Source organism: Periophthalmus magnuspinnatus, chromosome 10, assembly GCF_009829125.3.
Source record: "Periophthalmus magnuspinnatus isolate fPerMag1 chromosome 10, fPerMag1.2.pri, whole genome shotgun sequence".
Lineage (NCBI taxonomy): Eukaryota > Metazoa > Chordata > Actinopteri > Gobiiformes > Gobiidae > Periophthalmus > Periophthalmus magnuspinnatus.
In genome coordinates this window covers 3,045,823-3,297,607 of record NC_047135.1, presented here as the reverse complement: position 1 = coordinate 3,297,607, position 251,785 = coordinate 3,045,823, and the positions used below count along the sequence as shown (strand labels likewise).

General features: G+C 42.3%; 2 protein-coding genes across 4 annotated transcripts; both read right to left on the bottom strand.

Annotated features, from left to right (window-relative positions):
* Positions 1–65,566: 65,566 nt before the first annotated feature.
* Positions 65,567–191,152, bottom strand: ebf1a (EBF transcription factor 1a). 3 transcript variants are annotated; one of them, XM_033974368.2, is made up of 17 exons: positions 190,415–191,152; positions 189,608–189,764; positions 188,459–188,522; positions 187,827–187,882; positions 186,832–186,905; positions 184,561–184,629; positions 126,430–126,511; positions 125,897–126,038; positions 120,035–120,165; positions 115,145–115,271; positions 90,183–90,271; positions 78,947–79,012; positions 76,424–76,583; positions 74,184–74,363; positions 72,413–72,610; positions 71,062–71,130; positions 65,567–67,453 (listed from the first exon to the last, which is right to left on the bottom strand). In XM_033974368.2, exons 1-16 carry the CDS (start codon positions 190,546–190,548, stop codon positions 71,063–71,065), a joined length of 1,797 nt encoding a protein of 598 aa, XP_033830259.1. In that variant the 5' UTR covers positions 190,549–191,152; the 3' UTR covers positions 65,567–67,453; position 71,062. The 3 variants fall into 3 exon arrangements, with proteins under 3 accessions (XP_033830259.1, XP_033830260.1, XP_055080622.1); XM_033974369.2 differs by lacking the exon at positions 71,062–71,130 and having other exon boundaries at positions 190,415–191,151; XM_055224647.1 differs by lacking the exons at positions 71,062–71,130; positions 72,413–72,610.
* Positions 191,153–200,930: 9,778 nt separating this feature from the next.
* il12ba (interleukin 12Ba) lies at positions 200,931–208,315 on the bottom strand (the record flags this gene model as incomplete). Its single annotated transcript, XM_055225039.1, has 6 exons — positions 200,931–201,017; positions 201,653–201,778; positions 202,973–203,142; positions 204,381–204,619; positions 207,419–207,521; positions 208,084–208,315. Coding segments are annotated over 6 exons (957 nt in total), but the record flags the coding sequence as incomplete, so codon positions are not given.
* Positions 208,316–251,785: the final 43,470 nt, after the last annotated feature.

The window sequence follows — 251,785 nt, the reverse complement described above, 5'->3', positions numbered from 1 at the left end:
TGTAAGTTATTATTGATCTCATTTCTTTCTCAGTTTGAGTTTAGAGGTGGATTAGCTTTAGATCGTAACAAACAAACCTGCATTTTACCTGTATGTTTTTCATTTTCACAATCAACTTTTTAACGCAAATTTAAATCGAGCCAGACTCTCTTGGACTTTTGTCTTGTGGCCTGTATAAAAAATACACCATAAAACCCTCCAAGTCCAGGCTTGTATAACTCGCAGTATTCCACACAGTATGGCATTAAAGTAGGTTAATGCCATACTGTGGAATATTCTAGACAAAGCAAAAATATTTCCTTGAAAAGAAGAAGAAGGTGGCAGAGCTTGTGCCAGTTTCTGTCTCCTAAAACCTACGACTGATTTGGTATTTGAAACAGTTCTAACTTTATTTTAAAGGTCTTATATTACACAAACTGGATTTTTGTGAGCGTTAAGTCGTGTTCTAATGTTGTTTCCTCCTCAAAAACAGACCTGGAGTTGTGTTTTGTTTCATTCACACATGTTTGAGTAATTCTGCATTATCAGTCTGTACATCTCCAAACCTCAAAACGCTCTGTTCCACTTTGTGATGTCATGAAGTGGTAGTTTTCAAGTTAACAGCTCCTTTTATTTACCTTTAGTTCAATAGAGATAAGTGGCAATTCCATGGTTAAAATCATCCAAATGTTTGTAGAAATGAAGGTGTGTGGAGTTTTAAAACACAGTGGAGCACTTCCTGTATCACCACATGATGACATCACAAGGTGGAACAGAGTGTTTTCAGTTTGAGAGAAGAACTCAGCCTAAATCTGCAGGTTTGTTTGTGTGTTAAACGTGTGTGAATGAAACAAAACACAACTCTAGGTATGTTTTTTGTTGTTTTGGGTTTTTTTTTGATGAGGAAACAACATTAAAACACAAATCAGAAAAAAACAAAATATCGTGTCCACATCAACTTTATTTTTTCCAGTTCTGTTTTAATCTCTCAACTTTGTGCTGCCGGCCCGTCCTGTCTGCGGCGGGTCAGTGTCCCCTGTGCTCTCAGCTCCTGCTCATCTGGCATTCAGGCATGGTACAATGACCCAGTGATCCTGTGTGACAGGCCAGGCTGGGCCCTGGCTGTTTGTGTCAATCCAGATCAATCTCTTCTGCTGCCGGACGCCGACGTCATCAACGCGTAGAAAGGTCGCGCGGTGTACTCAAGCCAGGCCTGATGGGGAGAGCGCCGAGGTCACGGTAACAAGTGCACACCCTTCACTGGCTGCTGGTGCTGTCTAACACGGGGACGCGCTGGGCTTTGCCTCTTCCAGGGAATCTATTGCGAGATCGAAAATAGACAAAGTTTATCTGCCCTCTTTTCCCCAACTCTCCTGTGACTTGGACTACACAAAAAGTATTAAGGCTCTTTGTCATATTGATTGATATTCCGGTGGGTAAATAAGTCCTCAGATGGGCCGCGTGTCTCTATTCTCTAATGATACGTGTAAATATGGCCCACTGCTTACACTTCTGTAGAGGAGCAGGGAGAAACAACACAATAGCCAAAATACAAGCCATTTGAGAAAAAAAACAACAAGAAAGAGCACTTAACCGCCCAGAATGCACTGCACCCGAGGGAGCAACCTCAATTACTGTTACACGTCTGAAGAGGAGAAGTCTAGGAGAAGTGATTGCTGGGATGGAAATGGGCGCATGTGTGTTTGTGCATGTGTGTGTGGATGGGGAAAAACAGGATGGAAAGGCACTCAGTAAAAAGATCTTTCAGAAACACTTTGCCTCAGTGACGTTGATGCTAGCTGTTGATTGACATGCTCTTCTCGACAGAAACCAGAGCTATCAACCTATCTGCCACGCATTAGGACTGGCACGGTCCTCGGGGAGGGGCCTAAGTGGTAAATGATGTTGCTCAAGACACTCTCTGTCAACAGTGTGTGTGTGTGTGTGTGTGTGTGAGCCACTGCTGGGGACGGCAGCGTCTTCAATCAAAGCTCTGATTGAAAATATCTGGTGTCCTTAAACTACACAATTCTTTACTGAAATGGACAATTTTTTGCATTTATACGTTTGGATGAGGACACTATTGACATGAAGGTGATGTTTCTGTGAGTGATTTGTGGCAGTGAAGGTGTCGTACCTGTGGTCCCTCTGTAAATATCTGTTTAGAGCATATTTAGTGTGCACATCTGGGAATAATAATGTGTTGTTTTTGAGTTGTATTCTTGTAATTTACTGTGTGGACATTTCATTTTGACTCTTACATTCAGACTGACTTTAAAGTTGTCTTATCATGATAAATACTGCTGCTCAGGTCCTGACTAGAACCAGGAAGTACTTCACACATGTGTCCTGTGCTCAGGTCTCTGGCTCCTGTGGCTCAGAGACTTTAAAGCAGCTCTGGACTAAACCAGGACTGAACCAGGACTAAACCAGGGACAAATTAGGACTAAACCAGGACTAAACCAGGGACAAATTAGGACTAAACCAGGACTAAACCAGGGACAAATTAGAACTAAACCAGGACTAAACCAGGACTAAACCAGGACTAAACCAGGTCTAAACCAGGAATAAATCAGGACTAAACCAGGGATAAACCAGGACTAAACCAGGACTAAACCAGGATTAAACCAGGACTAAACCAGGACTAAACCAGAACTAAACCAGGACTAAACCAGGACTAAACCAGGACTTAACCAGGACTAAACCAGGGATAAATGAGGACTAAACCAGGACTAAACCAGGGATAAATCAGGACTAAACCGGGACTGAACCGGGACTAAACCAGGACTAAACCAGGACTAAACCAAGACTAAACCAGGACTAAACCAGGACTAAACCAGGACTAAACCAGGACTAAACCAGAACTAAACCAAGACTAAACTGGGACTCAACTGGGACTAAACCAGGACTAAATCGGGACTAAACCAGGACTAAATCGGGACTAAACCAGGACAGGCCTCGACTTTGACCATGTTTAAATCCAGACTCAAACAGTTCTGTTTTTCTGCCTCTTCTCTTTTAATGTACATTTTATGATGATTATTTCTGTTTTGATTTGTTGAGTTGTGATTTCAGTCTCTTTCTTATTCTGTAAAACACTTTGAATGACTTTGTGTGCAGATTGTGTTGTACAAATAAACTTGTCTTACTATTGTTGTCAAATTCAGATTGTTGTTGTAATAAAACAAGGTCAGTTTACTTTTTAGATATTTCAACAGAAAGTACAATATAATCAATAGATAAAACTGTCTCTTCGTGAGTTTCATTTCATGACAGTTTCATTATAAAAGTGTGGAGATTTTTGTTCTTTTTAAAGTGTCATGTTCCTGCGGTGAAAGGGTCACACCTGTGGCTCTTTACACCTGTTTAAAACATATTTAACGTACACTTTTGTCAATAAATAATGAATTCTAACTGCTCCCATCAGACGGAGGTTAAAAGAGCCTCTGTGTAAAACCGAGCTCTACAGAATCACCTTTGTTCTGCCGCTGTAAGTGTCTGAACGAGGATGTTATTAAATTAATCTTATTTTCGCCCCTTTGCACTTATGCCCCATTTGTTCTCTTGTTTTTGATGTATTGTTTCTAATGGAGTTTTAGTTCTTTTAGCCTGTGCTCTGATGTGTCCAGTATATGTGAATGAACGAGCTCAATCACTGACAAACTACATTTACCTGTTGGTACAGATAAAGTAACCATGAACTTTGACCTTTGACCCTTGATCCTTGAATAAAAATATGTTGTATTTGAGTTGTTTTCTTGTAATTTAGTGAGTGGATTTGGCATTTTGCTTGTTTACATTCATACTGGCCTTAAAGTAAAGTAAATTAAAGTACTAAAGTAAAGTAGTGTATTTTTTTAAATTTAAATAAATACTTCACTAAACGCAGTACATCAGTGCAGCAGTGTATGATGCCACAAAAAATGAAAACTTACCACCGTGACAGGTCTATGTGTCGTCCATCCATCCACTTTCTTCCTCTTATCCGGGGCCGGGTCGTGGGGGTAGCACTCTAAGCGGGAACTCCCAGACTTCCCTCCCCCCAGACACTTCCTCCAGTTCCTCCGGTGGGACCCCAAGGCGTTCCCAGGCCAGATGAGAGACATAGTCCCTTCAGTGCGTCCTGGGTCTTCCCCGGGGCCTCCTCCCGGTGGGACATGTGATGTGTGCGTATAAATGTCACTAGTGCAGGATTATACGTCACAACATGAAGTATTGTCTTGAAATAGATAAATCTGTTTGAAAAAATAAATAAACCAGGGCTAAACCAGGATTAAACCAGGACTAAACCAGGGCTAAACCAGGACTATACTAGGACTAAACCTGGACTAAACCAGGACTAAATCAGGATTAAACCGGGACTAAACCAGGACTAAACCAGGACTAAACTAGGACTAAACCTGGACTAAACCAGAACTAAACCAGGACTAAACCAGGACTAAACCAGGACTAAACCAGAATTAAACCAGGACTAAACTAGGACTAAACCTGGACTAAACCAGAACTAAACCAGGACTAAACCAGGACTAAACCAGGACTAAACCAGAATTAAACCAGGACTAAACTAGGACTAAACCAGGACTAAACCAGGACTAAACCAGGACTAAACCAGAATTAAACCAGGACTAAACTAGGACTAAACCTGGACTAAACCAGGACTAAACCAGGATTAAACCAGGACTAAACCAGGACTAAACCAGGACTAAACCAGAATTAAACCAGGACTAAACTAGGACTAAACCTGGACTAAACCTGGACTAAACCAGGACTAAACCAGAACTAAACCAGGACTAAACCAGGACTAAACTAGGATTAAACCAAGGATAAACCAGGGCTAAACCAAGACTAAACCGGGACTAAACCAGGATTAAACCAGGACTAAACCAGGACTAAACCAGGATTAAACCAGGACTAAACCCGGACTAAACCAGGACTAACCCGGGACTAAACAAGGACTAAACAAGGACTAAACCAGGATTAAACTGGGACTAAACCAGGACTAAACCAGGACTAAACTAGGACTAAACCTGGACTAAACCTGGACTAAACCAGGACTAAACCAGAACTAAACCAGGACTAAACCAGGACTAAACTAGGATTAAACCAAGGATAAACCAGGGCTAAACCAAGACTAAACCGGGACTAAACCAGGATTAAACCAGGACTAAACCAGGACTAAACCAGGATTAAACCAGGACTAAACCCGGACTAAACCAGGACTAACCCGTGACTAACCAATAACTAAACCATTTTGTAATATTTGTGTTAACACATTAATAATCTAAACAATAATACAATGACAATAATTGTTGCTATTTTTGTCCTTTTTAATTATACTTACTATAATTATAAGTTTCATCTTTTTTTAAATTATTATTAAGAAAACCTCTGACAAATTAAAAAGTGTATTCTCCTAAAAGTGATGATCAGAATTATTCCCACAGATTCAGGTTTTTTCGGCTGAAGCTTCAAACATGTTTCCCACAGTTGAACATGTTTTACCTCAGACACCACATTCAACATTTGGAGTAATTCAGAATTTTTGTCAATGAACCGCACTTCATGTGTCACTGGTGTCAAATAACCAACAACTATTCAGGAAATGTCCCTCACAGTGAACGCCACAGACGGGACTGTACAGACACTGACTCAGTCCAGATGTGTTTCTTTCATATTAAAGAACAAAAAAACAAAAAGAATAAGACGAACTGTGGGAGACGAGGGCAGATAAAATGAAAATAAAGCAGGTCCTGGGTCTGGTCACTAATAGAAATAATCAGCTTTAACATGTGTGTGTTTAAAATATTGTTGACGTGCAGGTTTTTGTTTTTATTGTACAGGACAATCAGCAGAGACACAAGATCATTTCAACATGTTTCACATTTGTTTTTATTTGTGTCATTTTTGTGTTAATACATTAATAATCCAATAAAATGATAATAATTGTTGTTATTTTTGCCCTTTATAATTATACTTCCAGGAGACATTCAACCAGGACTAAAGCAGGACTAAACCAGGACTAAACCAGGACTAAACCAGGGCTAAACCAGGTCTAAACCAGGTCTAAACCAGGTCTAAACCAGGTCTAAACCAGGGCTAAACCAGGGCTAAACCAGGTCTAAACCAGGGCTAAACCAGGTCTAAACCAGGGCTAAACCAGGACTAAACCAGGACTAAACCAGGGCTAAACCAGGGCTAAACCAGGGCTGAACCAGGGCTAAACCAGGACTAAACCAGGACTAAACCAGGGCTAAACCAGGGCTAAACCAGGTCTAAACCAGGGCTAAACCAGGACTAAACCAGGACTAAACCAGGACTAAACCAGGGCTGAACCAGGGCTAAACCAGGACTAAACCAGGACTAAACCAGGGCTAAACCAGGGCTAAACCAGGTCTAAACCAGGGCTAAACCAGGACTAAACCAGGACTAAACCAGGGCTAAACCAGGACTAAACCAGGGCTGAACCAGGGCTAAACCAGGACTAAACCAGGACTAAACCAGGACTAAATCAGGGCTAAACCAGGGCTAAACCAGGGCTAAACCAGGACTAAACAAGGACTAAACCAGGACTAAAACATGGACTAAACCGGGACTCAACCGGGACTAAACCAGGACTAAACCAGGACTAAATCGGGACTAAATCAGGACTAAACATGGACTAAACATGAACTAAACATGGACTAAACCAGGACTAAACCAGAGCTGGCCCAAAAGTCACTTGTATTTTTTCAGAGTATTTAGAACGACTCTTCCCACATTAATCTGAGCAAATTCAGCACCGAGGAACGAACCCTCATTGTCCAGTGGGACTTTGAGTCACATGGGTCAAACTCGACATTTTAATCCCAGAGATGCCCCGAGCGTAAACGCCATTAAAGGAATAATAAGTGTTTTTCAAAGACAGGGGGCAGTATGTGATCTCCACAGACCTGACTAGTCCCGATTTCTTCCTGTGGGACGATCTTAAAGAAAAGGTGTTTGTGAATAAACCTCAGACGACTCAATAAACGACTTAAAACGTAATATCGAAGATCAAATAAGAGCCATAAGCCGGAAATGCTTCAAATGTGACGCAAAGTGTGTTGGGTCGGGCGATTCAGGGCGAAAACAAAAATGGTGGACACTTAAAAAACATTATTTTTACTTCCCCTAGTTTAAGTTGTGATAAGTTCAAGTGTAAGTGAACAATTATAACCGTATATACTGCCAAAAATCTCAGAAGGTTCAATTTATCTACTGCTAAAATTTGGTGAGTTTAATTTAAAAATTATAGGAGCTACTGAAGATTTAAAAGTGTCAGTGACTTCTGGGTAGTATAGTGGGATTTAGGATCCTCTCACAATAGAAATGATCAAATACAACAACATTTTGTCCAGTTAAAGTTTCATTTTTCCTTTTACTATGGATCAAACCTGGACGACTGAGAGATTACACAGACAAGACAAAGAGACAAAATAAATATAAATAAATATAGGTTGTACATTTAATTTGCAAAATACTTTTTAATATTGTGTTTATTATTATTATTATTATTATTATTATTATTATTATTATTATTATTATTATTATTATTATTATTATTATTATTATTATTATTATTATCATTTTTATTATTATTGTCATTATTATATTCATGTATTTTTTATTTTATTTATATTTTTGTACCCCATCTATATTCTCTATACCTTTCTTTCTCTACATTATTATTATTATTATTATTATTATTATCATCATCAATATTATTATCATTATTATTATTAATGTATTTTTTATTTATTTATATTTTTTGTATCCCATCTATATTCTCTATACCTTCTTTTCTCTATATTATTATTTATTTATTATTATTTTTATATTTGTATTTATTTATTTACTTTTTATTAATTTATTTATTTATTTTGCCATGTGCTTTTACAGACAGTGCTCCATAAGCTACAAATAAAGGAAGATTAATTTATTTAGACTGTTACAAAAAATAAAAAATAAAAAATCAAAAGTCAAATCCAAAGTCCATAGTGTTCACTAGGGGGCAGTGTGACTACAGAGGTCTGCAGCTCTGAGGCCAGTGGACATTTGACTGTTTGTGTCAGTCAGTGGGGGTTCAGGCCTGTGTGTTTACATGGCTGAAGTTCCCATGACAAATGCGGTCAAAATATCATCTCCACATGGAACCGGGTCCGGCTTCAGCGGAGCGACTTCCCTTTAAACTCTGCTGTTCTCCTTCTTTTTTTCTATTTTTTCCCTCTCTCTCACATGTGTTTCCAATCTGCACTTTGCGTTTTCAGATTGTCTCGTAGTTTTACAGCGTCTACGCCAAACAATGCGCTTTGTTTTGGACATTAGCTATGAACTAACAAAGCCACCTCTCTTTTTTTTTTTTTTTTTCTCATGCCTGGGTTTCAGAAACACACACAAATTGGACTGTTGCCATGGCGATTAACAACTTAAAGCTAATTCTTATTTATTTAATGTGGTAAAAACTCCTCTAAACGTAAAGACAAGTTTAAAAAAACCCATGAACTTTAAAATCTATTTCTTGAGTTTTAAAAGATATACTATTTTTGTTTTTAAATGTTAATCGCCACGGCAACGGTCCTAATACGTTTCCGGAGTGACTTTGAGGTCCCTTTGCTTTTCCTCGTGTCATTGCGAGGCCGTCGTTGCTGTTAAACTTCAGGCTGTTATTGTTGGCACTGGTCTAACCCCGGTGAGATCTTTACTCCTTTTCCCAAGCGATATAACCCTCGCACAAAACACAGTATCTGACCCCTGTCTCCCTGACACATGGCAGGTCCCAGAATGCATCTGTGTGTGTGAATGGAACAACTACAGAGTGTGTGTGTGTGTGTGTGTGAGTGTGTGTGCAACTTCCACCGCCGCCGCTGCTGACTTTAAAACTCATCTGGGGCTTAGTTCATCTGAGGCTGGTTTTACGTCCCAATTTGGCTGATGTTTGTTTATTTCAAATTAAAATAACAGATTTAGAGGGATAAATAAACACTTAAATTGTTTAGTTGTGTGTGATAAGTGCTGTTGTGGTTATTTGGGCCTAAATGTGGATGTGGTTTGGTTCTGTCCTAGTCCTGGTTGAAGCAAGACAAGTTTATTTGTGTCTGGTCCACAAAGTGATTCAAAGTGTTTTACAGAATAAGAAAGACGTTAAAATCACAATACAACAAGTTAAAATATAAATAATCATCATAAAATTAATATTTAAAGTGAAAAGTGCAGAAGAAAACTCTTTCAGTCACAAGCACAGATAAACAGAACCGAGTCTGGATTTAAACATTGTCAAAGTCGAGGCCTCAGTCACATCTTTAAGAAGACATGTGTAGTCCTGGTTTAGTCCTGGTTTAGTTCTGGTTTAGTCCTGGTTTAGTCCTGGTTTAGTCCTGGTTTAGTCCTGATTTAGTCCTGGTTTATTCCTGGTTTAGTCCTGGTTTAGTCCTGGTTTAGCCCCGGTTTAGTCCTGGTTTAGACCTGGTTAAGTCCTGGTTTAGTCCTAGTTTAGACCTGGTTTAGTTCTGGTTTAGTCCTAGTTCAATCCTGGTTCAGTCTTGATTTAGTCCTGATTTGGTCCTGGTTTAGTCCTGGTTTAGTCCTGGTTTAGTCCTGGTTAAGTCCTGGTTTAGTCCTAGTTTAGACCTGGTTTAGTTCTGGTTTAGTCCTGGTTCGATCCTGGTTTAGTCCTGGTTTAGTCCTAGTTCAATCCTGGTTCAGTCTTGATTTAGTCCTGATTTGGTCCTGGTTTAGTCCTGGTTTAGTTTTGGTTTAGTCCTGGTTTAGTCCTGATTTAATCCTGGTTTAGTCCTGATTTAGTCTTGATTGACTCAGGTTTATCTCGGGGTTTAAATCCTGGTCTAGTCCCAGTTTTGATGTGGTATAAAGTTTGAACAGACTCTTAGTTTTACAATAAGGACTAAAGACAATGACGAGTTTTACTCAATAATTAAACTATTTTTATAAATCCAAATATGAGACTCAGGTTTGTGGATCAATAGAGAAACACTACAGGTGGAAATCAGCTCTGGGCCTTGTCCCACAGACTCTGTGTGCTCTGGATGCTTTAGTTATGTCTTTGATTGCAATTTTATTCTTTTTCTGGTTGATCTCATGATTAAGTCTGTCACAATAACAGATTTAGAAGTTTAATATATCGCTAAAGTAAATATGAATGATAATATTGTAAGTAACGTTTACCAAGAGCAGATTTAAACCACAAAAACTATTCTAAATCTACAATATTGTTAAAAATCATGAGCTGAAATAAATACAGAAGCACGAAACACTTTAGTCCAGGAGTGTCCAAACCAAAAGGGCCAGATTTGGTGATGTGAAAAGCTGCGGGGGCCGAACATTCACCCTGATCTTTCTTTGAACCATTAATATTAAATGCACATGAGCTATTTAATTATTTTTTTTACTTTTACTTTTACTATTGCAACTGGCTTTCACCTTTTAAAAACAAAATTAATTATACACAGATTATAAATATGAAAAAGTGAACATTTAATCTGTGGTTTTGATCATCACAATAAAATTAATTCACTGAGATTTTCAAATTTATTCTCCAAACAAACTGAGACTGGACTGAAACTGAGATCTGGACTGTAGTAAATGGGCCTGGTCCGGCTCAAAGACGGTGGTTTGGACGCACAAAACGTCGCAGGTGAGTCAGTCTTGTCCTCGCTCGGTTCTTGTTAAAGTTCATAACCGAGAACTAAACAAACTCAGCATTTTCTTAGCAAATGTTCGAATTTCTTTAAACCTGTCTTTATCCGATTGCCGTTAAAAGTCAGCGAGAGCGCGACCTCGGAGCACGGCCCGGATCTGCTGCCATCCTCGGTGAAATATAATATCGCTTGTGAATGTGTATTTTACGTTGGTCAACAGTGCAACGGGCCACACATCATTATTTTTATTCCAGATGCTGCGGGCCAGTGGAAATTTGTACACGGGCCGCAATTTGCCCCCGGGCCGGACTTTGGGTATGCCTGCTTTAGTGTTAGTTTGCGTCTGTTATGAGTCAGTTGTTAATTGAATCCCTCTTTTACCACACCGCGTCCATACCGTTCCTGTACTGCACATACTTCTGCATAATTCTCAGTATGTTATTTTCAAATAAAACACAGAGGCGGCTTGTCGTTGGCTCCGAGCTGCAGAGACGTCCCGCTGTGATCTCAAACCGCACTCTCAGATGTTCCTAATGCCACTAAAGTAGCATTCGCATTCTTGTGGATAACCGCGCTGTTTATTTTTCTCTCTAAACCGGAGTCCAGCGCCACTTTCACTGGTGAGAAAAAAAGAAATGGATCTGAGGAAAAGGTTGGACAGATGAGGGGCTCGTACCACAGTTTGGTTTCTAAAGCTTCAAATCTCACTTGAGTCCTTTGCACAATTGCCCTCGTGTTTTGACGGTTTATTCGGTTCAGTATGGATATATTACGATCACTTGTTTATTCGTGCACATTTTGTTAGTTTAACTTTGGTTTGCAACTTTGCGTAGTTTACTGTGACAATGTTTGAAAAGCCTGGAGCCTGGTTATGTTTGAACAGAAGAAAAGCTTTCCAAAGATGCACTTTTTGAAGTTTTTATGTATTAACGAACGGTGACACTTTTACTTTTTGACAATTTACTTATGTTTTAAACCAGAAAGTACCAGTTTATTCTTGTGTCTTTGCGCTAAACTCTTGATCCTAAGGTATAGTCGTAGTAAAAGTATTTATTACTACATAATAGAGCTGCGCAATTAATCACACTCAAATCTAATCACTGCTTCAATTTGTCAATGATCTACTTTTTTAATCAGGTGCACGACCAAAGCTGCTGCAAAAATACACCTTTAAATCAGAGTTCAGGCTATGTTTTTGTAATAAATGACTTGTTTATGTTCCAAAATGATACTGATATGATTGTGTTTTGTTTTAATAAGTCGACTGAATACAAAAATGTGCTAATTTATATCAAATGGAAGGATAAATTGTGTACTTAATGTAACAAACAGTGCATTTCTTATCCAGTTAATAGCATTTTTCACTATATGCACTTTAAATTTGAACACTATTCGTTAAAAAAATTAGACAATTGCACACAAAGGATTTTAAAATGTTTATTTAACTTGTCTGCTTTGCTTTTACCCAGTTTTATTTTCAATCTGGAGGCACAGTGGTATTTTAATTGAAGCTGCGTGTCCTGGAGGAAAAAGACGACATATTTAAAGTTCACTGCTAATAATTAAACTGGATATGTGCGATATTAGTGTAATGCTTGTTTAGGAATGTTTTTTAAGTGTTTTTAGTGAATAGTTTTTTAAGAACGTTTAACTTTACTACTGTGTCCTTGTGTCCAGGTGTTAAAGACGTCCCCGGGGAAACGAGGTGCCTAAAAAAAGGTTCCGGGGCAGAACCAAATCAGGAAATGTGCGTTTTAAAGGGTTTATGGGTTTTAAGTGTCTTTAGTGTTTTTTTTTAAGGTTTATGTGTGTGTATATATGCATAAAGTTAATTTAATTTATGGGTTTATTTGGTTTTAATGGAGGTTTAAGAGTTTTAAAGAGCAAATGTTATTTTTAAACACCCCTTTTAAGTAACAATAGTTTTATCCAGTTAGTTCGATGGTATAAAAAGCGGCTGAAACGACGCACTGTAACATGTTTTGCTGCAGGACGAGACGTTTCTCTGCAAAACCTCCATTTGCACAACGCACTTTTCACTTTGGTAACTGGAAAAAAATAAATAAAATGGTAGAACACACCCGTTTCACTGTCTTCTGTCCCGCTGTAATGTCGCTCGTCCGTTACATGGGCCCACAGAAAAAAGGACAATGCACAAAGAAGTTTAAAATGTTTTATTGCATCAGCTAATTGATTATAATTGAATTGTTGCAAATTTCAACTTACCCATGTTGTCTGCCTTAGGTGTTGCGGCCTAAATGGGTCCCCGGGGAGCCAGAGCACCTTAAGAAGGTTCCGGGGCAGACAAATGTGTGTAAACAAGGAGGCGTGTCCAGATATTTTAGATTTTTGTGTATCTAATTGGTGTTTGCTGTTAAAACGGATAAATTAAATGTAGAGCTTTATTTTAACAACCAGTTTAATTGAATAAATGTGTACACTGTTTGGTTAGAGCTGACTTTTAGCAATATTATCGGATCATTTTTCTCGTTTTTTGTAAATATTTTTGGCGTTTGAATAAATGCGCTTGAGTCTGGATTGGACAAACTGTCTCAGCTCTGCCCCACACTGCCCCCTACACTTAAAAAAATACAAAACCAACAATAATATTAATAATAAGTCAGCTTAATAACCCCGTGAAAGCTGCAGCAGGATCGTTCTTTTAACTCTCATTCACAGGGACAACCAGAGCCACTTCCACACAAACCTTTAGACGTAGGAAGGAAACGGAGCGTCTGGAAACAACCCTACAATCCCATTACTGGAAAACCGCTGTGCTTTTAAAGGAAGTGAATCAGGTAACTCTCAAACGCTCACGATTACTCACCAATCAAGCCCCGGCACTGATTTAAAGTCCACAGTGACAGGGAGTATAATGAGAACTGATGCTAGTGTGCACTTTTCCTCACATTAAACCTAACTTTGAATTGTTCCCGTGCACTTGCAAATGGGCTTGTTGTAATTGCGCCGGTTTATGTTTACGAGGCAGGGTGTTCCTATAGTAAATCCTGTTGCTTTGAACATGCGAGATTTTAGCACGAGGGAGGAACCTAACCCAGGTATATATATATAAACTCAAGTCTCGGGAGCATCTGCGTCTTTACAACCAGATTGAATTAGCAATTACAGAGAGTAAAAAGCAGAACAAAACATCTGGAGCAGTAAGCAGCAGAGGTTATAAATCTGAGGGCTGGTGTTGGGAGGAGTGGGGGGGGGGGTTTATGAAAATGAGCCAAAGTGAGATTCTCAAGGACAGCGCCTCTGATTGGCCCATTAACATGCCAGGGGTGTCAGAAAGGACCCGAGGCAATGGGAGAAATGGGACAGAGCAGAGGGCTTTGGAGGGCATCGCGAACACTACAGTGAATATGAGCCAGAGCGAGGCGACTGCGGGCCAAAACGGAAGCTTTAGATGCACGCTAACGGTTAATAACATCGCCACGTTAAGTACTGTACATGCACGGACGTCAAAACATCCTCGCGTGAATGTCTGGAGTTTAACCCAAGTCAGAAATCTGTGGGAGAGTTAGCTTTTTATTAAGATCGCAGGATGATGATCACGTCCTGGTTTATGGTTTATGTATTTGTAATTACCTCCTGTGGTGAAGAAAGAGCTGAGTCTAAACGCAAAACTCTCGATTTACTGGTCAATATATGTTTCTACCAGGGGCGGCGCCAGATATTTTTAGTTGGGGGAGCTAATATGGCTCGTTTAACATGTTAATATAGAGACTTTTTAACAGTAGAGCCCCCACCACGTTTGAGTCGTTGTTTTTAACCAGTTTAAATGTGGTCAGCCCCTGTAGTGATTTATAAAAGCTAGAATTGAATTTAAAAACAAAAAAACAACAACAGTAGTCTCATTTTGAACAGGTAGTTACCATTTCAACATTTTTTTTAATCGATTTTTTGTTGTGCTATGAAAGTGGGGCAAAATGGGACATTTGAGGGGAAACTGGGGCCCCCTCAAGCCCCCCTCCTGGCGCCGCCCCTGGTTCCTACCCTCACCTACGGTCATAAGCGGAAAAAAAACTAAAAAACTCCTGGGAACGTGTTGGGGTCCCACTGGAGGAGCTGGAGAACATGTCTGGGGTGAGGGAAGTCTGGGAGTCACTGCGTAAACTGCTGCTCCCGTGACCTGGCCCCGGGTAAGTGGAAGAAAATGGATGGATGGAGTAATGGAGTAATGCGTTAAATTGTTTTTTCAGAATAAATTCAGAAAGTGGTGGAAAGTTGTTGTCAGCTGAAAAGACTTTAGGTCATAACATTAATATGACAAGTTTGTGGAGATAATCCCAAACACATAATGATAGGGTTTGGATAAGTTTGCACATTTAGCCCAAAAACAGCACATTTCCCATTGGGTTATACAGGCCTCTGCTCTACGTCTGGAATCAACACATCATAATAAGAACGTAAATGCAACATATAAAGACATTTGTGCTTGTAAAGGGCCCATATTACACTGATTTCTGATATAATGTTGTTTGCTCAGGTCTGTTTTTTGAGGAGGTAACAGCATCATAACGTGGCTTAAAGCTACAAGAGTCAATTTTACGTAATAGAGGACCTTTAGTTTGAAGACAGTCCAGTTTAACCCTGTGACAGTCCCAAACCAGGATAAATTGGCTGTAGCAAGAACAGATTATGAGCATGTCAACTCAAAAAGACAGACTACAACTACAACTGGCCTTCACCGAACACTTAATTCATTTTTTTAAATTATGATCATCTTTGTTGTTATTATTATTGTTATTATTATGATTATTATTGTTGTTATTATTAGTGTTATTAATTATATTATTATTGTCATTATTGGGTTTTTTTTTGGTTTTTTTACCACATCTATATTCTCTATACCTTCCTTTCTCTATATTATTATTATTTTATTATTATTATTATTATTATTATTATTATTATTATTATTATTATTATTTTACCCCATATATATTCTCTATACCTTCCTTTCTCTATATTATTATTATTTTTATTATTATTTTTTTTACCCCATGTATATTCTCTATACCTTCCTTTCTCTAGATTATTATTATTATTTTATTTTTTTACCCTATATACCTTTCTTTCTCTATATTATTTTATTTTTTTTTTTTTACCCCATATATATTCTCTATACCTTCCATTCTCTATATTATTATTATTATTGTTGTTATTATTATTGTTTATTTCCTTTTTTATTTTACTATTATTATTATTATTATTATTATTATTTTATTACTTTTTAAAATTATTATTATTATTTTATTTTTATTTTTTATTTATTTATTTACACACACACACACAACACATACTTGTCACATACAATTGTAAATTGCTTTTACGTCTATAAACCATGTTATGTCTTGTATGTTTTACCAGCACTTGTCACTATTATACATGTATGTCCACAAAATAAAAAAATAAAAAAGCCTACACTGACATTAAAAACAAGTTCTATTCGTCAGTTATGTTTATTATTGAACAACTGAAACCATATTTGTCATGTGGTCCACTTCCTGCTGCACGTTTGTGGGTCTGTCAGTCCCTGAATGTTAACAGACTTTATTTCTGTCTCCATGAGGCAGTGCGACGGTTGTGGTTCGGTCTTGGTCTTGCCCCTTGGTTTATTTATGGTTTAGTCTTTAAATCGCTCTATGATAAGCGACTAAACTAATGAACACTGACATATTTTGGTACTTGGTGTGAAACTACTGCGAAGGAACGCTTTAGTTTACAAAAATCATTTCCCATGTTAAAACTGTCCATGTTCTAAGCAGATGCCAAGATAACTGTTTACTAATTTGGCAGTGAATCACCAGTAAAACAGAAGTGTGGACACAAGCAATCAAGTACACGCAGTAGTGGTTTTTCACAATCTTATTTTAATGATCCCGTTTGGTTTAAGTCCATATAAAATGTAAGATTGGAGAGCCACAGCGCCATTACTGCATCTGTTTTTGCTGTTATTGGCACAATAAATTACGTAGGCAATTTGTTTGCGCTGTTGTTAGAGTAATAGAATCAAATTATCCCATGTTAGGGAAATGATTATGTACGTTGTGGAAGTCATCTGGGATTCACAAAGCAATCAGAGAAGGAAGACCAGAAAATATTGGAGCTCTGTATTCGGCTGCATCATCTGAGGAGAAAAAAAGTTGAAAAGTTGCTTATGAGAAGATGACAGTTTTACACAATTTTCTGGAGTTGTACAGCAATGTGAGTTATGAGTAAATAACATGGACTGTATATATAACTGGACATAGCTAAAGCGCTAGCCACGATGCGCCAAACAGGAAGTGAGGATGGGCGTGCACAGGGCCGGTCCCAGCTTTCAGGGGGCCCTAAGCTGAATTTGTCTCTGGGGCCCCCCGGCATTTGACACATTCTGACTCTGCTCTCATCACTTTGACCAGTTGTTTTTGTGTTTATCTGAACAACATCAGACTGAAAACATCCAGAATGTCACAACTACCACAGTCACAAGAACAGAACACAAACATATAAGGGGGCGTCAAGAGTTTTAATTAAATTCTAGACATTTTTCTTGATTTCTGGTGGATTTTAATGTGTTCCAGTTGCGACAGTGGGTTTAAATTTGCATTATGTCGGGTCCTTGCACCGGTGTAAACACAGAGCTGCCCTCACCTCTGCCCGACTCAAAAATAAATGTAGCAGCAGCAGCAGATATTTTTTCTACTATAGATATAAAACAAATGCAATTGTTTTAGAGGAATATTTAAGCTGCTGTAAACACACAAGCCCTGTGCCCAATAAAACTTGATATATTATGTTATTTTCAATGTAAATGTATGGACTCTTGGGGGCCCCCTGTTGGCCTCGGGGCCCAAAGCAGCTGCTTAGTCTGCGTATAAGCTGGACCGGCCCTGTGCGCGCTTTAGGTTCCATCGATTTGTCATTTTGGTCTTAAATGTTTGTATTAACCCGCTCTACATGATCCTGTGATTTAAGATATAAACATTAATAACAGACAAATCAGGTAATTTCTTTCTCCGAGGTTGCTCCCGCTAGCGTTAGCCACAGGTTTGATTGACAGTGTTGCTAAGGGGCCGCTCTCTATTAAACCAGTGGGGAATGAGCGTTACCTTCAACAGCCTCGCTCCTGATTGGCTGTTTGGTTGCTATGATACTCGCGCTCGGACTTCCAAATGCAGAACTCGGCTCCAAATTCGCCGCTATAACCGCTAGCCTCTGGAGCTAAACGCTGTGGGCGAAGTCACACTCACTCAGTCCACGTCTTCACACAGTCTGTGGTAAGTACGCGGTTGTTGTGTGGAAAACAGCGGAGATAGGAGGAGAGTTATAATTGAAAGAAAATGAGAAGTAGATTCATTACGAAGGACGATATCAAATGAGTCTTATCAATTAGAAGCCAGGGAACAGTGTTTACATCTGCACTCCCAAGGCCTGACACCGGGCGCGCGTTTCAAATAGGTCAAGGTTGAAGCGAAAACAAAAGTTAGCCGATTAGCAGTCGGCGTGCAACATTCCTAATTTGTATGCTAATCTGGCAGATCATCCTCCTCGCGCCTCGTGTGTAGGGCACTGCCTGCGATTCTACATCTGCACGCATTCATTTAATTATCCAAACACGCAATTCACAAAAGTCACTGGAAACAAACCAAACCAAAATAAAATAATTTGCATATATTTAAAAGAGCAGATAAAGTCCCCCGGGGTTGGTTAATATTTCACACGCATAATAATAATATGCTAAATCATTCACATTTCATCCCGCACCAAAACAAAGTGGCTTTGTCGATGTAATTAGGGTGTTTTAGAGTTGAATTGCCCTGGCAAATGACCATGTTTTTTCCTCACCGGGAGACCACGACGCCAGTGTATCCCCTCCGTATCCGCGCGCGTGTGTGTATGTTTGTACGTGTGCACGGCTGTTGTATTGTCACAGTTTCTCCGCTCTTAGAAAAGGATTGATTAAAGGGAGAGTGTCTGTCTCAGAGCAGTTAATGAGGTTTAGTCCCATGAGCGGCGAGGTGCGGGCGTGCATCGTCCCGGTTAGCGTCAGTGCGGGTTGGCGCGCACGCGGGGGCCCAGTGGAAGATGTTGTTAATTGGCTAAGACTTACTTCCAGCGCTGGGATAGTCAAGGGCGCCGTGCCTCCACATTTGCGTTGTAGTAGCGGCGTACGAGACGCTTGCAGAACACGGACGGATGCGACGTTTATCAGTTGGAGAGAGTGATGAGTCAGGAGCGGCGTGACAACATGAAAGATGGTTTTAATTAACGTGGTAATAGCATGTTTTCTGTCAATTTAAAATGCACACATCTGTATTTTACGGTATTTTCTACAACAAAATAACGACTTTTCTTTGGAGAAGTTGCGCGTCAGGTTTCTCGGCGGTATCTTTCCAACTTCTAGCCGCGCGTGGATAACTAGCAATGCTCCTTTTGTGTTGGCTCCGAGCAGAGATAAACGCAAAAGGACGGTCAGACGGGGCATCTGGGGGAAGAGGATGCACGAGTAACATGTGAATCGCTGCTAGCTGTAGCCTATAGGTTGATAACGCAGAGCTAACACCGAAGAAAAGAACCAAAATATACACTAGTCGACTTGTAACGCTGGGTGGACGTCCATTTTAAGGCTGTATTCTTAATCTACACTTTATTCACAATAATCTAATCTGAAACTAAATGCCAGGCGTCGTCTCATGGACTTTTTGGAGACTGGACGTTGATCAAAGCCAAACTCATCAAAGTGCACTAGTTTCCACTGATATCTTGTCTTTCTGGTGTGTATAATCACTTTTTGTACCAGGTGGGGGAGTTGTGAGCTACTTCACAGCGCGACAAACCATGAACAAGCCCTTTGTGCTCGTGAGCCATCAGATACTGAAAGAGCACAGATTGTTTCTTGTTTCTTTAATTCCCATTTAAAAGGTTCATATTACGCCGTTTCTGATCTGCGTTCTAATGTTTCCTCGTCACAAACAGACCCGGAGTTGCGTTTTTTTGCTTCATTCACACATGTTTAACACACAAACCTGCATATTTAGAGTTCTCGTAAACGGAAAACACTCTGTTCCACCTTGTGATGTCATCATGTGGTGATACAGGAAGTGCTCCGCACACCTTCATTTCTAGAATAATTTGGATGATTTCAGCCCTGGAATTGCCGTATCTGTACTGAATAAAAGGAAAAAAAATGAGCTGTTAACTTGAAAACTGCCACTTTATGACATCACAAGGTGGAACAGAGCATTTTGAGCTTCGGAGATGTAGATAACCATGTGTGTATGAAACAAAACACAACTCCGGGTTTGTTTTTGATGAGGAAACAGCATTATAACATGAATTAAAGCTCATTTTTGTGTAATATAGGACCTTTAAACGTGCTTTTAGTCACCTTGAAACTATTTACATTACATTTACATTTACATTTTCTGACTTAAAATAATATCTACAAGTGGAAACACACTTTGGAAATACTGGTGTAGTTCATAATGAGGCTTTTAGGCTTTGGAGCTCCCGTCGCTGACAGAAGAGGAAGCTCAAATGGATGAAGGAACAATGGGAAAATAAACAAATTAAGCCCTTTGGATATTTGAATGCTACGCTGATAGAGCCGTGTGTTCACTGTCAACACAGTTTGCAGAACGAGCCAGTGATGGTTCAAGGGCTTAAAAACTGCATAGGAGAAGACTGGAGTTTTACCTATGACACAACAATCCAGGTAAAATGAAAACTGAGCTTTTTTTGAGTGCGCAGGGTAGATTAATTTGGATTTATGGGTGTTAATAATACAGTAAAATGAGCGTGAATGAAGCAAAATACAACTCCAGGTCTGTTTTTGATGTAATATTTTGCTTTTAATGATATAATTTGGATTGTGTGAATGAATCCGACTTTAATCTCTTACCTGGATTTTGCTGTGTAACAGTGATTTAGTCTTTGGTTTAAATTGAATCAATTTCAGAACAACTTTGCAATTGTCTCAAGTAGAAAGACATAAGTCAAACGTTAAGATATGAGTGATTCAATTCAATTTAACTCAATTTAATTTATTTTTGTAACGCCCAATATCACAGCAGCAGCAGTCGCTTCTTTGGGCTGAACATGAGAATTTATTTAACCAACAGAAAGTTAGAAAATCAACAATGAAACAGAAACAGAGAAGCAAATGAATCGATAGAAAACAAGCAAATGGAGAAGTGTCCCAGAGCAGAGCGCCCCCTGTCCTTAGACCCTCCTCTTTCTCGGCAAGGAAAACTCAAAAAAACCCACTGGGAAAAAGGGAAACCTCCAGGAAAACCACAGCGAAGTAGAGATCCACTAAGTTTGTAGAGCCAGAGCCATAACACCACACTTCCAAAAATGTTAAGAACCCGATACAGTGGTCCCTCGTTTATCGCGGGGGTTACGTTCTAAAAATATCCCGCAATAGGCGAAATACGTGAAGTATCGGCTTTATTTTTTACATTATTCTCTATGTTTTTGTCTGTAAAACCCCTCACCACACACTTTATACACTTTTCTCACACAGGCGTTAACATTTTCTCACATTTCTCTCTCGTTTAAACTCTCTCAAAGTTCAAACCTTCGTAGGCGTCTTTGTCGGTGCAGAACGTTTCATCGACATTGTGGGTTTTGTCGGGGAGAAAACAAATTGCAAACGTACAGCACTTCAGAGTCACACTGAGATCCAACGTTTATGTAAATTTGTCTGAACACATTCTGTACTGGACAGGAGACACGGCACGGAGGAGACTGATGGACAATGGTCTACAGTCCAACAGCCAATCAGGACACACGACACAATGGTCTACAGTCCAACAGCCAATCAGGACGCACGACACAATGGTCTACAGTCCAACAGCCAATCAGGACGCACGACACAATGGTCTACAGTCCAACAGCCAATCAGGACGCACGACACAATGGTCTACAGTCCAACAGCCAATCAGGACGCACGACACAATGCACGTTCAGACGCTGTAAAAAAGCAGGGAAAATTGCCCGAAAAAAATCCGCGAAACAGCGAGGAACAACTGTACCACTTTTCACCCGCTCAACCAATGATATTTATGTGGAAAGCGGGATTCGAACCTCCAACCTTCGGATCAGTGGACACTTTACCAACTCTACCACCTGAGCCGCTGTCTGTACATCCACTTGGGACAATCATTATTTCAATCACATTACAATTTTCAGATATTTCTTACTCAGAGACACTCACAAACCTACTTATACATTATCGCCGTTCTCTTGGAAGCGTAAATTGTTTCAGAATAATAACAGTAATAACAAAACCTGCCTGTCTTACCTGAAAAGCGAAAAGCTACACTACGTTTCTTTCCCTTATTTTTACCGGAGGGCGTGAGGACATGAATGAGGCTGAATTTATCCTCTTGGGACATTGAGAAGTCAAAAATTGAGATGATAAGCAGACACACAAAATGCATAAATTGATTTAAAAAAAAACGTGAATGTCGTTAAAAAAAAAAGGCCTTTTCCTCCGTAAAGGCCACCGCCGATCGGATCTCACCTGCTCTGGTCTCCACGGTGACCTGTCCATTCGCATCTGTATACACCCCTGCGTGTTCTTTTGCAGCTCGCCTCCTCTCAAACAGCAGGAAGCACGAGCGCTTTCATGTGGAGTGCAGCCCAAAGTAGAGCACCGTCACAATGCACGCGCGTGGGCTTGTGTGCGCGTGTGTATATATGTGTCTATCCTTTGCCGTGCGTGTGCGAAAACCCAGGCTTTTCCCCCCATGGGACCAGCACGAACACGCTTCCCTTCTTTCCCTTTGAGTTTCACATTCAAAGGTTCCACTCGTTCAGCTGTCAATCACCCGCTCAGCCAATCAAGCGCCTTCATTGCCAGTCTGTTTATAGATCAAGGCTGGTTTAAGCGTATGGATGTGATGTGACTGGAATTTTTACCATGACTAATACTAATACTGTAAATATTCATATTTTTCTTACACCTCACGAGCCGTGTCAATCAAAATCAGCGACCATTGTGCCATACCGGGAGGACGGCGCGGATCTCTGGAACGATACGTACGTAATTGTAAGTCCTGGAAACAAGGAAGTGTACTAGAAGGAAGCATGAAAAACACCGCAGGTAAAATCAGCTCAAAACAATGAGTTTGTATATTCTCTTGTGTCAGAAGAATAAGAAATGCTTTCAAAAGTAGTATAAAAAAAAGGAAGTCGGAGTCGTGCAGTTGTGTGTGTGTAGTCACCGTGTTATCAAAGCGCCCCAGTGCAGTATGGGATAGTATTAAATATTGTGTTATAGGGCTATCGCAACCCAGATATGTCACGGTTAATTTAGTGGCTCTGAGAACGAGAGAAACGAGGGGAAAAGTACAAATTGCTGCGAAATAAAAAAGTATATTTCCAGCTACGTGACAAGAAACCGCGCCGGGTGGACGACGTAGACTGAGACGCAGTAACACAACAGTAATTTTATTTTGTTTTTGACTTGTTTGGGCGTTTATTCGCGATATCGTCTTATGGTGACACGCGGGACGATCGTTTTTGGGGGATTTTGCTTTGCGTTAATGAGGAAATGTGGTGATTTTTCGGTTCCGCCTTCAGATTTGAGCCGAAGACGGATGAATTCTGAATGTTTTTGACTCGTTATAGACACAAACGAACTTCCTTTGGTTTCAATATTATCGTTTATCGTCTGTATCGCACTTCAAAATGTGTTATCGTGACATTTTACGGCTTGCGCGTTCGAGACAGTGCCTTCGTGTAGGTCTGTCGAGTCCCGCAGCTGAAAGTTTGTCGTTACAGTTATGGTGGAAAAAACAGAATGACGATTGCCAGATATTGATCAAATATTGAAAATTTATCCCATATTTGGCACCGATTTTTTGCCAGTTTGTTGTCACAGCATCCAAGGTTTTTTTTTGTTTTTTTTTTGTTTTGTTTTTTACAGATTAAAAGAGTAAAAATTGAATTAATCTGGATAAAAATGCAACAAATTATTTTATATTTTTTGTGTATTTTTATAAAAGTGAAAAAGTTTGTACGTGAACTTTGCTGTAACTTAAATGTGCACGATGAAACGTTACAACGAAGGGTCCGTCATCTCTAGTTTGAAGTTTGATATATCCCTGAAAAAAAAAAAAAATCTACACGATAAACGAAAATACTGAAGCTCATTTATGCCACTGACACAAAAAAGAGCGGATTTAAACCACAAAAACTGTTCTAAATCTTGAATATTTGTTAAAAATTATGAGCTGCAATAAATAAAAAGCAAAATTAAACACTTTAGTTGTTAGTTTGCTTCTGTAATGAGCCATAAAAATGATTAATTATAACTTTTACGGGTTAAATCTTATTATAAAGCCAAAAACTAACCAAAAATTTCTAAATAGCACCAAGAAAAATATTTAAACCAAAAAAAAGTATTAAATTATAAGTCGATTTAGTGATTATTGATTATTGTGACAAGCCTAGATATCACTTTGACTCAAATGTCCCAAACTATGGCATTAATCTTGTCTACCTCCATGGAGAAAAGCATATGACACCCCCGGGCCAAGTGACAAGTCAGATCTGTGGAGAGACGACCCCTCGACAGTAAGAACGAATTTGATTTTGAGCTGTAGAAACGTGTAATGAAATAAATCAAAGCTACATCAGTTTAATGCCGTAGTGTGGAACATTCCAGGCAAAGCGATAACATTCCTGTGGAGGCAAGCTGGTGACTGACCCACACCGGAAAAGTTACACAGTGCATCTTTAACACCCAATAAAAGCGTAAGATATAGAGTGTGTGAACGAGTCGGCTCTTTTAAACGGCTCTTTGAAATGAACAGATCCAAAAGATTCAGATCCCATAAAAGAGCCGAAAGTCCAGTCACTACTGAGGAGACGGACACTCACCGGAAAAGTTACACAGTGCATCTTTAACTCTAAATAAAAACACACGATATAGAGCTCCGTCTGAACTAGTGATGTGCTGCATGTGAATGAATCGGCTCTTTTAAACAGCTCTTTCGAATCCCATAAAAGATCTGAAAGTCCCATCACTACTGTGGACTTTAAGCTTAACCGGAAAAGTTACATGGTGCATCTTTAACCCTAAATAAAATAAAGTTTATTTAGAAATCACTGATCAGAGCGTAAGTGAACGAGTCGTCTCTTTAAAACGAACAGATCCAAAAGCTTCGAATCCCATAAAAGAGCCGAAAGTCACATCACTGCTGTGGACTTTTGACTGAAGCGGAAAAGTTACACAGTGCATCTTTAACTCTAAATAAAAGCATAAGATATAGAGCTCCGTCTGAACTAGTGATGTGCTGCATGTGAATGAACTGGCTCTTTTAAACAGCTCTTTCGAATCCCATAAAAGAGCCGAAAGTCCCATCACTACTGTGGACTTTCGACTGAACTGGAAAAGTTACACAGTGCACCTTTAACCTTAAATAAAACGGAGCTTATTTAGAAGCCAGTGATCAGAGCGTGAGATTTAAAGCTCAGTCTGAGGCCGTACATCTCCAGCATATGGCCCAAGGAACGACCATTTATCAAAGTGAACAGGGCTGTTTTTTTTGGGAGGGGATGAGAAAAGTTACGCAGAGTTGTTGGACGTGGGAGACGCGACAGACGGTGCGTCAGGTGACAGCAGGTGCGCGCAGACCCTGCCGGTGATTGCCATCTATAACGGGTGAACAATGGTTTCCTGTGGGCCATGCTAACGACCTGTGTGTGGGAGCAGCAGGGGAAATAAACCCGGCCCACCACTTTGTCTGCGCGATGCCAGGAGAGAAATTGACAAAAGATGAGGGGCAGAGTGGGACGAGGAAGAATCACTCACACACCTGTTAGTGCAGTGATGGACAGCTGCCATATGTTAGAGAGGAACGAGCGCACGCAGACGCCAACAGAGGGCACCAGAGAGCTTCAGACGTGAGGCCTCTTCACTGACGGGACTCTCACACTGTCCAAGTCCTCAGATCTCCTTACTAATACTCACTTAACACATTTTATTTAATGAAAACACACCGCCTTCTCATATGGCTTCGCCCGTTACGTCTAACATCCTCATTTTTTTCCCACGTCGGAGTGTTGTTTCTGTCAACTTTTTCCTCAGATGGAGTCAGGTTGGAGAGGGGTCTGAACCGCGGGGCACCGGTAATGGCGGCGTGCGCGTCCTGCAGCACGTCTCGAGCGCGGTCCCCTCACGCTCCCCGAGAAGAGCCGTGGCCTCCAGGCTTCGGTTCCTGCTTCGGTAATGACTCGGCTCCCCTGTGGAATGTAGAGCGTCGTCTCTGCTCAAATGAGAACAGCAGACGAGCGCGCACAAGCTCTCCCCGGCACTCCAGTATGCATAATATACACACGGCCGTACAGTGAGAGCGCAGGGTAAACACTGACTCGTGAGCGCACACAAACACGCGCACATTGATTGTCCGTCCCTCTCAGGTTCGCCTGCCTCCTCCATGATCAATCAGAGAGTTTATAGAGCACAATGTGTGGCAGCTTGTATTGCTTTTCTTCCCCCTTCGTTACCGATCAGAGAAAATCCCACTCTAAGCAGGCGCAATGCACATTCATACAACTTTAATGACGCTTAAATTAACCATCATATTTTTTGCTCCACTCCTTCACCGTCTGCACCACTTAATATGCATCAACGCCGGCCACACTTGTGCGTTAGTCGTGACATTTTTATAATTCTTTTGCCTGGGCATTGTGTTTATTTATGAGCGTGGAGTAGGCTTTTTTAGCTGATAAATGGCACAATTAAACAGTGCTCAGACACTCAAGCAGGCGTTTCAGGGGCTGACAGATTTTTAGTGTCCTCTTCTCCGGCTAACGATGAAAGTAAATAATGTCTTAACGAGGTTGTGGAGCAGTTGTTTGAGTATTCGTTTTATATTTTACATGTTCTTTGAGCGGGCGTCACGCTACACTGCACAAAAGTCAGAGCAGCTGAGATTTAGACACTTTGAACATCATTTTGAGGCTTGTTAACGAATTTAGTTACGATTATAAGCGAGGTTAGGATACACATTTTAATAACGGAATAATTTGGGGTTATAAATAAGCGTTCTCGTTGGTTTATTCCCGCGTGTTTGTGCAGATTTATCTCCGTTAGACGTGTGCTCCCCATGATTCAGGGTCAAAGACTTATTAAGCTCCATTGTAAACTACCTTGAACCCCAGTCTTCTCACTTCCTGTATGTATTATTCAAGGCCCCCTATTGGCTGCCGTCGGTTTTGTGATGAAAGCAGCCTGACGCAATAGCGGGCAACTGTGTTTTACAGTATTGTTTTACAAACTATTGTAAGTCAGGGCTGGAACAAGAGGGAGTATTAGCCAGGCCAGGGGAGGAGGGCCGTTTATGAGCCCTCTGAGGCTGAGTCGGGAGTTGGGCTCCTGTGTAGTTAAGCGCAGGCTCCGGCACTACAAGCTGCCCCTACATTTACTGAATGCCCTTGGACTCAGGATGTGTGTGAGAGAGAGCAGGGGGCATGCATGCTCACGGCCTAATGAGTGCATGTGTTAATGCTGTGTGTTTGTGTGCACATTTCCAGTGTGCACGGGAGAGATGTTGTTGGGTTGAGTCAGTCTCCAGAGGAAAGGAGAAGGACAAATGCTCCTTAAAAATAGCCCCTGGGCAGCTGGTGTACACAGTCTATCAGCAGTCTGTCCCTGGGGCCAAGGAGGAGAGAGGGAGGGCGGAGGGAGAGACAGAGGATGGATGGAAGAGAGAGGAGTGAATGCACATAAATGTAGAGAATAATCCAGAGAATGAGTCCGATGGAAAAAGAGAGCGGGACTGGGATTTTGAGATACATATATGGATATAAGGACAGCAGGAACGCGGGAACAAACGCAGATGCAGAAGTTTGAGAGACGGATCGTGGTCAGGTCTCAGTTTTGAATGCTGTGGAGGTCACTTGGAGGGATAGGGTTTTAGCCAGAGCAGGCCTGTCCCCAGACGTCTTGAGTTACTAATACACCAGTGTGTGCCATGCTAAATCGCTCCCAGTCGACTAGGCCCGGGATCCTCAGACCCACTGAGACCCTTTATGGAAATAACTCCAGCCTATTTGCTTTCCCTGACTGGCTGTAATCATGTGCGTGTGCGTAGAGAGATGTGAACGATGCACGCTTACCGAGCATTTGCGAGTGTAGTTTTAATGGACACGCACATAATACAAAGACGTCTTTTTTACAATCTACTGGGAGCGAGAAAGTCATCAAGCGATTAGATATTTATGGCACTGGGAGGCTCTGATTTTTAAGGCTCCTTTGAGTGATTCCTGCAAAGTTGGTGTGATTCGGCGTCTACATACCAGGAAAAATTAGATTAAACTCCACCATGAGAGCGGGATTTCAAAAGGAATATCAGGTAGAATATATTTGAGAGTGTGCGACTCCGAGTGCTGTGGGTGTATTTCAACTTTAAATGAGAAATAAAGAGCTGGAAGACATTCGACGGTTGCCTGAAGGATCCCACACTCTCATAGTATCATCAACGCACCAATTAGCAGAGCAGACTGGGAGCGGATCAATGCGGCCGTGCGTGCGAGGGTGAGGGGGGGTGTGCGCGTGAGGGTATGTGTGTGTGTGTGAGGGGGAGGGCGGTGTGTGTGTGTGTATAGATGTATTTCGTTAGTTCCTGCGCGGAGCTAATTGAGCTGTTTTTCCTCAACAGTTGGGAGCTCTTAGGCTGTGGACAGATGCCCTTGGGCACAAGGTGTGGATGTCAGTTTGTGTGTACTTCACACAGCCCTACATCCCTTCAGAGGCCGGGCCGTGATACGCAAACAGTTCATTTAACATAAAAAATACTTCTTAGTGGTAAAAGCCGATGTAAATGAGTGAATGAAAAAGATATAAAACATAAAAACAGCGATATGTGATGCTTTAGAGTTTAGTTTTAGCTTTATTAATAATATGAGACGACTCGTGCGTTGACAAAGTGCAGACGTATAAAATGGATTGTCCAGCGAAATTGATTTTTTTTTTTTTTCTTTGACTCACATATGAGACTTGTCAAATACAAGATTAAACAGCTGTCCTCCTCCGCGCAACACTAGAACCTATAAACATTCACTTTAATTTGCCGCAGTGACCTCCGGTGATTTCTAAGTGTGTCGGCGTTATATAAAAACACAAAACATTCTGCGTTCCATTTGGATTTGGACGTATCGATACGGCAAATCTGCGATATTTTCTGACGCGGTGACACAAAAGACGATATAGATGTTTAGTTTTTCCGTGTAAAACAGCCCGTGTGTGTTCATGTGTGTGTGTGTGCTGCTGTTGGTGGCGTATTTAGTCGTCTCCAGGCGTCATTAAGGCCCCCCCCCCCCCTCCGTCACATCGTCCCGTCTTAGTCCCAGCTCTTTATAAAGCTTTTGTTTGGAATACTCCGGCCACATGTGCTCCGCTGCGACTGACGGGGGCTGAGCGGGTGCTGACTGAGCCCCTCCTCGTGCACGTCCCGGGGAGCAAGGTGGTGATGGAGCAGAGCCGTCCTGACAGAGATGTTACCCAGCCCTGCCCCACCCCCCTCGGCCCCTCTACATACACCCTATATACACACACACATACATCAGCGGCACCTACACCAAACAGGGAGCTCTCAATGTCACCCCCGTGCGCCGTGTTTAACTTGTGAGGTAAAGTTATTTTGTTCCCGGAAAAGGACAGTTGATCATTCCGAACATTCAGGAAGTGTATTAAAGACTATAGAACGACAAGGGAGTTACCACAGCCCCTCCCGACGCTTCAAACACGACGCTTTAGTTTCACTTTGCACCGAATACTTGTGGGCACTGACTCTTCTCCGGTGTCTAAACAGATAAATATCTCCCACTGTTTCTTTTTCTACCAGATGCCATTCCTGAAGCAGCTCTAAAGTCGTTTAAACTGGAGACTTATGACGTTTTTAATGTCTATTGACTTTGGGAAATCTTGTTGTGGTTGAACCGTAAAATTTGCAGCTACAGAATGTGGTGTAACGAGCCAGGATGGGTTTAGTTCAGGAGTGTCCAGTTTCCTTTTCTTTCTTTTTTTTTTATAACTTATTGACACCCAAAACAGTAGTAGTAGTTGTTGTAGTAGTAGCAGAAGTAGCCAGGACAGATTTAGTTAAATAGTGTCCATTTTCTTTCTTTTCTTTTCTTTTTTTTTATTATTTATTGACTTGGTAGATAGTAGTAGTAGTAGTAGTAGTAGTAGTAGTAGCAGTTGTTGTAGTAGTTGTAGTAGTTGTTGTAGTAGCAGAAGTAGCAAGGACAGATTTAGTTAAATAGTGTCAATTTTTTTCTTTTCTTTTTCTTTTTTATTATTTATTGACTCCCAGTTGCAGTAGTAGTAGTAGTAGTAGTAGTAGTTGCAGTAGTAATAGTAGTAGTAGTTGCAGTAGTAATAGTAGTAGTAGTAGCAGCAGTATCAGTAGTAGTCAGGCCAAAACAATAGTAGTAGTAATAGCAGTAGTAGCCAGGACAGATTTAGTTCAACTGTGTCCATTTTCTTCCTTTTCTTTTTTTCTTTTTTCTTTTTTTATTATTTATTGACTCAGTAGATAGTAGTAGTTGCAGTAGTAGTTGTTGTTGCAGTAGTAGTAGCAGTTGCAGTAGTAGTAGTAGTAGTAGTAGTAGTTGCAGTAGTAGTAGTTGCAGTAGTAGTTGTTGTTGTAGTTGTTGTAGTAGCAGCAGTAACAGCAGTAGCCAGGACAGGCTTAGTTCAGTAGTGTCCAGTTTCTTTCTGTTTATTTTTTTTTTTATAATTTATTGACACCCAAAACAGTAGCAGTAGTAGTAGTAGTAGTAATAGTAGTTGTTGTAGTAGTAGCAGCAGCAGTAGCAGTAGTAGCCAGGACAGATTTAGTCCAATAGTGTCCATTTTCTTTCTTTTCTTTTCTTTTTCTTTTTATTATTTATTGACTCACCCCAAACAGTAGATAGTAGTAGCAGAAGCAGTAGCGACAGCATCAATAGTAGTGGTAGTAGTAGTAAAATACCGCAACACAAGTACTTTCTGCCCCTTTTCAAAGTCTCTAACAAGTTCCAAACATATACAAGGTGTGTTTTAGCTTAATGAGAGAGAGATTCAGTCCAAAAACCTTCCAGTTACTGCACAAACCTCTTCAAAACCTCTTTTATTTCTCTTCACCAATAACAGAACACTTAAACCTAGTCCTTCTAAGATAAATAAAGTGGCTCTCCATCCACACAGCCTCTCTATGACCTTTTTATCGCAATCTTCAGCAGTTTAACATTTTTAGAACCTGCCGCCTGCTTCAAATCAGTCCACGAGTGTTCAAATCACTGCAGTTATTACACGGAGACAATACACTCGTTATTCCACACTAATGAAAACTATGTCTTTTACTTCATGCCGACTTTTGAGACTATGTACACTGAGAACGCCTTTGTGAGTAAGAAATGATTTGCATGTCTCCTACACCTCTGCACGGAGAATACAGAACGAGTCTGAAATTAAAACACCTGCAAAATATGACATTTCAGAGACGACGTGTGTTTGATGCAGACGACAAGAGAATCAACAAGTAGAGGAGCTGTTTTAAGTGAGGAGTTCTGTAGAGGAGCTGTTTTAAGTGAGGAGTTCTGTAGAGGAGCTGTTTTAAGTGAGGAGCTCTGTAGAGGAGCTGTTTTAAGTGAGGAGTTCTGTAGAGGAGCTGTTTTAAGTGAGGAGTTCTGTAGAGGAGCTGTTTTAAGTGAGGAGCTCTGTAGAGGAGCTGTTTTAAGTGAGGAGTTCTGTAGAGGAGCTGTTTTAAGGGAGGAGGTCTGTAGAGGAGCTGTATTGAGTGGGGAGCAGTTCTGAGCTGAGGAGGAGCTGTTCTTTGAGAGTGAGGAGCTGTTTTGAGCGAGGAGCTGTTCTGTAGAGGGGCGGTTTTAAACGAGGAGCTGTTTTGAACGAGGAGCTGTTCTGAGCAAGGAGCTGTTTTGCAGAGGAGCTGTTCTGTAGAGGAGCTGCTTTGAGCAAAGAGCTGTTCTGAGTGAGGAGCTGTTCTATAGAGGAAATATTTTGAGTGAGGAGCCGTTCTATAGAGGGGCTGTTTTGAGCGAGGAGCTGTTTTGAGCGAGGAGGGCCTGTTTTGAGAGCGAGGAGCTGTTTTGAATGAGGAGCTGTCCCCTAGAGGAGTTGTTTTGAGTGGGGAGCAGTCCTGTAGAGGGCCTGTTTTGAGAGCGAGGAGCTGTTTTGAGCAAGGAGCTGCCTGTAGAGGAGCTATTTTGAGCGACAAGTTCTGTAGAGGAGCTGTTTTGAGTAAAGAGCCAGGAGCCGTTCTGCATAGGAGCTGCTTTGAGCGAGGAGCCGTCCTGTGATGGCCTGTTTTGAGTGAGGAGCCGTTTTGAGTGAGGAGCCGTCCTGTAGAAGAGCTGTTTTGAGTGAGGAGCCGTCCTGTAGATGGCCTGTTTTGAGTGAGGAGCCGTTTGGAGCGAGGAGCCGTAGCCTGTCGCCCCTGGAGCTGCTGCTGTCTGTCTCTCTTCACTCCGACAGCTGCCTGTGATCGTTATCTCTCACTCATTTCCAAACACACTCTTTCAGATGCTCGGGCCCACTGTACATTTCCACAACACATTCCACGTTAGCGCACACTTCCGAGCTTCATGCTGTTTTTTTTTTTTCTTCTTCTTCTTCTTCTTCTTCTTTTCTCATTTGACAACACAACTTCGAGCTAAACTTCCAGCCGATACTCACAGTCCTGACGGCGTTACTTTGAGGTACGGGCGGAACAGTCGAACTTCTAGTACGAGACTAGTCATTGAGCGTCTCCCGCGGGACCCCTCGCTATATAACTTATACTCACTTTACAGGACTGCCATATCAGTCGAAGGCATCTTTCTGCGAGCGCTCTGAGGTACAAGCCGGGATGAAGCTATTTGATGTTTTGTCGAGAACGTATCCGAGGTAATGGATACTGTGCGAAAGGCTACGGCTGCTTGAGTGAAGTGACAAAGTTAGTTTGGGCCTTACAGATCTTTAAATCCCCCCGGATCCGTCAGAATGCCCCCTTCCACACTGGCCGCTTCACTGATTGTGCGCGTGTCAAACGATCGGTACCTGGGCTAACAGCCGCCAGTCCCTGAGGTCCCATGTGTGTAGGTTCTGGGGTCTGGTCAGTTAACCTCCATCTCTGTCTTTGATCGCTTAGCTCAGACGACCCTCGGGGAAAACACAACACACTCCAACCGGGTCTTTCATCGCACTCATCCGCAGTCTGCAAACACCGGGACACCTTTAGCTCACTATGCATAGAGCAGCTACTTTGCCGCGCGGCGTTGGACCGAAGGGTAATGCTATCCAGCCAGTGTCAGTGAGAGCGGGTACTTAAGGCGCTATTACAGGCCCATTACCTCTGCTCTCATGTGCAATCAGCGAGAGGTGATGGCCTGCGCTCTGGCAACACACTGCCGGCTTCCTCCTGACAGGCTCTGGGCAAAGTGAGAAGATTTAATCTGAAGGATGAGTGTCGGTAAGTATAGAGCCGGAATGCATTTGGAGCTAACATAAAGTGTACAAGGAAATAGAGGAAACTTTAGTTACAATCTCCATTTAATTCTGGGAACGCTTCCCATGTGGATTTTGGGCAGTTTTGAAATATAGCAACACCCGAACACAAGTGTCTTCAACTGACGGAGAAGGTTTCTCGTGTATAATAAAAGGGATTAGGGCTTTTTAATGAATTCATGAAGTAGACAAAGGACAGTGAATGATTGTCCACTGATACGAATAAACCAGGGGCATCAAACACATTTTCATCGAGGGCCACATCAGCAAAATGTCTGCTCTCAAAGGGCCAGATGTAAAATAAATCAAACATATTTTATAACTTCTAACTATTTCTGTATTTATGATTTATTCAAGTTACAAATATTGCATATGCATTTACCTAGATGTAAAAATATGGCTGTGTAACTGTGTATCTCCTGATAAATTGAGATTTTAAGACCATCATACCTTAATTTACCCTGTCGAGGGCCACATAAAATGATGTGGAGGGCCGCATTTGGCCCCCGGGCCTTGAGTTTGACACATGTGGACTAAACGGTCACATTTTTATACAGCGTTTTTCCACCTTCAAGACACTACGCAGACACTGGAGGCGAGGTGGATGAAGTGTCTTGCCCAAGGACACAACAACAGCTTTCATCTAAGGGAGCTGGACTTTTATTGATTTATTTATTTATCTTTATGTATACAGCGGGACCCAATGAGACACTTGGACTCTCTTTTTCATGGGTGTCCTGTTTAAAATACAATACAAACTGAAAAAACGATCAAAAACAAATAAGTCCATATAAAACAAAGTCCATATAAAACTTAAAAAAACAAGTGCCGGTGTGTGTATAAAAGTTTGTTATCAGATTATTAAATTGCGATCACCAACAGTGTCCAGTTTTGCTTTTCCTTGGAGCGTAAAAACCCTCTTTCCCGTCTCAGTTCTGGTGCGGCTCGTCCTTAGCCTCACGCAGTCATGTGATGTGGGATTAAATGTTCCGGTATCAATGATCAACAAGCAGGTGAGGTGTTCTGGCAGTTTTTGAAGTCGTCCCTTATAGATAAACTTTGTACAGTGCTGTTCTCTCGGTGATGGACAACTCACTTTTTCATAGAGAAACAGTGATGAGGTACAAATCCATCACCGGGAATCGCACCGCCAACCTGTGGGTCAGTGGATTGGACCGCGCAACCAATGATGTTTATGTCAAGAGCGGGATTCGAACCGCCAACGATCAGATCAGAGGATGAACCTACTCTACTCTAGACTCCTTATTTTTATATAGCGCTTTTCAAGACACTCAAAGACGCTTTACAATACATACAAGAGTAAAATATCACAAAATTTACAACATAAAATCAAACATTAACAGCAAAACAAGGAAACAGGTGAGTTTTGAGTTATTTTTTGAAGGTGGGGAGGTCAGAGGTCACGGAGGGGTTTAGGTAGTGAGTTCCAGAGGGTGGGGGCAGCGATGGAGAAGGCTCTGTCCCCCCAAGTTCGGAGCTTGGTCCTACAGGGCAGGGACAGGAGGTTTGGAGCTGGAGGAGCGGAGGAGGCGAGATGGAGTGTGGAGGTGGAGTGTGGTGGTGGAGCAGGTCTGTGAGGTAAGGAGGAGCCAGGTTGTGGAGAGATTTGAATGTGATTTTTTTTGGGTGAAATATTCCCAGTTTGGATGTGGTGGATGTGCAAATGTGAACGCAGCCCAAAGCAAAAACATGGCCAAAAAAAAGTCGAAGGTCCAAGCCTCCTGCAGTCGGTCCGGTCTAGGTTCAGCGTTCATGAGGTCAGCGTTCACCTGAATAGACTGAATGACCAGGTTATTCCATCAATGGATTTTTGGGCGTATTCCAAGACGACAATGCCAGGATTCATCGGGCTCAAATCGTGAAAGAGTTGGTTCAGGAGCATGAGACGTCATTTTCACACATGGATCGTCCACCACAGAGTCCAGACCTTAACCCCATTGAGAATCTTTGGGATGTTCTGGAGAAGCTTTGTCCAGCGTCAGACTCGACCATCATCAATGCAACATCTTGGTGAAAAATGAACGCAAATCTGGATGGAAATAAATCTCGTGACGTTGCAGAAGCGAAATCGAAACAACGCCACAACCAAATATTTGAGCAGGGGCGTCAAACTCATTTTCACTGAGGGCCACATCACCAAAATGGACGGCATCAAGGGCCAGATGTGACTGTGCGGCAGAGTAAATGTCACTAAACCGAATGTCATGTAAAATAAATGTAATTACTTTTTAACTTGTTAAATAACGGTTTCTGTGATAAACTGACATTTTTTAAAGTGTGTATCTGGTCAGAACCTTCAGCTCTGCTTCAAATTCGTCCTTTTACAGCCTTTTAATTATTGGACAATTTGTCGTTTTTCTCGCAGACTCACTTTTTCACACTTAGCTCCGTGTTTGGTGTCAAAATGTCGACGTAGATTGTACCGACCGCGCCTCATAACACAAAAAACATACATTTTTTTATCCTCAAAGTACAAACTTATATTCACCTTCACTTTTCTTCCTCCAAACTTCCTTCCACGCCAACAATTTTCCTCTTCATGAACATTTTGTGATGATCATTTGCAAATATTTCTCAGTTCCACTTGCTGGGAAAATCTCATTAGTTTATTGTCAGTGCAAACATTAAAGCAGCATAGACTTATTTTAAAATGACAGTCATGCCTTTTAATTTATCTTCTCGCGGGCCACATAAAATGACGTGGCGGGCCGCATTTGTCCACCGGGCCTTGAGTTTGACACGTGTATTAGAGTGTGTGACCTTTTTATTTTTTGGTGACTTTTTTTTTGTGGTCATTTTAAGGTGGACTTTGCTGCAGTCCAGAGACCAAAGAGCGTCCAAAGTTGCGCTGCTTCCTGGCGTTGCTTTCTTCCGCACCTCGGGGGACTGTTCAAACTGTTCCAAAGACCCTTATTGCAGATGATGATGATGATGGATATGCAGAGATTCAAGTTTACCAATGTGTTGTAATGAAACGTATGAACAGGAAACATCACCGCCACCTCCACCGCCAGCAGCAGCAGCACCAGCGGCACCCCTCACCCACTGTATTCACTGTGAACTCTCTCTTTTCCACTCTCTTGTTCCTCTCTTCCTCTCTCTCCCTCTCTGAGCTGGCCCCAGATAGTTGTGCTCTTCCCCCAGCTCCTTTGGGACCCCTTCTGTGTCGTTAATCAGAGCTCCTCAGCCTCTCCAGCTCTCTCCCTTTTTCTTTCTTCCCAACACACACAAACGGAGAGCTACGGTCCCTCCCTCTCCTCCCCCCCGTGCATCCCCAGCCCCATCCATCATAAAACGCCAGTTGGAAGGTGGGTTGGGTAAGTGTAAGTGTGCGAATGCAAGGTTCACATATGTGCGTACACCTCGCGGTTGCTCCTCAGCAGAAATGAATGGAGACTTTACAAGAAGGAAGCAATTAGGCCCGGGCTTTGGCCTATCACTCACTGGCTAATGTATCAGAGGCAGGATGAATATTAGTAAGGGACAGGGCTGTGCGCTGGTGTGGGTTTTACAGCCATGAGCTAGGACAAGAAAAGACTAATGACGATGATGAAGTAACCCCCAGCTGAAGGGTTTTAATCACTTGTAGCTCCGTGGCTTCACAGCTGACATTCTCTTTATGATAACGGTTTTGCTCGCAGCTCTCAGTCTCCAACGTCCAATGAACACTACAAGAGAGAATCAAAAGAGCCATTTGAGATCAGAACAACGCGACAGATCCAGGCGTTTGTCCCCAGCTCGTGTTTGTTTGAGGTGGAGTTATTGCAGAAGATAGAATCAATTACAAGTCACTCCTTTGATACTAATTCTGGAGACACTTCGAGGCTCATCAGACCTCCAGAGCTTTGGACGGAGCAGAGTCTACAAACGTGTAATGGAGCTTTTACGGCAAGGCTTATGTTACACTATTTCAGATCTTTGTTATAATGTTGTTTCCTCATCACAAAAAGCTCAAAATGCTCTGTTCCACCTTGTGAAGTTAACAGCTACCTTTTACTGTTAGTTCTGTAGAGATGGGAAATCCCCGGGGGTGAAAATATCCAAATAATTCTAGAAATGAAGGTGTATAGAGTTTAAAAACACAGCGGAGCACTTCCTGTATTAGCACATGTCCATTTGAGAGAAGAATTCAGCTTAAATATGAAGGATTTGTGTGTTAAACATGTGTGAATGAAGCAAAACACAACTCCAGGTCTGTTTCTTTGAGGAAATAAAAGCATTATAACATGGTTTGAAGCTCACAAGAGTCCATTTTGTGTAATATAGGACCTTTAAACAAGTAAAAGATCTACTTTTCTTTGGATAACCCCCATCTGTATTCAATATTATTGGCCTGTACAATGTAGATGTCATCTGAAACCCAACAGTGCCTTCAAATGGACTTAAGAAATTTGCATAAAACGTCCTCACTAACCCCTTTTTTTTATCCAGGAATGGTACAGACCGACGGGCCGCGGACTCAGGGTTATGTTTAGTAACTGCTTTCTCAGGGATAGATGTCTAGCATAAATCTGAACCGCTTTTATCCGCTGTCAATGAGCTGATCCAAGTTGGTTTCTCTTGACTCTCCGTTAAACTCAGTCCTGGGAAGTTTGACGAATATGACAAGATCCAAAAATGCAGAGAAAGAGAGGAAAGAGAGGAAAGAGAGGACACCGAGCCAGCTGTGGTGGAGCAGTGATGGACAGATGTGAGAAGGAGGAGCGTTGAGTCATTGAGGCGTAGGAGAAGGCCATTTGCACCTCTGTGACAAAGTGCTCTGGACTTGGTTGGATGCGTGATTGACATGGGGCGAGTGAAACTGGGTTCACGCACCGGATACAGCGACGGCGCTTTCCAACGAGCGTATTGGTTTAACATCTCCAGTGCAGGGGCTATGTACGCCAGCTTTTCAGGCTTTTTATTTGAAAATTACTTAGGTTGGCGTGAGGTTGAGGCTGAGAAGAAAAGAACAGAAAATACAGAAGTAGCGCTAAAACAAACGGTTATATTTTTATACCGCGCTTTTCCACCTTCAGGTCACGCAAAGCACTTTACATCAAGGAACCACTCACCCATCCACAGACACATTTATACACCAGAGGACACAGACACTTGGAGTGAAGTGGGTTAAGTGTCTTGCCCAAGGACACACTGACAGTATTCATCTGTGCGAGCTAGAATCGCACCGCCAACCATGATAACCGCCATGATGTTTATGTCGAGAGCGGGATTCGAACTGTTAATCTTCGGGGAGATTCGCCGGTGACCAGACTCACATTTTTGTAAAGTATTGAAGAAATATGTGTTAGTTTAAACAAAAAAAAGGCATTGTCGTACATTTTTATTAGTGTATTCCTAAATATTGTGCAGTTTAGACACGATTAGGCCCCGTTAATATTATGGTTGAGAGGTAAAAGTTATGAAATTACTTTTACGAACGTATAAAAAGTGGACTAAGTGAGTGTAACGTCACCTACAGTGTTCAGTTCCAGTCGAATAAAGCACATCGAGGCTGGAGCAGTTATAACGGTGAGCAGAGCCGTTCGTGACAAAGCGGGGGCCAACACGGGTCGCCCCTCTCCTATCTCACACCTCACGTTTGTGGAGACCCTGGTGCTAAATCACTCCCAGACGACCTGATTCTGACTACAAGTATCATAGCAACCAAAAAGCCAATCCGGAGTGAGGCTGTGTAAGGTAATGTAATCAAACCTGTTGCTAACGCTAATGGGAGCGACCTCGGGGAAAGACGTCGCCTGATTTGTCTGTTTTTAATGTTCATATCTTGATTTACAGACACAAGAAAGAAATAAAAACCCCAGGATCAGAAAGAGGAGACACAGTTTTTCAATAGAAAGTGAATTGGATGCAATAAGAGTCATTCTACTTAACTGGAAACAACAAACCTACTTTCTCTGGATGGATAAGAGATGTTATGTATTTTTTGAAATTGGAAAAAATTAGATAGACTTTATTTTATTTATTTTTAGGTTATTATTATTATTATTATTATTATTATTATTATTATTATTATTATTATTATTATTATTATTATTATTATTATGTATTTATTTATTTTTTTTAATTAATTTTGTATTAGTATTATTCCTGCTATTATTATTGTTTATTTAATTTATTTATGCATTTATTTTCAGTAGTGTATATTTCATCCTTGCTTTGTTTATTTGCCATACTTATTTCTATAAAACAATAATGATATGAATGTAAATCTGCTGTTAACTCCTAAAAATGATGTTGTATTGAAGGTATGACGTAAGGGTGTGTCTTGCAGGTCAGATGTACTTGAACATTGCACTGGAACATCATCAAACTTCATCAAAATGTAAAAAAACTGAAAAATAATAGGATTTAAAAATAATAAAAGCCTTATTTTTTTGGTGAAATGAGCAGTCTAACCTGTCACACACATTCACATCTCCAGTCCGGTCTTAAATATCACGTGTTTGATATCGTCAGCGCTCAGCTAATGCACATTTCCATCAAACAGGAACCTTCCTCTTTGTGATTTCAACTAACATTTTGCAGTCTCCAGTTTCATGTGTTGACATCACTCCAGTCCTAACAGCAAACGTGATACGATAACTCAATCAGGCAAGACGCTAAATATTGAGATAAGCCCGGAGTGACCCTGAAGCAGAATTATGAAGCCAATGCGTTCCAGGCCGCTTGTGTGTTACAGTCGCAATTACAGCCGATTACAGCCAAATCACTTCCACATGCTCTCAATGAAAACTTTACAATCTCTCCCACACTACGCCACGAGGTGACTCTCTTCGGCAAAAGGTGAAGAGAAGCACGTCTGGCTGAAGAGGGTTTTCGCGATCAAGTTTGAAGGATAGCTCGACCGCTAGCTCAAGAATTCATGTTTCAAAATCTGTCAAATTGGAAGCAAATGTTGCGGGTGAGAGCGAGCAGAGAATAAAAACATTCTTGTTGTTTCACAATCAACCATCAGAGAAAACACAAAACGCTGGCTCAGAGGAAGAGTCGAACAACAAGAGGACACTAATCTAAATCAGCTCCAGTATCAGTGAAATGGTGTTTTGAGAAGAATCCTCCTTTTATTATTTACTTACGGCTGATGTGGCGGAATTTCAATGAATTGCATATTTTGTTTTGCGTGGTGAGTTCGGAATGAAATCTCTGGATTTTTTTTTTTTTTTTACCCCATTTTGAACTCGGTGATGTTCATTCTGTCCTGTGTGTTTTCTTTTCCTTTCGTTTTGCCATTTTACAGCGGTCCCTCGTTTATCGTGGGGGTTACGTTCTAAAAATAACCCGCGATAAACGAAATCTGCGAAGTATCAGCTTTATTTTACAGTTATTCTCTCTGTTTTTGTCTGTAAAACCCCTCACCACACACTTTATACACTTTTCTCACACAGGCGTTAACATTTTCTCACATTTCTCTCTCGTTTAAACTCTCTCAAAGTTCAAACCTTCGTCGGCGTCTTTGTCGGTGCAGAACGTTTCATCGACATTGTGGGTTTTGTCGGGGAGAAAACAAATTGCAAACGTACAGCACTTCAGAGTCACACTGCGATCCAACGTTTATGTAAATTTGTCTGAACACATTCTGTACTGGACACGAGACACGGCACGGAGGAGACTGATGGACAATGGTCTACAGTCCAACAGCCAATCAGGACACAGAACACAATGGTCTACAGTCCAACAGCCAATCAGGACGCACAACACAATTGCGCTAAAAAAAATCTTCGAAACAGCGAGACCGCGAAAGGTGAACCGCGATATAGCGAGGGACAACTGTAAATGATTGTTGTGATGTGTGTTTTCTGGATCCCAGGTAACATGTTTTGCTTAATTTACAGAAAATACTGGATGCTTTCTATATATTAGTGACATCGCCCCAAACATGTGACCACAAACTCTGTAAAGACGTGGACCCACAGCGTTCAGCTCCAGTCAAATGAAGCTCATCGAGGCTAGAACAGTTATAGCGGCGAATTTGGAGCAGAGTTTCATATTTGGAATTCTGACCACGAGTATCATAGCAACCAAAGAGCCAATCCGGAGCGAGGATGTTGAAGGTAACGCTCCTTCCCATCTGCATTGCTGGTTTAGCAGCGAGCAGGCGCTTAGCAACGCTGTCAATCAAACCTGTTGCTAACGCTAGCGGGAGCAACCTCAGGGAAGGACGTCGCCTGATTTGTCTGTTATTAATGTTCATATCTTGATTTACAGACACAATAGTGAAATAAAAACCCCAGGATCATGTAGAGGGTTAATACGAACATTTAAGACCAAAATGACGAGTCTGACAGCAGCAGGTACAGAGAGAGGACACAGTGTTTCAAAAAGACAAAAACTAAACTTAAACCAACCAAAAAAAAAAAAAAAAAAAAAAAAAAAAAAAATCTAAATAAACTCAAAATAACAAAAAAAAAACTAAAACAAAAACCCCCTCAAAATAACAAAAAACAAACTTAAAATAACAGAAAAAATCTAAATAAACACAAAATAACTTAAAAAAAGTAAATAAAAAAAACAAAAAAAATTAAAATAACAAAATAATAATAATAATAATAATAATAATAATAATAATAATAATAATAATAATAATAATAATAATAAAATAAAATAAAAAAATAACTTAAAACAAAAGAAAAAAAAATAACCCCAGGATCATGTAGAGCGAGTTAATACGAACATTTAAGACCAAAGTGACGAGTCTGACAGCAACAGGTACAGAGAGAGGGGACACAGTTTTTCAATAGAAAGTGAATTGAGTCAATGAAGCCACTTCCTATTTGGAACGCGGCAGCTAGCAGGTTAGCAAAACAATCCACGCCTGTGACGCAGTGATTACCAAGTTTTAAGTCCGACGCTCTTCCCGTCACCATCATCCAACCTCCACTGAATTCAACAGTTTGGTGTCTTGCCCAAGGACACGACAAACTGCCATTGACCTCTTAGCGTGTGCACGTTTAACCCTGTTTTCCACAGCTACAGAAAAGTGTCAGAACGTATATGTGAAACGCAGTCGGATCCGGCGAGTGCGGTGTTCCCAGTCCAAACGTAATCGTAGCCGCACGTTGGCCGTTTGGCTCGTGTCAGGCTCCGGTCTGTGGAAGGATACGCTGTGATTGCTCATGTCGTTTGGAGTTTTCCCACTTTTCCTCCATAAACTGAACTTGTTGAAATATCCTCTTTGTGCACAGTGGTTGCTTGCTCAAACAATCTTGGGGTAAAGAAGTAGCCTGCGGTCGCTAGCCGGGCCTGGCATACTTGTATTTTGCTTTTATAGGTGGCAAAAGCTACTAATCCTTCAGTGCAGTGTTTACTTAGGCCAGGTTTTGCTTTCCTGGACTTCAGCTATGCATCTCGCTCCGTATATATTCTTGGCGCTTGATGTATTCCTGGCTGAAGAAACAAGTTTTAGTGCCTCGCGAGGGCTGAGTGAGAATTGACAGTGTGTGCCAAAGCGGGCAAAGAGTGTAGGGGGCCTGCTTCGTTTCCAGTGTGTTTGTAAGGTCACCCAGAGTACATCTGTATGGAGTGGGAACTCACTCGCTTTCACTGTCACAACCACTCACAACAGCCATCTGTAATGCTGTTATATGGAGCACTGTGTCCCTTTGTCCCTCACGCACACACACCCGCGCCCTCGCCAGTGTAACAGCGCACATACACAAACATACAACACGACACAAGCGCGCTCTCGACAACAAATGGACCGCAGCAAACACACATTAACATAATGCCGGGTTACTAATTGCTGCAGCATGTGTTTCTAATGAAAAAGTTGTTTTAGGGTTTTATTCCGCTCTCCTGTCAAACAATTCACCCATGTTTTGAAATATAATTGTGGGGGACCGAGCGAGTTTCGAAACCAAACCAAAACATTGCTACGATCCCTGGTTTATAATGTTTCTAATTTGTTAAAATATGCTGAGTGAATGACAAAAGTAGAAGTTTGACCTGCCAAGAAAAACATATCAGCGCGGTGGAAATACAACGTCTCATTTAGGAACAACCTTTGTAACAGGAAAGAGAGAGTGTAGGAAGGAGAGGAAGTGAGCGAGGAGACGACTTAAGGGTTCTACGTTACACAAAATGGACTCCTGTGAGCTTTAAAACACGTTATAACCGTCAAAAACAGACCTGGAGTTGTGTTTTGTTTCATTCACACGTGTTTGAGTAACTCTTTATTATTAGTCTGTAACGTCGCCAAACCTCAAAATGCTCCGTTCCACTTTGTGATGTCATCAAGTGGTAGTTTTCAAGTTGACAGCTCCAACTTTTACGTTTTGTTCAGTATAAATTGGCAATTCCAGGGCTGAAATGATCCAAATGATTCTAGAAATGAAGGTAAGTGGAGTTTAAAAACACTTCCTGTATTACCACACGATGACATCACAAGGTGGAACAGATCAGAGTAGTGCACGGGCGCTTTAAGGACAAAGGATCCGTGCTGGTGTTTACGCTGTTTTCACCTCATATTGATGTACATTGTTGTGGTGAATGGTATTTTATTTGCCGCAGCGTCGGGGATTTGTTAAACAGCCATTTTGAAAAACTGTCAAGGAGCGAACGAAAGGAGAAGAGTTTAATCATTTTCACATGTGGGAAGTATATCTTTCACAATTATGCTTTTTCTTCCAGGAGTGTGGGGAGAAAGAGGATGTGCCCCCCCCCCCTCTCCCCAGCTCCCCCTCTCCCTCTCTTTCCAATTCCCCTTCTCTCTTCTTTCCACCTCTCTCCCCTTCTCCCTCTTTCTCCACCCCCTTTCCCCTGTCTCCCCCTCCTTGCCTCTCTCTCTCCTCTTTCTCCTCCCTCTCCCCCACTTCTCTCCCTCTCTCTCTTCTTTCTCCTCCCTCTCCTCCTCTCTCCTCCCTCTTTCTTCTTTCTCCCCCTCTCTCCTTTCTCCTCCTCTTCCCTCTCTCCACTCCTCCTCTCTCCTCTTCTCCTCCTCCTCTCCTCCCCCTCTCCCCTCTTGTCCTCCCTCTCTCCCCTCCTCTCTCTACCCCCCTCCCCTCTTCTCATCTCCCTCTCTCTTCCTCCTCCACTTCTCTCTACCCCTCTCTCCTCCTTCTCTCTCCCTCTTTCTCCCTGTCTCTCCTCTCCTCTCTCTCCTCCCTCTCTCGCTTTCATTCTCCACCTCTCTCCCCTCCATCTCCATCTTTCTCCCCCTCTCCTCCCCCTCCTCTTTCTCCTCCCCCTCTCTCCTCTCCTCCCCCCTCCCTCTTTCCTCCTCTTTCTCCCACACAGTTTAAGTCCCTAAACCAACAGTGTGGTGGAAGTGTGCATCTGTCTCCCCCCTCTTTCTCCTCTTTCTCCTCCCTCTCTCCTCCTCCCACTCTCTCCCCTCTTTCTCCCCCTCTCTCCTCCCCCCTCCCTCTTTCCTCCTCTTTCTCCCACACAGTTTAAGTCCCTAAACCAACAGTGTGGTGGAAGTGTGCATCTGTCTCCCCCCTCTTTCTCCTCCCTCTCTCCTCCTCCCCCCCTCTCCCCTCTTTCTCCCCCTCTCTCCTCCCCCCTCCCTCTTTCCTCCTCTTTCTCCCACACAGTTTAAGTCCCTAAACCAACAGTGTTTTGGAAGTGTGCATCTGTCTCCCCCCTCTTTCTCCTCTTTCTCCTCCCTCTCTCCTCCTCCTCCTCCTCCCCCTCTCTCCCCTCTTTCTCCCCCTCTCTCCTCCCCCCTCCCTCTTTCTCCTCCTTCTCCCACACAGTTTAAGTCCCTAAACCAACAGTGTGGTGGAAGTGTGCATCTGTCTCCCTCCTCTTTCTCCTCTTTCTCCTCCCTCTCTCCTCCTCCTCCCCCTCTCTCCTCTCTTTCTCCCCCTCTCTCCTCCCCCCTCCCTCTTTCCTCCTCTTTCTCCCACACAGTTTAAGTCCCTAAACCAACAGTGTGGTGGAAGTGTGCATCTGTCTCCCTCCTCTTTCTCCTCTTTCTCCTCCCTCTCTCCTCCTCCTCCCCCTCTCTCCTCTCTTTCTCCCCCTCTCTCCTCCCCCCTCCCTCTTTCTCCTCCTTCTCCCACACAGTTTAAGTCCCTAAACCAACAGTGTGGTGGAAGTGTGCATCTGTCTCCCCCCTCTTTCTCCTCCCTCTCTCCTCCTCCCCCTCTCTCCCCTCTTTCTCCCCCTCTCTCCTCTCCCCTCCCTCTTTCCTCCTCTTTCTCCCACACAGTTTAAGTCTCTAAACCAACAGTGTGGTGGAAGTGTGCATCTGTCTCCCCTCCTTTCTCCTCTTTCTCCTCCCTCTCTCCTCCTCCTCCTCCCCCTCTCTCCTCTCTTTCTCCCCCTCTCTCCTCTCCCCTCCCTCTTTCCTCCTCTTTCTCCCACACAGTTTAAGTCCCTAAACCAACAGTGTGGTGGAAGTGTGCATCTGTCTCCCCTCCTCCACTCTCTCCCCCTCCTCCTCCCCCTCTCTCCCCCTCTCTCCTCCCCCCTCCCTCTTTCTCCTCTTTCTCCCACACAGTTTAAGTCCCTAAACCAACAGTGTGGTGGAAGTGTGCATCTGTCTCCCCCCGTGGTCGCGTCCATTTCCCCTGTATCTGTTTCTCCGTAGAATAACATACAAACGCTCTGTGAAAGGATTCATGGTTTATTAAACGTGAGGTCCTTTTCCTGTTTCAACACGAAGAAGAAAAAATAAACACAGCCGTTTGTTTTCTCTCTCGTTCTATCGTTCTCTCTATCTATTTCCCCTGCTATTACTTTTTATGTCTCCTCGGTTGTTTCTGTCAATCTTAAACGTTCCAGGAGACGTCAGAGTTTGAGAAACAGAAAGTACAAATATAATCTAAGTGTTAAATTGTACACGCTGTTTTTACTTTGAGTGGGGTCGGCGTAGTGGTCGTAGTACACGCTGAAAAGTAGTAGTATTTTCAATAGAGCAGTTGTGGATGAAGTACTAAATTTTATTTAAGTAAAAGTACAGATACAGAGGCAAAAAGTTACTTAGATAAAAGTAAAAGTATCGCATGAAAAATCTACTTAAGTAAAAGTATTGAAGTACTTGTTTAAAAATGTACTTTAAGAGTAAAAAGTAAAAGTATTTTTCAAGTGTTGTTAATTTGTTAAAGTGTAAATGTAGAGATATTGATTAAAATAAGACATTTTGGTCACTTTTCTTAATTTATTCATTTTTCTTTATTCATTTTATTTCTTAATTTATTCATTTTTCTTATGAATTTCGTGTATTTATTTTTGAAGCTTAAACTTGAAAACTTTAGTCAGGATGTTTCCACGAAAATTGTAAAAATAACCCCCCAAATCATACGAAAAGTACTTTTTACTTTTCATTCCTGTTAAAAAATGTAGTAGAGTAGAAAGTACAGATACTGCTCTCAAATGTACTCAAGTAAAAGTAAAAAGTATCCACTGTATAATGTACTTAAGTAAAGATACACTTACAGATACCTAAAAATGAGTACAGGACTTTACTACTTGTACGTCGTTACCTTCCACGGCTGCAGTAGAGCATATTGCAGTACATTTTGCTGGTTTCCTTGTTGGGTTTAGTCTGTAGTACTTGAAACAGTCGTCCAAACACGTCAGAATCAGGAAAATCTCAAAGTCAAAACCTGCAAATAAACCAGACTCACAGATTTCTATCAGATATTTGTTCCGTCTCAAACAAATCAAACACAGTGTAGTATTTAGGGTCAGCTTAACAAAGTCGAGACAAGTTTCTAATGCAAAAGAAACCTCATCTTCACTGGTGGAACATAACGAAGTAAAAGTAGTAAAGTACTGTATCTGGACATTACTTAAGTGCATTTTACAGTGGAAACTTTTACTTTTATTTCACTATATTTGACAGCAGTATCTGTACTTTTTACTCCACTACATTTTTTAACTGGACTGTGACAGTATTTTTATTGTTTGAGACCTACTGAATTTAATTTTATTTCTTTTTATTTTATTTTATTGAATTCATTTTTTTTAATTTATTCATTTATTATTTTTTAAGTTTATTTTTTTTACTTCATTTTTATCTTTTATTTTATTTTATTTATTTATTTATTTTACTTTTATTTTTATTTATTTATTTATTTATCAAGGTCATAGTTTGAACAAAAAAAAAAAAAAAAAACTAAAAAAAACTATCGATTGCACAAATCTTTTTAAAATCACCACATCTGAAGCTTTATAAGACTCAAAATATCCACAAAATACTTCTACTTTTTACTCTTTAAGTTCATTTTCAAACAGGTACTTTAACACTTTTAGTTAAGTAGATTTGTTCATGTGATACTTTTACTTTTACTTGTGTATTTTTTTGCTCCAGTATCTGTACTTTTACTTAAGTAACAAAACTGAGTACTTCTTCCATGTCTGTTTATCTTTCTGTCTTATACTGAGAGTTTTATTGGCAGAACTGGGCCATATGACAAAAATTATTTCCTGGACATAAACCGTATGGACTTGTGTTTTTTTGAGTACAGCACACACAGTTTATTCGTCCAGGTACAGGCAGTACTTTAGTCCACATGCTTTTACTAACACCCCAAACAGATCTGATCCGGGAATCGAACCGCAGACCTCCTAAGTAAAAGTACAGATACAGAGGTAAAAAGTGACTCAAGTCAAAGTATCAGATGAAAAAATCTACTCAAGTAAAAGTATTTAAGTCCCTGTTTAACAAATGAACAGCACTTGTGTGAAATACTTTTGCTTTTTACTCTTAAAGTACATTTTTAAAGTGTAAGTGTAGAGATAGTGATTAAAAATGACACATATTTTGTTCACAGTAATAATACCAATCAGTTTCTTTACTTTTCTTATAAATTTTGTTTTTTATTTTGCTCAAAGTCGAAGCTTGAACTCGAAAACTTTAGTCAGGATGTTTCCACGAACATGGTAAAAATACTCCCTCAAATCATATGAAAAGTACTTTTTACTTTTCAGTCCTGTTCAAAAATGTAGTGGAGTAGAAAGTACAGATACTACTCTCAAATGTAGTGAAGTAAAAGTAAAAAGTATCCACTGTAAAATGTACTTGTTTCCTTGTTGCATTTAGTCTGTAGGACTTGAAACAGTCGTCCAAACACGTCAGAATCAGGAAAATCTCAAAGTCAAAACCTGCAAATAAACGAGACTCACAGATTTCTATCAGATATTTGTTCCGTCTCAAACAAATCAAACACAGTGTAGTATTTAGGGTCAGTTTAACGAGCTTGAGGCAACTTTCTAATGCAAAAGAAACCTCATCTTCACCGGTGGAACATAACAAAGTAAAAGTAGTAAAGTACTGTATCCGGGCTTTACTTAAGTACATTTTACAGTGGATACTTTTACTTTTACTTCACTACATTTTTGAACAAGACTGTGACCTGCTGAAAAGGCTGATGGTTTATTTGTTTATTTTAATTTATTTATTTTGTATTATTTATTTATATATTGTTTTTAAATTTATTATTTTATTTTTATTTATTTATTTACTTTTTTATATATATTTCTTATTTATTTTTTATTATTTATTTATTTTTTATTATTTATTTATATATTTATTATTTTTTATCTTTTATTTTCTTATTTTTATTTTTGTATTTATTTATTTTTTTTTAAATGTATTTATTTGTCAAGGTCATGGTTTGAACAAACAAAAATACAAATCAAAAAAACTATCCACCTCAGAATCAGAAGAATCTCCACATCAAAACCTGAAAATGAGGTAAAAGTAAAAAGTCCTCACTGTAAAATGTACTTAAGTAAACTACAGACACCTAAAAAATCTACTTGTACTTGTACTTCGTTAGCTCATACGCCGCCACGTCGCCATTTCGCTCTTTTCCGTGTGCGTTTTGTCTCGGTCCATTTGGTTTTACACGCCTCAATCAGCCCCAGTGTCCACTCCAGGTCCAGGGTGTGACCGCTGACCGTGTCCTGCTCGTTTACACCCTGCGTCCGCGCGTGAGGCCGGGCCGGTCCGGGATAACTCAGGGTAATGTATCGCACTGGCCCCGCACCCTGACAGCTCCCCCTGGCTGTCCCGCTCGTTCATTACCGCTAATTTGACATGTTTACGGACCGCCCTCCTAACATTACATACTTAAGGCCATCGACTGACCTTAAATGGTAACACCTAAGTCGGAGCGTGGAGTCGATACGCGGCGATCGAGTGTGTGTGTGCGTGTGTGTGTGTGTGTGGGCATACCTGTGAAGCACCGCATCAATATAGCGTTAGCGCCTAATCGAGAGGAGCAGGTGAGTTATGTGGGCCGCGGCGCCTCCTACCATTATCTCCGTAAGTGTTGGTAATGCCGCTAAGAGACGAGCAGCAGACAAACAGAGGAGCGGCGGGAGAAGGGCACAAAAACATCGATTCAGGGAGAAAGTTTGAGCCGCCATCTTGAGTGCGCTCTGCCCCGACAGCTCCGGGATGTGTCAGCTTCACTTTATAACGAGTTCTGTTCTTGCACAATAACACGGGTTTTAGTTCAGCTGTTTTTTGCGTTTTCAAATTGTGATTATCATGGCCAAAATAATTGTGATTAACGATTATATCACGATAATCTTTTAAGCTGTTATGGATGTGGATAATTATAGCTTTAGAACGGAGAATATTATGTATTAGCAGGGCCGTCAACTGAAATTTGGAGGCCCGGGGGCAATAAGCCTCACATGGGCCCCCTGTAATACAATTTAACCTCCTGAGACCTGGTGTCCTCATCTGTGGACAACACATTTTGGGTTGTTTAGGCCACAGTGCAAGAAGAACAGCAACAAGAACATGTTCAATTTTGAATATTTCTAAGAGTTTAGAATATTTATTTATTTTTTATTTTTTATTTTTTTTTAATTATTTTTTTATTTATTTGTATTTGTTTTTTATGATTTATGATTTTTTATTGTTTTTTAATGCATTTATTTATTCATTTTATATTTTTTATTGTATTTTAATTAATTAATACATTTTATTTTATTTTTTTTTATTTAAAGGCATATGTCTTCCTGCACCTGTCAGCAGCACAAATGAGACACTGTTCCTAGAGGCAAAATTGTTTCTCATTTTGTTTTTTACACAAAATGTATGTGTTCAAGCTCTTAATAGTTTTTGCAAATAAAGTCCTGCAAGAGCTCGAGTCTCAGGAGGTTAATAGGAAGAGGGTCTAATTCGGGGCCTCCTAAGACCCTGGGGACCCGGACAACACACCCATTTGTCCCCCTCGTTGACTCTCCTGTGGATAAGTAATTTTTTCTGCACATTCTGGTGATATAACGGCGATTATCTTTGTTGGCGATTATCATGATAATATAAAATGTCTCACGAATGATTATTGTCGACCCTTTTTATCACGATAAACTATATTATTGTTTATCGTCTCATCCCTGCCACTTAAATGCTAATATTATGTTTTTTCCTCTTAAAATGAACAAGAAACAAAATGATTGAAAACATAAAATAACATAGAAAATAACAAAACCAAACAAAAAAAATTAAAAGTTCTAAAGCTAATCGGCTACGTGGTAACTAATGACGACAAGAGCTATACTTTTATTTAAAATCTGTTTCTGAAACCTTATAAACCCCTTATAATATTTGGCAGAATCTTGGGATTTAAACGGCCTTTTTGGACTTAAAATGGCCGTGTTGTGGATATTAATTAGCACATAGCTGGTTAGCATGTAGCTGGTTAGAACGTAGCTGGTTAGCACGTAGCTGGTTAGCATGTAGCTGGTTAGAACGTAGCTAGTTAGAACGTAGATGGTTAGCACATAGATGGTTAGCACATAGCTGGTTAGCATGTAGCTGGTTAGAACGTAGCAGGTTAGAACATGGCTGGTTAGCACGTAGCTGGTGAGAACGTAGATGGTTAGCATGTAGCTGGTTAGCATGTAGCTGGTTAGAACGTAGATGGTTAGCACGTAGCTGGTTAGCATGTAGCTGGTTAGAACGTAGCTAGTTAGAAAGTAGATGGTTAGCACATAGCTGGTTAGCACGTAGGTGGTTAGAACGTAGATGGTTAACACATAGCTTGTTAGCATGTAGCTGGTTAGAACGTAGCTAGTTAGAACGTAGATGGTTAGCACATAGCTGGTTAGCACGTAGGTGGTTAGAACGTAGATGGTTAACACGTAGCTTGTTAGCATGTAGCTGGTTAGAACGTAGCAGGTTAGAACATGGCTGGTTAACACGGAGCTGGTTAGAACATGGCTGATTAGAACGTAGCTAGTTAGCACGTAGCTGGTTAGCCTCCGTGATGCCTTTAAACTCTTAACATTAGAATTTTTCAAAAAGTCTGTCGGACAAATTAATAGAAAAATGTCCTTCCTGAACCAGGCAGACGTCACTGCTGAGCTCCACGAGGAAAGGACAGCAGAGAATAAAAAATATGCAATAAAAACATTTAAAACCATTCAAATATAATATCAGAATATAAGATGCAACAAGACATATAAATAATAAAATACAACACTGCGAGTAGCGTCAGATTACAAGGCGACAAAACAGCAATGTGTACTAGTTATGTGTGACTATTATGACGTAGCTAACCTGCTAGCCGCCGTGATTTTGGTCTTAAATGTTCGTATTAACCCTCTACATGATCCTGTTTTTTAATTTCACTTTTATGTCTGTAAATCAAGATATGAACATTAATAACAAACAAATTAAGCGCCTTCTTTCCACGAGGTCACTCCCGGTAGCGTTAGCAACAGGTTTGATTGACAGCGTTGCTAAGCTCCTGCTCCCTGCTAAACCTCACTCCTGATTGCCTCTTTGGTTGCTATGATACCTGTGGTCAGCTTTATACAGTCAACTTCCTTTAATAAAGTATTTTAAACTGGATAAAGACACATTTTGTTTTTCAAAATCTGAATATATCGTGTTTGTTTTGTACTGTTTTTTGTTTTGTTTTTTTGTTTTTTGCGGATGTGGATATTTATGTCAAACTGTATATTCATGAAAGATACACAAATTGTGTACACTCAGGTCCTTTTTATATATATATTACATAATGAATATGTATAATCCAATTTCTGCTGATGTCTTTTGATGGAGGAAATTTGCTGTTACTGTATGGAAAGAATTCGGGACGGGATTATTTTTATCTTTATTAATTAACTTTTTACTTTTACTACTATTATTATTATTATTACTACATTGTATTGTTTTTATATATTTATTTTGTATTTAATTTGTCACTATTATTACTATTACTATTAATTTTATGAACTAATTTATCTTGTTTTATTTATTTTATTTTATTTATTTATTTATTTTTTTTCTTCTATATGCCCATCGGGGTGGGAAGGCGGGAAAAAAGAAGGAGGAAAAAGCTAATCAGATTCTAACCTGTATATCTGCACCTGAGATACTTTAATAAAAACTCGATCACAAAAAAAAAGACACATTTTTAAACCAAACGTGACACAGGCTACGCTACAAAACATTTCTACAGCACCGCGCCGACGCTAAACGGCACGTGCACAGGTAGCGGGCGCGTATCTCTCGGCACCAGCCCCGATGCTCGTGCATTAGCGACAGACACGTGTACGTTTGTAGGAGGCAGATTAACCAAGTGCAAACATCTATTTGCTCAGAGCCGCCCTGTTTAATTCCCCCTCCTCTGTTTGCCTTTTCCCGTATTCAGCACTTAAATACAGCATTGTGCCATTAGACGTCCAATCTTGCGTTGGTCCCTTACTGATACACAACATTAATCACCAATTAGCTTGTCCTGCGACTGGCCACCTCTCTCATTAGAATATGATAGAATATAATGGCAGTTAATGACGCTTAGGAAATCTAATTAAATGAGTGAGCTGTAGAACATGTGGAGGCGCCGTGGTGCATCAATCAAAGGGGACGCTGTCAATCGGACGCTCGCGGACGGGACGGGCCCATGCGGTGTGTACGGATGTATGTGTGTGTACGTGTGTGTGTGTGTGTGTGTGTGTCCCGAAACCACTGGCCTCTATCCTGACCTCATTAGGGAGAAATGAAGGGTGGACGTGTCCCCATCACACGATACCACTGGTGCTTCAAAGTGTGAATGACATTAATATCTGACTGTTGGAACGTAGCTGCGTCTGTAGATGGAAAAAAAAAAAAAAAGGCTCTGGATCCAGCTCTAATTAGCACGTGAGTAAATGGAATAAATCTGTAATATTCATGATTTTGTCCTTATAATTAAAACGAGGGAGAGAAGAGGGTGACTCAGAGGTTTTGGACGTGTTTCAGTCGGATTTCGGTGTTTGTTTTCGCGTGTTTTCAAAGCGGGGACGGGGATCAGTGATGCGCGGCTCAACAAGTTTGCGAATTAAAATGACATGAGCGCTCTAAACGTTTGATCGGATCTATCTGTTTTTAACCGTTTTAACGTTTTGCAGCGGCACTGAGTTTTTTCGAGCATCCAGACTGGAGTTTCGTCGACACGGTGATGCTAACAGCAAGTAGGCTAACGGCTAACCAGTATAACTCATTACGCTATGCTAAAAACTGGATAAAACACTCCACCTCTGTCCCCGTTTCAAATCAACTAGTGGACGCTCCCAGTACTGCAGCTCCAATAAAGCGTAATGCATTTTTTACTAATTCAATCTACGTGTTCTGACAGGGCATCCGTTTTGCGCGCAGGTCGAGTTTTGTAAGATTCTTCTCTATTTTCACAGCATAAACATTTAAAAATATCTTCAAAGCGTCTAAGATTTAGCCTAGCCCCGCCGTGAACCCGCGCTAGCTCCGCTCTACCAGCCGTCGCTCTGATTCTGACGCAACATGGTGGGAGGAGCTAACCTGTATTGCGAAAGTGATACGGAAGAGAAGACGGGATTTGAGTTTTTCCCTGTGATTCTGCGCTGTCTCGTTCCTCCCGTTCGTGTCTGTGTTCGTACCTGGAGGTGGGCGGAGACTCAAGGCACCGCCCACTACACACCTGCCGCCAATCAGCAATCGAGCCTCCACCTCTGGCGTACAAAAGCACTGAGGATTTCCGCACGCGCCGCCAGATCGTCAGCGTTTCTCCGGTGTATCCCGTTTCTTGGACCCACCTTGCACCTCCGCCTCCGACCCAGCTCCTCCAAACTGCATTTTTTTTTAATTTATGTATTTATTTATTTATTTATTTGGTCATTACACTCAAATCAAACATTTACAAACTTTTACCAGGTTGTACATAACATTTTGATCATGACCGAAAGGCTGAAGTAAAAAAAATAAATAAATAAAATAAAGTAAAAAAAAAACTTCCTCTCGACTGTAATAAAGTGTCAAACCTTTACTCCGAGTCTGTAGCTTTGATCCCTCAGATGTTACGACATTTTTGGGTCCAAGCGCAAATGAGCAAACATGACGCCATCATGGGTTCACCTTCCGTGCTAACAGCTTCCATGCTAACAGCTTCCATGCTAACAGCTTCCATGCTAACTGGTTCGTTGCATAATTCCCGCAGACGACACACAGCGGTCTCATTTTGCGTTTGCGTTACATCTGTGCTGGTGCGGGACAAATTTGACGTTATTACATGAAATAAATTGGATCCAGTCCCTTTAACAGATGCGTCTACGTGTGAGTGGTTAGCGACGCCACGTGAATAAAGAGGTTGTGGGTCCAATCCCCCGGTGGAGTGGTTATCTTTGCATGTCCTTCCTGTGTTATTTGAAGGTTCTCTCGCTCCTTTCATTGATGACACTGTGGATCCTCAGGCGGTGTCCACCTTGGTCCTAATTGAATCAGAATTGAAGTAAAAGCTACAACTCTGCCCCTAGTGGTCACCTGTGTGAAGTAAACACTGTGATTTATATTCAGAGGTGGAGTAATGAAGTATTTTAGGTATCTGTACTTTACTTGTGTACATATATTTTTACTTTAACTTCACTACATTTGAGAGCAGTTTCTGTACTTTCTACTCCACTATATTTTTATACAAGACTGAAAAATAAAGTGTTTTTTTTTAAATTATTATTATTATTATTTGACCTGTTGAAAAGTCTGAGGGGTTTAGTTTGAGCAAACAAAAATAAACAAATAAAAAATGGGTACTTATGTAGATCTTTGATGCAAAACTTTTACTTGAGGGTTTTTTTTTTGTTGTTTTTTTGCTGCAGTATTTGTACTTTTACTTAAGTAACAACACTGAGTACTTCATCCACCACAGTCATTATTATCACATTCTCATGAGCAGAGTCAGATCTGTGTTTTTAGGCTAAAACTCTCCCCTCCAGAAGAGCAGACAAGTGTTGGACGTGGTTTACTCCTCCTCTCTCCTCTTCTCCTCCCCTGTCCACTCTCTCCTCTCCCCTCTCTTCCCTCTTTCTCCTCCCGTCTCTTCTCCTCTTCCCTCTGTCATCTCCTCTCTCCTCTCCCCTTTCCTCTCTCTCTCCCCTGTTGCCCTCTCTCTTTCCTCTCTCCCCTCTGCCCTCTCTTCTCTTTCCTCTCTCCACCCTCTCTCCTCTCTCGTCTCCTCTCCCCTTTTTCCTTGTCCCTCTTTTCATAATTTTCTCTCTCCCCTCCCCTCTTATCTCTCTTCTTCTCTCTCTCCTCTCTTTCCTTATCCCTCTTTTCTGTTTTCTTTCTCCTCTCCCCTCTCTTGTCTCCCCTCCGCTCTCATCTCACCTCTGCCCTCTCTTCTCTCCTTTCCTCTCTCCCGTTCCCTCTCTTCTCCTCTATCCCCTCTCTCTTTCCTCTCTCCTCCCCTCTCTCTTCACCTCTGCCCTCTCCCTCTTCCCCTTTTCTCTCTTCTTCCCTCTTCCGTCTCCCCTCTCCTCACCTCTGCCCTCTCTTCTCTCTTTTCTCCCCTCTCATCACCTTCCTCTTTTTCTCTTCTTCCCTCTCTGCTCTCTCCTCTCCCCTCTTTCCTTGTCCCTCTTTTCTCTATTTTCTCTCTTCCCTCTTCACCTCTGCCCTCTCTTCTCTCTCCTCTTCTCTCCTCCTCTCTTCTTTCTCCCCTCTTCTCTCCCCTCTACACTCTCCACCTCTCGTCTCCCCTCTCTCATCACTTCTCCCCTCACCTCTGTCCTCTCCCTCTCTTCTCTCTCCTCTCATCTCCTCTCCCCTCCCCTCTTTTCTCTTTCCTCTCCTGTCTTCTCTTTCTCGCTCCTCTCCCCTGTTTTCTCTCTTCTTCCCTCTCTCCTCTCCCCTCTCTTCACCTCTGCCCTCTCCCTCTCTTCTCTCCCCTCTCTCATCTCGTCTCCTCTCCCCTCTTTTCTCTCTCCTCTGCTCTCCCCTCTCTCTTCTTTTTCCTCCCCCCTTTTTTTTCCTCCTTCCCTCTCTCCTCTCTCGTCTCCTCTCCCCTCTTTTCTCTATTTTCCCTCCCCTCTCTTGTCTCTCCTCACCTCTGCCCTCTCCCTCTCTTCTCTCCCCTCGCTTCTCTCTCCTCTTCCCTCTTTACTTTCTCCTCTCCCCTCTTTTTTCTCTCCTTCCCTCTCTCCTCTCCCCTCTCTTGTCTCCTCACCTCTGCCCTCTCCCTGTCTTCTCTCTCCTCTCTTCTCTTCCCTCTTTCCTTTCTCCTCTCCCTCTCTTCTCTCGCGTCTCCTCTCCCCTCACCTCTGCCCTCTCCCTTTCTTCTCTCTCCTCTCCCCTCTCTTCTCTTCCCTCTTTCCTTTCTCCTCTCCCCTCTCTCGTCTCTCTTCCCCTCACCTCTGCCCTCTCTTCTCTCTCCTCTCACCTCTCTCGTCTCCTCTCCCGTCTTTTCTCTATTTTCTCTCCCCTCTCTCGTCTCTCCTCCCCTCACCTCTGCCCTCTCCCTCTTTCCTTTCTCCTGTCCCCTCTTCCCTCTCTCCCCTCTCTCTCCGTCTCTCATCCCTCCTCCGTGTCTCCGGCGGCTGTGCAGAAATCCATCTCTCTATCTCTGTATCTGTGTAACATCCATTAGGAGCCGCAGCCCCTCACCTCCCTCTCATTAGACCAACGCACAGTAAATTAGCAGCAGCAATTACCGTCTGTATAAAGCCCGGGCCGGTGTGACAGGTAGCACACAGATCACAGAGAGACAGCCGCAGTCTCGGGATAATTACTGTGGGAACGACCACACACACACTTCCAACACGCCTCCACCAGGGAGCAGCGCGGCCTGCTCTGTCTTTGTGACACAAACCTCCATGCAGATGTACGGAGTGCACCTGCAAACGCACACGAAGAAGAAGAAGAAGAGGAAGAAGAGGAGGAAGAAGGAGAGGACGAGGAGCTGGTGTTGTGCCCGTTTTACAGAGGGACCTCGTGGAAGATGTGAGGAGTCGACCTGGGACGATACTGAAACGTAGTGTTACGATTATCACGATTAAATCACGAGGATTATTAAAGTTGCTGACTGTTTAAAATGTTATGAATGTCAATAATTATCATTTTAATCTTACGAATAAGTTGTTGTAGTCCTGTACTTTGTCGTCAGTGAAAAAAAAACTAAGATCTAGAGGAGAAAATTCTGGATGAGCAGGGCCGTCAACTGGGATTTTGGGGGCCCAGGGCAAGAAGTGTCACGCGGGCCCCCGTCTAATACAAATTAATCGGAAGCGAGTCCAAATCTAGGCCCCTAAACCCCGGGACAACAGGACTCTTTATCCCCTCTGTCGACTCCCCGTTGTTTTTTCTGCACATTCCGGTGATATAACGGCGATTATCTTTGTTGCTGATTATCAAGATTAAATAAAATGTCCCACGAATGATTATTGTCGACCGTTTTTATCACGATAAACGATATTATTGTTTATTGTTGCATCCCCAGTGAGGAGCTAACTGTTGCTATTCTGTCAGGGTAATCGCTAACTCGGACTCTATTGATCTTATTTGGCCCCTCCCACTTTCTTTTGACTCTAAACACTTTAAACGGCGCCGTCTTTGAGGTCGCACTTCCTTAACGAGCGCTCAGACTGTTCATAATAAAGACATTTAAACAACTTTTTAAATAAAGCCAAACCAAAAGTGGAAAACTAAACATGGAATGGTTTAGTCGCACTTTTTTTCATAGTTTGTCCGGAGATGCGACTTATACTCAGATGCGATTTATATGTGAAATATGTTTTTTTCTTCAGTATTATGCATTTTTTAGCTCTTGCAACTTATATTATTGTCATGATCCTGGTCTGTCTGTCATATTTTGTGTATTTTTTTCCTGCTTGGTCACGTGTCTGGGCTCCTCCCGTGCACACTGGGGCTAATCTCTAATCAAACGCAGCTGAGGAGAATAAGAGGAGCCAGGACCTGACACTCAGCGCCAGATCGTCCGTGTTTTTTTAGCTCGTGGTATTCTCGTGTGGCTCAGTTCTGGTTTTTCCCGGTCTTGTTTCGGTCTTACTCACTGGATGTTCTACCCTCCACCAGATCCTGCTCCCTGGACCCGCTCTGCTCTCCTGCCCCGGACCCGGCTCTACTCCACCGGTACTGTCCGCCCTGTCCCGGATTCCGCTTCACACGCCCTGTTCCCGACTCACCATTTGATCATCGTTCACGTATTTTGCGCCTTTGTAAAGTAAACACTGTAAACTTTCCCCCGAGTCCTTTATCTTTGGTCCCCCCTTGTGCCGAGCGTTACAACAATTATGGTGCGACTTATACTCAGATGCGACTTGTATGTGAAATATATGTGTTTTTTTTCTTCATTATTTTGTATTTTTGGCTGTTGCGACTTACACTCCGGTACGACTTATACTCAGATGCAACTTACACGTGAAATATACTTTTTTTCTTCCTTATTATGCAGTTTTGGCTGTTGCGACTTATACTCAGATGCAACTTTTACGTGAAATATCCTTTTTTTTTTTTCATTATTTTGTATTTTTGGCTGTTGCGACTTATACTCCGGTGCGACTTATACTCAGATGCAACTTATACGTGAAATATCCTTTTTTTTTTTTCATTATTTTGTATTTTTGGCTGTTGCGACTTATACTCCGGTGCGACTTATACTCAGATGCAACTTATACGTGAAATATACTTTTTTTTCTTCCCTATTACGCAGTTTTTGGCTGTTGCGACTTATACTCTGGAAAACAAAACTATTAATCTTAAAATACTTGTATGGTCCTTGTCACGTCACTCCGCCGCTTTCTCATTGGTTAAGGCGGAATCCCACTCTTTTCAATTTCGAATTTAGGAAAAGTTTCACCTCAAATATCTGATATAAAATAGTGTTGATTTGTGTAAAATGTCCCATGTTTATGTGACCAATAAGTCAAACACCTCACGACTCTCTGGAGGCTTTAAAACGGCTCTGTGGTCCTGTAGAGCGTATTTACTGTCAGAATCACTAGCCACAAAATAATATCTCCCAAATGACGATGGCAGCGCACACGGCAACTTTGGGAAGAAGAGCTGGATTAATAATAAAAACTAATCAGAACGAGATCAACTAGTGGCCGCTCCAGGTACTGCAGCTCCCGGAAAAAAAATCCTCCCATTGAGCACAAAGCATTTTTTAAGGAATTCAAACTGTTAATTCCAGCTCTGAAATGATCCAAATGATTCTAGAAATGAAGGTGTGCGGAGTTTAAAAACACAGTGGAGCACTTCCTGTATCGCCACACGATGACATCACAAGGTGGAACGGAGTATTTTCCGAGAGAAGACCTCCTAAATCTGCAGAGTTTGTGCGTTAAACGTGCGTGAATGAAACAAAACACAACTCCAGGTCTGTTTGTGACGTGGAAACAACAGAGAATAGTGTCATTTGAGCGCTTTAAACATTTTTTTTACCATTAAATCATTTTGCGCGTATCATCTTGGCGATATTATCCTTCTGAGCATAAATGGGTTAATTGGGTTAAACTCCTGTCCCATATTCAACTCTCTGCCATTTTCATTCCACATTTCGACCTAAAAACACATTCTAACCCTTGTACTTTATGGAAATACTTTGTGAAAACCATTTTAAAAACACCACGAACTATACATAAACGCTAAAACCACACCGTAGCACTAAATGTAGGCCGCGGGCACATATTTGGAGTGGAGTCCTGCTGCGGCGCAACACGGAGAACGAAACCTACCTCCCCGTCTCCCTGCGTTTGTGTGTGATGTCCGACTAGTTTCTAATATAGCGTATTATTAATATTCAATCCACCTCTGCTTGTCTTGTGCTCACTGTCTAGCTCGGAGTACCCCCCTCTCTCCTCTCCTCTTCTCTCCTTCCCCTTTTTTTATGAGGCATCCCCAGGGGGACTCCTGTTTTTCTTTCAAATCCGCCTCTCGCTGGCTTCCTCTTCATGTGTCCGCGCTGAGGAGGAGGGAGGAGAGTGGGATAGCGCTGGAATATGTGCATTAATATGTTTCATTAGGAGACTAGTAGCAGCGGAGAGGCAGCAGAACAGCGCCCCACTTGATGTTTGTGAAGCCTCAGTTTCCGTTTGCGTTGCTCCCCGGAATAAACCTCACTTTTCCCCGGAGGCTGCGCTTGGCTCCGGGCTGCCCCATTGTCCTCCTCCTCCTCCTCCTCCTCCTCCTCCCGCAACTGACCAGTCTATCGTGGCTGAAAAGACGTTGGAAATAAAGAGCAAAATGGCTTCACCTTTTGTCTGCGCGTTTTTATGATTTATGTGCGCGTCCGAGCTACACGCCGCACCGTAGCCCCGCGCTCCACAAAGTGAGAAGTCCCAGGAGCCGCGCGAGGTGCCGCACAACACGGCCGCGGCGCTTGGCTCGCTAATCAAAAACATTAGCCTCTAGGACTCATTTTCCCGAGCAGCGAGTGTGTAACCTCCATCCTTCAATATCCCACCTCTTACCGCGAAATCGCCAGCGCCACGGCCCACTTTAGTCTCTGTCAGCAAACTATCAAGTCTCTTATTAGATCTACGGAGCCGAACACGCCGTTATGAACGTCGGGGCAATTAACGCTCCGGCCTCCCCCGCGCACGCACCGCTGTTTATTTCACTCGTACCTCCCGGTGGCGCTCGCTGGCCCCTCGCGGCGTTTTTTTTATTTATTTTTTTTTTTTTACGGATGCCTCCCGTTGCCGTGGAGACCCTGAACACTTTGAGGTCAGCAGAAACCCGGGATCTGCTGTTTTTTTTCCGTTACATAAGCTAATCCGATCGCGTGGCCCTTAAATTAGATATGCAAAAAATAAAAAAGAACTTAATTTTTTGCTGATGACCGGCTATGCAAATGATGACTCAATTATGGTGTGCTGGTGCGTCCGCAATTAATAACCTTGGAATCATCATTAACTAATATGTTTAGGAGGAACTTGTCAGGCTAACCATGTTCACCATCCCATCAGTAATGCATTAATGAATTAGATTCATTAGAGAGAAGGAGGCCTGTTTCTGACCTGCGCCATGTCTATTTTTTAGCTTCTCACTAATGACATTTACTATCAACAAAGACACACAGAACACGCTGGGACTCGCGGCTCTTTTACGGGATCCGAGTCTCCTGGAGTCTCCCGGTTCGTTTCAAAGAGCCGTTCAAAAACACCGGCTCTTTTAGTGTTTATTTATATGACAGAAAACAGTGTGAGAACTCATTTAACAACAGATTAATCACAGAGAACGAGGTTTAAATGTGTTTGAAACGGTTCAAACTGAGAGCGGGAGAGAGTTTACGCTTTGGAATGAGTCGAAATCTAAACAAAACGAACTTTATTATGATGTTTTATGTCATTTTTTATCTTTAAATCTTTACGTGTGTCGTTATGGATGTGTTTGACTTAACCTTCCTGATTAGAGCTGTGCAAAAATACTGAAATATCAACATATCGTATCGTTTAGTTTAATGATACAGTATCGATATCATGGGCTGCTGTGTCGATATCATCAAGAGTTTGTTTTTTTTTTACATATTTTACCAAATTATTCAGTCACAGCGCTACATTTGTGCGGCTCGTTTAGAGGAAAAAAACTGTTTTGTCGATTAAAAACGGTTCATTTCATATTAACTTTGATTTAACGAAGAGTTTAAGTATCGCAGTTGTGTTTTAGTCGATACGTTGCGATCGTTCAGAGTCGTTAAACTGTTAAATAAACTGTGGATGAGAAACACTGACACATGGAACAGTCTGATGTGTTTTTCTAGTTTGTAAAATGCACAAAACAAAATGCACTGTTATGTTAATTCATCTTCAAAAAACGGAAGATAAATAAATAAAAAAATAAATAAATGTGGTTGATCATTACGTGTCCCAAAAGCCTTTATTTTTCACTGAATCGTATTGTATCAAATTGACACTGTATCGAGATATATATCGTATCGTGGCTTATGTATCGCGGTTTGTGTCTCAATAGTATTTGTTATTACACACAGGTGAATCTCTCTCTTTTACTACTTTACTTTTACTAGACGCTTAGATTAGACGAGATCAGAGGCGTCAAACCACCGAGGGCCACGTCAGCAAAATGGCCGCCATCAAGGGCCAGATGTGACTGTGGCAGGATAAATGTCACTAAATGTAAACAAATGTCATGTAAAATAAATGTAACTACTTTTAAACTTGTTAAATAACTGTTTCTGTGTTTATTACTTATTCAAGTTGCAAATATTACGTGTCTGTGTAACTGTGTATTTCCTGATAAACTGACATTTTTAAAAGTGTGGATCTGGTCAGAACCTTCAGCTCTGATTCAAAAACAGACTTTTTTAGCCTTTTAATTATTGGACAATTTGTCGTTTTTCTCGCAGACTCACTTTTTCATACTTAGCTCCGTGTTTGGTGTCAAAATGTCGACGTAGATTGTACCGACCGCGCCTCATAACACAAAAAACATACAGATTTTCTCCTTAAAGCGCAAACTTGTATTCACCTTTAGCGTCTTTCTTGAAACTTCCTTCCACGCCCACAATTTTCCTCTTCCTGAATAATTTGGGATGATCAATATCAATATTTCTCAGTGTCACTTGTTGGAAAATCTCATTAGTTTATTGTCAATACACATATTAAAGCAGCACAGACTTATTTTAAAATAACAAGCCTTAATTTACCTTCTCACGGGCCACATAAAATGACGTGGCGGGCCGCATTTGGCCCCCGGGCCTTGAGTTTGACACATGTGATTTAGATGGAATAAATACACCGTTTTTATGTCCATTTGTAGCTAAGGGCGAGACGACACTATGAGGGACAACGGCTCTTTGATAATTGTCCACGATTGACTCAATAAATCTGACTTTTTAGTATTAGAAATTCCACAAAAGATGCCAAATATGTTTTTTTTTTATGCACAAATCTCTCTCTCGTTTTGATTCTTGCATCAGTTTTGTGTTTATCAGTGTAAAAACGCAGAGAAATTATAAATCTGTGTGATCCCTGCGTCGTCCAGAAATAATCCAGAGTAAAAGAAAAATTCCAAATCTGCGTCAACGGGACAAAACGTTAAATTTCACTCCTACAACTTTTCATCCCGTTGACAGATTGGAATTTTTCTTTTACTCGACAAATTAGAACGAAAAAACGATTCAGCGCTTCGATGAAAACGCGATTCGGGTAGATCGGAATCGTTGGAAAAGAGCCGAATCTTTCACTTCAGAGCCAAGACACAATGAGAGCCGAGAGCCGGGAGCCGTCACAGACAAGAGGTAACTTTAATTCAACATTGTGAGAGTCCAAAAGTATTTTACAGCTCAAATTTCATCAAAAACACTAACAATCTATACAGTGAATTTTTTCTTCCCTTATATCATCGAGCTGTTCAGTGTATTTGCAGTCAGAGACAAAACAGAGGAGAAAATAGACACCAGCTATTTGGTTTGCATCTTTTCTGCTTGTTACCTAAGTACAAAACGTCATCACCCGGTTCCTTCATAACCAGGACGGACCTTTAGCTCTTACAAAGACGCCATTGTACGACGAGGGACCTCTGCAGTTCATTTGAAACGGATACGACGCGGCCCCTCCCTCGCCCCCAGAAACACTCGTCTGTCAGCGGGACCCTCTATTCTGGCCACTTAACAAAACCAGGCTTCGGTAAAAGGAAACGCAAAGAGAAAAAAGCCCTATTCTGCGGATGGAAACAGACGCACAAAGAACTGTAGGGCTAACTTTCATGCCTACACGCTCGCGCACAAAGACCAGAATGAAACGGAGAGTGGCGTTGTTATGGTAAATAGCAGAAGTGAGTACGAGTTACGGGGAGAAAGAGACCTCCTGCTAAGTTTACACGGACAAACGATACTTTTTTATGTGTTTATTGTTACGAGTGAGTAGGTTCGCTCAGTTTTTATCCAGCGCTTTCCTCTTTTAAAGCTAATTCATGATGATTATTTATGTTTTGCTGCTATACAAATACACTTGCCACAAAGGTTTTCGCTTAAAAAATGTCAATCTTGTGCAAAAAAAGTCCAAATTTGGGGTAAAAATCAACAAGTAAATGCATATATTTACGATTTATGAGGAGAAACAGACCTCCTGCTAAGTTTACACGGCCAAACGATACTTTTTTATGTGTTTATTGTTACGAGTGAGTAGGTTCACTCAGTTTTTATCCAGCGCTTTCCTCTTTTAAAGCTAATTCATGATGATTTTAACGTCCATTTTATTCCGTAAAACACACTGAATTACTTTGCGGACCATTTGTGCAATATAAATACACTCGCCACAAAGGTTTTAGCTTAAAAAATGTCAATCTTGTGCAAAAAAGGTCACAATTTGGGGTAAAAATCAACAAGTAAATGTATATATTTAGGATTTACGAGGAGAAATAGGCCACCGGCTGAGTTTACATGGCCAAACTATACTTTTTTTTTTCTTTTACGTCTATTTGAGTCTTTATTGTTACGAGTCAGTAGGTTCGCTCAGTTTTTATCCTGCACGTTTCTCTTTCAAAGCTAATTCATGATGATCATTTATATTGTGATTTTAATGTCTTTTTTATTCTGTAAAACACTTTGAATTACTTTGTGGACCAATTCTGCTAAACAAATACACTTGTCACAAAGGTTTTAGCTTAAAAAAATGTAAATCTTGTGCAAAAAAAGTCAAAATTTCAGGTAAAAATAAACAAGTAAATTTACTGTATATCTGAAACTTGTAGGAATTCATATTTTTTTCTACTGAAGTAAAAATACTCACTTTGAAATACCCACTTCTGCTACGTAGGATTGGCGTGTTTGACGTTTTTGTGTTGCCTAAGTTAGACACAAAGGTTATAGCTTAAAAACGCAAATTATTATGCAAAAAAAGTCAAAATTTGGGGTAAAAATAAACCAGTAAATGCATATATTTACTCTGCAACATTGAAAAATTGTCTAATGTTTGCAAGAATTAACTTTGAAATACCCACTTCTGCTACGTAGGACTGGCGTGTTAAAATTTTACGCAAAAAAAGTCCAAATTCTGGGTAAAAACAAACAAATAAACACATATATTTTCTGTGCAACTCCCCAAAATGACCTAAAACTTGTAAGAATTCATATTTTTTATCCTAAAGTAAAAAATACTCACTTCTGCTATGTAGGATTAGCGTGTTTCGTGTTCGTTTAGCCTGAACCTCGCGTCTCTCTACGACACTATACTTTATATACGCTACTATGTTGACGGGGAAGAATATAACTTGAAAATAAAACTTTAAAAATGACATAATGGCTGCAAAACTGCGAGACACGGCGTAGACTCGTCCTCCGGAGCCATCGGCGCGTCTTTGTATTCTTGGTGTGGCTTTGCGAAAAACCACCAAACGGAGCGGAGAGTTGGCTTCTTTTTTTTTTGTGCTTGTCCCCCTCAAAGGTTCCCATGAATTCCTTTAGACAATTGTGGTGACGGGTAGAAAAAGCTGTACACATGATGAGTGAGTGAAAGAATGGGTTTTGCATTGTTAAGGCATCTAGACTGCTGGTACAGATTACAGTGACAGAAATGAAACAGAAATATATAGATACAGCATGTTAGCAGGCATAAATAACACGGAAAAGAAACAACGGGACAGATGGAAGCAACGGAAAAGGGAAAAAGTAACATTGCGTTTGCGTAAGTCTCTTGGTTTGCACACGAAAACAAAAAAAAGAAGAAGAAGAAGTCACTCAGGAGGAGAAGAACCCATGCATATTATCATCATCAAAGCCTCAAACCAAAAAGATATAACTTTACAATATATATTAATGTGTGTATATATTCATTAAAAAAACTACTTCAACCAAATACTCTGAGTAAGATGCTACTTTTTGCCATACGAGAAACATTTGGTAAAAGAACACAAAACCGAAAAAGGGTCTGTTAACTTACAAATCATACAAAAATAGACAAAAAAAATGGCTTTTTGAGTGGAACAAAATGGAAGCGTGGAACATATAAAATGGTAAAAAAAAAAAAAAAAAAGTCACATTTAAATAGACGGTGATGGAACGCAAAACACGACGACCTGTGTCCACTTCACACGACACAAAACGGGAGTGAGGGGCCATTTACAAATACAAGCATAAATACACTATTTATATCATATTGTACAGAAAAAACCCTTTGTATCCAAACGTTTCGCGGATATGAGATATGACAACACACAGTAAATCTACCGTCCGTACTGAGAAGCTGCCTTAAGACGTTTTACATTTCAAACTAGAGCTATTGCAAAAAAAGAAAGAAAACCCAAAAGATTTTTATGTACAAAAATATATCACATATATGACACTTTTATTCTAATTTGATATTTGCTAGACTGTTTTCACTACAGTGCTGGCTGGACGCACACATCCTCTGGGCTTTTTCAAGTCTTTTTTCTAAAATCTCTTAAAAACAAAACCAAAAAAACAAAAGATACATTTGGCTAATTTGAAATGACAAGCAGAAAAGCATATTGCAAACAGCTCAATCCTCACAGTTTTTTATTAAAAGTCAAAAAACGAACAAACAAAGCCAAAGCCAGAGCAGCCCTAACGACATAACAAAGGCCTGATGTTGAAATGGGGAGGGAATGGTGAGGGAGACTAGCAGCTTGGACTTGGACGTTTTGATTTGATCCTTTGTGTTTTTGTTGACCTCGATTCCACTCGGCCCCCGTGTTGTTCTGCGGTTTCGGCTCGGACTTGCGCTGTCAAACGTTACGTAAACTTCATTTTCAAACTCCTCCCGTTGTTTGTGTGAGCTCGGGATGGTGAGACGGTGCGGGGCCTCTGGTTAATCAAACCCAAAGCCGACATTTGAAACAATAACAGATAAATAAATGCTCTTTTCGATGAGGTCAGTGTCAGTCTCGGGTTCTCCGCGCCCCTTCGCACGGCGTCGGACAGCTACGCTAAATCAAAGTAAGACCGTTTTGTCCTGGAGAGACTTTCCCACTCCGTAAAATCCCAGAAATCCCAAATGCAAAAGCCTGAGTTTGAGTTTGTTGGACGCTTTCTCCGGGTGCGAACATTTGACTGGCCAGGCTCCGTCACCACGTCAGTTTTTCCTTTCAGCATTCCCAAATCCCGGATCTTCTACATGGGCGGGACGATCATCCCTGGAATCGCTGTTTGTGGGAAAAGAGGGGGAGGAGGAAGAGATTGGAAAAGGAGAGATGGAGAGAGAGGTCAGTCATGTGATTGCTGTGTTCTGTCTGTCATCACAACAGTCCAATAACAAATGTACCGGGGCATCTGCTTAACAAAGACGAAGCGCTCATTATGTCACGAGCGAAGGCCGAACGAATCAAAACAGTCCGGCATTTTTTTCGTTTTTTTTTTCCTCAGGCTTTCTCAATCGTTCCACGCGAGACCCGATGTTGTTAATTGTCAGGAATTACGCGGCGTGTTGAGCGAAAACCGTAGACTGTTTATATAAAGACATGGCTAACACGCTAGCCGCCGCGTTCCAGATAGAAAGCGAGGTCTGACTCTGGCTCCAATTCACTTTCTATTGAAAAACCGTGGCCCCTCGCTCAGTCAGACTCGTCCTTTTTTAGTCTTAAATGTTCGTATTAACCCTCTACATGATCCTGAGGTTTTTATTTCGCTTTTGTGTCTTTAAATCAAGATATGAACGTTAATAACAGACAAATCAGGCGCCTTCTTTCCCTGAGGTTGCTCCTGGGTAGCGTTAGCAACAGGTTTGATTGACAGCGTTGCTAAGCGCTAAACCAGAAGTCCAGATCGGCTCTTGGTTGCTATGATACTCGCGGTTGGAAGTCCAAATATGGAACTAGCTGCTGTACAGTTGTCCCTCGCTATATCGCGGTTCACCTTTCGTGGTCTCGCTGTTTTGCGGAATGTTTTTTTACAGCATATGAACGTGCGTTGTGTCGTGCGTCCTGATTGGCTGTTGGACTGTAGACCATTGTGTCGTGCGTCCTGATTGGCTGTTGGACTGTAGACCATTGTCCATCAGTCTCCTCCGTGCCGTGTCTCCTGTCCAGTACAGAATGTGTTCAGACAAATTTACATAAACGTTGGATCTCAGTGTGACTCTGAAGTGCTGTACGTTTGCGATTCGTTTTCTCCACCGACAAAACCCACAATGTCGATGAAACGTTCTGCACCGACAAAGACGCCTACGAAGGTTTGAACTTTGAGAGAGTTTAAACGAGAGAGAAATGTGAGAAAATGTTAACGCCTGTGTGAGAAATGACAGATGAAACTACAGACTCAAAACTTTACAAAACAGAAAAAAAAAAAAAGATGGACGATTTTTACCAGGCGCTACATTCCCGGGTTATTTTTTTTTCCAGTTTACTCCTTGATATCTGGCGTGCTCCATCTCCACCTCCACCACCTCCTCCACCTCCCACCTCTCTCTCACTTGAAGCATCACCACAAGGATTTTTTCATATAACTTATTGGCTGCCTATTGATCCCTCTCCCTCTTCAATCAACTAATTCCCTGGTTATTTCCTAAGTGTCTCCGGCTTGTTGGGATTAACCGAGCAGTGTGTGTGTGTGTGTGTGTGTGTGTGTGTGTGCGTGTGTGTGTGCAGATAGGAGACGTGCGCAGTGTCCAATGGCCCCCGGGTCGCGCTGGTCAGTGATCTTCAACGCCGACAGAGGAAGTGAGGAAGTGCTCAGCTTTTGGTCGTGATAAAGATTCCCATCCATCATCTTCCCTCCCCTCCGCCTCCCCCTCTTCCTATATTATCCCGTGCTCGAGAACAGACAGGAAGCAGGAAGTAAAAACAGGAAATAAGAGCCATGTGCTGTGGGGGGGGACGAGTCAGGAGGCGTTGTTTTGTTCGCGGTGAAGTTATGCTAGCGAGTCGTTAGCGTAACTGTGACCAAAATACCTTTTCCTAAAGCTTTTAAATCGTGTTCTAATGCTGTTACGTCCTCAAAAACAGACGTGGAGTTGTGTTTTTGTTTCATTCGCACACGTTTGTCTATTTTTCCAAAGCTCAAAATGCTCAGTTCCACCTTGTGATGTCATGAAGTGGTAGTTTTCCAAGTGAACAGCTGCGTTTTTTACCTTTATTTCCACAGAGATTCGCAATTCCAGCGCGGAAATGATCCAAATGATTCTAGAAATGAAGGTGTGTGGAGTTTAAAAACACAGCGGAGCACTTCCTGTATCACCACACGATGACATCACAAGGTGGAACAGAGCGTTTTCAGTTTGAGAGAAGAACTCAGACTAAATACGCAGGTTTGTTTGTGTGAATGAAACAAAAAAACACAACTCCAGGTCTGTTTGTGACGAGGAAACGACATTAGAACAGATCAGAAAACAGAGTGATACGTCCGCTTTAATAAAACGGCGCCGTGTGATGTTCAGTTCAAGTATTTGGCGACTTTTAAATTTGTTTTTCGAGACTGGACCCTGTCCCGACGCCACAGAACGAACCTGGAACGAGGCATTTTTCCTTCTTTGGTCTTGTAACTGTGGATCAAATCAAACCATGAACCGAATCCTGACCAGTGCAACGTAACAAAGTAAAAGTAAAAGTACTGTCCTTACATCTACTAGTATCTGCACTTTACTTAAGTACATTTACACTGGGTACTTTTTACTTTTACTTCACAACATTTGAGAGCAGTATCTGTACTTTCTACTCCACTACATGTTTGAACAGGACTGAAAAGTAAAAGTACTTTTTTTATGATTTGAAAGGTTATTTTTACCATGTTTGCAGTAACATCCTGACTAAAGTTTTTTGAAGTATTTTTTTATTATAGTTTGAAAAGTCTGCGGGTTTATTTTTAACACGTTCATAACTCAAATTCTTCATCAAAATCACCACATTTGAAGCTTTAAAAGACTCAAAATCTGCGTGAAATACTTAAACTTTTTACTCTTTTAGTACATTTTTAAACAGGTACTTCAATACTTTTACTTTTCTGCTTCGATATCTGTACTTTTACTTAAGTAACAGACAGAACAGAGTACTTCTTCCTCCACTGACCTAACCCCGACCTTAATCCGACAGTGAAGTATTTTATCGTTAAAACTAAACATAGAGGCTCGGGTGCAGCGTGGCATAACTGGAGCAGTCAGGAGGAGTGACAAATAAAAAGAGGAGAAGAAGAAGAAGAGGTGGAGGAGGATGGGTGGAGGAGGAGGAGGATGGGTGGAGTGCACTTTATAGAAGACATTTTATGCTTTTTCTGGTATTTAGTGATAAACTGTAACAGACATGGATCATTGTTTCATTTTGTTGATTGTAAACTGCAAAATATGTAAATATACTGTACTGTTCCTTTATATTTACTACTTTTTTCATTTTATATACATGCAGAAAACAACAAATATATGAAATAAGACGGAATCAAGCAGCAAATAAAAAAAACCCTCTATTTATTCTTTTTTTTAACATATTTTTAAATCAAATCCTTAAAGTTTCCACCCTTTGATTTGTCGAAAAACATTTAGTAGAATTATTTAACTATTTAACTACATAATTCCATATTTATTACTTCATATATTCTTGCTCTATTTGTAAATAAAATGTAGTAAAAATAAAATAAAAAAAATAAAAAAACTTTGATTGAGAAGGTGTGGCCTCAGGTCTTTATCTAAATGTTGGAAGTTGCAGACTTAGTTTCTGTTCACACGGTTAAAATGTTTATACGAGATGTTTTTGTTCATAATGTGTCTTCACTGAACAAACGTGATGGAGTGAACACAAATGAAAGAAAAAAAAAAGAGTAAACGTACTTCAGGAGAAGGCCAGGCCCTGCAGAGAGCTGGCTGAGGAGTACTTGCTAGAGTCCACAAAAGACTGATCTAAAGTGAGGAAGGAAAAGAAGAAGGGAGGAGGAAGGAGGGAGGGAAGGGGGAAGAGGAGAGAGGAGGAAGGAGGGAAGGAAGGAGAGAGGAGGAAGGAGGGAAGGAAGGAGAGAGGAGGAAGGAGGGAAGGAAGGAGAGAGGACAGAAGTGAGGAGGAAGGAGAGAGGGAAGGAGAGAGGGTGGAAGGGAGAAGGAAGGACGGAAGGAAGGAGGGTGGAAGGAAGGAGGGGAGGAGAGAGGAGGAAGGAGGGAAGGAAGGAGAGAGGACAGAAGTGAGGAGGAAGGAGAGAGGGAAGGAGAGAGGGTGGAAGGGAGAAGGAAGGACGGAAGGAAGGAGGGTGGAAGGAAGGAGGGGAGGAGAGAGGAGGAAGGAGGAAAGGAGAGAGGGTGGAAGGGAGGAGGAAGTAGAGGGTACAAGGGAGGAGGAAAGAGGGAAGGAGAGAGGGTACACGGGAAGGAGAGAGGGCAGAAGGGAGGAGGAAAGGAAGGAGGGTGGAAGGGAGGAGGAAGAAGGTGGAGGAAGGAGGGAAGGAGAGAGGGCAAAAGGGAGGAGGAAGGAGGGAAGGAGAGAAGGGAGGAGGAAGGAGGACAAAAGTGAAGAGGAAGGAGGGAAGCAGAGAGAGCAGAAGTGAGGAGGAAGGAGGGAAAGAAAGAGGGCAGAAGGGACAAGGAAGGAGAGGGCAAAAGTGAGGACAAAGCAGGGAAGGAAGGAGCAGAAGGGAGGAGGGAGAAGGGAAGAAAAGAGGGCAGAAGGGAGGAAAGGAACGGTGAGAGTTAATATTTAAAGAACAGGAAGCTTCATGCTCATAGAAGTTGTAAACAAACGAAACTGACGACCTAAAGGTCAAATGTCATTAAACTTTATAATACTTAGCCGTTAGCCATTTGAAACTATTTATTACAAACACGCTAAGCTAATTCTCACTGATTTTCTCTTCCTCTATTTACTTAAATAAACTCTGAAAAGCTCAACACAAACCCATATCGTAGTTTGACAATTCCACGTAAACAAACACAGACAGAATTAATATAAAAAGTGAATATTAATGTGTTTTGTTTGTGGTTTTTTTGCATCTGTTATGTGCTAATATGAGCTTGTCAATGTCTTGTAAATGATTTTAGTTTCAAGTCTGGAACAAAACGTGAATGGACTGTAAAAATAACTTACAAAAATCTACATTACACTAGATTCTATTCGGTTTTCCTCGTTTTAATTTCAGACACACTTTATATCCCTCCCAGCCCACCTCTCGCAGCTGGTGAGTGTTTTTCTTTATACCTTGCAGGCCGTTGCCGTTGGCGCTGGTGCACGTGGGCGGAGGGGAGTTTTGGGGTCGGACGACGGGGGCGAACGCGCTCTTCTGCTTGACCGCGGCGGACACCATGTTTGCCGGGGAGAAGGAGAAGATCCCGGAGGAGCTGCTGCAGTTTGAAGGCAGGCTGGTGGACGACGCCATGGTGGGGCTAGATGGGACAACTGAAGGGGCAAGGGGGCGGGGACAGGGGGGGTGAGAGGGGGGTGAGAGGCGGGGTTAGAGAGAGGGGCGAGGGCACAGGACAGGCAGACGGGACGAACAGAAAGGGACTGGTCAATGGACAATGGTAGGAGGGATAACATTTTGGACTGAAATCATCTGGCTCGTACTTTTTTTTTATGCAAACTTTTTCTTTTGTAAAAATCCCTTGGCTCAAAGATAAATCCAGATCAGAGATATGACTCCGGCTTAAACACAAAATATGTTTAGGAGCAGAAAACTCCAAAAAACAGCCCACAGCATTTTCTCCTGGGCCCGTCAGATGGGCCTGTTTCTCCCTAAAAGGCCCATCGCGTCGGACGGGTCTGATGAGTCATCTGAGCTTCAGGCTCTGCAGTCGCTTCACAAACACCTCACTATGAAACACTTGTTTTGTGGGAATTCTGCTAATGCAGCTTTAGTGGATCACAGCTGTATTCAAACATTATTGTATTATTATTGTAATAAATGAAACAGCCTGGAAACATCTGCTGCTGTGTTTACTTCTGTGTTCCAGGATTAAAGTTTTTGGTGGTTTATAAAAATCACAGAAAAATATTTTTGTTTTTTGTTCCTGTTGCAGATAATCCTCGTGTCTGAGATGGTCGTGTGACATCAGTTCCTGCCTGTTGCAGATAATCCTCGTGTCTGAAATGGTCCTCGTGTCTGAATCGGTCGTGTGACATCATCCTCGTCTGGTTTGTCTTTTGTCTGTAAAACTCTAAGAGCATTTTCTCCCTCAGTGATTTTACAATCAGCCGTGGTCGTATTTCACCTGCCCCTGATATCTGCTCTTGCCTTTATTGTTGTTATTATCCAACACTTAGCCTTTATGGCTCTTCCTGACAAATCCTCGCAATAAAGTCATAATCCATTTATGAAGGGGCCTAACTAATCAATTAATGAAAATTGGACCTACAAAGGCAGGCCGAGAGGCCATTGATTGAAAGTGTCGGTGTGGGGCCGATGAGCCTGTTAAAATACTTGTTAACACCCAGGAATCAAAGAGCTGAAATGGAATTGCTTCTCTAGCAATTAGTTTATTGATTTAATCAAGGGTCTTTAATGTAGAGGGTGAGTGTGTGGTGTGCGCGGGGGGGCGCTAGGTGATATGTTCCCTGGGCCAATAAAGTGGGATTTGTGTTTGACTGTTCTTAGAGAAACAGATGAGCCAGCTCAACTTTCCCTGATGCTTCACTTTCTCTTTAAATCGTGTTTACTGACAAAATCTTTATGTTCTCACAGACATTAACTCCTGTGTTTCAGAGAGTAGCTCCGGCGCACGGCGAAATGTGGCTTCTATAAAATTAGAGATACAGTCCATTCACTCTTGTATAAGTATGAAAATGCTCTGCACAAGCTGTAATGATCGGTGATCCTGTTTGTTATTGGGTATCTGACTGTACTACAGAACAATGAAACACTTCTAATGCTAAAACACAGACAGCTTTGAAAGTGCCGGCCCATAATGCACTGCAGGCTGTGCATTATAGGTGGTTGTTAGCCTAGCACTCGCGGCGTGTTGTGTTTACTCACTAGCATAGGGCGAGTTGCCTGCTGATCCATTGAGGAAGTTGGGCGAGGTGCCCAGTGTTGCCATGCCAGAGTTAGCGTAGCCATTCATGCTAGTGGAGACAGAGCTGTAGCTACTCTGCTGTGGAGTGGTGCTGGGGACATAACCGTGGGGGGACACACTGCTTGTACTCCTACTGAAACCTATGGAGCAGGAAGAGAAGAGAAAAGAAGAGAACGAGAGGTTAGAGGTGTAGCAGATGGTAGACAAAACAAACTCAGAAAGCTCCACATGCACTGTTGCCAATTACCCTTTTCCTTACACGGTTAATGGCTGCACCAGCGTAAGCCCAGAGTAAAAATCTTAAAGAACATATGGCGAGGGAGAGGGGGCAGAGCTTTGAACAGAGAAGAGGAGGAAGATATGAGGAGCAAGTGTGTAGTGCGATCCCTCTACTCAAACATGGAGCTGTTAACCTCGCTGGCTCGTCTTCAGGCCTGCGCCGACGAACTCTAATTTGTAAAGAACGAAGCGGCATTCCAGACAAACTCCGACATCCGAGGGTAAAGTTTGAATATTCGCTGACACTGGGATTTGGAAATCTAACAAAGGGCTACACCTGAGGACTCTGGGAGCGGTAAGGACCAGCCGAACAGCCGGTCTGACGTGCGTGCAGTATATGATCACTTGTGAAGATACATATTTCCGCGTGAAGTGTATTGGAAGTATTGAGACGCAGTTCCCCTGATAGGAGTGATGAACGAGCGCTGACTTCGCCCACATCCCTCTCTGTCAGGCGGGGGCCGACCTCAGTCTAATATACACACCCCTAGGACCCACTCATCCCACTCTGTATCCTCCACTCTCCTCTCCTCCATCAGTCACTCTCTCACCTCGCGCACGTTCCCAGTATTCCCCAATTCCTCCTCCCTTTTTTCTTCACAATTCAACTGTCCTCTTTCTCGTTCGTGTCTTTTGCCAAATTTGTCATATGAAAAGTACAGAGTATTCGATTCTTTCTTTTGTACTATTTATCTTCCCCTCACTCTGGAAATGTATGTCTGAATTTCACCAGATGCCCTTCCTCGCAACCCCGATCTGAGCCGTGAGTCTCTTTAGCTCGACTGTAATCCTACGTTTTTCCTTAGATTTAAATTGGTATTGTGCTTTATATTAATTTGTGAAGGCAAAAACGTTCAACTGTGAAAATATACAAATACTAAAATGTTTGATTAAGAGACTATTCCTAACCCCTAACCCCTGACCTTTAACCCTAACGCTAACCCTAACCCCAACTTTTTCATCCAAATAAAACATTTTAAGTTTTATTTCTATTACCCCAGGCCAAAGAGACATAACGATAATCATGAACTTTAGGGTTAGGGTAAGGGTGGGGTCAGGGTAGAGTCGGGTAGGGTTAGGGTCAGAGGCTTAGGGTAGGGTAAGGTTAGGGTTAGTGGGGTAAGGTTAGGGTTAGTGGGGTAAGGTTAGGGTAGGATAGTATAAGGTAAGAGGTAGGTTTGGGGTTAGGGTTAGTGGGATAGGGTTAGTTAGGTTAGGGTAAGGTAAGAGCTAGGGTAAGTTTGGGGTTAGGGTACGGTTATGGTAGGATTGGGGATAGGGTAGGGTTAGGGCTTGTGGATTAGGATTTGTGGGGTAGGGGTAGGGTAGGTTAGTGTAGTTAGTGTAGGGTTATGATAGGGTAGAGTTAGAGGTTAGGGTAGGGTTAGGGTTAGTGGGGTAAGGTTAGGGTAGGATAGGGTTAGGGTAGGTTCTGGTAAGGTAAGAGTTAAGGTTGGGGATAGGGTAAGGTAGGATTGGGGTTAGGGTTAGTGGGGTAAGGTTAGGGTAGGCTATAGTAAGGTAAGAGTTAGGGTAGGTTTGGGATTAGGGTCGCGTTATGGTAGGGTAGGATTGTGGTTAAAGTAGGATTAGGGGTAAGAGTAGGGTTAGGATTAATGGATTAGGGTTAGTGGAGTAGGGTTCGGGTTATGGTAGGGTAGTGTTATGCTAGGATTGGGGTTAGGGATAAGAGTAAAGTTAAGGTCAGTGGATTTAGGTTAGTGGGGTAGGGTGGGGGTTAGGGTAGGTTACGGTAAGGTAAGATTTAGGGTAGGTTTGGGGTTAGGAGTTATAGTAGAGTTAGGGTTAGTCGTGTAGGGTTATAGTTTATAGTAGGGTTAGGGGGTGGGGTTAGGTTACCATTTCCAGAATCCCACTAACATCCGCGCGCATGTTGTGACTTTAACTCCGCCCCTCTCACCTTGGTTGGCCGTCTGCGCCACTTCTGACCCGGTGAAGGAGTTGACCATCATGCCCGCGTGCACCGACCCGCTGCCCAGACCTGTGAGCTGGTTGTGCCCCCGCGGGACCGTCGTGTAGAGGGCCTCCGCGATGTCTGCTGCTCGTTTCAAAATCATCTCCTGACAATGGCAAAAGGAGGAAGAAAAAAACAGCTTTGGTCAGCACTGCGGGTAGAGACGAGCAGAGGACAGAGAAAATATGATGCAGCGCGCCGTTATGGCCTCACCAGTATGTAAGATGTCTACCAGTGATATTGTAAAGCTCGCAGCCTGAGTGGTTTTTATCAGTGGTCACTGGGAGAGCTGGGATTGCTTCCAGTAAATGGAGGCAGGGCTCATTAACAGCCTCATCAAATGTTTAGCCTGACGCTGCCTCTCCAGTTTCCATCCTGCCCGCTCACAAAACGGTTTTAATACAGCTTCTGCATCAGCGGAGGGAGGTGCTGCATTAAAGAAAGTTTGGACGACTTCATATATTTCGTAGTCGTTGTTTAGCGTCTCGTGAAACAAAGGCGGACACGTTAGTTTGTCAGTGCGTCAGTTTGTCTAATCGCTGAAGCTAAGCGCGTTTAGTACTTTGGATGTGCGCTGTTGTTGTGTCCTTAGGCAAGACACTTCGCCCACTTTAGCTACTCGGAATGGGAGGTACACGTGAGTTCTCTAGTAAGAAGTTGTAAAGACTAGAATAAGAACTTGGACGAGGACTGAAAGTGTTTTTGATCCTATAGCAAGCTGGTTGTGTCTCAAAGCTAATGCTAACTTTGATTAAAATCGTAAAACATAAACAAAACAAGCTCTTAAAATGGAAATGAATTAAAAGAAAGACGACAGGATAGTTTTAAAATGTAGAATACAGTTTGTGGCACTGTTTTAACATTTATTATACCTAAAACTTTGCATTAGCGTTAGCATTGAGACACAAACATGTCTCTTTCTAAACACAGAAGTGTCTCTAGTGAAGTATTTCTTTTATTTGTGTATTTTTTAACGTCCACCCGCAGCTCTCTGTCCATGCTCATCTTTAAATATTTATCCATTTTAGCGTAACTCTACAAAAACCTCATAGAGACAAAACTGGACAGGAAGTAGTGACGCTAACAGTGACGTTCCCAGGCTGTTCTTATTGCACACACAGTCGTCTATGATAGTATTTTAGCTTCTTTACTTATCTATAATGTTTTTAAATGCCAGGGACAGTATCAAAAACAGACGTACAAACATGGCGCTCAGGTCAAATGACATTTCGCCGACGCTACACTGATGGCCTCCAATGTAAAGGAGACTGGAAACCAAAACGCCTTTAAAGGGTCTAGATCAGTCTGTTACAAATTTGCTCCCAGGCCGCACAAAAACAGTAAACAATTTATCAGCAACCGCATCTTCTCCGACGTAACTTTCGCCCGTCCCTCCTGACACGCTAATAAGCTTGTCCGTAAATATATAACGAAAAAAGGAAGGACCCACGAACTGCACAACTAACTTCTGAGTAAACCGGGTGAATCGAGCAACAAGAGGATGAGCTGTTGGAGATTGCAACTTCTCGGCTGATGTTCTGGATAAAAATGAAGCCAGAATATCCTGAGTACTGAAAACCTTACTACCATTTCCAACATCCTGTCTGTGTGAAGAAGGCTTTTCTGCAGTGACGGCAACAAGACAAAATCACGGAACCTAGACCTGACCAACTGCAGAAGGCTCAGACCTATTTGCTTAGTTAAATCCAGGTGGCGACTTTAGTTTTTTTTTGACCAGGCAGCGTATTTTTGCCATATTAATCCGCCAGGCGTAGAAGTTCAGTCCGTGAAAATAAAACCTACATTATTCATTAACACTATTTTCTGACGTTATAATTTTGTTTCCTCATCACAAACTTACCTGGAGTTGCGTTTTATTTCATTCACGCATATTTAAGTAGCTTTAACTTGAAAACTACGAGTGAAAACAGATGATTTTGAGCTTTAGAGACGAAAAAAAGTTACTTAAACATGTGTGAATGAAGCAAAACACAACTCCGGGTCTGTTTTCGAGGAGCTAACAGCATTAGAACGTGACTTTACGCTCACTTTTGTGCAATATAAGACCTTTAATATGCATTTTATAATTCCTGATCTCACGTTGTTTTAATTATTAAGATTTCTGCGAGTCCAAAAACGTCCAAACTCCAGAACGGTCACTAAGGTTTAGCTGTACCCTCCTTAGAGAATCTATCAGCACAACGATCCCCCTCCTGTTCATTCCGTATTTATCACATCTCCTCCCATTGTACTTATTCAATAACAGGCTCTAACATGTTTGAGCTTGTTTCGTGGGCCCCGGTGTTGCATCTGCACAGCGGGGAAGCATCAGGACGGGTGGAGGCGCCGCCTTTGATGCCAGCCGCAGCGCAGTCCGAACAACAAACATATTTTTTACGCCGATATCGATGTTTCTGTCAACATTTACACACACGAGCGTCCCCGTTCGCCGTGTATGCGTGGGCTTACCTGGTTGTTGTGAGGCATTCCGTACAAGGCTTCTACGAGATCGGCCGCTCGCTTCAAAATCACCTCCTGGAATCAAACGCAAAAAAGAGAACGGGATTGATCAGGAAGGTGCCAGGGCAAAGAGTTCAGTCACTTTTATTACATTGCACTTGTGGCGTTGTGCTGTGAATGCAAAAGAGGAAGAGGTAGAAGAACGAGGAAGACTGAGGAAGAGGGATGGCGCCTGTCCCGGCTGTGTGTTAGCGGCGGGGGCAGTTCGAGGGGCGAGATAGTGTTATCAGTGAATAAAACATGAGACTATATCGCTCTATCAGTCAAGCAAGTTCTTACATCTTCTCCTCCCTCCACTGTCACGGCCTCATTGTGAATCTCCTCTCCGTGATCAGCCATCAATCTCATTTAACGCAAACACATCATCGCCTGCACAACTGCCCTCGTCAACTGGGATGTCTGCTCCTCGCGACGTAAGCCCCGAGGCTCGTTTGACAAAAATAGACTTATTTTTAGATCGCTCAAATGGTGCGGGCTTCAAGTACAGGAATTTTTTGCGAAGCTGTTTGGAGCCTGGATGTCACTCACTGTGGTCATTTACGGATGGAAATACAGATACAGTGATCAAATAATAAACAGACAAAGTGACGTGGGTGAGACGGGACAGAGAGAGTAAAGCCACGGGCTGAATGTGGACGACGCCGATACTGAAGCAAATCTGATTTCATGAGCTTTTTTTGGGGTTTGGTCCTAGTTTAATCCTGGTTTAGTCCTAGTTTAATCCTGGTTTAGTCCTCGTTTAGTCCTGGTTTAATCCTGGTTTAATCCTGGTTTAGTCCTGGTTTAATCCTGGTTTAGTCCTGGTTTAGTCCTGGTTCAGTCCTGGTTTAGTCCTGGTTTAGTCCTCGTTTAGTCCTGGTTTAATCCTTGTTTAGTCCTGATTTAATCCTGGTTTAGTCTGGTTTAGTCCTGGTTTAGTCCTGATTTAATCCTGGTTTAGTCCTGATTTAATCCTGGTTTAGTCCTGATTTAATCCTGGTTTAGTTCTGGTTGAATCCTGGTTTAGTCCTGGTTTAGTCTTGGTTTAGTTCTGGTTTAGTCCTGGCTTAGTCCCAGTTTTTGTGGTAAATGTGTAAAAGTTGTGTTTTGTTTCATTCACACATGTTTGAGTCACTTTATTATTAGTCTGTAACATCTCCAAAGCTCAAAACGCTCTGTTCCACCTTGTGATGTCATCATGTGGTAATACAGAAAGTGCTCCACTGTGTTTTTAAACTCCACACACCTTCATTTCTAGAATCATTTGGATGATTTCAGTCCTGGAATAACTGACAATCTTCTCCTGAACTAAAGATAAAAGGAGCTGTTAAATTGAAAACTACCACTTCATGACATCACAACAGAGCATTTTCAGTTTGAGAGACGAACTGGCTTTGTGTGTTAAACATGAGTGAATGAAACAAAACACATCTCTTCATCTGGGCCCTTTAAGGACAATGTAACATCCCCTATTTCCCATCACACACATCTCTCTGGATTTATGGAAGTCTGCCTTTTTACTCCAAACCTTGGGGGACCGAGCCTTCACTGCTGCCGCCCCCACCGCCCACCACCACCCCCACCACCCCCACCACCTCCACCCTCTAGAACACACTCCCACAATCCATCAGGGGCTCAGACTCACTGTAGCACTTCAAATTACTACTAAAAACTCACCTGTTCAGTCTGGCATTCACACCATGATTTTCATTTTCTACTATTTTTTTTAATTATTTGTAAAGTACCAAAAAAGCATTATTATTATTATTATTATTATTATTATTATTATTATTATCATTATTATTATTATTATTATTATTATTATTTTATTATTTTATTTTTTTTATTATTATTATTATTTTTTTGTATTTATTTTTTTTTTTTTTATTAGCACTTTGACAATGTTTAAATCCACGCTCAAAACAGTTCTTTTAGCCGTTCATGTGACTGAAAGGGTTTCATTTTGCACTTTTCTCCTTTAATGTTAATCTCATGATGATTATTTCTGATTATTTATGTTTTCAATTTGTTGTATTATGGTTTTAGTAGAAGTAGCAGTAATAGTTATTGTTTTTATAGACAGAAACCACCCTAAAACAAACCCAAACGACACTTCTTCTCCCTCCGTCCTCCTGACCCTAACCCACCCTCGAGATCACGGCCGACTGATCCCGACAGCTCTCTCCCGCAGTGTGTAATCTTCAATTTGCATTACAAATATTTACCGCGGCAAAAACCAAAATGAACACAACAGCCTGGCCCCGGAGCTGCTTTTGTGTTACGATCGCGCGCTAATGATCCGAGCGAAGTGCCTTGTATCTGCCTGGCGTTACAGATGTAGAACATAGTGCTGAGGTGAGCAGCTCAGAGCGGGGCTTCCCAGATCAAACATTTATCCGTTTGGTATCTCCGTTGTTCATTCTCTTCCTCCGCTCGCCTCTATTCTCCGTGACTGCGGGCGCACTTATATAGTCGTGATGATGTAGACACCTAGAGCCCCACCGAACCCTTTTTAAAACTTAATGTGCCGGGGCCAGGATATATGCTGGAGGCGCGACAACCAGAAAATTGCCGACCCCCCTTCTCTTCCTCCCTCTCCCCGTCCTCGCGCTGCTACACCCTCCCGTGTGTCTCCCTCGCTGTGAACAAGCCCCCGAGCATGTGTGCGCTCTGTTCTGTGACACGCTGCCTTTCAATCAGACCTCATACGGCACACGCACACGCACACACACCCCCACACACGCATACGTACACACACACGCTCAAAGATGGCCGACCGGGACATGACGAGAGGGTCAGCAAAGCAATAAAGATTGTAGAGCGCTGTCCAAGGTGCTAAATTCACTCAATAATGGGAGCGCTGCCTCTGTGTTAACCTCCCATTACCAGCGCTATCTGGCGGAGGGGGAGAAAGGATGAAGGGAAGGGGCAGGAGACGGAGAGGGAGAGAGAGAGAGAGTGAGCCCGGCCCGGGTGATTGAGAGACGTACAGGCCCTAGGATGGTAACTGCTTCTTTAGTATGTATGCGCAGCTCTTCCGTTTCCTCCCCTCACCGCTGTACCTTGACGCCCCATGCCTCCCAGGGATTGCTAGATAGATAGATAGATGGATAGATGGGTGGATGAGGGAGGGAAGGAGGGAGGGGTGAGTAGTTAGGGCCTAAACGGAGCCCAGCTGATACAGGACAGCACGTGTAACTCTCTCCGGTACAGTATGGATATATTTAAGGTGAAATTGAAAAACGGATTGTAAATGAATGGGTTTTTCGTTGGTTGTCGTCCTCGGTGGAGCACGTACGAGTTTGAATTTTGGTTCCACGTTTGCTCGATCGTGTCGTAAATGTATATTTTCTGCGGCGGGATTGAGGGTTCGTGCTAGAAACAGACGGATACATCAAGCCGATACTTCCACTTTTAAGCGTACAGACTATAGACCTTCGATCTCCGGCACTGACCGATATCTTTTTTTGACCAAACTACTGTCTAAAGAGCACAGATAAACATAAATATAAATCGTTGTAGGTTTATATGAGCTGAGTTGTGTTGAGTTGTCATGTGTTGGTCAGGTTGGACTTACGTAATCACGTTGCTTCAGCCCTAATAAGCAAAATAAACTCCATTCATTCATAAAACTGTATTTGAACACTTCAGTGCAAAGTGATAACTGCAGAAAAATGGGACTATGGTTGTTTCTCGCTATATCGTGGTTCATCTTTCGCGGTCTCGCTGTTTCGCAGACTTTTTTACATGCTTTTTGTTCCACTGTATGATCGTGTATTGTGTTCTGTGTCCTGATTGGCTGTTGGACTGTAGACCATTGTCCATCAGTCTCCTCCGTGCCGTGTCTCCTGTCCAGTACAGAATGTGTTCAGACAAATTTACATAAACGTTGGATCTCAGTGTGACTCTGAAGTGCTGTACGTTTGCGATTTGTTTTCTCCACCGACAAAACCCACGATGTCAATGAAACGTTCTGCACCGACAAAGACGCCTACGAAGGTTTGAACTTTGAGAGAGTTTAAACGAGAGAGAAATGTGAGAAAATGTTAACGCTTGTGTGAGAAAAGTGTATAAAGTGTGTGGTGAGGGGTTTTACAGACAAAAACATAGAGAATAATGTAAAAATAAAGCTGATACTTCACGGGTTATTTTTAGAACGTGACTCCTGCGATAAACGAGGGGCCAGTGTTCACAAAAAGTAGATTAAATCACATTAATTGGGGAATATAATCCAAATCTGACCCACATATTGGCCCAAAAATATCAGCAGAGCATATCGGCTATCGCTCTAGATGCTAAAATCAACATCGCCCGTGAAAAAAACGTGAAAAACCCCATCTGTGTCGCTCTTTAGTGCGTATCTGCTTGTCTCTTGTTTTGACTAAACATTTCCACACTATGGTATAAACTTCTGACTAATCTTCTGATAATCTGTACACAGTTTCTCAGTTTTATCGTTCAAAAATACCTGGCGTCGTGGAGTGATCCCCTCGTCTACATGGAGCATTCCTTAAAAACTTACAACATGCGCTTCTAAAACTGGAAGTACAACGAGGACATAAGAGTTTGTTCTTGTTCACACGAGGACGACACAACTCTTCATAAATCCAGACTTTCCAAACAATGTTTTTCAAAAGTATCACTTGTCGTAATCCCGCTGTGCCAGCTGTACACAAGTCTTATCTTATGCTGTTTGGTAATAAATGTGGATGTAATTCCCGATTTGGACGGATCTGAGGAGATTTGGTGTAGAGGAATGTTTGGAATGTTTGTTGTTGATCGTTGTTAATCAAATGAGATTAGCTAAAGACTCACCAACTTCTGCCTTGGCAACGAGACGCGATGCAAAATATTTACAACTTGGCAAACTCTGTCCCAGCACATGGGGTCCAATCATGTCTAAAAACCGACGAGCTGAAAGAGCGTAACGTTATGTAGGCACGGAAATACCGAACAGGGGGAACTTTTGGGATTTTTTTGTTTAATTTGGAAGATTATTTAATACACATGACAAAAAAAACGACGTATATTTTGTGATGATTTCGCCTAAAATGACATAAAAACTCACTTATAACTCTGTATGTTCAGTATTTCATTTGTTCAATTGTTCCACAACTTTTATGGCGGACCATCTGCCACCTACTTGTCTCCATGGAAATGTTATCGCTTTTCCAGTATGTTCCACAGTACGGCATTTAAAAGCATGCATCTCCTTGGCGACAGCTGCGGATGACGCCACTGGGTCAGCTCTGTGGAGTAATGACCATGCTCACCGGAAGAAAACATGTTTTTCCAAGTATTGTTCTCACATGAAATGAATGAGATAAATGAGTTTAATGCCATACTGTGGGACATTCCAGGCAACGCAATCTCCATGGAGACGAGCAAGAGCAAGACGAGGACCTGCGGAAGAATAATTAGGTCCACATTTAGCTCTGCGCAAGAGTTCATTTTGTGTAATATAAGACCTACTTGAAATAGAATGTTCCACAGTACGGCATTTAAACATATGCATCTCCTTGGTAACAGCTGCAGGTGACACCACCGGGTCAGATCTGTGGAGTAGTGAGTGCCTTTGCTCACCGGAAGAATACAGGTTTTTCCCAACATTGTTCTCATGCGAAATAAAAACATGAGATAAATTAGTTTAATGTCATACTGTGAAACATTCCAGGCAAAGCAATCTCCATGGAAACAAGCAAGCGGAAGACCCCGAGTTACAGGTGACACCACCAGGTCAGATCTGTGGAGTAGTGACCTTGCTCACCGGAAATATGCATGTTTTTCTAGTACTGTTCTCATGCGAAATGAAAACGTGTGAGATGAATCAGTTAAATGCCATACTGTGGAACATTCCAGGCAAAGCAATCTCCATGGAGACAAGCAAGAGCAAGCGGAGGAACCCCCAGTTGCAGGTGACGCCGCCAGGTCAGATCTGTGGACTAGTGAGTGACTTTGTTCACCAGAAGACTACATGTTTTCCACGTCTTGTTCTCACACTAAAACGTCTGTAATACATGTGAGATAAATCAGTTTAATGCCATAGTTTGGAACATTCCAGGCAAAACAATCTCCATGGAGACGAGCAAGAGCAAGCAAACCCCCCAGGAGAATAGCTAGGTCCACATTTAACTACACAAATGTACTTTTAGGAGAAATACAGCGTAAATGTTGGCCCTTCTCCCTCCGTTCACCTGTGACCACATCTCTTCTTCTTCTTCTTCTTCTTCTGTCGTTCATCTTTCTCATTTTCTGCATTAATCTCCTCTCGGGGTCCTGCGCTCTGTCTGTACCTATCAGTCTCTCGTTAGCCAAAGGATCTGTCCAGTGGCTAAACGCGATTATCCAGCGCTCCAGAGTCGTTCAGATAAACAGATAAATGCGGTTAGCGTCGTGCTGCCTGACTCGCGCTGCTGCTGTAAGAGGAGACCATTTCCTGGGCGAAGGGTCTCTTCCAGTAAAGTCAGCCCCGCGGAGACGTCAACAGGAAGAGGAACCTGATCCAGAGCACAGGCCTGGTCACTCATTAGCCGGACACAGACCCCGGTTACACCATAGCTTCACCTGAACGCTATAGGCGGTCCTCAAATGACGTGACAACTGGAAAGCTCAATGTTTACTGCTAATCACATTTTTGGACATTTTCCTCATCGAGAAGCACGATCTAAGGACGTTGGTCATCCACGTGCGTGTTGTGTCTCCTTTGTCTGTTTTTAATGTTCATATCTTGATTTACAGACTTAATAGTGAAAGAAAAACCCCAGGATCACGTAGAGAAAAAACAAAAAATAAACTCAAAATAACAAATAAATAGATCAAAATAAACTCAAAATAACTAAAAAAAATCAAAATGAAAAACATAACCAAAAAAACAAAAAACAAACTCAAAATAAATAAAAATAAATAAATAAATAAATAACCAAATTTAAAAAAATCTTAATAAACTCAAAATAACTTAAAAAATAAAATAAATCAAAATAAACTCAAAATAACTAAATAAAAAACAACAAAACACACACACACAAAAATTCAAAATAACAAAAAAAAAACTTAAAATAAAAATAAATAAATAAATAAAGAAAGAAAGAGTCAAAATAAAACTCAACATAAAAATAAATGAACCCCAGGATCATGTAGAGGGTTAATACGAACATTTAAGACCAAAATGATGAGTCTGAAGCAGCAGAGACAGAGAGAGGGGACACAGTTTTTCAATAGAAAGTGAATTGGAGCCGAGTTGATGGAGCAGGAAGTGCGTCATTACTCACTTCCTGTTTGGAACATGTCGGCTAGCAGGTTAGCTACGTCCATTTATTTACAGTCTATGGTAATTTTCTAACTGCAAGGCGACTGCTGTTGTGATTTTGAGATATACAAAAATAAATTGAAATTAAAATGTAGTTATAACCAGCAAAGTTGCTAATCTGCACCCTCATAAATAGGTGGGAGAAGTGCTTTGCTCAAAGATACAACTTTACTATACAATACTACTGCAAACACTTCCCAGGATTGCAGTGTTATCTGTCTAAAATCGTAAAAAAGTATTTAAACACTATTTACACTATTCTCTGTTTTTAATGTTGTTTCCTCATCACAAACAGACCTGGAGTTGTGTTTTGTTCCATTCACACATGTTTAACACACAAAAAACGCTGTGTTCCACCTTGTGATGTCATCATGTGGTAATACAGGAAGTGCTCCGCTGTGTTTTTAAACTCCACACGCCTTCATTTCTAGAATCATTTGGATCATTTCAGCGCTGGAATTGGCCATCTCTGCTGAACTAAAGGTAAAAGAAGCTCTTACGTTAACTTGAAAACTAACACTTTATGACATCACAAGGTGGAAACGGAGCATTTTGAGCTTTGGAGATGTGGACAACCATGTGCGAATGAAACAAAACACAACTCCAGGTCTGTTTTTGATGTGGAACCAGCATTATAACATGACTTAAACATCACAAGAGTCAGTTTTGTGCAATATAGAGCCTTTAAGTAAAAGACAAATTAAACAAATAATCATGTGACCTGTATTCTGCGCCCCCATTGGTCCAACTCGTTCTCAGCCGCTCTGGTTACCACCTGGACAGCGGATCGTTACGCATGTGTATAGCTTCATTAAGAAACCTCTTGTAAAAAAAAAAAAAAAGCCTCTGAGAAACTGGAATACATTAAACTCTGGATCAATTCAATCTGGAATAAAAACTGACTGGAGCGCTCCCAAACGAAACCCTGCCCGTAGGTAGCGGCGACTGGACTGGACATTTGTGTATATACCGCAAGAATTTGGAACGGCACTCCCCGACCCCTGGCACTGTCTAATGATTGAGGCCAAGCTTTGAAAGAAATGTGGTCAACAAACTGTTATTACCTCAATAAAGGCACAAATCAATAGCTCTGAAATGAACAACCGGGCCTGCCAGCTCGCAGCGTTCATTTAGAGCGGGGAGGAGACAGCGACTTGAGGAGAGATGGATGGATTCAGAGATGTTTAACAGAAACGGGGGGTTGATAGGCTAAAGACCAGAGCGCTCCGGGACACAGTCTTGTACCCGGGGCGGACATGACACCCGAAGAGGACAAGTCATTTCTTTATCTTCTCCTTGCATCTCTCTGGCCGCTCCATCTCTCCACGAACACTGGCGGTGACTTCCCCCCCCTAGCTGCCGTGGCGGTTGCGTGCGCGCGCGTGGGTGTGTATTCGCGGCTTGCGCACGTGTGTGTATGTGCGTACGTGCTGGAAGTAATAAAGTCCACCCGGGGTTGACTTCGATCCACTGACCCAGCAGGAGGTAAGACCGGACAGCTATGATGGATCACCTAACCTCCTTCTGCCTCTCCTCCAGCGCTCCCTCCTCTCCAACCTCCTTTCCCTCGCGCTCTTTGCCAGTCCAAATGTCCTCGCTCTCACTGCAAAGGATGAATAGTGCTGCTTGTGCCTTCCGCTGAGCAAATAAAGTGTTTGTTTGGGCAGAAAATGACCATGAACGTATGATAGAATGTTTCGCTGAACGACACACAGTTTTATTCTCAGACGGTTGGACAATCCCGTCTCTGTACGCGAGCTTATGTTGTCCTTGCGTCTCCGTATACGCCGCCCGGCCAGAAAAAAAGTCGCCACCTGGATTTAACTACGTGAATAGATACGGTATTGCTCCGGTTGGTCAAAGAATGAGGTCAGCGGACGCCTGAATATACTGAATGACCAGGTTATTCCATCAATGGATTTTTGGGCGTATTCCAAGACGACAATGCCAGGACTCATCGGGCTCAAATCGTGAAAGAGCGGTTCAGGGAGACATGGATTGTCCACCACAGAGTCCAGACCTTAACCCCATTGAGAATCTTTGGGATGAGCTGGAGAAGCTTTGTCCAGACTCCACCATCATTAATGCAACATCTTGGTGAGAAATTAACGCAACACTGGATGGAAATAAATCTTGTGACGTTGCAGAAGCGAAATTGAATTGAACAATTGTTACGACGCTTGGCCTCCAGCTCCTCCTTCAGTCGTGTATTTTATGTTGTCCCTGCTGTCGCTCTGTCCATATGCAAACCTCCAGGCCACGGACCTCTCCTGCCATTGGTGCGCTCCTCAAGCTGGCATGTTTTAGACTCCAGGGCCCTGCGTGTGATTGGAGTGACAATCCAAAGCCTGGCGTATCCCGGCTTTCCACCTGTGACAGCGCACCGTAAAAGGCCCCGCCCCCCTGCCGCTCCTCGCTCTTGTAACTTACAGAACTCTGAACTAATTTTGAGACAGAGTAGTTTTGATCTTTTTGCGTTTTATTGTCAAGATCCCAGTCTGCCTTGTGTTTTGTTCTGCAGCTGGGCGGAGACTCGAGCTCCGCCCACACACACCTGCAACTAACTGCCAATCAAGCTGCACCTGGGGAGGACAAAGCGAGCCAGGACCTGACACTCAGCGCCAGATCTCCCACGTATCCGCAGCGGTACGGTGTCTCATTTCATTTCTAAGTTGGATGTTTTTGCTCATCGTCAGATCCCAGCTCCTCTGTCTCCGACCCAGCTCTCCACGACCGGTACGAACCTCAAACCGTCCTCCCCAGCTCGCCTCTGCCGGTACTGCTCACCTCGTCCCTGACCCGGCTGCCCACGATCTACTCCTGGACTACAGCAAACAACCCCGCTCTCACCTATCGGATCAATCTACCGTCATTTGCGCGTTTAAAAACTGTAAAATGAACATTATTAAACTGTCAGTCATTACAACATTCACCGTTAACCAGTTTTAACCTCGCTGAGCCTTCTTTCGTTAATTTCTTGTTTGTTTTAAGTCCATGGTTATTGTGACATCCTGATTTACCTCGTTATTATTATTATTTACCTTTTTACATCCAGCTTCGTGCTACTTCCTTCTACCCTGCGAATGGTTTTGTAACATATTGGGGCTCGTCCGGGGTCTCTCTAACCCAGGGGCGTCAAACTCATTTTCACAAAGGGCCACATCAACAAAATGGCCGCTCTCAAAGGGCCAGATGTAACTAACTGTAAGATAAACGTCACTAAATGCGACCAAATTTAATGTCAAATAAATGCAGCTCCTTTTGAATCTTGTAAATTAACCGTTTTTATATTTATTACTTATTCAAGTTACAAATACTGCAGATGGATTTGCATAGATATGAAAAAATGGCTGTTTAACTGTGTATCTGATGATAAACTGACATATTAAAACAGTCATACCTTTTAATTTACTTTGTCGCAGGCCACATAAAATGACATGGCGGGCCGCATTTAGCCCACGGGCCTTGAGTTTGACATGTGCTCTAACCATTCCCGGCTTAGTAAGTTTCCAAATGAATTGTTAGGTAAGTTTGATTCTACTTGGATATGTCAAAAATGGCGGCATCATCATCGATTTGCAGGAATTTATGGATAAAATCTGTATCAACAAATGCAAAAACAAAGATTTAATTGCTATTGCTGAATATTTTGATGTTCACTATCCCAAAACCGTCAAAGAACACGCGCCGTAATCAAAGCTAAAGTCGGTCCAACGAAATATTACAGCGTGTGACCTTTTTTTGTGGTTGTCTGCGACTTTTTTTGGCGTCTAAACCGTTGAAACCTTAGACGTTGTCCATACATTCCAGCGTTTCCGTGATGTCCGAAGGCGTAATCGCTCGTGACAAACGGCGTGAGCTTGAACACATAAGAGCGGTTGTTGTAGATGTGCGAGGTACCTTGGGTAATCTCTCCTGGTCTCCCGGGTGTCTGGGGATGACCTTCTGTAACCTCTGGAAGCCGTAGTCTATGGTGGGCTCGTTCAGCGCTGCATACGAAAACAAGAGAGAGAGAGGAGAAGACATTCATTAGTGTTACTGCTCCGGCTTATCAGTATTCAGGGTCGCCAATTCGCGCTGATTTAGGACAGAAGGTACCGTTCACTCAAGACAATCACCTTTTAATAGCGGGAAAGACAAACAGCCGTTCATCTTTGCATTTACAAGGCCGTTTAGATGGACCAATTTAACTAGTAATGTATTGCTTTGGACTCCGTAGACTTAATATGAGAAGGGTAAAACTGGAGCCAATGAAAATTCGATGAGCTATCTGGAAAGCTGCTGACAAGGCCAACGGCCAAATCGGTTGGATATGGTTTTGTTTATGGTGAATTTTACGGCGAGGACGAGCGAGTAAAGCCAAAAAACCACCGAGCTGACGCAAAGGGACGAACATGAAAAGGGCCCGTGTTACACCGTTTTCCGATCTGAACATGTTTAACGCACGTGTTTCTTCTCTCTAACGGAAAACACTCTCCGTTCCACCTTGTGATGTCATCGTGTGGCGATACAGGAAGTGCTCCGCTGTGTTTTTAAACTCCACACGCCTTCATTTCTAGAATCATTTGGATCATTTCAGACCTAGAATTGCGAATTTCTGCGGAACTAAAGGTAAAAACGTAGCTGTTAATTTGAAAAAAACTTCCACTTTATGACGTCATAAGGTGGAACTGAGCGTTTTGAGCTTTGGAGATGTTACAGACTAATAATAAAGTGCGACTCAAACATGTGTGAATGAAACAAAACACAACTCCAGGTCTGTTTATGCGGAGGAAACAACATTAGAACACGACTTAAAGCTGCAAGAGTCATTTTTATGTAATATAGCACCTTTAAACAGGTTTTTATTCTGCACTTTTCTCCTTTAATGTTAATTTTATGATGATTATTTATGTTTTGATTCGTTGAAATGTGATTTGAACGTCTTTCTTATTCTGTAAAGCACTTTGAATTACCTTGTGGATGAATAAACTTGCCTTGTCTTGCTTTAAACGTGCATGAGAACTTTGGCTCTACATTTGACCCATCCTCCAATGCTACTACGGAACATTTCAGGACCTGTTAGCAACTACTATACTACAGTACTCTACTACTGTATATAGATCTGGAGTTAGGTTTCCTTATTGTGCAGTATATTGGGGGAAAAACAGTACTTGGATTGGATGAAACACCACGCAACTCCACCGACAAAGCCCCAATCAAGAATCAAACCTTAGCGTCTTGGCGTAACCAGAGCTAACAATTATTACCCCTTCCTTGCAGTTACTCACACACATATTAGACCAGATGCCCTTCCTCCTTATTTACATCGTCTATATCACAATTGGGCAAATGTTTAATGGAGTGACTTGTGATTTTTTTCAACTGAACGCTTAATATTACACTAATAAACATCACAGCTCATCGAGGCTAGCAGTTATAGCGGCGAATTTGGAGCTTCAAGGAATTCCGTGAGTATCATAGCAACCAAAGAGCCAATCCGGAGCGACGTTGTTGAAGGTAACGCCTCTTCCCGCCTGCACCGCTGGTTTAGCAGGGAGTCGGAGCTTAGCAACGCTGTCAATCAAACCTGTTGCTAACGCTAACAGGAGCGAACTCAGAGAAAGAAGCCGCCTGATTCGTCTGTTATTAACGTTCATATCTTGATTTACGGACGCGATAGCGAAATAAAAGCACCAGGATCACGTAGAGCGGGTTAATACGAACATTTAAGACACAAAATGATAAGTTTGACAGCAGTCGACGAAGCCGGAAACGCGTCCGTGAGCACTTCCTCTTTGGACGCTAGCTATGTCCATTTATATCTACAGTCTACGGAGATAAGAGCCGGACCGAACGCTTAAAACTGCACTAATAAACATCTGTCTATTAAAATAATTGGCTTGAATCTTTAAAAAGAACACAGCGCTTCATTCCGTGAGCGAATCAAAGTTGCGCGGAGCAGCTCTATAGTGGAAATGACCCGATTAAGCATCTTTCAAACTGATTATTCTGCATTAAGCTAAACATGTTGAAAATAGTGGGTGTCCTCTATTCTATTAAGTCTGCCGCGCCTTTGTTTGCCTGTGATGTAATGAATCTATCTCCGTCGCCTGCTTTGGCTCTTAATAAAAAGACTGTCAGGAATCAAGAGTTGCTTTCGTGTTTGTGTAACTCCATGTCTGCGTGTGTGTGTGTGTGTGTGTGTCCTGTGGTCTTGTGTTGATCAGCGTCTAATATAAGCAATTACAGAGCCTGGTTTCAATATAACAAAGGCTCAAACGCTCCGGGGAACAGGCTAAACACACAAGTACCGCACGCATACACCTACTCCATCTACTATAGACAGTCAGATCATGCAGCGGGGAGGAGGAGGAGGAGGAGGAGGAGGAGGAAAAAGGAGGAGGAGGAAGCACTCTCGGCATGCTGCGGTCTCGCTGTCGTAATTGAATATGAGGAGATTTTGCATGAATATTTAAACGTTAGAATAAATACAATGAAGATCTGAGGCTGGTCGTACAAACACTTGAGCGGAGGATCGTCGGATAAGTGCTCTCGATATAATTCATTCCTAATGCACTCCAAGCTGTACTTCCTCCCTCTTCCGAGTCTCCGTGTTACTTGGCTTAGGAGTTTCGGGCAGCGAATACGACGAGGTTTACACGGGAGGGGACTGACTCGCTTGGTCAAACTGGGCTTTTTAAACATTCGAGGAGGGTTAAACTGCAAACGCAACACGCCAAACGTCTGTTATACTTAGAGTTTATGTCCTAAATCTAATCCAAAAACAAACTTAGTACTTATAACGTTATCTGAGAGGTGGATTTGAACAGTTTTCCCAATGGACGAGTAACTGAATACATGGGAATACACGCAGTACAGTTACTTTTTCACGTGGTGGTACTGTATTCAGATTATAGTACAGTATTGCGGGGTTGCGTTCCAAAAATAACCCGCGATAAACGAAATCTGCGACGTAGAAACCTTTATTTTTTTGCAATTATTCTATGGAAAACCCCTCACCACACACTTTATACACTTTTCTCACACAGGCGTTAACGTTTTCTCACATTTCTCTCTCGTTTAAACTCTCTCAAAGTTCAAACATTCGTAGATTTTCAAATATAAGCGCAGTATTATAGAACGAAACCAAATACTAGACTGTACTGTAAACAAAAACGACTTCAGCTTTTAGAAATACTGTAACAAATTTAATTTTTATGATCAAATCTACAAGGCTGGACACATACGAAATGGTTAATAGTGACGTATCAGCGTCCTGGCGCCGCTGTAATGTCCCGTAATGTTCTTTTTCCTGCAGTAACCGATCGACAAAGCTAAAGCAGACTCCATCCTTACGTCTTGTTGCAGCTATAACCCTTTTTGCTACTTATTCAGACCTATTCCTGCTGTCGTCCTTGTGTTATTTTCCGAACCAAAGAGTCTTTTATTCCGTAATGGCGCCCCCTACAGCCACGTAACGTCTACCGTCCCTCAGCGTGTCCACGTCCTGCTTAAATAAACCAACACGACAGGACAGTTACAGCTCGTCTTTATTCGACAGCTTCACTCATCTCATCTTGTGTTACTTTTTTTATCGGTGCGCTCCTCAAATGTGCTGTAGTGAAACAATAAGTAGGAACCAATATTATTATGAACAAAGTAAATAATGTATCCAACTTACTATGATAAATAATATTCTTTGTTAATAAAATAAGTACGGAAAATGCTGCATGTCCCTTAGCCAATCAGGATGCAGAACATAATGCACGTTCATACATGAAAAAAAAACAAAAAACATGCAAAATTGTACTAAAAAAAATAAAATCCACTGTACTCTGATTGGTATTCAGTATTCTGTAACTAAATACATTTTTAAAGTATTCTTCCCATAACCGTGAACAGCTGTGGCCTGTGCTCAACGTCAAAGCAAACAAAGATGTGCTGTGACAAAATATTAAAGCGAAAGTGAAAGTGAAAGTAAAATTAAACAGGCTATAAGTAAAAAGTGAACCAACATAGAACCCGACTTCCTCAATTATAGCCGTAGCTGTTCATGTTGTCACTACTATTACTGTCATTAATAGTCACCATGGAGACCACAAGTTCGCGCCATCAGGCCAAGTTACAGGTCAGCTCTGTGGAGAGGCGACCCCACTCTGAACAAGAATGTGGGCGTTTTTGCGGCAATAAAACACCAATGGTTTACACACGGCTCCGGTCAAACGAAGCTCATCAACGCTAGCAGTTATATATCGGTGCTGAGTCCTTCTCTCAAACGTAAAACACTCTGTTCCACCTTGTGATGTCATTGCGTGGTGATACAGGAAGTGCTCCACAGTGTTTTTAAACTCCACACACCTTCATTTCTAGAATCATTTGGATCATTTCAGCTCTGGAATCAAACATTTCTACCGAACTAAAGGTAAAAAAGTAGATGTTAACTTGAAAACTAGCACTTCATGACATCACAAAGTGGAACGGAGCATTTCGACGGACTCGTGATAAAGGGTTACTCAAACACGCAGGTAGTAATGAGATTATAACACGGTTTACAGCTCACAAGAGTCAGTTTTGCGCAATACAGGACCTTTAAGAACCAACCGCACATTCAGAGTTGTGTATATTTAGCATGAGTGCAGTATTTTTGTACCACTTTACTAGCTGTATCTACTCTTGTCTGTTCTGTACTCTGATATGCAGTACAAGGTCAAGGTAAAAGTTTTCCACCTAAACTCAAAGCCCGTAAGTGAAACATAGCCTTAAGGTGTTGATAAATCTATTCCTGTGTGTACGCCCGGCGCCTGCTCTGCCTGGATAAATTACACAACCACGCTTAGACGACCTTTGACCTCCAACTGACACACACACACACACACACACAAAGACACTTCCAAGGCTTTTGACGACGCATTTGCAAAGTTTCGGGGTCTGGATACTTTGCTTGTACAACTCATCATTCATGTCTATTGTAATCATTTGGACAATCATTATGCGTCATGAGTGTTGTGCGTTTGTGCGTTTGTGTGTGTGTGTGTGTGTGTGCGTTGCCGTCTGCTCCCCCCGTGGGTCACAGCTTGGCCATGTCCCGAGGGTTGGTGCCCTGCTCCCCTCACATCTGAGCAGCCAGGCCCCAGAAAACAGGCCCCTAGAGGCTATGGGTACAAGCTGTCCTGCTGGACCTACACTGACTCCACGATGGCACCGCTCGGCTCAAACACAACAGATACACACACAACAGAAAAACACAACTAGGCCTGTCACGCATTTTGACGAACGATGTACCGCGGAAGAAAATATACATGATAAAACGATTATTTTGAAACAAATTTACGCCTTAAACCACAAAACTAAGAGTAAAAGCAAAATTTACAGTAAAAAAAACCTGAGTTGTGATCACAGACTGTTTATATAAATGGACAAACAGCAAATGATCATGGTTGTGCGTCCAGTTTCATCGACTCTGGCTCCAATTCACTTTCTATAGTAAAACTGTGTCCCCTCTCTCTGTCACTGCTGCTCAGACTCGTCATTTTGGTCTTAAATGTTTGTATTAATCCGCTCTACATGATCCTATTTTTATTTTTTTTTTAGTTATTTTGAGTTTATTTTTTAAGTTTGTTTTTTGTTTTGTTTTGTTTGTTTGTTTTTTGTTATTTTGAGTTTTTGTTAGTTGTTTTTATTTTATTTAGATTTTTTTTTGTCATTTTTATTATGATTTTTTTTTGTTATTTTGAGTTCTTTTTTGTTTTAGTTTATTTTCTTTCTTTTTTTTGGCTATTTTGAGTTTTTTGTTTGTTTTATTTATTTTTTATTCTGAGTTGTTTGTTTTTTTTGTTATTTTGAGTTAAATTGTTTTGTTTTTTTTAAGAAGCTGTCTCCTCTCTCTGTACCTGCTGCTGTCAAACTCGTCATTTTGGTCTTAAATGTTCGTATTAACCCTCTACATGATCCTGTTTTTTTCGTTTTTTTTCACTATTGTGTCTGAAACTCAACTTTTGAACATTAATAACAGACAAATCAAGCACCTTCTTTCCCTGAGGTCGCTCCTACTAGCGTTAGCAACACCGTACTAAACCAGCGGTGTGGTGCAAGAAGGGGGTGTTACCTTTAACACCCTCGCTCTGGATTGGCTCTTTGGTTGCTATGATACTCGTGGTCGTAATTCCAAACAAGGAACTATAAATGCTCTGGCCTCGATGAGTTTCATTTGACTGGAGCTGAACGCTGTGGGTGACGTCACACTCGCTTAGTCACTTGTTTAAAAAAAACATCAGAATGAAACACTTTGGTAGTGACTTTGCATCTGTAATGCATCATAGAAGTTATTCATTCAACCCTCGGTCGTAGAACAGGAAAACTAACACAAAGTTCCTGACTAATCCTAAGAAAATGCACAATGACGCTGTACAGACTGACCCTAAAAATGACTGTTCCATCTCACATATAATGAACAACAAGTCAATAAAGTGATTATAGTGACAGACCTAAACACAACAGACACAAAGAGAGAAAAAAGGCACATGATTTGTCTGTTATTAATGGTCAAAAGTTGAGTTTCGGACACAATAGTGAAAAAAAAAAAAAAAAAAACAGGATCATGTAGAGGGTTAATACGAACATTTAAGACCAAAATGAGTCTGACAGCAGCAGATACAGAGAGAGGGGGCAGTACTTCAAAAAAAACAAAAAATAAACTCAAAATAACAAAAAAGACAACTCAAAATAATTAAAAAACAAACAAAAAAATCTGAATAACTAAAAAATAAAGAAAATAAACAAAAAGAAAACCTCAAAACAGCAACAAAAATTATAATTAAAAAAAAAACTCAAAATAACAAAAAAAAAACAACTCAAAATAACAAAAAAAACCCACCTAAAATAAAGAAAATAAACTAAACTCAAAATAACTTAAAAAAATATATAATAAAAAATTACAAACAAAAACCCCTAAAATAAATAAATAAATAAATAAATTAATTAATTAATTAAATTTAAATTAAAAAAATAAACTCAAAATACCTCAAAAAAATGAACCCCAGGATCATGTAGAGCCAAAATGACAAGTCTGACAACAGCAGTTACAGAGAGAGGACACAGTTTTTCAATAGAAAGTGAATTGGAGCCAGAGTCGATGGAGCAGGAAGTGCGCACATGATCACTTCCTGTTTGGAACGTGGAAGCTGGCAGGTTAGCTAAGCTCATTTATATATACAGTCTATGATCTTGAAATCCTCAAAGTCTCCAGTCTGTGCTTTTGTCGAAAAATATTTAGTAAACATTTAACTTTTTTCTTTACTGCACAATTTCATACATCTTACTTCATATATTTGATGTCTTCCGTAATAAGTAAAATGTAGAAAGTAGTAAAAATAAAGAAAAAAACACAGAATGAGCGTGTGTGTCCAAACTGTCGACTCGTAGTTCTGGTACTTTTTGCCATTTTCAAGTAACCGATCATTTTGAGTTAAATTCCCAGCTCCTGTTCCAGAATTTTTCAATAGAAAGTGAATTGGAGCCAGAGTCGACGGAGCTAGAAGCGCGTTAGCTACGTCCGTTTTTATATACAGTCTATGGCACGTGTGTCAAACTCAAGGCCCGGGGGCCAAATGCGTCCCGCCAGGTCATGTTGAAGGTAAATGAAGGTAAATTAAAAGGTACGACTGTCTTAAAATATCAGTTTATAGTTTTTTGAGAGCGACCATTTTGATGAGTGAAAATGAGTTTGACGCCGCTGGTCTATCGCGATAAAAAGCGGACCGGAGGAAGCAGCTAGCGACTTTCGTTCTCCACATTACGCAGCAGCTGGTCGTCTGATAAAACACACCCAAACAATGCGGCGATCACATGCAACACAGACTCTGAATTATTTCTAAGGACAAATATTTGACTTTACTCCCCTCGTCTCTGATCTCACTAAAGCCTTAAGAAGGATTTTCCCTGGATTAGGCTCGCAGTTTGAGAAGGGATTCTGACAACATCCTTCTCCCGGGCTTTTGTTTTTTATGATGGATTTTTTTTTATCAGTTCTCGACAAATGAGCCTCATGTGAACAATAGCATCCAAACCCCAAGACGTGGCGGATACCCCTTGTAACAAATAAAGAGACAGTTTTGTTAATTGAAGGAGGAAGCGATCGCGTTTTCAAGGGCCATAAAGTTGAGGTGGAAGGATGTGGGGGGCAGTCTGCGGCGCTAACTACCTGGATGTGGCTCTTCGGGGATTAAATTTGTATGGTTTATATCTATGCTCATATGCCGCATCTCACGACAAGAATTATTGCGTAAAATCTGCCGCGAAAAAGGATGTAATGCCAATTAGAGCCGCGTAATGTTATAGACCGAGAGACGCCGTTTTCTGAAGACAATAATGGAGTTTGTAATGATGAGGAGAAGACGTATTTGTGCACGTTTAAGGGCACGTATAAACTGTCGAGTTCGGTGTCTTGTAATAAAATTATAATAAAAAAAGACGAGAATCAAAAACCAGAAGAAACGACAGATGCAAAATGGAGATTATGACGTTATAGAAGTTTAAGAAGCGGTGGAAGAAGTGCTCGATTGTGCACAGATGCCGGAGCAAAAAGTGAAAGTATCGCATGAAAAAATCAGCTGAAGTAAAATAATTAAAGTATGTGTTTAAAAATGTGCTTAAAGAGTAAAAAGTAAAAGTATTTCGTGCAGATTTTGAGTCTTATAAAGATTCAAATGTGGTGATTTTGATAAAGATTTGAGCTGAATTTTGTTCAACGGAAACAACGGAATCAATAGTTTTTTTTCTAATAAAATAAATTTCTCCCAAAAATGCGACTTATACATGTTTTTTCCTTCTTTTATGCGTTTTTTGGCTGGTGCGACTTATACTCCAGAGCGACGTATAGTCCGGAAGATATGGTGCTCACTTGCGTTACTGAAGTAAAAGTACAGATATTGGAGCAAAAACATACTCAAGTAAAAGTAAAAGTATCACATGCAAAGTAAAAGAATTAAAGTATCTGCTTAAAAATACACTTTAAGAGTAAAAAGTAAAAGTATTTCACACTTATTAAGCTTCAAATGTGGTGATTTTGATAAAGATTTAAGCAGATTTTTGTTCAACTGAAACAATGTAATCGGTTGTTTTATTCTATCTGTTTTTATTTGTATATTTTTGTTTTACGCAAATTATGAACGTGTTAAAAATAAACCCTGACACTTTTCAGCAGGTCTCAAACTAGAAAAAAAATACTTTTACTTTTCAGTCCTGTTCAAAAATGTAGTGGAGTAGAAAGTACAGATACTGCTCTCAAATGTAGTGAAGGAAAAGTAAAACGTATCCACTACAGAATGTACTGAAGTAAAGTACAGATACATATAGTTTATACTGTTTTTTCTGGAGTATAAGTCGCATCAGCCAAAAATACATAATAATGACGAAAAAAACATATATTTCACGTATAAATCACATCTGAGAATAAGTCACACCCCAGGCCAAAGTATGAAAAAAAAGTCCGACTTATACTCTGGAAAATATAGTACTTAAGAGCAGTACTTGACTACTTTTACTTTGACTGTAAGGAACACATTATAGTACTAGTAGTAGTATTAGTAGCTGTTGTAGTGGCGCTTTTACAGTATATAAGAACTACATAGTTATAAAGTACTTAAACTGTCACTTGATAAATAAAATCTCAAAGTACTTTTACATTTTTTTGCGTATCTCTGAAGTAAATACAGACGTAATCATATAGAAACTCATTTACGCCACCGACACAAACACCGAGCGCACGTTTAAACCGCAAAAACCATCCTAAACCTACAATATTCTTAAAAATCCTTTCGCTTCAGTCGCTCGTTTGCATCCGTAACGACCCGTTCGACCGATTACTCCGACAACTTTGCCCAAACGCCGCGCTCTCTACGGGAAGTACGGTCCACTCGGCGATGCAGAGCACACTCAGGTATATTTATACTCCTCGCTGTCCCTCTCCAGAAGAGCAAATCAAAGCCAGTAAAACATAACGCCCATAAATAAATGAATAGATGAGCAACAACCCTGTACTGAAGGGATTCACCCAGCAATCACCCGCATCAGATCAGATCAATGCTCATCGAATTTTCATGAAGCCCCTGAATCTACACCGCTTCATATTTCACTATAATAACCCACAGAGCCGCAGGGGGAGAGGGGCCGGAGAGGTGGGGGTGACGGAGGGGGACGGGCGGGGGTATTTGGGGGTGCTAAGAGCAGGAGACGGAGGGGTGGTGGAGGGGGATAATTGAGAGGTCAGAGCTCGCCGATGGTTACGGTGAAAGCAGAGATAGAGCAGAAGAAGAAGAGGAAGCGGCCAAAACGAGCGGATCCGTCATACGTTTGAAATAATTGTGAAACGGGTTGAGTGATACTTGACCCCGCTCCTGGTATTTGGAGATTTGGGATTTAGGGATTAAGTTTTATAAAAAATGTGTTTTCATATCGCGCCACTGATCCATGATTTGAGCTCGGGCGATGATGGAGATTTTTGAGGGAAAGCGACAAAAATTCACAAGTGATTTTGGGGTTTTTATCGAGAAGATCGGAGAGGACTAAACCCGGTTCGCACAGAATGTTTTGATTAATCTGCAAGAGAAAAGTGATCTGTGTAAACGTCACTTTTTATACGATTCATATGGCGAAAAAATGAAAACGTGCGGGATTCTCGGAGGGAAAGGGAAGCGGCCGAAACGTTCAAAACAACCAAACGAAAGAAGAGGTCACGCGGTCATGCAAAACAGTACAGTTGTCGCTCGCTTCGCTGTTTCGTCCTGATTGGCTAAGGGATATAAACGTTGGATCGCGGTGTGACTCTGAAGTGCTGTACGTTTGCAATTTGTTTTCTCCCCGACAAAACCCACAATGTCGATGAAACATTCTGCACCGACAAAGACGCCTACGAAGGTTTGAACTTTGAGAGAGTTTAAACGAGAGAGAAATGTGAGAAAATGTTAACGCCTGTGTGAGAAAAGTGTATAAAGTGTGTGGTGAGGGGTTTTACAGACAAAAACATATAGAATAATGTAAAAAATAAAGCTGATACTTCGCGGATTTCGTCTATCGCGGGTTATTTTTAGAACGTGACCAGACTTTTCAGAGCTTTTAACCATGTTCTAGTTGTTCTCATTCTTCTCAGTGATAGTTTTGAAGTTGTTTTTGGAGTGATTCGTGTTTGAACAATCTTTAATCGTGTAGTTTCAAGACGCCATTTTGCCTTCCTTCCTTCTTCCTTCTCCAGTTTTATTTTCATAATCCGTGATACTCGGATTTCGGCAGCGTCGAGTCGTCATTTTGGTACAAATTTGGTACAAAAAGTGACTCTTTTTTGTGATTAGATGTGTCTCGCTAACAGGTTTGGAAGTTCGATGTATCGCTGAATTACATATACACGAAAAACGATAATATTGAAACTAATTTAGGCCGCTGACACAAAACCCAAGAGCAGATTTAAACCACAAAAAACATTCTAAATCTATAATATTGTAAAAAAAAAATCATGTGCTGCAGTAAATAAACAGCAGAATGAAGCACTTTAGTCGTTAGTTTGCGTCTGTAACGAGTCAGACAAGTTATTTATTCAACGTTTTACGACTTAAATCTGATCGTACAGCCAAAAACTAACCAAAAACTTCCGCGTTGTGCCAAGAAAAAGTTTCAACGATAAATATTGACCACAAAAAAATGCTTACGGCGACGTCAGCTCCTATCGGGCACCGCAGTTTTCTACCACAGAACCCAGCGGACGTATTTGTTTTGTTGAGTCGTTTTAGATGAATATTGCGATTTAAAATGTGCAAATTACGACATAATCAGGCAACTATAGCGCAGACACGTGCACAAAACGTCTGCGTTAATCCGGACGTCAGCTTTATCGTTTATTTTCAGTGAAGAAACGCGAAAACGAGCTGTAAGACGCTGCATCTTGTCTTGTATAAAAGTAAACGGCGGCTAACGGTCCGATGGTCCTTTAAGACTCTGGAGAAAGCGGCTGTGTCGACGGCGGGGTTCGGTGCGCCTGATGCAGATCTACAGTGATGGGAAAGGTTAGCCAGTCCTGCAGTAGTGTGTACACGTGCGAAGTACTGCAGGTAGATGTTGTTGTAGTAGTTGCGGAGCTGCGGGTAATTGGCCGAGAGTCGTGATGTTAACAGCGTAACAGGCCTCAGACAGCGGCTAAAGACCTGATCATATCAACACCTTCTGTTTCCTTCTCGCTCTCTCCCCTCGTCTCCCCCTTTTACCCCCCCCCTCACCCCTCCCTCCTCCTCCTCCTCCACCTCCACCCTCCCTCCTCCTCCTCCTCTCCGCAGTCTCCAGTGCTCAGGTGTGATCTCATAAGCGCTGCTCGCCGATCGATGCCGCCAGTGGCAGGGGGTTCAATAGCCCTGAATTACGGCTTCATTTCTACCCCCCCCTCGCCCCTCCCTCTTCACACAGATGAGAGCTGCCCCCCCACCGCCATCACCGCACCACGCACACACATACAACACCCCCACCGTCTACTCACAATCCGGATCAATACCTTACAATCTAATTTTTATCCATTTTTCCATAAACCCCGAGATTGCGTTTATTTGCAGAATCCGACAGGCTAAATAAAGCATCGCTTGAACATGTCAGGGAGCCTAATGCATGGCTGGAAATTCATACACAGAAAACAGATGAGGGGAGCTTTTGGCTGCGAAGGGAAGGGGAATCTCGAGGCTGTGAAGAGCTCGCGGGAGAGAGGAGGGAGCTAAAAGATCTACAAATCAATGGAGGTGTGGACGCTAGTACCGCTAAGCTCTAATTATCTGTTGCAAAAAAAAAAAAGAAAAAAAAGTGGCTGTCAACAGTTAACAATACCTGACAGCGGCATTCACAGGGAGAATATGCAAATCCAGGGAAACGGGAATGAAAAACACACGCCGGAATTAAGACGTAAGAAAACATAAGAAATCATTCCCCATGTGAACGCTGCTCATTTCGGCAGGGTACGAAATAATCTGGGATCCACATTCATTTACATCATCATCATGGAGCAGATGCCGGCGTAATAAGAGCGGGAGCATGCTAAAGAGGCAAGACAAGCCACATGGTGCAGAAAATTAATCTCAATCTCAAATGGAGGTGTGAATTTCCTCCGTGTTGGGCCCTGTGCAGTAAATGTGTGGAGCTATCTGCGCTGGCCCGGTCTCCAGCTGGAGATCAGCCGTTTTAATCAACCGCAGGCCTCCACCCAGGCTCAATAAAAGACAGCATTCACAAATAGGAGCGAGAGTAGTAATTGACCGGCTCCTGTCGCACGGCTCTTTATTACCAAATGACTCCATGTGTGTCACTGGTCATGTGTTAAGTGTGCAGGCACCACACGATGTTGAGTGTACCCAATCTGTCTGCGGCTTTATCTGCCATCGCCTCCTTAAAATAATTAATTACATTTCAGGCGTTTAGCGGAGATTCTGCCTTTGTAATTAATAAAAAAAAAATTAAAAAAAAGGAATAATGGGACGTGCACCGGTGTTGGATTGGTGTTTGCAGTGGCATTAAATAGAAATAATGAAATGGTTATGGTCAATAGTGCGATGGCGAAATGTGTTTGGATTTAAAAGAAATGTCAAAGGAACTCGGTTGTCGTAAAGTAAAAGAGTTAAAGTCCACTGTGTGAATGACAACGCCGCTCGATTTGTAGGGAATAGTTCAGTCCGCGGTCTACACGGGCGAGGAGGAGCGAGGTGGAGGGAGGCGTGGCGAGGTGGAGGGAGGCGGGGAAAGGAGGAGCGAGGTGGAGGGAATTGGGGCTTGGTAAAGGGAGGTAGGGTGAGGAGAAAGGAGGAACAGTGAGGCAGATACGGGTAGAGGGAGGCGGGGCAAGGTTGAGGGAGGAGGAGCGAGGTGGAGGGAGAAGGGGTGAGACGGAGGGAGGCGGGGTGAGGCCATAGTCTGTGCGACGAAGAGGACTAAGGGAGTGCGACGTCGCCGACAGCGTTCGGCTCCAGTCAAATGAAGCTCACCGTGGCTAGAGCAGCTATAGCGGCGAATTTAGAGTCAAGTCCCAAATTTGGAACTCCGACCGCCAGTATCATAGCAACCAAAGAGCCAATCAGGAGTGAGGCTGTTAACGCTGCACCAATGGTTTAGCAGGGAGCGGGCACTTAGCAACGCTGTCAATCAAACCTGTTGCTAACGCTAACGGGAGCGACTTTGGGGAAAAAAGGCGCCTGATTTGTCTGTTATTAATGTTCATATCTTGATTTACAGACACAAAAGTGAAATAAAAACCCCAGGATCATGTAGAGGGTTAATACGAACATTTAAGACCAAAATGAGTCTGACAGCAGCAGAGACAGAGAGAGGACACAGTTTTATCAAAAATACAAAAAATTAACTCAAAATAACAAAAACTCTAAATAAAACAAAAAAAAAATCCTAAAAAAACAAACAAACCCAAAAAACAACTCAAAATAATTAAAAAACAAACCAAAAAACTCGTAATAAGTTAAAAAAAAAGAAAAGAAAATAAACCAAAAAATCAAAACAACAAAAAAAAATATTAACAAATAACAAAAAACGCTCAAAATAAAAAAAACTCAAAATAACTTGGAAAATAATATATAATAAAAATAACAAACAAAAACCCTTCAAAAAAAACAAAAAACTCAAAATAACTTAAAAAAAAGGTAAATAAAAAAATTAACTCAAAATACATAAATTAACCCCAGGATCATGTAGAGGGTTAATATGAACATTTAAGACCAAAATGACGAGTCTGACAGCAGCAGGTACAGAGAGAGGAGACTCGTTTTTTTCAATGAGTTGATGGAGGCGGAAACGCTCCCATGATCACTTCCTTTTGGGACGCGGCGGCTAGCAGGTTAGCTATGTCCATTTATATACAGTCTTTGAGCGAGGCAGAGCGGGACAGGGCGAGGCGGAGGTGTCAGGCGCCTCTCAGCTGGTTGAAATTCTGTTCCTGACTTTTGTCTTTCCTCTCGACGCTCTCGCTCCTCACCGCCTCTGACTGATGTTTCCTGCTCACCTAATCTGCACTCGGCGCTGAAAAACTCCTCGTAATGTTAGCGCGCGCGAGGGGGGGCCGCGCGTGGAGCCAGGGCCTTAATGTGAGCCAGCACAGCCTTTTAATATCAGCCCCGGCAGTAGAGGAAGCACTAAGCCGACACGCTGCATACTGAGGAGGGGGGATTGGCTTTTGAACGACACCGACGATTCATCAACTCCCCCCAATCTGCGGCCAGCGCCCCCGTGTCCCCGTCGCACGCTCAGACACGCACATGGGCCCCGGCGTCATCCCTCTGTAGCAAACAACGGGAACAAAAGGGAACGCTTCACGGAGGAACGCTCGATCTGTCACAATACTCACTATATCCACTTATCGTTCTAGTTATAAAACCTGGAACGATATATTTTGAGACTAATTTTTTATCATGTGTCCAGTTTCTTTCCAGAATTGGGGAGATTTGTGACGTAATTATCTTCTACGGCTAATTATGAGCTCATTCTGGTGTTTATTTGACTTTTTATCGATAAAGTGCATTTAAAAATCAGTTTTCTGGGGTTAGCTTGTTTGGTAAAGTGTGCGTTAACTGATCTAAAGTTCACGGTTTGAATCCCGCTTTAGAAAAAAACATCATCGGTCGAGCGTTGAGTCGTTGTGTCCCTGGGCAAGACACTTAACCCACCTCGTCCCAGTGTCTGTGTACACCGGTGTGTATAAATAAGAATATAAGTCGCGCTGGAGTATAAGTCGCACCAGCCAAAAAAATGCATAATACAGTGGTCCCTCGTTTATCGCGGGGTTTACGTTCTAAAAATAACCCGCAATAGACAAAATCCGCGAAGTATCAGCTTTATTTTTTATAATTATTCTTTATGTTTTTGTCTGTAAAACCCCTCACCACACACTTTATACACTTTTCTCACACAGTCGTTAACATTTTCTCACATTTCTCTCTCGTTTAAACTCTCTCAAAGTTCAAACCTTCGTAGGCGTCTTTGTCGGTGCAGAACGTTTCATCGACATTGTGGGTTTTGTCGGGGAGAAAACAAATCGCAAACGTACAGCACTTCAGAGTCACACTGAGATCCAACGTTTATGTAAATTTGTCTGAACACATTCTGTACTGGACAGGAGACACGGCACGGAGGAGACTGATGGACAATGGTCTACAGTCCAACAGCCAATCAGGACGCAGAACACAATGGTCTACAGTCCAACAGCCAATCAGGACGCACGACACAATGCACGATCAGACGATGGAAAAAAAAAACATACAAAATTAGACAAAAAGACCACGAAAGGTGAACCGCGATACAGCGAGGGACAACTGCAATGAAGAAAAAAACATATATTTCACATAAAAGTCGCATCTGAGTATAAGTCGCTACTTATAATCCGGAAAATGCGGCACTTTTGTCTTGCTTTATCGCGATATTTCTCTTCTCTGTAGCGTTAAAATGTGTTATCGTGACGGACCTGAGTGCAAGTGCTACACAAACATGAGCGCGCATTTGTAAAGGAGGAAGAGGAGGAGGAGGGAGGGAGGGAGGGAGGGAGGGCGTTAATGAGACAGAAGAGGTGCTTTAGGGGAGCAGAGAGCACTTTGCCCCAGCAGAGGGCACTGCACAGGACACAAGGGGATGTAAAGACGAAGAAGAAGAAGAAAAACACAGCCTTACTCTTATCTGCTGAGAGCTTAATTGCCTTTGATGAGACTAATTGAGGCTTTGTGAAGTCTAATGGTGAAGAAGTCCTCCGAGACAGCAGAGGGCATTACTCTAACAGCCCCTCCACCACCGGGCAAAGTCCCACTCGTCTCCTGTGTCCTGACGGATTCATACTCCGCACTCAGGAGCACATACACGTCGTATTAATAAAAGTATAACGCAGCTGCTTTTGACACGAGGAAGCGGCGTTTACGTTAAAAAATTTGGCGATAATATCATTTGGGGTGGACAGAAGGGGCCTGAATGACTCGTTTTTAAACTTATTATTCACATTTGTTGAAGCTTATCGTTATATTTGTTTCAGCTGCATGTTTGGGGTTGAATAATGGCACCACTTTCTGAAGATATTGTCAAAAATAAATAAAAAATTCCCAGAAATATTAAACATTAACCACGTCAATGAACCTGCAAACTCACAGTTATTACACAAAATTGACTCTTGTGAGGTTTGAGTCTTGTTATAATGTTGTTACGGCCGCAAAAACAGACCTGGAGTTGTGTTTTGTCTGTCTGTCTACATCTCCATCTCCTCAAAACGTTCTGTTCCACCTTGTGATGTCATGAAGTGGTAGTTTTAGTGGTAGTTAACAGCTCCTTTTACCTTTATTTCAGTACAGATTGGCAATTCCGGGGCTGAAATGATCCAAATGATTCTAGAAATGAAGATGTGTGGAGTTTAAAAACACACCGAAGCACTTCCTGTATCACCACATGATGACATCACAAGGTGGAATGGAGTGTTTTTGAAAGTGTTTGAGAGAAGAGCTGTGAAGAATTGTGTGTTAAACATGTATAAATGAAACAAAACACAACTCCAGGTCTGTTTGTGACGAGAAAACAAGATTAGAACACAGATCAGAGAATAGCGTAACTCAAAAACTACCACTTCATGACATCACAAGGTGGAACGGAGCATTTTGAGCTTTGGAGATGTAGAATGAATGAAACAAAACAGCATTAGAACACGACTTAAACCTCATGAAAGTCAATTTTGTGTAATATTGGACCTTTAAACTACTATTCTGCGTTACCACATGATGACATCACAAGGTGGAACAGAGTGTTTTCCGTTTGAGAGAAGAGCTCAGCGTAAATATACAGGGTTAAACATGTGAAAAAACACAACTCCGGGTCTGTTTGCGACGAGGAAACAACATTATAACATGATAAAACATCGTCATACGTTCACTTTAAACTGGAAATTCCGCCATAGAATCCTGACCTGTCTCCCGCTCGGATTAAGGAACGTTCTGGTGTCACAGTCTTGATTTATCCGTGCATGGGGATAGCACAAATTGGCAGCTAGATTTGCATTAAAGTATAAATGATTGTGAGCCGTAATGCACTTAAAGCTCTGGCTCGTGTCCAGCTCGTGGCTCGGTGCAGAGAGCTCTCAAAGCTCCGCCTAACAATAGAAACAGAACTAAGTGAAGCAGCAGGTACAGAGTGTGGGCCGTGACGATTCTGCCTCGTCCAAATGTAGGTTCACAGGAGAAAGTTTGCCCCGACAGCTCGTTGGGGAGCGTGGAGTCGTTTTCTGGGTAGGTGCTGTTTGCGGTGGAGCAGCGGTAGCAGCAGTGTTGGGTATGTGTTGACTTAATTAGGTCTGCTAGCTGCTCGCTTTCCTCTCCTCAGCAGAAGTTGATTAGCAATGCCAGCTGTCCCCAATGTAATTCAGTGTGTGCGTGTGTGTGTGTGTGTGTGTGTGCGTACTGTGTGTGTTTATACATGTGTGTCTGTGTGTGCTTTATACGAGTTTATGCAGGTTTGCCAGTGTGTGTGTGTGCCCGTGTGTGTGCCTGTGTGTGTGTGTGTGTGTGTGTCTGTGTGTGCCCTGTATATGAGTTTAAGCAGGATTGTGAGTGTTTGTGTTTGTATGTGTGTGTGTGCCCGCTGTGTATGAGTTTATGCACGTTTGCAAGTGTTTGTGAGCGTTTGTGTGTGTATTTGTGTGTGTTTGCATGTATTTGTGTGTGTGTGCATGTTGGGGTGTGTTTGTGTGTGTGTGTGCCCATGCTCGCTGTGTATACGTTTATGTAGGTTTGTGAGTGTTTGTGCATTTGTGTGTGTGTGTGTGCGTATGTGTGACCGGTGTATGAGTTTATGCATGTTTGTGTGTGTTTGTAAGTGTTTGTGTGTGTGTTTCTGAGTGTTTGTCTGTATGAGTGTGTTTGTATGTGTGTTTATGTGCTCGCTGTGTATGAGTTTATGCACGTTTGCGAGTGTTTGTGAGCATTTGTGTGTGTATTTGTGTGTGTCTGCATGTATTTGTATGTGTGTGTGTGTGAGTGTTTCTGTGTGTTTGTGTGTGTGTGCCCATGCTCGCTGTGTATACGTTTATGCATGTTCGTGAGTGTTTGTGAGCGTCTGTGTGTGTGTTTCTGCGAGTGTTTATATGTGTGTGTGTTTATGTGCTCGCTGTGTATGAGTTTATGCACGTTTGCGAGTGTTTGTTTGTGTTTGTGTGTGCGTTTGTGTGGGTCTGCAAGTGTTTGTATGTGTTTGTGTGTGCCCGTGCTCGCTGTGAATGAGTTTATGCATGTTTGTGTGTGTTTATGAACGTCTGAGTCTGTGTTTGCGAGTGTTTGTGTGCGTTTGCGTGTGTATCTGTGTGTATTTGTGCGTGTTTGTGTGTGTAGACGTCGTCGCTGCCAGCTGCCACACAGTGCTGCCAATCCTCCATGATTAGTACCCACTGGCAACTGGGCGCAAACTGGTGCCAAACAGACCCAGGAGGGCAACACAGCCCGTGGTAATCCGCCGCTCGCCTCTACCTTTTCAGATCTACATTTGAATCGCGTTCTTTCCGCTCACGAGGCTTTGTGCCGCGTCTACAGAGGTGGAAGTGAGCGAAACTAGTCTAGAGAAACAACCGAGCCAGATTGTTACTGGCTAAAAGAACAAAAATAAACTTTCTAACTAGAGTACTACAAGTATCGCTACAGCTACTTTTACAACCGCTTCCATCACCACGACTACTGCGGTACGAGCTAATTACTGCGTTACTACTGCATCTGCTGTTAATATTACTACAACAGTCAAGATGAGGCTAGACATTAAATGGTTTCTCATGTAGAGTGTAATTCTGTTAGAACGAATCCACCGAGAAAACACAAAAAAGTAGAAATAAACATGAGCTAATATAAAATACTGCAGTAACCAGTGCTAGCTTTAAAGTGAAACTAAAAACTAAAAGCGTACTGCAGCGGTCACGGTTCAAATTACTGCCAATTAACGCACGTTTAACGCACAAACCCTGCATATTTAAGCTGAGTTCTTCTCTCAAACTGAAAACACTCAGTTCCACCTCGTGATGTCATCGTGTGGTAATACAGGAAGTGGTGCTCCGCTGTGTTTTTAAACTGCACACGCCTTCACTTCATGGGAAATTTCAACCGTGGAATTGCCGATCTTTACGAAAACAAAAGGGAAAAAGGAGTTGTTGACTTGAAAACTACCACTTGGTGACATCACAAGGTGGAACGGAGCATTTTGAGCCCTAGACAGACGGACAAAACACAACTCCGGGTCTGTTTTTGACGAGGTAACGGCATTATAACATGGCTAAAACCTCCAAAGAGTTAGTTTTGTGTAATATAAGACGCTAATCTTCCGCTATCCGAAAGCTCCGATGAACAGAGGACGGAGGACAAACAGTGAGAGAGAACGGGCGCAGCGGCTGAAGCGAGCGGTGTGAAGTCAAAATGGGACTTGTGCCTGGACGCGGTTGACTGCGCCGCCGCGGAGGTGCCAGCGCTTGGCAACGGCGGCGCGTTCAGTGTCTCCCAACGGGTGACCCCTCTCCACCGCTCACCTGTTGAGATTCTCCGTCTTTCCTCTTCCGAAGCCAAAAGGCGGAGAGGAAAGAGGAATGAATTTACCGAAAGGAGCGAGTTTTGAATAAGTGAATGTGACAAGGTGAAGGAGAGAGAGGGGGGACGGGCGGAGACGGCGGCGGTTATGCATACGGCGGGCGCATTAGAAGGCCCCGCGCGCACGTTTACGAACACGGCGGTATGGGTTTGGCACGGCGCGGGACGTTGGGCAGCGTTGGCACGGCGACGGCAGCCTACCCATCTGCCCTCTGTCGTATAATGTCGTTACATGTGATGTGTATGCAGACGCCGTTCGTTTAAACTCGCCAATAGCGTCCGGCGTGCGGCTCAAATCACGCTAGTGTCTCTATAGTTCTCATCTACGACGCCCGTGGATCATTACGATATGATTTGCACGTTTTAAATCGCAATATTCATCTAAAACGACGTAATAAAAGAAGCAAATCCGCTGAGTTTCACGTTAGAAAACTGCGGTGTCCAATGGGAGCTGACGTCGCCGTGAACGTCATCACAACAAAGCGGCGTAAAGCTGTCGGCGCCCCCTATGGACAGCTGCACGTCGCACAAACGAGCAGCGGATTTTTTGTTAATTTGTGTCGTTTCCTCGTCACAAACAGAACTGGAGTTATGTTTTTTTTGTTTCATTCACACATGTTTAACACACAAACCCTGCAGATTTAGGCTGGGGTCTGGGTTCCAACGGAAAAAACACTCTGTTCCACCTTGTGATGTCATCATGTGGCGATACAGGAAGTGCTCCACTGTGTTTTTAAACTCCACACACCTTCATTTCTAGAATCATTTGGATCATTTCAACCCTGGAGTTGTCAATCTCCACTGAACTAAAGGTAAAAGGAGCTGTTAACTTGAAAAATACCACTTCATGACATCACAAGGTGGAACAGAGCAGGACTAAAACAGGACTAAACTAGGACTAAACCAGGACTAAACCAGGACTAAACCAAGACTAAAACAGGACTAAACTAGAACTAAAACAGGACTAAAACAGGACTAAAACAGGACTAAACTAGGACTAAACCAGGACTAAACCAGGACTAAACTAGGACTAAACCAGGACTAAACCAGGACTAAACCAGAACTGAACTAAGACTAAACCAGGACTAAACCAGGACTAAACCAGGACTTAACCAGGACTAAACCAGGACTAAACCAGGACTTAACCAGGACTAAACCAGGATTTAACCAGGACTAAACCAGGACTAGTGTAGTGCAGTAAAAGTAAATAGTATCCACTTTAAAATCTCCTTTAGTAAAGTCCAGATACTTTGACTTCATTATGTTTCACACTCTTGAAGTACTTGTCGTAGTTGTGTAGAGTAACACATTTACACCAGTGGCTCCATAAACAAAGGCTCCTGTAGCAGCCCATGTGCAGTTTCTGGCGTGTGCTGTGCGTTTTTCCTCGTCATATTCAAATAAACATATTGTGCCGGTTGCGTTTGACCCGCACGCCGCTCTAATGGTGATGCATGGACTCGGATTTGCACGGTGATTTGGACATACACTGAAGTATGACACACACTCACACACGCTCTCTCCATTGTGATTTTGTCAGATGTTGGCAATTGCGGGCGAGGCTTACGGCCCTAAGTCTATCAGCGGCTGAGATTACGGACAGATTTATCGTGATTGGCGTTCTCCCCCGGGACCCGTGGCCTTGCATTGGTTAATCACCGCTTCACATTCGCTCGCTCTGACGCTCTTTTCACTACCACACATAGACTCTAGGTATAAATGGACATAGCTAACCCGCTAGCCACCGCGTTTTGAATAGGAAGTGAGCACGTGTGCGCTTCTGGCTTCAATTCACTTTCTAATGAAAAACTCGCTCCTCTCTCTGTACCTGCTGCTGTCAGACTCGTCATTTTGGTCTGGTTGTTTGTTTGTTTATTTTTTTAATTATTATTATTATTGTTATTATTATTTTGAGTTATTTTTATTATGATTTTTTAAAATTCATTATATTATTATTATTATCATTATTATTTTGAGTTTTTTTTCTCTTATTTTGAGTTTTTTTTGTTATTTTCATTATAAATTTTTTTGTTATTTTGAGGGTTTTTTGTTTGTTTATTTATGTATTTATTTTTTACAATGAGTTTTTTTTTGTTATTTTGAGTTTGAGTATTATTATTATTATTATTTATTTTTTTTTAAACTGTGTCCTCTCTCTGTCTCTGCTGCTGTCAGACTCGTCCTTTTGGTCTTAAATGTTCGTATTAACCCTCTACATGATCCTGTTTTTGTTTTTTTTAGTTATTTTAAATTTATTTTTTAAGTTTTTGTTTTTTTTTATTATTTTGAGGTTTTTTTTCTCTCATTTTGAGGGTTTTTTAGGGGTTTTTTGGTCTTAAATATTCGTATTAACCCTCTACATGATTTTGCGTTTTTTATTTCTCTATTGTGTCCGTAACTCAACATATGAACATTAATAACAGACAAATCAGGCGTGTTTCTTTCCTTAGCGTTAGCAACAGGTTTGATTGACAGCGTTGCTAAGCAGGAAGGGGCGTTACCTTCAACAGCCTCGCTCCGGATTGGCTCTTTGGTTGCTATGATACTCCTAACATGCAACTGAGCTCTAAATTAGCCGCTATAACCGCTAGCCTCGATTAGCTTCATTTGACTGGACCCGAACGCCGCGGGTGACGTCGCACTCGCCGCTTCTTTCCACGGTCTCCGCTCCCTCGCCGCGTCTCCGAGCTCTGACCTAACGCTCCGCTATGCATGTTCTGCGTCGAGTTCTCCTCATTCTTAGTTCAAGACAAGGTTAAATCCCAATAATCTCGCTAATCAAAAGGTTAAACCTCCTCCGTGACCTTCGCCCGCTTCATAAAAAACGCCAAACGCCGCTCCGCCGATGATCTCTACACGCTTCTTCTTCTCTGAAAATATTGAGTTGCTATATTGGATTCAAAATTGTTTAGCATGCACATTTACCACGGAGCAACAGAGCGGGAATATGACAGGGAATGATGTGTTTTCCGAGATGTTTTTAGCAGATATTGCGAAGACTTAATAAAATAATGCAGGTCGTTTTATTGCATTGTTTAAATTATTCATTCGAACGCGGAAGATCCAAGGTGACAGACGCCTGTGACGGGGAACGCTGCCTCGAGCCGCACGCGCAGGATTCATTAATTTAAAGCCAAACATGTAGAATTTGGCAGTTAAAATGTTTTGAAATTGTTTTATTAGATTAACGGCGTTCAACGAGATCCGCAGAACTCGTCAGACCCTACAGCGCTGCGTGGATCTGGTCCGATATTATCATATAAAAGTCCAGACGGCGAAGATGAGGAGGCGGAATATGACTGTGACTTTAAATAGTGTTTTAAAGGAACTGTACCTGAGTTTTAACCAGGAGTTTTAGCCCCGCCCACTTTTCTGAGCTATGTTTTTTATGTCGTTTCCTCGTCACAAACAGACCTGGAGTTGTGTTTTGTTGTTTCGTTCACACATTTAACACACAAGCCCTGCTTATTTAGAGTTCTTGTAAACGGAAAACACCCTGTTCCACCTTGTGATGTCATCGTGTGGTGATACAGGAAGTGCTCCGCTGTGTTTTTAAACTCCACACACCTTCATTTCTAGAATCATTTGGCTCATTTCAGCTCTGGAATTGCCACTTATCTCGACTGAACTAAAGGTAAAAGGAACTGTTGGCTTGAAAACTACCACTTCATGACATCACAAGGTGGAACAGAGCGTTTTGAGGTTTGAGTAAGACACCGGAGTTACTCAAACATGTGTGAATGAAACAAAACACAACTCCAGGTCTGTTTTTGAGGAGGAAACAGGATCAGAACATGACTTAAAGCTACAAAAGTCAGTTTTATGTAAACAAGGACTAAACCAGAACTAAACCAGGATTAAATCAGGACTAAACCAGGACTAAACCAGGATTAAATCAGGACTTAACCAGGACTAAACTCCGGCTAAACCAGGACTAAACCAGGATTAAACCAAGACTAAAACAGGACTAAACCAGGATTAAACCAGGACTAAACCAGGGCAGCTGATTTCCCATGATTCTTTGCAACAATGAGCCTCAGGAGCTTCTGAGAATACACTCTGTAAAATTAATACTTTTATAATTTTAGTCTCTTTTTTTCTTCTTTACCAAACAAATCCTCGTGTAAAGAGCTTTTATCGGACAGAATACATTTATTTGCAAATTATGTTTCAGCTAAAGCTAAAATTTAACCATGAAGACTTTGTTAATATAAACTCCCACATAAAAGCCTCAGAGCAGACAGAGAGGTGCATTGTGGGAACATGAGTCATTACCTGTGTAGATGAAGCGTCCAGGTGTGCCTTTGCAGAACTGTTTGGATTTGTAGGACAGCGTGACCTCCACCACCCCCGGGATGTGACGGGGCGGAGTCTGCACACGGATGGCGTGAGGAGTGATCAACTACAGGAAGAAGAGACAAAGAGAGAGGGGGGGAGAAAGAGAAGAGCAGGGGAAGAGACAAAGAGAGAGGGAGAGAGAGGGGGAGAGAGAAGGAGGGAAGAGACAAAGAGAGGGAGAGAGAAGGAGGGAAGAGACAAAGAGAGAGGGAGGGAGAGGGAGACAGAGGGAAGAGACAAAGAGAGGGAGAGAGAAAGAGAAGAGCAGGGGAAGAGACAAAGAGAGGGAGACAGAGGGAACAGACAAAGAGAGGGAGAAAGAGAGGAGCAGGGGAAGAGACAAAGAGAGAGGGAGAGAGAGGGTGAGAGAGAAGGAGGGAAGAGACAAAGAGAGAGGGAGAGAGGGGGAGAGGGAAGAGACAAACAGAGAGGGAGAGAGAGGGAAGAGACAAAGAGAGAGGGAGAGAGAAGGAGACAGAGGGAAGAGACAAAGAGATAGGGAGAGAGAGGGGGGAGAGGGAAGAGACAAAGAGAGAGGGAGAGAGAGGGAAGAGACAAAGAGAGGGAGAGAGAAAGAGAAGAGCAGGGGAAGAGACAAAGAGAGAGGGGGGAGAGAAAGAGAGGGAGAGAGAAAGAGAAGAGCATGGGAAGAGACAAAGAGAGGGGGGAAGAGAGAGAGCGGGAGAGAGAAAAAGAAGAGCAGGGGAAGAGGCAAAGAGAGGGGGAGAGAGGGAGAAAAGAGTGAGAATGAGACAGAGAGAGACAGAGGGACAGAGAAAGACACAAAGAAGAAGCGAGAGACAAAGAGCGGGGGAAGAGACAGAGGGAGAAAGAGAGGGAGAAAGGAGGGAGAGAGACAGGTAGAAAGAAACAGAGGGAAAGACCAAGGGAGAAAGAAGGAGAGAGAGAAAAAGAGAGGGAGAAAGAGTGAGAGAGGGAGAAAGAGAAACAGAGGGAAAGACAAGAGCAGAGAGGGAGAGAGAGAAACAGAGGGAAAGAAAAGGAAAAGTGAGAGTGAGAATGAGAAAGAGGGAAAAGAGGAAGCGAGATGAAGAGAGGGATAGAAAAGGAGGGAGGGAGAGAAACAGGGAGAAAGGGAAAGTGTGAACGAGAGAGAGGGAAAAGAGGGAGAGAGAGAAAAAGAGGGAGAGCCACAGAGGGAAAGAGAGAGAAAATGTCAGAGGGAGGGAGACACAGAGAAAAAGAAGGAGGGAGAGACAGAAAAAGTGAGAGGGGAAGAGGGAGAAACAGAGGGAAAGAGGGAGAGATAGGGAGAGAATGAGAGAGAGGGACAAAAGGGAGAGAGGAAGAGAAAAAGAGGGAGGGAGAGAGAAAGTGAGCAAGGGAACGAGAGAGTTAGAAAGAGAGTAAAAGACAGAGAAATGAAGAGAGAGAACAAAGAGAGAGAGACAGAAAGAGAGAGGGAGAGAGAGGGAGGGCACAAAGATTAATGCAACGAAACAGCGGCGCTAAAACATGCACTCAGGGGGACGGTCCGGGCCTTTTGCAGCTTTTGACTCTTCTGTTTGTATAATCAGCCTGAAAATGATGCGTTAGCGCCACAGCCTCAGGTGCCTCGTGTGGCCCCAGGCAATGTCACCGGGAGGCCTCGGATGGTTATCAGGGCTGACACGGAGCCGCCGCCACAGCTTCACACGCAGTTTGGCGTTTATGAATAAAACACACACTTTTTCTGCATATTTACTATTACGCTGTGACACAATACATGTAAACTGTGTGCGTTTGGCCCCGTCTATGTGTCTCAACTAACATTAAAGCACCACTACGGAGTCTAGACAGCGCCGTTACCATGATCACAAGCAATACGGTCTTAATCCTGCTGTGGGAATTAAAGATACACAGTGTAACATTACTGGAAAATGGTCTGCCACCTTCTATTCGCCTCAAGATGTGACGTTTTACCTGAAATCTTTAACAGAATTAATCTGATTTGTGCAGGATTTATTTAGTTAAGGTGTTTTTACTGAGCAAAGTGGACTCGCCTCTCCACAGATCTAACCCGTAACTTGGCCTGCTGGTGTAAGTTTAATGCCATACTGTGGAATCTAAGTCCGAACACGCCAATATAAGACTTTTTGAAAGAGAATTTACCCCTGAACTTGATCACACTCGATCAGACACTGGGTTAAGTGTCTTGCCCGACGACACAACAACAGCACTCATCTGTAGCAGCTGGAATCGCACTGCCAACCTGTAGGTCACTGAATCCACCCGTTCAAACAATCACGTTTACGTCGAGAGCGGGATTCGAAACCGCCGACCTTCGGATCAGCGTCGCTACGGTTTGCGCTTTTTCGTTAGCGCACTTTTTGTGTATTTTCGCCTGCTTGTCTTAAAAATAAACGAATAAAAAAGCAAATAAAACAAAGTAGTGTCTCGTATTTTTGTTGTAGCTGTGTTGAAGGGTCTTTGAAGCTAACTATAACAGGACTAGCACGATAGCACTCAAAGCTAGCTGGTGCTCAAAAGCTATCAACACTGCTGGCTTGTGTACACTACGAGCTTGTGTGTGTGCGTGTGTGTGTGTGTGTGCGTTGTTGTAAATGTCCCTTTCATTGCTCACTTAGCCGGGCTTTCATTCTACCATCGTCTGCCCCGGCTCACCTCTCCGCGAGACAATATAGGAGCTTTTTATAGAATTATTCCTTTACTAAAGACAAAGCTGTTTAGCGCCGCCGCGAGCTGACCTTCAATTTCACACATACACGGAATTTACATTTTAGTCATGTGGCAGATGCTCCAGACGGGACTGGTACTGTACCGCGCACATTTCATTACCGACATAATAAAAGACAGGACGCTAGCGGGACGTAGTGAGGGAAATAAGAGCTGGCGTTAAGGATCCTGAGCATATGTTAACAAACCAGCAGTTCTGCGGTCTATGATTAGCATTTTGATATGGATTAATACACATAGACATAGAGTGTATGTGTAAATGGACATAGCTAACCTGCTAGCTACTGTGTTCCAAATAGAAATGAGAAAACTGTGGCCCGTTTCTCTGTCTCTGCTGCTGTCAGACTCGTCATTTTGGTCTTAAATGTTCGTATTAACCCTCTACATGATCCTGGGGTTTTTATTTCACTATTGTGTCTGTAAATCAAGATATGAACATTAATAACAGACAAATCAGGCGACGTCTTTCACTGAGGTTGTTCCTGCTAGCGTTAGCAACAGGTTTGATTGACAGCGTTGTTAAACCAGGACTAAACCAGGGCTAAACCAGGACTAAACCAGGGCTAAACCAGGACTAAACCAGGGCTAAACCAGGGCTAAACGAGAACTGAACCTTGGCTAAACCAGTGCTAAACCAGGACTAAACCAGGACTAAACCGGGGCTAAACCGGGACTAAACCAGGGAAAAACCAGGGCAACACCAGGGCTAAACCAGGACTAAACCTGGACTAAACCAGGGCTAAACCAGGACTAAACCAGGACTAAACCAGGACTGAACCAGGGCTAAACCAGCGCTAAACCAGGACTAAACCAGGACTAAACCGGGGCTAAACCGGGACTAAACCAGGGAAAAACCAGGGCAACACCAGGGCTAAACCAGGACTAAACCTGGACTAAACCAGGACTAAACCAGGGCTAAACCAGGACTAAACCAGGGCTAAACCAGGAGTAAACCAGGACTAAACCAGGACTAAACCAGGAGTAAACCAGGACTAAACCTGGACTAAACCAGGACTAAACCAGGGCTAAACCAGGACTAAACCAGGGCTAAACCAGGAGTAAACCAGGACTAAACCAGGACTAAACCAGGAGTAAACCAGGACTAAACCGGGGCTAAACCGGAACTAAACCAGGGCTAAACCGCAATTAAACCAGGGCTAAACTGGGACTAAACCAGGGCAAAACCAGGGCAACACCAGGGCTAAACTAGGACTAAACCAGGACTAAACCAGGACTAAACCGGGACAAACACCTATATAAAATGATTTGATGAAGATGAGGCTTTCATATTGTGTATTATTGATTAAGACCGCTAAATAATAATGCTACGCTAACTAACACGAGGTGACAGTAGCTCCGTTGGTCCACTGATCTGAAAGTTTGAGCAGTCCAATCCACTGACTCACAGGTTGGCGATACGATTCCAGCTCCCACAGATGAACACCGCCGTTATATCCTTGGGCAAGACACTTTAACCCACCTCGCCCCCTAGTGTCCGTATACACCGCTGTATAAATGTGTACGTTAATGCATGAGCGGTTCCTTGATGTAAAGTGCACTATATGAAAAATTTAAACCATTTAACGCATTAAAACATCCTTTTTACTGACCTTGTTTCAGGTTTGGAGGCTGCGGGCAAAATTTATAAACGCTTGCGCTCAAAGATAGATAGTTTTTAGAGCCGACACTATATAAGGACTACTAAAAGACAACTGCCTAAGAAGCCTTTAAGATAATCATCACTATAAAAATCATTAAAATATGTGCCCATTACCATCTCATATCACTACATATTTTAGTTAATAGTAGCTGCAGATATTAATTTAAGATATACTACAGTGAACGGAGCAGAGTTTGAGCGCCGCAGCGGGTGTAAATCCTTAAAAATTACCCATAGAAGCCACGGCCTATCTCTAAACATCTCCATAACTCACTTAATATTGTAACTTATCTCGCAGAAGCTGTCCTGCAAACACTCATTAGCAGAGGTCAATAGGTAACCATTGACCACCCATCGCCGTATCCCGCTTCAGGATGGGACGCGGCTCTATCTATAGTCCGTATATGGCCTGAAATTTATGTCCAACTGATCCATACAATCCTATTAAAAAGGCCATTAACGGGACCAACCTCACTCCAGACCAGCATGGTTCCGAAGATGACTTGAAGGCCGTCGAAGAAGTTGTCCCCGATGATGATGACCGTGGCGCCCCCGGTGGTCCAGCCTTCACTGGGGCTGATGGCTTTAATGCTGGGGGTTGCTGCGGAGATTCACAATAGATTAGACCCTTCGTATCCTTATGACAGCCCATAAAGGTTGGTAACACGGAGGTTTTCTGCCATCACTTTACGCACATACATTAGACACACATCACCTCTCCGCTCGGCTCCCAGGGGTCGGGGCCCGAGTCAGGAATACTAATCAGAGTGATTATACCGAAGCCGTTATTAAACATCACCCCTGCCCCGTGAGTGAGGGCAGTGCGGTGTGCTTGTTTTACGACACGTGGCGAGCAGTGCGGGCGTGTAAATGTCAGGTGTGCTGAGTGTCTGATCAAAGGCCATGTGACCGGGGAGCGCCGCGCTGCCAACTGTGGGTGTGCCCTCTGCATACGCGCACCTCATTACACGCTCGGGCACTCGGATCACGCTCAGCTGTGACTCGCGTCGATGGGATCTGGCCAGTCATGACCGCAAACGATGACCGACTTGGGTCTAAACGGTAGATTTAGAGCGATGAGATAGAACTTCAGGTACTTCAAGGAGGTTTCCAGAAGATAACTCCAGAAAACCTCGTTAATATGAAGTCGTTTTGAAGTGCACATGACAAATTAAGGTGATTTTTTTCCCGTCCAGTCATGACCACAAATGATGACTTGGGTTTAAACCGTAGATTTAACCCAATGAGATAGAACTTCAAGGAGGTTTCCAGAAGAAGCCACCGAAATACCATCTTAATATGAAGTCGTTTTGAAGTGTTTATGACAAATTAACGTGTTTTTTCTGTCCTCAGCTGTGCCTCACGTCTACGGAATCTGTCCAGTCATGACCGCAAACGATGACTGACTTGGGTCTAAACGGTAGATTTAGAGCGATGAGATAGAACTTCAGGTAATTCGAGGAGTTTTCCAGAAGATAACTCCAGAAAACCTCGTTAATATGAAGTCGTTTTAAAGTGCACATGACAAATTAAGGTGATTTTTTTCCCCGTCCAGTCATGACCACAAATGATGACTTGGGTTTAAACCGTAGACAAATGAAGCTCATCGAGGCTAGAGCAGGTACAGCGGCTAATTTGGAGCTGAGTTTCATATTCGGGATTCTGACAGTGAGTATCATAGTAACCAAAAAGCCAATCCAGAGTGAGACTGTTCAATGTAACGCTCCATTTCTGTCTGCACCAATGGTTTAGCAGGGAGTGGACGCTTAGCAACGCTGTCAATCAAACCTGTTGCTAACGCTAGCAGGAGCAACCTCAGGGAAAGACGTCGCCTGATTTGTCTGTTGTTAATGTTCATATCTTGATTTACAGACAAAATAGCGAAATAAAAACCCCAGGATCATGTAGAGGGTTAATACGAACATTTAAGACCAAACTGACGAGTCTGACAGCAGCAGAGACAGAGAGGATACAGTTTTTCAAAAAGACAAAAACTAAACTTAAACCAACCAAAATAATAATAATAATAATAAAAATAAACTCAAAATAAAAAAAAACCTAAAACTAAAAAAAACCTCAAAATAACAAAAAAAACTTTAAAATAACAGAAAAAAGATCAAAATAAACACAAAATAAATAAAGTAAATAAATAAGTAAATAAAAAGTAAATAAATAAAAAAATAAAAAAAACTTAAAATAACAAAATAATAATAATAATAATAATAATAATAATAATAATAATAATAATAATAATAATAATAATAATAATAATAATAACTTAAAACAAAAGAAAAAAAATAAACTCCAGGATCATGTAGAGGGTTAATACGAACATTTAAGACCAAAATGACGAGTCTGACAGCAGCAGATACAGAAAGAGGGGACACAGTTTCCGTCCATGCTCACTTCCTGTCCCACCCCAAGTCGATATGATAAGCTTTAACAATACAAGATAAAACTTCAGAAAAGCGTTGCTAGGAAACTTTTCCAAAATACTGTCTTAAACACGAGACAATGGTCATGATTAAGATTTTCTGCCTATTTCCCTCTTTTGTCATTTTTACGATTCTACTTCCTGGTTGGACCGGGGGAAGCAAACGTGACATACGCAGAGGTAATTACATAACTGTTACTATAGCAACCAAGCGGTAAACAATAATAAATACACACCTGAATGTAGAAATGACAGCAAACGTATGCAAATCCAGCTTGAAAATATCTAGACATTTAATAACCTGCATTTAAACTACTTATCTTTTCTGACTGTGTACTTACGGAATATTTGGAAGATCTCTGGAATTCCCTGATGATCACACGGAATAACTTTGGACAGATATATTTGTAATACATTTTCATATTTTCTTCCATAACATGCTCTTTACCTACACCAATTTTTCAATAACTGCGTACGGGATGTGATTTAGTCTTAATGAATTTTGACAGTTTTAATTGTGTAATGATGATTTGGAGAGGGATTATTTTAAGGAAATGAAATTGTTGTGATGGAATCTTGTTGTTAGAGGAGCTTTTATGTAAGTACGACTCTTTAATGTGTTCTGTACCTGAACAAGGACTGTACATGGAACACAGCCGGCAGCTAAATCTGGAGCAGAGCATCTCTTTTCTTTGAGATTAATGTTTTCTGTGCACTCTTTGTAAAAATAAATAAATAAATAAATAAAAATACAATAAAAATAAATAAATAAATAATACATGAAAATACAATAACATAAATAAAAAATAAAAAATAAATAATAATAATAATAATAATAATAATAATAATAATAATAATAATAATAATAATAATAATAATAATAAAATATATTAAAACAAATACAAAAATAAATAAAAAATAAAATAATGATAATAACAAATAATAAATAAAATAAAATAATGCAAAAATAATAATACAATAAAAAAATAAAATAAAAAAAAACAATTAAATAAAATATTCACTGCACTGGCTGACCTTATCCGTTGGCCTTATGAGCCCACAGATTAGCACATGTGATTGAAGAAAAGAGCAGCAGTGGGAAAATACATGTTTATACAGCCAAATCTCCTTTCCTTAACAGATACGCAGCTTGTCGGACATGCCGTAATTCACTAAAGCGATATAATCCACTTTAGCCTAGGCTGACTCTTTCCCCACTAGCTTCTGCCTTTTGCTCTACGCCTGAATCCCTGTTCTGTTGATCCTTCCCCAACAAGCTGGAGTGATATTTAGCCCGCGGAGATCAACGTTCACTGCGCGGCAATCTGTGGCCGTAATCATGGCCTAAGAAGCGTCCTTTTCACAGATCTAATGTGTGTGTGTGTGGCTGTGCGAGTGTGTGTGTGTGGATTAACCAGATGGTGGAACGTGAATGCATGTGATAGGATTATAGTTTGGGGTGTTCCTCGATGCCATCTGTTGGGCTGCGCGCGCTGCTCATCTATTAAAGGCATAATATGGGACCCCAAACTTGTGTATTCTGTGCACAAACTCATAAAGCGGCGAGTGGAGGTGGGATAAGACACAAGCACGGAGTTTTAAAGAGGCTATATTACACAAAATGGACTATTGTGAGCGTTAAGTCGTGTTATAATGCTGTACGTCATGAAAAACAGACCTGGAGTTGTGTTTTGTTTCATTCACACATGTTTGAGTAACTCTTTATTATTAATCTGTCTACATCTCCAAAGCTCAAAACGCTCTGTTCCACCTTGTGATGTCATGAAGTGGTAGTTTTCAAGTTAACACCTACTTTTTTTACCTTTAGTTCAGTCAATTCTAGGACTGAAATCATCATCGAAATGATTCTAGTGAAGGTGTATGGAGTTTAAAGACACAGAGGAGCACTTCCTGTATTACCACACGATGACATCACAAAGTGGAACAGAGCGTTTTCAGTTTGAGAGAAGAACTCAGCCTAAAAACACAACTCCAGGGCTGTTTGTGATGAGGAAACAACATTTGAACAGATTGGAAAATTGGGTTTAATTGTGTTTTTAATGTGGCTACACCTCTTCTCCGATTCACTGACTTAAAGTGCACTAGGTAACTTTTCTGTCAAAGGTTACGTCACCTGCTTGTTCAGCTGGAATGTTCCACAGTGTGCCATTAAACTGCGCTATCCCTTAATCAAATGACAGACGTTTTCATTCAAAAATACCTCGACAAACATGTTTTCTTACTGGGAGCCCTGTGGACGGGGTCTGACCTGTAACTTGTCTTGGCTTGTCTCCATGGAAATAGATAAGTTGAATATGACACTATGGAACATTCCCAGCAAAGCAATCACCACGGAGACCATCAGCTGAAAGAGCCTCCACCAGAAAAGTTACACATCTTTTTTTTAAACGTAAACTAGTGGGAAAAGAAAGTACCACAACTCAAAATCAATGTGTAATAGCACCAAAAATTAAAAACTGTTATAATACTAAAAACCTTCTAAGTTCTGTCCTCATTCAGGGTTAGCATACATTGCGTCGTGACCATAAACTGTATAAATAAATGGACATAGCTAACCTGCTAGCCTCCGCGCGCTTCTGGCTCCAATTCACTTTCTATTGAACTGCTGCTGTCAGACTCGTCATTTTAGTCTTAAATGTTCGTATTAACCCTCTACATGATCCTGGTGTTTTTATTTCACTATTGTGTCCGTAAATCAAGATATGAACATTAATAACAGACAAATCGGCGTCTTCTGTCCCCGAGGTCAACCCCTGCTCGCCTTAGCAACAGCTTTGATTGACAACTGACAGCGTTGCTAAGCGTCCGCTCCCTGCTAAACCAGCGATGCGGACGGAAAGGAACGTTACCGTCAACAGCCTCGCTCTGGACTTCTAGCCTCGACCGGAGCCTCTTCCTTCGTCCACGTCTTTTACACAGTGGTGACTTTTGACTACGACTTCACTTTACTTGAACCGAACTTTGATCAACTTGACAAACCCTAAAGGAATATGCATTAAAAACCTCGCCGTCTTCTGACCCTGGTGCCCTGGAGTGAATGACACACTTATGGCCGTTCTAATAATGCCTCCAATATGTCTTTGTGAACTCAATCTCTTGTGAGACCTTTGTGGGACAACTGGACCACTTTACCTCTGGAGAATAGCCATTAGAAAGACTTCACCATAACATTCAATCGTAATGCAATCTTGTACCGGCCATGTAAATCCCTGCTTAGTTTTTCTGTCATTATCATCCCCGAGGTCGACTCTCCTCATAGTAAAAAAATATGTTTCTCTTATTCAATGTCTGGGAAATCGAAATGAGAAAATAACTGGATTAGGGAGTTGGGAATCAGTGCGGGCTCCTAAATCATGTGCACATGTCATTATGAAGTATTAAGGGTTTGGTCTGAGTGAGCGTGCGGGGGTGTATCTCTGGTGGATGGGTGTGTTGGAGAACCGGAGGGATGGGGAGAGATGCGAGGCTGCGGGATAACAGCCCGTCTCTAAGGAAATAAAGCTAGTGTTAGCTTTAAGCAGAACAGACCTCATATGAGACACATCACGCTTATGCCAGCCAGAGCAGAGGCCTAGAGGCACAGACCTGAGGGGAGCAGGCCACCAGGGACGCGCAATGAGCTAGCGCACCACTACAGCATCTCTTAGCACAAGTTAGAAAGCCTACAAGAGAGGGAAGTGGGAATCCGAGAGGCAGCAGGAGGCAGATAAGGGAGCAAGAGGAGGTTTTAGCGGGATACTCAGGAGACAGGAGAGCCAGACATGGAGCAGGGAAGAAGGGGAGGGCATGGATGATCAGACAAAGAGGGCCTGGGGAGCGGGGAGAAGCTAGTGCGCGGGTTTTTTTTTTGTTCTTTTATTATGAGCCTTTTCCATACCGTGTTCGAGGTACGAGGGCGTGCCTTCGGAGGGGTCCAGTCTCCGAGCCCTGCGCCCGTGTTTGGAGTTGTTGTGCACGAACATGTTGTCGGACACGGCCAGGACGTGACCTTCCACGCTGACCGTAGTCGACACAACCACCTGAGATAAGAGGAAGAGGGGGTCGTTATAACCAGGAAGTGATTGAAATGTCGTGAAAAACATAAACCAAGCAGTATCAAGAAGCTTAGAATTTAACTCAACGAATGTAAGTTTGAAAAGTATGATTCTTTAGGGCAGTTTAGGGGGATTTTAATGGTCAAAGAAGTCCTAAAACCTCACTTTTCTCTATCCCTAGTTGAATTAATTTATGAGTTTGAGCAGATATGATACTTGGGAAGAGGTATAGTGAGTTTCATGGGGGTTATGAAACAGACTGAATGGTTGTCTCTTGAAAATACCAAGTTTCTTTCGTAGTTTTTCGCTGCAAACTTTACAAAGAGCATTCAAAAGTAGGGAGAGTGTAGAGGTAAGACTCGTGTTTCTGTTTTACCTGAAAACGCCTCATGTCTCGAGGGTTCCCTGCGTTCTTCAGGCAGTTCTGGTTACACTTGAGAAAGAACTTGAGGAAGAACCTGCAAGACACAAGAGAAAAACAGGAAGTTAGAAATGTGGAGAGTTGGTAAAAGGCGAGGTTGTTCGGCAAAAACTCAGATATCGCACATTTTTAAGGTTTTGGCGAGTATTTAGACCAAATCACCGATCCGATACCACTCCGTTTTGCAGAATGAGGACTTGTCTGTTGCTAATCTTAACGCTAACGCTCAGAGCAGGTTAAATGCAGAATGTGGAGGTTCTGGAGACACTTAAAACACGCTAATAATGACAGAAAATGCATTGGCGTTTGCTCGTTGATACCTTAATTTAGCCTTTAAGTGGATGTGTGAACTTTGTAAAACAACACGGACTTTGTTTCCTCTGCATAATTAGCCATGTGCTCCAAGAATGAGGTCTTTTTCTCATTTATTCCGTAGATTTTCTTGAGCGAGAGACTTTTACTAGACTCATTTTGGCTCTTGCGCTGTGCAGGTTTAGCCTACTTCTTCACACTACGCAGCATCAGATTGGTATCGTTATTGGCGACTACACCAAGACCGAGTATCGTTATGGAAAAAAACATCAGAACAACACAAGTAAAAGGGCAGGTGTCCGCTTGAGCACAAACACCAGCGTCTTCTGGACTAAAAAAACACCAAATAAAACAAATCAAAGCGCTCGCACCATCCATCAAACTGTGCATTTTCTTTATGTAAAAACACTACGGGTTACTGAGTGAGACGCGAGCTTGTATATCCATCTCGCTGCCACTGTCGGAGCCATAAAGTGCAGCGAGCAGACGCCTCCCCAGCTGCACCCGAGCGCCGCGGAACAGAACGGAACTCGGGCTGGAGCTCCCGACGCAGGGCCGTTCTGTTGTCATCCCTGCCTCTCTCAATCTCAGTGTGAGAGACCACATCAACAGCACCTGCCATGCATTATTAATAGGCTGAGATGGCAAGTATGGCTACCCGCATCAATACTTAATGAGAGGGGGGGGGTTAGGAGTTAAGGTTGGGGGGGTGGGGTGAGTCAGGGCTGGCGGAGGGGGCCTAAGCAGCAAAAAAAGGGACAGTTTTTTTCCCCGCAAACCCCAAAAGCTGACAACTTCCTTAGCGCCGAACAACTCTACTCCGATCACTCGGCGAGACTCTGAAAACAAACACAGCGAATCAAATGAACCGGGAAGTAAACAGCCTGTGTACAAATAAAGAGGAGGCCTTAAAAGAGGAAAATAAAACTACATCCCTCCTCCTCCGCCTCCTCCTCTTCTTCTTCCTCCTGCTGCCTTTGAGAGAGCTCAAAGAAGTGCTGACAGCTCAAAGTGCTTACAATACAGATCTCCAGCAGCCACAGAGAGAATCACTCCTATGCTCAGCCTTTCTTTCATATGTCTTATTTTCTCCCCTCTGTTCATTTGTTATGGCTGGAATTGTGCACGGGGCAGCGCGTTTTTGCAGCCGACCGCCTTAGATATAATCGCGCGCGCACGCCGTGTCAAAAGAAACAGTAAGCAGCGATTCCTCGGACAATTGCTTCAGCTAAAAAAAGAAGGGGGAGGAAAAAAAAAAGCCAAAAAAACAAAACAACAGGGAAGATAAATGGACGGAGCCGAGTTGTGTCTCATTTCAAGGGCTGGACGACTGCTGCGCGCTTTACAACGATCTGATGTAATACAAGAGCGGAGAATATATCCACGTTTAAATGTCTGACAGCTGGTTAGCACTGGACGCCGCGCTTCAACTGTGTGTATATATAGAGAGGGAAAGTGAGAGAGAAAAAGCCTCTTATCTTAGGAATAATAAATGTATTTTTCTCATGTTATTCTGGTCTCTCTTTGAGCTTCTGCGGGTAAGGTTAAGGACAGTACTGTTGCTCATTAGCGGTGAAGACCAGGCCGTATGGAAAACAAAGGGGGGATGGACGGGATTTTTCAGTCACGTTTTGGACGATTAATGGACGAAATTAGGTGATCTAGGTCCAGATATTTTTAATTTCACAGCGAACAGTGAAGTATATTTAGCAGGGAAGTTCTCAAATGAACGATTCCCTTATGTAAAAAATAACAAAACGCATCGTCAAAGGTCATATTTTTACACAACTGTCCCTCAGTATATCGCGTTTCACCTTTCGTGGTCTCACTGTTTCGTGGAGTTTTTAGTGCATTGTGATCGTGTTCTGCGTCCTGATTGGCTGTTGGACTGTAGACCATTGTGTCGTGCGTCCTGATTGGCTGTTGGACTGTAGACCATTGTGTCGTGCGTCCTGATTGGCTGTTGGACTGTAGACCATTGTCCATCAGTCTCCTCCGTGCCGTGTCTCCTGTCCAGTACAGAATGTGTTCAGACAAATTTACATAAACGTTGGATCTCAGTGTGACTCTGAAGTGCTGTACGTTTGCGATTCGTTTTCTCCCCGACAAAACCCACAATGTCGATGAAACGTTCTGCACCGACAAAGACGCCTACGAAGGTTTGAACTTTGAGAGAGTTTAAACGAGAGAGAAATGTGAGAAAATGTTAACGTCTGTGTGAGAAAAGTGTATAAAGTGTGTGGTGAGGGGTTTTACAGACAAAAACAGAGAGAATAACTGTAAAAAATAAAGCTGATACTTCACAGATTTCACCTATTGCGGGTTAGTTTTAGAACGTAACCCAGCATTCGTTTGTGGGACTCAACCTGCGCCAACGCTCTACCAACGGAGCACATCAGATATAACTTGTTGGACTTGATCACGCAAACGTACAGCCGTCTTTTTAGCGTCATTGATCGTCTATTAGAACTAGTGATATCTGTAGAACAAAACTATAGGGACGTTTTACCGATATCGATGTCTGAAACCATCCGTAATGCAGTGGTCCCTCGTTTATCGCAGTGGTTACGTTCTAAAAATAATCCGCGAAGTCGTCAGCTTTATTTTTTTTACAATTATTCTCTATGTTTTTGTCTGTAAAACCCCTCACCACACACTTTATACACTTTTCTCACACAGGCGTTAACATTTTCTCACATTTCTCTCTCGTTTAAACTCTCTCAAAGTTCAAACCTTCGTAGGCGCCTTTGTCGGTGCGGAACGTTTCATCGACATTGCGCAAAAATGCAGAAAGAAACCCCGCGAAACAGCGACGCCGCGAAATGTGAACCGCGATATAGCGAGAGACGACTGTACAGATATTAGCTCACATGTTTGCAATCAGCCAACTATCTATGCAAAGATTATGCAGAATTATTGCTGATTGCCGCCAGTTTGGGATCAAAGACAACATGAAGTGAAACGCAAAATACCCGATTAGAAGTTTGAGTCGCGTTTGAGTCGCGCTATAACGTCGCTATTACAAAAAACAGCTTTGAAAATCGAATCAAAGCAGCTCATAGTCTGAGAGACAGACTGGGATTCGGGCTGTTGGAGTGACTTAGTGAAAGAGCACAAGGTTTAAGTTGTGGAATTTGAAAACAGAAATGGGGAGTGGATGGGGAATTTGCTGGAAAGACAGACAGACATTCTCCAGGATTGAGAGTTGGCGAGATCCGATCGGAGCGTCTGCCCACCCTCCTGTATATTTTAGCAGCTCTAGGCCAATATCTCAATAATTCATGGGGTAGAGAAAGATGGATTTTCTTTTTTTTTTTTTTTTTACAGTGTGGACCAGACCCCACAGGCTCGAGGTCCTTACTCTCCTATCTACCCGAGGTCAGGGAGCAGCCGTGGACTACATTCACTTGTCGAAACGCAGCACCTTCCTCCATGCACCTTCTGTTTAATTCATAGCAATCGTTCACTGTCTTTCCAACTCCTCCAGCTCTGAGGTATAATCACAATAGAGACGGGAGGACGGATAAGTGGGCAGGGGAAAGTGAACGGTCAGGGGAGTCAGAGGTGACCAAATGTGTGGGTTAAATATGGAGTTTGGGCCAGGTAAGAGGAGGAAGTTATGTGGAGAGGTGGGCAGCTGTATAGCAACTGTGCAAAAAAAAAAAAAAAAAAAAGAATGAATGAATAAAATAAAAAAATAAAATAAATATATACAATAAAATAAAATACAAATAATAAAAATAAATAAATAAATGAAAAACTAATAAAATAAAATGCAAATAATAAAAAACAAATAAAATAAAATAAAATACAAATAATAAAGCAAAAATAAATAAATTAAAATACATAAAATAAAATACAAATAAACAAAAAAATAAATACGAAATAATGAAAAAAAAATAAAAATAAAGCTAAAAAAAATTAAGAAATAAAATGAAAATAATCTAACAAAAAATTATAATAAAATAAAATAAATAAAAAAAATAAAAAAATAATAATACATAAAAAAATAGAAATATCAACATCCAGCTTTAGGTAAGTAACACTTTTGGATACTGTATTCCTACATCAAAATAAAAACAAAAGACAAAATGCATTAGTAAACAAATTATAAGTGATAATACAACTTTAGTGTCACGTGTCTCCTCCTCCATTATGGTCGGATAAACTCTTTCTCTTTCATTATCAGATATGCAAAGGAATGTACCATACTCTGTCCTAAAAAGCTGTGGTGGTCTCTGGTGTTGAATGGACCATACTCTGTCCTAAAAAGCTGCGGTGGTCTCTGGTTGCGTTGCCTGTGTGTGCGTCCCCTTCACTTCCCTCACTCCTCCATCGTCTGATTCATTATTAAGCACATCTAAGGTGTCTGTAGTCACCCACACGGAAACTACAAAACTCCTGTCTGCTCTCCTCACGTACAGCGGGGAGGCAGCGGGGCACGTCTGCGTGGAGGGGCGGGAGGGGGGGTGTGGGTGCGGGGGGTGGGGGCAGATCAGCGTGTTAATATGCAGGAGCAGGGGCAGATTACCGCAGGATTTATGGGTAATGTGATGGACAGCTGAATATGAACACATGCAGGGCTCAACTGTAAATACGGCCTTTATTTGCCTTGTTTTACCCATTATAATCTGATACATGTAATAATCCACTGAGCTGAGAGAAAGTACAAGTAAATAACACTGATTATGACGTAAATAACGGCGATTATGACGTAAATAACACTAATTATGACGTTAAACGAGGACGCGCCCCTGGTCAGACGTAAAGACGTTAAAGGGTTAAAGCGATATGTAAAATACGCAACATATGAGTAACAAGAAACACAGAGAGAAGGTAGTAAAAGTAGTAGTAATCGTAGTGGAGGTAGGAGTCGTAGTAGTAGAAGTAATTGTAATAGTAATAATAGTAGTTGTAGTGAAAGTAGTAGCTGTTGTAGTAGTAGTAAGTAAGTAATAGCAGTAGAAGTGGTAGTAGTCGTAGTAGTAATAGTAGATGTATTAGGAAGTAGTTGTAGTAGTAATAGTAATTGTAGTAGAAATGTAGTAGTAGTAGAAGTAGTAGTAGTCGTAGTAGTAATAGTTGCAGTAATCATAGTAGTCGTAAATAATAGTAGTAGATATAGTAGTAATAATAGTAGTTGTAGTGGTGGTAGTAGTAGGAGTAAGTAGTAGTTGTAGTAGTAGAAATAATAGTAGTAGTAGTCATAGTAGTAGTAATAGTTATAGTCCATGTTGTAGTAGTTTTAGTAGTGGTAGCAATCATAGTTGTAGTAGTAATAGTAATTGTAGTAGAAATGTAGTAGTAGTAGAAGTAGTAGTAGTAGTAGTAGTCGTAGTAGTAGTAGTAGTAATAATTGCAGTAATCATAGTAGTCGTAAATAATAGTAGTAGAAATAGTAGTAATAATAGTAGTTGTAGCGGTGGTAGTAGTAGGAGTAAGTAGTAGTTGTAGTAGTAGAAATAATAGTAGTAGTAGTCATAGTAGTAGTAATAGTTATAGTCCATGTTGTAGTAGTTTTAGTAGTGGTAGTGGTAGCAATCATAGTTGAAGTAGTAATAGTAGTCGTAGTTGTAGTAGTAGTAGTAGTTGTAATCATAGTTGTAGTAGTAGTAAGTTGTACTCATAGTAGTCATAGTAGTAGTAATAGTAGTAGTAGTCATAGTCCTAGTTGTAGTAGTAGTAGTAGTAGTAATCATAGTTGTTGTAGTAGTAGTAGTTGTAGTAGTAGTCGTCATAGTAGTATTACATTACATACCATCAGTAATAAAACCCTCACACTCAGTACTTTTGAACATAAGTACTACTCCCATTTCTAGGGAGAACTTTCCAGACAAATGTTTTCATATAATTTTCCTCATTTATTAAGTCGACTTTTCCCCTCGGCGCGACATTAAACGCGATAACGAAGAGCCAAAACATTCACAACCCTCCCCATTACTGCGCCGTGTCCTGAGCCGCTTCAGTCGTTTGTAAAAAAGTACTTATTGTATATTCTTGAACGTCGGAGCAGATTTATCACACGGCTCCATCTTTGCGCTGTCTGGGGTTGTTGTTTCTCATAAGCCTCACGTGGCGGCGGCGGCGGCCTCTTACGCTTCAAAAATATCCTTCAGGAATCAATATATTGCTTTGAAATACTGCACGCCCAAGCAGAACCCAAACGCCTTAAAACATCATTGGGTCGTTACCGTTATGGTTTTCATCTCCTGTATGGATCCTCCCTTTGATTATCGCCCCCCTCCATCTTGTTTGTATTCGACTCCGCGCCCGGTTTCAAGTTGTTTTTACGGCGCACACTTCACAGATACAAATATTACCAGAGCAAATTGCTGCGCGGACCGGATTAAATGAAATAAAACCATTTTGCTCTCACGTAATTACCCCCAAATCCTGGAACGGCCGGGGAAGTGCGTTTGTATAAATAACTGCTTGGCCTCTTCCAGCCTCGTGGCATAAATTTGCGAAAGTGAAAAAAAAAAAGGAGCGAGTGAATAAACGGGAACAGCGCTGGCCATTGTAATGTAATGATCTCACACTTTCATCATATCATAACGGGCCTGATTTGTCACTTTGGAGCAATTAAACACAAAATCACCCTCTGCCCATAAAAAACAAAAACAAGCAAAGCAATTAGAGCAACTTTTAAGTAATCCCTGTAGCATCTAAATATTATTACAGCGGTGATAAAGATTGTCTAAGCGATTAGCTAACAGCACGGAAGCCTCCAAGGGACAATTCTGTTATATTTTCTAATAATTTTCCAACATTAGCCACAAATGAGGTAAAGAGTACTTCTCCCTGTCAGATCCTGTGCTGATAACTCGAGCGTTCATCGTCTCACTCGCTGCTCGCGGTTTATTCTTTTGTTCCACTTGTATTTTTTCTCTGTTTTACTTTCCCTCCTCTGACAGCTCTGCTCTGTGTCCCGGGCGCTGCAGTAAAACGAGTGATGCCATAACTCAGGCGTCTGCTGTGTGCATCATCCATCCTGTCACAGAGATGATCTCTGAAGAAAAGCCCAGTGTCTGGCTCCTAATATGCTTCATGAGGTGTGTAATTCAGTGTGCTCCGGAGGGGAGCCATTTGTCTTGGGGGTTAACTAAGTGACACAACAGCGCTTCCCGGCCTGTTACCACCGTGGGACACGCTGAACTAATCAGGCAGGTAGAGGAATGGAGGATCTCTCGCTTAAGCAATTAAGTATCAAGATTTGTTCAGGAAGTCAATGCTAACGCGGTCAGAGGAGCTGTAAATTAAGTGGAGAGATTTGTCAGCAGATACAAGTTTCTTCACTTCAAAACAACTGATAAACAGTTTGGCAAAGTAAAAGTGAAGTCCTCCTCTTCCTCAGAGTCAAATACCTCCCCGTCCTGTGTTTGTGTATTTTTCCCCCTTTCGGTCTTTCCTCCACGCATCGCTGAAACTCTGACTGCTCTGTTTTTTCTGGTGACCTGTCTCTCTGCCCAAAGTCTATGTTTGAGGTGGGCGCACACTCACACACAGACACACACACACTCATTTAGGGAGATTTATGAGCAGGGCCTTGCACCAGGAGCCATGCCGGCTGACCCCAGGGGTGTAGTGGGGCACAGAGTGGGGAGGGGTCTGTCTCCACAGGAGGGGACATTAATAATCCAGAAGCAGGTCTGTCTCTGGGCCTGGCCCCGAGACCTGGACAGTGGGCTCCAACACACGTATGTAACACACATATGTAACACACGTATGTAACACACACATGTAACACATGTATGTAACACATGTATGTAACACACGTATGTAACACACGTATGTAACACATGTATGTAACACACGTATGTAACACACGTATGTAACACACGTATGTAACACACGTATGTAACATGCATATGTAACGCACAGCCGTTACGCAGTGTTATGGAACAATGTTCCATAACACATTGCAGTCACACACACTGCTGTTACACACTGCCATAACACACTGCTGTTACACCCTGTTGGTACACACAGCGGTTACACACAGCGGTTACACACTGCTGTTACACACTGCTGTTACACACAGCGGTTACACACTGCTGTTACACACAGCGGTTACACACTGCTGTTACACACAGCGGTTACACACTGCTGTTACACACAGCGGTTACACACTGCTGTTACACACAGCGGTTACACACTGCTATGGCCCACTTTACACTCTGGGCAGATCAATAGAAATATGAGCACAAACACAGCTCACTTCATTCCTTTCGAGTGCCACTCCTTAAAGTAGCATCGTGCAGCTCTTCGGCCTCATGTCTATCTTAAGTGTCATGATTTATTTAAAAAGAACATCTCTCGCCGCTGAAAAATTCATTTCCCTCCACTCGGCCCCGTCCCGTCCTCCCCTCACTCTCTGACCACTGTGTTCATGTCATGTCAGCTGAAATTGCCTCGTCGTTAAATATTTCTCAGAACAAATGGACCCAGGAGGAGACAGACAGTGGGTCAGGGGGATCCTCACTGTGCCCGCTCTGGGACGGTCCCACCAGGGAGCGATCGTCCTGGGCTTTCCCCGGAGCCGGAGATCCAGTTCCAGCTCGGGGACAGAAGTCCCAGAGACACTTAACCAATTGTGTTTCATCCATTTCATCCGAAAAGGATCATTCAAAATTCAACTGAGATATAGAGCAGGCGCAGGAGACACGAGTCCCTGTGGCAGGAGGAGCCGCGGCGGGAAAGTGTTAGTACAAGTCCAGGACTGATGATATCAGGACCTGTGGTCACTGTGTAAGCCAATAAACATGTGTGAGTGAGTGTGCGAATCAAAGCCGTGATGAATAAGGGGCTGTCTCTGTGATGGACAGGCCTGGCAGGCGCTGCTGATTGAAACACTTCCTCTGTCGGGCCGGGCCCATTAATCTGAGTGAGGCCGAGCGAGCGCGAGGAGAGAGAGGGAGAGAGGGAGAGAGGGAGCGCTCCAGGCCCCTCTAATGAAGGGTCCTGGTCCCTCTCACCTCTCCTCTGTCCTGCCATGACGGGACGCTCGGCTGCCCCTGTCCAGAGCCCGCCCTCGTGGGACTGACCGCTGAATAATGGCCCTGTCATCAGAGCGGGAGACGCCGCCACAGCCCGGGGCCGCGTGTGACCGCCTCAGCTCACTCGTTTACCCTAACCGCTCGACACTCAGACACTCACACTGTTGATTTAAGCGCATGTTAAACTTAATGCATAATGCATTGACTATATATAGCTTGATAAAGAGCATTGTGTCAGCGCGGGACGGCCCCATACATTGTGGCGATGAATGTGCCGCTCGCAAAAGTTGGTTCTTTTTGTTCCATTTAAGCAGCGTATTAAATCATAACTACGACTGTAACTATAACCAGGCTCAAGGTTATGTTTCTAAATGCAGCAGGATCAGAAATCTGAAACTTAATTAGTTTGGCGTGTTTGTGTCGAGGTGAAAAGTTACACAGTGAGTCTAGAGGGACGAGAACGAGCTGTGTGTGTGACAGTGTGTGTGTGTGTGACAGTGTGGGGGTGTGTCTGTGTGTGTGACAGTGTGTGTGTGTGACAGTGTGTGTGTGTGACACAGTAGGGGTGTGTGTGTGTGTGTGTGAGTGACAGTGTGGGTGTGTGTGTGTGACAGTGTGTGTGTGTGTGTGTGACGGTGTGTGGGGGGGTGTGTGTGTGTGTGTGTGAGTGACAGCCAGAGAAGGAGAAATACAAGATTGGGTGTTAAGTGTGTATGTGTGTGTGTGTGTGTGTGTGTGTGTGTGTGTCGGGGTGTGTGTGTGTCGGTGTGTGTCTGTATGTGTGTGTGGCAGAGACAGAAATAGATCCTAGAGAGAGATTCAGAGCTCAGCAGTGAGTGTGTGGAAGTGTGTGTACATGCATCTGTGTGTGTGACGCTCATGTGTGTGGGGGTGTGTATGTGTGTGTGTGCAGGTGTGTGTGTGTGCAGTGTACATGCATCTGTGTGTGTGACGCGTGTGTGTTTTCTCGTGGTGTCTCTGTGTTTATCAAACACATTACATGTGTGTGTGTATGTAGTAGTGTGTGCGTATTGGCCCAGTGTCTGTGTGTGTGTGTGGTTGTGTGTATTGGCTTTGTGTCTCTCTGTATGTCTGTGTGTTGTGTGTGTTGTGTTGGTGTCTCTCTGTGTGTGTGTTGTGTGTATCGGCCTTGTGTCTCTGTGTGTGTGTGTGTCTGTGTGTTGTGTCGGTGTCTCTGTGTGTGTTGTGTGTGTCTGTGTGTGTGTGTGTTGTGTGTATCGGCCTTGTGTCTCTCTGTGTGTGTGTCTGTGTGTTGTGTCTGTGTCTCTCTGTGTGTTGTGTGTGTCTGTGTGTTGTGTGTGTTGTGTCGGTGTCGTTCTGTGTTTATCAAACACATTCCGGCTCCTTCCAGATTCCTCACCTGCGCAGCCCCGGCCGCTACATATGGCCCACCAATCACAAAATAAGGAATCGTGCATACATTTGCATAGCTAATGACCTACCCTCTCCATTTAATATGCAAATTTGCTGAAACATTACTGAATGCCGTCTGTTCTAAATGAATAAATTTGAATCGCAATTAGAATAATCCTTTATAATTAATGAAAACTGTCAATTTTGGTTCATAAGTAATTTGATTAAAGTGGTGATAGGACACTTATGAAGTTCATCGGGCGACCAGAAGTGCGAACGCAAACATGTGACACGCGCTGAGATGACGACCAACAGCAGCCACCGGGAAGAGGGGGGGGGGGGGGGGGGGGGGGGCTCTGTATTGATGACAATGACTAATTAATAAACTTCTGCTTTTTTTTTTTTTCTAAACCAGAACAAGTTTGTAAAGCAGCAGATCCATCACAGCTGTGTGTTACCTGACACAGGGAAAAGTGATGGAACACGTTTCCCTGTGTCAGTGACCTGCCTGTCCAACGGAGACGCTGATGGACTGTCCACACACGCACACACGCACACACGCACACGCACACACACACACACACACACAAGTCTTTACAGGAAACCAAAACACTGCCTTTTTCTATTACAAATCTGAAGCAAAACTCAATGCAGAAGCTGAATTATCGCAACTTATAATTTGACTTTTGACCTTTTCTTGTGGAACTAAAACGTACGACATAGTTAACAAAAGTGTTGACAAAACCTGACAAAGTAAAGGCTCAGTCGAATGCCAGTGTTAGATTTTAAATTAAAACGATAAAAACGAACCGCACACACAAGACCTAAGGAAAAACAGTCACTAAAGATCAACCTATATGGTTTTTTGTCGCTAACCGTGACGTCTGATAAGCTCCGCCGATTATTTTGGGTCCGATATTGTGCGTGATCAGGTTTTATGCAACTATCTCTTCATATTAAAGTGTCAATACAAATCTTTGTGCGTCTTTTAAGCAGCAGATCAACCAAAACGACACCGTCCTGCGCTAAAAACGAACAGGACACATAAGACGTAAGGAAAAACAGTCACTAAAGATCAAACTATATGGGTTTTTTGTCAGAAGATAAGCTCCGTCCGATTATTTTGGGGGCGATGTATTAGGCAGATTTTCATTATTGTGTGTCTGTGGTCACATTTGTGCAACTATCTCTTCATATTAAAGTGTCAATATAAATCTTTGTGCGTCTTTTCAGCAGAAGATCAACCAAAACAACACCGTCCTGTGCTAAAAACGAACAGGACACATAAGACGTAAGGAGAAACAGTCACTAAAGATCAAACTATATGTTTTTTTTTTGGCTAACCGTGACGTCCGATAAGCTCCGTCTGATTATTTTGGGTCCGATATTGTGCGTGATCAGGTTTTGTGCAACTATCTCTTCATATTAAAGTGTCAATATAAATCTTTGTGCGTCTTTTCAGCAGCAGATCAACCAAAACAACACCGTCCTGCGCTAAAAACTCAACATATTTGCACTTGAACGCACCATATGCACGTGTACGTATCTGCGGAACTTTACCATCCACTTATAAAACGCTTGTACATAGAGGAACCGTCCGGGTCCATTCCCGTCCCTCCGCTACGAACACTCACACGAGCTGAAGCATTTAATAGTGTCACTTAAATCGGGGTCAGCGTGATGTGTTTCCGTATAATATGTATGTGCACGATAAGTACGCTCGTGTCGGCGCAGCATCCCCGGCCCTTGTGTGTCGACGTGAGCATGTTTGCATGGCTAAAGCCCAAAAATAATGGCCCAGATAGAGTGTAGAGCCTTGCAGACTAATTAGCCAAATCACTGGGAAAATAGCAGCCGGTTAATTAATGGGTATTATGGCATTTCAGAAGTCACTGCTCTAATTGGGAGCGAACTCAGCCGCGCATTTCCATATACCGCAGTAATACTAGATTTATCTGTCTGTTTTCGCCTGTTTGTCCATCCACTTGGCAGCTCTGGCTTTCAAACTAATGTCATCAGCACAAATATATAAAGGTCCACGCACCACCAGCACCACCAGCCCCAGCAGAACCCCACCTTTTCCATCTATTGTGGTTTAATCTGCTTTAGCCGTATTGCGCAAGTTCATCCGCGCGGTGTATATATTTACATTTATATGATTATGTTTATACGCTGTGAGACAAATCAAACCTAATGCGAGCGAATTGGAGGGTAACACGCGGGCCTATTTGGGGACGTTTGGGGTCTCTAAGCAGCCGAGCGCACTCAGACACACATAAACGCGGATCCCTATAGATTCCTCTTAACCCTATCAGATGGTGGGACAATCAAAGTAGATTTGCATTCAAATGCCACGCGGCCCGTATCAAATATCAAATCAAGCCGGAGATGGACTGACACCCCCATCACCGCACCCGCCGCCTCCTCCTCCAGGGGTCCCAGGGAGTCCCATTCCCTGCCCGGGCGCTCCCAATCCCGGACTGACAGGCTGTGGCCGGAGTTTGATTGACAGCCTGTTGATGCTTGCTTCTCTCCGTCTCACACACACACACACACACACACACGCTCCCACCGCCCTCGTCGTCTGCTACACTGCTACACCCCCCCTCCCGCACACGCTGCACCCCTGCCCGGGCCTGTGCATCTCGCGATAGCCCCTGGGTATGAGCCCCGCAGGCTGCACAGCGCTATACATACAAATCACAGCACGTCAACCCCGCTGAATAGAGCCCATTTTTGACTTTGTCCTCGTAAAAACGGGACCCCCTCGAAGCCGCCGGTATCTGTATCCTGTCTCTTTTCCTTTTCACCTTCGCCACTCACTTCTTTCACTCCTCCTGAGCGATACGCCGGACAGGAAAACTCCCATTCCCGATTCAAACGCGGTGCTAATGGGCGAGCGCCTCACAGAACCGGCGTATAAATACATCAACAAGTTCCTAGTGGGTCCGCACACACATCGCACAGTCAGCCAGGACCCGAGGCCTAATCTCACACACTCAGCCCGGTACACCTGGTTAATGTTAAGAGGGCAGTTATAGTCAATTACAATCCCATATAACGCGTAAACCTCCACCCTCCAGCGCACTAATGGAAACCAGGCTCCAAAACAAGGGGTCCCACGGCAAAAAGTCAACTCACAACCTCTTTTGACTTTCTCCCGTGTAATGTCTTCTCCCCCGTTCCATATTTTCGAGAGGGCAGATGTAGGGCTAAGCAGAGGCGGGGCTGCCATTTGGATATGAGGCGGTAAAGAGCAGCCGGTTATGGAGTTATATGAGGTTTTCGAAGGAGAAGAAATCAGGTCTTTGTCTGTCTTTGCCAGGTGAGGCCAGGAGGCGGGGTTTTGAAGCGGAGGGGGCAACCGGGGTCGTTTACGGGTAATTCTAGAGTTGCGTTTATATCATTTAAAGGTGCAGGGGCCGCTACTTTCATAGAATGGTTATTACTTTAGCGAGAACGAGCCCGAGTGTGGCGTTAAAATGAGTTACAGGTCGGATATGTTGGACGGCGAGCAGTGGCACAGTAAGAAAGCACGTTTTTTCTAAATACGTTTGAACAAAAAACACAATTTTAGATAAGTTTAATGTCACATTGTGGAATATTCCAGGCAAAACAATAGCAAAACATCTCCAAAATGACCGCATTCATTTGTAGGAACTGGAATCGCACCGTTGAATCTGACCGTTCCCGATGATGTTTATGTCAAAAGCGGGATTCGAACCGGCAACCTTCGGATCTCTAGACTCTACTGTCACCTCATACAGCAGTAAGTCACGTTTTACATCATTTCTGACTTCTAAATGTTAAAATAAATTAAAAAAAATAAATAAATAAATAAAAAAATGTTGTTTTTACGTGCCGTAGTTGACAAAAAAACTATTAATTGGTTTGCTAAAAAAGGGGGCGTGGCAAAAACTCACATCTATCACATATCGCTGTGTATCTGACCAAACCGCACTCACGAAACTACACCAGCAGGGGGTGTTCATGAGAAAACTACTATTTATGCAGAGTCAGGCCCGTTAACAGACATTTCGGGGCCCGGGGCAAGAAGGCGTATACGGGCCCCCCTCTAATAAATAAATTAATAGGCGGAGGTTCCAAGTCTGAGCCTGTGAGACCCTGGGGCCCAAGACAACAGACCCCTTTGTCACACCTGTCCACTCCCCTGCGCAGAGGACGAGGAAACCCTTCATAAAGAGTTAAGGGGCCCATTTTACGCTAATGTCTGATGTGTTATAATGATGTTTTCTCATCACAAACGGACCTAGAGTTGTGTTTTGTTTCATTCACACATGTTTAACACACAAACGCTGCAGATTTAGGCTGAGTTCTTCTTCTCTCAAACTGAAAACACTCTGTTCCACCATGTGATGTCATCGCGTGGTAATACAGGAAGTGCTTAATTCACTTTCACTTTTCCTTCTTCATAAACTGTGTCCCGCTCTACATGATCCTGGTGTTTTTATTTCACAATTTTGTCCGTAACTCAAAATAAAAAACTAAAAACAGACAAATCGGGCGCCTTCTTTCCCCGAAGTCACTCCTGTTAGCGTTAGCAACAAGTTTGATTGACAGCGTTGCTAAGCGCCCGCTCGCTGCTAAACCAGTGGTGCAGAAGGAAAGGGGCGTTACCTTCAATAACTCCTCGCTCCTGATTGGCTCTTTGGTTGCTATGATACTCGCGGTCGGAATTACAAATATGGAAACCAGCTCACTTAGTCCACTTCTTTACAGTCTGTGGTATTAATACTTCTTCCCTTGATTTGGTTGGGTTTAATTTCATCATATACTGTAGTAGTAGTACTGTGGTGGTAGTACTGGTTTAAAATCCGGGGGGTCCAGCGTTTGTAGCGGGATTTGGAGAGTGACAGGTGACATTAGCCCCTGTCACGGCGGCTGGGACACAGGGACAGGGGGCGTGATGGTTATCCACGCGGAGAAATGTCAACGTCCAGACAGCGAGCGTCACGCAAACACGAGCGGTTCGGACACACGCACACACACACACACACTGAGACCCAGGACAAAGGAGTCTGCCGGGCCGGTCTCACTGAGGACGGGAAAGAAGAGGGAGGGGCGGCTTTTACAGTGAAGATGGAGAGATTATAGACAAGTTTATAGAAAGGAATATGGAGACAAAGCAGAGATAAAGGCCGAGGTGATGTCCATAATAATAAGTCATTTTAAACCATAGACTGTATATATAAATGGACTTAGCTAACCTGCTAGCTACCACGTCTGAATAGGAAGTGAGCATGATGGGCGAGCTTTATCGACTCTGGCTCCAATTCACTTTCTATTGAAAAACTGCTGCTGTCAGACTCGTCATTTTGGTCTTAAATGTTCGTATTAACCCTCTACATGATCCTGATGTTTTTATTTCACTATTGTGTCTGTAAATCAAGATATGAACATTAATAACAGACAAATCAGCTTCCGTCTTCCACCTCAAAGTTTGTTTTACACTGGTGTATAAATGTGTAAGTCGTTCCTTGATGTAAAGCGTCTTTTTAAGTGTCTTGAAGGTGTAGAAGTGCTATATAAACATGTACATTTACCATTTTGTAAACTTAATAAGCCTCCAGCGCAGTGTGTTAGCCGTTAGCTTAGCGTAACAACTGTGTGTCATTTGAAACAGGAATGATTATTATTGTTTTATCTACAAGGACGAGTTCAAACGCAGCAGGTTATACGCAGAAACGGCTGAGAAACCTTCACTACGTACGTCTTTGCTTTATAAACACACACACGTACATGCAAAAACACACACACACTTTACTTCTTCTATCGCATTTTTCACTCCCTTCATTATTTTCTTCACATTCGTCCCTTTTTCAATCTGTTCTCCGCGGTTTTCATTAAAGCCTAACCTAATTTTGGCAAACCGTATAAAATGTCCATATTGCTGCTCACACGACCCCATTGATTTAGTGTTTGGTTAAATATTCACGAATGTGGATGCAATTAACATGCTGTTAATGAATAATTGATGGCGTCTTAAGCGGCCATAAAACTCATGCATATTAATTATTGAAACAGGAAATATGAAAAAACAACCTCCTTGTTTTGCCTCAATCAACCTGCTTTCATTTTGTTTCTTTAGTCCAAGGAGTTTTGAATGGGGAGACTCAAAAATGTGAAATATGCAAATGTCGTCCATAAAGAGCATTATATGAGCTGAGTGTTTGAGCTGCCTGTGCTGCTCTGTGGGAAATACTTTGGCACATGCAAACAAACGCTACGAATGTTAAGAATGAACAGATTTGGATCTCCGTTGTGGTTCTCAACAGACGGGTCGCGGGCCAAAAAAGTGTCTCACCGGACTTTGACAGTTTATGAGTCGTATTATATGTTCAGTTAAAATAACAAGTTGCTTTTATTTACAGCGCTTTTCCACATTCAAGTCACTCAAACCGCTTTACATCAAGAAAATACCTCACCCATCCACACACACGCGTTCATACACCAGACTTTAAACTACACACAAAGTCAAACTGCAAATAATTCCACACTAAACTATTTTATTAATTGAATACGGCTGCAGTTTGCCATAAAGTGGGTCTCTAAGCTACACATGTAAAAACTGATGTAAAGGTTCAATTTAAATGCTTTTTTCCAGTCAACCAAAACTAGCATCTGTTCACCTGAAACAATAGGGCTAGCCAGGATGCTAATAGGTGTGAAATCACTCATTAGGGGCTTGAATGACTATGCTAAGTAGGACTCAGGCACAGCGCACACTTAAAACAGCTCAATAGACCAAGTTTACGAACAGAAAGACAGATATAAGGCAGTGTCCAGCAGTAATCTGACCAGAACTGAAGAAGCGGCTTCACTTCTACAACATTTTGTCCAGTTGACACATTTTATTTCAGTTTTGCTGCTGTTTATCTCGAATAAAAGACAAAGTTAAATCTGGAAATCTGAAAAGAAACGGTTTAAGAGGAGAGTTAAAGAAGCAATTTTTGTTAGGAAAGACGAAGAATAGAGACCTTAGACCTTAGACCTGTCCCCCATCGATAACTCCATCATCAGACCCAAAGCAAACAAAGGAAACAAAGAGAACAATATACATACCAAGGCAAATTAAGGCCTATTAGGATGAAACTGTAAACAATGGCCGTTCCTTCCTTCAGACAAATATAAGGCAGTGTCCAGCAGTAATCTGACCAGAACTGAAGAAGCAGCCAAACGTCTTTTTGTCCAGTTGACAGATTTTATTTCTCTTTTTCTGCTGTTTATCTCGAGTAAAAGACAAAGTTAAATGTGGAAATCTGAACAGAAACAGTTTAAGAGGGGAGATAAAGAAGCATTTTTTGTTTGGAAAGACAATCCTTCCTTGAACAAGAATGGAAACTTTAGACCTTAGACCTGCCCCCCATCCTCAGACCCAAAGCGAACAAAGGAAACAAAGTGAACAATAGACCTCACCAGGCAAATTTAGGCCCATTAGGCTGAAACTGTAAACATGGCTGTTCCTCCCTTTAGACAAATATAAAGCAGTGTCCAGCAGTAATCTGACCAGAACTGAAAAAGCAGCTTGAACGAGCAGCCAAACGTCTTCACTTCTACAACGTTTTGCCCAGTTGACACATTTTATTTGTCTTTTTCTGCTGTTTATCTCGAATAAAAGACAAAGTTATATCTGGAAATCTGAAAAGAAATGGTTTAAGAGGAGAGTTAAAGAAGCAATTTTTGTTAGGAAAGACGAAGAATAGAGACCTTAGACCTTAGACCTGTCCCCCATCGATAACTCCATCCTCAGACCCAAAGCAAACAAAGGAAACAAAGATAACAATAGACATAGCAAGGCAAATTAAGGCCTATTAGGATGAAACTGTAAACATGGCTGTTCCTCCCTTCAGACAAATATAAGGCAGTGTCCAGCAGTAATCTGATCTCAACTGAAAAAGCGGCTTGGACGAGCAGCTAAACGTCTTCACTCCTACAACGTTTTGTCCAGTTGACACATTTTATTTCAGTTTTGCTGCTGTTTATCTCGAGTAAAAGACAAAGTTAAATCTGGAAATCTGAAATGGTTTGAGAGGAGAGTTAAAGAAGCAATTTTGTTAGGAAAGACAACGAATGAAGAGCTTAGACCTTAGACCTGTCCCCCACCGATAACTCCATCCTCAGACCCAAGGCAAACAAAGGAAACAAAGAGAACAATAGACATAGCAAGGCAAATTAAGGCCCATTAGGAACTGTAAACAATGGCTGTTCCTCCCCTCAGACAGACATAAAACAGTGTCCAGCAGTAATCTGACAGTTGACAGATTTTATATTTGTCTTTTACGATGGAAAAGACCTGGACGACTGAGCGATTACACAGAAACGCTCGTATTACAAAACGATCCTATATCCAAACATACTTTTCTTCTTTCCCCGCTCCAACCACATCCATCTCTCCCGTAGTACATACATCGCGGCGTGCCACTGTCTCCACCTGTGTCATAGTCGTTGTCGAGTGCGCGAGGCGAGAGCGCTGACAGCTCGGTCTGACAGAGGCGGCGGGAGCGTTGTGTTTTGAAAAGCAAGTGTTTACCAGAAGCAAACGTGACAAAAAGTAAATCTAGTCAACACAGGGAGGCTTGTCAGAGCGAGACCTGAGATCAGACAGTCACGGTATGTACGTGCCAGTGTGTACGTGTGTGCGCGCGGTTATAGGCTATATGCTAACACCTCCAGAGGCCCGCGCAGTCGACAACAGCAAATACACTGAGGAAAGACTTTTATACACAGTGGTCCCTGGTTTATCGCGGGGGTTACTTTGTAAAAATAACCCACGATAGGCGAAATCTGTGAAATATCAGCTTAATTTTTATAATTATTATGTGTTTTGCTGCTGTAAAACCCCTCACCACACACTTTATACACTTTTCTCACACAGGCGTTAACATTTTCTCACATTTCTCTCTCGTTTAAACTCTCTCAAAGTTCAAACCTTCGTAGGCGTCTTTGTCGGTGCAGAACGTTTCATCGACATTGTGGGTTTTGTCGGGGAGAAAACAAATTGCGAACGTACAGCACTTCAGAGAGTCAGGATTTGTTTTGGGTTTTTTTTTTTTCTTCACCTGTGATTACTAATGGACTGAGGACACGACACTCTGGGCCAGATCATCTTGTCACCTTCCAGTATTCTTATCATTTTCTGTTTTTTTCCTTCACATCCTGCTCCGGTTCCTGCACCTCCGCCTCCGTCCCAGCTCTCCATGTCTGGGACGAACACCTCAGCCTCTGACCCTGCGACCCACAACCCAAAACATTTATGTAAATTTGTGTGAACACATTCTGTACTGGACAGGAGACACGGCACGGAGGAGACTGATGGACAATGGTCTACAGTCCAACAGCCAATCAGGACGCACGACACAATGGTCTACAGTCCAACAGCCAATCAGGACGCACGACACAATGGTCTACAGTCCAACAGCCAATCAGGACGCAAAAGCGAGGGACAACTGTAGCACTTTTCCAGCTTTAAGTCACTCAAAGCGCTTTACAGTACATCAAGGGACCACCACAGACACATTGGAGGCAAAGTGGGTTAAGTGTATTGCCCAAGGACACAACAACAGCATTCATCTGTGGAAGCTGGAATCTGTGACCTGTGAGACAAACCCATACAGATATGTTGCCGTTTAGAGTATAATAGTCACGGTTCAAAGTCCAGTTAAGTGCCATAACTTGATAATAGTTTTAATATAACTGGCTGTTGCATCTTTAACCATATCACAGGCGCAATTTTACCCCAGATGCCCTCCCTGACCCCTTTGTTTATCTCCCAGACGAGCGTTTACCCGCACTCACTCACTAGGGGCAACGTGGAGCCGGCAGTCCATTCTAACACATGCCTTTAGCGTTAGACAGCCCGTAATAACACACAGACGAAACGCAGACGCCGCTGACAACGACTGCAGCCTGCGGGCCCGGGGATAGAACCTGCAACCTCATCGCTCAGAGGCAACGCTGACAAAATACTTAAAGAGGCCACGGTCTGCTATTTTCTGATCTATGTCCTAATGTTTATTTATCACAAACAGAACTGGAGTTGTGTTTTTTTGTTTTTGTTTCAATTACGTACGTTTAACACACAAACCCTGCATATTTAGAGTTCTCATAAACGGAAAACGGTCTGTTCCACCTTGTGATGTCATCATGAGGTAATACAGGAAGTGCTCCACTGTGTGTTTGTTTTTAAACTCCACACATCTTCATTTCTAGACAGTGGCATTTGGATCATTTCAACCCCAGAATTGCAAATCTCTGCGGAACTAAAGGTAAAAACGTAGCTGTAAACTTGGAAAAAACTGCCACTTGATGACATCACAAGGTGGAACAGAGCGTTTTGAGATTTGGAGATGTTACAGACTAATAATAAAGTGTGACTCAAACATGTGTGAATGAAACAAAACACAGCTCAAAGTCTGTTTTTGAGGAGATAACAAAATGAGAACATGACTAAAATCTCATATGAGTCAGTTTTGTGTAATATAAAACCTTTAAAACAAATGGAAATGTTACAGAGTTTTAAGCCAAACCAAAAGCGTTTAGTGTAAATGAGATAACAGAGAAGTCAGTGGGTATATTTGGACTACATGGCCTAATCAGATCATTTAGAACAGATTTTTGCGGTGTGTTTACATGCACAAAACAAATCTTATTATTAAAGGTTTGGCCAATGAATTTTTAAAGTAACTGAACAGTGAGAAGTAGAGGTGGAAAAAGTACTGCATTTTGTTACTTAAGTAAAAGTACAGATATTGGAGCAAAACAACAAAACAAAACAAAAAAAACCCCTTAAAAGTAAAAGTATCACATAAAAAAATCGACTTAAAAGTGTTAAAGTACCTGTTTAAAAATGTCTTAAAGAAGAAAAAATAAATTCATAATAATAAAAAAAAGATAATTAATTAAAACATACATTTAAACTAATTACAAATTATTTCATGCGGATTTTGAGTCTTAAAATTTTCAAATGTGGTGATTTTCATAAAGGTTTGAGCTGAATTTCGTTCAACACAAACAATTCAATCAATTGTTTTTTTTTTTCATTCTGTTTTTACATTTGCATATTTTAGTTTTATTCACATTATGAACATGTTAAAAATAAACCCTCAAACTTTTCAGCAGGTCTCAGACAATCATAGAAAAGTATTTTTACTTTTCAGTCCTGTTCAGAAATGTAGTGGAGTAGAAAGTACAGATACTGCTCTCAAATGTAGTGAAGTAAAAGTAAAAAATATCCCATTTAAAATCTACTTAAGTAAAGAACAGATACCTAAAATGTACACTTAAATACAGCACTTTACTCCTTTTACTTCGTTACTTCGCTCCAACTTTGGAAATCAGATTACTCTTTACGTTTTAACAGTCTGCTAACTCTAATAACCAGCTAACGATCAGATTTTGGGTCGGCGTGTGAACATCGCGGCTCCGTGTCTGTGGTCAGGTGAACACGACTTCACATCTGCGCCTGTGTGTATCTGTCGGTTTACATTTGAGGCAAGGTTAAAATAATTAGCATCCATTCGCTCGGCTAAACCGCTCGAAAACGTCTTGACATGAAAAACACATCCCAGACGCGGCCGCACTCTCTAGGAAAACACCAATTTGCACGGTCCCTTGTTATTTATTTAGCACACCAAAAGCTCGGGAAAGGTGCGCGCTGCCCCCTCCGCGAGCGCTAGCTAACTGCTGCACCGTGATGTTGCGCTGCCTGCGAGCTAAAAGTGACAAGCCGTCAATTGCGTTCCAATATTAACCCCCTCTCGGTGTCGGCGTGCCTGTCTCCTCGTCTGTGATGTGGCGCTGATCAAAGACGCGGCTCTTTGGTAAAAATAACCAGAACGATGGAGATGGAGGACGCCATGCTGGTACAGACTGACGCATGCCGGCCACGCTCTCTGCAAAACACTCTACTCTTTCTATTTCCTTTGTCTGGTTTCCACACGCGTTCTCATTATTTCAGACGAGAATTGGATTGAACACGGTTGTCAGGAAGTTTGGAAGCGAAATAGACGTTTTGCGATTTAATGATACAGCAGATGAAGTACCTCAGGGGCCGGGCTTGGGTCGTGTATACATCCCGCACGTCTCGTATAGTATTTGTAGACATAATGCAGGCGAATAGGAGCAGTGCAGGGGTCATATTTGTACATTTACACGGTATTCGTTTGTGACAAGAGGCGGCTTTGAATGGAAGTATGTCGAGAACGATTGAGAAAGATTCGCTCGCTACAAGTTGAGCTGCGATAGGGTTGTCCAAAAAATCCATTTACAGACACGAAACGATTTCAAAACAGGAATATATATCAAAACAATGACATAAATAGGAAGAAATTAAACTTTTCTTGAATAGTTTTAGACTGATCTTGAATGGGTGACAGTAGCTGAGTTGCTAGAGTGCTTTAAACCGCTGATCCGAAGGTTGGAGGTTCGGATCCCGCTCTCGACATAAACGTAAACATCACAGGTTGGTTGAACGCTGTCATTGTGTCCTTGGGCAAGACACAAACCCCGCTCGCCGCCAGTGTCTGAATGGGTGAGTGGTTCGTTGTTGTACGGTCCCACTGTTTTGTGGATTTTTAGCTCAATTTTGCATGTTTTTTTACATCGTATAAACGTGCATTGTGTCGTGCGTCCTGATTGGCTGTTGGACTGTAGACCATTGTCCATCAGTCTCCTCCGTGCCGTGTCTCCTGTCCAGTACAGAATGTGTTCAGACAAATTTACATAAACGTTGGATCGCGGTGTGACTCTGAAGTGCTGTACGTTTGCGATTTCTTTTCTCCCCGACAAAACCCACAATGTCAATGAAACGTTCTGCACCGACAAAGACGCCTACGGTCGCTCACAAAAGGTCGAGGAAGACGCTAACCATCGCAGAAAAAGTTGGACTTCTGGACATGCTGAAGGAAGGTAGAAGTCCCGCGCCATTAAGGAATAAATGAATCTTCGGTTCGTTACATAAAGAAGGAGGAAAATAACGTGGTTTCCTTTTATAAAAATTGACTTATTTTTTTTAAATCTACGAAGGTTTGAACTTTGAGAGAGTTTAAACGAGAGAGAAATGTGAGAAAACGTTAACGCCTGTGTGAGAAAAGTGTATAAAGTGTGTGGTGTGGGGTTTTACAGACACAAAACATAGAGAATAACTGTAAAACATAAAGCTGATACTTCGCAGAAATCGACTTTTGCGGGTTATTTTTAGAAGGATAAACGAGGGACCGCCGTAAAGCCCTTTGAGTGTCTTAAAGGTGGAAACGCGCTGTGTAAAAACGTGACTATTTACCATTTACCATTTGATCTATATCAGAACTAACACATGACCAGCGTTATAAAAGAAACAGCCATTGTTTGAGTTGAAAATTACACTGAAATCGGTATTGAGCAAATGTGCAAAACAAGACAATCCAACTCCCCTGACACATACACACTTTAATACATTCACTAAGATTCCGAACGACCCATTAAATCAATACAAACACGTTCTCTGGAATTAAGTGCAAGTTCTCAGCTTCTGCGCCGCTAATAAACGTATATATATGTGGCCGAGCTTGGGTTACGCGCGATTACGGAGTCTCCTGTGCGACTCCTGCGCGTTTTGAAGGTAACACAACAGACATATTCAGATAAGAAGGTGAAGGAGGGGGGATAAAAGACTGAAGCAGACCACCACCAGAGAGCCACTCGCGCAGGAGAAGACCCCCGTTTGCGTTTTATCTGCGTCGGTTCAGCTCGCGGTTACGTTCCTCAAACACACGGGGGGCCGAGGGGGGGACGGAGACAGATAGAAGACGAGATTCTAGTGAAGGAAGGAGACAAAGGGATGATACTTAGATCGACGTCGGGGAGGTGTACTCGTATCGTGGCTGTGGCTAATTCTCTGGGTGTGGGAAAGCAGAGCACCTAACACAGGTTGGCCTGGTTTCAGTAATGAGTTTGATTCTTCCCTCTGCCTCCCGAGAGTCGCTGGGGACCGGGGCCTGCATAATAACACCGCCGTCCTCGCACACGGGCGCACACACAGCCCAAACAGGTCTATGGGGAGCTCATTATACTCACCTGTGTTAATTATTGCTGTAAGCCAATCAACGGACTCTGTGCTAATTAGGCAGTGTTAGCTCTGATTAGTGTTTTGCAGAAGGCCCACTCAAACTGTTATCTACCATCCCAGTCCCCTCAGGCAGAAACGCAGAGCAGAACAGGTGGATGCTTGCACCGCGCGGGCCTCTGTGTACGTGCGAACATCAATAATAAATAACCGAAGGATAGTATGCAATAAAAATGTAGTAGTAGTAATAGCAGTATATTTAAAAACTTCTCTTAAAGCGCTCAGATTATGTTACTTTATGATGTTGTTTCCCATTAAATACAGACCTGGAGTTGTGTTTTTTTTTGTTTCATCCGCACATGTTTAAGACACAAACCCTTCTCTCAAACTGAAAACGCTCCGTCCCACCTTGTGATGTCATCGTGTGGTAATACAGGAAGGGCTCCACTGTGTTTTGAAACTCCACACGCCGTCATTTCTAGAATCATTTGGGTGATTTGAAATGCCAAACTCGACTGAACCAAAGGTAAATTGTTGCTGTTAGCTTGAAAACTATCACTTCATGACGTCACAAGGTGGAACGGAGCGTTTTGCGCTTTGGAGATGTAATAAAACGTTGCTTAAACTTGCGTGAATGAAACAAAACACAACTCCAGGTCTGTTTTTGAGGAGGTAACAGCGTTATAACATGACTTAACGCTCACAAGAGTCAGTTTTGCGTAATATAGCATCTTTAAACTTCGCAACGATCTTATTGGCTAATTTCTTCGAGGTCATCTTCTTCCGTCTGGACAAGCTTTTCCCTTCTTCGTCCTAACATAATGAGCCCCGATTCAGGTTTATTCACGACACTGACAGCTCCTTTTTGCCGGGGACGACCCTTCAAATAGATCTCGCAACCCCGGCCGTGACCCGCTGAGAAATATCGGTTTGTGGGATGAAAAAGTGAAAAAAGTGCCGTTGTGAAGCTGACGTCCCGCCTCAGAGGAGAAAAGATGAGAGAGTGAAGAGAGGGGGCGCTAGAGGAAGCCTTCCTCTTATGACAAGATTGATTTTCTTTCAATGGCTTGAGCCTGTCACTGCTGAACGCTCGGTCCCCCTCACACTCACACACACACACACACACACACACACACACCTAGAAACGGCGTGCCCTGACCTCCACGTGTGCTTGCTGGTCCATACTGGCTCTAATGACACCGCGGCCTCCCAGCGATCAATATGGACCTGTCATTCAGCTGGCAACACACTCGCGAGTAAAGAGAGAGACGGGAAGAGAGAAAGAAGGAGAGCGAGGAGGAGGAGGAGGAGGAAGAGGAGAAGGGGGCTGCTGGAGGGAGGGGGGGGTGGACACATATGGGATGCGTTTGCACATTTGTGTATGCTGCAAGCAATGTTTTCTACAACCTCAGCAGATGCCCCTCAATGTACCACCCCCCTCCAGACTCCACACTCCACACTACTGACCAACGCCACTAGAAACACGCTCGTATATCGATATAAACGCCATATAAAAACACGTATAACGCTTCATTTGGACCCTTAACCGTGACTACGCTGTTCTTTTATCCAACATGAAACAGGGCTGTGGGTGCGTTTGTAATAAATTCATATAATAGCGTCTAAATCAGCCCCAAAAATATCGACAAACGGTGTGAAAAAACCCGTATCGCTCAAGCTCTAAAAGCCACACTCGCGTTCTTTCTCCTCTCTCTGTCGCTCCCTCCTTCCCTCCCTTTCTCCTGCCCCTTCACACTGACAGTCCGGCCCCTGATGTAATATTGATGAGCGCACATAGGGGCCGCTATAAAAGTGATAGGTCCTTGTGATTGTAAATTATACTCGGTTATTGATTTAGCGTCAGTGGCTCCACAGATGCAAATGTGATATTGAAACTGACACAAGTGTAGTTTTAGATTCCAGAGGTTTTTTTTTGTCTCTGGACTCGTCTCACATCACTCACTTTACTCTCGTCTAACTCTTCCTGCATCGAGCGCAGTTATAATGGGGGAAAATGGGGAATTCCAGGTCCGGTTTTGTGCTAAATCTGGAGCGGTTTTCCTGATGCTGTGACCGAGTTCAAATCTAGACCCAAAACAGCTGCGTTCAGTCGCGGAAAGGATGAGAAAAATGAGTTTTGACATGATTATTTAAGGTTTACATTGTTAGTTTTGTGGTTTTACCCTGATTTTTGCTTGTCTAATGTTGTGTTGAGTGTTACAACTAAAAGGAAATCTCTTGGGCATCACTGCGGACGTAGCTAATGATGATGACGATGATGATTATAATGATGACGATGATATTAGACACACTGTAGGACGTTGTTGCTCGAGCAAAAACGCTTCTGCACAAGTTTAGTTCTTGTTTTTCAGTGATGTAAAGTTCATAAATCAGGCCACCTCTGCATCCAGTGTCCAAAGGCTGCAGGCGGCTTAGAACGAGGCTTTGTGGGTGCTCTTTCTAGGTGCTCTTTGCGGGTGCTCTTTGGAACGACAGGGCCGATCATCTGTTTGGCTTTTACTTGACTTCTTATGAATTTAAACTCTATCTTTGCCCGTTTGCGTCTCCGCCAAAACAACGCAACGCTAATCAAAACTACGTGAGGATAAGAATAACATTTCTGCGGTAAATTATATCAAATTAACCTCAATTTTATTCAAGTTCGTTTTAAAGGAACGTAAATAATCTGATGAGTTTTTAATGCATGCAGTCATCGCTTTGGCAATAACCGTAATGGCACAAGAGCCGAGGAGCCAGTGGAGTGCTTCAGTTTGCTTCCTCTTGAGTAACTTAAAAGACGTCGTTCAGCGGCGTTTCTTCCTGTTTGTTCTGGCCCTCCCTCCTCTTTCTCCCTCTCTCTTTCTCCCTCTCTCTCTCTCATTCTCCTCCTCAACGATCTCAAGCACCCGTCCGCCTCCTCCATACACATCTCAAGTGGCACTTAGAAAAGCAGACTGGGCTCAAGCCAAGCGCCGCTCTAGTGTTTGTGTGCGCTGTCTGCCCATGTCGCCCAATGACAACACCACACAGGGACCGGTGCCTCCTGTGACAACACCACAGAGGGACCAGGGGCCGCCAATCCAACGCCAGAGAGGGACCGGGGCCGCCAATCCAACGCCACAGTCTCCCAAAGAAACTCTACTCATTCTTATCTGTGCACATTCTGCCAGGCGTTTAAGTCCAGTCTAAAAATCTGAGATATTCCAGAGACCAAATGGTTGTCTTCTTCTCTCTTTTTCTCCTTTGACTACACGTTTTTGGACTTGGGAGTTGTGAGTCTTGTATATTATCCCAAAAAAAGGCAGTCAAAGCTCAAACGCTCGATTACGAATGGTAAACAGTCACATTTTTATTCCAGTTTCAAGGCTCAAAGCGCTTTACGTCAAGGAACTACTCAGCCATACACACACCAGACTACACAAACATTGGGCGAGGTGGGTTTAAGTGTCTTGCCCAAGAACACAACGACAGCATGGAAGCTAGAAGAGAGAGGGATTTGAACCGCAAACCTTCAGCTCAGTGGACAAACAACAACACTCATCCTCCAACTGATATTACTCAAAGACATTTACACGCAATAGTTCAAATGAAGCTCATCGAGGCCAGAGCGGTTATAGCGGCTAATTTGGAGTCGAGTTGCGTATTAGGAATCCCGACTGTGAGTATCATAGCAACCAAAGAGCCAATCAGGAGCGAGGCTGTTGAAGGTAACGCCTCTTCCTCTTCCTGGAGCGAGTGCTTAGCAACACTGTCAATCAAACCTGTTGCTAACGCTAACAGCAACTTCAGGGAAAGAATCAAAATGAGAATTATTATCATTATTATATTTATTATTATTATTATAGCACGAAAACAATGAATAGTCACAATTGCTCCGGCTTTGTTAATCTCCATTTCTTAAGACTTGGGACTGAAATAAAAAGTATATTGCCTCATGAATCTGTACAAACATGTTTTACCCATGATTTGTCCGTTATTAATGTTCATATCTTGATTTACAGACACAATAGTGAAATAAAAGCGGGTTAATATGAACATTTAAGACCAAAACAACGAGTCTGACGGCAGCAGTTACGGCCACTTCCTGTTTGAACGCGGCGCCGAGCGGGTTAGCGATGTCCATTTATATTCACAGTCTAAATACAATTCTAATCATTCACATCCAGAACATTTTAAACTGTCAGCAGCTTGAATAATTATCGCGACATAATTGCATCTGTTAATTGCGTTTACTTTGAGCCTGATAATCGTGACACCAAACGCCGTCTCTCTCTCGCTTTCCGACGCGGGATTTCTTTTGGACTTAGCCGCGTCCTCCGATCTGAGCGAAAACAATTAGATCTCGCGCTTCCCCTCGTCCTGGAGTGTGGCTTACAAATGAGCAAAGAGGCATTCATCACATTACTACAAACATTTATTAAAGCCGCTTCCCCTGTAACGCTGCAGAGATAACACTGGATAATTGCAGAGACTGGCTCTATTAGTTAAGTATGCCTAATGTCACTGCCTCCGAGCATTAATGGAAGTAGCATTATGTTGGTGGCTCTCATTACCACCCCCCTCCCCCGTCATCCTCCGCCCGCCTGTCCCGTCCTCCCCCCCCCCGCCTTCAAACAGACCCCCCTCTCCCTCTCCACTGACCCTCCAGCGGGACTCTCCGGCACTGTAATGAGGAATGGAAAACGCCAAGACGCACACACTCGCGCCCATTACGACGGGACAGAGGGGTATAATCGCACCCGCCCAGGGAAACAATTGCAACGTTATCGAAGTGATCACATTATAAAAGTTTAATAAACAGCAAACGGCCTAATGGTAAATTAGCCCGCATCTGCCCTGTGTTCTGCGCGGCTATAATTAGTGATTTAACAGAGACAAACAAACGTGCTCAGATATGGAGCTTCACAGTCAACACATTTGCATATTTTTCACTCAGGCGGAAAGAATGTGGAGGATCAGGCCCGTATGTACGTATAAACGGACGTAGCTAACCTGCTCCATCGACTCCTTGGCTCCAATTCACTTTCTATTGAAAAACCGTGGCTCCTCTCTCTGTAGCCGCTGCTGTCAGACTCGTTATTTTGATCTTAAAATGTTCGTGTTATATGATCCTGACGGGGGAATGTGTCTTTGCTCATTTGTAAGACGCGTTCTAATTGTTTTCGTTCATATCGGAGGAATCCCAGGTCAAAAAGTGAGACGAGCTGCGCCAAAACGCGACGGGAAACAGGCTTTTAACTGTTTTGCGTCACGAAAATGGAACACGCGCCGAGGAAAAGCGAAACTGGACACGTCGGTGACGCAATCGCAGTTTGATAATGTGTTAACGAACGTATAAACGCACACCTGCTCCTGTTTTTAATGTTTCGTATGGACTTGTTTACTCGTTTGTTTTGTTGTTTTTCTATTTGGATTGTGTCCCGTGAAAAAGAGCGGCCCAGTGATCTCATCGGGATCCCCTGGGTAAATAAAAAGAGAGAAAGAAGAAAGACAAAAGCCACAGACAGAACCGAGGTCTGGGACGATACTGAAATTTTAGCGAAAAAAACGTATTATTTCACAACAGTTATTAAAGTTGCTGTCCGTTTTAACATGTTATATGAATAATTATAATTTTAATATTATGAACACGTACTCTCCTATGTAAACTCTGTCCGTGTGAATCTGATTGGTCTAATTTTGGTGTAAAAAACTTAAATTTCACCAACACTAAAAAGTCGTGGCTGCTAAAAATCCTCATGTCAATCAGCTTTTTGTCATGAGCAACATTTTGAGGACTTTTTCCTATTCAAAAGATAAAATATTTACTTTTAATTCATTTACACAGCGCTTTTCCACCTTCCAGCGCGGGATTCGAACCTCCAACCTTCAGATCAGTGGACGAACACGCAACCAACTCAGCCACTGTCGCCCCGGTAACGGTCCAAACGTATGGAAATTGTGTAATCTCGAAGCTTTTTGTCATTTTTTCCAAGTTTGGGACTAAATCGAAGAGCCGTAGGAACTCCAAATGATTCCGACACAGCGAGCGCTTTTACCAAACTCTCCGATAAATCAATCAAAAAACATCGGCCCTCGAAGACGCACGCTGATGACATCATATATAAGCGTCCAACAGCTATAGAAAAACGCTCCCGGGTAAATTAGATCGTGTCTGTAATTTTGTGGCTCTCAGTGGGGAACCGTTACAACTGTCCTCTTGTCAAAACCGGGAGACGCAGTTTGGAGACGAGCCGTTTGTTCTCGTCACTCCTCCTTCCTCTCATCTCTCTTTCATCTCGGAGCCCACATCAGAGGCGGCGGGCGTGATCGCGTGTGTAAACATCTTGTCATGCTAACACGGGCGGCCATGACAGGAGAGGGACGAGCTTCATTAAGTAAGTTTGTTGTGTGTTTGAAGGAGCGTGTGGCCTATATGTCTGCCCATGTGACTATATAGAAGAATTTACCGGGGTCAAGGTGGCGCCGAGCGACACATTTAAGGAAAGATGTGGAAGATATGGACTTTGAAATGTTTCGAAATAGTCTCTGAAACGGAGGAGGCGTTTGATTGTACGCCAAAAATGTTTCCAGACCGTACAAATAGAAAGGTAGACATAAAAAGATTGCGTGAGACGACGACTACTACTGTTTTTTTGTTATGTTGCCACTTAAAGACTCACTGTGCAACTTTTCTGATGAATGCTCCCCAAGCCGCTTCATCTCCATAGCGATTTGTCTGGAATTTTCCACAATATGGCATTAAACTTGTATATTTTCAATAACGGCATCGGAATAAGTTACAGGTGAGATATACGGAAAGGCAACCCCGTTCACAGTTAGAATTAAAGCTGAAGAAACAACAAAAACACCTGTAACTGAATAAATGCAATAAATGGGTGAGTTTAAAGCCATACAGCGGGATATTTCAGGCAGAACACTTCGCAAACGGTCACTTTTTATACAGTTTTTCCATCTTCAAGACACTCAAAGTGCTTTACATCAAGGAATCACACACACATTCATACACCAGTGTACACAGACACTGAGGGCGAGGTGGGTTAATTAAGTGTCTTGCCCAAGAGCACGATGACAGCATTCATCTGTGGAAGCAGCACGCCAACTGAAAGCATGGTTTTTATTTGATTTGTTTTACTCTTAAACCTTGTGTGAGGTGAAGTTATTACACTTATTTTAAGACGTCTACACCGGAACCTGCTACTTTGGTCACATGACACAGCTCTTCTTCCTCAGGTTGACAAGAGGCCTCGCTAATACAGTGGTCTCTTGTTTTTTACATTATTCTCTATGTTTTTGTCTGTAAAACCCCTCACCACACACGTTATACACTTTTCTCACACAGGCGTTAACATTTTCTCACATTTCTCTCTCGTTTAAACTCTCTCAAAGTTCAAACCTTCGTAGGCGTCTTTGTCGGTGCAGAACGTTTCATCGACATTGTGGGTTTTGTCGGTGGAGAAAACAAATTGCAAACGTACAGCACTTCAGAGTCACACTGAGATCCAACGTTTATGTAAATTTGTCTGAACACATTCTGTACTGGACAGGAGACACGGCACGGAGGAGACTGATGGACAATGGTCTACAGTCCAACAGCCAATCAGGACGCACGACACAATGGTCTACAGTCCAACAGCCAATCAGGACGCACGACACAATGCACGTTTATACGATGGAAAAAAACATGTAAAACTGGACTAAAAAGATTTGCGAAACAGTGAGACCGCAATATAGCGAGGGACAACTGCACATCTTTTCAGTGAATCCTTTTAGTGATGTTTTCTACCTTCCTGTAAACACCTAACGTTATGACCATTTATGACCTCGTACAGACGTATGTAAATAGGACCAGTCTTCCATAGATCGTACGTTTCTCGGGCTATAAGTGCTGGAAAAACTCCCTTGAAACGTAACGCATGTGCCCACCGTCTGGAACTTCATTCACCTGATCAGAAAAACTTCGTTCAACTGTCTACTTGGTCTGCAGTCGTGGGATTCAAACCGGCCACCTTCCCATCAGTGGACAAACACGCAACTGTCGCTCTTATGCATGAAGACAAACGGGTGGATATACAGTACTTCCACCAGAAAAGTTGCACAGTGGACCTTTTAAATGACTTAGTTTTATGTAATTCTCATTAAAAACATGACCTGGCTGACCCTGTTTTCATTGCGTCGTTTCTCCAGGTTTGGGACCAGCACAAATTATGGCTCGGACCTGCCTTTCCCGGACTAAAATAAAAAATATTCCGGCCTTTACCTGAGCGATTGGGCCTTGTGCCAAACGTCGTCCGAGTGATTGAGTTTCCATGAAGGTGACAGATACAAAAACGTACATTTTATACCGCGCCATTTCACAGCTCGTGCTTTTGGGCGCTTTGGGCACACCTCGCCGCTCCCGTTGATTGATGGCGGTTCATTTTCCCCGTCAAAATTACATATGGCCCTGTTAAACGCCGCCATTAGCTACTGTTAGAGTCAAGTAAAGTTATCCACTCTGAGAAGAAGAACTGCCAATTAACGCCAAAGCAATCAGTCTGCGACAATCGGAGCCTGGCGAGCTCTTTAGCAGTAAATCGTGTTGAGTTGGAGCGGAGACAATAGCCGTTAGGAAGAGCCGCGGCGAGGAACGAGAGCGGAACACGAGCTCGGAGGGGAGAGAGTAGCGTGAGAGCGAGAGGGAGAGAGGCGACGGCGTTCTTAATTGTTTTGCAGAAAAAGGTTGCGAGGGCTCGTGTGTGTTTGAACTGAATGTCAGCGCATGTAAATCACCGGCTCCCACGTGTTGCACAAGCCAATAAGACGACATAATTAGAGCCGCGCGGCGTCTATCCTGAAAACACAAAACACGCTCGGATGTTGAGGAAGAGGGGGAAGAATCCAAGTGTGATTAACCGAGGAAGGGGAAGAAAAAAAACAGGAGTTAAATCTGGAAGTTACGAGTGGGCGGACCAAAGAGGAGAGAGTAGAGCTTATAAAACGTAAAAAAAAAATGGCGGAGGATGAGAATCGGAGGCAGCTGGAGAGAAGGAAGCGAAGCAGCGAGGTCAAGCCACGTTGTAAACAAACAAACAAACAAACAAACAAATATTACAAAAGGCTGCGACGACAACAAAGCGTCCATAGCCCACGCCTTCGCTTTGCCTCATCAGTTACATAAACACACGCCGCCCCTTTAAATCAACGCGTTTCCCGGTTTTGAAGTACGACCACTGACACATTCGTCTCTGATTAATGCAAAGTAAAAGGGAACGTATAAAAACTGCGCTGGACGTATCTTTGAGTCTTTGATCGGAGCCCGCGCTTGACCACGGCTGTCGGACGGCTGACGGCGCCGCTTTACGTTTAATTACAGAAAAGATGGAGCCTTGAAGTTTTTCCGCTTTTGTCTCGGGGAAATTTGTGAAGCTCAGTGTCACACGGAGCTGATATGGAAAGTTGAACCTGGAGTGATACGCCGAGATAAATGCATAGGTTTTAATTAAGCGTTTGGGAGGAAAAGGAAGAAAAACACGTATTAGAAGTGAAATAGTGGGACATAATGAAGTACAAGTAGTGAAGTACTGCATGCATTTGAGGTATCTGTTCTTTACTGAGGTACATTTTACAGTGGAGACTTTTTACTTTTACTTCACTACATTTGAGAGCAGTATCTGTACTTTCTACTCCACTACATTTTTGAACAAGACTGAAAAGTAAAAGTATTTTTTATTATAGTTTGAGACCCGCTGAAAAGGCTGAGGTTTATTTTTAACACGTTCAGAATTTCAGCAAAATAAAAATATACAAATAAAAACAGAAAAAAACCCCAAAATGATTGATTCATTTGTTCCTGTTGAACAAAATTCAGCTCAAATCTTAATCAAAATCACCACATTTGAAGTTTTAAAATACTCAAAATCTGCACGAAATACTTTAACACAAAAAAGTAAAAGTACATTTATAAGCAGGTACTTTAATACTTTTACTTAAGCAGATTTTTCATGTGATACTTTTACTTGAGTAGGTTTTTGCTCCAGTATCTGTACTTTTACTTTTGTATGTGTACTTTTCCTCTATAAGACTCAAAGTCTGCAAGAAATACTTTTAGTTTTTAGTCTTGAAGTACATTTTTAACAGATACTTTTTTCTTGTGATCCTTTTACTTGAGTATTGTTTTGCGCCATCTATACTTTTACTTAAGTAACAAAAACAAGTACTTCTTCCACCACTACATAATAATAATAATAATAATAATAATAATAATAATAATAATACAAAATAATAATAATATAATAATAATAATAACATATTCGTACACAAATACTGCATCTAATATAATCGTATTCATTTCAGTGAAGTATTTTTTTCCTGCAGTAAGTTAAAATAAAAAGGGATATGAGCCAGTTCTGTTTGTCCCGACACAGTAGTAGAAGAAGTACTCAATTTTGTTACTTAAGTAAAAGTACAGATACCTAAAACGTACCTTTACTTCAGTACTTTACTACTTTTACTCTGTAATGATCCTTCTGTCTAAATGATTTATTAAAGGGACATTACATTTCCTGGTCCTTGCAATAAGCGTGTCTATCTCCATGGAAACAAGCGGTTGACCCCTCCAGCCCAGGTTACAGGTCAGATCTGTGGAAAGTCAGTCCCACTCACAGGAAGAATGCATGTTTTTGAAGCTATTCGTTTAGCAGTAAAAAAAATAAAATGGATCAGTTTAATGCCGTGCAACTATCTGTACTTTTCTACTCCAGAAAAGTTACGCAGTGGAGCTTTAACTCGTGACTAAAATGTTCCGCAGCGTTGAATTGTTGTTGTTCTGGGCATTACCAACATCAAATCAAGCCAAGTCTTTGTTGCAAAATTCCCAGCCCTGTCACAATACACACATCCCCCACGGCGAGGCTGCTTTTCCTCTGATTGTCGTGTGTGAAACTGAGAGGACGGAGCTCGCGGCGTCCACACCGCTGTCCACGCCAGCGTCCACGCCAGCGTCCACTCTTCCTGGACAGACTTATGTAAAACAATCAATGACATAATGCATCTGTTAGTGTGGCAGGGGTCAGCGGGGGGTCAGCGGGCCTCATCCTGCACACCTGCACTCACATCCTGGGACAGAGGGGTCAGAGCTGGACTGGACCTGGACTATGGGACAGAGGGGTCAGAGCTGGACTGGACCTGGACTATGGGACAGAGGGGTCAGAGCTGGACTGGACCTGGACTATGGGACAGAGGGGTCAGAGCCAAACTGGACCTGGACTATGGGACACACGGGTCAGAGCAGGGTTAGAACTAAACTATGGGACAGAGGGGTCAGAGCTGGACTGGAACTGGACCAACGCTCACATCCTGGGACAGAAGGGACAAAGCTAGACTGGACCTGAACTATGGGACAGAGGGGTCAGAGCTGGACTGGACCTGGACTATGGGACAGAGGGGTCAGAGCCGGACTGGACCTGGACTATGGGACAGAGGGGTCAGAGCCGGACTGGACCTGGACTATGAGACAGAGGGGTCAGAGCCGGACTGGACCTGGACTATGGGACAGAGGGGTCAGAGCCGGACTGGACCTGGACTATGGGACAGAGGGGTCAGAGCCGGACTGGACCTGGACTATGGGACAGAGGGGTCAGAGCCGGACTGGACCTGGACTATGAGACAGAGGGGTCAGAGCCGGACTGGACCTGGACTATGGGACAGAGGGGTCAGAGCCGGACTGGACCTGGACTATGGGACACAGGGGTCAGAGCCGGACTGGACCTGGACTATGGGACACAGGGGTCAGAGCTGGACTGGACCTGGACTATGGGACAGAGCCAGACTGGACCAACGCTCCTATCCTGGGACAGAGGGGTCAGAACTGGACTGGAACTGGACTATGGGACACAGGGGTCAGAGCTGGACTGGACCTGGACTATGGGACAGAGCCAGACTGGACCTGCGCTCACATCCTGGGACAGAGGGGTCAGAACTGGACTGGACCTGGACTATGGGACAGAGGGGTCAGAGCTGGACTTGAACTGGACAAATGCAGGAAGAGCCACATCAAACTAAGAGCTTATGTCATAATTACAGATTTAAGCTTTAAGTATCGACCCGACATGAACCGATACCAGGGCAGAGACTGAGAATACAATTTATTTCCTATAAACACAAGCGACATATGGTAAAAAACAAAACAAAAAAACAAAACCATGAGCCGATATTTACCATTTAAAGTGACTACAGAACAGCTTTGAAAAAATACAACATTAATATTACCAGACATTTTGACCCAGTATTGGTCCGAAAATCATTGTATTACACCAGATTATGAACCACAAAGAAATATCGGCTGGAACCAAAATCTGATCCATGAAAAAAAGCTCAATATCGGCGCTGATATCGGTGCATCCCCAGATCATAACTTTGTACACGAGGATATTTCTGTTTCCAAACAAAACACATGAACAGATCCAAAACATCAGCGTTAAAGATGTACTGTGCAACTTTTCTGGCCACCTGATCGTGTCCATAAAGATGCTACCGTGGCAACGCAGTGAGTAACCAGCACTCTCGCCTCACAGCAAGAAGGTCCTGGGTTTGAGTCCCTAGACACTCACGATTTTGCATGTTCTACCTCTGTAAAACTCATATTGACAGACATGTATTCAGCATCCTTCCATAGATTTCTTCCGCTTATCCTGAATTCCCAGACTTCCCTCACCCCAGACACGTCTCCCAGCTCCTCCGACGGGACCCCAAGGCGTTCCCAGGCAAGCCGAGAGACACGCAGTCCCTCCAGCGCGTCCTACGTCGTCCCCGGGGCCTCCTCACGCTCCGACAAAACCCCGAGACACTCCACCTCCTCCACCAAGACGTACGCGGCAATAATCAAACGCGCGAGTGAATTAAGCTAACGTCATCGTGCTCGGGGAAAGCCTTTGCGAACCTGGTTGCGTTTTACGTCAAGTCGAGCTTCGTCAAAAGAACATTTTCAGACCAAAGCTAATAAAATATGATGTCGTATTTACGCTCAAATAAAGGTTTCTGTGTTTTTTTTCCGCCAGGCTGTCGAAAGCGGAACGGCAAACGGATCACGACTTGACATTTTAAACAATGAATCGCGCGTAACTGCCTTTTGTAATTCACGGATTTAGTTGTACAAAGAAAAAGCTCAAATGATCGCGGATTCGTTTTGCATTGGAGATAGAAGCGATCCGTCCACGTGGTGTTGGATCGGCGTCGGAGTGTGGCCCATGCCGTGAGCTACCTGGCTGCACACTGGGGCTCACGCTGGGGCCGGTGGGAGGGGCCACCCGGGACAAACTGGTGTCTATTCAATTATGAGACGCGCAACGACACCGGGGAGAACTCGATACCCGGGAAAACAAAGAGCCTTTTTACACACACACACACACACAAACGTACAGCATCGCACACACCGGCGCACTTCACGCCTCATTTGAAAAGCAAATTGAGCGAGTCTTCGAGGGCACGTCACAGACTAAATCTTAGGGAAAACGGCGCTCTTTCCTCACGCTGCCGTGCCACACACCGGGACGCGCACCCGAAATACAGTAAAACTTTTCACATGATAAATATACCTTCGCTTTAATGCTGTTTCTATCCTTATCTCAGCGCCCTGCAATTTCCACACCAGAAAAACGTCTTAAATAGCTCGAGCCGAAATGGGACGCTACTCATTTGGGTCAGCTCTGGCCAACGAAACCCCTTCATTCTGGGACAAAGCAAACAGTGACATACAAAGAGCGGGGAGGCAGCCAAAGCGGAGGGCCAGGTCAAGCGGAGGATGCGTCGCGGTAATGACAAAGCAGCAGAAAATAGAGCTACAACAGCACTATTTAGAAGGAGCCGTGTAGTGTCAAAATGACCAGAGCGTTTGACTCTACGGAGGACGATGATGACGCCGGACTCGCTCTAACACAATCATAATGTGGGATTGGCAAACGCTCAAGATTACCTCAGAGAATTCCATTAGAAACGCATTCTTTGGGTCAAAACTCCACGGGATTTATGAATAAACCAACGAGACGGATTCGCAATGACGAGAACAGAGGTGGAATAAGGTCAGGGGTAAACGTGGAACAGGCTCGAAACTAAACCAAATCTAAACCAGATCCAGGTCAGACCCAGAAATAAAACGGAGCAAAGCAGGACACGAACCAGGAGTAAACAACAATAATAATTCATATAACGAGGCTATTTAAGTCAAGCGCTGACTTCAGAACACTCCAACGCCAGTGTAAGAATCTTATATAACCAGCGACGCCAGAGGGGGGCAGTACTGAGTCACTATTTGGACAAAATGTACTGTTTAAGTGACGTAAGAGTACTTTTACTTACTACTACGACTATATCTACACTGACATAAGCTTTTTGAGTGTCCTTTCTACACCTTAACTTGTCATTTTTGTGTTGATTTGTTGGAAATACCATGCGTTTGTGTTTTGTTTCATGTTTTATCTGTTTAATTACATAAAAATACCAAACCTAAACTAGATTAAACCTTCAAACCATGACCCAAGTAGCTTCTCCAAATACTTTTTTACTTGAATAATTATTTGGGTTACTACTTTGTTACCTCTACTTGAGTAATACTATTGTAACTTTTGTGTTGATTCTTTGAAAATTGCTATGAGTTTGTGTTTTGTCTCATGTTTTATCTGTTTAATTACATAAAAAACAACATAAATCAGACTTTAAATGAAACTAAACCTTCAAACTATGACCCAAGTATCTTCTCCAAATACATTTTTTACTTTACTTGCGTAATTTTGACCTCTATTTGAGTGATACTATTGTCATTTTATGTTTTACTTCTTTAATTACATAAAAATACATCATAAATCAGACTTTAAACTAAACCAAACTAAGCCAAACCTTCAAACTATAACTCAAGTATCTTCTCCAAATACTTTTTTAATTGAATAATTATTTGTGTCACTACTTTTTACTTCTACCTGAGTGATACTATTGTCATTTTTGTGTTGATTCGTTGGAAATACCATGCGTTTATGTTGTTGTTTATGTTTAATTACATTAAAAAAAATCATAAATCAAACTTTAAACCAAACTTTTTACTTGAATAATTCTTTGGGTCACTACTTTTTTTTTTTTTTTTTTACCTCTACTATTTTTAAATGGTAAATAGTCACATTTTTATGCAGCGTTTTTCCACCTTTAAGCCTCAAAGCGCTTTACATCTGGGGACGAGGTGGGTTAAGTGCTTTGCCCAAGGACACAACAACAACGTTCACCTGCGGGAGCCGGAATCGCACCGGCGAACTGTGGCTCCATGGATCTGACCGCTCAACCAACGATGTTCATGTCGAGAGTTGGATTTGAGCCGTGAACCCTCAGATCACTGGACAAACTCTCAACAAACGAAGCCTCTGTCGCTGTTTTAAACGGCGTCACTCTCACTTCTCTGCATTTAAGTAAAGATTCTGGCTGCTCCGCCCACCTCTGCACCCCACACCTCGAGAAGCGCAGCCTTAATAAAGAGTTTGTTACCTGATTCAGCTGGGGAGCATTAACTTAACTACCAATAAAATGCGATGGGAGCTCTGGTTTATAGGGGCAAGAATTAAAACGGAACAATGAAATACAGAATGTTTCCTTCGGGTCGTGCATTAAAATACTTTCTGGAGAGCGTGGCGTCTTTGGCAGGAATCGTTATTCGAAATGAGAGAGGGGAATAAACGGAGAGTTATTTTTTTGTCTGTGTTTGTAAATGAAAGTGAGACAGTTGTTGGGGTGAAGAGGAGAAGGTCCGGTTGACAGAGGGAGAGGCAGCGCTCTTTTAAAGGGTTCTCGACCTCCAAACTCCCAGCTGTCAATCAACGCGGTCTGGCGTCCCCGGGGGAGCGCTCTCTCCTCCAGCCGCGAGGGGGGAGGAGGTGCGAGGAGAGGGGAAAGAGGAGGAGGAGGAGGAGGAGGGGGCACCGCAGGGAAAACCGACGCAACCAAACAGATGCACGCAGCGGCGGGTCACAGAGGGGCTCTATACGAACACGAGTTTACTCTCACACTATGGATCCACATGAGGCTGCTGTGTGCGAACAACACAGAGGTGGGACTTTACACTTAAGTCAGCATCAAGTACTGCTACTACTGACAGCTTTGAGTGTATATTTGTTCATATAGTTCTATAAAAATTACCAAAAAGTATTCTATTTTACTTATTTGTTAAGACACGAGGAACTCAAGACTGGTAAAGCTCAGTTTGATTATAAAAATGCCACAGTTGATGATTGATTCGGGCAAATTACCAAAGTTCTAGATCATATTATACTAATATTTATTTCTATACTAATATTTCTTTCTTGATTTATTTATTTATTCATTTTTATTTAATTATTTTATTGATTTATTTTTTTAATTAAATTTTTTTTCATTTATTTTTATCTATTTTTAATGTATTTTTATTTGTCTATTCATGTATGTATACGTATTAATTAATTTATTTGTATTATTTTTTATTTTTTTATTTATGTCTTCACTTATTTTTTTATTATTTTTTTATTTATTTAAATTTTTTATGTTTTTTATCAACTTTAGACATATGCGCTATTTTATTTTACTTTAAGATCAGTCATTCTGCTAATATTTGCCTATCACACAACTACATAATCGCTAATATCTGCTAAAATTCTATAAATTCTGGAGAAGAAAGCTGCTAATTTGTCTGTTTTTAATGTTCATATCTTGATTTACAGACACAAAAGTGAAATAAAAACCCCAGGATCATGTAGAGGGTTAATACAAACATTTAAGACCAAAATTAGTCTGACAGCAGCAGAGACAGAGAGACGGGCCACGGTTTTTCAATAGAAAGTGAATTGGTCGGCGGCTAGCAGGTTAGCTATAGCATTTATATGTATAGTTTATGGTTTCAGTGCATTTTTAGTGCATTAGTATCAGTATCGGGTCAATATCGGAACTATAAAACTATGAAAATGTTGAATTCTTTGTTTCGTACAGTCCTAAACTCACCGTACGTGTTTCAATATTATTTTTTAACTAGGTCACTTAAGCACAGATGAAATGTGCCTTGATACTGACCACCTTCAAACGCCTCCTTACATTGTGTGTGTGTGTGTGTGGCACCTTAGGGAGGGGAGTAGCGCCTGCATATCGATGAGCCAGCAAACTGCGCTCTGCCCCCCAGCTCTGTTCAAACACAACCAGCTGAGGCCCAAGGCTTTACCTCATCTGATGCAACTCCAGCCCCACAGACAGACAGAGGCGGGCCGAGCGGGAGCGCATCAACAAAGAAATCGCTATCCAAAAGAGACAAGAAGCCTCCGCCACCGCCGCCGCAGAAAAGCACAGTTTGAGCAGGTGTGTCGGGAGTCGCGGCGGCAGAAAACACCGGCTGAGACGAGATTCTGAAACATGAACGTGTGAAGATAACGTGGGATAACTGCGTAATAAAGGGATAAAACCATAGGCTGTTTATGTAAATGGGTGTAGCAAACCTGCTAGCATCACGTTACAAACAGGAAGTGATCATGTGTGCACTTCCTGCTCCATCAACTCTGGCTCTAATTCACTTTCTATTGAAAAACTGTCTCCTCTCTCTGTCTCTGCTGCTGTCAGACTCGTCATTTTGATCTTAAATAATCGTATTAACACACTCTACATGATCCTGGGTTGTTTGGGTTTTTTTGTTATTTTAATTATTTTAATTTATTTATTTATTTTTTTGGTTAGTTTTTGTTTTGTTTTTTTGGTTTTTATGTATTTATTTTTATTTATTTAGTTAGTTATTTTGAAGGGTTTTTTTGTTGTTATTTTTATTTTTGTTATTTTGAAAAAAAATTTATTTACTTAATTTTTTTTGTTATATTGAGTTTTTTTGTGTTTTTTTCAGATATTTTGATTTGTGTTTTTTATATTTTGAGAGGTTTCTTTTAGTTATTTTTATTATGATTTATTTTATTTATTTATTTATTTTTTGACTTTTTTTTTGTTTTGTTTTTTTGGGAGGGGGGTTGTTATTTTAGTTTTTGTTTTATTTGATAAACTGTGTCCTCTCTCTGTACCTGCTGCTGTCAGACTCGTCATTTTGGTCTTAAATGTTCGTATTAACCCTCTACATGATCCTGGGGTTTTTATTTCACTATTGTGTCTGTAAATCAAGATATGAACATTAATAACAGACAAATCATGGGTAAAACATGTTTGTACAGATTCACGAGGCAATATACTTTTTATTTCAGTCCCAAGTCTGGACTGGAAATGGAACGAGTCTCATTAGAGATTAACAAGGCCAGAGTTTTCATGTTATAATAATAATAAATATAATAATAATTCTCATTTTGATTGTAAAAGTAGCTGGATAAGGTTATGCACATGTGGATGTTACTGTAAAGTCCAACTGTGCTGATAAACAAGACGAGCAAAGGCCTGAACAGAGTCACAATTACACCAAAGTTTAAATAAAAATGCGTATATGTTTTTTCTGACAGGTATCACACGTCGGTTTACATGGACTTTCTCTCGTCTCAGGCCTAAATTAAAGGGGTGTTCTGCGTCACATGACATATTGAGCAAAGAAACGTGTTATAGTCTAATAATAATTTCATTTTTTTGTTTTTATGTGTCTGTATTTACACAATGAGAGCGTCAGACTCTACTTTTTATGAGTGTCCTGTTCAAATACAGACAAAATAAAAACAAAAAACAAACAGAATAAGTCCATTTAAAACATTAAAACAGGAGCAGGTGTGATTATAAATGTTTATCTCCACATTATTAAAGTGCTGCAGCGGCAAGTTCCAGTTTTACATGTCCCTGAAATGTGTTACAGTTTTGGGAAGAAAAAACTAAAGTTGTTTGTTTTGTTTTTTTTTCTTACTTCTGTTCTACAGTGGCAAGTTTTTACACAGATAATCATGAGACCTTGCATTAAAAGTTCTTCTTCACCTCTTCTCTTCCTGTTCTCTCCTCCTCTCTTCTTTCTCATAGCCCCTGCCTTCTCCTAACCTCCTCTTTCTCTCTCCTTCTTCCTCCATCTCTTCTCCTTTCCCTTTCTACTCCTCTCCTCTTTCTTTTTCTCTCCTCCTCTCCTCTTTTTGTCTCTCCTCCTCTTACCTCCTCTCTTCTTTCTCTCTCTCACTCCCTCTTTCCTCTTCTCCTTTTTCTCTCTCCTCCCCCCTCCTTTTCTCCTCCTCTCCTCCTCTCACATCCTCTCTTCTATCTCTCTCCTCCTCTCCCTCCCTCTCTCCTCTTCTCCACTATTCAGTTTTTAGCCTTGTACAATCATAAGATCTTGTTTTATAAGTTTCCGTATCAGTCATCATAGTCCCTTAAATAAAAAAAAATAAATAAAAAAATAAATAAATAAATAAATAAATACAAATAAATAAATAAATACAAATAAATAAATACAAATAAATAAATACAAATTACATAAATAAATAAATAATATACTATACTAATATATGATACTTCCAGACACATAAACATTACGCTAACTCAAAATGCCTGAGTTGTAGACATATTTCAGCCAAATCTAATGGGAAAAGTCCAGATATAAACAGGTCTGTGCACAGTGAAGTACAGACAGAGCTTCACACTCGAGTGTTTTAAGCTTCTCGCTCAAAATGATGTGAAAGTGAAACTAAACTCAGCTAAAGGGACGAGGCTGGTGCCAGTAAACCACATTAGCATCAAATGCAAATGAGCAGCGGGCTAATGGCTGGACAGGTGCAGACTGGGCCTCTAAATGACACACACACACACAGGGACGCACACACACACAAACACACACAGACGCACACACAGACGCACACACACACACAAATGAGACAGATGAATTAAACATGGGTGGGCTCGGCTTGGGGGGCTGGCAGTGCTGACATAAAGTCAATGACATACATTATTCACTAGCGCACGTTAGCCCAGCCAAGGCAACAGATGACCTTTCACCTCAGGAAGTGCATCCAAACATAACAACCAAAACAATGAGGGCTTCCCCGCTCGACTGGGAGGGGGGACCGTCGGTAAAATGGAGTGATAAACTATGAACGATGAGGTGAACGGCGTCGCGGAAAATATAAACAACCGAAATGTGGGCCATGTGCGGATCGTAAACGCGAGAACAATCGGACGCCGGTGGAAGGACGCCAACCTCAGGACTGGCGAGACCCCGCTGGAAATTAAAAACTTGGCAAAGGATTGTTATTAAGTTATAAAACGTAATCGCAAAAATGTCACAGAAGCTGAAAAGACAGAGAGTGATGCTAATGCTAATGCGCAGATTAGCCAAAGACAAAAGTTTAAGCTAACACGCATGGTTTCGAAATGTATTTGTGAAAGAAGTGGACTAAGAAAGAAATATGAAATGGGGCCAGAGTCGATGGGACCATAAGCGCGCCCATGATCACTTCCTGTTTGAAAATGCAGCGGCTAGCGGGTTAGCTATGTCCGTTTATACATACAGTCTATGGTTTGAGGTCAGTCAGTGGTTTTTGTTGGTCAATATGAGAGTTAAAGTGAACTTTCATTAACCTTTTTACTAAAGTTTGGATGCCAAACTCTTTTGTAAATAAGTAAAATATCAAATCGTAACATGAGGAGCCCCCTGCAGGCTGACTGTAGCATTTTTATTTTCATATTTATTTATTTTTATTTAATTCATTTGATATTTATTTATTTTTTGTTTATTATTTTAATATGTATTTAATTTTAATTTATTCATTTGGCATTTATTTAATTTATTTTATTATATTTTATTTTATTTTTTCAGTATCAAATTGTTCAATCAGTTGGTTAAAAAATGTGTATAGTTTAAATATTATTAATGCTATTGTTAAATGTTATTAAAGTAATTTTTTGTTGTAAGTTGATCTATATTTCTTTCCTTTTTTTGCTTTTGTTTTGTTGTTATGTGGCACTTTTACAGACAAATTGTGGTATTATCGTTGTTCTTCATAATTAATCATTCATAATTGAGGTACGCCAACTTTAATAGTTTCGAAAAGCTCCACAAAAGCTCCGTCCTGGGATATTTTCAATGACCTAACTCCGCCAGCGTGTGTGTGTTTTGAATCAGTGTCAATGGAAGTTTCAGTTTCAAATCCCCACGGGCCCCTCGTTCTCTAAAATCTAAGCGAAACGGGAGGCGACCTAAAACCATTAGCCCGTGATACTGGTCCACATGTGCTAACTAGCTCAGGAAGAACAGGAAGCGGCCATGACATCACTCTCCCCGGGAGGAGCACTTCCTGTCTGACATTCTTCACTCAAGAGCAGCACAAAAAACCATGCACTCTCCAGGAAATGGCTTCTATCAACACACACAACGCACAAAAACCACCTCATCAGCCCGTTATCCCGCACACACACACCAGCTCTGCGCCCAAAACTGCAATAAAACCCGCCATAACACCGCCCATGTGTGTAAATCTGACACCGAAACCGTCCCCGTGTTGTGGCTGGAGCGTGAGGTGCATCCTGGGAAATGTAGTGGATCCTTATCTGTCGCTGCAGAGTTTGTGTGCCCCCCGAGGAGAGGCCGTCCCTGCCAGTGGGAGCGAGGCCTCAGGGAGCGGGACGGGCAGGGAGCGGAGCCAGGGGAGCGCAGGTGGGACAGAGCCAGAGAGGACACACTCGACCGGGGGGGGGGGGGGGGGGGGACGTCCATACCCCCCAGTGAGGGCAGAGACGCCAGATTAGCGCCGGTTATACGGACGCACAACACGAACAGAGCAAACCAGAGGACGCGACGCAACACTGAGGGCATGGACTGTGCGTATAAATAGACATAGCTAACCCGCTAGCCGCCGCCGCGTTTCAAACAGGAAGTGATCGTAAGAGACAGGCTCCATCGACTCTGGCTCCAATTCACTTTCTATTGAAAAATCGTCACCTCTTTTTCTGTAACTGCTGCGGTGAGTCTTGTTATTTTGGTCTTAAAATGTTCATATTGACCCGTTCTACATGATCCCGGGGTTTTTATTTCACTATTGAGTCCATAAATCAACAGGTTTAACTGACAGCGTTGCTAAACCAGCCTCGCTCCGGATTGGCTCGTTGGTTGCTATGATACTCGCAGTCAGGAATTCCAAATATGGAAGTCGGCGCCGATATAATACGACTTCTGCGTATTGTTGGTTTTCGAATTCTACGTTGCGATGATGGGGATTTGAATTTGGTCGTTTCTATTATTTACGCACTAGACCAGACATGTCCAAACTGAGGTCCCGGGGCCAAATGCAGCCCTCAGACCAATTTTTCTCGGCCCTCAAGCTTCTAGCTGATTGGTCCATATTACCTTAAACAGTACTTTTTACTGTATATTTCTGAAAATCTACTTTAACAAGCTCAAATATTTAATGTGTCCCACTGAGGATGTAAGAATGAATAAAATTGTAATAATAACGCAGATTTGAAGTTTTCACTGTATTCGCGATCAGACTATGGCCCTTTATATTTGTCCCGTAGTGAGAAAAGTTTGGACACTCCTGGACTAAACCCTGGATTTCTCTGTATTCTGCAAAGATCTGCATTTGAGCAATATTTATTTCCATTTCGTCTGCTTGTTTTACATATTATTGGCCTACAGAATGAATAGAATCGTGTTACGTCACAACCCAACAATCCAAAATCTAAAGAAAATAAAACAACGATGGAAAAGCGTTTGACTAAAAACAAAACGACCAACACCAGGGATGAGTTTGGTCTTAAAAAATGATAATAAAATGGACTCGTGTGAGCTTTAAGTCACGTTCTAATGCTGTAAAACCCTTTATTATTAGTCTGTCTACATCGCAAAACGCACCGTTCCACGTTGTGATGTCATCAAGTGGTCGTTTTCAAGTTAACAGCTCCTTTTTTTTACCTTTAGTTTAGTAGAAAATCAGCAATTCCAGGTTTAAAATGAGCCAAATGATTCAAGAAATAAAGTTTAAAAACACGGCGGAGCACTTCCTGTATCACCACATGATGACATCACAAGGTGGAACGGGGTGACGAGAGAAGAACTCAGCCTAAATATGCAGGTTTTTGTGAGTTAAACGTGTGAGAATGAATCAGAAAACGCAACTCCAGGTCTGTTTGTGACGAGGAAACGACATTAGAACAGAAAACAGCGTCACATTCGCTCTTTAAAAGCTTCAACGGCATCGAAATTAAACCAAACCGCGACTTTAAATGCAAACACGTCAAAGCAAAAAAGCGAGAAATGTACAGACCACCGGCTGAACCCGCTCCCCACAGTTTGAAAAACACCCCGCTCTGAAAACCACAGTGCAAAGACGTGCGGAGGGTGAGAGAGGTTGAAATGTGTTCGCGATTTGGGGCCCATCCAAGCAGATGATCGACTGAGGGCCCGAGTCTGCATCTGATTAACCCCGCGGTAACCAGCAGCTCCGCGTCAGGCTGTGAGTGGAAGTGTAGGGTTAAGGGCCCCCCTCGTATTATCCCACAGACGGGTCCCGTGAGACGCCGGGAGGTGCGTACGAGCTCACCTTTCACTAGCCCCGCCCACTGTTCACTGTTCTAGTCGTAGAATCTAAACGCTCCAGCTCATTCAGACTTACTCTTGGTCACGGTGTAAATGTCGGATCGCGGTGTGACTCTGAAGTGCTGTACGTTTGCGATTTGTTTTCTCCCCGACAAAACCCACGATGTCGATGAAACGTTCTGCACCGACAAAGACGCCTACGAAGGTTTGAACTTTGAGAGAGTTTAAACGAGAGAGAAATGTGAGAAAATGTTAACGCCTGTGTGAGAAAAGTGTATAAAGTGTGTGGTGAGGGGTTTTACAGACAAAAACAGAGAGAATAATGTAAAAAAATAAAGCTGATACTTCATGGATTTCGCCTATTGTGGGTTATTTTTAGAACGTGACCCCCGCGATAAACGAGGGACCAGTGTATATAAATGGAGAAAGCTAACGTGCTAATAGCTAACGTGCTGCTGTCAGACTTTTTTTTTTTGAGTTTTTTTTTTGAGTTTTTTTTTTTAGGGGGGGGGGGGTATTTTGAGGAGTTTTTAAAGTTTATTTTCTTAATTTTTTTGTTATTTTGAGTTTTTTTTTTTTTTTTTTTTTTTCTTGGAGTTTATTTTTCATTTTATTGAAAAACTGTGTCCTCTCTCTGTCTCTGCTGCTGTCAGACTCATTTTAGTCTTAAATGTTCGTATTAACCCTCTACATGATCCTGGGGTTTTTATTTCACTATTGTGTCTGTAAATCAAGATATGAACATTAATAACAGACAAATCCGGCGCCTTCTTTCCTCGTGGTCGCTCCTGCTAGCGTTAGCAACAGGTTTGATTGACAGCGTAGCTAAGCGCCTGTTACCTGCTAAATCAGTGGTGCGGACTGGAAGGGACGTTACCTTCAACAGCCTCGCTCCTGATTGGCTTTTTGGTTGCTATGATACTCGCAGTCGGAATTCCTGATACGGAACTCAGCTCTAAATTAGCCGCTATAACTGCTAGCCTCGATTAGCTTAATTTGAGTTGCCGTAGAAATTAACAATTCAAAGCAAAATACTAATGTTTTGAGTTGTGAAAAGTCCTCAAAATGGCGTCTGTAAACCGGAAACTAAGCCAGATGAATAAACACACACTTTGACCTTATGGTTTCTGCGCTGAAGCTTTTGTTTTGCTGTAAATCCAAACCAAAATCTGCCTCTTTTTTTTATCTTCAGAGCGGAGAAACGTTGCACAGTTTGAATTATCTTTTTACAAATTTTCTTTCCCATTTCTACAACATTAACAGATGTCATTTGGATTCAAACTTCATCTAAAAAAACCCACACTGAAACGCCGAAATCCCTGCGTTTACACAGCGCTGCTAAAGACGCTAGCTCCTAAACAGCGTAGCCTGATCCCAGCAGAACTCCACGCCGCTTCCACTTTCACAGTTTCGCCCCAAAAACAAATATCTCCTCCTAAAAAACATCCGCGTATCACATTGCTCCTCGTAGATGCGTTTACGCCCAAACAAATCTCTCTCGCTTCCAACACGAGACGAGATAAAACGTCGGCGAGCGCGTCCATACGGGACCCTGAGCGCCGCCGATCTGCACTCTACCAGATTTGTTCTCCTAACAATCAAATAAGTTTCTCATTAGCGTGACTTTATTTTGCCTCATTCCTGCGGTTTTGCTGCAGTGGCCTGTTTCTTCCCCTTCTTAACGAGAGAGAGCTAATTAGGCAATCAGACCCATTACTCTTCCAGAAGAGTTAGAGCTAGCCCGGCTAATTAGGGCTGTAAAATCTAATCATCTCTGCGAAACAGCGGCAGGCTAACGAGGCCTTGTTTAACGAACTAAATAACTTCAAGGGGGAGAGGGGCGGCTGATGCGTTTTTGTTATGAATTTGAAGGAGGGAACGCGGCGTAATTGAGTCAGTTTCAGCCCCTCGCACTTGTTTGTTTGTTTATGATTCTCTGATTATTACAACTGCCAAGAATATAGTGCTGCTAAATGAGGAATCGCACGTTAGCTAGCGCGCTAAAGGGCCGGGGCAGGGCGTTAGCAAAGGTTATGAACGCGCAGGGATCCGTCAGGAATTTAATACGCAAAACTGCAACCAAAGGGGAAAAAAAAACACAGAAAGGAAAACACGTACGGGGCGAGAGGCGCGTGTGGACCCCAGACGAGGCGCTGGGCCCGTCTCGCAATGAAGGACGTGCTCAGACGCAGAGTCAGAATCGTCTTGAGGTAAAGTAAAAGTTGTTTTTGTTTGGGTTTCTGCGATAAATGGAACAGAATCTCTGCAAACGCTTAAAGAAAAAGAAACTCCTCAAATGTTACGCTTCGGATTTTTTGTACTTAAATAAAAGTACGGACACCAGAACAAAGAAATACTCAAGTAAAAGTATTAAAGTACCTGTGTAGAAATGCACTTAGAGTAAAAAGTAAAAGTATTTTGCACAGATTTTGCAAATGTGGTGATTTTTATAAAGATTTGAGATGAATTTTGTTCAACAGAAACAATTGAATTAATGTTTTTTTGTTTTTTTTTGTACATTTTTGTTAATAAAGTAAAATAAAAAAATAAAAGCAAATAAATAAATAAACCCTCAGACTTTTCAGCAGGTCTCAAACTATAATAAAAATACTTAAACTTTTCAGTCCTGTTCAAAAATGTAGTGGAGTAGAAAGTACAGACACGTAGTGAAGTAAAAGTAAAAAGTACCACTGTAAAATGTACTTAAGTAAAGTACAGATACCTAAAATGTTTACTTAAGTACAGTACTTTTACTTTATGTTCCACCTCAGTATAAATAGTTGTATCACGTTCTACTTTTCAAAGTCACATTTCAGTCCAAACTTAAACTAAACATGATTCAGGCTCTGACTCAAAATTCTGACAAACTTTTGCTCTGGACCAAATATGGAAATTTTCATCCGACAAAAGAAAATCTAAACAAATTCACTCAAATTCACATCAAACTAAAACGTTACAACTTATCATTATTTATTCTTTTACTTTCAAACTTCCACGTCCCGTTGGCTCCCTCCCTCCTCCCTCTATCACCTCCCTCCTCCCTCTCTCCTCCTTCACCTTTTTCTCCTCTCTCCTTCTCCCTCTTCTCCCTCCCGTCTTTTCCCCGTCCCGTCCTTTCTCCTCCATCCTCTGACCTCTCTCTTCCCCTCCCTTCTCCTTCCTTCCCTCCCTCCTACCTCCCTTCTCTCTCTGTCCTCCCTCTCACCTCCCTCTCTCCTCCCTTTCAACTCCATCCTCCCTCCTCCCCCACGCACTTCTCTCTTCCCCTCCCTTCTCCTTCCCTCCCTCCCACCTTCCTCCCACCTTCATCCCTCCTCTCATCTCCCTCCTACTTCCCTTCTCCCTCTCACCTCCCTCTCTCCTCTTCCTTCCTCTCACCTCTCTCCTCCTTCTCCCTCTCACCCTTCTCCTCCCTCCTCTTCCCTCCTCTCTCCTCCTCTCTCCTCCTCTCTCCTCCTCTCTTCTCCTCCCTCCTCCTCTCTCCTCCTCCCTCCTCTCTCCTCCTCCCTCCTCTCTCCTCCTCCCTCCTCCTCTCCTCTTCTCACCTGACCTATTTTATCCAGAAAATCGCTCGTTGGAAAAACACAGATATTGTGCTGTTGTTTTCTCCTCCCCCTTGTTCTAATTTGCCGTTCGTTAATGTCGCCCTGACACCTGAGCCACGCGGCGCCGGGGGAATAGTGACGAGAGCGCCCCCCCCCCCCCCCCCCCCCCCCCCGCACGAGAGCGCCCCCTGCACCAAAACACAGCCAAACACACAACCAAAGCAGGAGGAGCTGGAGACTTTGAGAAACATTTTAAATTCATTAGTTTGTGTCATTTTACTTCATAAATCCTTCCTCTCTCCTTCTCCTTCCTCACTTCCATCTCCTCCCTCTCTCCTCCCTTCCTCTTCTCTCCTCCTTCTCCTCTCAGTCACCTCTCTCTCCTCTCCTTCTCCTTCCTCACCTCCATCTCCTCCCTCTCGTCTCGCTCTCCCCTGCTCCTTCACCTCCCTCTCATCCCTCTGTTCCTCCTCCCTCTCTCCTCTCCTTCCTCATCTCCATCTCCTCCCTCTCTCCTCCCTCTCTCCTCCTTCTCCTCTCAGTCACCTCTCTCTCTCTCCTCTCCTGCACCTTCCTCACCTCTATCTCCTCACTCTCATCTCTCTTCCTCTCTCCTCCTTCCTCTGTCTCTCCTCCCTCTCTCCTCTCTCCTCCTTCCTCTGTCCCTCCTCCCTCTCTCCTCTCTCCTCCTTCCTCTGTTCCTCCTCCCTCTCTCCTCTCTCCTCCTTCCTCTGTCCCTCTCTCCTCTCTCCTCCTTCCTCTGTCCCTCCTCCCTCTCTCCTCTCTCCTCCTTCCTCTGTCCCTCCTCCCTCTCTCCTCTCTCCTCCCATACTTCAACCTTCCATGTCTCATTTTTTTTTTTTTCATTCTGCAGAAAAATAACCAAACATCTCCCAGTCGCACAAAAACGAAAAAGTCTCAGGACAAACACAACGATTGTTCCATTTATAAAACACTGAACGATACGTCGACATAGTCCGATTTGTGACAGGCTTATTTGAGACTGTAGAGACGATACTCGATACTCGATACTCGATACCAGTGTCGATACCAACAACCGGCTCCTCACAGTCACGTTTAGATCAAAATCACAGCAGGTTTCCATGTGTCACTTATGAGTCTGATGAAGCAAACATCTCTACAACTGCTCAGAAAAAGCCCAATTTTGTTCAACTTTCATGATTTTTAAGCTTCTAGTTTTTATTATAAATGAGTAACTGACTTTCGACGCTTTTAACGACCCTTTAAAGAGCAGAGAGTGTGTCCTATTTTAGCAGAAACAACACACAAACACATCACACTTTGCTCTAGTGGTGTGAGAGAATGTCTTGTTTGCTAAACGAGATTATGACGGTTTTACATTTACATTTCTTGGCACAAACATAAATACAAAAGATTGCCGCACGATTAGTTAAAGTTAGTGGGAAAACGTCAAATCAATATCCCAATAATCAAGACTAAAACTAATATTGAAAGTAGATTCTGATCTGAAAACAAGTTGAACCGTTCCAGAGCAGGTTTATAAAGTTATTAAACGATATTATAACTTAAATAAGACCATGTGATAGTGTTAGAGAAATGTTTTGATCAATTCTGTGGTATCAATATAGAAAAAAGACAAAAAAAAACTCAGATTTTAGCAGAGAGAATCGAACCTGAGATTTAAATTTTAGCCTCATAACGGCTTCATGTCGTGTCGGGTTAGAGATAATAAAGCAGGAGGTTCAACTTTGCACTAAAACGATTAAAAAATGCACAATTCTGTCCCACGAGGAGGTAAAAACGAAGCATAGAAGCATAAAGTCTGAAGCAGAGAGCCAAGTTTCATATCTGCAAGTCTGACTGTGAGTCTCATAGCGACCAAAGAGCCAATCAGGAGCGAGGTTGTTGAACGTAAGGTAAGGATGGGACAATAAACAATAAAATCATTTATCGTGATAAAAAGGGTCGACAATAATGGTTTGTGGCACTTTTTATATAATCGTGATCGTCGCAAACAAAGATAATCACCGTTTTATCACCAAAATGTGCAGAAAAAAGCGACTTATCCAGAGGGGAGTCGACAGGGGGGGGAGGGGTCTGTTACCGGGGGCCCCAGGGTGTTAGGGGGCCCAGAATTAGACCCTCTTTCTATTAATTTGTATTACAGGGGACCAAAATTTCAGTTGACGTCCCTGCTCATCCATAATATTCTCTGCTAAAGTTATAATTATTCAAATCCATAACAACCGTGATTTAATCGTTAATCGCAATTATTTTGGCCGCGATAATCAGGAAATTAAACAAATTTCAGTATCGTCCCAGGCCTAGTTGAAAGTAACGGCTCATCTTGCGTCAAAGCTTAGCAACGCTGTCAATCAAACTTGTTGCTAACGCTAACGGGAGCGACGTCACGGAAAGAAAACGCCTGATTTGTCTGTTTTTAATGTTCTTATCTTGGTTTTTACAGACACTGCAAGATCACGTAGAGCGGGTTAATACGGACATTTAAGCGCGCACGTGATCACTTCCTGTTCGTAACACGGCGGCGGCGGCGGCTAGCAGGTTAGCTACGTCCGTTTATAAACCCAGTCCGTGGTCTGAGGTGCAGAGCGGCCCGTGCTGAGAGTGATGGGCGGGCATGTTGTCTAAAGGTCACGTGGTTGGGTGCAGCTGTCTCCAGGAGCGCTGAGGTGAGGCCTTTCGCTTCACTGGAGCGTAACCACGGTGACGCACACACATTTTGACACACACAGCCGCACACGCACACACACAGAGACGCACATACAGGTATAAAAACAGGAGCTTTTTGACGGAGCAGTGGCGCGAGCAGGACAGCTGTGTTCATCAGATAGCACAGGTCACTGCCTCATTAACACTCACATAAATACACTCAAATGAGGAGGAAACGAGAGCGCCGGACGAGGAGCGCCGGACGAGGAGCGGCGGACGAGGAGCGCCGGACGAGGAGCGCCGGACGAGGAGCGCCGGACGAGGAGCGCTACGGACACAACTGTGGACGATTCTACTTTGAAACAGACTCAGACGCTCCCGGAAACGCTCATTTAAAGCAAAAGAGTCCAAACATTTTACAGCAGCGACGGAGGAAGTATTCAAGTAAAAGTACACATACTGAAACAAATACTCAAGTAAAAGTACACATACTGAAACAAATACTCAAGTAAAAGTACACATACTGAAACAAATACTCAAGTAAAAGTACAAGTATCACGTGGAAAAAGTCTACAAAAGTATAATTATTAAAGTTCCTGTTTAAAAATGTGCTTAAAGAGTAAAAAGTTAAGTATTTCGTGCAGATTTTGAGTCTTTTAAAGCTTCAAATGTGGTGATTTTTATAAAGATTTGAGCTGAATTTTGTTCAAAAGAAACAAATGAATCAATGTTTTTTCCTAATAAAATAAATTTCTCCCAAAAATGCGACTTATACATGTTTTTTTCTTCATTATTATGCGTTTTTTGGCTGGTGCGACTTATACTCCAGAGCGACGTATAGTCTGGAAAATACGGTGCTCACTTGCGTTACTGAAGTAAAAGTACAGATACTGGAGCAAATACTCAAGTAAAAGTAAAAGTATCACATGAAAAAGTCAACTTAAGTAAAATGGTTAAAGTTCCTGCACTTAAAGAGTAAAAAGTAAAAGTATTTTGTGCAGATTTTGAGTCTTTTAAAGCTTCAAATGTGGTGATTTTGATAAAGATTTGAGCTGAATTTTGTTCAAAAAAGAAACAAATGAATCGATTGTTTCTTTCCGTCTGTTTTTATTTGTATATTTTTGTTTTTCTCAAATTATAAATGTGTTAAAAATAAACCTCAGCCTTTACAGAAGCTCTTAAACTATAATAAAAAGTACTTTCACTTTTCAGTCCAGTTCAAAAACGTAGTGAAGTAGAAAGTACAGATACTGCTCTCAAATGTAGTGAAGTAAAAGTAAAAGTATCCACTGTAAAATGTACTTCAGTAAAGTACAGATACCTAAAAATGTTACTTAAGTACAGTATTTTACTACTTTTACTGCGTTACATTCCACCACGAGTTCACAGTAACAAAAATCCTTCTTTAAACTGCTCTCTACTCCACAGACCTGAGCTTCAAACAGTAAAAGTGAAAAAAAGTCTCATGTTTTAAATGTTTGAGGAAAAGAGGAAACAAACGAATAACATGAACAAGTGAGAGGAGGCCAAGAGTCGAACGACACGAGACATCGAGTCAAACACGGAATAAAAAAATGAATAAATAAATAAATGACCAACAGATTCAGCTTCAGACTGGACGAGTCACACACACAAACACACAACACACAAACACACAACATATACACAACCTCACACACACAAACACACACCATATACACACAACCTCACACACACAAACACACACCATATACACACAAACACACAACACAGTCACACACACAAACACACAACACACAACATATACACACAACCTCACACACACAAACACACACCATATACACACAAACACACAACACAGTCACACACACAAACACACAACACACAAACACACACCATATACACACAACCTCACACACACAAACACACAACCTCACACACACAAACACACAACCTCACACACACAACCTCACACACACAACCTCACACACACCATATACACACAACCTCACACACACACACCATACACACACAGGCCTCACATCTGCACTAAACACACTCAGATATACACACACATACACACCCCATACACACATGCACACACAGATACAGACACCGTATATACACACACAGACACACACACAGACACAATATACACACACACACACATATACAGAGTGTATATACACACACCGTATATACACACACAGTTACACCCACAGGCATGCACACATACAGATACATACACACACACAGGCCTCACATCTGCACACACACAGATACAGACACCGTACAGAGACTGTATATACACACACAGACACACACCCACACAATATATATACACACGCACATATACAGAGTGTATATATACACACACACACACACAGATACACACAGGCACGCACACATACAGATACATACACACACACAAGTTTCACATCTACAAAAGTCTAAACATACAGGATGGGTATACAAACACAGACAAGTGCACACGCAAACACACACACGAGCACACACACACCCCGATACACACACAGGCACACACACACAAGCACACACACATACAGATACACACACAGGCCCCACATCTGAACAAGTCTAAACAAACACAGGACGAGTTCACCTTATACACACACACAGGCACACCCCTACACACACACCCCTACACCCTCACACACAGACACACACACCCCCACAGACAGACACACACACACACACACACACAGCTCTATAAATCTCAGGCCTTTCATTTTATTTGACTTTGTGTAAATCTCACTCGGCCTCTGCATCAGTCAGACGTGTTTTATGACAAGAGCGAAAAGAAAGAAACATCACAGAGGACAGGACGTCACAGAGGAGGACAGGACGTCACAGAGGAGGACAAAAACGTCTCAGAGGAGGACAAAAACGTCACAGAGGAGGACAAGACGTCACAGAGGAGGACAGAACGTCACAGAGGAGGACAGAACGTCACAGAGGAGGATAAAAATGTCACAGAGGAGGACAGAACGTCACAGAGGAGGACAGGACGTCACAGAGGAGGACAGGACGTCACAGAGGAGGACAAAAACGTCACAGAGGAGGACAAGACGTCACAGAGGAGGACAGAACGTCACAGAGGAGGACAAAAACGTCACAGAGAAGGACAGAACGTCACAGAGGAAGACAAAAATGTCACAGAGGAGGATAAAACGTCACAGAGGAGGACAAAAACGTCACAGAGGAGGACAAAAACGTCACAGAGGAGGACAAAAACGTCACAGAGAAGGACAGAACGTCACAGAGGAAGACAAAAATGTCACAGAGGAGGATAAAACGTCACAGAGGAGGACAAAAACGTCACAGAGGAGGACAAAAACGTCACAGAGGAGGACAAAACTGCATCAGAAACCCAAACTCCTCCGTCAGGTCCACAGACTGACAGCTCTGTGGCCAAACTCAAACTCTGTCACACACTAATCATCCACAAATGAGCAAAGGATCATGGTCAGTGGAGTTTAAATATGTGGTTTTTAAATGTTTTTTTTTCTTTCAGTTGATTTAAAGCAGTAACACGAGAGGAAATGCACCGTTTCTTTTGGTTTCAATCCACCAAACACCTTCACATTCATCTCAGTCCGACCTCAGGACCATGTGGTGTTTATGTTACACACGTCAGCGATGCATCATGTGTCGAAGGGTCAAAGGTCACGGTTTTCTTACCTGTCGATGATGACAGGGTCTGACGGGGTCTCGTTTCTGTTCCCACAGCTTTTCTTATCACAGCATCGACTGCGGCGGGAAAAGGCAGAGGAGGAGAGAGTTAGAGATCAGTAAAAGAACAAATGAACGCACACAGCAGGAGGACTCAGGTGAGCAAACAGGAGCTCCACAGAGAAGGAGCTGAGACTTTAGGGAGATTTAAGAGCAGCACAGAGCGGGTTCACGGCACAGGCCTAACGCCGCGGCGGCAGAGATCAGGGCGATTTGGGGAAAAGTTTTGGCGAGCAGATAAAGCCGTGAGCTTGAACACAAACTTGAATTAGCCTCCAGGGCTCAGGTTAGCTCCATTTCTGTCAGACATCACACGGCAGACATCTTCTGTTCTCTATTTTCCTCTGTGCTCGTCCCCTCCCTCCAGCCCGCCTCTCTCTACAGCTCTTTCTCGCTCAGAAGTGGGTCACAGAGTGGTCCCACTGGACCTGGGGAGTAGTGCATTCTGGGTAGAAGGGGGTTGCATACTGATGTGACGAGCCTTTTCTGAATCATTTGACTGCGGCGCGTTACATTGTGTTGTGTTGTAAACCTCCTGTTTCCCACAAGAGCCACTGGGCCCACGCTCCCCCTCAGCACACACTGAGATTTATCCATCAAACTACTGTACAGAGGAGGAGAGGAGGAGGAGAACAGAGGAGAGGAGAGGAGGAGAAGAGAGGAGAGGAGAGAAACCGCCCCTGCTCATCACACACTGAGATTTACCTGATCCATCAAACTACTGTACAGAGGAGGAGAGGAGGAGAGAAGAGAGGAGAACAGAGGAGAGGGGAGGAGAGAGGAGAGGAGGGGAGAGAACCTGCTCATCACAGACTGTGCTTTACCTAATCCTGATCCATCAAACTACTGTACAGAGGAGAAGAGGAGGAGGAGAGGAGGAGGAGAGGAGAACAGATGAGAGGAGAGAACCTGCTCACTACAGGTCTGATCCATCAAACTACTGTACAAAGAGGAGGAGAAGAGGAGGAGAGGAGGAGGAGAAGAGAGAGGGAGGAGAGAGGACAGGAGAGGAGGAGAGAACTTTCTCCTGATCCATGAAACTACTGTACAGAAAGAAGGAGAGGAGGGGAGGAGGAGAGACACAAAGAGAGAGTGACCCTCCCCCTCTTTCTTGCTCTTCAGTCCCTCAGGACTTGAGGCTTGGAGCCAGATCAAGTTTCTGATCTCAACTGTTTCCTGCAGCAGATGAAAACAAGTCGTTTAAATTGCCTCATGTGATAAACCAGGAAGTGAGTCGACTTTTCACTCGCCTTTGTGTTCTACATGTGGAGGCTCCTCCTGGTGTTTCTCCTGGTGTGTTTCTCTTGGTGCTTCTCCTGGTATGTTCTTCTCCTCATGTTTCTCCTGGTCTGTTCTTCTCGGGCTGTTTCTCTCTCTTCTCTCTTCTTTTCTTCATGTTTCTCCTGATGTTTCTCCTGATGTTTCTCCTGATGTTTCTCCTGGTCTGTTCTTCTCCTGATGTTTCTCCTGATGTTTCTCCTGATGTTTCTCCTGATGTTTCTCTTGGTGTGTTTCTCTTGGTGTGTTTCTCTTGGTGCTTCTCCTGGTGTGTTCTTCTCCTGATGTTTCTCCTGATGTTTCTCCTGATGTTTCTCCTGATATTTCTCCTGATATTTCTCCTGGTATGTTCTTTTCTTGATGTTTCTCCTGGTGCGTCTCCTAGTTTGTGTTTCTCGTGATGTTTCTCCTGATATTTCTCCTGGTCTGTTCTTCCCCTGACGTTCCTCCTGTCCCGCTCTACATCCCATTTTCCTCCTGACGCCGCGTCGACTCTCGTATCGACCGAACCTCCTACGCTCCGTCCCCCTTCACACATCTGCGAGCGTCTGTATTTTAAGTGCAACTTGAGGAGGTCTCACTGTCACCGTCTCGCCGCAAAACTGCATCCTCTGCGTACATCTGTATTACACCGACTCAGGACCACGGCTTTGATTAATGACTTTTTCCTTGTCCTAATTAGCTGAACATGAGAGAGACGTACACACACACACACTTTCACGTGGATTTACACACACACACACACACAACAGAAATAGGCCAGGGCTCATCTCCCCCAACCCACTTTGAAGAAAATTATAAGATTCTATTGTAATTTAGCTGTGCTCCTCGTGTCTCCCCCCGGTTCACGCCAGAGGAGGCACCTAAAAGAGCAGGAGCATTCATCTTCCTCCGCCGCGTGGAGTAATGGCGTCTTCAAACGTGACAGCTCCGGCTCCTTACCTGCACATGATCTCGTGGGTCAGCAGGACGCGGCACATCTCCGGGTTTTTATCTTGCCCCTCGTACACGATCGCCTGGGGACGGGAAGGGGAGAAAAAAAAAGTACACGTTTTTAAGGGTTTGGTGCGAGAAAAAAAGAAAATAAGACAGGAGTGTGTGTTTTTAATCTGGAGCAGAGAGAGAGAACCGATCTGGCAAACGAGCGCACCGTGGGAATGGGGGTTTTTGCGAGCGAGGACGCCGAGTTCTGCGACAGTAGAAAACATGATGTGAGCCCGTGTTTGTGCGCTTGTATATTTGTATTTGGAGAACAGTTGGACCGCCAGACTGAGGATAGGACACCATCTGGTCCCTACAGCGCCGCGTTCCAAAACTCAAGTCTGGTTACCCCTCCAACCCCACTCGACGCGCTCTCCGGGGCTGATCACCCCACGCAAACACACACACACACACACACACACACACACATACAGCTAACTCTGCTCCAGACCGATGGCACTCGCGGCGCAATTGGCAAAACAAAACAACAAAAAAATCAGCGTGGAAGGGGCATATTTTCTTAGTTATCTCACTGATTTGAATGGAGACTCCCTTTGTGTCCCTGGGTCCACATGTGCTGCTCTGGGTTGTTTTGTTTTTTTTGTTTTGTTTGATTGAATTGGCCGTAACACACTCTGGGATCGTTTGTTCTGTTTCACATTGAGGAAATGAGGGTCAAGGTCCTGAGAGAGTGAGCTGGCATGTATCACTGTCTGTCTCACACACACAGAGGCAGGACCGGGCGTACACGTGTCCTCTACGTTTCTGGGGCTCTGTAAATGTATTCCACAGGTAGGACAGCTCGTTCATCACCGTGGACGGCTGAAGCTGAGGGCGTGAGACGGCGTGGGGGGGGGGGCAGGGGGGGGAAGCAGAGGGGCAGAGGGAGGGGCCCAAAACAAAACAAACCCTCACGGCGGAGCGGTTCAGAGCGTGTACTTTAAAACGGCGCTCACCTGTTTAGTCATGGAGTCAATGAGACGAACATACAAGTCCTGCTCCGTCCTGATCCCTGGACGACAGAGACAGACACAAATGTTAGACACAAAAAAAGCACACGTGGGGGGGGGGGGCGCCGTGGCCTCGCTCGGGACGTCCTGCGACTCACACAGGTGGGATCGGTGGAATGAGTCACACGTTCACAGGTTTGTCAGCATCACTCAGGACTCGTTCTTTTTCTGCTACATACATAGATTTAATGAGTAAAAAATAAATTAAATAAATATAAATAAATAGGCGGGATGTGACATTTATAATTTTAAATAATAATAATAATAATAATAATAATAATAATAATAATAATAATAATAATAATAATAATAATAATAATAATAAATAAATAAATAAATAAATAAATAAATAAAAAATAAAATAAAAAATACAAATAATAATATGAATAATGATGCCTGTTTATAACTTTAAATTGAGTATATTTTTTCCTGCAGTGTAAACAGTCCTGGTCTGGTCTCTGTTCTGTCCTGGGACTGTGGAGACTCGGCTCACGCGCGTTTCCAGAGTTTCCTCACTTTGTTTGGATCATTCACTCTTTTGTTATTGCTTCATAAAAGATGATGGAAGCTCGACTCACCGTTACTGTAGAGGAGCTGCAGCCTATAATGGATCCCATTGTTGGTCTTTTCCCCTGTCGTTTCCTACGAAAATGAAGCAAACAGCAGAGTTTAGTCCCGGGCTCAGACTCAGTTTAGCACCGGTTTAACGCAGGGTTTAGTCCCGGGGCCGAGACGCGCGCAAAGACTCGTTCTCCAGCTCTTTTTCTCGTCTCTTTTACGCGCTCCTCTGTAATAAACCTTGTATTCTTTCCACACTGGGCTCCTGACACGCTCCTCGCCTCTTTCACTGCGCGTAAATCAAATCACGAGCTCGTTTGGCGGCTGTAAAACGAAAAAGAAAAGCCTCAGTGTAACACGAATAAATTATCTGAGGAAGTGTGTGAGCAAAACGCGCAAAAGTCACATTAAACTTTGAGACCCGGAGCTGTGGGCCCGGTCCCGCAGCCTCGTGCAGCCCCCAGTGCCATAAAGCGACGTCTCCAAGGGCCACGCTGCACAAATGTTACACTATAATTAACGAGGACGCGTAAAATCTACTCACTGTGGTTTTGTTTGGACTCACGGCTTCACGACACTCTCCTAATCCTAATGTTTTAAAGCCATAAAGTGTGTGATTTTTTTTTTTTTTGCGCAGGCCCACGCTCATGGCTTCATTAAAACAGCTTTAAAATATGGCGCATTTGCATAGAGATGTTTTAACACAATCCACAGGGCGCGTGATGTTTTATTGATAAATGACCTCGCACAAACTGAAGCTGATCTGCAGGAGGACACAGGAGGATGGAGTATTCACCAGCGCGTGGAGGATGTGTAAATAAAACAGATATTTAAGCGCGTTGATACATTTTACATCTCTAAATATGATATTGATGTTTGGTTTAAAAATCAGATGGGGCAGAGCAGCGGGACGCGGCGTCACACTGAGAAAACGGAGCAGATGCTGAGAGGAAACTGTACCTCAATCTGAACACGAGCTATAAGAAACATATAGAGCAATTAGAAGTAAAGTGTTTGGTGAAAATGTGAGCAGACGCGCGGTGCCTGCTGTGCGTCTGCGCCACTCCTCTGCGGCTTTAACGGGCCGTGTCAAACTGTCAGCTCCATGTGCGTAAAGTTTGGAGGGTTTTGTGTGTGTGTGTGTGTGTGTGTGTGTGTGTCTCTCTTACCTTTTCCTTCTCGACAAAGTCCACAAACGTCGTCCTCTCGATCTCCACGGGCTGCCCCTGTCTGTCGTACAGCGCCAGGACGAAGTGGAAGAAGTTGGACTTGCGCAGGTTCGAGGGAGGCTGCTTCTCGAAGTGTGCGCGCGCCAGACCCACGCCGCTGCGGACACAAGAGGCACGAGGCCCGCGTGAAAACACAAGATGAGCACACACACACACATACACACATACACACGTACACACACAGAGCCACATGCAAGAACAGCTTTAAATCATCTGTGGAAACGCGTCGGACTAAATTCAATCCAGCTGCGATAAAAAACCCAACGCATAAATTAATCATAATAAATTAATAGTCATAAAAATAACATAACGTGTGGATAAATTGTAGCTGTCACTCCTCCTGCCAAATTAAATTAAATATTCATTTTTCACGGTGCACATTTGGAGTTACTTATTTCACTTGTAAATAACTCTGTAAACTTTAACTTTCCTGTTTATCAAAATGGTTCCTGGACGTTTTACGCGCGAATGATTTAAATTTGAACCGTTTTAAAATTTGGAAAATCCCTTCACAGAATTATCCTCGAATCCCCCTGAAACACTGAGACTTTGGAGCTAAAGTTGCAGCTGTTGTGCAGAGTGTGTTTCCTCGACATTCGCCCGCACTGCGCTCACGTTTACAGTCACATTTTGGAAAAAGCCAGAGGGAATTATCCGTAACTCCGCCGGTGAGAAACACACGCGGTTTTCCCCCCGTTACGCACAGCGCCCCGGACCTGTGCGCGCGCGGGGCCGCCTCGGGCTCACCTCTGAGCGGCCGTGTTGGCGTCCAGCACCCCGGCGCCCTGCATCCATGTCCGAACCGCGTTCATCCCGGCCACCATGGGCTCTTCTTTCATACTACTCCCACTCCTCTGGATGCTGTCGTGGATGCCAAACATCAAAACGCACCTTCGCACAGCCTCACTCTCTCTCCTCCTTTCCTTTGCTCGTTCCCTGCCTCCTTCCTCTTCCTCCTCTTCCTCTGTTTGATCGCGCTGTCACAAGAGCAAAGTGCTGTGGTCTATTTCACTTGAAGTTGCCGTGCGGCGCGTCGTTGTGCTGCGTGTTGCTCAAAGTAAACAAAAAAAAAGACGCGACATGTGGAAGGAGCCGACGGCGTCAGGGTGAACCGCGCGTCATGTCAGCAGCTCCAAGAGGCGAGGCAGGAAAACGGCACAGGGCGAAGATGAAGCTGATGAGCGCGAGATGAGAGCGAGATGAGAGCGAGATGAGAGGATGAGCCAAGTCCCCCGGATCAAGGTGACAAAAACGCAACAAACAGTCCACAGCGAGGGAAAACACGCCGCTCCTTTTGCGCCACTTCTAAAAACTCTTCTGAATGAATCGCGCAGTCACATTACGGGGCTTCCAAACAACCTCGTTCCCCCTGGAGGAATCACTTTGGACCATCTCTGGGATGCCAAACAGCGGAGGAACTAGTAGGTGAGGTGGGCGTGGCGTGCGCGGTCAAATGGGAACGCCTCTCACAAACACACAGTTAATAACGCGGACAATCAGCTGCCCACTAAACCAGAGCTGCCCGCGCGCGCTGTCCCCGCCTCGTCCCGCGCGCTCGCCCCTGTCCCGCCCCGGACCTGTCTTACATGTGTCTGCAGTCGGCAATTAACGCGCTCCACATCAGGGCTGGACGGTGTTTAATGCGCAAAAAGAAGAGACTAAGAGGAGAAGAAAGAGGAGGATAAAGAGGAGGATAAAGAGGAGGATTTCTGCTCAAAAGGAAACAAACTTGTGCTTTGAAATGTCACCAAAAGACCTTATTATTGTGAACTGTTAAACCATTATCAGAAATATGTTTTAACTTCACATAAAATTGTAATTAATCTGCTGTTTTGTATCGTGGCACCGGTTTGTCTAAAATAATTGTAATTTGTCAGAGTAAAATGCGCAACTTTATAAATGTTTTCATAAATATGTCATAGGTTTTGGGGACAGATAAATATTTGATTTCATGTCCAAATTACGGATGAAAAATAGTTTGAAAACATCTGTGATATAAGAGGTTTTATCTGATGGTTCTCAGGAGGAAAGTGAAGAGGTGAAGTTGGTGAATTATTTATGGCCACGTTTAAAAGTCCGCGTCTCTTTGGAGAGCTCCGAGCTTTACGCGCGGGCTCCTCGACTCAAATACAAAATGTTATAAATGAGACGCGTTAAAACTGATCATTTATTATCAGTTATTACCAGTTATTGTCAGTTATTATCAGTTATTCTCATTGAACGCAGTGGATGAGACGCGCAGTGGAAGTGTGCGCGTCAGAACAACATTACGCAGCTCTGGAAACCTTCAGATCCAACCAAAATATGAAATTAAATAAATAAAAGATAAATAAAAAAGACTGGAATTCGCTTTACTTCACACAACGATTTGAAATGAGCTGTTTTTAGATGCATCAGAGAAAACAACGCCCTGAATCCAACATAAATCTGAGGATTAGGCTTAAACTTCTCTGTCCTTTTTGTCCAAATAACGCGCTTCTTTAAACAACACCAAGACAAAAAAAAAAGTAACTAAAAACATTTGCGTGATGCTCAGAGGAGCGTGACAGTGCGCAGAGGTTCACATGTGCGCAGAGTCTGTGTGTTGCACATCTGCAGGAGCCGCACTCATGCGCCATCATCACACCACAGAGTCTAAATCAGATTGAACTGTACAGGGGCCATCTGCTCTGAGCCCTGTTTGGATAATCACAGGGAAAGAGGAGAAACCAAGCCTGTTTTCTTATCAGCAACTTATATTTAAAAATTAAGATTATGAAGATTTTTATCAGGAATATTTCACACAATTTAAACTGAGGCTTTTTTAAAACACTTCAAGAAACATTTATGCGTCACGCGCTTTGGCTGGAAAAGGTCATTTACACAAACGCGCGGGAATAAAATCAGCCAGAGCAGCTTTTATGATTCAATTCTTAAATAAATATAGTCATTATAAACTATTTCAACCAAGACATTTTGAGAGAATTGAGATTTTATTAGATTTAGATTCGACCAAACACACAAACACACACATATATAATTCCCCTTTTTCCAAACGTGTCCAAAACGCACAGGGTCAGACCAGTGTGTGTGTATCTGTCTATCTGTCTCTGTGTGTGTGTATCTTTCTGACTGCTCCCACCACGTGACAACAAGACACAGTAAAGTAAATAGTGAGAAATAAACGCAACGTGATCCGAGAACGAGTCTTTTACGCACACGTCCCGCGCGATCCTTCAGCACTTTTGTTTGATTGAGGCCTGGCTGGTTGATCCGTTTGTCCCGTTTGGCATGCTGTGGAGGGAGGGCAGGGGGCAGGGGACAGGGACAGAGGCTCCCCGTGGGGTCAGGCGTATTTATATCTGTGGACAGCACCAGCACACACACACACAGAGACACACACAGCCCAAAAATGTGTGTATCCAAAACCGCAGATGTCGCTGATCCGGACATGTTAATACCATGATTTAGTAAGTCCTTATTACGCACGGACAGGGATGTAATCAGCTCTGTTTCCCAGTTCAAGTGCTCACATATGGACGCGCTATTAAACCCCCGTCCCCGCGCAGTAACTCAACAGATATTTTGAAGTTAAGTGATCAGAAAAAGAGTTGTATCCTCGCCTCCTACAGTCAGCAGATGTTCGCGTAAATCAAAAGGTTGGGCCGATGGTAATAATGGCCTGATTGAACGAAGGAATCGTAAAAATGACTCGCTGTTGAAAGCAAGACATGTGCTGCGCTGAATGGGCCGTATGTTTAACAATATGCTCTCTTATCGACATGAAAGAGCCCGGATATAAACGCGTTTTTTAAGCAACACGAGCGCAGAGGAAAACCAAAAGGCCCCGTGCGCTTTTTTTCCATTTGGATAAACTTGGAACGGTGAAGAAAAACTAACAAAACTAGGTCATAACGTCAAGGTTCCGCTGTTAAAATACCCAAAACGCGCTCATACGTTGATATTAACTCTAAATCAATTGTTTTCTCTGCTGAACTTTCCCTCCAGGTGACCGAAACGCGCGCGGTTCACTCGCAAAGAGCCGAAGCGCACAGTTTTGGAGCAATGTTGCCATCTAGCGTGCGTAAAGTGAAGTCGCGCTGCGCCTCGGTGTTTTTTTTTTTTTTTTTTTTTTTTTTTTTTTTGAGCTGTTGTGAATAGAATGTAGATCAAGTGAGAGCCATCTGTCCCGTGGTTGTTTTCCTGCCTCTTAATTAACATGGTCAACGTGGAGGTGGGACAAGGTCAGAGCGGCGGAGGATTTACGCGTCTGATTCCACAAACACAAACAGGAGCAAACTGGAGCTAAAACATGAAATATGACCCAAAGAAAAATATAAAATAAACTTTTCTGGTGAATCTGTGCTGGTTAAATCAGGTTTAAAGATGTAATATGTTGGATTATTTTGTCTGGTGCAGGGGCTGACTCCATGTTCCACAAACTGGCATTAAATTTGTGTTTCTATGGAGACGAGAGGAGTAAATATTCACTCTGGAAAAGTCTTGACCTGGACTAAACTAGAACTAAACCAGGACTGAACCAGGACTGAACCAGGACTAAACATGGACTAAACAGGACTAAACCAGAACTAAATCAGGACTAAATCAGGACTAAACCAGGACTAAACCAGGATTAAACCAGAACTAAATCAGGACTAAATCAGGACTAAACCAGGGCTGAACCAGGACTAAACATGGACTAAACCAGGACTAAACATGGACTAAACATGGACTAAACCAGGACTAAACCAGGACTAAACCAGGACTGAACCAGGGCTGAACCAGGACTAAACCAGGACTAAACTAGGACTGAACCAGGACTAAACTGTGACAAAACCGGGACTAAACCAGGACTGAACCAGGACTAAACCAGGACTGAACCAGGACTAAACCAGGACTAAACCAGGACTAAACCAGGACTAAACCAGGACTGAACCAGGACTGAACCAGGGCTGAACCAGGGCTGAACCAGGACTAAACCAGGACTAAACCAGGACTAAACTAGGACTGAACCAGGACTAAACTGTGACAAAACCGGGACTAAACCAGGACTGAACCAGGACTAAACCAGGACTAAACCAGGACTAAACCAGGACTAAACCAGGACTAAACCAGGACTAAACCAGGACTGAACCAGGGCTGAACCAGGACTAAACCAGGACTAAACCGGGACTAAACCAGGACTGAACCAGGACTAAACCAGGACTGAACCAGGACTAAACCGGGACTAAACCAGGACTGAACCGGGACTAAACCAGGACTGAACCAGGACTAAACCAGGACTAAACCAGGACTAAACTGTGACAAAACCAGGACTAAACCAGGACTGAACCAGGATGTGTCCTGGTTAAATCATGTTTATAAATATAATATATTGTCTTATTTTGTCCGGTGGAGGGACTGACTCCATGTTCCACAAAATGGCATTAAATTTGTCTGTTTCTATGGAGACGAGAGGAGTAAATATTCACTCTGGAAAAGTCTTGACCAAACCAATACAAGGCCATTTAAAACATCAACAACACAAACAAAATCTGAACCATTAATGTTCCTGTGGGTTAAACTAAAATATAAGGGAGCGTTTTCATTTCTGATTCCGATTCTACAGGTTTAAGTATCTCCTGATTCCCGATACCAGAGACAGAAAACAGCATTTATTTCCTTTAAATGAAAATGAAACAAGACAAAACTGATCCAACGCGTCGTGGAGCTGCTTCTTATCTTTCACGTAACGACAGAACAACTTTGTATAAATAAAAATTCAAACATTATGAGACATTTCTGACCAATTTTGACCAGGAAACAGCCTCATTATTTATGTGTCCAACCAGGATATCGACTGAACACAAACATATAAGAACAAAACACAAACATATAAGAACAACACACAAACATATAAGAACAACACACAAACATATAAGAACAAAACACAAACATATAAGAACAACACACAAACATATAAGAACAACACAAACATATAAGAACAAACACACAAACATATAAGAACAACACAAACATATAAGAACAAAACACAAACATATAAGAACAACACACAAACATATAAGAACAACACAAACATATAAGAACAACACAAACATATAAGAACAAAACACAAACATATAAGAACAAAACACAAACATATAAGAACAAAACACAAACATATAAGAACAAAACACAAACATATAAGAACAACACAAACATATAAGAACAAAACACAAACATATAAGAACAAAACACAAACATATAAGAACAAAACACAAACATATAAGAACAACACAAACATATAAGAACAACACAAACATATAAGAACAGAACACAAACATATAAGAACAACACAAACATATAAGAACAGAACACAGACATATAAGAACAGAACTGTCATGATGCCTGTTATTCTTGTCCTCCTGTGCTGTGTTCCCTCCTCCCTCACCTGCCTGTCTCCGGAGCTGGGTGGAGTCCTCCTCCTCCTGTGCGCACCTGCAGCTCATCTACACAATCAACACCACCTGCTGTGGATAAGAGGAGCGAGGACCAGACACTCGACGCCGGAACGTCCGCGTGTCACATGTGGATAATTCTGCTCGACTCTGTATCTTAGTATTTTTTGTGAAACCCATGTCTGAATTTTGGCTTTTCTACAGACCTCCGCCCGAGACCCAGCTCCGGACCTCCCTGCACCTGCACTCCTACCTTGGTATGGTCTCACATTACCCACGCCTTGCACGTATGTCTTCTACCGCTCACGGATCCGCACCCACGCTCCCCAGCTTCTCTGCATTTACAAACTGAATCTGTCCATGAACTGCGCTGTGAAGCACCTCGTTCCCCGGTCTTGTGGATGAACTGAACTGTGATTATTATGTACCCACTTTTTGTGAATAAAGACATTGTTTAACCCTTCGAGAGTCGCGCACTTTTGGTCCCTCCGTCTTGCTGGTTACGACAAAAACACAAACGTATAAGAACAAAACACAAACAAATAAGAAGGGTCAAGATTTTTAAAATTCTAGACATTTTTTCTTCATTTTTGTTGTATTTTAATGTGTTCCAGTTGTGTGTTTCTTACATTTGCATTATGTCGGGTCCTAAACACAGAGCTGCCCTCACCTCTGCCCGACTCAAAAACAAACATAGCAGCAGATATTTTACTACTATAGATATAAAAACAAATGTAATTGTTTGAGTGGGATATTTATGCTCCTGTAAAACACACAAGCCCCGTGTCCAATAAAACTTTTATATTATGTTATTTTCAATATAAATGTATGTGCTCATGGGGGCCCCCTGGTGGCTTCGGGGCCCTAAGCAGCTGCTCAGTCTGACTATACTCTGAACCGGCCCTGTGTGACAGAGGACAATGTGAAAACTCATTTAACAACAAACTAATCACAGAGAGAAGTGATCGAGACTCAGAGGTGATTAAAAATGAGATCCGATTCCGACAGTTCGAGTCACACATCACTAAATCCGATACTACAGCTTTAAGTATCGGCCGATTCCCGATATGAACCGATACCACAGACTGAAAACAGCATTTAAACCCAAATAAAATAAAACAGGCTGATCCATGTGTTTGGTGGAGAGTTTGCCCACTGATCTGAGGGTTCACGGTTCAAATCCCGCTGATCCACAGGTTGGCGGTGCGTCTCCAGCTCCCTCAGGATGAATGCTGCTGTTGTGTCCTCGGGCAAGACACTGAACCCACCTCCGCCCCCTAGTGTCTGGTTCCTTGATATAAAGCGATTTGAGCCTCGAAGGTGAAAAAGCGCTGTATAAAAAAGTGACCATTATCTCTCAATCAACGACAGAACAACTTTGAATAACTTTAAATAAAAGTTCAAATATTCTGAGATTTTCTGGGCCGATTATGACCAGGAAATAGTTTAATTAAATCAGTTTAAATGTGCAGCCAGGATCTCAGTTAAATTTAGTTAAGTACAGGGGGTATTGTACTTCTGCTTACTCCTTTTGTTTTTGTCTGAACTGGCAACATTTATTTTTATTATTATTATTATTTTTTTATGCCAGCTCAAATAAACAATATTCATTCATTCATTCAGTTTAATCATTTTTTTTATTTTAACTTTATTTTTATAGCTAAAAAACAAAACAAAAACAATTGAAAACACACAAATAACAACAATATCAATCCAAACGACGTTATAAAAGTGTGTAGTTACATGTATTTCTTATGTTTTTACTGGTGTTTTTTATAAATACATTCCACTTTATCCACTGATCATCACGTTGTTTATGTCCGTTCACTTTGAGATGTCACTCTCTCCACAGACCTGATCCGTCTTGTTGTGTAGGTGAATCTGGCTGTGACTCTTTTTAATTCTCTTCTTAAACAGATAGAATCATTTCTGTCACATGTCGTCTTTCCTTACGTCTAATATATTTCTCAGGTTCATCTCCAGACAAATGTTTTCTCTGTGATACATTTTCTATATTCAAAGTGTAATTGGGTCATTGGGTCCAGTCAGGTCCAGTTTAGGAAGAGTTCACATTTACTGGGACTAAACCAGGACCAAAACAGGACTAAAGTGAGTCGACATCAGGACTAAACTGGGCTCAAACAGAACCAAGTCAGGACAAGTCAGAAAGAAGCTTTTGTCTCATTTAAGATGTTTAAGATGTTTAAAATGGTTTAGTTTAGTTTAGTTTAGTTTAGTTTAGCTTAGTTTAGTTTAAAGTGTGTGTTTGATCGTCTGGTTTTATTTTGTGTCTTAACAAAATCAAGATCCCAATCCTTCAATAAATAAATACATAAAATAAATAAATAAATAAATAAATAATAATAATAATAATAATACAATAAAATAAAAAATATAAATCAAATAAATCAAATCTGCAAACCAAAGCTCATGGTCACATCCCATAAATAAATAAATAAATAAATGAATTAAAGAATGAATGAATAAATAAATAAATAAAAATATATAAATAAATATAAAAATATATATAAATAAATAAATAAATGAAAGAATGAATGAATTAATACAAAATAAATAAATAAAAATACATAAATAAATGAAAGAATGAATGAATAAATAAATAAATAAATTAAAAAAATAATAATAAATTAAATAAAATCCACAATCCGAAGCTCATGGTCACATCCCAAAAAAATCTAAACCTTTTGGTTGGTGTGTGTGTGTCTGTGTTATAACATTAACCACTGAGCCAGATTTAAACAGCAAATGCAGATTTTTATTGTGAACGCTCAGAATACACATGAACTGTCCATATAAATAAATAATTAAATAAATAAATATATAAATAGTAAAAAAAAATAATAATAAAAATCAACTGAATGAAGACGTTTTGCTGCTCGTCCAAACCACGTACTGTAAAAACATAAAAAAAAAAACACGATTCGAGAGGTAAATTAAATGACAGTAAATAACAGAACATCACACAGGTCTAAAACTGAAAGTCTGTCTGGATTCCTGCACATTTCTCTACTGACTCAAGGCTGGAAAAAAGAACTTCAAATGCCACGAATGAATCTGTCCAAACAGCACAAGCACATGATGTTTTCGGGTTGTACAGGACGCGGCGTGAGTGTGAGAGCCGCTCGCCAATTCCCCAAATTAAAGGTCAAGGATTTAATGTGTAAAAAAAAAAAACAACAACAAAAAAAACTGTATCACGATGACACCTCATTTATGACTCACTATTTCTGCTTTTTCCGACACAATAAACAGAGTCGTGTTTTACCTCAAACTTAAACGCACAATAGTTTAATCATAACGGACGGCGCCGAGGACTTTTGGGGCATTTTGGACAGAGAAGTTATCAAACCATAAACAGGTGAATTGCTCCATCGCAGCTGTAAATTTTGAGGAACTCATTGTGAAACCTGATTTTAAATTCGACCTCAGCCTTATCAGACTAGTTCCATATTGAACGCAGTGTTAAAAAAAAGTGATGCTACGCTAACGTGTGAGTCCATTCGAGCGGTTCCGGTTGGTTTTAGTCCAGGTTTAGTTTCGGGTCAGTCCCAGTTTTGCAATGTAAGGAAGTCACACACATATGTCTCATCAGGTTCCTTTACATTTTGAGGCTTTGTTTGACTAATACAGGGCGTACGTAAGGTCTCGTTAGGATTTTTAAATGTTTTTACAAAGGGAATTGATAAGATATGTTGGTTAAAGTTGTAGGAATAAAGACGTTTGGCTGCTCATCCAAGCCGTGGCTTGGATGAGCAGCCAAACGTCTTTACTCCTGCAACTTTTTTGGCTAAACTGCAACAAAATGGCTCCACCTCATGAGAAATAACTCTGGATTTCTTTGTATTTTAAAACTCTTGTGCATCAAACAAAGAGAAACCAATTCGGAAACCACTGCGTACATCAGATCCGTGCATGGATATCCCGTATTTTGTTCCGTGTTTGCTTAAATATTAGCCATCAGAGCCGAGCTAAAGTTTCGCTGCGTGTTCTAGCATCATCCCGGCTGTGAAGAATCGTTCGCTCTGAAGAATCGTACAGCTTGTGAGTCGTTAAATGTGTCAAATGTCAGTCAAAAGCCGAGCGGGTTTCACTTCTGTTTGTCTGTACAGTGTGGGCACGGGGAGGACTCATGCGGTGCAGCGTAAGAAAGTGGATACAGGAAACTGCGTGTGTGAGGATTTATGAGTGTACAGGAGTGTGTTAATCTTAATGTAATAGAAATATAATTAAAAAGAGCTGGTACCATGATAAAAACTCTTACACGGCTACACCACAGACTGTAAACAAGTGGACAAAGCGAGTTATAGTGGCCAATTTGGAGCCGAGTTTTACATTTGCAGTTCTGACCGTGAGTATCATAGCAACCAAAGAGCCAATCAGGAGCAAGGCTGTTGAACGTAAAGCCTCTTAACTGCTTAGCAACGCTGTCAATCAAACCTGTTGCTAACGCTGGAGCTGGAACGACCTCGGGGAAAGAAGGCGCCTCATTCGTCTGTTTTTAATGTTCATATCTTGAGTTACAGACACAAAAGTGAAATAAAAACTCCAGGATCATGTAGAGGGTTAACACGAACATTTAAGACCAAAATGACGAGTCGGGCCACAGTTTTTTTTCAATAGAAAGTGAATTGGAGCCAGAGTCGATGGAGCTACGTCCATTTATATAAACAGTCTATGGGTCACACTCAGTTATATCAACATCAAAGTGTTTTCATGTCACTGAATTCAGTAGATTAATAAATATTATAAAAATAACAGAAGTTAATAAATTATTAATAATGTATTTAAAATATAATATATGTATTTAAAAAAATATCAGCTTGAAGTTAAACCTTCTTCTTCAGAATGCAGCCGACTGAGAAGTACTTGAGCTCCGAGTTCTCCACTTGCTTTTCTTTCTTTCTTGCTCGATTCTGGATAAAATCATAAAAATACACACATTTAATCACTGTTTTATAGCATCAGCTGAGGTGAAATACTCAATGATATTACTTAAGTAAAAGTACATATACTGAGGGAAAAATAACTCAAGTAAAAGTGTCACATGAAAAAATCTAGTAAAAGTACCTGTTTAAAAATGTACTTTAAGAGTAAAAAGTAAAAGTATTTCATTTTCATAAGTGTTTATTTGTTAAAGTGTAAATGTGGAGATATTGATTTAAAATGAGAAATATTTTGGTCACAGTAACAATATGAATCAATTTCTCCATTTTTGTTTTGCTCTTGAGTTTTGAACTTTAGTCAGGATGTTTCCACGAACACGGTAAAAATACTCCCTCAAATCATATGAAAAGTACTTTTCACTTTTCAGTCCTGTTCAAAAATGTAGTGGAGTAGAAAGTACAGATACTGCTCTCAAATGTACTGAAGTAAAAGTAAAAAGTATCCACTGTAAAACGTACTTAAATAAAGCATAGATAGATAAACATTCCACTTGAGTACAGTACTTTTATGCTTGTACTTTGTTGCCTTCCACCGCTGTATATCTTTATGATTATAGATGTGATTGTGTATAAAACATGTAAAGCAGCCGCAGTGGCGTCAGCACCGACCTCTCAGGGCTCCACTCGCTCCACTCTGAGTTTGAAAGAGCGTCTTTGGCTCTGAAACACACCGTCGTGGTTCTGCGGTTAAGTTTAGCCCAACAGCTGTCGGTGCAGTTCACCATTTGAATCTGAACACAAACAAAAACCAAATATATTATACAAAGTGGACAAAGTGCGTGACGTCAGCTCTGTGTTACTGTGATACTGTGTTGCTGCTTAGAGCTGTCTCGAGTTGGACTAGTGGCCACTCACTGGTACTACAACGAAAAAAATTGCTCTATTTTTCTCGTAGAGTGAAATGTGATCACAAACTGCCGAATTTTGTCGCGATTTTTACCTATTTTCACATCATAAACTTTTTTCTCAGCTCCATATCCATCTGTTGTCTTAAAAAAAACAAAAACGCTTTTTAAACGTTAGCTTTGGCTACGTTCTGTGCTGCCGGTATGTTTAGGCCCCGGGACTTCGGACGAATTTGGAGCCAAGTTCTATATTTGGAATTCTGACCGCGAGTATCATAGCAACCAAAGAGCCAATCCAGAGCGAGGCTGTCGAACGTAACGCCCCTTCCCACCCACCTTGGGGAAAGAAGGCGCCTGATTCGTCTGTTTTTAATGTTCATATCTTGATTTACAGACACAAAAGTGAAATAAAAACGTCAGGATCATGTAGAGCGGACATTTTAAGACCAAAATGATGAGTCTGACAGCAGCAGGGAAAGAGAGAAGGGCAATAATAATAATAAAAAAAAAACAACTCTCAAAACAATTAAAAAACAAAAAAAAAAAACTAAAAATAACAAAAAAATAAGAAAATAAACAAAAAAAACTCAAAACAACAAAAAATTATAATAAAAATAACAAAAAAAACTCAAAATAAGAAAGAAAAACAACTCAAAATAAGAAAAAAAGAAAATAAACAAAAAAAACCACAAAAACACAAGATAACTTAAAAAATATAATAAAAATAACAAACAAAAACCCCTGAAAAAATAAATAAATAAAAAATAAAACCTCAAAATAACTAAAAATAAAATAAAAGTTAAAAAATAAAAATAAAATCAATTCAATAAATTGAACCAGAGGATCATGTAGAGGGTTAATACGAACATTTAAGACCAGAATGATGAGTCTGACAGCAGCAGTTACAAAGAAAGAGACCACAGTTTTTCAATAGAAAGTGAATTGGAGCCCACTTCCTATTTATATACACAGTCTACGATCTGAACCAAATCAAACAGAAAAGTTCTAAATATCTTCCCTCACACCACAACAAACTGAACAGAGGCAAAGCGAACAAAACTGTTTTACCTTCTGTTTTACCTTCTCGTTTTTGTCCTGATGTTTCAGGAAGTCACAAGAGCTTCTTTTTGAGAGCTGTGCGATTTCAAAAGTGAGAGGAAAGTAGGAGTTAGGACTGGCCCACGACTCCGGATACGTCCACTCGATGGCTTTTTTGTTGACTTTAGTGATTCGCACGTTGCCAGGTTTCACTAGAGAAGACAGAAACACGCAGCCGCGGTCATACCAACGCACACGAAGCCAATCAAAGCCCGTTTATGTCACATCTGTGTAATCCCTCAGTCGTCCAGGTCTGATCCTTCGCTGAAGACACATAAAATCTGTCAACTGGATGAAATGTTGTAGGAGTGAAGATGTTTAGCTGCTCGTCCAAGCCGTTTCCTCAGTTCTGGTGCTGGACACTGCCTTATATCTGTCTGTACTTCAAACATCATCTATCCCCAATTCATAACTCCATCCTCAGACCCAAAGCTAACAAAGGAAACAAAGAGAACGACAGGGTTAGCCAGGAAGCCAATAGATGTGAAATCGCTCATTAGAGGCTTGAATGACTATGCTAAGTAGGACTCAGGCACAGTGCACACTTAGAGTAACACAATAGACCAAGACTACAAACAGAAACTGTAAATAATAAGTGTTTTGAGTTTCAGTGTCGTTAGCTCCTCCTTCAGACAGATATAAGGCAGCGTCCAGCAGTAATCTGACCAGAACTGAAGAAGCGGCTTGAACGAGAAGCCAAACATCTTCACTCCTACAACATTTTGTCCAGTTGACAGATTTTATTTCAGTTTTGCTGCTGTTTATCTCGAGTAAAAGACAAAGTTAAATCTGGAAAACTGAAAAGAAATGGTTTGAGAGGAGAGTTAAAAAAGCTATTTTTGTTGGGAAAGACAATCCTTCCTTGAACAGAAATGGAGGCCTTAGACATTACCTGTTCCCCATCTATAAATCCATGTTCAGACCCAAAGCAAACAATGGAAACAATGATAACAATAGACCTAGCTACTGTCAAAAATTGCAGTTTATCTCGAGTAAAAGACAAAGTTAAATCTGGAAAACTGGAAAGAAATGGTTTGACAGAGTTAAAGAAGAAAAGTTGGGAAAGGCAATCCTTCCTTGAGCAGGAATAGAGACGTTAGACCTTAGACCTGTCCACCATCTGTAACTCCATCCCCAGACCCAAAGAAAACAAAGGAAACAAAGAGAACAATAGACATAGCAAGGCAAATTAAGGCCCATTAGGATGAAACTGTAAACAATGGCTGTTCCGCCCTTCAGACAAATATAAGGCAGTGTCCAGCAGTAATCTGACGTCTTCACTCTTACAACTTTTTGTCCAGTTGACAGATTTAACTTTGTCTTTTACTCTGGATCAGACCTGGACGACTGAGCGATTACCCAGACGTACAGTTTATCTCATGTATCTCACCGATCTCAGACAGATAGAAGCTTTTGGAATAGTTCTCCAACAGGGAGTCGTAGACCAAATAGACAGTGATTCGGATGACGTTGACTTCCTCGGCGTAGGGGCACTGCTGGTCGTCGATGCAGGAGATGCTGTTTCCACTGGGGTCCACGGAGCAGCTGATGTTACTGGTGCTGGAGACACACGTCCACTGTTTGCCCTCGGCGTCCTCAGAGCAGCGCAGGTCATTGGGATCATTGTGACTGCACAAAAGAACAAACGCACAAGTTTAACGAGAGGCAAAGATTCACAAAAGTGTAGAGTTTTATTTACAGTTGTCCATCGCTATATCGTGGTTCACCTTTCGCGGTTTCGCAATTTTTTTAGCGCAATTTTCCATGTTTTTTATGAATGTGTATTGTGTTCTGTGTCCTGATTGGCTGTTGGACTGTAGACCATTGTCCATCAGTCTCCTCCGTGCCGTGTCTCCTGTCCAGTACAGAATGTGTTCAGACAAATTTACATAAACGTTGGATCTCAGTGTGACTCTGAAGTGCTGTACGTTTGCAATTTGTTTTCTCCCCGACAAAACCCACAATGTCGATGAAACGTTCTGCACCGACAAAGACGCCTACGAAGGTTTGAACTTTGAGAGAGTTTAAACGAGAGAGAAATGTGAGAAAATGTTAACGCCTGTGTGAGAAAAGTGTATAAAGTGTGTGGTGAGGGGTTTTACAGACAAAAACACAGAGAATAATGTAAAAAATAAAGCTTATTTTTAGAACGAGGGATCACTGTACCGCGCTTTTCCAATGACGTTTTTATGTTGAGAGCGAGATTCGAACCATCGCCGCCACCTTCAGATAAGAGGACAAACGCTCTACCAACTGAGCCACTGTTGCTAGCTACAAAAACACATTGTACAAACAGTAATTAAAGTGATGGATGTGAAACCCATCACTGTTCACTCCTAAAAAGTCCGTCAGCCGTCGCAATCTGTCAGAAGAGAACCACACTGTCTGTATTCATCAGGGATTACCCCACAGACCTGCGTATCTCACCTGTTTGTTAATCATTGACACGGAAATATTTAACACCTCATCACATGACTGTACGAGGCTAACGACAGGGGCTTTTTTTGCTGTTTGGCTTCACAAAAATGGAAAGCACACCGAGGAAAAAGCAAAACTGGACACTTTGATGCCGCAATCGCAACTGAATAATCCGGTAACAAACTTTTATACACAAAACTGCTCGTGTTTTTAATGTTTTATATGGAGTTGTGTACTTGTTTTTGGCTTGGGTTGTATTTTTAACAGGGCAGCCATGAAAAAAGAGAGTCTGGGTGGTCTCATTGCGAATAAAGACCGAGAACGAACCATCCGCTGGGTCGACTGGTCAGGAGCAGTGGACAAATCTCTAAATTTTGAGCGAGTCTTGGTCAGGACGTTTTCTGGAAGTGTACAACAACATCTGTGTATGTTTTGGTTTGGGTTTGCGTCGGGGGAAACCGGAGTGCGCACCCGAACCCACCCGGACAAACTCAGAAAGCACCGAAAGGCCTGAACGATGATGGGATCGAACCCGCAACCACTCAACGAAAACGGAGGTACTGGGACGGAAAACTAGACGATGAATTACTTTAGATTTTAAGCAGAATATATTTAACCGTCCAATTGGGCATAAGACGACGATATTGAAATTTTATGTGACGATTCTCATGTCCAAAATAATTGCGATTAACGATTATATCACGATAATGTTTAAAGTTGTTATAGATATGAATAATTCTAGCTTTATAACAGAGAATATTCTGGATGCGCAGGGCCGTCAACTGAAGTTTGGAGGCCCCGGGTAATAAGTCTCACGTGGGCCCCCTGTAATACAAATTTAATAGGAAGAGGGTTTAATTCGGGGCCCCCTAAGACCCTACGGCCCAAGGACAACAGACCCTTTGTCCCTCCCGTTGACTCGCCTGTGGATACGTTGTTTTTTTCTGCACATTCTGGTCATATAACGGCGATTATCTTTGTTGCCGATTATATAAAATGCGCACGAATGATTATCGTCAACCCTTTTTCTCATGATAAACGACAGAATTGTTTATTGTCCCATCCCTACGTCATTACGCTGAGACGTCGTAAGTGTAAATAGATATTTCAGAGAGCGCTGCGATTGGTGGGTTTCAGATTTTGAATGCGATGATGTCATACTTCCAGATTGAGGCCGGAAAGTTGTTTTTTCCCTGTCGAAAAGTTCCAAACGTTGAACCTGATCATTTTTATCGTGACTGGACCCTAAATCCTGCCGTGCCACAACAAAAACAAACGTGTGCAATATCAGTTTCACCTGTCGCTATCTGTATCGAACACGATTGGCCTTTGGAACGTTGTGATGTCGTCTGAAGTAGTTGGAGAATGGACCTGTCTGTATCTCTGTTTCTACGATTTACTGATTTTTACGATGGCTGAGAATGAGCATGAGTGAATATCCTGTATTTTTCGGTCTATAAGTCGCATTTTTTTCATAGTTTGGCCGAGGGTGCGACTTATACTCAGGTGCGATTTATACGTGAAAATTGTCATGATGCACGCTATCCTGTCTCCTGTGTTGTTTCCCTGTGCGCTTTGGAGCTGGGCGGAGTTCCTGGCTCCTCCCGCGCGTGCACCTGCATCCCATCAGCGCAATCGCCGCCATGTGCCGTGGATAAGAGGAGCCAGGACCACACACTCGGTGCCAGATCGTCCGCGTGTCAAACGTGACTATTCCTGCTCTGCTTTTTGTACTCGCTTGTTGCCTTTTTGATGCTGACTGGATTTTTGCTGCCCTCAGATTCCCGTTCCCTGGACCGTCCCAGCTCCTCTGTCTCCGTCTCTGTTCCTGACCCTGTGTTCCTGCTCCGGTATTGTCCGTTTTGTCTCCACCTCCCTGTCTCATCCTGCACCCCGCCTCCCGCTCTGGTACCCGCTCCCTGCCTCTGTTTTTTCATTATTATGCATTTTTTGGCTGGTGCGATACTTAAACTCCGGAAAATACGGATAAACAACAGAGCCAAACCTCACCGTCCAACTCTGACCAGAGCCACTTTCCCGACACGAAGGGAATCCCAGGTCCAGAAGCACTGAAATCTGCCGCTGTAGTTCGAGGCGGAGCAGTTTATGTGATCTACAGAAGTAAATCAGCATTAGTATTTCCAGTGGAGGAAGGTAATGAAGTACAAGTAGTAAAGAAATGCACTTAAGTGAATTTTGAAAGTGTCTTACAGTGGATACTTTTTACTTTTACTTCACTCCATTTGAGAGCAGTATCTGTACATTTTTGAACAGGACTGAAGAGTAAAAAGTACTTTTCACATGATTCGTGGAAACATCTTGACTAAAGTTTAAAAGTTCAAGCTTCAAATTTGAGCGAAACAAAAATAGATCCACAAAATTCATAAGAAAAATGAAGAAATTGATTTGTAATGTTCCTGTGATCAAAATATCTCTACATTTACGCTTTAACAAATGAACACTTGTGTGAAATATGCTAAAAGTACATTGTTAAACGGGCACTTAAGCCGATTTTTTCATGTGATACTTTTGCTTTTTTATCTTTTTGCTTTTGTATCTGCACTTTTACTTAAGTAACTAAACGGAGTACTTCATCCACCGCTGAGTATTCCTGAAACCACATCTTTTCCGTGTCTTTTTAAACTCTTTTTTAATTAATTTGAACATATTTGCACCTGGCTCGAGGATCCTCATCTTCTTGCCGTTGTCTTCGAGGATGAGGACCTCGGTGTGGTTGAGGAAGGATCCGTCTTCGTCGTGGCAGCTGTAATTCCCTCGCCCTGACGTCTCCTTTAGCGCCACCGTGAGGACGTTCCCCACTGACGGAATCTTGACTCCATTTCTTTTCCAGAAGATCCCGGCTCCTTCGTCCGGTCTGCGCGAAACCTCGTCCTCAGAGTGGATGCATCTGAGGAGGTGCTGGCCGGCGCCTCCTGTCACCTCCAAAACTAAAACTGGACGTGCGCAGATGAGAATTTAGAAACAAGACTGAGAGCGATGAGAGCGAACGAGTAAATGCGTAAAAATAAACGTACCATTGTCTCTGAGGATCCAGACGTTTGTGGGGTTTAAACTGGCCATGCGAAGGAACGACCACAGCGTGAGGAAGAGGAAATACATCTGAGGTCACAAAGCACAAAATCAGGATGAAGATTTAGCCGTTTCTCTCAGGACGTTTGGATCTAACTTTTTGAAAGAGTCGAAACCTTTTCTGTCTCTGTTTTCATCCGGATAAACACTGAACCGACACAAGAACCAACACAGGAGCAGAGCAGGTGACACAAGTGAGAGATCAGTGCGTAAACACGACCGGTTTGAATTGAATTGAATTGAATTTTATTTGAGTATGTTCATAAATCATGTAATAAAATAAATTATCTTCCTCAAAAAACATTGAACATTCTCAAAAGGGATGTGGGAAGAGGTGTAAACTTATTTAATCCCACCCCGTTCTTCTGATTCAAACTTTGAACAAAAATTTCACCCAGCTTCCTTTTACTTAACTACTTTTTCTTTTGCCTAATATTTGAACGTTGCCTTAAATCTTCACTCAGCCCGTTCCATAATCTGACCCCACAGACTGAGACACAAAAGCTCTTCCTTGTCGTGTGACTTTATCGTGTCTAAATTTTGCCGTTCCTCTAAGATTATAATTCCCTTCTCGCTCACTAAATAAGTTTTGAATGTTTGGAGGCATTTGATCATTTCTTTCTTTGAACATAATAAGCAAGTCCTCAAACTTTAGTAATCTAGACTGTGAAAATAAATCATTTGTGTGCTCGCTAAATCCCACTTTGTGCACAATTCTAACTGCTCGTTTTTGAAGAATAACTAAGGGTTGTATATTTGTTTTGTAATTATTCCCCCACACCTCTACACAATAAGTCAAATACAGTAATATCGAAGAAAAGTATAATTGTTGGATAGATTTTAACTCTAATACTTCCCGCGCTCGTGATAATACCGCTGTACTTCTAGCTACTTTTGTTTTAATATATTTAATATGTTCCTTCCAGTTTAATTTATCATCTATTATTACCCCCAAAAATGTACTCTGCTGTACTCTCTCTAAAATAGTTCCTTCCACTGACACTTTTATTTCATTATCCATCTTCCTATTTCCAAAAAACATTATAGTTGTTTTGCGTACGGTTCAGAGTATAATCAGACTGAGCAGCTGCGTAGGGCCCCGAGGCCAGCAGGGGGCCCCCATGAGCACATACATTTATACTGAAAATAATGTAATATATCAAGTTTTATAGGACACAGGGCTTATGTGTGTACAGCAGCATAAATATCCCTTTCAACCAATTTGTTTTATGTCTAAAGTAGTAAAATATCTGCTGCTGCTACGTTTGTTTTTGAGTCGGGCAGAGGTGAGGGCAGCTCTGTGTTTGCAAGGACCCCACATAATGTAAATTTAAACTCACTGTCGCAACTGGAACACATTAAAATCCACCAGAAACGAAGAAAAAATGTCTAATTTTAAATCTTGAACCCCCTTGTGTCTGTGTTCTGTTCTGTGGTTTAAGTAGTTGTGTCATTCTGGATGTTTTCAGTCTGATGTTGGTTTTATAAACACAAAAAACACAACTGTTCAAGGTGATGAGAGCAGAGTCAGAATGTGTCAAATGTGAATCACTTATAACGGAGCCACGAGGGGCCCCCAGAGATAAATTCAGCTTAGGGCCCCCTGAAAGCTAGAGTCGGCCCTGTGCACAAAAAACACATTTGGCTAAATAAATAAATAAATAAATAAATGGATGAATGAATAAATAAATAAATAAATAAATAAATAAATAAATAAAGACAGAGCTGGTCTTTTAAACGGCTCTTTGAAATGAACTGATCCAAAAGATTCGGATCTCATAAAAGAGTCGAAGTTCCATCACTGGTAAAATACGGTTTGGGGCAAAGTTCAGAGTTTGGACTAAGAAATATAAATAGTTTTGTGTTAAATCTGTATTTTTCAAGCAAAGCATTTGTATTTGTGTTTATATTTCATTAAATCTAATAAGAAATCTGTATTAATCAATATCAGTGAAACTCAGAATCAGATCAGCTTAAAAATCATCAATAAAAACATCACTTCATAAAATAAAAAATACGTTTGATAAAATAATATTGAAGTCATTCTGTCCATCATTAGAGCTGGTGTCATACTGTTTAAAAGCAGATGTTAAATGTGATCTTACCTTGAGGAGAGGCGCGCGGGTGAAATGGAGCCGCGCAGACTGGAGCCCGGTTATAAACACCACGATGAGGTTGACACGCGTGGACCAAACTTCCCCATTTCGCTCGAGGAAAAGTCCAGAGGCCCTTCGTTTTCCAGGTCATTTTTGTTGTTGTTGTTGTCACCTTTTCACTTCCACTTGTGCTTCACGAATGCCGCTCTCCGCTGTTACATCATCGCTCTGAGGCCGGACGTGGGAATGTTTGTGGGCCGTGCCTCTGTGTCCGTGGGCTCCTCTTTGTGGTGATGTGTTTGCTGAACAGGTTCTACGGGCTCAGAGCTGGGAGTGTAAACAGGGACTAATGATCCTGTGTCTGATGTGGCTGCGCGTCTTATGTGATTGTTTGTGTTTTTCTTGGCGCAGCGGATCTGAGGGACGTGTGACGTGACGCGCGTAAAGAAGAGACAGCGCGGTGCGTAAGGAAAGGACAGTGCGTGGGTAAAGAAGAGACAGTGAGGAGACAGTGAGGAGACAGTAAAGAGACAGTGAGGAGACAGTGAAGAGACAGTGAAGTGCCTAAAGAAACGACATTGCGTGGGTAAGGAAGAGGCAGTGTGGTGCGTAAAGGTGAGACAGTGCGGTCGGTAAAGGAGAGACAGTGCGGTGCGTAAAGAAAGGACAATGCGTGGGTTAAGAAGAGACAGTGAATAGGTAGTGAAGAGACAGTGAAGAGAGAGTGAGGAGACAGTGAAGTGCCTAAAGAAACGACATTGCGTGCGTAAAGAAGAGACAAAAAGAGGAGACAGCGCGGTGCGTAAAGGAGAGACAATGCGGTGCGTAAAGAAGAGACAATGCGGTGCGTAAAGGAGGCGACAGTGACGAGACAGTGAAGAGACAGTGAAGAGACAGTGAGGAGACAGTGAAGAGACAGTGAGGAGACAGTGAAGTGCCTAAAGAAACGACATTGCGTGGGTAAGGAAGAGGCAATGTGGTGCGTAAAGGTGAGACAGCTCTGTGCGTAAAGAGGAGACAATGCGGTGCGTAAAGGAGAGACAAAAAGAGGAGACAGCGCGGTGCGTAAAGGAGAGACAATGCGGTGCGTAAAGGAGAGACAGTGAAGAGACAGTGAAGAGACAGTGAAGAGACAGTGAAGTGCCTAAAGAAACGACATTGCGTGGGTAAAGAAGAGACAGTGTGGTGCGTAAAGGTGAGACAGCTCTGTGCGTAAAGAGGAGACAAGGCGGTGGGTAAAGAAGCGCAGGACAGGTGGATATTAGGCTCCAATACTAATACTGCTATTACTAATACTACTAATGCTAATACTACTAATACTAAAACTACTAATACTAAAACTACTAATACAAATACTGCTAATACTACTACTACTACTGCAAATAGCAAAAGATGAAGTTTAAATCTGTCAACTGGACAAATGGTTGTGGAAGTGAAGACGTTTGGCTGCTCATTCTAATACTAATACTAATACTATTAATACTACTACTAATACCATTACTAATACTACTAATACCTATACTAACTTTGAGGAAGTGTGTTCCGGTGCAGTTACTCTTTCATTTGGAGGTTTTCAGAAAATACTTCAGCTTCTAAACTCAACAGAACATGGAGGGACGTCATGTGTGATGTGGGTTTGAGCTGCACAGTGAGAAAACAAATATAACACAGGTTTAGTGATGAGGCGCGTGTGAGTTTTGTGTCTAATTAAACACAAATTAATGTGGAACAAACAGTAACACAAATAAAGCAGTTTGTAACTACAGTATGACATGTTTTACTCTATAATACACCATGTTTTACTCTATAATACACCATGTTTTACTCTATAATACACCATGTTTTACTCTATAATACACCATGTTTTACTCTATAATACACCATGTTTTACTCTATAATACACCATGTTTTACTCTATAATACACCATGTTGTACTCTATAATACACCATGTTTTACTCTTTAATACACCATGTTTTACTCTATAATACACCATGTTTTACTCTATAATACACCATGTTTTACTCTATAATACACCATGTTTTACTCTATAATACACCATGTTGTACTCTATAATACACCATGTTTTACTCTTTAATACACCATGTTTTACTCTATAATACACCATGTTTTACTCTATAATACACCATGTTTTACTCTATAATACACCATGTTTTACTCTATAATACACCATGTTTTACTCTATAATACACCATGTTTTACTCTATAATACACCATGTTTTACTCTATAATACACCATGTTTTACTCTTTAATACACCATGTTTTACTCTATAATACACCATGTTTTACTCTATAATACACCATGTTTTACTCTATAATACACCATGTTTTACTCTATAATACACCATGTTGTACTCTATAATACACCATGTTTTACTCTTTAATACACCATGTTTTACTCTATAATACACCATGTTTTACTCTATAATACACCATGTTTTACTCTATAATACACCATGTTTTACTCTATAATACACCATGTTTTACTCTATAATACACCATGTTTTTACTCTATAATACACCATGTTTTACTCTATAATACACCATGTTGTACTCTATAATACACCATGTTTTACTCTATAATACACCATGTTTTACTCTATAATACACCATGTTTTACTCTATAATACACCATGTTTTACTCTATAATACACCATGTTTTACTCTATAATACACCATGTTTTACTCTATAATACACCATGTTTTACTCTATAATACACCATGTTGTACTCTATAATACACCATGTTTTACTCTTTAATACACCATGTTTTACTCTATAATACACCATGTTTTACACCATGTTTTACTCTATAATACACCATGTTTTACTCTTTAATACACCATGTTTTACTCTTTAATACACCATGTTTTACTCTTTAATACACCATGTTTTACTCTATAATACACCATGTTTTACTCTATAATACACCATGTTTTACTCTTTAATACACCATGTTTTACTCTATAATACACCATGTTTTACTCTTTAATACACCATGTTTTACTCTTTAATACACCATGTTTTACTCTATAATACACCATGTTTTACTCTTTAATACACCATGTTTTACTCTATAATACACCATGTTTTACTCTTTAATACACCATGTTTTACTCTTTAATACACCATGTTTTACTCTATAATACACCATGTTTTACTCTTTAATACACCATGTTTTACTCTATAATACACCATGTTTTACTCTATAATACACCATGTTTTACTCTTTAATACACCATGTTTTACTCTATAATACACCATGTTTTACTCTTTAATACACCATGTTTTACTCTATAATACACCATGTTTTACTCTATAATACACCATGTTTTACTCTATAATACACTATGTTTTACTCTTTAATACACCATGTTTTACTCTATAATACACCATGTTTTACTCTTTAATACACCATGTTTTACTCTATAATACACCATGTTTTACTCTATAATACACCATGTTTTACTCTATAATACACTATGTTTTACTCTATAATACACCATGTTTTACTCTATAATACACCATGTTTTACTCTATAATACACTATGTTTTACTCTTTAATACACCATGTTTTACTCTATAATACACTATGTTTTACTCTATAATACACCATGTTTTACTCTATAATACTCTAGATTTATCCTACGTTTTTTCATAAAATCATGCAGCTCTATGCAAAAGTATTCTAGGTACAGTACTCAGAATACAGTACTCTAATTGCCTTGTGGTATTCATAGTATTGTGTTATGGTACCTGTAATTATTCAGTATGCTGTAACTACACATTCGCAGTACACATACACCTTTGCAGTACACATACACCTTTGCAGTACACGTACACCTTTGCAGTACACGTACACCTTTGCAGTACACGTACACATTCGCAGTACACATACACATTCGCAGTACACATATACATTTGCAGTACACGTACACATTCGCAGTACACGTACACATTCGCAGTACACGTACACATTCGCAGTACTCTTCCCATCAGTGTGCACAGGTAAATCTGGCTGCAGTCCAAACATTCAGACTCGTACCCGGCAGAGCACGAGCCGGACGGGAAAGTCTCGTGCTGAGGGCGTGGTCTGGAGCTATTTCCAGAGCGATCCCGTCCCGTATAGGAACTGTGGGAATTTTGAAAGCAGTAGGTACTTTTTTTTACACATATGAGTTAAGTATGAAGTGTGCACAGGGCGTAAGGACCTGAGGATTTTTACAAACATTACACTGAGTTTCTGCCCACGTTAAGACAGACAATTGTTTTATTACTGCTCATAAAAGAAGAACTTTGACTGGTGCTCAGAGTTTTTATGTACTTCTATACTTTTGTGATATAAATAGAGCGATAAAGACATATTTTCAGTTGTTGTTGTTGTACTTTTGTGAGACTGATTGGATGATACAGTCTTCAGAATGTGTCCAGGTCTGTCCCCAAACAGGTTCTGCAACAACTGCTCTTCATATATTTATAGTGTTTGGTCCAGAAACACAGAGAAAGTGTCAGTGTCTAAAATCGTTAAATCAGGTTTAAGTTTAAGGGTAAAACTGGACTCAGACTTGAATTTAACAGACGCGACAAATCAGACAAATCTGCAGAAAAACACGGGGAAAATCAAAGGTAAACTGTTAAAATCAGATTTATGTTTGTCTGAAGGAGGTTAGACGACTGGAACAGGACTAAACCAGGACTAAACCAGGACTAAAGCAGGACTAAAGCAGGACTAAAGCAGGACTAAAGCAGGACTAAACCAGGACTAAACCAGGACTAAACATGGACTAAAGCAGGACTAAAGCAGGACTAAACCAGGACTAAACCAGGACTAAACATGGACTAAACCAGGACTAAACCAGGACTAAAGCAGGACTAAAGCAGGACTAAAGCAGGACTAAAGCAGGACTGAAGCAGGACTAAACCAGGACTAAAGCAGGACTAAAGCAGGACTAAACCAGGACTGAATCAGGACTAAACCAGGACTAAACCAGGACTAAAGCAGGACTAAAGCAGGACTAAACCAGGACTAAAGCAGGACTAAACCAGGACTGAATCAGGACTAAACCAGGACTAAACCAGGACTAAAGCAGGACTAAAGCAGGACTAAACCAGGACTGAATCAGGACTAAACAGGGACTAAACCAGGACTAAACCAGGACTGAACCAGGACTAAACCAGGACTAAACCAGGACTGAACCAGGACTAAACCAGGACTAAACCAGGACTAAACCAGGACTGAACTAGGACTAAACCAGGACTAAACCAGGACTGAACCAGGACTAAACCAGGACTAAACCTGGACTGAACCAGGACTGAACCAGGACTAAACCAGGACTAAACCAGGACTGAACCAGGACTAAACCAGGACTAAACCAGGACTAAACCAGGACTGAACCAGGACTGAACCAGGACTAAACCAGGATTAAACCAGGACTAAACCAGGACTGAACCAGGACTAAACCAGGACTAAACCAGGACTAAACCAGGACTGAACTAGGACTAAACCAGGACTAAACCAGGACTGAACCAGGACTAAACCAGGACTAAACCTGGACTGAACCAGGACTGAACCAGGACTAAACCAGGACTAAACCAGGACTGAACCAGGACTAAACCAGGACTAAACCAGGACTAAACCAGGACTGAACCAGGACTGAACCAGGACTAAACCAGGATTAAACCAGGACTAAACCAGGACTGAAAAAGGACTAAACCAGGACTAAACATGGAGAATAATTATATTATATTATTATATAATTTTGGGCAACTAAATCCTGAAGATGTGACTCAGGCCTCGTCTTTGACACTATTTAAATCCAGGCTCAAACTGTTCTGTTTAATGTTGTTTTTATGATGATTATTTATATTTAGATTTGTTATATTGTGATTTCAACATCTTTCTTATTCTTTAAAACACTTTGAATCACTTTGTGGACTAAATATGCTCTACAAATAAACTTGTTTTGCTTCATTTATTCAGTTAAATGTCAGTGAGAGGTTTGGGAAGAATGAAAAACCTGTGCGTTCCACATGTAATGCATCACTTTAACCAGGAGGTGGCAGTACAGTTCAGTAAGCAGAGAGGATTGAGCTTTAAAACCCCAGAATCCACACACACCCCCCCACACACACACACACACACACACACACATACACACATAATTAAGTGCGTGTCACGTCCTTGTATAAAGTGTGAAGGGCTGATGTCACGCAGCTGCTTTTGCAACGCTGAGTAAAAGTAAAGAAATTCTCCCGGTGCCAGATGTTGAAAACAGCTGGAGTGATCTCATCTGTGAGAATCTCAGAAATAAAACGAGCGATGTGATGTAATGTGTGCGGCGGGGACACACACAGGAGCCCGCCGAGTCTGTTCTGTTCAACACAATCAGGTTTTATGACAGGTCAGAGCAGATGTGGGTTAAACGAGACTGAATTCAAGTAGTTAGCCTCATTTTTGTGTTGTAAAAATAGATATAAAGTCAAAATAAAACGTCTTAAAAGAGGTTAAAGGTCATATACTGCACAAAATTAGCTTTAAGTCATGTTATAAAGCGCAAAAACAAACCTGGAGTTGTGTTTTGTTGCATTCACACATGTTTGAGTAACAGTTTCCACAGCTCAAAATGCTCTGTTCCACCTTGTGATGTCATCAAGTGGTAGTTTTTTTTTTTCAAGTTAACAACGACTTTTTTTTACCTTTATTTCCGCAAAGATTGACAATTCCAGAGCTGAAATCATCCAAATGATTCGAGAAATGAAAGTGTGTGGAGTTTAAAAACACAGTGGAGCACTTCCTGTATCGCCACATGATGACATCACAAGGTGGAATGGAGTGTTTTTAGCTTGAGAAAGGGACAAATCAGTTGTTTTTTAAATGACACTCTGCTTAAGCTGTTGTTGAGGTTGTGGGCTGCTATTTAAACCTTTTTTGTTTTGTTTTTTGTTGCGTCTTTGTAGAAAAATACATGTGTTAAAAGCGTCACAGCGCCCTCTGCCTGTCAGATCCTTGAACGCAGCTTAAAGTTTAACACCAGACTGGATTTACACGTGTTTATTGTTCTTGTTTTATCTGTGTTTTTGTTTTGTGTTGACTTTGGTTCAGCTCAAGTTGTTTTGAAAGAGCCACAGAAATAAACTTTTGCAGACGGGCTGTAAAAATATGTTGTAAACTGTTTTCTTTTCTATCCACAGTTTCAGAATGAGGACTGTTGCCGTGGCGATTAAGGATTATATCTCTTGAATGGGGGAAAAGTCCCAAACTGTTGGAGGCTGAGGCTCATAAATTCTTGGTCCGTGTTTCATGTGATTTTAGTTTAAAGCCCAAAAGTTTCCACGAGTAACAATAAAACTGCACATTTTTACATATTTCCAACTTTCAACTCTTCCTCCTCTCCCTCTCTCTCGTTCCCTTCCTCTCTCTCTATCTCCGCCCATCTCATTCTCCCCTCCTGCCTCCCTCTCTGTCTCTCTCTTCTTCTCTCTCTCCCTCTCTTTTTTCCTCTCTCTTTCCCTTCCTTACTTTATCTTCTCTCCCTCCCTCCCTTTCTCTCTCCCTCTCTCTCTTTTCCCTCCCTCCCTCTATTTCCCTCTCTCTCTCACCCTCCCTTTCTCCCCCTCTCTCTTCCCTCCCTCATCTCCCTCTCTCCCATCTCCCTCTCTCTCCCTCCCTCTCGCCTTCTCTCCCTCCCTCTCTCTGTCTCTCCCTGTCTCTCTTTCTCTGTCCTTCTCTTCCTCTTTCTCCCTCTCTCCTTATCTCTCCCTCCCTCTCTCTGTCTCTCCCTGTCTCTCTCTCTTTCTCTGTCCTTCTCTCCCTCTTTCTCCTTTCCCTCTCTCCCTCACCCTATCCCCCTATCTCTCTTCTCTCCCCCTCTCTCATCTCCCTTTCTCTATTTCTCTCTCCCTCTCTCTCCTTCTGTCTCCTCCCTCACTCTCTCTCCACTCTCCCTCTCTCTCCCTGTCTCTTCTCCCTTCTTCTCTCTCATCTATTTTTCTCCATTTCTCTCCCTCGCTCTCTCACTCTCATCTCCTCTCTATCTCTCTCCCTCTCTCTTGTTTCCTCTCTCTTTCCCTTCCTCACTCTCCCTCCCTCCCGTTCACCCCCTCTCTCTCTTCTCTCCTTCCCCCTTTCCCTTTCCCTCTCTCTGTGTGTCTCTCTTTTTCCTCTCCCTCCCCCTCCCTCCGCCCCCCCCCCTCCCTTCTCTCCCTTCCTCCATTTCCCTCTCTCTCTCTGTCTCTCCCCCCTCCCCCTCCCTTTCTCCACCTCTCTCTCTTCACCGCTCCCTCTCTCTCTTCACCGCTCCCTCTCTCTCCACTCTCCCTCTTTCTCCTCCCCTTCCCTCTCTCTCATCTCCTTCTCTCTCTCTCCCTCTCTCTCTTTTCCCTCTCTCCCTCACCCTATCTCCGTATCTCTCACCTCCCTCTCCGTTTCCCTCTCTCTTTCTCCATTCTCTCTCTCTCCCTCCCTCTCTCATCTCCTTTTCTCTATTTCTCTCTCCCTCTCTCCTCTCTGTCTCTCTCTCTTTTCCTCTCCCTCCCTCCCTCTCTCCCTCCCTTCCTTTCTCCCCCTCTCTTCCCTCCCTCCATTTCCCTCTCTCTCTGTCTCTCCCCTCCCTTTCACCCCCTCTCTTCTCTCCCTCCATCCCTCCCTCCCTTTCCCTCTCCCTTCTCTCTCTCTCTCTCTCTCTCGTGTTTGTTCATCTTTTCTCTGAACCTTGTGTCCATTTGTCCGTTTCTCTCTTGTTCTGACATCTGTGTGGACAAAGTGGACGTGTGGACGTGTGGACGTTTGAACAGCCGTGTTTTAAGTGCGTTCTCTTTATTTTTTTCTTTTCTTTTCTTTGACACGTCGTTTTCACTTCACAAAATCTGTCAGACTTTTCTTTCAAACCTGAGAGTCACAGAGAATTCATCAGGTTTAGCATCAGTCCATCCATCCCTCCATGTTCTTCCTCTTCTCCGGGGCGGGGCCGGGGAGAGGGGGGGGGCATCAGTCTAATCAGGGACTCCCAGACTTCCCTCACCCCAGACACTTCCTCAAACCTGTGATTCTGCACAAATCCACCGTGTAAAACGTGAATATTTACATTTTGACCACACGGACGGAGCGTGTCTGTCTCTGATTGGCTTATGCAACTTTCAACTCTTCCTCCTCTCCCTCTCTCTCTCTTTCCCTTCCTCTCTCTCTATCTCCGTCCATCTCATTCTCCCTTTCTCCCCTCCTCCCTCCCTTTCTCTCTCCCTCTCTCTCTGTGTCTCTCTCTCTTTTCCCTCCCTCCCTCCTCTCCCTTCCTCTGTTTCCCTCTCTCTCTGTCTCTCACCCTTTCACCCTCCCTTTCTCCCCCTCTCTCTTCCCTCCCTCTTCCTCTCTCTCTCCACGCTCCCTCTCTCATCTCCTTCTCTCTATCTCCCTCGCTCTGTCTCTCCCTGTCTCTCTCTCTTTCTCCCTCTCTCCTTCTCTCCCTCCCTCTCTTTTCCCTCTCTCCCTCACCCTATCTCCGTACCTCTCTCTCCCTCTCTCTCATCTCCTTTTCTCTATTTCTCTCTCTCTTTCTGTCTCCTCCCTCACCCTCTCTCCCTCTCCTTTTTCCTCTCTCTTTACCGTCCTCACTCTCTCTCCCTTTCACCCCCTCTCTCTCTTCTCTCCCTCTCTCCCTTTCCCTCTCCCCATCTCTCTGTCTCTCTCTTTTCCTCTCCCTCCATCCATTTCCCTCTCTTTGTCTCTCCCCCTCTCCCCCTCCCTTTCACCCCCTCTCTCTTCCCTCCCTCCCTCCCTCCCTCCCTCCCTCCCTCCCTCCCTCTCTCTGTCTCTCTCTTTTCCTCCCCCTCCCTCCGTTTCCCTCTCTTTGTCTCTCCCCCTCTCCCTTTCACCCCCTCTCTCTCTACTCTCCTCCCTCCCTCTCCCCCTCTCTCTGTCTCTCTCTCTTTTCCTCCCCCTCTCTCTTCTCTCCACTGACCACTAGGGGGCCCTGTCAGTAGAAGGTCCATTGTTTATCAGTACATTTGAACAGTACACACTGGGATAATGTGTGTGTTTAAACAGCTTAAACAGTTGTGTATTTTTTGTAGATACTTGTGGGGCCCCTCAGAATAAGGGCCCCCAGTACACACTTCACACAAGACCCTCACAAAGGCTTGAAACGGCCCTGCTCCCGCCGTTTCTACCGCCGTCGTTTTGTTCGTTTCATCTGCCGATCTTGAAAGAATGACGGGTATTTGGAAGTATTTTTGAAGTATTCTGAAGTATTCTGAAGTATTCTGAAGTATTCTGAAGTATTCTAATGTAAACGTGGGCGTGTTCAAGTCCGACTCCTCAAAAAGTCGTTTGGAAAGTTTGAAGAGGAAACTCCAGAGTCGTATCGTCGTCTCGCAGGCGACACGAGGCAAAACGAGGCCCCCGCAGCAGCGTTTATCGACGTTTGACAGAGTAACAGAGGGCAGTGAAGGAGAGAGAGAGAGAGAGGGATGAAGGGGAGGAGAGAGAAGAGATAGGGAAGAGGGGGAAGTGAGGGGGGAGTGGTCGGAAGACAGAAAGGGGCAAGAGAGGGATGGAGGGAGAGAGAAAGCAAGAGAAAGGTTTGTGAGGGGATGAAAGAGAGAGAGGGAGGGGAGAGATGGAGAGATACAAGAGTGGGAAGGGGAGATGGAGAGATTAAAAGACAGGGGGAGATAGAGAGAGAAAGAGGAGGAGAGAGGGAGAGGGAGGAAAGAGAGAAAGGGGGTGTTACACAGCGGCAATTTCATTTTTTCTGTATTAAATATGATTGACCAGGGGGAGTCAGAGTGGAGGATGGAGGTGGAGGGTGGAGGGTGGAGGATGGAGGGTGGAGGGTGGAGGTGGAGGATGGAGGTGGAGGATGGAGGTGGAAGATGGAGGGTGGAGGATGGAGGTGGAGGTGGAGGGAGGCCCTTTCTCCACAGCTCTGACACGAGTGTGTTTCAGAATCTAAATCGATCTGGTCCATGTGACTGTGGTGAAAAATGAAAGGCTCTTTGTGCAGAGGGTCGAGGCTGGAGGTGGAGTGTGGAGGGTGGAGGTGGAGGGTGGAGGATGGAGGGTGGAGCATGGAGGGTAGAAGTGAAGACTGGAGATGGAGGCTGGAGGTGGAGGGTGGAGGATAGAAGTGGAGGGTGACGTGGAGGGTGAAGGGTCGAGGGTCGAAGCGGAGTTTGGAGGTGGAGCGTGGATGTGGAGAGTGGAGGATAGAGTTGGAGGGTGGAGGTGGAGAGCAGAGGTGGAGAGTGGAGGGTAGAGGTGGAGGGTGGAGGTGGAGAGCAGAGGTGGAGAGTGGAGGGTAGAGGTGGAGGGTGGAGGATGGAGGGTGGAATGAGGTTCTTTCATCACAGCACTGACATGAGCATCTTTCAGAATCTAAATCAACCTGGTCCATGTGACTGTGGTGGAGGCGGAGGACGGAGGGTGGAGGATAGAGATGGAGGGTGGAGGCGGAGGACGGAGGGTGGAGGATAGAGATGGAGGGTGGAGGCGGAGGACGGAGGGTGGAGGATAGAGATGGAGGGTGGAGGTGGAGAGCAGAGGTGGAGAGTGGAGGGTGGAGGTGGAGGGTGGTGGTGTAGGGTGGAGGTGGAGGTGGAGTGAGGCCCTTGCTCTGACACTGTCTCTCTGAGTCTAAATCGATCTGGTCCATGTGACTGTGCTGAGAAACGAAAGGCTCTTTGTGCGAAACAAAAGACGACGCTCCACGAAACTCTTCTTCTTCTGCTGTCGAAAAAATCCATCTGTAAAACATCATAAAGCCTCAGCGGACGCCCCCCCCACCTCCACCTCCAACCCCCGCCGCCTCCACCTCCCCCCCGCCTCCGCCTTTGTCCAGATAAAGAGGAAGTGGACGACGCTCTGGACAAGACCGGACTGTTAATTATCCTCACAGTGAACTTCACATTTTACAGATTTTACAGAAAAAAAAAACACTTTGAGGGAAAGGCCTGTAGCAAAAACACTCTGTTCCACCTTGTGATGTCATCGTGTGGTGATACAGGAAGTGCTCCACTGTGTTTTTAAACTCCACACACCTTCATTTCTAGAATCATTTGGATCATTTCAGCTCTGGAATTGCCAATTTTCTACTGAACTTAAGGAAAAAGGAGGAGCTGTTAACTTGCCGCCATGTTTGTTTGTTTGTTTGCCCTCGTTCACAGACGGGTTATTTTTAGTCTTAAAAAAAAAGAATAGATAGATTTTAGTTCCACCTTTGGCTCCGACGTGAAACTCCAGGAGCCAGAGTCACAGAAGAGCCGGAGTCACAGAAGAGCCGGAGCCACAGAAGAGCCGGAGCCACAGAAGAGCCGGAGCCACAGAAGAGCCAGAGCCACAGAAGAGCCAGAGCCACAGAAGAGCCAGAGCCACAGAAGAGCCAGAGCCACAGAAGAGCCAGAGCCACAGAAGAGCCAGAGTCACAGAAGAGCCAGAGCCACAGAAGAGCCAGAGTCACAGAAGAGCCAGAGCCACAGAAGAGCCAGAGCCACAGAAGAGCCAGAGTCACAGAAGAGCCAGAGTCACAGAAGAGCCAGAGCCACAGAAGAGCCAGAGTCACAGAAGAGCCAGAGTCACAGAAGAGCCAGAGCCACAGAAGAGCCAGAGTGTGTTTGGGAAACGCTGTGAGGTCTGGTTTTAATGATTCAGTTCCTTCCTGAGGCCTGGACCTGGACAGAAGTGTGTGTGTGTGTGTGTGTGTGGCTGTGTGTGTGTCTCTGTGTGTCGGGGTGTGTGTGTGTGAGTGTGTGTGTGTCTGTGGGTGTGTGTCTGTGTGTGTGTCTGTGTGTGTCTGTGTGTGTCTGGGTGTGTGTGTGTCTGTGTGTGTGTCTGTGTGTGTCTGTGTGTGTCTGGGTGTGTGTGTGTCTGTGTGTGTGTCGGGGTGTGTCTGTGTGTGTCTGGGTGTGTGTGTGTCTGTGTGTGTGTCTGTGTGTGTCTGTGTGTGTCTGGGTGTGTGTGGGGGTGTGTGTGTCTGTGTGTGTCTGTGCGTGTCTCTATGTGTCTGTGTGTGGGGGTGTGTGTGTCTGTCTGTGTGTGTGTCCCTCGTGATTGACAGGTTTCATGCCTCAGTGCAGCTCTAAGTAGATTTTTTTCATGTGATACTTTTACTTTTACTTGAGTATTTTTCGTTACTCTGGTATCTGTACTTTTACTTAAGTAACAAACTGGAGTACTTCTTCTTCTACCGGTAATAAGTGACAGAACATTTGCATTTCTTGCTTTACTTATTTTATGTAATTTATTTTTTAAATATTTTGTATTGAATTTTATACAATTTTATTTTGTATATTTTTATTCTTTATTTTTAAATTTAATATTTTTTTATTTATTTAATTAATTTATCTATTCAGGTCTTTTTTTAGCAGCAGTGGCTCAGTCAGTAGAGCGTTTGCTTGGTGGTGCGATTCCAGCTCCCCCAAATAAACGCTGTTGTTGTGTCCTTGGGCAAGACACTCCCCCCAGGAGCTGCTCTCCCTGATCTGCTGTGTGAAATGAACAGAGCTAACGGTGCTAACGATGCTAACGATGCTAACGATGCTAATGTCTACATTTTCTAAACTCATAAATGTGTTTTCTTGTTTATCTTGGATGTGAAACTCTCTCTCTCCTTTGTCTCGTTTGTTTTAATCGTTTTAAACATCGTGTTAAACTTCTCGTCCTGAGTTGATGAGAACATTGTGTCTCTTTTCTCTCACATTAATTTTCTCTGTTTTACTCTTTTTTTTGGCAGAACGGCACTCATCCCCCTCTCCCCCTCCCTCTCTCGCTCCCTCCTGTCTTTCTATCTCTCCTAAACCCTGTCTCTTTCTCCCCTCCCTCTCGCTTTCTATCTATCTTCGTCTCCCTCTCTCCCACCTCCTGTCTTCCTATTTTTCATCCTCCCCTCCTTCTCTCGCTCTGTATCCAGCTCCTCCTCCTGTCTTCTCATCTCTTTCACTCTCCCTCTCTTGCTCCCTCCTGTCTTCCTATCTCTCTCCCTCTCTATCTCCCCTCCCTCTCTCGTCCCATCTCTCCCACTTCTCATCTCTTCCTTCCCCCTCTCTCTCACCCCTTTCTCTTCTCTTCTCCCTCTTTCTCTTGCTCCTGTCTTCCTATCTCTCCCATTTCTCTTTCTCTCTCCCTCTTTTACCCCTCCTGTCTTTCTATCTACCCCCTTCCCATCTCTCCTACTTCTCTTTTCTTCCTCCCTCCCCCTCTTTCTCACCCCTTTCTCTTTCTCTATCTTCCCCCTCCCTCTCTCCCTCCCTTTTGTCTTCCTATCTCTCTCACTTCTCGTCTCTTTCACTCTCCCTCTCACTCTTCCCTCGCTCTCTCGCTCCCTCCTGTCTTCCTATCTCTCCCCCTCTCTGTCTCTCTCCCCTATCCCACTTCTCATCTCTTCATCCCTCCCCCCTCTCTCTCCATCCTTTTCTCTCTCTCTATACCCCCTGCTCCCTCCTGTCTTCCTCTCTTCTCCCTCTCTCTCCCCCTCTCCCTCTCTTACCCTCCCTGTCTTCCTATCCATCCCCCTCTCTCCATCCCCCTCTCTCCATCCCCCTCTCTTTCTCTTTCCATCTTTCCCACAGTTCCATCGTGCACTTTTTTATGCATTTTATTTATTTATTTTTATCCTAATTGTTTTACCTTTTTTACTCTTGTTGTCCAAACTCCCTGAGGCGGGAGCAGGGCCAGTGGAATTTCTGTCAGGATTCCAAGTCTGGAAAAGTGGAAAAAGAGGAATATTTAGGTGGAATAAACGAGGGAGGAGACAGAGCGACACCGGAAACACACAGATTCTCCAGTGTTCTGCAAAATACCACGTGTTTTATCTGTTTTGGATGAAGCTTTAACAAAACGGTTGTGTCAGAATCAAACCGGGCGCCATGACGACGGCTCCGGATGATTCTGGAAAACGAGACAGAACATGATGGAAAAATAACTCCGGAAAATGATTCAGTTCTGAGACAAACAAGACGCAGCTCAGACTGAAGAGCAAGAAGAACAACAAGAACACGTTTAATAAACACCTATTCCCCTCCCCCCTCTCTCTGCCCCTTGCTCTCCTCTCCCTCTCTTCCCTCCCTCTTTTCCTCTCTCCTTCTCTCTCTTCTCCTCCCTCTCTCTCCCCCCTTCTCTCTTTTCCCCTCCCTGCCTCCCTCCCTCCCTCTCTTTATCTTCCCCTCTCCCCCCTCTTTCTTCCCATCCCTCTCCCTCTCTCTTTCCCCCTTTCTCACTCCCCCCTCTTCCCCTCTCTTTCTCTCTCTCTCTTCCCCTAACTCTCTCTTTTCCCCCTTTCTCACTCTCTCTCTCACTCACTCCTCCCCCCCTCTTGCCCTTTCTCTCTCTCTCCTCATCTCCCTCTCTCTCTCCACTCTCTTTCTTCTATTCCCTCCCTCCCCTCCCTCTCTCTCCTCCTCCCTCTCTCATTCTTCTATGTAACAGAGTAAAAATACTTGAGTACTTCACGTGTCGTGACATGAGTCATGTGACCCTGAGGCCGCACACGTCTCAGACTGAACATGCCTCAGGTTAGCAAATGTGTGGATTAGTAAATGTGTGTAAATGTGTGTGTGTGTAAATGCGTGTGAATGTGTGTAAATGTGTGTGAATGTGTGTGAATGTGTGTAAATGTGTGTGAATGTGTGTGAATGTGTGTGAATGTGTTAATGTGTGTAAATGTGTGTGAACGTGTGTAAATGTGTTAATGTGTGTAAGTGTGTGTGAATGTGTGTGAGTGTGTGTAAATGTGTGTAAATATGAGACTTTTCCACACGTCTGTGCACAAGTCGTGTTTTTAAACGACAGAGATGTAAATGTGCGTGTTTATTTGTATGTCACTTCTTTTAGGTTTAAATAAGAGACGGTGTGTGTCTGTGTGTGTATCTGTGTGTGTGTGATCAGGAGCCAAAGAATGTCAAAGGGGCGGAGTCTGTCACTTTGATTTTGAGCTTCAAACGTGTAAATGTTTCAGTTTGAGTTTAGTTCAGACTCAGGGTGGATCTGGGTCAGAGGCTTCAGTCGTTTTAATCCTGAGTTCATAAAATTGAGTTTGTTGAACAGATGAACAATGTTTTTATGGATTTCAGAGCAGTTCAGTGTTAGACTCAATATATCTGTGTTCTGTGCTTTGTTTTACAGAGGCGTGTCTTTGGCAGTGCAGACCTGAAGGTGGCGCTGTAGTTATGGCATATTTCATCTTGTCTCCTTGAAGCTACGATAGTTTTTACATTGGTCCATCAGGGACACCGAGCACAACATCCTGAAACGTTACAAAATCTCAGCTGGGTAACATATCGACTGGGTAATGTGTCATCTGTGTAACGCGTCATCCGGGTAACGCGTCAACTGTGTAATGCGTCATCTGGGTAACGCGTCAACTGTAACGTGTCATCTGGGTAATGCGGCAACTGTGTAACATGTCATCAGTGTAACGTGTCAACTGTGTAACATGTCATCTGTGTAACACGTCAACTGTGTAGTGTGTCATCTGGGTAATGCGTCAACTGTGTAATGTGTCATCTGTGTAACGTGTCATCTGTGTAACGTGTCATCTGTGTAACGCGTCAACTGTGTAACGCGTCAACTGTGTAACGCGTCAACTGTGAACCCCAAAATCACAACAGTTGCATTTGAGGGCTAAACATGATTCCGGTTATTTTGGGTAACGTGTCATCTGGGTAACGTGTCAACTGTGTAACGTGTCATCTGGGTAACGCGTCAACTGGCTAACGTCAACTGGGTTATGTGTCATCTGACTAACATGTCAACCAGGTACCACATCAACTGTCCATCACATCATCTGTGTAACGTGTCATCACAGACTCCATTATATAATCAGCGTCACTCGGCTGACGTTGGTGAGATTTTTGTTGAGTATTTTAAGGCCTTTGAAAAAGATACACTGATTTTTCTGGTTTTATCCAAAGTGTTAAAGCTTTTTCCTTAATGTTCAATAGATTTTATTTATCCACAAACGCATTTGAAAAATCCTCATCATAAAAGACAAAGGGTCAGCTGGGTGACGTTACCCAGTCGACATTTTTTTGGGTCATAATTCCTTAAGTATTTGTTTGTATTGAATAAATATGACGCTGCCCCTGAGCCAAACAGACAAAAACCTTTAAAACAAATGTGGTGTCATAACTGTCCCATTACCGCGGTGACAAATGAGTTATTTAGCTTCGAAAACATGATTAATTTGAAAAATAACAAAAGTTTAAGAGGTCCAAATGATTTTTTATGTCGCCCGGGGAGGGTCTGTTTTGAAAAATATGTAATTACTTTAACAAAAAAAACAAAACCACTTTTTCCCTTTTTACCGAAGTGAAATGAAACTTTAGAATCAAACATGTGTGAGCGACAAAAAAGAGCCAATCAGGAGCAAGGCTGTTGAAGGTAACGCCCCATAGCAACGCTGTCAATCAAACTAGTTGCTAACGGCAGCAGGAGTGACCGAAGTGAAAGAAGGTGAACAAAACAGAGAAATAAAAACACTAGGATCATGTAGAGCGTTAATACGAACATTTAAGACCAAAATTATTACAAAAATTCAGATTTTTTTTTTTTTCTCAGACGCAAAAGAGGTGAAGTTACTAATCTGAGTTTTAATGGAATTAGCCAAATGCAAAGTATCAGGATTTTCTTCTTTTTTTTTTTTTTTTTTTGTGTGTGTGTACAAACATGTTCTGAAATACATGTGATTCTTGTATTAGTTTTTGGTCTTAAAATGGACGTATTAACCCGCTCTACATGATCCTCGTACAGTTGTCTCTCCCTATATCGCGGTTAACCATTGTGTCGTGCGTCCTGATTGGCTGTTGGACTGTAGACCATTGTGTCGTGCGTCCTGATTGGCTGTTGGACTGTAGACCATTGTGTCGTGCGTCCTGATTGGCTGTTGGACTGTAGACCATTGTGTCGTGCGTCCTGATTGGCTGTTGGACTGTAGACCATTGTGTCGTGCGTCCTGATTGGCTGTTGGACTGTAGACCATTGTGTCGTGCGTCCTGATTGGCTGTTGGACTGTAGACCATTGTGTCGTGCGTCCTGATTGGCTGTTGGACTGTGGACCATTGTGTCGTGCGTCCTGATTGGCTGTTGGACTGTAGACCATTGTGTCGTGCGTCCTGATTGGCTGTTGGACTGTAGACCATTGTGTCGTGCGTCCTGATTGGCTGTTGGACTGTAGACCATTGTGTCGTGCGTCCTGATTGGCTGTTGGACTGTAGACCATTGTCCATCAGTCTCCTCCGTGCCGTGTCTCCTGTCCAGTACAGAATGTGTTCAGACAAATTTACATAAACGTTGGATCTCAGTGTGACTCTGAAGTGCTGTACGTTTGCGATTTGTTTTCTCCCCGACAAAACCCACAATGTCGATGAAACGTTCTGCACCGACAAAGACGCCTACGAAGGTTTGAACTTTGAGAGAGTTTAAACGAGAGAGAAATGTGAGAAAATGTTAACGTCTGTGTGAGAAAAGTGTATAAAGTGTGTGGTGAGGGGTTTTACAGACAAAAACATAGAGAATAACGTAAAAAATAAAGCTGATACTTCGCGGATTTCACATATTACGGGTTATTTTTAGACAAGATATGAACATTAATAACAGACAAATCAGGCATCGAGTTAGCGGTAGCAACAGGTTTGATTGACAGCGTTGCTAAGGGGCATTACCTTGAACAGCCTCGCTCCAGATTGGCTCTTTGGTTGCTATGATACTCACAGTCAGGAGCTCCAAATAATAAACGTGGCTCCAAATTCGCCGCTATAACCGCTCGCCTCGATGAGCTTCATTTGGCTAAACGCCGTGGCTCGACTTCTTGGGTTCACCTTTAAACCGTAATATCCACGTTTTGCCCTGGAGAGACTCAGAGGAGCTTTAATGACAGAAAATCTTTAACGCTCAGGCCCAGGAGACGTAACGGCGATGGACATGAGCCGAGACGTTTAAGGAGGTGCCTTCTGGACACTGCTGGTGGAGGATAAGACCGAGGAAAAACGAGGGAAACGACGAGAGAGTGAGACGCCGCGGGGGAGGTGAAAGGTGAAGGTGGGACGTGGACATGCCCAACGGAAAGTGGGCTTAAATGAGGCAGATTGGATGATGATTGGGCGCAGCTGGAGGAGTGATTTCGATAAAGGGATGAAGGAGGAGGAGGAGGTGGAGGTTTAGGACTGGGTTTAACATGAGCGCCGTTTGTTGAAGGTCCAAAATGTTTAAAATATTGAAAAGGTTAATGTCATGATGCATTATTGTGGCTTTAATCCTGTTTTATTCAATTTTTCGGAGATAAATATTCACTTTTTCTGACTTAAATTAATAACATTTGGAAAATACTTCACCTCTGTTTCAGTTTAAGTCTTCAGACTCATGAAAAAGCATGAATGAAGCAGAAATACAACTCCAAATCTGATTTTGAACAGTGTAACGTGGCTAAAAGGTCTGCTTTTGCATATGTGTATCTTTAAAGGTCTGTTCCACCTTGTGATGTCATCGTGTGTTTTTAAACTCCACACACCTTCTGTTCTACAATTATTATTTGGATGATTTCAGACCTGGAGTTGACGATTTGTACTGAACTAAAAGTAAAAGGAACTGTTAACTTGAAAACTCCTCTCCTCCTCTTGTCTCCTCCTGTCTCCTCTCATCTTCTCGTCTCCTCTCCTTTCCTCTTCCTCTCCTCTTTGCCTCCACTTGTCTCCTCTCCTCCTCTTGTCTCCTCCACTTGCCTCCTCTCCTCTTCTCCTCCCCTCCTCTTGTCTCCTCTCCTTTCCTCTTCCTCTCCTCTTCTCCCCCACTTGTCTCCTCTTTTCCTCTTGTCTCCTTCTCTTCTCCTCCTCTTACCTCCTCTCCTCTTCGCCGCCTCTTGTCTCCTCTCCTTTCCTCTTCCTCTCCTCTTCTCCCCCACTTGTCTCCTCTTTTCCTCCTCTTACCTCCTCTCCTCCTCTTGTCTCCTCTCATCCTCCTATCTCCTCTCCTCTTCGCCTCCACTTGTCTCCTCTCCTCCTCTAATCTCCTCTCCTCCTCTTGTCTCCCCTCCTTTCCTCTTCCTCTCCTCTCCTCCCCCACTTGTCTCCTCCTCTTGTCTCCTCTCCTTTCCTCTTCCACTCCCCCCTCCTCCTCTTGCCTCTTCTCCTCCTCTCGTCTCCTCCTCTTATCTCCTCTCGCCTCCTCCTCTCCTCCTCTTATCTCCTCTCGCCTCCTCCTCTCCTCCTCATGTCTCCTCTTCGCCCCTCCTCCTCTCGTTTCCTCTCTTCTCTCTTTAGCCTGAGCTGTTCACTTGAAAACAACCACCTGATGACATCACAAGGTGGAACGGAGCGTTTTCAGTTTGAGCGAAGAACTCAGCCTAAATATAAAGGATTTGTTTATGTGTTGAACTTGTGTGAATAAAGCAAAAAAACACAACTCCAGGTCTGTTTGCGATGAGGAAACATAAAAAAAAACCTTTAAAACAATAATAAAAAACACGTAGATGAAGCTTTACGTTGTTTCTTCTCAGTTTCGTTTTAGCAGAGCGTGTCGTTTCGATGTTTCGTTCTGATTGGATTGTGTTTCTTCGACGAGCGCGTTCCTCTGCTCGAGTTATGCAGCTTTCGAATGACAAGAATGTAAATAACTGACACGGTGGGTCTGCACAGGTATTTCACAACAAAAGACGACGCAAACAAAAAGACGACGCGAGATAACGACGCTGTGACACGCGCACGGAGAACGAGCCGTACGATTATGTAAAGTTACCTAACGATTATATTTTAAGATTAAACGATTATATTGTGTTGTCAAATGTCGTTTCCTCGTCACAAACAGACCTGGAGTTGTGTTTTGTTTCATTCACACATGTTTAACACACAAACCCTATAAACACTCTGTTCCACCTTGTGATGTCATCGTGTGGTGATACAGGAAGTGCTCCACTGTGTTTTTAAACTCCACACACCTTCATTTATAGAATCATTTGGATCATTTCAGTTCTGGAATTGTCAAACTGGACAGGACTGAACAGAAAAAGTATTTGTTATTATTGTGTGAAAAGAGGGTTTATTTTTAACATGTTCATAATTTGAGCAAAACTAAAATATACAAATAACAAACTTGTTCAAAATCTCCACATCTGAAGCTTTATAAGACTCCAGATCTGTGTGAAATACTTTTACTCTTTAGTCTTAAAGTACCTGTTTAAAAAGGTACTTTAAGTAGATTTTTTCAGATGGCACTTTTACTTTTCCCTAAAAACATTAAGTTCTTTTTCTCTGATCTTTTATGATCGTCACATGAAAAACTCTTTTCATTTGTGTTTGAAATGTGTCTGAGCACGTCCTGCTCTGAGGACACGGACTGATCACAGCACTGAGGGACACACACACGTCCACACAGGGACACACACACGTCCACACACACGCATTCACTCACGAGGACACACACGTCCACTCAACATGACACACACGTCTACTCAGGGACAGACACATCCACACAGGGACACACACATGTCCACACAGACGTCCACACACATTCACTCATGAGGACACACACGTCCACTCACCATGACACACACACGTCCACTCAGGGACAGACACACGTCCACACACACGTCCACTCAGGGACACACACATGTCCACACACACGTCCACACACATTCACTCATGAGGACACACACGTCCACTCAGGGACAGACACACGCGTCCACTCACGATCCAGGACAGAGTAGGGGTCATCCAGGCCACCTGCTTGTCTCCACAAAATGGCATTAACCTTATATTCATGGAGCTACACTGTCGACACCACCAGGACGAGTTACAGGTCAGATCTGTGGAGAGGCGACAGACGTGCATCTTTTTCTTTTTCCCGTTTTTTCAGCAATAAAACACCTTTAACTGAAGACATGCAAGATAATATAATGTCACACTGTGGGACACGATGGGTAAAGCAAGAGCATCTCCATGGAGACAAGACAAGTTACATAGTGCATCTTTAAACAGAACAAACTTAAAAGCTGTGTCTGAATGTCTCCCCCAGCCCCTGACCCCTCACTCTCACTGAGCCTCATTCAAAGAGATATTCAGACTCACAGGTCACTACTCTCAGGTCATGTGAGTCTGGGTGCAAAAAGTCTAAAGTCTAAACTCTGATAAAAGTTGATTTCTGTCATAAATATTGATCAGATTGGACTGGCACACGTCTTTATGCGCTAATAATAATAATAAGACAAGTTTTTCCCAAGCTGGATCTCTGTCGTGATGCAGGCGGATTGGACCAAGAGATGCAGGACTCAGGGGTTTACAGAGTTTATTTACAAAAAGTGATAAATTGAACAATAATGAGGGTAGATCTGGCGACGAGCGGTGTGCGAGGTGCAGGCCAGGGTCCTGGGGAGGAAGGTGGAGTAGGAAGGAGACGACGGTGCGGGCAGTACAGGAGCAGGGAGCAGAGTGCAAGCCAGGGTCCGGGGTCGTGGAGTGCAGGGACGGAGACGAGGCGAGCAGGGACGGAGACGAGGCGAGCAGGGACGGAGACGAGGCGAGCAGAGCCAGAGCGAGGAGCAGGGTGCGAGGCAAGTCCAGTGACGTGGAGTGTAGAGGCAAGACAAGACAGACTGTACCAGGCCTGGGAAGCAGGGTCAGAGCAGAGCCTGGAGCGAGGGAGCTGGGACGGTCCAGGGAGCAGGATCTGGAGGTAACAGTGAGCAAAAATACAAAAAGCAAGGACAAGCAAGACAATCACGCTGACACACGGACGATCTGGCACCGAGTGTCTGGTCATGGCTCCTCTTATCCCCGGCAGGTGGTGCTGATTGCTGATGAGTTCCAGGTGCGTGTGGGAGGAGCCAGGAGCTCCGCCCAGCTCCGGCTCAGGCAGGTGAGGGAGGGGAAGGAGCAAGACAGGAGGCAAAACAGGGAGCAGGAAAAACATGGATCGTGACAATCTCACATAAACAGATTGGATTATTCATTTTTTTTAAACCTGCAATGTGTAAATTCTCGCTCTTTTAACAGCTCAAGCTAATGTAAACGGCTAACGCTAGCAACTTTCCACAGCATCGGTTTATTTAAGAGAGACCAGCGCTTCTGTCTGCTTCATTCAGTCGTATGTGCATTATTTTCTCACAAACTGGACATTCGGACAGTGACCCTTACACAGCGCCCCCTGTAGGTAACAGCGCAGACAATCAGACAAACCCACAGATCGCTGACGCTTTAAACTCAAACACATGCACCGCTGACTTTCCTCACCTGGTCACCTGGAACGACTCCGCGGCTCCTCTTCTCGCCGCCATGGCAACCCGCCGTCGAGTCGGAAAGGCACATCATGTCATTAGTGCTCCAAAAACAAATAAAAAAAGTCGACGGCACGATTGCATTGCTCATTAAGTGTAATACGTCGAGCGGGCGCTGTTGGACAAACACATTAACGTTGTTCTGTAGCTTTTAGGGACGGAACGCTATCACCGCTACGTCGTATTTATTATTTATTTTAGGCAAGAGTTTCAGTTTGATATCTTCTAGTTCGCTTCAGGGTTATGAAATGAGCAAATAAATATATATACATGCAAATTAGCTTGTCGTTTAGCTTCTTCTTTTGCTAAATGTTCTTATTTCTATGCAGGTGAGAGCAGGTGCACGCAGCCCGTTAAGTCTTTTGATTCGTATTTCGTAAACAACACGTCAGAGATGAGGCGAAGACGATGAGGATTCAGATGTGTTAATTATACCCGCCCTGTTCCACGCCGCACGCTAATATTAGAACCAAGCGCTAATGCATTTTTGAACGATAAAGATCCATTATTCATAGCACAGTCTTGGCTCCAGACCCGTCGCTAAACTGTGGCCCGCAGTTCAAGGCGCTGGCTCTTAATCACTTATTTAGAGCTTGGGGACATGGACTCAAATCAATATCGTTTTTTGTGTTTTCATTTCATTTACTAAGATGTATTCTGGAATATTTAACTCGCCGAGGTTAAAGGGGGCGCTCTCGTGTCCTGCTGTTTTCGGTCGTGAGGTTGGACTCAGTCGTTTGATTACAGGGATAAACGTTTTTAAAAGAGCAGCGAGCTTCAAAAACGTCAAATAGACCAAGAAAGACGTGAAAATTATCGGCGAAAGAAGGTCTAGACTTGCAGGATGAAGGACGGGATTCATGTCTGGAAGTGAGGTAAAGAGTGAGGAGAGACATACGGCAAAATGTCTGATGTTTTCTGCAGCCAAACTTCTAAGCGATGGAAGGAGCATTTTTCGTATTTGTTCGTTAATATTCATATTTTTTTGTAAAGTTGTAGTAGTTCAGATCCACGAGATTGATACGCACGATCCGTCTATATCCAAACAAATATGGCAGCTTATGCGAAAGAAAGAAAGAAAAAACAATCACGAGACTGAAAAAAGTGTATTTCTGCATAATTAATGAGCGGAACATTAAACTGTAGACATGAGGTGAGAGAAATTTGATTCTGTTCAAAATAAAGGCTGACCAATGAGCTCCTTTGTTTCCATAGGCTGTCCCTTAGCAACTGTCAATCAAACCTGTTGCTAACGCTACAGGGAGTGACCTCGGGGAAAGAAGGCGCCTGCTTTGTCTGTTATTAATGTTCATATCTTGATTTACAGACACAAAAGTGAAATAAAAACCCGAGGATCATGTAGAGGGTTAATACGAACATTTAAGACCAAAATGAGTCTGAAGCAGCAGAGACAGAGAGAGGGGACGGTTTTTCAAAAAAACAAAAAAATCAAAAGAAACTCAAAATAACTAAAAAAAATAAATAAATAACAAAAAAAAACTCAAAATAACAAAAAAACACCTTAAAATAACAAAATAAATAAATCAAAAATAAACTCAAAATAACTTAAAAAATAAAATAAATCAAAATAAACTCAAAATAACAAAAAAAACCTCAAAATAACAAAAAAACATAAAATAATAAAAAAAAATCCAAAATAAACTCAAAATAACTTTAAAAAATACACAGAAAAAAACTCAAAATAAATAAATAAAAAAATCTAAATAAACTCAAAATAACTTAAATAAAAAATGATGAGTCTGACAGCAGCAGTTACAGAGAGAAGAGACAAAGGTTTTCATTACACGGCGGCTAGCAGGTTAGCTACGTCCATTTATATAAACAGTCTATGTTCGTTTCACTGAAATAAAATAATTGTACAGTTGTATTTGAGACTGGGTCGAGACACAAACGAGGAAGTTCTGACCAGACTGATGTCTCTCTGTATAAAAACACAGAGAGTTCATTCATCATTCTGGACATACCGGGCTATGACAGAACAGCTGTAGCAAGAAATGGGGAGAGAGAGGGTGGAGACATTCAGCAAATGTTTGTAGAAATGGTAATAAGTGCATATGTGCAACGCCTTAACAAGCCTTAAACCACTCCAGTGCTCACAAATACTCATTTTATAATTCGGTTTCCCAGTGTCCAAACCATAGACTGTTTATATAAATGGACAGAGCTAACCTGCTAAATAGGAAGTGACCACGAGCGCACTTCCGACTCCATAGAAAAGTGTGTCTTTCTGTACCTGCTGCTGTCAGACTCATTTTGGTCTTAAATGTTCGTATTAACCCTCTACATGATCCTGAGGTTTTTATTTCACTTTTGTGTCTGTAAATCAAGAAATGAACATTAATAACAGACAAATCAGGCGTCTTCTTTCCCCGAGGTCGCTCCAGCTAGCGTTAGCAACAGGTTTGATTGACAGCGTTGCTAAACCAGAGGTGCAGGCGGGACATTTAGGCTTTACCTTCAACATTGTCGCCTTGGATTGGCTCTTTGGTTGCTATGATACTTGTGGTCGGAATTGCAAATATGGAACTCGGCTCTAAATTCGCCGCTATAACTGCTCTAGCCGAACGCTGTGGGTGACGTTATACTCACTTAGTCACTTCTTTACAGTCGATGGTACTACCCAAACAACTCATATGGACAGGTGTAAAAACTAAGCATTTTTACTACAACACTTTTCCCGTTAGTTGCTACGTTGATATCAAATAAATACATAAAAAACACCCGTATATATAAAACAAACTTGAAAACTTCGAAATTATATAGATCAGGGGTGTCAAACTAATTTTCACAGAGGGCCACATCGACAAAATGGTCGCTCTCAAAGTGGCTTTCAAATATAAAATAAATGCAACTACTTTTTAATTTTGTTATTTAACTGTTTCTATATTTATTACTAACTCAAGTTACAAATATTATATATGGATTTGCATAGATATGAAAAAATGGCTGTGTAACTGTGCATTTCCTGATAAACTGATATTTTAAGACAGTCATACGTTTAAATTTACTTTGTCGTGGCCACATAGCATGACCTGGCGGGCCACATTTCGCCCACGGGCCTTGAGTTTGACACATGTGATATAGATTATAAGGTAAAAGTACACACAGACCTCACATTTTGCCAGTCAGAAGCAGCAGCAGAAGTGGTTCTTGTGTAAGTGTCCTGTTGCCGTGGTAAACAATGTCCCTTGTTCTGTTTGTAATATGCATCTTATTGATATTAAGTAGGACTAGACCGAGCCGCTGCTGCTCCGGCTCTGTTATTATTGCCTTGTCTCTTTCCATCAGGTTGTTCGAGCCGAGTACACAAGCCTCTAAGTGGATATACTGGGAGACAAATTGTGCTTAGTTTTAAAGCGCGGGCCCGTGTTTTTGCGACTGTGCTCTTGTTGTTTCTGCTGATGCTATAAATGCACGTGCAGATGTGGTTCTCAGCGAGTTCTACCATTCTGAGCGACCCCGAGAGTCTTTAAACTTTACTATCTGTGAGATCCCCTTCCTGTCTCACGCAACTCGCCGTTTTATATCTCACTTCCTTCCCACCCATCGAGAGTCTAAATATTTGATACGAAATTAATCAGATAAAAACACGACCAATGCCAAGAAACACACGACTTAACTATATGAGTCCAAAAGAGACTTAAAAACATGTAGAGAAATACAGTGAACAAGCTAAAGTGTGTGGGCGGGGCTTTTAAATGGCCCGATTCAGGTGTGTTCCAAGAATATGATTAGTTTGGACCACAGTCTGTGTAAAGACTAAAACTCTCTGTGTTTTTATACAGAGGGACATCAGTCAGGTCAAAACTTCCTCGTTTGTGTCTCGACCCAGTCTCAAATACAACTGTACAATTATTTTATTTCAGTGAAACGAACATAGACTGTTTATATAAATGGACGTAGCTAACCTGCTAGCTGCCGTGTAATGAAAAACTGTGTCCCTTCTCTCTGTAACTGCTGCTGTCAGACTTGTCATTTTTTTTAAAGTTATTTTGAGTTTATTTTTATTTTTTATGTATTTTTAGTTGTTTTGAGTTTTTTTGTGTGTGTGTTTTTTTAAGTTATTTTGAGTTTATTTTGATTTATTTATTTTTCTTATTATTTTAATTTTTTTTGTTATTTTGAGTTTTTTTTATTATTTTAAGTTTATTTTGATTTATTTTATTTTTTAAGTTATTTTGAGTTTATTTTGATTTTTTTTGTTATTTTCAGTTTTTTTGTTATTTATTATTATTTATTTTGTGTTATTTTGAGTTTATTTTGATTATTATTATTATTATTATTATTATTATTATTATTATTATTATTATTATTATTATTATTATTTTGTTATCTTGAGTTTATTTTTTGTTTTGTTTGAAAAACTGTGTCCCCTCTCTGTACCTGCTGCTGTCAGACTCATTTTGGTCTTAAATGTTCGTATTAACCCTCTACATGATCCTGGGGTTTTTATTTCACTTTTGTGTCTGTAAATCAAGATATGAACATTAATAACAGACAAATCAGGCGCCTTCTTTCCCCGAGGTCAATCCCGGTAGCGTTAGCAACAGGTTTGATTGACAGCGTTGCTAAGGGCCCGCTCTCTGCTAAACTAGTGTTGTGTTGCGGACAGGCAGAGGCGTTACCTTCAATAATGTCATTTTAGATTGGCCCTTTGGTTGCTATGATATTCGTGGTTGGCTCCAGATTCGCCACTGTACCTGCTCTAGCGTCGATGAGCTTCATTTGACTGGAGCTGAAGCTGTGGGCGACGTCACACTCACTTAGTCACTTCTTTACACAGTCTGTGGTTTATAGATCTAGACAATACCAAACAATGTCGTGAACCAGTTTTGTATTGTTTCTTTTGTTTTGTTTTCACCTCTTTTTATGTTTTTTTTTTTTACTTTTTCAGTACAGTGTCCTTGTGGATTCACTCTGCCACTGAATCCAACAGATCAGTGTGTGGAGGCAAAACAACTGTCTCCAGATAAACTCAGACAAGACTCGAGTCATCGTCTTTGTCCCACAGAAACATAGAGAAAGTGTCAGCGTCACCTCCAGTCTCTCTCTCTAAAACCTTCAAATCAGGCGAGAAATCTAGAGGTAATAATGGACTCAGACTTGAACTTTAACAGCCACATCAAATCAGTAACATCTGCAGATTTTTACCATCTAATAAACATGTCAAAAAACAAAGGTAAACTGTCAAAACCAGACTTAAAGAGACTTATCCTGCGTTTGTCTCCAGTAGGTTAGACGACTGTAATGTCCTGATCACTGGACTCTCCAAACGAGCCTTAACACAAAACAGGACATCCAGAACATCCAGAACACTGCTGCTCGGGTCAGGACTAGAACCAGGAAGTACTTCACACATGTGTCCTGTGGCTCAGGTCTGTGGCTCCTGTGGCTCAGAGACTTTAAAGCAGCTCAGTGTGAACAAGTCTCTCCATGGACCAGCACCAAAGAACATCTCCCACATGAGCCACATGAACCATCTCACACTTCGAGAACATCAGGGACTGTCTTCCTGCTGGTGCCCAGAGTCAGGACTAAACATGAGGAATCAGTGTTTGAGTTTTCTGCAGCTAAAACCTGGAACATTCTTCCTGAAGATGTGAGACAGACCTCGACTTGGATAATGTTTAAATCCAGGCTCAATCTGTTCTGTTTATCTGTGCATGTGACTGAAAGGTTTTTATTCTACACTTTTCTGTTTTAATGTTAACTTTATGATTATTATTTGTGATTATTTATGTTTGGATTTGTCTGATTTTAATGTCCTTCTTATTCTGTAAAGCACTTTGAGTTACTTCGTGTACAGATTGTGCTGTACAAATAAACTTGCCTTGCCTTGATTTAGCTGAAAGGTTCTTATAAATAAAATAAATTATCAGTCGTATTACTCGTAGCAGAGCTCTACCTTGTCGGCTTCTACCTTTGATTTCTCCATATCTTTGTCACCGTTCTGCCTGTTTTGGTTTTCCCCAGTCCAGTTTTGTGTTCCAGTCCTTTGTTTCCTGCCTCCCTGTTTTCCCCGCACCGTAAATTTGTTCGTTGTTAATCAGGGGTGTGGCCTTTACGTTCTCCCTGTTTTCATTTTGTCCGTTCATTTGGTTGTTTGTTCATTTTGAAGACACGCTGCCTCTTTAATTTTCAAATAAACTTTACGTATTCACCGGGACAAGGAGTTTGGCGGTTTTCTTGTGTTGCGCGTGAGTCCAGTTTTTCACCAGCGTGACAATCTTTTTATTTGTAAATGATCAAGAAAATGTTTAAAATGATCTTTCTAGAACAGGGGTGTCAAACTCAAATGCACAGTGGGCCAAAATTAAAAAGACTGAGATAAATTCATGGGCTAAACTCAGTATTTATTGAAAAATGTATACAGGTGTCCAGATTTAATGCGCAATTGATGAACTCACGGGCCAAATATAATTAAACCGTGGGCCAGATTTGGTCCCCGGGCCTGAGTTTGACATATATGTTCTAAAACAGGGGTGTCCAAACTTTTTGCACAGAGGGCTAGATTTGCTGATGTGAAAAGCTGCGGGGGCCGAACATTCACCCTGATCTTTCTTTGAACCATTAATATTAAATGCACATGAACTATTTAATTATTTTTTTTACTTTTTATTGCAACTGGCTTTCACCTTTCAAAAACAAAATGAATTATTACAGATTATAAATATGAAAAAGTGAACATTTAATCTGCGGTTTTGATTATCACAATAAAATTAATTCACTGAGATTTTCAAATTTATTCACCAAACAAACTGAGATCTGGACTGAAACTGAGATCTGGACTGTAGTAAATGGGCCTGGTCTGGCTCAAAGACGGTGGTTTGGACGCACAAAACGTCGCAGGTGAGTCAGTCTTGTCCTCGCTCGGTTCTTGTTAAAGTTCATAACCGAGAACTAAACAAACTCAGCATTTTCTTAGCAAATGTCCGAATTTCTTTAAACCTGTCTTTATCCAATTGCCGTTAAAAGTCAGCGAGAGCGCGACCTCGGAGCACGGCCCGGATCCGCTGCCATCCTCGGTGAAATATAATATCGCTTGTAAATGTGTATTTTACGTTGGTCAACAGTGCAACGGGCCACACATCATTATTTTTATTCCAGAGGCTGCGGGTCAGTGGAAATTTGTACACGGGCCGCAATGTGCCCCCGGGCCGGACTTTGGATATGTCTGTTCTAGAATAACGTCGAGTCCGTCCGCTCCGATTGTTCAAAATGGACCCGCTCTGGCTTCTTTTATGGACCGTTTCATCTCTAAAAGCTTCACTGTGAAACTCAGACCAGGGCAAAGCCGATCTGGACATTCAGAGCTGATTTTGGAGTAAACTCTGCGGCTGAAGCGTTGTCATTTTGTAAAATTTAACGATGAGGCTTATAGTAAAAAAAAAAAACACGAACTGCAGCTTTTCCGCCTACGCTAACAATCTCCCTTTTCATCCACATAAAACAGCACGGCCTTTCTGATCTCTTGTCCTACTTGTAACGCTTTGTACGGCGCGCTCTGACGTCCACAAAAATGCCTCTTATGCAACGCTTTAAAATAGCAAAAGACATTTATTTGTGGGGAAGCTGGCCCGAAGTGATCAAAGTAGGAGGCGGACTCAAAAAAAAAAAAGTCCCATTAGACAAAATTTATTATCAGCGTTGAAAAAATAACACATATTTACAAAAATGAACGGTGCTCAACAAAACTAAGAAACAGAAAAAGCCACGTGTGCCCTGGCTACACCTCCCTGCTCAAATACCCTCCCGCACCTGAAGCTCCTCCCCCTTGGTCCACGCCATCTCCTCCCCAGGTGCTGTGCGTGTAACATTAACAGAATCTTAAATGTAAAACCATCGCTCAGGCCCAAGTCTCTTCACTAAAGTGTTTAACAAAATAACCATAAACACTTAAAACATTCAAACAAAATACGTAAGATATTAACACAAAGAAATAAACAAACTTAAACCAGTTCTCCCCTCCACGTGGTCCGGCCCGAGACCACACCCACGGCTTTCAAAATGGCCGACATAGGACACGCCCCCTCTTTGTTTGGATCATGTGGAGATGCAGGTAAGTGCTGTGTTAAACTGAACTGACACATTTAACTAAATAAAATATGTTTAAACTAACACTTTTTGGTGATTTAACTAATTGACAAACTAAACAAATCAAACCCGGGATAGTTTTATTTAGTTTTGTATTAGAAAATTATTAAATGACCATGTGAAAGTGTGAACAAACAAAATGCTAATATTAAAAAGGAACAAACGCTCACTTTGTCACAACATTGAAAAAAATCGTATTAAGGTGGCCCAACGAAAACGTGAAGGACCCGACCGCTCCTCGACGCGTAACGACGGCACTTCAGACGATACGAGGCCATCGGGCGGCTATATTTTGTCCGTTAGCGTAAAAATATTAGCCCGCGCACGTTCAGCTGAAGAGATCGACACCAGAATCTTCCATTAACTCCGCTCTGTGTTACCCGAGTGAAAAGAGTGAAGAGAGGACGTGTCTTTTGAAGCTGCTCGTTTCAAACACCGCTTCATCAGACGTTTATTTTTAATCAGATAAAAGTTTGTATCGCGGTAGCTTGTGTGCGTTTGGTTTTTCCCCGTTATATTGTGCAGGAAGTTACATTTATGAGACAGAGTTTTGCAGACACGAAGGTGCTAAACGTCCTAAAGCTGTTCATTTAATTAATTTACATACATAGATTATACTTTACATGGACTTACATAATTTATACACATTTGTTCCAGCTCTTCCCCAGTTTCAGCGAATGAAACTGTTAAATGAATCTTTGAAGAAATACTTTGCAATTCTACTTAAAGGGCCCATTTTACTGTTTTAATGTCGTTTCCTCGTCACAAACAGACCTGGAGTTGTGTTTTTTTTGTTTCATTCACACACACAAACCTACATATTTAGGCTGAGTTCTTCTCTCAAACTGAAAACACTCTGTTCCACCTTGTGATGTCATCGTGTGGTGATACAGGAAGTGCTCCACTGTGTTTTTAAACTCCACACACCTTCAGTAGAATCATTTTCACCCATGGAATTTCCAATTTCAACCAAACTAAATGTAAAAGGTCGATATTAACTTGAAAACTACCACTTCATGACATCACAAGGTGGAATAAAGCGTTTTGAGCTTTGGAGATGTTACAGACTAATAGTAAGGAACCATCCAGATATATTTTTGAGGACGTAACAGCATTAGAACATGACTTAAAGCTCTCGAGAGTCCATTTTGTGTAATATACAACCTTTAAATCATCATTAAACTCCCGTCTTCAGTTAATCGTCTTTTATTCTTTCCGTCTCTCGTCTTATTTCACCTTCTAAAACATTTATTAGGTGAAAGTATCAGACCTATTGTTCCGGCTCAGTCTTCCAGGAGTTTGGTGATGTTATATATTTAAGTAAAGCTCTATACGGCCGGGACATGTCTTTCCTCGTCCCTTGGCGTTCGATGCATTTCTGTCGACATGGCAACCGGGCAGAGCGGCTAAGAGTGAGTCATACCAATGTACCAGTCGATTCAAAGGCGTTTAAATCACGGTGAAATGGGGCCGATTCACTCGCACTTAAGGCCTTTAAACTTTCCCACTGCTGTAACCGGCTCTCATCAGACCAGAGCGGCGTGAATGTGCAAAGGCGTTTCAGCAGGAGGGACAAAGGAACATGGAACAATGGAGAAATGTCGACTACGAAGCTCAATCAGAAAATCTATGGTAATGACTCTACAGGTGAAGGTTTGTCTGGCTGAAATACTGCTGGATTTACACAGGGTTTACACTGTGGTTTGCCTCATAAAACATGGACTAAAGGTAAAATTCTCCATCTCCTGAGCACAGGGCTCCACTGCTCCTCAGGGGTAGACGGGTAAATTCACCGCAATAAAGCGTCATTACAGAAGACAGAAAAGGTTTTGACTTGGGTTGATTAATCTGCAAACTCCAAATGAATATCCTGTTGATGATACACGGTGGGTGAAGTGTCTTGCCTAAGGACACAACAACAGTTTCCACTAGCAGACTCTAATGAGCATCAAGTGGTGGGAGTGCCAACACATTTGCAAAGCATTCTGGGATTCATAGTATTAGAGGTGCATGTGCGGCAGCCGGCGGGCCAACTCTAATATTTGATTTAGGAGTTAGAGGGTTAGAGAGTGACGGGTTTAGGGTTAGTGCAGACATGGGCAAACTACGGCCCGGGGGCCACACACGGCTCTTTGGGCTTATTGATTCGGCCCCACTGAACATGACCAAATTCTGAGACCTGGCGTCCTCATATGTGGACAACACGTTTTTGGTTTGTCTAGGTCACAGTGCAAATTATTAGATGAAGAATAACAGCAACAAGAACAGCAGCAATGTAAATATATTATATATATTCATTTTTAACAGTTTAGAGTTTTTAGAATATTTCATTTAATTTTTCTTCCTGCTCCTGTCTGCAGCTCTTCACATGAGACACATTGTTCCAAGAGGCACAATTGTTGTTTCTCATTTTGTTTTTAGATTCAGGACAAATGTTGCTGTTTCAGGATCTTAATAAATAGTTTTTGCAAATCATTATTCAAATGTTTTATCAAAATGAGTAAAATGTCACATATGAGGACATTTGATTTACATCATTTTTTCTCTGAAACTACATAATGTAAAAAGATAATTCTTTGTATTTAGACTCATCAGGTCCAGTCAGCCCAAATAACAAAGAGAAATTAATAAAGCCTGTCATGCAAGAGCTCGGGTCTCAGGAGGTTTAAATAGGTTCAGAGTTTTTCTGCTGTGTTTATTTAACTGAAATTAATATATATAAATACATATTTATTATTAGGCCCGAGCCCCTACAGGGCGTAGGGCCTATTGCTTCCGCAACGATGAGTGCGAAGCACTCATCGTTGCAGACTGTCTTCACGAAGTTGCGCGCGAAGCGCGCAACTTCGTGGCAGCACCGCGACCTTGCACAGACTCCTGTGTCCTAGCAACCCATGCCGTAGGCATGGGCTTGCATATTTGTTATTGCTAGCATGTCAGCGTCAACATCGAGTCAATGGGCGAAGCCCATTGACTCAATGTTGACGCTGACGCAGCGCGAAGCGCTAATGTACCCAAACAGTAGCCCATTGACTCGATGTTGACGCTGACATGCGTTAACAGGAGTCAATAGGAGGAGTCCTCCCCCATCGCCCCCTGCACAGACTCCTGTGTCCTAGCAACCCATGCCGTAGGCATGGGACATGCATATTTGTTCTTGCTAGCATGTCAGCGTCAACATTGAGTCAATGGGCGAAGCCCATTGACTCAATGTTGACGCTGACGCAGCGCGAAGCGCTAATGTACCCAAACACACTCCTGGCATCGAGCCCTATCCAAGCCCCCATGCCGCAGGCATGGGCCATACTTATAACTGCTAAAATGAATGGAAGTCAATGGGAGGTCAATGGCGGACCCCGACGTCATGGCGAATGACGAGCGCGTTAGCAGCACCGCGACCTTGCACAGACTCCTGTGTCCTAGCTTGGCGTCAGCGCGTCGCGTCAGCGCCCGTCATTCGCCATTGACCCCACGGTGACGTGGGGAAAGTCGAGAGCTTTCAAAAAACGTATAATATGTCATTCTAATGTCATTGGAAATATTGTTTTTGCTAAAAATATTATTTTTATTATTATTTTATGCATGATTGGACATAAATAAATGGCGCGAAAGCGCCCCCTGCAAAAATCAAATTTCAGAGCGTCAGTGGGAGACGTCAACTTTGTCATACAGCCACAAAATTTGGTACATGCATTCTTACAGTGATGCCAAACCAAAAATATTATTATGGCCACGCCCTCTGACACATCGGAAGTCGGCCATCTTGGATTGAAAATTCCGAAATGCAAAGAAAGTCAGCGTTTTTTCGCTCACGTTGCATTTTTATCAACTCCTCTGAGGGGGCAACACTGGCAGAGCTAAAAATCACTGTACATCATCTAGACAAGTGAGGCATAAAAAGTTATCCAATGTATGATGAAGCCCATCACGGAAAATTTCTTAATTTTTGTACATTTCAAAATCAACTTATTACTTCAATGAAGAACGTGAAATTTGGCAGTTATTCTTCAGGTCATCCCTGTCAAAAAAGTCTTAGGGTGGCCAAGTTTGTATTTTGCATGGTGTTGCCATGGCGATGCCTGGAAAAACCCATGTTTTTGCATTATATGCATCAGCACTTCCAATGTGTTTTGACTTTGTTTCATGACATGTATAGCCCAAAGCCCCAATAAAACAGAGGCAGGGAGTGCCAGTTCAGCTAGCGCAAAGCTCATTCAGTGCTAATCACCTATGGTCAAAACCATTGTTTACCAAATCCATTCTGTTGCTCCATATGTTGTCCAATGTTTACATAAAAATCCAGTCTGTATCTTTTTGTCTGCCTAGTCCAGTCTCTCACTCAAAGTGATCCGGTCCGGGTTTTGCGCTGTGCTATAGTCAGGTCCACTCCTCAATGCTCCTCTCACAGACACCGCTGATGAGCTGATGATGAGACTAGGACAGATGCAAAAACTGTCCTAGCTCAGGAGAAAGTTATACTGGACTTTGTAGATGATAATAAAAGGCATATTAATGCTTAGTCATGTCTTAGTCACATTTTATATAGTGTTTTTTTTTCACCTTCAAGTCACTCAAAGCACTTTAGAAGTGGCACTTTTTATTACAAGCCAACTCTACTTTAAAGGTCCTATATTATGGAAAACCTGACTCTTGTGAACTATAAGCCATACTATAATGTTGTTACCACATCAAAACATACCTGTAATCCAACAGAGATGAGAAAATAGCACAATATGGGCCCTTTAAATAACTTTGTTAGCATCATTTGCTTGACGAAGTCATTGAGGTGTGCATGTGTTCTGTAAAGTAGTGACAGGATGAAACAGGTTTGCTCCTGTGACTGTTGTGTTCGTCTTGGCTGCTCATGTTATTATTTAGAAGCATAAATAACTATATTATAACTTCAGAATTTTTAAGTGCAAATCATTATGGCCTTAATATGAAATTAAACGAAGTATAACAATTCAATTAAAATGCTCAAATTTCTGAAAGTGTTTATAAAGTGTTTTACAGCTATTTCATTGTTTTAAACAATATTAAATGCATGAGAATTTAAATATTACACTAATTAAACTGACAATTATAAATCTATAATACCCGAATCTATATTTTTGTACTCTAACATGCACCAGTAATCACACACAGTGATCACACATGTGGATGGCCAAACTCATCTGCTAAACAAGTAAACTTAGTTTACTGGTTTGCAGTCAGTAGTGTTGTCTGTGTAATCCCTCAGTCATCCAGGTCTGAGCCACAGTAAAAGCCAAAAGTAAAATCTGTCAACTGGACAAAAAGTTCCAGTGACAGATTTTACGTTTGGCTTTTACTAAAGTCAGCAGTGTTGTTGCTGTGGTAACAGATATTGAATTATGACATAAAAATTTAAATCTTAACACATTATACAGATGGATAATTTATATATATATATATATATATATATATATATATATATGGTGATAATAAAATCCTGATCCCCATCTAATTTCATATAGTGATTATTTCATGCAACTGTCAGATCATACTCAATGTTTTCCATCCATTCCTTTGATCTAACTCTTTAAGACAATAGAAAGACAACATGTACATGAGTAGTGATAAAATCTACATTGTGATTTGACTCCCAGAAAACCATATTGCCCACCTTCATTTCTAATCATGTTGGATGTAATTTTATCATTATTTTCCACAATTAACATTTTGGATACCTTGACTCTCTGACCGGACAAAGCATTATCCTTATTGGGGAGGTGCACAGTATTCATGTCACTTTATCAGCAGAAGGTTGGAACTGTGCAATGTTATGGTGTGGCCATATTTCCATGTTGATATTGTGCAGACCAGATTAAAATGTGAATCTGAACCAGAATAAACTTGATGACCACCTCATTTTGTCACTTTGCTCCATTGATGCTTTATCCCTGAGGCACTAATTTTTTTCTGAGTAAACCAAGTATTTATATGACCTAATGAGGCAGAATACACGCACACATTATTCCATTCCCTTATCTCAGGAAAATTATTTTACGGATTAAAAAAAGAATGTCCAAATATGTCACCATTAACAGATTCTTCTATTAAGCCCCAATGACGCACAGCCAAACAATGTTTAGTTTCAGTGTTTAAAACTACCGTACCTCACATGCAGCTACATTATGGGAGGTCATGGACAGTATAAAGTGTGTGTCGTGTGCTGAGTTTCATTTAAAAGATTTTATCTTAACAGTTCTAAATAAAATTGACAAACAGCATTTGAAATGTTCATCCATAAAACTGTATTGTTTGTATTCAATTAAGAGATAAGATAAAATATCTTATTACAATTGACACTGAAAAACATTTCTCTTACAGTTCAGTCTTTATACATAACATAGTATGTTATTACAAATCAAAACATTATCTATCAACAAATAACTATAGAATAAACATTAGGTATAAACAATTATAAATAAACAAATGAGCAACATCTATCATGTCACCGTAATCCAAAAAGTTACCAACAACCATCATTAAGTGCATATATATATATATATATATATATATATATATATATATATATATATAACTAATTATTCACATAAACATGCTTTTCAGTACATACATAAACATCACTGAGCATTACAAAAAGAAAAAAACAAAAACAAAGAAAATTCAGTATTTATAAATAACATAGCATGTTGTTATTGCAAATCAAAATACTGCCATTATCTATCACAAAATAACTACAATGCAAATATGCAAAAACAATGATCAATACATGAGCAGAATTTAGCCACGTAACTGCATATATAGAATCAGCTATGTTCAATTCATTTTTGTAAAGCCCAAAATCACAGCAGCAGTCGCCTCTTAGGGGTGAACATGAGAATTGATTTAACCAACAGAAATGTAGAAAATCAACAATGAAACAGAAACAGACAAGTAAATGGAGAACTGTCCCAGAACATCCCCTGTGCTTAGAAACTTTGAGGAGAACCACAGTGAAGGAGAGATCCACTCCCATGGACTCACAGCTGCAAATGTGTCCAGGACTAATGCGCATCCATATGAGGATAGAGTTCAAGTCTACGGAGCCAGAGTCCACTCAACTAAGAGCCAGAGGGATTGGGTTAAACTTGAGTCTAAATATCTAAAATCTAGCTAATGTACTTTAACAAACTTGTCGTAGGGTTTTTATCTGACAGACTCCAAACTGAGGCAGCCTCATCGGGACATATAGTTGACTCAACATAATGACATCTTAACAAAACAGCCATTTTGAAAGTATAAAAATCCATGTGACTTTTGCAAAAATGATCGGATCTGGATGGACCCAATGTAGCACTTGTGTGGTTTGATGAGCTGGACATAATGATTTTGTGACAGTGGCATTTGGTGGTTTTCGAGCAGGACAGACTGCTCTCAGTTATGTGTTATCATCATTGCTGGAGCCGTTGTACTCCCCATAATTCTTTAGAGTTGTAGGTTTTTAAGTTTCCTTCAGGTTCTTAAGTTTCCTTCATCTGAAGGAAACTTAAGGAAACTTCAGATGAACAATTTTAATTGTTCTAATTAAAATGGTTCATCTGAAGGAAACTTAAGGAGCTGAGCTCAGACACAACCATATTTGATTACACAGGCCACTTTACAGCACAGGAATAGCAGGGTAATATGTTTATTACACTGCTATTGAAGTAAAGTGAGCCGCTGTAATCCCCCATTCGTCCAGGAGTAGCTAGTAGGTAGTAGCTAGTCAAGTGTGATCCCATCTTCTCTACAAATTGTTCTAATTAAAATTGGCAATAAAAAATACAAAATTAAAGCCGCAAGCGGCATCGAACGGCCCTTCGCACTCGGCCGACCCGGCACTCCCTGTGGGTGGCGCTGACGCGCCACTTGTCCCTTTTTTATTGGGGCTTTGGACTGCACTTTTCACCAAACAAGTCAAAACACATTGGAAGTGCTGATGCACAAAATGCAAAAACATGGGTTTTCTAGGCATCGCCATGGCAACACCGTGCAAAATACAAACTTGGCCCCTTGGACTTTTTTGTCGGGGACGACCTGAAGAATCACTGTGCCAAATTTTGTGTTCGTCGTTGACGGTAGTAAGTCGTTATAAGACTTTGAAATGTACGAAAATTTGGAAATTTTCCCATTAGGATAACATGGGCGCTTTCGCAATGGCAACCCAGTGAAAAATATGACTTGGGTCTAATTGACTTTTTTGATCAGGATGACATGAAGAGTCATGGTGCCAAATTTCACATTATTCCATGAAACTAATATTATTCCCATGAATGGGAAAAATTTGGAGATTTCCCATTAGCATAACATTGGCAGTTTGGCGCATCGCCATGGCAACACGGTGCAAAAAAAAGCATGGGTGTCATTGACTTTATTGAAAAAACTAAAACAAAACAAAAAAACTGGTTTATTAGTCTGTCTACTGGTTTATTAGTCTGTCTACATATCCAATGCTCAAAATGCTCAGTCTCCCCTTGTGATGTTGTGGTTTACAACATATCTGTAATGAGCAAGACAGATTTAGCTCAATTATATGAAAACTAGGTACAGCCACTTTAAACAGCAAATTCTACCATAGAATCCTGACTGTTCTCCAGCTCACATTTAAATGAGGCATTCTATAATGTTGTCATGAAGTCATGTGACCAGCTCTAGAACACTCACCTAGCAACCAGTGTTGCCATGGTGTTCTCGTCACCATGGCAACGGTGACAAAGAAATCCTTTGACACAAAGCAATCGATTTGTAGTACTTGTTAGATCAAACTCAACGGTCACAACAAAGTCAAGTGCTCTTGTATTGCTCTTGTATTGTTCGTGTATTGTTCGTGTATTGTTCGTGTATTGCTCAGATATCAAATTTTTTGACCAACCTAAATACATACTGAAATGGCTTCAGGATATCCCTCCAGACTAGATCAAACCCTGTTTAAGTTAGGGGAGTACATCGTCTTGGACGTACTTGGGGAAGGGCATTTTGGTGCAGTCACTAGATGCTTTCACCCTCAGACTTTAGAGATCGTGGCAGTTAAAACCCTGAAGAACGCCAGTAGCAGTCTCGAAAACGAAGTTGAGATCTTAGAGGAGTTGCGCCTCTTACAACCAGACAAGTACAATATTGTCAGGTTCATTGAATACTTTGCAGAACAGGACTCCGAATGCATGGTATTTGAAACATTAGACAGGAGCCTGTTCGACTTTATGAACATGAGAGGAAAGCTATTGTCTTTGTGTGAGCTCCGTCCAGTGGTACAGCAGCTCCTGGTGGCCTTTGACGGTCTCAAGACGGCTGGGATCATTCATGCAGACCTAAAGCCAGACAACATCATGCTGGTGAACCACAGTAAGCAGCCTTTTAAAGTCAAACTCATTGACTTTGGCCTTGCTGGTTATGCAGACATGATGGACTTCCTGAACATATGGCAGCCTTTTCCATACCGAGCTCCAGAGGCCACTCTAGGCTGCGACGTCACTGAGGCTGTGGACATGTGGTCTCTAGGCTGCACTCTGGCAGAGTGTTTCACAGGATACCGTCTTTTCAGTGGACACTCAGCCTACGAAAATCTCAGGACAATCGTCGAACTGGTAGGACTTCCAAGTGCAAAAGTGCTCCAAAAAGCACATATGGCTTTAGATTACTTTACAAGCCCTTCTGGTGACTTCACACAGTGGAGACTTCAAACCTTAGATGAGTACTATGGCAGACAGAGAGAAGACATGCCCATGGTCTCAGATTGTCTAGCTGGAATATTCAGCTCTTTAGACAGTGTTTTTCAGGGGTCTCATACAAGAACGGGAGACCCAGA

Bases quoted from the DNA above. Each gene is read 5' to 3' on its own strand.
- ebf1a (XM_033974368.2), bottom strand. From the start codon at position 190,548: ATGTTTGGCATCCACGACAGCATCCAGAGGAGTGGGAGTAGTATGAAA. The intron at 90,272-115,144 runs GTAATGACTCAT...TTTCGTATGCAG, and splicing joins TGGACGCTTCATCTACACAG to CGCTGAACGAGCCCACCATA. The intron at 79,013-90,182 runs GTACCTCGCACA...GTTTGATTCCAG, and splicing joins ACCAGGAGAGATTACCCAAG to GAGGTGATTTTGAAGCGAGC.